A 288,358-nucleotide genomic window follows, 5' to 3' on the forward strand; every position below is an offset into this window, starting at 1 on the left:
ATGACTCTTCAGAAACACGAGTCAAAACTGACCATCCTCAGACTGCAGAACATACCCGTTCTTGTGCCAGTTCTGGAGACATCATCATCTCTCTGACATTGGAAGCAGATTATCCAACTGACTCATTAGAAGGCAATATTATTTCTTCAGAAACTGAGGGCAAAGAAGATTCAAAAAGGCTAATTTTTAAATTTGAAGGCCCTGAACACAATAGTCTCTTTCAGGATTTGTGTATTTCTCTCATTCCTAACTCTATGCACTTAAATGCAGAAAGTCTCAAGCAGACCACACCTTCTACAACGCAAGTAGGATTTCCGCAAATTCTTGTTGATGTAGCAAACCAGCCTCTTTCAACCCAGAGAGAATCATCTGAATTCACTAGCTCTGACATTTATCCTGAACAAGTGCCATCTATACGGAAACTTCAGACTTCTAGCCAAACTTCAAAACATACACATGTAATTCAGTATCCCTTCTTCTTTGTGAGATCATTTCCTTATAAGGTTACACCTACTGATAAGATTTATGAAGTGCAGAAAAATCAAGAAAAGGTCTTTAGGCCCAAGAAATATCTTGTGTTTCCCAAAAACAAGCAAGTGCGTAAAGACCAAAAATTTAGAAACAAGTCTTATAGTTGCTCCAAATTTCATTGGCACACAACTTGGGATGTTGAATCTATGAAGCAAAATACTTGTAATTATAAAGCAGTAGAAGAACTAGAGATAAATGAACTGTATTATGTGCCCCAGACACAGACCAGTACATGTTGCTGCAGTCCATTGCTTGATCTGAGTGTTAATCTGAACTCTGAAAGGAGTTCTGGCACTGAGAAGCTCTTAGGTGTTAACAGAAAACTTCACAAAAGAATTGGAGGCGCCAAAGTAATGCCTAGATTTTCTTCCCAATACCTCCTCAATCCTAGAAGTAATTCTGAAAAGCCTCAATACATCTCTCCAATAAGAAAGAAAATTAATTTGAAAATGCAAAATATACTGAATTATTGTTTGGGCCGAACTGGAGGACAGAATAGACATGCAAGCTGCAAAGAGCAGGTTTGTCCCATTGTATATAATTCGGATACAAGTGGGAATGGGCTTTTCACCCCCCATCTCTCAAATGATGTAAATTCTACTGCCTCGCTTGTCTCAAGCTCAAGGAATAGTCCAGTTCCACTTCCCAGTGCAGCACCTGTTCCAAATGAGAGGAGATACTCACCGGTTCCTTGGAGTCCTGCTGCATTATACTCTCTTCCAAATGAGAGGTGGCAGCCACCTGCTTCTTGCTTGCAAACTGAGAGTGATACTTATCCTGTGGCTTTGTATTCCTTTCCAAATGAGAGAAGGCATTCACCTGCTCCATGTTTGCAAAGTGTGAGAGAGAATTGGCATTATCCTGATGGCAAGGGCACTGCCTCTTATTCTCCATGTGCAAATATTGTTAATGTGGTGCAGCCGCCGAAGGAAAGGAATATGTTTAAAGTGGAAGAAGTGGATTCTGAAGCTGCCCAGATGGTTTGTGGACACTTAGCCCTGAAGAAGCTTTTGGCTTGCCCATGTGGAAATATGCCACAATATGGCTTGTTCCCCAATGGAGACATTTCTCAATCAGTTAGTACAAAAACTAGAAAAAGTCCTGATATTAACCAGAGAACCAGGCAGACCAAATCAGATGCAGTGAACTACCCTAGTGGAACCTGCAACACCATGGAAACCTGTTGTTCCAAGTGCCATCATCTTTCCCCATCCCATTCTTTGTGCAACATACATAGACAAGAAACTTTAAGAAGTCAGTTTACTAAAGCACAGTCCTACTTTGAGGATGGATTTCCCGTGAAGAACCTGAAAGAAGATCCTGTACAAAGAAGTAAAGCAGTAAAAACACATGAAAGAAAAAATGTTAGGATTCATGCAGGGCCGGGCGCTGCACAACAAACTGGCCCATCATCACCTTCTAATGATGGCTATAATGTGCCACAATGTGCTGTGTATGAACCTAAATGCTACTCATGCCGTCCAACCATAGTTAAACAGTATTGTGGCACATTGAGGGAAGAATCTACCAGTTTCAGCTCAAAGCATAAATTGCTAGAGAATTGCCTGAACGGACAAGGTTTTCTAGCAGAATCTTGCAAGGGGGCTAGAACTTGGTGTACATGTTCACATGAAACCCCTCTTTTCTGCATGAAGCAAACTGATATATATGAGAGAAATAGAGCTGTACCTCCCAAGAGAATGGATTCTGAAAATACTCAGGTTTGTACTAGTTCTTATAGTCGAACATAGGAATAATGTTAAGGCTGTGATCTTACGCACATTTACTTGAGAAACAGCTCAGTTGATCTGAGTAAACATTTGTTGGATTAGCTTGCATGTATTCCAGTACGGGAGTCATGGAACATTCCAGTTTCGCACACATCTTGCAAGCTATGAGAAAATTTCAGTACATCTTGACTGCTATATTTATTGCATTGCCCAAACTTATTTAAATAGTGATCATTCCACAATTGTTGCCAGTTTAGCAATTTTTAATTTAGAAAGAGGATGTTATGACGGTGCATACTATTTTCTCTGTGGACTCACTGTTGTGCTTAAAAAGTTTTACAGATGTACTGGAAAAATCTTCCCCTATTGCAAATATAGTCCGATATAATATACAGGAAAAGAAGATGGCTTACTCACGTGTATGTATATATTTTAGCAGGGAAAGTAATTCTGTTTGTGATTGGGATCATTTTTAGGATAAATGTCAGCGGTGTTTTCATAAGACACAGGCTTGGATCCTTCTAAGAAGTTTTGTGAGTGCTTGATGGCCGCTAATGTGGATCACATTTCCTCTTGTGCTTGTGCTTCTGCATGCACAAGGCTTGTTGAATACCATTAATCTTGTGCAAATGAAAGCCAAGCCGTAATGTCTGCACTGGATTCATGTAATCTGGACATAATTGAATATTCTGAGTTCTTTGTCCTTTAACAACTGAAAAAAGCAAACCTGTGCACAGAGGTCAGCTGGAGAGGTCCATCTGAGTATTTCATTGCCACCGGAATTTATGTCCTCATTAGTGGCAGACTTTGGAACTCCGTTCCCTGGAGGGTATATGTTTGGCCCTATTTCTGCTGACTTTCAGAAGGAAAGTGAAGACTACTGTCTTCCACTGGGCTTTTTGTAGAGTTGATGTGATTTTTATCCTTGCTTTTATCCTACTTGCTGTTCTGAAGGTTTTTATTTCCTTGTTCTCTTAGTTGTTTCAGTTGTGTTTATTGTTTTGTTGTCTTTGTATTGTATTGTATAAAATGATTGGGCTCCAGCAATGGAAGGAGGGGGGCAATTTTTACTGATTCCCACTGCATACCTGCAACTATTCCCTCTGTCCTCCAGGAGCAGCATTTCAGGGAGCATTTTGTACTGCAGGAGGAGCCAAGGAAGTTGCTGTCTGCTTACATAAATCTTCTGTGGTTCCAAACCTATATTTTAAATGTTTTTATTGTAAGCTGTTTTTAGAGTTTTAGAGGTTTATTCAAGGGTCACAGAAGATTTCTTGGTGGTTGTTCCCCTACCCCAGAACTTTTTCTTTGGAGGTTTGTCAATACCTAAACAACTTATAGTGGTAGTATAAAACTATAACTCCGGGCAAGCAATTAATAGCCAAGAATAAGCAAGGATTTATTTTAGGATTCTTATTTTAAAATATCAGCAGTACTTTTAATTTATTAGATTAAATATTTTAAATTTATTGCTTTATATATATATTTATGGAACTTTATCCTTGTATTTAATAAAATTGATTTGTTATTAAGAGTGTCAGCTGGTACATCAGTTACCAGTCCAAAGAAGAAAGATGGTCATGGAGGGAATAGTATAGTAAAGGGATGTGCTTTAGGGGAATGGGTTCAGGCACAATGACCCACCACCATTACCTTGTGCCTACTTCTTGGAGTGGTGCTACAGAAAAGTGAGTTCTGATTTTTATCTGTCTCTTCCACTTGTGCGGCCTTCTCACCAAAATGATAAACCTGGTTTGAACTGTAACATTTCAGACTGGCAACTGGAAAAATCATGAATGTGTACAACTACAAGAAAAACATAAGCAATTCTGACAGAACAACAAATTGTAGTTTGACAGAGGGGAGGGTTGAGGGAGTGAAGAGACAAGTCTGAAGGTAAACAGGGCTTGTTCCCATAATGACAAATCATGGTTTATTGCTGTGTGTGAATTGTGACTGTCTTTGGATATGCCACTAACAAAAGAACCTTAAACTATTTCATTTTATAGCGGTAGGGAAAAGGGCAGATAGACTCTTCTGAAAGCAATTTTTTTCATCACTTGCTTGTTTTGTTAATTAGGATTCTCCTCAGATTCATCACGACCAGGAAGGGCATAATATAAGCCATCAGCGCTGCCAAGACAAAGTCCAGTATAGTCGTCTACAATGAGAATGCAGTGATATCCATGTATGACGAAATACCTCTTCCACAATCTCAATAAAGCGACACAAAGGACAGTTGTTATGGGCTGTTGTCTAATAGTGACACCGCACTCATCATAATGAGAGAAAAAGGAATGTTAATATAAATTAATGGATTATTATTACAGAAAATTATAAGTTGCTGATGCTGAACATCAAGTTTCCCTATGAACCAGTGGAGAATAACTTGTTTTTCTATATGCCAGAGGAATAGAGGTCTAAAGCTGCAGTCTCTGAAGTAAGCTGAATTATTCAAGAGGGCTTTTTACTCAGGAGGGTTGTACTGTAAGGAAGTGGTCTCAGAGGAATGTGTCAGTAGAGGGATAGGTAGGGACCATAGTAGTAAAGTCTGTGTCCTATCCAGGGCTTTTTTTCAGGGGGAACGCAGGGGAATGGAGTTCCGGAACCTCTTGAAAATGGTCACATGGCTGGTGGCCCCGCCCCCTGATCTCCAGACAGAGGGGTGTTTAGATTGCTCTCCGCGGCACGGAGGGCAATCTAAACTCCCCTCTGTCTGGAGATCAGGGGGCGGGGCCACCAGCCATGTGACCATTTTCTCTGAGGGCAACCCACTGAGTTCCACCACCTCTTTTCCCAGAAAAAAAGCCCTGGTCCTATCTGTTGCTTTGAGTATGATCCATTCTTAGAATTATGTTCTGTTTCAGCATTTCTCCAACTCTCCATTAGATTTCTGCTGGTTTTAACTCCTTGCAGATGTGTATTTATGGGCCTTATTACATCCTTTATTGAAATGTCTTTGAAATTGACTGTACTAATTCACACTGCGTAATCTACCCTGAGTGTCAGTGAGAAAGGCAGACTATAAATAATGTAAATAAATAATAGAACTGATGAAGAGAACTGTGATTCTCGAAAGCTTATGCTACAATAAAGTTGGTTAGTCTTAAAGGTGCTACTGGACTCTTTTTGATTTTGCTACTACAGACTAACACGGCTAACTCCTCTGCATCTACTTTTGAATAGTCATGCTTACCATTCCTCCCTGTGTAAGTTAAGTTTCATAATACGTATTAGAAACACAATAGTTGTCTTTGCTCTGAATGTGAGAGAGCAGATCTAATCTAAACACATCAGATTGTAATAATTTTATATTTCCATATTTTAACTAAATCAGATTATTGGATCAAAGCCTTTTATTATAGTGATTCACCAATGGAATGTTGTCAAGATAAAACAGTTTGGGCATCACCTCTATCCTACTGGTGCCAAACCATCTCTTTCCTGTTCATTGCCACTCTGTGCACAAAATTCATGTCACTCTCTTAAATCATGTTAAAAAAATCATGTTTATCGTAGAAACAAGTCTGGAGTATTTTCATGTAAGTTTTTCAGTATGGGCTTTCAACATCCACATGATGGCAGTATATGAAAACAATCCTTTCACCTCTCTGATTGGATCATTCTTCACTATACAGAATGTGATTTGAAACTTTTTCTTACAAAAGTTGCATCTCCTGTTTGAATTTCTGAACTGTTAAAACCTACCGTCTGTATACTGGTCTGCATAGCAGAGCTTGTTCTCATTTTAATTCTGTGGGGATGCTGCACTACTGTGAGTGTCAAAATTAGTTATTTGTAGAGCGATGCAAGCTACAGTATTCATTCTGGATCATGATAATCAGCTGCTGCTCATGCTCAAGTATTGCTTTGTGGATAGGATTCACTGTGAGTGAAGAAAGAAGATAGATAAAAGTAGCATCTAAGCTTTGAAATACTTCACTTATTATTCTGTTTATATTTTCTGAAACAAAATAGGGAGGTCACTGTTGACTGCTGGTTGCAGCTTTTCTGTGGCTGAATAGATTTCTCCACCTGGTGACCATTATTGTAGGCCAGAAAAAGTTAGGTCTGTCATGCTGATGCTTATAGAGCATAAAGTTGCTGCCTCTTTAAGGGAATCCAGCTGCCTGTATATTTGCATTCATCCCCAGCACTGAAGTTATAATTTAATCTTTAATGTGGGGACCCACAAGGACTTGTGGGGTGGGGATGGAATCTCATTTTCCCCTCCCTCACCATGTGGTCCTCTTGCTTCCCTGCCTCTCTCTACATATTACTAAGTACCTACGGATGCTCAGGTGAACCTCATTTCACGTGTCCCCCCCTCCAACTTTCCATGCACTTGGTCACACGGGCGGCGCAAGGGTTTGCGGCGCTCACGGCTGGCTGGCTGGGTGCCCTCCCTGCGCACGCGCGCAAGCGCGCGCACCTACCTGCGTGATGACGTCACACATGATGTCATCACAGGAGCATGTGCGCTGCCGCTGGCCTGATAGCTGCGGCGGGCGGCCTCCGAGCTCTCCTGCTTGGTTGCCTGCGCCGCCGCAGATGGCTGCCCGCGGCGGCTGTGCCCAGCCGGGGGCTTGTGCTGGCGGTGGCGTGGGGCGGGAGAGATAGGAGGCAGCTGCTTTGTGGTGCGTGCCCCCGCCTCCGCGCCTCCTCCAGCGCTCCCTCCGGCACCCCACACCTGAGGCCACCACCTACCTGGCCTCAATGAGTGCGCCGGCCCTGGTCACACAGTCACACTTCAGTTTGCTCCACATCACGAGTTTAATCAGTTCCTCCTCAGCTGCTAAAAAATCCCTGTTTCCCCCTCCCCCATCCATTCATTGAAATGCAGATCTTGACACTTTCTCACACCTTAAAAACTGCAAATTGGCAGTACTTGTTCTTACAGGGAAAACAGAAATGGCACTTTGCCCTCCAGGATCGTTTGCAGATATAGTCACACAAAGGGAGCTCTTGTGAAATCGGCATTCACGTGCATCGAGCAAGAACAAGCCTGCATGTGAATTGAGGACTAACAATCATGTACTTGAGTGCTCCTAGGTACTTAGTAACGTGTAGAGAGACACAGTGAGCCCTTGCTCAAGGGCCAAAACAGCCTTGGAAAAGGCCCTGTTCTGTCGCCATGCCTTTTCCTGACAGAAACCAAGCCTGGAATACTGGCTGAATTGTTATGGTTGCCTAACAGCAGCCACTGAGGGCATCTGATTAAAGCTACAAGAATTCCTTTTCCTTGTTTTGTTTATTTTAACCCCCAGTGTATATGTTTTTAGATTTCAAATTTTTCTGCAAATCTGGGTATTTTTCAGGTGAGTAGGAAGATCTGTCTTGTTTATTCATGGTTCCAACATCTGGATTCAAGCATCCAGAGATCAAGACCACTTGGCTATTAGTATATAAGATAGTCCTGAAAGAGGCAGGATTGAAGGTCAAGCAGTAAGCAGGTGAGTGGTATCTTGGTTCACTGAGGATTGCCTCCAAGCTCTGTGCTCTAAAATGGGGATCCATTTTGGATTTTGTCTCCAGTCCACATGCAGACTTAAATTACAAAGAGTAGAATATCAAGAGACTCCCTTGTGAAGATAGCCTTTCAGTAACATTGTCTTTTTGAATATATATGCAAGGCTGACATCAGTGGCAGAAGTAACAATAGGCACTAGTTTCCCTGAAAGCAGAAATACGAGCTTGCAGTGATTAATCAATTTTGATAAAAATTTAATTTAGATACAGTGTGATGGTTTGGTGTTTAGGACTAAAAGTTAAGCAAAACATTATATTTGAATTTCTCCCCTTTTCTGTCATGACCAGGAGTTACTAACACAAATAGCATTTGATCTTGTTCATATGACAATTACCTAACTAATAGGATTGTCTAATGTGGCACAGTAATCACTGAGATTTTCTCTCTGGCTGCAATGAGAGATGTGGAGTCAAGAACATTGCCAACAAGAATTTTCACTTGTGAGGAAGCGTGAAATAAAATACAAATGGTTATTTCCGGAAGGTATCTGGTTTAGTTATAAAGACCAAGCCTACAAGATAACATCGGAAACACAGCTAAGGGACTTTGTGTCTAATCATCAAGAGTTCCAACAAGAAGAGGACTTAGAAGCTGAAGGGGGGAGGGAGGAGGGAGGGAGCACAGCTACTGTAGCTGTTCAGAGAGAGCTGCGACCGAGACGCAAGGGGGGGAAGAAGACCTGATCCTGATTGTAGTTTGTATTTTATAAGATCTACCAATCTAATAGCATATTATAAAGTTTTAACTTTAAACAATTGTAGTATGAAGGGAAAGCAATACCTGTAGATGTAGTGTGTGTGTTTTTATATGTTGTTTTTTCCCTTTCCCCCTGTTCCCATTTTTCCCTTTTTGTAGTGTTAGTAATTAAAAAATAAAAAAATTATTAAAAAAAAAAAAGAATTTTCACTTGTGAATATGTGACACTGGAATATGAAATTGTGTTGGAAGAACCGACGCCTCCACCATTTATCAGTATGTATGTATCCCACACAGTTGTCTCTAGAATGCTTCATTCCAGTCATTGTGGGATGAATTCAAACAACCAGTTTCCTCACCTTGCTCATCTGTATTTGTCTGCAGGTACAATGGTGTTTTCCCAAGTGTTATATTTGCAACTTTAGTGTTTGTAATTCAAAGTGGAAGAAATTAATCTGAAAATGACTTCCTTTCCCTATTTTTTGTTTCCTCTTTCTATATGTTACCAATAATATTGGTGGCATAACTATTAGCATCGTTTGTGAAGACATTCTGAAGTGACAAACATGCTCTGGGATTCATTCTTTTCAGCTAATGACATTTTTCTTTTCAAAATAAAATCATGGAGCTTGGGAAAAGATTTTTAATTGGGTCAGTTCCACTTCTGGCGATGCTACCTACAAATTTTGTTGATTTTGCTGGGAGAAATTTCACTTTGTATGATACTGGTCCTAAAATGTGCCTCTGTACAAAGAAACATCCCTCATCTATTCTGAATAATCTCCACGGAAGCTGTAAATGGATTGAGAGGCTATATATAGATCCTCTCTAAGTCGATGTGGAGACCTCTGATATGTTATCTCCAGGGGTGAGTGGAAAGACAAAGAGATATCGTTCAGGGTGTATGTAAAGATAACAAGCAGTTTGAAGAACCAGACAGAGTGCCTAGCATAGCTTTTAAATCTAGAATGGCAGCCATGTTAGTTTGTTGTAGCAAAATTAAACAGGAGTTCATGGCACCCCACTAAAGCTTATTCTGGAATAAACTTTGTTAAAGGTGCTACTGGACTCTTGTTTAATTTAGCACAGTTTTGTAAACCTTATTAAGAGAGTGTGGAGTCACCAGAATATGTAGAAGGGGGAATAGACATAAAAGCCCTTTTTGCTGGGCTGCATAAAAGAAATAAGAGGCACTGAAAGGGGCACCTGGTGTGAGTTCATAGTACTGTGTAGACAGCTAGTGATAGAGGAAGGTCTTCAAAAATGCCTTGCCTTGTCTTAGTTGTTATTCTCATGCACAGAATATCTGACTGCACCTCCTCTCCTATATTCTATCAATTATAAAACCCCATTCAGGTGGTTCTGTGGAGGAAGTAACATATAACCTGGAAAATATAGACCCTTAGGGCAGTTTATGTAAGCAAAGCAGCCAAAAATAAAGATCTGCCATATTCATGTGAATTGCTTCCACATGAAGGGAATTAATGGATTCACCAGATCAGGCATTCAACATCCAGCCTTGTCCACAGGGCCTGCTGTCCGTGGAGGCATTCCAAATGTCTGAACTGGCCATAAGATCAAACAAGCTTCCCTTTACCAATACTTTCCATGAGTCATTGGGCTGTACTATAAAGGTAGCCTACGTAACTGGGCTCTCATGCTGCTTCTGGAATGGCCGGTGCCCTGCGTTCCACAGAATCTCTGCAGTGTGTTCTAGTAGACGCTCCATTTATGCAGGGAGTATCCCATCTTTCCTAAGGCAGCAACCCACCTACCCCAAACACTCTGCACTGGCTCTATCACCTGTTTTCAATAGAATATGTAGAAGAGCATTTAGGTTGGTTAGGTCACAGTCCCTGAGTGTGACTTAATATATATTTTCTTTGTTCACAATCTTGTTGCTTTGAAGTAATTCTCATCCTAAGGCCCCTGTACTTGTTGTCATCACCTTCTATGTGTGTGTAACATCAACTGAACTTAATAATCCAAGGCTTTGCAACTGGAATGATAAAGCCACCTAACAGATACACACAGTCGCTGCTGCAAAGAAATAGCAACTGAAAGAGGAACTTCTAGGCAATGATGTTTCTGAGCTTTATAAAAAAAATCTTCTGAGAATATCAGCTTTGCTGTAAAACTGCTTTTCCACTGAAACTTGACCAGATACATTTGTCTCTTTTCAAAAGGCTGCTGCAGAGCCAGACAATAGCTAAGCTTTATTAGAATCTGACCAAAAATAAAAGACCATCTCCTGTTATTAGTTGCTTAATTGTGCAATAGTATACCCAGAGTTACTTCAGTCTAAGCCTGTTGATTTCAATGAATTTAGAGTAACTGCACAGGATTCCACTGTTAATCACCTATGCCTAGATCTTTCTGAAGCTCTTGCCTTTTGTCATCTTACTTGAGAATGTTTGTTTTAAATCCTTATAAATGGATCACAGCACAGAAAAATTAGAAAGATGTGGGGCACTATTTATTAGCCTTCTGATTTTCTCAATATAGTGGAATCTAGAACATGTTTTACAGTGGTTTTGTATAGGATAGTGATGCCTATTAATTTCCATATTAATGAAAAAAAAACAAAAAGACCCTCTAAATTAATTCATGCTCTGACCTAAATGGTCCAGGCTAGCCCAATATCATCAGTTCTCAGAAGCTAAGCAGGGTTGACCCTGGTTAGTACTTGTATGAGAGACCAAGGAAGTCCAGGGTTGCTACGCAGAAGCAGGTAATATTCAGAGACCTCTGAATGTTTCTTACCTTGAAAACTCTGTGGACTCACCATAAGTTGGCTGCAACTTGACAGCACTTTCCATCACCAATTTAATCATTTATGTAATGAAATTAATTGCTCTAACAATGAATTAACAAGCTTCATTTCATGTGTTCCCTATAGCCTGGCAGTCTGATTTAGAGAGCTCAGAGGAAAGGGAAGACAATCAGGAGAGATGAAATATGAAAACTAACATTTCCAGCCTTCAAAGTCAAACAGATCTTACAACAGAAAAGAATGGTCCTAATCGGTCTGGTTTCCACCAAGCACATTACTGGTCCAGTGGTTTGAGGAAGGGCTCCTTGTTTCTCCACAGTCCTCTTTTTATGAGAGGTTCTACTATTTGTGACTGAGCCATTCAAATTTTCTGGTGGTTTGTTGCTAACAATAACTGGTAGTATCAGTGCATATTTTTTCCTCCATTCCCCTACCCTTTGTTTAATTTTGTTACTGATTACACACAGGATGAGTAAGTCTGAATGTGATGGAGTGCGCACACATGGATAGTCAATCTGTCTCTCTTTGTTATTGCAGTGCACACACGTTTATTGTATGGCCCTCTGATTGCAATTTTCTGCTCCTCATCCCCCTCCTTCTGCTTAAAGTCACTTGCTTGGTGTCTGACAGGGAACCTGTTCCTTCTCAGTAGCAGTTTCCACTTTAAGGAATGGACACCTTGAGGAGGTGAAAGAGTTGCTCGTCCTTGGAGATTTTCCTCCTCAAGGTGAAAAGCTGCTTTATTTGATAGGGTGCTTAATGGGGTTTAGCTGTAGGCAGTTTCTGAGCGTTTAACTGGGTTTTTGTTGTTTTGATTATGAATTGTAAGCCACTTTGAGCCACAAAGACAAAATCTAGATACAAATATTTTGATGAAATAAAATAAGTAAATGATTGGCAAGACAAGTGATTTTTCACTAAGCTCATTCTAGTTTAGCATAGCTTGAATGTTGTGTTGTATACTGCCATGCCTTCTTTGAAGATGCCAAATGCCTCCCTCACTACCTCTAGACATGGGCACGAACAGCATTATGAACGGAAAAAACCCATGAACAGGCCGCTCGGCTGCTCGCGAATGGGCTGTTCGTGATGCACCATTCCAACTGAACAGGCGGTCAGCACAAGCCTCATTCGTTGCGCTCGGCCACCGTTCGGGAAGCTAGACACTCAGGCACCTTCAATCAATTGCCTTGGCAACGGAGGGGTGGGCAACAGAGGCCTGAACTCTGTCTGCACTCCCTCTGTCGCCCTGGACACCCCAATAGAAACCCAACTTAACATGATGGGCAGGTCTTCCTTCCAAGCGTGGAGCTGCAAATCGGTTACAATTGGTAACATGGGAGCAGACACTGGGGGAGGAGGGGGGTGTTCTGTGGCCATTGGAACTCCAATCTCATCCCTGCAAACCCTGTTAGGCAGTTCTGACTGCCCACCACAGACCTCCTGCGTTTCTCAATCAGTCCTCAGCTTATAAAAGGGCACTGCGCTCCCAGTTCTGGTTTCACTTTCAGCAAGCAGTGGAGTGGGACAGAGCTCTTAATAGCCTTTTGGGAGAGAGAGAGGGAGAGTGCATTGGAGCTGGGCTTTTTTCTGTGTGTGGTGGGTGGGATAGGGAGCTATCCCCTCTGGTTCCAGGATTGCTGCCAGGCCCTGAGACCAAACTCAGTGGGCACCTCAGCTGAGGGCTCACCCTGATTATTAGTGCCTGATCTGGTCAGGTCTCTGGGAGTGTTGGGCTAGGACTCTACCCCCTCCCTTCGGGAATGTATAACTCCGAGATCCATACTGCAATCTTGACCAAACATGGGTGGTGGCTGGAGAAGAGCCTGCTGCACATTCCCTGTGAATATGGGCTTTCTAAGTACTAAGGGGGCAGCTCTGGCGCTAACAAACACCAAACACATTCGGTAACGGGATGTGTTTGGGTCTGGCCGGCTGTTCGTGTTCGTCATCGGGTTTTTTTCCCCATTTGTGCCCATGTCTAACTACCTCTACCAGGCTGCCTAGGGGTGAAAAACAGGGAAGGATAATTATTTTTATGCAGCCTGTTTATGAAACACATTGAACTTTTATGCACAGAAAACTAATCTATATTCTGAGGCCAACAGATCTTCCAGGACCAAGCTGAGTGAATAGCTCAATTCTCTGGCAACAATTCTCTGTGTAGCTCTCATTGCTGCTGTGAATTTAAAGATATTTACAATTGCAGTGGATTATCTACATGGTACATTTCCCAGCACTTTCCTTGCCACCATGTGGCCACTTTCCTTGCCACCCTTGTGGCCACCATGCCCCCCCCCCCCATCTCCAGAGAGCTTTTTAAGACATCAGCAATTCCTGGACCGCTGTAGCAAAATCCTACTATATAAAAGGCTAACCATGTTCCAGACAACTCACTTCCTACCTTGGTGTGCATGCAGAGAGTGCTGCTGTGGAGGGAAGCCCAGAAGAGACAGCACATCCCTCCAAGAGGGTGCCACAGTGGGAAGCCCCAGCAGGAATCAGGAGCGGAGCAGGCAGCAATGTCTGCCCCCCCCCCGCCTTCACCCGGTTGGGATCAGAAGCAGAGCAGGTGGCAATGCCCGCCCCCACCTTCACCTAGCTGGGATCAGATGCAGAGCAGGTGGTGATGATAGCCCCCTTCACCCAGCTGGGATCAGGAGTGGAGTACATGGCAATGCCTGCCCCCCCTTCACCCATCTAGAATCAGGAGTGGAACAGGTGGCAATGCCACCCCTTTCCTTCACCCAGCTGGGATCAGGTGTGGAGAAGGTGGCAATGCCTGCTCCCCACCTTCACACAGCTGGGATCAGGAGTGGAGCAGGTGGGAATGCCCATCCCTTGCCATCAATCAGCTGGGATCAGGAGTGGAGCATATGGCAATGCCCACCCACCCCTTCACCCGTTTGGGATCAGGGCAGAGCAGGTGGCAATGTCTGTCCCCCCTTCACCCTGCCGGAATCAGGATCAGAGCAGGAGGCAATGCTTCCCCCCTTCACCTTGCTGAGATCAGTCACAGAGGAGGAGGAAGCAATGCCCGCCTGCCCACCCTCCCCTTTCTAGATCCCATTGTGTTTTTTCCCACAACAGGCTTTGTTACTAGTAACATTAGTTTTCCTTTAATTCTCATTCTAGTGTGGGACTGCTCAGAGCCGAATAGGCTGCATGAGCAGTATCATTAAAGTAAAGTAAAGTTAGTAACATTATAATGGTCTATTATAATGGTCTATTGCCAAGATCTGCTACCTCCTCTGAATTCCCACTCTTCATTTTGCTGTTTTTAAAAATAACTCTCTAGCCTTTTATATTGTGGAGATACAAGATGGAATGTTAGGACACTTCCATTTGTCAGGAGGACACACAAAAAAAGAGTATTTAGTACTAGTGGGTATCTGTTGATTAGATCCAAAATATGTGCTTTAAACTTTATATTTAAATGTATTTGTGGCAGCATATCTTTGCCAGAATCTAATGCATGAGAAAATTATAGAAGAAAACAAAATATGATAGTGAAACAAGATCTGAATGCACATCTGAAACAGTATTTAAAGAACGATAACACCAGTATCTGGATTTTTCCCCTACTAGGGATTAATTAATATGTTAATTAAGTTCATTTATACCTCACCTTTCTCCAAAAGTGTCTTACATGATTTTCACCTCCTTTCTTCCATTTTATCCCCCAGGAGCCCTGAGAAGTCGTCTAGGCTGATAGTATATGTCTGGCTGATAGTTAATCAGGAAGCTTCCATGGCAGAGTGAGGATTTGAACCTGGGCTCCCAAATACTAGCCTGAAACCACACTGGATCTGGGGAGCATTTCTAATGAGTGAAATGGTGGTGTGTGTATGGGGGGGGAGGACATTTAATATCCCCTTTCCCAGCAGCCCCAATCCAGATAGCCTTCCTCAAAGTTGCTTTTCAGGACTAAATTATACATCTGGCGCCTGAAGTAGCCTTACCAATAATTTAGACTATTTATTCTTGTCCATATATGGATAAAGGCAACTTTGAGATAGAGGTGTTAGTGCTGAAAATTTAAACTGTAGATTATGACTCCTGATTCCTTTCCATAGAAGATCTGGACTGAACAAGCTCTTTAATTAAAAGATGATAGTGACTGTTTCCTAGTAAGGTGCTTGCAAAGTGAAGTGGTGCCTTTGTACGCCTCTTATTCTTCGAAGTGGGCCTTGAGCAGAAGAATTTCCCATTGTTGTGCCCTGAAGAACAAAAGAATTACCTTGCTGGATCAGATCAAGAATCTATTTATTCATCATTGTGTTTTCCAACAGTGGCCCGCCAGATGCTTCTCAGACACATGAAGGTCACAGTTCTTCTCTGATGCTTGTTCTCAGCATCTGTTATTTAGAAGGATGTTGCCTTTCAACACAGGAGGTTCCATTTACTATTTGTTGTTTTCCCCAGTTACTCAAATGTTCTGGATATCTTGCACCAACTCTTGTTTAGATAGAGCAAACTATTTAGCTCTCTTCTTGACAAATGTACTTTTTTCAGAACAGAAATGATGTGTTTGAAAAAATTAAAAATCCTCTTTTGTCTAGCTAGGAATGGAATGTTTCTGAAGCTCTGTTCACATGTTACAGTGAAGGCACGTACATCCTGTCTGTCTGTCTGTCTGTACATCTGTTTTTTAAAATAGAGCCAACACACAATTGCTTGCCAATTGAAACTGGGGACCAGTACCTGGATAAATGTAGGATTTTTATTAGATGATCAGTAGTGCACACATACAAAGAACAATCAAGTGTACTCTTGTACATGGATTGTACATGTGTTCAATGTCACTTGTGAATCAGGGCTATATTATTATCCTGTTGCAAGGGTTCATTAATGAATCCTTCTCCCCTCTCTATTACATCCTGACAGGCTTGCCACGCAGCTGAGAGAGGGTTAGATGATTTTTTAAAATGGCAGTCATGGGAAACATTTGGCACATAGATGCTACAAGAGATGAACAAGAGCAACTGTGACATTATCTTTGTTTGCTAAAAATAGAATCCTGCAAAGTTTAAAGAAAAGCACATTATGCTTGTTAACCTCTCCTGTGACTGCTGAAGAGCCTTCAAAGACAGACTTTATAGCATTAGGATGCAGCGTCTCCTTTCAAGGACTGCCCAGCATTCAGACAATTGAAACTCAATACATTGTCAGCAACAAAAGGAGAGGAATAAATAGTTATGGTATGGCCTTGCTTTCTTAGTCACTAGAGATTGAGGTAGGAGTGTGAACTCTGTCCCATGCACACACCACACTTGTTCTGCCAGCCAGCAAAACTGACGACATACAAAAGAAAAAACAACAACCCAGAGCCCCACTCGTAAGTGTACTTAAACTTTTTTTTATGGAACAATGCAATCATGCTGTTCTGAGCACATAATAAAACTGTAGTCAGTACCCTGAATTTTTATGTAGACTGTACTGGAATAACGCAACAGATACATTTGCCATGATAAAATTGTCCAAAGGGGTCTTGCTGGTCATCTAATGATCAGGAAGAGTTCAGCGTGAAGATTCAGGGATTCTAATATTGCTCTATTCTAGAGCTGTGCTACACATGCGCCAAAAAGTTTTAGAAGAAAGGATTGTAATATTGTGCTGTTCTTGAGCAGTGCTATGCATGCACCCAATATTTTTTAAAGGGGGAGAGAATTATGATGGTAAGATGACAGCACTGCAGAACAGATGTGATCAGCATCTTCTGTGAAAGTGAAACTATGATGTGAAATAAGGAAAACCCTCATTAACCAGTGCCATGTGCCTTTGCAAACACAAATGGACCAACAATTACACCAGCAACATAACCATCACAGAAATCTCTTCTATGTAGAAGCATGCAGTGAGTCACAAACCAACCATGCTGCCACAGAAAAAGATTGCCTAGTAATCAGTCACTTTTTGCGGCAGGAGCAATGGACAAAGTCAGCAGGAGGAAAAAAAGCAGGAATAGATCAGCTAAGTTAATAATGATTCTTGAGATAGCTTTGGATCGGTTTAGATGATGCTCTGGCCTAATTTATAGTACAAAGCATGGAGGGAGCACATTTTGGTTTTTTGTGTTTTGTTGTAGGGATATACTTTGTAAACCGCTCTGAGTGGGTGTTAAGTCATCCTGAAGGGCGGTATATAAATCAAATGATGTTGTTGTTGTTATTTACCTTCCCATCCACTTTGTACACTGACCCTGTCTCCAGTATCAATAGGCACCAAGACATTGCCATAGCATCCAGTTTGGAACACATAGACTCCATGTTTTTGGTTAAATCCTTGACTAACAATACAGTCCTAAACAGAATTACACCCTTGCAATTGCAGTCAATGCTCTTACAAGGGTGTAACTTTGCTTAGCATGGCACTGTAAATATAGAATTTCAATCATAGGTTTGGATCATACCAAATCCAATGATACAGCAATGTGTGCAATACTTGCTGGTTTCAGAGGCAAAGTCATCACTTATCCCCCACCATGCATAAAGCCTGCATATTGCCTAAACTGACGCACTGAACTTGGAGCTTATTCATAATTTGATTTTGCAGCATCAAGCATTTGCATGTGTGAATGAGCCACGGATTAGCCTCAGATCATACACCGTAGATTGGTCATATTGCCTCTTCACATCACAGTGTTTCTGAGTGGAGTTAATTCACACGTTCAGCTGCGGTAATCAAATGCTGAGTACTCAGGGCTGTATGTGTGAATGTGAACTGGCCATCAATGTCTGTCTCCATACTGTTCTGCACCTTTTTTTAGTTACAGTGAGTGAGACCACCTGCCTCTTTGCAAAGGGACATCACATTCAAACACAGTTTTAGATGGTACCTACACTTATTTCCAGATATAGCAAGTTTTCTACTGGTTGAAGCAACTTCATAGTAGCACTGCACTCTGTCAACTCTTGGGGTAGACAAGCCCTTAATATTCCACTGTAACTAATAGGGATTTGTTCTGAAATGTGTTAAAATGGTCATATCATCTGAGACGATGACATCATGCTTAGCAGCAGGCTAAATAAAGAGGAAAACAATTGTGCTATTTTTAAGGAAGATATTTCATATCAAGCCTACGCCAAAGTGTCCTGAATCTTTATTTGGTCTGAAATGCAAAAGAAAAACAACAGCCATGCTCTCCTGCATTCAAAATCTCCTTCGTATAAATGCCAGCTTGAAGAGGACATTAAAAACAAACAAACAAACCCTATTGTTCCTAAGCTTCATTTCATATGAAACACAATGGTAAAGCCAGCAATGCTAAATCCCCTAATGCATGCATCTATTGTTTGAAGTACAGAACAACAATTTGAGGGTGTTCGGGCACACTAAAATTAGAAAGGCAGCTGGTGCTGTCCATTTCACAGCAACTGAGAATAAAACAATGCTCAAGTATTGTCTGCATTACTGGAGGAGTGACATTGGAACTACTTCCAAAGGACCAACGAGATGGACCAATGAGTTATTTATAAATAGCGAATGTCATTTTCCCTCCAAAGTAATTGCACTTCCTGAGCCTTTTGTAGCTAGTCCTTTTAATAAAGCTTGGGGAGGGCCATGACCACTGCAGCAGCAGATAGAATGGAGAGGGTAAGAAAGCAAAAGAGGCAAGAGATGTTTTCATACATAAATGGGGTTTTGCACTTCCTGCACATAAACTCAGAATGGAAAAGCTTCATAGGCCTGAAGAATGCTCGTTCGGTTTAAAGATGGCTTGCCTCTGCATTTTTTCCTAGATTGACAATATCCACCCATGGCATAAATAGCACCAGAGAGGCTTGAAATCATTTCTAGTGATATGTGAAAAACTACTCCAGATGTTCAAAATGGGCAAAGTAAAATCTTTGGGTTTTTTTAAGCCATATTTACTATTTGTACTCTAAAGCCTTTTCCACATGGGAGAAATGCAGTCCCAGGCATGTTGACTTAAATGTAAGTTTAAGTCAATGTATTCAATGGGACTTGCTCCTAAGTAATTGTACATAGGATTCCAAGCTTACAAAGAGCATTTAAGCCTCTACTCCCTAACTCAGCTGACTCATCTGTGAATGCTGTTAATGAAAAAAAGAAAATACAGAAAGGAAATCACATTTACAATTTACTTGTGTAGGCTTTTTTTCATTACAAGCAGATTGGCAGGTGAAACTATCTGTGTTCCAAGTGTGGGAAAACTCCTAACTGGTAGGCTCACTAGCTTCCCAAGATTTCCTAGAACAACCTGATCAACCTCCACAATCAAAAATTCTTTGTTAGAAAGCATTGCCAGGTGGTGTGAGCCTCCGGCAATCCACCATAATATGCTAATTATCTTTTAATCCCTGAACTGCAGAATACTTGCTAGGACAATGGATATTGTGTGGGAAATCCTGGCTCACATCCCTACTCAGCAATCAAACTCACTGGGTTCCACCAATGGGTCCCTCTACGACTTGTATACAAGGATATATTTAAGTGGCAGTTTCCTGTGCTCTTAGCAGAGGGTTAAAATGAAAATGCAGAAAGAATCTTAGGGATATGCACACTGCGCTGATTGCACACCATAGGCTGGGTTTTATAAACAGCTCATGGAAGGCAGTTGCAGACATGAATTTTCTTACTTTCCCTTTCCCCAACAGCCCCTTTTGACCCCCCAAAAGCCAGTGATGGAGGACAGGAGACAAAATGTTCAGGGGCACAGGAGGGCTGCAGTGAGGAAGGGAAATTGAGCAAATTGTTCTCAACTTTCTCATGTGCCAGCAATTTCAACCAATTCTCTCTCTTTGCTGCAGCCTCTAGGACCCAATGGCATTATGTCCACAAGACTTCCCTAAGCCCAATATCCATTTTTTCAGTAGTCACAAAAAGCTGCTGGGAGAAAGGGAATGTGGGAAAGATCCACATCTATGAGCATTATTATGCATGTGATTTGTAGGATCTAGCCCTATACTACACCACTCCTTGTCAGCTGGGTGGGCCACCAGTATGATATAACTAATAGAAATAACTTGTGTGAATTGGAGGTGTCCTGCAAATTAAAATTGTCGAGATGATTCCCAGTGGGTTCCATGTCACATTAAAATATTCTGCCATAAAAGGTCTGGAGAATGACTACATTGGTCCTAGAATGCAGAATCTGACATGCATCACTCTACTACTCCACTACTATTGTATTACTGTATCAACTATTATTGTATTACTATGATTGTATTTACCCCCTGAAGCATCGGGTACAATTTTTTGTAAGGTTCAGTTAATGGCTCAGAGCATATATCAGTTTCCTAGCCAGATGTACTTTATGGGACAATAATCACTTGGCTAGTCTTTACGTGCAAGCATGTACTTGTTCCCTCCTCTACACACAATTATATCTGTGTGGATAAAAATCCTTTTGTATGAATTGACCTTGACCTTGACCTTGGTCAAATCCACATTCACCCATTACCCGCATGTTTATTGGATATCTTCCGTTTGCCTCCAATCCGTGATTTTTTCCTCTTCGTTCACATTCCTGCTTCCAATCCGTCTTTCTCACGCGTCCCTCCGGTCACACGGCCGCTCGAAAACCGCTTTTTTGGGCAGGACCTTTTTTCCTGCCCATTTTTTTTTATTTTTTTGAGCGCACTTTTCCGTTATTTCGATCTTGCCTTATAAAGAAACATCATTGAAGATAATGATGCCTCTCTTTCCCCCACTGACAGCACTGATGGCTGTCTCCCGTTTCTTTTTTGGAAATTTGGAAGCATGTGGGAAGCTTTCGTGGGTATTTCCTATGCAGGACAGTTCAGTGCCTGAATTTTACTGAAGTTTCACTTCCTTGGAGTGTCATTATTTCGATATTTCATAATTTCGATATTACAGTAATATAAAATAAAAAAAATAAAAAACAGTTAAAAAGGAAGTTTCGCGAGTCCGTTCTGAGGATGGATTCACCCCAAAATGATTTTTCAAACTACCAGATTTGATTCAGAAACAGCATAATCAATAAATCCAATGCTATGAAGTCAAAAACAGTCTTTGCAGACTACGGAGCACTTGCAAGTTGAATCAGCCAATAGGAACTCTCAGAATGGCCAGAGAGACAGGAAGGGGGGTGTTTTTTTAAAAAACCGCATAAATTGCGCATTGGCCCGTTCACGGCCACTGTGAAACTCCCGTTGAAAACCTGTGACCACATATTCGGGAGAAATGTGAATGAAATGCGTCTGTTTAATGAGGTAATGTGACCAGCACTCGGGATTGCGTGGGGAATGCGGGGAACATGCGACTTAGAATGAGTAATGTGGATTTGCCCCTTGTTGTTCATTTATTAATTTTTCATACTTTAAGTGTAAAAGTCTGTCAGGAAGGATGCACTGCGTTGAATCTGGGAAAGTGGGCTCCAGTTCATGGAAGTTTATGGTAGAATTTTCCCGCCCCTGCCCCCCGTCTTTAATATGGCACTAAGACTCCTGCTTATTTTTGCAGCACAGACTAAAACAGTTTTCCCTTGCTACTGCCTGATCATAAACAGTCACTACATCTCAAGTGCTTAGAAGAGTTCCCTTATCAGAAAATATGCATCTTAACATGACACCATTGGTGATTTTAAGCCAGCCACAATTTCAGCCAATGTGGTGGAGTGGTTAAGTGTCCGATGAGGATCTAGAAGATTAAGTCACTCTCTCTCAGTCTCATCCCCCTCACAGAATGGCTGTGAGGCTAAAATAGAGAAGAATGTTGTATACAACCTCAAACTCCTTGGAGGAAGGGCAAGACAAAAATGTACTAAATTAAATAAATACATCTATAAGTCACAATTGGCTCTGATAGCTGGAGAATTTCAGATCACCTCACAAATTTGTGTCCTATTCCAGAGAGTGACACCCTTCTAAGACCACTGGCCTCTGATTAGGATGGCATTATTAATCCTCTGTGTCTCTTTGAATTCAAGTGGAATAATCTTTGGGAGAAGGTGGTCCTGTGGTCTGTGTATGTGTGAGAGAGTTCAGAGACAGAAGAACAAGGCATCAAGGTTCATCCTGTATGCTACTTTCTTGAAGGCTGGAATTGCTCTCGCCCTGTTAAGTCGTGCTCTGGCATTGCATGCATGATAAACTACAACAACTGTATGTTTTACACGGATGACACTCGGCTGCACTCCTGGAATCTGACACGTGCTGCTATTCAAAATAGCTCTTGAGAAAGAAAACCTTAGAATAACTGCGGTTCTTCAGAACAACCAGTAGCCCTAGCCACAAGTGTCTGCAACCGAGGCCTTAATTACACTGTCCAGACAGGACTTTAAGGTGCTTAGTTGCCATCTCCTTATGAGTGAGTGAAGAGATTTAGCGGCTAACTTTCATTCTGTATCACATTCTTAAATAAAGTCACTCATGTCCTTGTATCTACTAAACAAGATCCCAGTGATCCCTGGGGTGGGGGTGGAGAAGCTCATGCTTAGCATCAATGGATTTTTTCCTCCTCTTGGTGTGGCTCTGTCTGACTTATACTCACCATGAAGAGGGTAATTTGTTAAGTAAATGTATTGAATTGCTCAAAATTCTGGATCTTGAGAATAGCCAGGGGCAGCTTCTGAAGCTCATCTGCTTCCCGTAGGAGACTTAATTCATTTATTTTTTAAAGTATTTTATGAGTTTTCTCAATAGGGGTAGGGAAAGGGGGATAGAAGAAAAAGAAAAAAAAACAAGGAAATTATACATTCTGCTTGGAACAGCACTCTACTTATCTACATATTTCACACTACTAATCACTCAACTGTGGTTAGTAATAAGTAACTATGTTGCCTTCATATAATTACTATCCGTAGGAGATTTTAGAAAACAACATCTGTTTGATATAGTCTTTTAATCTTCTTTATATTTCGTTTTGCCTGAGGTTACAATCCATGAATTATTTAGTCTCGAGCAGCACCTTAAAACCAATGAGACTTTCAAGAGTCTGGCTCCCTTTATTAGATACAAGTAGGAATGGAAATCCCTGAACCCTTACATCCCAGTCAGAAGGTGGGAGGGATGTTGCAAAGAAGGGAGGGAGGATGTAAAGATATAGATGTAAAGGATGTGAAGGGAGTCAGACTCAGGATGCAAAATGTAATCAGCTTGACCTAAATGTGGCTGTTCTCAAACAAAGAAACTTCAAGGGGAGATTACAATGGGACACCATAATACATTGTGAGGTCAAAAGTTTTTTGAATATTAGCAACTTCCATTAATTTCTCCATTTGGAGTATTTATAACAACAATATCAAAGAACAGGGAGTACTCAGTACAAGACTGATTGATTTAGGTATTTGTATCCAGCTGTTCTCTGAAAAGGACCCAAAGCCGCTAACTGGAAAAATATATCAATATACCAATGTATATATTTTTTAAAAACCAATAATTTCTCAGGGTAATCCTGGATTCTTTTGTTAGCTTGCTTTCACACACATTGGATAATACATTTTCAATGCACTTTAGTAATCATTTGCAACTGGATTTTTTCTGTGTGAATGCATAAAAGTGCATTGACAGTGCATTATCCAACATATGTGAAAGCAGCAGAAATTGCAGGCTTGAGTCACAGGGGTAGGAGCTAAAGGACCAAGATCCCTTCAGCTGGACCTCAATCTTTATAAAGATACCCAAGACAGGAAGAAGAAAAACAATCCTTAGCAAAGATGTTGCACAGCTGGCAAAGATGTCCCTCCTCTTCCTCTTCCGTTCTTGCTCTTTGATTAGGTAATGATGAATTGCACATTCTTAATAACAAGAAGTTTTTAAAGTACTCCAAGACTTAAAAAAAAAGTGTTAGCCAAGTGTGAGATTTCTAAGGGATGTAATCTGGCTGTGAAGATGGCTGCCATTTTGGAACGTGAACTTTACAGCTCTTTTTTCAAAGGAATTCTAGGTGTCAAACACTTTAGAGAGAGATCTGGCTCTCTTTTTTCACTTTCTGGTGCTTTTTATATAGATTTTTTAAAACCTGCTTTGGTTTCTGAAGACAAACAGATATCCTTTAAGGTTTCATGCATAGCTAAAGGATAATGTGCAAGAACAACAACAACAAAAAGTATCAAAGCAGGTTTTGGAAAACTCAGATTAAAATTTCATTAACTGCAGGTGGACATTGTTTTATCCTTAAGGTGTGTGAAAACTTTTTAAAAAAATAAATTTGCCTTCAAAATAGGGTTGTCAGCCTCCAGGTGGTGTCTGGAGATCTCCTGGAATTACAACTGATCTCCAGGTGAAAAAGATCAGTTCCCCTGGAGAAAACGTTTGCTTTGGAGGGTGCACTCTATGGCATTATACCTCATTGAGGCCCCTTACCTTCCCAAACTCTGCCCTCTTCCAGGCCCCACCCCCAAAATCTCCAGGGGTTTCCCAACTTGGACCAGGCAACCCTACTTCAGAAGCTAAAGCAGGTTTATCCTTAAGGTGTGTAAAGCCTTAAAAAATATCTGTTTGCCTTCAGGAACCAAAGTGCTTACTAGAATTCATGTGAAAGGGACCTCTGTCTCTGCAGAATGATGGAGTGAGATTTCCCCCCACTATTTCTGTGTGTGTTTGTGTGGAGTCATGATTTCTCTAGGACCTTATTGAACTTGCTCCTAGTACTTCTTGTTGGCTGCAAAGTGTTAAATGTTTGAGTCCTGCTTCTTCAGTACAACATGACTGCTTGCTACCCAGTCAAAACAAGTAGTAAAGGCACAAGCGGTTTAGCCTGTCCTTAATAACAATAGACACGATATAGCCAAAAGCAAGCTGCTTCAAGTCTTGGTGATTTCAGTTGAAGAGGTTTAAACATGTTCTAAATTCTATTTTAAAATCTATTTGATTTAAATGTGCTTAACTATAGCTGGGGAGGGAAGGTGCAATGGTATAGACCAATCTTGTTAGATCTTGGAAGCTAAGTGGGGGGGGGGGGAATCAGTATTTGGATGGGAGATCACCAAGGAAGACTTTGCAGAAGAAGGCAATTGCAGGCCTGAAAGCCCCTTGCTGGGGCTACCATAAATTGGGTGTGACTTAAGGGCACATCACACACACAAATAGTAGCTGGGTTGTACCCAATATATTTTAAAAAATAATTTTAGAAATGCAAGGACCTTTACATTTATTTTTTATTTCCATATGTTAGTATTTATATTTTCAAAATTAAATACTGAAGACAACATTCTTAAAATTCCCCCCAACCAACCATCTAATTTGAAAGGACTATTTGTGTGGCAAGGACATACACAAGCCCTAAACACACTCATGGCTCTTTTTTGTTTTTTGTTTTGGTAGCCCACACCAGACCCAAGTTTCAAAGACAGAAGTCATTCACAGTCTAATTTATGGAACAGTGTTTCACCACAATGCTTTCTAAAGCTGCCAAGCTGATATGTGCACAATGTAGGGGATTATTTCACTCATATGTGAAATACCTCTTCAGTTCAAAGCAGCAGCTGCTAAGAAGTACAATGCAAACAAATGCAACACACCAGATTGGAATAAATGGGCTGAGGAAGGGGGGATCCCATATCCTGTTGAAACCACAAGGGCAATTTAGAAAGGCAGATCCCAATGCTTTTCTTTGAAATGGGTCAGGAAGACCCCTGTGTTAGCACCTCCCTAAAAGGAAGTTCCCTGCAATCTTTCATGGTGACAAGCATCACATTTCATCTGATCTTCCTACCGTAACATCTTGCACTGTGTGCTATGGGGAGGAGAATGAGAAACTTTGCTATGAACCAAAGGGAAGGAAGATTCCACTGTAACAAGCACTAGAATGGAGTTGGGCTGTTTCAGGAACATGGGCCTAACCAGGCATCATTTGCCTTTTTCTTCTAGTTGCTCCTGTTAATTTCTGCTTCACCCTTCTTCATCTGCTCTGAGTTTTCGGTTCTGTTACAGCCCTATGTCTAAAGATTGGTGCTTGGATTTCAAGCACTACATTTGATAGTCTGAGTGGAAATCCTTCTCCTTGTAACCAGTGAAAAGCCCCCAGTGTAGGTCAGCAGCAGCACAGAAGGTGCGAGGTGCTGCAGTGCTGTCTCCATACTAGCATGGTGCTTCTTTGTGTCTACATAGGAGCCCAGTTGACAAGTTACAGTGAACTCATGTACAACATGTGTACAGTAAAATCAAAAAGAGTCCAGTAGCACCTTTAAGACTAACCAATTTTATTGTAGCATAAGCTTTTGAGAATCAAGTTCTCTTCGTCAGATGCATGATACAGAGACTGGTCATTTTTTTTGACCAGTCTCTGTATCATGCATCTGACGAAGAGAACTTGATTCTCAAAAGCTTATGCTACAATAAAATTGGTTAGTCTTAAAGGTGCTACTGGACTCTTTTTGATTTTGCTACCACAGTCTAACACGGCTAACTCCTCTGCATCTATGAACATGTGTACAGTGTACACTTGATTTTTCTTTATATGTACATTGAGTAATTCTGATGTTACAATCATCACATGTACAGCTGAATGTGTGATTTAAATCCTATATTTATTTAGGTACTGGTTCCTGGTCTTATTTGTAAAGTTAACACATGTTGGCTGTTTCTTTCAAACAGGTGTACACACACACATCCAGGTTGTAAGTGTATTTACAACATTTTTTATTTTTCAACAATTTTTTGATTTAACAAATTTATCAACAGTAAACAAAAGTAAACAAGTTTTAACAGTACAGGTAAATTGGTAAAACAAAAACAGAGAGAGAGAGAGAGAGAGAGATTTGAAGTGCCTACATGTAGCCTACAATAAAACGTACATATTTGGAGAGCCAAAAGTTTCACACTATTAAGGTTACAATAAGAAAGGGTCTATTGGATATTTTTTGCTGGGACCAATGTCTTCTGTAATCAAATGATCTAGTACTGGAAGCCAGTCTTCCCAAAAGTCTGATTGTATCATTGGCGATTCAGAACAACAGATTTGATATGTTACCTTCTCCATGTAATACTGGTCCCAAACTTTGTTAAACCACAGGGGTAGTGTAGGGGGTCTAGGGTCCTTCCACCTCAAAGCGATGGCTGTTTTAGCTGCAGCTAAAAGCATAGCCACCCTTTTCCTTATAATAGTGGGTATATCATAGCTTGACCATAAGTTAAGTAAAATTGTTTCAGGTTTAAAAGGAACTATAATACCCAACATTTGTTTGATAACAGTTGTTACATCGGACCAAAATTTGCTTATCAAAGGACATGTCCACCAACAGTGAATAAAGGACCCCACCTCACCACATCCTTTCCAACATTTGGGCGATATTATTTTATTGGCATAGTTAAGCTTCTGAGGAGTGATATACCAACGTGTCAAAAGTTTTTGAGATTGTGACTTTACAGAAATTAAATTAGTCTTAAATATTGGGGAGTTCCAAATGCTTGACCACTGTGCCTCAGAAAATTTAATACCGCAGTATGTTTCCCAAGCCAGTTGGTATGAATAAGGCTTGCTTTTTTGGGCTTTCAACATTATTTTGTAAATCTTTGATAGAAGACCCTTACTTCCACTGCCACCTGATTTCAGTATTTCTTCAAATTCAGTTATCTCACGCTTTAGGGAGCTTTGTATCTCAGGAGCAGCTATAAGGTGTTGAACCTGCAGGTATTGGAGCCAAGAAATCTTGGCTTGCAACCGTGCTTCAATCAGTTGTTTAGATAAGAGCTGCCCTCTTGAGGTTATATCGACAAACGTTGTAAGCTGTTTAGATTTCCATTCTGCAAAGGAGTCTTTACTGAGGGCAGGTATAAACCACTTTTGTCCTGTAAAACATGAAAAAGGAGAAAAGGACGGTGCTACTGAAGCCCTATTTTTGTCCCAAATCCCTAGTGCCGGAGCTAAAAGTAAGTGGTTTTTAATTGCCTTGGGACGTTCAGGTGCTGAGTTCCAAATAGTTTCCTGCATTGTTTTGGGTAGTGTGTAGTGCTGTTCAATAGCTTTCCAGTCAGCCTTAAAGTCAGACTGCAACATAAGGACCAGGTAAGTAAGTTGGGTAGCCTCATAATACAGTCTAATATCAGGCATTCCTAACCCACCCTGTTTGGTGTGACTTCTCAGGGTAACAAAACTAATCCTAGGCTTTTTTCCTGCCCAAATAAATTTATTCAGCAGTTTCTGCCATCTTTCTAAGGTGTGTGGTTTAATAAAGATGGGTAGTGCTCGAAAATAAAATAGTATCTGTGGGAGTATTAAAGTTTTTATTAAGTTGATTTTTTCTAGCCAAGTTAGTTGTAGCCTTTTCCAGCTACTTAATGTTCTAGATAAAGAAATATAGAGCTCATTGAAATTCAAGTCCCATATTTCATTCAAATTTAATGGTATTTTTACACCAAGATAGGACCAATTGGATTTAATCCACTTATATTTGTAGTTTGTTTTAATGAACTGGGTAGTGTCTTGCTGTAAATTCATGGGGTATAGTTCAGACTTTAGGTGATTAATGGCCAAACCGGAGACCAATTTGAAGTCTGTTAAGCATTTTTCCACAGCTGGTAATGAGCTACTAGGGTCTGTTAAATACAACACTAGATCGTCTGCAAAGAGGCTAGTCTTATAGGTTTGTTTTCCAATCGTGATTCCTTTTATGTTGGGGTGTAATCTTATTGATGTTGCTAAGGGTTCTATGGCTAAGGCAAATAAAATAGGGGAAAGGGGGCAACCTTGTCTGGTACCTCTTCTAATTTGAAATTCTGGTGAATAAGTACCATTGGCTCTTACTATGGCTTTAGGAGAGTCGTAAAGTGCTCTGATAGCTTGTAAAAAATATCTGCCAAATCCCATGTGCTCAAGTAAGCCTAATAAGTAAGGGACCTCCACCCTATCAAACGCTTTCTCCACGTCCAACGATAGTAGAAAAGCTGGTAGCTTTTTTAGGGTGCAATGGTTAATTAAATCTATGGTTTTTCTTATATTGTCAAAGAGATTTCTCGTGGGCATAAAGCCGGCCTGATCCAGATGTATATAATTAGTGATAAAGGAGGTTAGTCTTTTTGCTAGTATAGAAGTGAAAATTTTTTGGTCTTGGTTTAAAAGGGAAATTGGCCTATATGATTTGGGGTCAGTAGTGTCCTTGCCTTTTTTAGGTATCACAGTAATTTCTGCCTCCTTCCAGGATGGGGGGATCTTGCCTGACTTCAGTACAAAGTTGCAAGTATCTGTCAATGGGGTTAGAATCAGATCTATATATTTTTTGTAGAATTCTGGAGGGTAACCGTCCCTTCCAGGGGCTTTGTTATTTTTGAGCGATTTAATTGCCAATTTAACTTCTGATTCTGATATTGGTTGTTCCATGATTGATTTGTGTTCATCTGAAATGCTACTAACTAGGTTTCTATTAGATATATAATCTATTAACCTAGCAGGCTCTGGCGAGTCTGAGGTATATAAAGTCTGATAAAAATCTGCAAAAATATTTACTATTTCTTCAGATTTTGAATGCATTTGTCCTGCTTTATCTTTGATAGCCTTTATGGCGTATGTCATGGTTTTCTCTTTAACTTTTTTAATAAGGAGTTTAGTGGATTTAGGTGACCTGACCCAATATTTTTGCTTAACATAAAGTAATTTTTTCCGAATCTGAGCAGTTTCTAAGCTTTCTAGGGCTTTCCTTTCTAAGGTTAACTGTTTATAAATCAGTTTGCTACAAGATTTCTTATGTTCCTGCTCCAAGCTTTTAATTTTGGCAACTATCTCGTTTCTAGTTTTCTCTCTTTGTTTTTTGTGATAGGAGGCTGCTGATATAATTTGCCCCCGAAGAACAGCTTTCATAGCGTCCCACACCAGTTCTTGGGAGACACCGCAAGCTGCATTTAGTTCAAAATATTGCTTTATATCTGAGGATATTTTTGAATAGATTTGTTTGTTGAATAAAAGTGAAGTATTTAATTTCCAATTTGTTTTCCTTTGCATTTTACACCCTAAACTGAAAACACATTCCGTCCAAGCATGATCAGACCATAGTTTCTCACCTATATCAGTTGAACAAACTAGATCACAGAGTTTAGGTGTCAAAAAAATATAATCTATTCGTGTATATACGTTATGAACAGATGAGTAGTAAGTATAATCCCTTGTGCTTGGGTGTTGGATACGCCAAATGTCTTGTAAGCCTGCCTTATTTATTATACCTGATAGTTCAGAGATACCTGTCCTCCTAACTTGATGGCAGTGGTGTTTTCGGGTTTTGTCCAAATCATAATTCATAATAAAGTTGAAGTCCCCAGCAAGAACTATTTCTCCTTCTGCAAAAGAGTTTAAAAGTGTTAGGGTGTTGTCTATAAAGCTTATTTGGTCTTGATTTGGTGCATAAATTACAGCCAATGTTAGCAGCATATGATCTAAACTGCCCTTTAAAAATAAAAATCTGCCTTGTGGATCTATTTTTGATTCCTTTAAAGAAAAATTAGTTTCTTTTGAGAATAGTATAGCCACCCCTCTGGATTTTGATGACCCAGGGGATTGAAACTGCTGGTTAAACCAGCAAGTCTTAAAAACTGGCAGGTTAGAGGTTTTCAGATGTGTTTCTTGAAGAAATAATATTGAAGGTTTCTGTCTTGTAAGGGCAGTTGATATTCTTTTAAGTTTGATTTTATTGTTTAGACCCCTACAATTTACCGAAATAATTTTATATTTCTGGTCACCCATTATCTATGTAAGAAGTCTAGCGATAGATCAATATTATTTTGGCTAGGGTGAAAATATAACAAAGTTCTTTTAGACCCTCTTAATTTTGGCCCCATCATCTTATAGTGCATAGCAAAAAATGTAGCTAAATCTGCCATCAGATCTCCCTGTGCTTTTGTTAGTCTAAACAAAGAGAACACCACTTGTATGTTCAGTGGCCAGTTTTGAACTATGATTTCATAAATCAAATCCATTAACACACCAATACATCCCAACCAAGTCAAAACCTCAAATCCCCAGGACAATTTTCCAATTCCTTCCACCCCCTCCCTAATTCCATTCCCTCCCTCTGTTAATTCCCCCCCCCTCTCCCCTTTTCTATCCTTTACAGCAACAATTTTTACTAGATTGAAAATGAAAAAGATAAGACAAAAGAAAAAAGAAAAGTCAGCAACGGCTGACTGAAATAACATATGCCACCCTGATTTCCACCTTACAACAAGGTGAAAACAAAAGAGCTTTACAGCCCTAAACCAGGAGACAAAAAAGGAAAATAGGGGGGAGACTGCCTAGACTCTGAATCCCGGCCTCCACTCCAACCTCTTTGTGATCATAAAGTTTGTCTTGTAACAAAGGCACCCTGGGTCTGCTGACTGCATGCGATTAGTTTTCAACGTTTGTCTTGCAAAGCAGAGCTGACTCTCTTCCAACTCTCAGTCTTTCTTGGTATCTTGGATTCTTCCTGTAGATCTTTCAAAGGTGGGTTATGCTCAGCAGTGAGGTTCAAAGTATTTAATAGAGCATGTCCTTCTTCCAAATCCTTAGCAACAATCAGATTTCCATCATGAAGCACTGAGAGCTTGGAAGTCGATCCAATCCACCTGTATTTCAAGTTAGCTTTTGCAAGTGCATTGGTAATTGGCTTTAGGTCTCTGCGCATTTTTAATATTTCTGATGGCAGATCAGGGAACACTTGAATTTCTTTGTTCTTGTAGAGCAAATATCCACGTCTGCGCGCCTCTCTTAGAATCTTTTCTTTTGATCGTAGGTCTCCAAAGATTACCAAAATATCTCTTGGCAGGCGTGATTTATTTGCTGCCCTAGATCCCAATCTAAAAGCAGCTTCAATGTTGGGAGCAACCCCTTCTTCCAGTTGGAGTACTTCTGCAAGCCAGGACATTATAAAAATGGGAAGCTCTGTATGTTCTTCCTCATTTTCAGGGAGACCCCTCATCTTCAGATTTCTAGCTTTAATTTTCATCTCCAAGTCGATTATTTTCACTGATAGTGCTTCTTCTATTTGCTGGGTTTGATTTAAATCTTTTTGCAGATTAATCCCTAGTTCAAGGGCTTTTTCAGCTGTTTGAGTAACAGCAGCTATAGTTTCACTAATGTCCTTGAGTTGCTTTGTAATGGGCTCTAGGCTGCTGTTTATCTTTTCATCTATTTTTTCAGAAATGGTGGCAATAATATTGCTTTCCAATATTTGGATAGCTTTTGAGAACTCTTGTTTTGTTAACCCCACCACACTGCTTTCCCCGTCGGCCATTTTAGCTCCGTTTTCTGCTGAAGATTTATTGCAGTTTTTGGCTTCTTCAGGGGCAAAAAAAGCTTTAACTGTGGCTGACTGCGCGTGGGGAGGCTTTGGCTTACCTGCCCCTGTCTTTCCCATCATATCAGGATGCTTTTATGGCTTTGTTTTGAGGCTGGAAGCAGGCCGGGCCCAGAGCTCTAGAAAGGAGCAGCCACCATTTCCAAGCGTTGCTCCGCCCCCTCGGTTGTAAGTGTATTTGATGTAACACGTGAGCAGGGCTACAGTTCTCTCTGCCTGTGTTATCCCATTAATAAAGGACAGAATCAGAAACTGGTTGTGAAAGACATGCTTTTGTTTGCCTTTCCACATTACATTTTAAGATATATCTTAAGACACAGATATCCTTAAGCGTTAACATTGTAAGTAACAATATGATAAGAGTTTTTGTAGGCTATTAAAGTGAACATTGTCAGATTCTTTGATACTGATTAATTCACTGATCACTACTGAGATAATTTTAATTTCAGAAAATTGACATCTAAACTTCTACTTTGAAAGTTGACTGTCTATGAAAATTGCAAAAGTCTTGCAATTCAAAATGTCCTTTTTCCAGTTTTGACCACAATCTGTAACTAACATATCCTTTAACATCTGTTGCCTATGAATTATTATAACTAACTACCAGTTAATTTTCTTCTTTTCCTCTTTTTCTTTACCTTTTTCTTTAATTTCCAGCTGGGAAAACCCCCCACAGTGACTCAACCAGTCACATTTTAAAAGGGATTAGACAAACTTACAGGAAAATAAAATAATGCTAGAAAAAGTTGAAGGCAGTGGGAACTGAATTACACTGTGTAGTCTGCCTTGAGTCTCAGTGAGAAAGGTAGACTATAAATAAGTAAAGGAAACAAACAAACAAAAGAGGAAATTGGAAAAGACAATAATGCTAGGAAAGGAAGACCCAAAATGATGGATTGACTCGATGAAGGAAGCCATGGCTTTCCGTTTGCAAGACCTGAGCAAGGCAGTCAATGACAGGACTTTTTGGGAGGTCATTAATTCATAGGGTAATGTGCCAAAAGTTGGAAGTGACTTGACTGCACAGAACAACCTCACAGACCAATTCATGGCTGTTAGTCATGATGGATAAAGGGAATGTCCAGGTTGATAGGAATTGTGTCTCTGAATTCTAGTTTCTGAGGGACAGCAGAACAGAAGGACTTCTGCTATCACATTCTGCTGGACCTGCTGGAAGAATCTGGCCAGCTACTGTGGGAAACAGGATGCCAGACTAGCAATGCAATCCTATGCACACTTACCAGGGAGTAAACCAGAATTGCACTGTAGATATACCCTCAGTTTGATCCAACTGGGATCTTTGTTAAGATCCTCAGTCCCTGTAACTACCTGCCCTAAATTAAGATAGCCAAGACCCAGACCATAATAGTAACCGTGCTTATATACTGCTGTTTTAGACAGAGTAGTGCCCCACTCAGAGCAGTGAACAATGTCAGTGTCACTATCATCCCTACAATACAGCTGACAAGCCGGGGCTGAGAGGACTGGCTTACCCAAGGCCACCTGCTGACCTCATGGCAGTCATGGGAGTCAAACCAGCAGAGTGCTGATTCGCAGCCTGACTACTTAACCACTGTGCTGCAACAACTTAAACCATACTTGACCTCTACCTGTCAGCTGTCCAATAGTATCATTAGGGCCTATTTTGTTTATTCATCAGCCTTCCTAGCAGTGGTAGCTTCTTCTTGGAAGACATATTTCTTGGAAATATGGGGCAACTATTTATATAACATTGTCTGACCACACTGTAATTGCAATCTTTTTTCATCTAGGGAAACAAAAACTGTCCAGATATTCTGTGATTGATATAATGTAGCAAAATCCTTTGAACTTTCAGAAAGAGCTATTTACATCCTTTAATATTTTAGTATTGTTGTAAATATTTAAATATTTATAAGTATTTAATCTCATTATGATTAATATTTAATATTTGAATAATAAATATTCCCAATGTATAGTAGAGCAATCGTGCTGAAGTTCAGCAGGCCAGACCTTTATCAGTGCTTGGATTGGAATACTATGGACATTGTCTTGTTTCATGAGAGCCAGTTTGGTGTAGTGGTTAAGAGTGCAGGACTCTAATCTGGAGAGCTGGGTTTGATTCCTCACTCCCCCACTTGAAGCCAGCCGGGTGACCTTGGGTCAGTCACAGCTTCTAGCTCTCTCAGCCCCACCCACCTCACAGGGTGTTTTGTTGCGAGGATAATAACATGCTTTTGTAAACCGCCCTGGGTGGGTGTTAAGTCATCCTGAAGAGCAGTATATAAATCGAATGTTATGATGATGATGATGATGATGATGATGATGATACAGGACAGGTGGGATATAAATTATTGTTATTATGACCAGTATGGCAAAGGGCAAGAGAACCAGTGCAATGATGTGTCATCCTTGAACATTTTCCTATCAGCGGCTATTCTTTCCAAATGGAAATATGCCTGAAATAGCTTCTCGGTTGATTGTCTCTATCTAATCTGTGAGTTAGTTCCTTGCTCCAGTCACTTCTCACCACAACTGGTACAAACGATGTGTTGAGTGTAAAACATTTCAGCAAACAGTCCAACAGTTTGCAGTTTTTCCACTTCCTGCCTCTAATCAGAGATTCTAATGGAGAACTATTTCTCTGAAAGGGACCCTGGTAATCAGCAATAGCACAGCATTCCCCCTTGGGATTTCACCCAGGCCAGTGTAATGTGAGATTGAATGGCTTCATTCCTTAAAGCTTCACAGCCTTTTGTTCACTCTTGGGCAACCTACCTGGTACACTGCCTGATTTTAGAGACAATTTCAGAGATGTATTATATGGTTTATTTATTATATACATGTCCCTGCTATTACATGGGGCTCCCAATTATCTTTCAGATTGCGGATCTATTTACTGGCCTGCTCAGCTTCAATGAGGATGCAGCATCTGATGTTCCCAAGGCATTCCCTGGGCCAAATGTCTTATGATGGTTGGCAAGGGGCTCGCTCTTGAATGCACATATTTCAACACAGCCAAGCTGGTAAAGGATTAAAAAACTAACCACAACACATTCTAAAATGTATCATATGAAATATTTAAAGAAACTCTCACCAAATCCAAGCAAGATAAAATCCCAGCTAAAAACTCTGCTACAAAATGCACTTCAAATTTTGTGTGTTATGTGCCATCAAGTTGCCTCTGACCTATGGCAACCCTATGAATGAAAGACCTCCAAACTGTCCTATCATTAACATACTTGCTCAGATCTCGCAAACTGGAGGACATTGCTTCTTTTATTGAGTCAAGCCATCTCATTTTAGGTCTTCCTCTTTTCCTACTGCCTTCTATTTTTCCTAGCCTTACTGACTTTTCCAGAGAATCTTGTCTTCTCATAATGTGACCAAAGTACTATAGCCTCAGTTTTGTCATTTTAGTTTCTAAGGAGTATTCAGGTTTGATTTGATTTAGTACCCACTTATTTGTCTTTTTGGCTGTCCATGGTATCCACAAAACTCTCTTCCAGCACCACATTTCAAATGAATCAATTTTCTATCAGTACCCCAAATGACACACATCATTTTAGCTTGAACAACTCAAATTAGTTCGCTGAGAAGGCCTCTAAGGCTGATTCTACATGGGAGTGGGTGTGTGTGTGGGGGGGTTCAATGGTGGTTGCATTGCTGGTGTGATTGTTGCTCAATTTCCACTTGCAACTGAGACTCTACACCTTACAGGATAATCCAGTTTTTCACTCTTGTTAGCCAGTTTCCCTTTCACGCCAGATGTGGGTTGCACCCCTCCCCCACTGTTGTCATACCATCAACATGATTTCCCACCCACCTTTATGAAATGTTTTGGTGCATATGTGATGCTGCTCAAGAATAGCACAATACTCAAAACCTTCCATAATGCTAATTGCTGGAAAGTACTGGGTGTCCCATTGCAGTCATCTAACGGCTTTCAGGAAGAGGAGGTGCTACCCAAAGTCCCTGAGCTGGGTTTGTTATGTCAGAACACTCCATACATGTATGTGGACTAGACACAAGTATTGGGATCCAGTTGGAACAGTTCTAGTCCTAGGTATGCACAACTCTCAGAACTGACACAGGCATTCAAAGTTTAGAAAAATGTGAGGGAGACAAAGTACTCAACCTGCAAGTTACTTTAATGGCCTAACAGAGCACAGATTCAAAGACTTGAAGTCTGAAAAAAAAAGTAAAACAAAACATACATTGTAATCCACGTGTCTTGGAAAGGAGGGGCCCAGTAACTTAGTTTTCTGTAGCCAGTGGAAGACAGCGGCAGAACTATCTATAAAGTGGGAGGATTAGTGTTGCCCTTCTTATAGATTTGAATTTACCTGGATGCTTATTGGATATTATTAAGTGGCTATTGGTCCAGAACTTTGGATCCAGGTTGTCACTGGCAACCTCCATGCTAGATGTTGATTGGCCAACTGTGTATTAGGTTTCCCATTGGTCCAAACTTTGGGGTACAGCTTGCAATAGGACAGTGAAATTAACCTATAGAGAAGGGGCATCTAAATACTTTCGATGGTGCAGGACGGGTGATTGATTTGACAAGGTATCATTCCAAACATAGAGATGTCTTTCCTGAGTGGAAGATTGTATTGCTATGAGATTGTTTATGCAATGGAAGTTCTTAGTATTGTTGGTTATTATTTTAATCAAACCTAATTAATATATTTTGGGGGAAGTGTTAAGTCAGCTCTCCGTCAAGAGATGTTTCAACCAGTGTTTTCCAAGTTGTTCATAGCTGTGCTGCTTAAATGCTTTTCTCAAAAAGACTTTAATCAGTGAACCAGGCGGCAACAGTCATCTTGTCCCTTGCAACTAGAGGCTGGAGTTCATAGGGACCTCTTTAAGGCTGAATGATGCTTTCCTATGCCTTTGGCTATGTATAGGCCAAAGGACCCTTATGAGGATGCACTCATACAGATCTTCACTGGGAGCTATCAGGCTTGGTCACTGTAACAGAGAAGACCCTTCAGGAGCTTTGCAAATGCTACTTGAGAGAGCAGAGAAAATTCTTTGCAACTTGAATGGTCATAATCTTGCTGTAATCCTGTTCTCCCCTCCCAATCTCAGTTTTTGTTGGTGTCAGCAACGACCCCAAGAAAGTTCATTGTGCAAATGCAGATAAAGGGGGCAAAAAGTGTGTTTCCTTTCATTCAGACAGAAGGCATTCCTTCCCTTCTAGACATATGAATAAGATCCAACAAAAACATGCTGGGGAAGACCTTTTATTTTTTTAAAAGCTGCTTTTTAGCCCCACCCCCACCCCAAAAGTTCATGATTTGTGCAGGAATGGAGGACAATGTCACGTGGAAACAAAAAAAAGGAGGCAGCACAGAAACGGAGAAAGACCCTCCACATGGAATCAGCTTGGGCCCTGAACTATTCCTCAGCTTTTTGGCTGGTCCCCTAAACTATTTCAACAAATGCAGTTTTAAGCCTAGCCATTGTTAAAACAAGCAGCTTGGAAGACACTTATAATAATCCTTGCCACCACTGTCTTTCTGCATTATGTTGCTAGGCACCAAGTCTAAACTCATTAAATTACTTTGAATTAATTGGTTTTGTGCTGTGACTAGCCTTCTTAATGGGCAAGTTAATTAGGCTCTAAAATGAGCTCAATGTTACAAATGAAATGGAATCAGTTTTGAGCCAAACAAGGTAATTCGAGAAAGTTGTTCAAAATGACAGGGTAAATCCAAAAGTTAGAGATCTGTGATAAGAATCCCATTTAGGCTTTAATAAGCTCATTAGCAGTCCCATGGGCTGCTTTTAAAATTGAAAGGGGGGTATTTAATCCTTTCTGTCCTTGCCTCTAATGCTCTAACTGCTTCTCTAAAGCTGAATTAGCTCCATAAGAGACAAGTACAGCTCCTAAAACTCTTTTCCCCTGTATTTGTCCCACTCTGTATGTTCTCTTAGGCACTCACATATACAAACAAATTTTAACAACAGGTCTAACACTATCATGTTTACCTTGGCCATTAGCATTCACACAAACTATTTTTTAAAAAACAAAATTGCATTTACATCCCACCTTTCTCTCCAACAGGATTCAAAGCAGTTTACTTATGTCCCCAGCTTTTAAAACACACATAAGAACTCCAGACTGGTGCTAGTCCATTTCAGCACAAGTGCACAGTGATGATAATGTCAAACCCACCTGGCTGGGTAGAACTTTTTTCTTTGAGGTTTCCTATTTAACTTCCTGGATTGGCATTACAAGACTACAAGTTTCCACCCTTTATATTATGAAGGTTTGTATGACGATCGTCTACTCTGAAAGAAAGTGTTACAATCTTTCTACTAGATCAGGAATGCATCTTAAAATACATGGGGGGTGGGGGGCTCGCTAACAGTTTTATTAGAAAGCAATTTCAAATAAATGTAGAAGATGGTGACTCAGCTCCTGCACACATCCCTTTAGGTTGGTGATTTGTTGGAAATGTTATACGTGTATGAAAAAACTTAAAAATCAAGAAAGAAAAAATGCACTTATGTAAAAGGAGAACTGGAGCTAGTTTCTTTCCTTTTTTATTGCACCAAAAATTGCTATCTTATTTTTTTTAATGCACCTTGTTTGAAATTAAATGAGTTTGATCCTAAGTAGGATTGAAAAACAAACAAACCCCTCCTCATTTGGGATCTGGATTTTAAGATCAGTTTGGCAATGGATGAAGAGTGGTCTATAGAACCTGTTCAGCAATTACACTCCTGATAGCTAATGTGAGACAGGCCAAAATCTATGATCAGAAGCTTAAACAAAGCAGAAAGGAGAGATTCTACGACTGTGCTTCATTCCATTCTTCTGGAATGGAATAGCTTTGAGTGTTCTCTGTCATTCAGAGCTGGACCCCCCACCCCCGCCTTTGTAATTGCTTGACAATACAGGAGTAAAAATAACCAGCCTGCATCTGCAGAGAGATAAAGGTTTGCCTTTTGTGTCTCTATGAGCAGTAGGACAGCAGCACCAATGGAGCTGTGTGGATATGACACATGGGAATTTCTGACATATCTCTCCCTACCCTGACCTTGACGGACACAATAAAAAGGGGCTTCACAGAACACACACACACAGTCACTCAGCCCTGTGGCCAAGGTTGGTAATAAAGAGCATGTCTGTGTTGCACGTTTGTTCTGTACTATTAACTTGCTTTCCTTAGCATAGCATGGAAAACCAAAGAGAGAGAGAAACAGGAAGAATGAGGCTAAAGTACTAATTCAAGAGTGGAGGGAGAGTGAGGTCAGAGGTTCAGATGAAGAAAAATGCACATTTTTAAAGATATGCATTGAACAAAACCATTAACAATACAGCATGTCATCAATGTATTGTTTTTATTTAATGTATTTATTTAAAACATTTATATGCCACCTTTCCACTCGAATAGGGTTCTCAAGGTGGTAAATGTAGCATTTCACCATGTATGATAGCAAATGACTACTATTTGTTTCTTGTAGCTTCTGTTGTTTGGAACTGCTGCAGTAGCTACCTACAAATTGGTTAATGGTGATATTGCAAGGGCTGACGGCCTAGCTGCAATTGCCAGTAAGCAGCAGATTTTGTTAGGTGTTTTGCAATAGGAATGGCTGCATTGGCCAAACTTCATAACTAGTTAAGTAGCCCTCATTGTAATAGTTGGGGCTTCAGCCCATCACTTTTACCACTGATATACTAACAAATATACAGATGTGAGCTCAATCAGGGTTAAAGTACAGTGACATCTACGAGATGTAAACTGGCATGGGTAGTAGAGGCTGGAACACAGAGCATGATCTACGGATGCACTTATCTCAGCAGCATCCTGGAATTCTTGCAAATAATGCTGGACTGGTAGAGACAGATCTTGTTCTACAACGTGCTTCTTATGTTCTTAAGCAAGAATTGCACGCTCTGGGTCACCTAGCACAGTTGAGTTCTATTCTACTCGTTTTTTACTTTAAAAACACAATGGTGAACCAAAGGAATTCTAGTAGAAAAAATAATAAACCATGCAAGACAGACAGTACCCCATTGCTACAATTATTATTATTATTATTATTATTATTATTATTATTATTATTATTATTATTTTGGAATAAAGGCATAATGTGTATGGTTCTCATTGACACTGCATTTATTTATTATGCTTGAAGCATGATACAGGCTTGTACCAGGTGCTGCCTTTTGTTTGGTAGCAGAAAATGAATAGCTGATCCACTAGAGAGAGGAATTAACTCTGGTTAAATGATAAGGCTGATGTATTATAGCCTACAGAAAAATGTGCAACTCTGCCAAATACACAGCATTCAACAATGGAGGAATCTTTACAGGCTGAGGCAGGGGAAAAAGAGGATGGCGAGCATTTTCTTGGGAGCAGTAAACCAATGGTATATATTGATACTGTGATTGATTCTAGCTAACTGGTTGCATGGTAGACTGACATCATTTCTCTTCTTCTCAATGTTCTAGAGTGTTTCTTGCCTGTTTGCTGCTCTCCAAAATTTCCCCTTCCAGTTGGCAAGATGTCTAGTACATCTCATATGATGGACATGACCGAGTTTGGGGAGGCTGCTGAGTACCTCCGGAAAAGTTATCAGGAGCAGATGAAATATCAGAATATCCCATTTGATGGTAAGAAAATATTTGTTGTTAGCAATAGGATTCACGCTGTGTTTTGCCCTGCCTTCCTTCCCAGCGTTGCTATCCCCAGAGGAACCATAGCATTGTTTCATCTCATTTTCCCATGGATGCCATACATTTTCATGGGAACAATGAAGATTTCTGTCTAATGTATCTCTCCCTGCGCTGAGTTCTAAAGTTAGGGGTGCAAATTAGCTTTAATTAAAGGCGTTGCGAAGATACAGCTAGCAGGTGCAGCTTTCCCCCTTGCTCTATATTGGTGAAATAATTCCTTTGTTTGGTTAGGTTGGTGTTCCAGTGGAATTGAAAAAGAGTGGTCCTTATTCCCTTCTCTCCTATCTCTTAGGAGAACCGGTGTGGTGTGGTGGTTTTAGCACCAGACTAGAATCTGAACAACCCAGGTTCAAGGCTCCATTCGACCACAGGAGCTTGCTATGTGACCTTGGGTTAGTCAGTCACACACTCTTGGCCTAACCTATTTCACAGGGCAGTTGTGAGGATAAAACGGATGAAGGGAGAATGCTTCAGTTCAGTTTGTTCATTGTTACCGTCATCAATCAGTGCCCAAAAAAGTCAAGATCAAGAATACATAAAAGGAGTAAATATATGCTGTGAGGAATTCATAGTCTAACATTATTAAAATATTACACCGTTTCCTTATTTTGCATGCTGAAGCACAAAATTTTGCCACTTTGAGGGTGGTTAAGGGGAGAATGTTGTAAACCACTTTGAGGCCCCATTGGGAAGAAAAGTGGGGTACAAATGAAGTAAAATAAAATGGTTTAATATATATACTGTGTAGGTGGTGCTGTTGCTACTTTTGTGGGGGTTAGATGCTTCCATGAATAGATCCCTGTACAGTCTGAGAGGATATAACCACATGCAAGAAAACCTTTATTTGAGAATAGTTTTCAGATACATGTATAATTAGCTCCTGGGTGCCTGATCGTCTTTGCTGCTAACTACACAGAGAGATGCTGACATGATTGGGATTGTTGCAACAACTATGCAATTGCAGTAACATGTAAAATGGGCCATCAAATAAAAAATGTTTTTTCTGGAATGTCTATATGAGATAGAAATCGTTGATTACTAGAAACATATGGATAATTTTTATTTAGGAAACTGTTACTTAGCCTTCTGTCATGTGAAAAATACAGTTTATAGGAGGATTTGGTACTAGATTCTTTACATATACCTTTTCCCTGCTGCCATTATCATATTTCATATGGATGATTCCATTGTCCTTGCAACAGCTTACGTGATTGAGGAATGATCTAGTTTGTTTCAGAGTAAATACCTCAAGGCTCATGCACAAGGAATGCAGGGTAATAATGCTTTCGTTTGTCCTAAAACATATTTTCCACCTGACTCAACTCTTGAGCGTAAAAGTGTCACAGACAAATCCAAAAGCATAAATACATGTCGCTGTGGCTGGGCAAAATGTATAAAAGCCTTTGGGCATCTCTTGAAGCAGTGCAAGAAATGACTAAGGGCAAACACCTCTGTGTCCATTTAGGTGGTTCTAAAAATTTCTAATTAAGCCCTGAAGTTATTAATTAACACATAATTTATATATCTGATAATCTATTTTCATTAGGGTATTTTATATAGTTATGTAACATATTTATACTCTGCTTTTCTGCCAGGTTGGATTGACATTGGGCAAATAGCACTGTGGGCACAGCTTGGCAGTACGCAAAATTTCTCATCAAGTCCTGAAACGATTACTTAAGCTATTATAACTATATTTGTTAATTTATTTTTATTTAGGGCATTTATTTATTTTTTATTTGATGTGTTAATATTCTGCTTTTCTTCAAGATTTGCTCTCATATATCTTGCACTTTCAGTCATTTGGTCCCTGGGCCAATTCATAATTAATATGTGTGTGTGTGTGTGTGTGTGTGTGTGTATTGTTCAGTGCTTGGGATCCAGTAGAAGGGGAAAGGCAAACTATAACATTTAAACAAACAAATAAATAAAGGATTAACTACATAAGCAGCATAACATTCTTCAAAACCAGTTAGCAGCATTAAACTAATATAAGAACAGACTAATATAAAACTGATAGAGCTCAGTCAATAGAAAGCAAGTACAAGAACAGGGTCAACACACACACACACATACGCACACTCATGCGAACACACACACACAGAGCCTTTAACCAAAGTTCATAACCCTCATTCATAGCTATCATATATATGACTAGTCTACTTGAATCCCTTTGAAGTCAATGAGATTTAAGCAGCTTAGCTATTCTCATAGTTGCAGCCAATTATCACTTCTGAACTTCTCTATATTAGTTGTCACTCTGACAAATTGTTCAGACATGTGAAAATGTTTCTAGAGTAGAACTGAAACACAATTTCATACACCATTCTAAACAGGGCTAGATTTTCAAAATCTGGATCCAAACTTTTGAAATTTTAAACATTCCATTTTAAATTTTTGCTTTGAATGGTACTTTGATAAAGCTAAATCTTAAGGCTTCTGTATCAGTTTTAATCAAATCAGCTATGCTTTGCTTTTCTAAAAAGGAGAAATCCCTAAATCTCAGAGCAGGTATAACTGAACATTCAGAGATGAACAATAAAGAGGAATTCAAATGTTCGTAAACATATTTGAGCTAGGAATGTTTGCTAATGCACCTCAGCCCCAATGATTTAAATTAAAATGGGCAGAAAATGAAATAAAAGTCAACACTCAGTCCCTGACATTTCCAGGTCTGGTGACAAGAAGGAAGAGAAACAATTTTGTGTTTAAGTTTGCTGGACTATATTGATATTGACCTATGAAGACTACTGAGAATGGTGCGCACACACAAAACACTCTTTCCCTGAGTGTTGTGTTTTCTCTTTTGGCGGCCTTACAGGAAAGAAGAGGGCCTGGGTTCCAGATGAAAAGGAGGCCTACATTGAGATTGAAATCAAAGAATCCTCTGGTGGCAAAGTCACTGTGGAAACCAAAGATAAAAAGGTAAGCAATTTCTCAACTGATATACAAGCATAGAAAAGCAAGGAATTGAAGAAGTGTCTATGAATCACCATGTGGAAGAGGAACAAAGGAACAAGTTGCTTGGATCCTAACCCTTTCTTCTGTTTCCACTGTGCTGTCCTCTGTTGTGAACCGGGTGCTCCTTTGCAGAGTCTCTCCAAGAGAGGACAGTGCTGTGGAAATGGAAGATCCAAGCCAGTGTATTTAAGTATGGCACGTTGTCACAGATTTGAACTGATTGTTCTGAAGTAATCAAGAATTAAGACCAGCTGTTATGTCAAAGGTGTGGTGCAGTTGCACGTCCTCCACGGCTCCATGCTGTGCTGCTACATCAATGGGAAAATTGTGTGGGTGGGTGTGATAGTGTTATATCCTGCAAGTGTTCTCCACTCTTAAACTGTGGCGAATAACCACACATTGGTTAGTTCTTACCCAAAAAACCCAGCTTCCCACATAATCTCAGTTAGAGGGCAGCAGGTGATGGCGTTACATGATTCACTAGTCACACTTCTCCTGATGTGAGAACCTGCACTTACTCAAACAGATAATAATGCTATTAATGGTAGTATTTCAAAATATATACAATGGTTTATCTTAAGCGCACAATACATTTTGCATACATCATTTCAACAGCAACAACAAAAATAACAGTAATAATAAAGTTAATAATGAAAATGAGTCTGGTTGCCTAGAAAGCTATAATTTTGGCAAGAGACTTTCCATACATCTTAGGGATTTAAACAATGCCTTTAAGCAATGTATTACAAGACTGATAGTGAAGTCCTCCTTCCTTTAAAACAATTAACTGTCTTTCAGTTGTTGTACCAACAGTCTTAATGGTCTGCCTTGCTCAGCCAATTGCTGCAATGGTCAATTATCCAGTCAGTCTCAGAAAAGGATAAAAAAATAATTGGCTATGTTTGTTTTGAGGCTGTGCACCATTAAGCTGTAAGTCAAATTTCCTACAGAATTTATTACAGAGACAGGAATCATCTCAATTGTTTTTCTTAAATAAGGGATGTGTTCAAGAGCTGTCGAATATATGTTCTAAGATTCTTAGGCCTAATGAGAGCAACTGGTTGCTCTGACCTAGAAGTAGTTCAGAGACTGAACTAATTTCCAGTTTTATTTCAGGGATAATACAAAGTGCTGATTTGGTTTGCACTTCCACAGCACTGGCATTTCCTTCCTGGTGGAGGTGATAGGGTTGCCAAGTGTTGGGAATTCTTGGAGATTTGGGGGTTGACCCTGGGAAGAACTAGATTTGGGGAAGGACCTCAGTGGGATATGATGCCATAAAGTCTGCCCTCCAAAACAGACATTTTCTCCAGGGGAACTGATCTTTGTAGTCTGGAGCTCAGTTGTAATTCCAGAAGAACTCCAGGCTCCATTTGTAGGTTGGTGCCCCTGGGAAGTAACCATACTTCAAGGCTTGCATTCCTGTAGCTCAGTGGTAGAGCACATGCTTTGCATGCATAAGGGTTTAATCCCTGGCATCATATGCTATAAAATCTCCATTACCAACACTTGGAAAGTTCTCTGCTGGAGAGCTTCTGCCAGTAGGAATGGATCACTAGCTGGACCAGTGGCCTGACTCATGATAAGACAAGGCTTCGTTCATATAAGCATATGAGACAGATGTTTGATTGTCAGGGATAAAGGAGGTTATTGATTTTAGTGTATATTTTATAGGTATTTTAGCTGTAACCATAGGTGTTTCTGCACAGGGTATTTGCCCCCAGTCTGATGCTGTTGGGAAATGGGTTTCTTTTGTGCTTCCCTGCAGCATCATGGTCCATTCCTGTACCTTCTGAGGTTTCTTCAGCTTTTGTCCAATTTTTCTCAAACCTGTTTGATTATAAAGTGCCGCGTAGTTGAGAAGATTTTTCTGGCCGTACCCACACAGCAGCCATTTCCCCCATGGTAGCTGTTTCCTCTCCTTACTGCAGGGAACTTTTTAAAAAAATGGCAGTTTAGTACTGTTATATCATTATACCATTATACCAAAATATGGACCAGGTTGTCTGAATCCTCATTTTAAAAAGGTATGTTTCTAGTCCTATTCTTTGTGGAGATATATGTAAAAAGGAATTTCTCTACCACAAAATAAGCTTTTTTAAAAAATGAAAGCTGGAAACTCACAGAACCTGATGCATATTGTATATTGATATAATGCTATTAAATCATTGATTATAAAAAAGGCTAAGGAAACCTTCTGTGTGGAAACCCTGTTGCTCCTGTCCTGTATTAACTGCCACAGCCACAAGCCTGTCCCCGTGTAGAAAACATCAAACTGTCACCTCATTTACGCGGATGCCTCACTATGTGTCTTACAAAAACTTCTGATTGCTTAGATTTGTTTTTAGCCACCAGACATGTCGGCCTAATTAAAGTTACACTGGTGAGGTTATTTTCTTTTCATATGAGCAGTAGCATTTGTTAAATACAATTCGTTCTACTCAGGCACAGATGTGTAATATGATAGCTATTCCAATTCTTGGATTTATAGGCTCAAACTAATTCCAGTTATTATAAGTAATGAATTGTACCTTCAGCTGTTTGCCTAAATAGCCCCAGACTTTTCTGATTAAAATTCTGTGGCATATTATTTTGCTTAGGTTATATCTGTCTGTATAAATATGATTGTGGCAGCCACATTACACCCATAACAGCAATTGCAGGACAGTTTCAGGAGTCACACCAAGATGTGACTGACTTCTTCAGCCCCTAAGGCTCTACTTTTGAAAGTCAGTGGGGTTTACTTCCAAGTAAACCTATGTAGCATTGAATTGCCAGTCATTGCTCAGTTAATCATGGGGATCAACATCTGTTTTGCCATACTTCCAGACTAGTGTTGAGAGCTGGAAAATAAATGGAAAGTGGTTTCTTCAGAGTGAGCATTACTACACTTCACTCCAAAACCTGGGGATTCAACTCAGAGGGCTGCAGCTTGAGGATGAAATCTATGGAAATATGGACAGACTTCCCCTATGAAAGCAGAATGTACGGCTCCAGTCAAGATCTTTTCCCCTGGCTTTAAAGAATGGTCAGATTTCACGGGCAGGCCATGTATGCTAAACAGTGCCTCAGTGATATACCTCTTTGACCCAAGGGACAAATTACAGAAAGAACACCATCACCCTCATGCTCTGCTTGTGAACTTCAAGGAGCAATTGTGGGGGTGGGGTGGGTCCATTCATCCTCCAAGGAGCCTTCCTCCAACCTAAAGAGCCTTCTAACAACTTAAATGGCTCTTCCTCCAATGCAAGAGCTACTTAGGTTGGAAGAAGGCTTAACATTTGAGCCCAAAGGAAAAATGAGATATAAATATTTTAACAAACAAACTTTACTCAGTAGAGTGGAAGGAAAGGGATAAGATCTACCAATACAGCTTTTTCAAAAATGAACTGTGAGTTCTTACAGCAGGGAAGTTTACAATTTTGAATATTGCTACTTCTAAAGTTTAAATTAATGTTAATATTCTCTGTTTAAACCAAGCATATGGGGTTGGATGTGGCCAGTGTGGAAAACAGAATGTTAGATTAGGTAGATGTAGGCCTGATGATCCAACAATTATGTTTTATGATCTATTGTTTAGCAGAGATAATAGCAAAAATTTGAAAATGGAAGTGCCTGGAACTGACATTCATTAGCTAGATGAGAGTGAATGTGAAAATGGGATGTTAAATTTATTATGTATTTAGATATTTATACCCTGAGTGCCATTTACAGCATAGTTCTTCACATCTCCATTTTTTCCTATGTGAGTGACTGGCCCAAAGTCACTCAGCAAGCTTCCAGAGCAGAATAGGAATTTGAACCTTAGTCAGATTGTCCCTCCAAGCTAAGCCAACTGCAGGCATTGATGCAGAGGCTGTTTGTCCACACTCCAGCTGTGGCAAGAATGGCAATGGCGTCAACCCTCCAGCACCTGTAGCCAGCACCGCTAGTGCCTGCGGCCAGAATAAGTAGCTCTTACATCACTGCCTACACTACAGGGAGTACTCAGTTCTCCTTGTTCTTAGCCACTAGCGGTCCCCCAGGGCAGCAGTCCACTGGAAACTTCCTCAGTAAGTTAAAGGGTCAGGGCAGGGTGATATTGGAGTTTGTAGAACTAATTGTTCCATGTAAGAAATGTCACTTCATTACTCAGTATCATGAATGGTTTCATTTATTACCTGCAGACTTCTGTTGTGAAAGAGGACGATATTCAGCAGATGAACCCTCCCAAATTTGACATGATCGAAGACATGGCGATGTTAACCCACCTTAATGAGGCCTCTGTGTTGCATAACCTGAAACGGCGTTATTCAAAGTGGATGATCTATGTAAGTAAGAGAATATTACTCTGTCTGTGGATACCACATCCTGCCTCTGGATCAAAAAAAAAAGTGCCAGCTGGAACAGATCTCTCCCAGTTCATAAAAAGCAAGGGCTTACATACTATGGGACTGTTCCATCAGGCGCAGCAGTATTTGCTCTGAAATAATGTTTTTTCCATTTGCACAGGAGAGGAGGGCACTTTTTGTCAATTCCCTCCCCTCCTGCTGCAGACTCCTGATTTGCCCCCTACACTATTCATTTGAACCAACCAACCCAAAAGAAAGCAAAGAAGGATGCAGTGAGAGAGAGAAGGGGGGGGGAAGTCTCCTTCCTCTAACATGACCCCACTCTCACTGCACAGAATTCAAACCATATTTTCTCAGAACTCCCTTGCTTTTTCAAACAGTGATGAAATAGGAAGTCATTAAATTCCTCTCTTTTATTCTGTGCTCCGTGATCTGAAAAATGTATCCCTTTTCTGCTTGCAAAGACATATGATAACTTGGATTTTTGATTAACAAGAGTCCAGGATTTTATTGCAAATTCACTTGAGGGGGGCGGGGCGGGAATCAGCTAAACCATATAGCCAATTACCATGCAGTGTCTCAGTTTTATATTTTAGTAAGAGCTGAGAGAGGTGCAAAGAAATTTCAGAACCATTGACAAGGTTAAGAAACCAGTGGAAGAACACTTCAATCTACCAGGACATTCCATCAAGGACTTAAAGGTCACTGTAGTTCAACAGAAACCTTTCAAAAACAAAATCCAACGGGAAGCTGCTGAATTGGAATTCATATGTAAATTTGACTCAGTCAGGCTGGGATTGAATAGAGACTATGAATGGTTATCTCATTATCAGAAGTAACTGACTTCCTTAACAGAAGCAAACTGATCTCCATATCAGAAGCTACTGTTTGCATCTACTCCTCCCTCCCCTTTCCACCTATATATCTGACCAGTTTCTTCTTGCCCTCTGTGCATCTGACGAAGAGAACTGTGATTCTCGAAAGCTTATGCTACAATAACGTTGGTTACTCTTAAAGGTGCTACTGGACTCTTTTTGATTTTGCTACTACAGACTAACACGGCTAACTCCTCTGCATCTATGACCAAGGCTCAAAAGTCTACTTTTAGATATATTCAACATTAAGTTGCCCTCAAAGCAGCATACATTACAGACTTCATTTTGGTCAATTCTTTATGCTTCATAGCAGGGGTCATTTTGTAGAAAAAGAGCCGGAGGAACTCATTAGCACAACTCATTAGCATAACTCATTAGCATATGCCATGCCCTTTGCCATCACCCAAAGTGTGTCATTAGCATAACTGATTTGCATGTGCCACACACCCCTGACATCACCTATCCTGACTGTTTTGGACCCAATCCTGGCCATTCAGGGCCGAAATTGGGCCCAAAATGGCAAAAAGGGGCTGAAAATGGCCAAAAAGGGGCCCAAAATGATCAGGAATGGGTTGCTGCTGAGTGGGAGAGTAATCCACCACCCATCAGAGGCCTGATTTGGGCCGTTTCGGCCCCAATCCAGGCTGAAATGGGCCCCAAATGGCCAAGAGTCAGGTGGGTGGGACCACCTGACATGTGACCTCTTTGGGGCACTGCTTGAACTGTGTTCAAGTGCGTTCCCCCTCGAAATGAGCCCTGCTTCATAGTTATCAGAGATAAGATGCTCTTGAGTATTAATTACATGTAAGCCAAAATGTGGGGCAATAGTAGGTCTTTTCAGTCATTACATTTTACCATGCCTATAGGAAGAATGTGCTGCATGTGATTCTCCTGCTGCATGCTTTGTCCCTTTCAGGCAAAATGGAGATTATGCACATCAAGAGGATCATGTGTAGCACTTTCTCCCCATATCTGTGGTAAAACATAACGACTCAAAAAGGGCTGCTCATGGGGGAATGATGGAACTGCCTGCTCCTGACCTGGCTAAGTGAAATCTCTGATACTAGAGGGAGAAAAGTGGTATCCATCTGCACTACCTGCTCCTTTTCCTTCCCCTCAGACCTACTCAGGCTTGTTCTGTGTCACCATAAACCCGTATAAATGGCTTCCAGTTTATACTCCTCCTGTGGTAGCCGCCTATAAGGGCAAGCGGAGGTCTGAAGTCCCACCCCATATCTACTCCATTGCAGACAATGCCTACAATGACATGTTACGCAGTAAGTATCTCGCGATCCCTTCTCTTATAAATTTTTGGTTGGTTAACCCTATCCTTGGCACTCAGGAAGCAACACATACATTTCTTTTGAAGAATGTGTCTAATACCATAAATAAATGTAAAACTTCCCTAACAGTAGCTCAGGGATGTTCTCTTGTTCTGAGTAATAGATCCAAATAGGAAGTTCTTGGGGAAGAGAACAGAGTCCTTTCTCACAGAGCTGGTGAAGACATTATTTTTAAAAAAGGTTTTCTATTTGGCTTCGTGTGTGTGAGTTAATGTCTGAAACTGGAGCATGTGGAATGTCACTGGGACAACAGAGCAGAACCACAAGTGACGAAAGGCACAGATTGGACACTTGCCAGCTTCCCTCAAGTTTTGATGGGAAATGTAGGCAGCTTGGCGGAATGTTGGACAAATGACAGTTGAAAAGTCCATTGGACAGCAGTCAGAGAGCCAAGCTGCGAGACCAGGATGCCTACATTTCCCATCAAAACTTGAGGGAAGCTGACAAGTGTCCAATCTGTGCCTTTTGTCACTTGTGGTTCTGCTCTTAGTCACAGAATCACAGAGTTGGAAAGGGCCATACAGACCTTCTAATCCAACCTCCTGCCCAATGCAGGATCAGCCTAAAGCATCCCTACCAATATTCATCCAGCCTCTTCTTGAAAACTGCCAGTGAAGGGGAGCTCACCACCACCTCCCTAGGCAGCTGATTCCACCTTTGAACTGCTCTGACCATGAAAAAGTTTTTCCTAATATCCAGCTGGTACCTTTCTGCATGTAATTTAAGCCCATTGCTTCAAGTTCTGTCCTTTGCTGCCAACTGGAACAGCTCCTTGCCCTCCTTCAAATGACAGCCTTTCAAATATTTAAAGAGAGCAATCATGTCCCACCTCAATCTCCTCTTCTCCATACTAAACATTCCCAAGGCCCTCAGCCTTTCCTCGTAGGGCTCAGTTTCCAGACCCCTGATCATTCTCGTTGCTCTCTTCTGTACCCTCTCAATTTTGTCCACATCCTTTTTGAAGTGAGGCCTCCAGAACTGCTTACAGTATTCCAGGTGCGGCCTGACCAAGGCAGTATAGAGAGGGACTATGACCTCCTGCGATTTCGATGCAATGGCCCTTTTGATACAACCCAAGACTGAGTTTGCCTATTTTGCCACCACATCACACTGACTGCCCATATTTAGTTTACAGTCCACTCTTACTCCAAGATCTCTTTCGCATACACTACTACCCAGAAGTGTATCCCCCATCCTGTATTTGTGCTTCACATTTTTGTGGCCCAGATGTAATATTGTACACTTATCTACGTTGAATTGCATCCTGTTCACAACTGCCCACTTCTCCAGAGTATTCAGGTCTTGTTGAATTTTAACTCTATCTTCTTGGGTGTTTGCCACTCCTCTGAATTTGGTATCATCAGCAAATTTAATGAGTAGCCCATTTACCCCTTCATCCAGATCATTGATAAAAATGAGTCCACCTTCCAAAGCAGTGATTTTGTCCAGGGGAACTGATCTCTGACATCTGGAGACCAGGTCCCATCTGGCGATCTCCTTACAACAGATCTCCATACTACAGAGATCAGTTACTTGAAGTGCTGTGAATATGGATGTAGTAGTTTAGTTTATTCGGTGTTTAACCTGCCTTCCCCACAAGTGGGCTCAGGACGGGGTATAACAGTCATAAAATACAATTGTATAACAAATTGTACAATAAAATTCAGCAATTAAAATTATATATATACAAAAACCTCTGATGGTTGGCTACACATTCCTGCCCCCAGCATACAAAGAGGAGACAGATGGACAGATGAGCTGTACTCGAATACTGGAGACCGAGGGCGGGCTCAATGATGGTCCTCCTGACGCTGGCCTGGTGGAACATCTCCATCTTGCAGGCCCGCTGAAATGATACAAGATCCTGGCGGGCCTGAGTGTCCTCAGACAGAGAGTTCCACCAGGTTGGGGCCAGGACCGAAAAGGCCCTGGCCCCGGAGGCTGTGTGCCTGAGTGTATAGGCTGTGTGCCTGAGTGTAGAGGCTGTGTGCCTGAGTGTTAAACCCAACTTCCCTCATGCTTTTATTGGCATGTTATCCCATGCTCAAAGTGGTGACTTGCATCCTAACAGATGCCCCTTATCTTGCAGATCGTGAGAACCAGTCCATGCTCATCACGTAAGTGAACATATTGTTGTTCTTTTGACCATTATCTTGTACCTGTAGTCTGAAATGAACTTTAGGTAGAGGAAATTTTCCATCTCTTCCTGTCAAGTTGTTTAGTCACATCACAGAATATCTAGGGGTCATGGGTACTTTTTGACACTCCTCCCCTTCCAATTTGTCACCTAATCGTTCCTACATACACACCCAGGACAGATTTTCTGGCTGCTGTATATCAACTAACAGCTGCTACAGCCCTCCCAAGAGTATACTGCCAATGAATGTTGGAGAGAAAATTCCTGCTGGTGTGTGGTTTCTCATACTTCCTGTCTGCACCATCTGTTTCTTTGGGCAACATGTTTAATTGTTTCAAGGCATAAATGTCTGATAGGAAGCTTGATTAAATGGATCAATTTCCCAAGCAAAGATCCTGAGGCATCCATGAACAAAGCTGAGGGCCAAGCTACACATGACGAATGACACTTGAACTGCAAGTCTACTTCTCCCTGTTCACTTGCCCTCCACTCAATCCACTTGCCGTTCAAGTGTCATTCGTCATGTGTAGCTTGGCCCTGAGTGAAGTTAGAGGTAGTCTTGCACTTCCTGAGACCCATCAAGCCAAGCTCTAACCTGCTGGCCATGCGCTATGTCTTGTCAGAGGCTTGCCAAATCCTTACTGTAGCTACTGGTCGAGAGCAAAAGTCAAGTTCCTGGTGGGCTTCTAAATGGGACCAAGTTGCTACATTTCATTGGATGGGTGAATTAGAACTCGAAGAGTAAAATATTGTTCTATCACAGTAACACATGGAACTTCTGGAGCAATAATCTAAAGAGGCTGGGTGGCTGGCAGTATGTGTGTTTGGAGAGGGCAAAGGGAAGCAATTTCAGTGATACCTGTTGATGATAGCTTGAAAGAAGAAAACTGAGTTTTCAGAATGGCTGGGGGTACAGTGACATAAGAAGGGAGAGAATATTAGATGGGCAGATCTCAAGAGGGAAAAATATGAGGAGAAATGAGAGACTGGGAAAGAAGCAGCTGAGGCTAGACTGTGAAGAGAGAAAAGGGGGCAAGACACGCTACTGAAATTGCCATGGTAAGGAAGCTATATAAAGCTTTATCTGCTGCCAGAAACCCCCTGATGTGTGTAGCCCTGGCCATGGCCTAATTAGGTAAAGCAGGGACTGTTAGCTTGAGATGTTTGGCTTGTGTCCTGCAGAGGCCTCACCCCCCCGCCCCCCATGAGTGTGGCTCTTTGTGTGCTGGGATTACAATGGAAGAACAGCTAACTATAGGCATGAAATCAATGCCAGTCTAGTGCCAGAGGGCTTTGCAGACAGGAGGGAGATACTAGCTTGTGTGATAAGGAAGCGCAGACCCTGGAGCCACCCTGCTGAGCTGAGCTTGGGACACAACTTCTCTAATTTGGGGCTTTCTGCTTTCTTTTATTATATGGGTGAACTAAGTTTTCTTGGGTTTTATGATGGAAAGAAAGGAAGCTCTATCTCAATTCCATGCCCTCCTTTATACAGGGATTTTTGAAAGTGTTTTTTGTTTGACAGAAGTATGATGGTGCTTTCTCTGTAGTTGTGGAGAATGAAAGGAAAGTGAGAAAAGAAACCCAATTGTTCTCCAGGTGCTGTGGACGGGGAGCAGAGCCTGCCAGTCAAGCACCTGGCATGTCCTCCTCACGGCCATGCCTTTCCTTTCCTGGAGGATTGCTGACCACTTATGTCCCACTTACTCTTGCTGATGGCCAACAGACCTATTAAGAAAAAATGGTTCAACTGCAGCTGCTTTCCCCCCTATTCCTAGTCAATCACTTCCAATGGAAAGCACAGCTAGTAAATATTATGAGTGCGGGCAGTATAAAGTTACAGTGTTCTCAAATACAGTCGGTTCAAAGTAAGAGAGCAGCCTCTCTATTGCTTTTCTCTGTTTTCCCCAGAGGTCAAAGGGAGTCTTTCAGGACCACTTATTTTTGCAAGCCAGTATGGTGTAGGTGTAGGTTTTCAGCCTCTGCCCCTTTGAGCTGCAGACAGAAATAAAGATCAAGCCAGCATGCACAGCATCTTCTGTACCTTCAGGAGCAATGTTAGATAGGCTTCCTCCATCACATATAGCCCTTTAGCACCTATAAAGGTACAGGTAGTCCCCTGTGCAAGCACCGGATCATTACTGACCCATGGGGGGACGTCACACCACGACGTTTTCTTGGCAGACTTTTTACGGGGTGGTTTGCCATTGCCTTCCCCATAAAACTAACAAAATTGGGGGTAGGGTATGAGTTTTTGTGAGTCTCAGCTCACTTCTTCAGATATCTGAAGAAGTGAGCTGTGACTCACAAAAGCTCATACCTTACCCCCAATTTTGTTAGTCTTATAGATGCTACTGGACTCTTGCTGTTTTCTACTGCTACAGACAGACAAACATGGCTACCCATCTTGATCTGTATCGTCTTTTGTTTATCAAAGGTCTTGTACAGATGCAGTGCGTATGTGCATGCCAATTGCCAGCAAACCCATTTAAATAACCAACACTCCAAAGTTCAGGACTCATAGGGGAAGTCTCATATCCCCGTCTGTATTGCACATTTCTGGGTGGTCGGGATGTTGGCTGTCTGTTTCTGTGTGTGTCTGTGTAATCTTTGACCGTAGCTGCCTCACTTGCTTGACCTGTGTATTTTTATTGCTCTAAGCGGAGAATCTGGTGCTGGTAAGACTGTAAACACCAAGCGGGTCATTCAATACTTTGCCATTGTCGCAGCCTTGGGTGACTCTCCGGGCAAGAAAGGAGTAAGGCCCTCATTTGAAAAACTCTTTTTTTTGGGTTGCTGTTTTCAGTTTCCTTTGTTCCTGTTTTCTTTTTCTTTTTCTTTTGTCTTTTTTTGGAACTTTGGTGTTTGGCAGAGTGCTTGGCCTTGGCCTTTTCTTTTATTTGGAAACAAGCAAGGCTTGAAACAGTTGCTTTTGAGGAAAGAGGTTTTAAAAGTGGGCACTGCGATCCATGCAGAGGCTGCTTCTGGATTTTTGAAGACTCTCTTTCCTCTCACCTCTATGCCTTTTCTTTTCAAAAGAGGGTAAAAATACCCCAAAGACAGTTTGTAACTCTTTCTTTTAAGCCTTGCTTTTTGTGGTCTTGCTCTGTTTTCCATATTGTTTCCTTTTACTCTTTTTTATCTTGTATGTTTTCTTTCTTCTCCAACTTACTATTTCTCTTCTTCTTTTGTTTTTGCTTTTTTTTTTTTTTTAGATATCTTTGCAGTTGTTTATTTTCTTCTTGATAGATTTTGGACTTGGTTACGCAGAAAGAAATGCACCAGCATTGTTTTCCTTCCCTGGGTTTTTAATTTTAACTCTCTTGCTTCTTGATGCTTTTATTGATCTAATCTATTTAACATATTTTGGTGTATTTTTTTTCAATTGTTAATATTTTCTGGATTGGAATGGATAATACTTTTTGGATATTCTTAGAGGAAAAAAATGGAATGTCTTACTCTTTAGCTAGTAACTTTATGTGCTCTGACTCTGACTTTCTATTTCTGCAATTGTAAATGTGTTTTTCTGATCTTTTCCTAGCAATCTCCTGCTACTAAAACTGGGGTAAGTGTTAAAAAGACAGTGCTGATACAGGGTGTGCAGAAGTCTGCTGTTTGGAGGAAGAAAGATCACCATCCTCCTTGCGTAATCCTTGCAAGATTATGAATTGCCACATGTATGACCTCGTATTGCTCCTGCAGATCTCTGCAGCAGGCCCACCTAGGGTTGCCAATCTTCGAGTGGAGCCTGGGGATCTCCTGGAACTACAACTGCTCTCCAGAAAACAGGCATCAGTTTCCCCAGGAGAAAACGGCTGCTTTGATGGGTGGAACCTATGGCATTATACTACACTGAGGTTCCTCTGCTCCCCAAACCTACCATCCCCAGCCTCCACCTTCAAATCCGCAGGAGTTTTCCAATCCGGGGTTGGCAACCCCTAATCCCACTAAGTCAATAGAGCCTAACTACACAATACATTTACGTCCCTGAGTAAGGTCAACAGATGTGAGCTGCAAGTTCTGTGCTTCCCAGGTGTACATGGACCCAAATTAGATTGGGGCCTTGGTAAATGGGGACAGGGAGCTTAAGCCTTTCCATTTCATGTTGTTTTCCCAACCTGAAGCTGCCCTGGGGGAGCTGCTATTAGCCCCAATGGGAAAACATAATGTGTACTGATGGACTACATATTAAGTTTCTCCAGTAGGGCAAATGGTGGCTCCCCAAGGCCAAGTTGGAAAATCGTGTGTGTGCGCGTGTGTGCGTGTGTGCGTGTGTGCTTAAGCCCCTGTTCCCTATGAACTATGGCCCCAGTCTGAACTGAGGAACACTGAACTCCCAGACCAAGCCTGTTGAGCTGACCCAGGACATGAACAGGAAATGTATCATATAGTTAGGCTCTTGGTTTCCGGCTTATATAATGGCACTGTTGTGAGGATGAAGGTGATGATATGGAAATGTAGTGCCTTAGGGAATAGTCAGGCTCTATATCTAAATAATATATCTTAATAAAATAAATACCATGGCTGTAATGCAAGCACATTCATAGGGTGCACACATTGTGCTCCTGTTACAACTATAGCAAATGTGCAAGTGTGGCCCTTGCCATAGCTGGTAACTGGAGAGGCTTACTTGCAGGCATGGTGTCCTGTCATTGGTGCTAGATAAGATGATAAGTATAGTCAGTTCAGATTAGAAATTCAAATATCCATGCCAACTCATCGTTCTTTTAATTAAAATGGAAATGAAGAAAAAAGAACAGGAAACAGCAAAGTATTCAGTAAGGCTGGTAATGATTTTCCTAAAGACTACTGGGCTAGTTCTGATGTTTGAGCCTCCACCACACAGAGTAGCCCATCGACTCAGCCATGACTGGAAGCATGGGCAAACAGAGTTATCCCTTCAAAAGAGTCATAAGGCCCCTTTATTAATCGCCTCACTCATGCAAGTCACACCTTATACTGGCAGATATGACAGCTCAGTAATCTCTTTCTCCACATGGTTGTGTTCAGGAAGCCAATTCATATGAAGGACTTATTATAAATGTCTGGTCCAGCCCAGAGCAATCTAACAAAATCATACCTAGCCTCAACAATCACTTTATTTGTTTTGACATTTCTCCCCTGCTTTTCTTCCCAAAGAGGACTCACTTGAATGGACTTATTATGACATCATTCTTCCTTCCCCTGTTTTATCCTCACAACCATAACTAGGTTAAAGATGAGAGAGAATGGCTGGCCCAAAATCACCCAGTGAGCTTCCATAACAGAATGGGGATTTCAACTTGGGTCTCCCAGATCCTGATCTGAGACTCTAACCACTACAGCATGTTGGCTGTCAAGTTCATGAATATAAAAAATATTCCTAGGAGAGCCATTATGGACATTATATGACATATAGTGGTTACACTAGGCAAAGGGCTTCACCATTTGTTTCATGGATTGGTGCAGTTCCTACAGAGATGCCACACATATTATATGAAACGTGGTGGTAAAATTCTAGACTTTACTACACAATATTTTAATTCTGCTCTCATGTAAAAACCTAGCACATTAGTGACATTCCATGAGGTGCTGGTTTAGTATTTATGAGTTTTATTAGACCTGTAGGGCTTCCCTTTCCCTGAAATTGTATATTCGATAATTCTAGCACCGCATATCTGCCACTAATTTCTGAATAAAATTACCATTCAGGGTAACCACCGGGGATATGAATGATTCTCTGGTTGTATCTCTTAGGGTACCCTTGAAGATCAAATCATTGAGGCTAACCCAGCTATGGAAGCCTTTGGCAATGCCAAAACTTTGAGAAATGACAATTCCTCACGGTTTGTAAGTATAGTCAAAGCTAATGTGTCAACATATAGAATTTATACAGATCATACGCATGTGGATATGGTTGATGAATATATAGAGAATTATGTAATATAATTGACTGATGCATATGAAGCAAACATACTCCTTATCTATCAATTTGATTCTTGCCTGGTGTAACTGATTATATAAGAGCACTGTGGTCTTAAAAACAACAGACTCTCAGGAAGAGAGCGAGCTAAGCTGGTTCACTTGGAAGTAAGCCTCAAGTTGTTTGATGGGGCTTACTCCCAGAAAAGCATTCTTAGAATTGGAACCAGTGACCACCGTGTTCTCTTATGAGGAAGTCACTAGAAATTAAATGACTATGTAAAACATCCTTTGGGCCAAATGGGGTGGGCCATAGCTTAGTGGAGGAGCACATTTGCATGAAGCTCAATCCTCTCCAGGTCCAGATTAGAGGGTTATTGAGTATAGGTCCAGAAGGACCTCTTTCTGAGGCTTGGGGAGCCACTGCTATTTGCAATAAAATAGACAAGGTTGAAGATACCAATGGTCTGACAGTTCATAAGACAACTTATGTTGTAAGTAACTTCAGTTGACAAAGGATTCCTTAGAAAAGCTCTAGCATCTTTTTGGTTGCATGTATAGAATGGAGAAGTGATATATGTACCCCGCCTTGCACATGTTGTCCTGGATACAGCCAAAAATATAGGTAAACTGTTGCTGGATTTGACCAAGAAGATCATAGAAGAAGTCTTTGCATCCAGAAACAGAGCTAGCGTGGCCCCATAGCTAGACAAAAGCAGTCTGGAGGCCCAGAATAGAACAACCTTGGAAAGTGGCATGAGACAGAGGAGTAACACAGTTGTATGGCCTTGTGTAGATTAGAAAAGCTGTCTAACCCATAACAATAAAATATTGTGTATCAAGGCTCAGATGCAGAGAGCGTTTGAGAATGTCAGAAATGTCTAGCTTCACAGAAGTAAAGATATGATTTAAGGATGACTGTATTAGTTGAGAGGCCAAAATAAATTCATATATATGAGAAACTTGTGATTACTAATTTTACATAGACTTTGGTAAGATAAAAGGTAATAAGAATGAACTAACAATTTTTTTTATTTTAAAAAGTTTTTATATTTTAAAAGTTTTCAAATAGAGATAACCGTGTCTGGTGTTTGAAGTTATAAGATAATTAGTTAGCCAAGAATATGAGCCCTTATCAAGTGGGACAATTACTTATTGCTGGGAGATGATTCTGAAACCCTATAAATATAAGAAGCTGAACTGATCGGGAGCTTCTTCTTAGAAGGGGCTCCCTGCCTACGACCCCTCTTATCTCTGGGGTAAGATATTTTCTTGAACTCCTTTAATGATCTAAGCAGTTAATTTTTTAAAATCCTTTTTGTAAATTTTTATTTTATTAATAAAATTACAAGTCCAATAAAAAGGGCAGAGACATAGAAGAAATAGAAGAAAAAAATAAAAAAGAATACAAAAGAGAGAAAAAGATCTAAGCAGTTATACTGAATGGTTTGATTTTCTGTTGACTGAGCTAATATTAAGAATGCTGAATAATCATTTTAAATAGTTGAGAATGGAAATAGAGAATCTGTAATAGTATTACTTGTGTACTATACCTGGTAACGAACCTAAAATATCACTGAAGCTGTTTCCACATGTCCTTAAAGGGGCAGCCCACTCACCAAATGCTGGCAGCTTTTCCTCTTGACTCCAGATGTCTCTGTTTTCAAAATGGGTGTAGGGTGTTTACCGACTGTTTTTTAAGTGTTTCTTCAGCAAACGCACTTTCCCTGGTGTTTGCTTTTGGTGTGGCTTGACAGAGCCCCTTTTCTTCATTCTTGGACATGTGAATGCGAAAAGCGCTTAGAGGAACCCTCTGATCACCATCCAGCTTCTCCCCCTCAAGCTCTCAGCATGTGAACACACATGCTCAGAGCAAAAAAAAAAAATTGAAAGGGAGGTGGGCAATGGTGACGAAAGTGCCTGACCTCCCCTCCAAAGCTGTTTTTAAAGGGGCTGAGGCTGCCTGTGACCACAAAATGCAAGGTAAGTGCTTTTGGGAAGTGTGTGTGGATGCTGAGTTTTCAAGAGCGACTCAGCAAAACACACACAATAAGTGGGACAAGGACAGGAAAGACTGGCTGTGTGAAAACAACCATAGATGTACCTCTTGCCAGGAGCTAAATGAACTGATATAGGAAAGCCAACTAGATGCTTAGGGCTTCTAAAGTACACACCTGTATCTGAATCAGGCCTGATCAGAGTCATCCAGAACAATGTAATGCAATTAACACCCATGCAAGAAAAAGTAAGATGCAAAGAACGCTTTCAGATCTGTCAGGTTATTAGCAAATGCCCTTATTAAGTGGTGCAATATATAAACTAGCTTCTTTGCTGTCACATCTTAGGGCAAGTTCATCCGCATCCATTTTGGTCCTTCGGGGAAGCTGGCTTCTGCTGACATTGACATCTGTGAGTAAATGGCTAACGCCATTGTCAAATGACATCAGAATATTGTTCGATATAATAAAATAGCCCCATAATACAACTTCTTGTCTTTGTTTCTAGATCTGCTGGAAAAATCAAGAGTGATTTTCCAGCAGCCAGGAGAGAGAAGCTACCACATTTACTATCAAATCCTTTCTGGAAAGAAACCAGAGCTCCAAGGTAATAATAAGCCTTAAAATAATGTGCAGTGGAATCTGACAATCAGGGAAAACTGGCACAGAACTGCAGAACAGAATTGCCCAGCAGTCTGCAATCCTGGGTTGTTGAACAACTGCAGCTGCTGTCCAGATCAACAGAAGCTATAACTGTTCATGCCTTTGAAAGTCAGGTTAATCCTATGTTTGTGCCATTGGCATTAGTGCTTTATAGTAGTACATTTCTGAATGGGCTCAGTTTTCTAGCTAATATCCCAATGGACTGATTAGGTTCCTATGGATGCTGTTCAGAACAAAGGGCAATTTCTAAGTAGACAAAAGTTCCTGCCACTCGTTGCATTTCACCATATGTATGGGAAGAATGTGCTATGCGTAATCCTCCCAATACGCACAATTGCTGTTCTGTCTGAAAATGGCAATGTGCATATTTTCATAGGCTAAAAATATGCATGGTGTCCCTTCAGACAAAATGGTGATGGCATGTATTGGGGGAATTACCTGTAGTGTGTACTTTCCACAGATGTGGTAGAACAGAACAACTTAAAAGGGCTAAGGTGTTCAAATGCATCTGCAAGGATTATGTGTTAAAATGATACAGGCCAAAGCAAGTGTTTGTTTATTTATTTATTACATCTACAAGTGAGGCGAATGGGAGTAGTGGATCCTTTGGAGTTTTATTATTTGGGTTGAAGTTGTGATAAGTTTAATTGTGATTTATAAGCTGCCTTGAGCCATGAAGAAATGTGGGATATGAATATTTTGATGAATGAGTAAGTAAGTATACAATTGACCTGACCTGGATAACCCAGGCAAGCCTGATCTTGTCAAATCTTGGAAGCTAAGCAGGGTTGGCTCTGGCTAGTAATTGGATGGGAGGCAATGGCAAATCACCTCCTACCATGAAAACCCCACCAGGCGTCGTCATAAGTCAGCTATGACTTGACTGCACTCTCCACCACCAAGTATACCCTTAATGTCTGCATATCTTCCCTTTGGCTAAAGATGCAACTAATCAATATGGAAAGAAGGGAACATAATTGTATTTGTATTAGGTATATATTTCTATTTTAAAAGGTGCAAATAAAAATGTTATTTCACCAATGTGGCTCTCAGAATGTTCAGATGGGCTTGACAGAAGCTCCAGTGTCATAAATGTTTGTTTACTTTATATATTTAATATACTGGTTTACTGTGACACAGTGCTGGCAACTTACTGTTTCCCACTTTGTCTGGTATTTGAACCAATAACAGGAATCAGAAAATGTACCTTTGATGTTAATGAGTTTTCTGCAGCTCTGATTAATAACTCTGAGTATTAGGGTGTTCGCTGGGGAGAAGAAAAGTGTCATCCCAAGGAGAGTTACATCCTTCTAAGCCCATTGAAGTAAATGGCCTTAGAAGCCTGAAACTCTGCTTGGGATGGCGCTGTTATAGTGCCATACTGAGCAGAGTTACGTCCTGGAAGAGTGGGGATTTGAACCTGAACCTTCTACATTCAAGATCATTATTCTAACACTACAGCACGTTAGAAGAAGAAACTAGTCTCACTGTGAAACAATTGCATTACTGTAACTAATTGCCATTACAATTACTGTAAATCAGTCATTAGAACTTTTGCCAGTGTTGGGTGAGGTTTCTATAAACGTGAACAGTTCATTGAATTCTCTTTGGCATTTTTCCTGAAATATCTAGGATAGCCTCCAGTTGCAAATTTTTAAAGAGAGGATTTAAAGCAAATAATGCAAACCCACACCAGCTATTTTAAAAAACAAAAGCAAAGCCTGTGTGGGAATCCCTGCAGATATAGCTAATGGCTGTTAAGAGAAGCTTTTTGCTTTGCTTCTAGGTTTGTCCCAACAGCTGCAAAGCTAGGGGGCAGACAACACTTACTTCTGACTTGGTTACATGCAAATAAATTCACTTTCCGATGGAAAACTAGAAATTTCTTGAAAACTTGCTGTCTTTGTTTAACTAAGGGTATGCATTTTTATTAACATAATTGAAGTCATCTCTTTTAAATTTCTTAATTTTTATTGATCTGAAATCTTTATACAAGACAGTGGCCATTTCCACACGGCTTACCTTCTTCCGAAAACTTCTGAAAACTGGCGTGCGAAATCGCACCAGGAAGATGCTGTTATTGCAGAAGACAGTGTCTTCTCGCGCGATTTTGCGCGATAACAGTGTACAAAGATGCTGTTTTTCGGAAGTTTTCGGAAGAAGGTAAGCCATGTGGAAACGGCCAGTGATGATCCAGGGGAATCCTCTGACATATCAGATAGAACAGGTAATTTTAGCAGAGGTTTTATGTGCAAATGATGCCATTAAGAAATTTTAAAAAGTGAGTTGCCACCTTCACTTTGGTATTCTTGGCTTCAAGGAATATTTTATCATATTTGATTGGTCAATTGACCAGCATGCTAACCCTAGATGGAACTAGCTGTGTAGAAGTATGTGCTGGATTAAACTGCTTGGCTCCGGTAACCTTTCTGTTTACAGAAATGTATCCCATTTGTACCCTTCCCCTCCCTCATTGTTTTGTTCCTACAAGTAACATTGTATGCAGAGAAGCCTTTTATATAAGCAACTGCCCATCGGATCTCTCTGAAAGAGGAGAGCATCTTTGCCAAAGAATGCTCACACCCAGTCCTTCTATGATCTGCACTTGAGGCACTTTTCAAGCTCGGAAACAGATATTATGAAACAGGAAACATAGGTGAACCCTTTTCCAACCGCAGAGATGCCTCCTGTGGCATTAAAGAATCTGGGTTGCTCTTGCTCTTGGGTGACAAAACAATTCCATATTAGGCAGGTTTGGAGAGCTCTGCAGAGCAGTAATTTTATCTGGTGGTCACAAGACCAAGGCTGACCACTTCTAAATCTGTCAGCAGCCCAAGAGTATTCCAAAGATAGCTAATGGAACAGGGTCATGGACAATCTTCCTAGGTGGTACTGCCACATTTTTAGATGGGGCTTCAAAGAAATGGATGGAAAATGACTTTCTGATAACCAGTAGTATCTTCTGGAATGCTAATGGCAAGCACAAGAGCCTATGAGTATTTCAAGACCATGAACATTTAGTGTTAAGAAACATATAGGATAAATAAGAACAAGCAGAACTTTTCACCCTCTTGTTCTGAACACTGTCTTTCAATACATAATTATCTCCATAAATTACCCTAGCTCTTTGCCATGCTTTCTAGTCATTCAAGAGAGACTTTGTAAACCAGATTGTTTCCCTATACTTAAAAACAAGCTCTCATTCTTTAAAGTGACAGGTCACAAATGAAAAAGGTCATTTAAAAAATGTTGAACAAAGCAATGCTGGGGGATGGGGACTAGGAGTATATCCACTAGCTCCTCCCTGGCTATAGCCCTAATGAGAGAGTGCCATTCACAAGTCTTTTTAGTAACCACATGACAGAGATGTGATGCTCCTAAGCTAGTTGTGTTGCTGAGGCAACTAGTAGGATCCTGCTACACTTACCTTGGTTTTTTCCTATGTCCTGCCTAGGTAATGGCTGCCAGGAGTTCACAGGAAAAATGCTTTTAATTTGTTGACAATGTTACTTGCATTTATGCATACTGTGGATGGCCTACTAAAGCCGAAAATAATGGTAGTGGGGGGGCAGCTGCAATCCAGGAAATGCACTGGGGAACAGCCCAGATCAGCTTAATGCACAGTAGCATGGTAAAATCCCATCTGTGAGAGGGAAGAAAGATAACTTTATAGTCATGGTTGCAAACTTAGATACATGTGGGAATTAGGAATGATTCATATATCACAGTTTGTACTTGAGAGCCAACACCTGACATACAAAACATATGTGCCCAGCATGTTTTATGCTTGTGTGCCTCTGCTTTGCCAGCAAGATGTGTGCCATAGGAGTTCGGTTCTTCCTTGGATGTGGCTTGCTTGCATTTAGCAGACAAAAGATGAGATTTGTACAGACAAGGACCTCTTCACGAATGAGACAACGGCTATAGAATAGAGCTGTCATCTTCTTTGAGGTACCAAATGCTGTAATCTATTTTTGGCTTATTACATTTTCATGAAAATGCAAAAATCAACACTACCTAGTATAAATAGCCAGCAACATGGCTGAAGAAATAAATAACTTGCTCGGTAAAATTAATTTAAATAAATAAATAATTGTAGAATTAAAAACTTGTGAAGTCCATTTAAAACTGGCTGGTTCTGTAGTCTTACTTCTGTGTAAAAAAGGCAAATTTAGATTGCACAAGGCATGTCCCTGCTTCCTTTCCATCAGTCCTCTAGTTCAAATTGGGCTTATTTCCCAAGGCATATCACAAAGCATAAAGTTCAATCCCTGTCTGTTCCTTTCCAGATATGCTTTTGCTGTCTTCCAACCCCTATGACTATCACTTCTGCTCGCAAGGTGTAACAACTGTGGACAACCTGGATGATGGAGAAGAGCTCATGTTGACAGATGTATGTATTTTATTCACTGTGTAATCAAGTTAGGCAACAAGATATCTTTGTGAAGCCTGGATACAATCTTGGTTGTAAGCAGTTTTGAGCTCCATTCATTTTAATGGAAACATTTAACCATGTGCTTTCCCACTGAAAACAATGGGTCTTTAAAGTGCTTAATCTGAATGGGTTGTGTCCTGCATTTTTGCTTGCATCTGTTTTAAGTATTCTTACACATCAAAGTGACAGATGCTGCTTCCACACAGTGATCATTCTCTGTATAAGCTTTCATTGCTATTGTGCATGACTTCTAGCCTCAGCTCTCCTGGGCTACCATTCCACCTCTTGCCCAAGAGGGCTTTCTGGGGCTTTAACAAAAAATCATGATTGACATCTCACTATACTGAATTCTCAGCTTCTTTTTTCTTCTTCCTCCTCCTCTTTTAAGTAAGCCTCTGGTTCCATTTGTTACGTATATATCAGGAGAAAGACACATCTCTATGACAAAAAGGGTCAGAGACTTACCTTTTAAAAGCAAGCAAGCTGGGAGTTCAGAGGAGCGTCCCAGTTCTGGACTAGCAAAATAGGACCAGTAGATGCCGAGGTCTTTCCTTTCTTTGTACTGAAAGTGTGGGTCTGTTGTGATGCTCACATCTTGTTTGTTTCCTTCTACAGCATGCAATGGACATTCTGGGCTTCAGCCCTGAAGAGAAATATGGCTGCTATAAAATAGTGGGAGCCATCATGCATTTTGGCAACATGAAGTTCAAGCAGAAGCAGCGTGAGGAACAGGCAGAGGCGGAAGGCACTGAAAGTAAGGGCCTTATCTGCGTGAGTCAAACCAGTGCAGCATTGGTTTGCAGTTCTTGTACTTTTACCGGATCATTTTTTAAATAATAATGATAATGATAACGAAAAGAAGGCCTTACTAGCTAACAGCCAAGTGCTTCTTGCAGAGCAATTCAAATAGAGTTACGTCTTCTAAGTTCATTGAAAGTGTAGCTCTGCGCTGTGAATGACAGAAGCTCGTTTTCTCACTCATTACTTTCTGATGTCTACATTTTGTTCTGTCGTAGGTGCTGATAAATCCTCTTACCTCATGGGAATCAGCTCAGCTGATCTGATCAAGGGGCTCCTTCACCCTCGAGTAAAAGTGGGAAATGAATATGTGACCAAAGGTCAGAATGTAGAACAGGTAAGTGTTGGGGGGGCGGGGGCGGTATCTGTTCTGACTCCTCCCATCTTACTTGGAATCTGCTAGTTGCCGACCCTGCAGAAAGCTTGTGCGATGTGATGACCTTACAAGACTGACATTTGTATCTGTATACTAAGGCTTGTGGAAAATATATAGCACAATTATTTATTGTGTTAGACCCACCCATGTTTTCTTTTGGTGAAGAAAAGGTGGAGGGGTTCCTCTTTGGCCACCCAAAAGGCTGTGCTGGGATAATGTGTGACTGCGACTGTAGAAAGGAGGAGAATTGAGTGAGATTGAGCAAAAAAGCAGGTTGGATCCAAACCGTTATCTTGTGTAATATTTCTTGTACGAAGACTGGATTACACTTTTCCTTTTGTGTTGTACCAATACTACTCCATTGACTTGACAGTGTCATTGTCAATATGACTATGAGTATAATACTTGTGATGCTAATCCATTCCTTGTAAATGACTGTCCCTCAAACTGACTGGAATTAAATGGTCGATGATACCAGTGAGATATACAGCAAAATCCTATGCAAGCTTGCTTAGATGTAACTCCAAATGAATTCAAAGGGGCTTACTCAGAAGTAAATATGCACAAGATAGCAGCCTTACAGTCCCATGCTAAGCAGAGTTACACCCTTCTATATCTATTGATGTCAATGGGCTTAGAAGGGTGTAATTGCTTAGGATTTCACTGTTGGATTCCCAGAAACTATTCCATGGAGTATGAAAGTCACTATTGAACTAGAAATTGCCAAACTCATATTGATCCATATTGACTGAAATAATCACCTCATTAATTTGTGTTTAACCATGTAATGTAATCAGAAGAAAACAACAATTTATTCTGATCTGCTGTTGCTACGTTCTCATTTGCAGGTGGTGTATGCAGTTGGTGCCTTGGCCAAAGCCACTTATGACCGCATGTTCAAGTGGCTGGTTTTCCGTATTAACAAAACTTTGGATACTAAACTGGCCAGGCAGTTCTTCATTGGAGTTCTGGACATAGCAGGCTTCGAGATCTTTGAGGTAGGTTTAAAGATTGACCTTTAGAACCACAACAGTACATTGCATAAGGAGACAAAAGGCCTGCTAATGCAGTTTATTTTCTCCACAAAACTTATGACACACTCCACTCATAACCGTCCTCTGTCCAAAAAAGTTGCTGTCATGCTAGTTCCAGCTGCTCATGCAACCATTTTTAAATAATAATAATAATAATAACAACATTCAATTTATATACCACCCTTCAGGACAACTTAATGCCCACTTAGAGCGGTTTACAAAGTATGTTATTATTTATTATCCCCATAACAAAACACCCTATATTGCAGGTGGGGCTGAGAGAGCTCCTAGGAGCTGTGACTGACCCAAGGTCACCCAGCTGGCTTCAAGTGGAGGAGTGGGGAATCAAACCCGGTTCTCCAGATTAGAGTCCTACGCTCTTAACCACTACACCAAACTGGCTGTCAGTTGTGAAATCACCATGAAATTTATTTCAGCATATTATAATAAAAACAAGAACGTTCACTATTTTATCAGGTGCCTAAACCCTAAACCCTGTACAATCAAATCTGAACAATAAACCCAATGTCCCTTTATATAGGCTTACAGTCAAATATTGCACTGTTACTATAAATGATGAAAATTAGTAGCAAGATAACACCCCACCATACCCTTATTTTGCCAATGTTGTGAGTTCGTTTTAGGATATGGTGATTAATTTGAAGGACGTATCTCTACTAAAATGTATAATTAGTGTTACCATTGAGCTGTCACAGCTAACTCCCAAGAATTCTGAGAATCGTAGATTGGTGAGGGTGCTGAGAATTCTCTGTAAGAGTCCTATATAGAGTTCCCACCCCTCACGGGATGGGAATTCTCAGCATTGCCATTGAAGGTTCCCATTTTATATATGTGCTGTTGAGGTGCCATTTTATATATGTGCTATTGAGGTGCCCCAAGTTGTGTTCTCACCATTAATGCATCCCACCAATAACGTTTATGTACTTAACTTAAATATTTTTTATCCTGCTTTTCCATCCATTGAGATTACTCACATAATCACAGAACATTTCACTGGCCATACAATAAATGTGATATCGGTTGATTAATAGTGACAGTATTCTCTCACCATTTCACATCCATGGTTTCCTTATATTCTGTGTTGTCCATGGATTGTGCACTTTTGGATTTATTATCTTGCTTTCAGCCATGCAGATAGGTACACATCTGAAGGGTACAAGTTTAGATGTAGGATCACACATGTAGCCATAGTGCACTATTTTCTAAAAAAAAAGCAATTACAGGCTGCTTTTTGCTGAAGATGCAGTGCCAAGAGTTATGCTACCAGAACCAGGTATATTTAACCTATGTGGATGTGCACCTACATTTGTGAATGTATGGTATGGAATTCCACCAAAATAAAAACACTTGCTATTCTTGTATCTCATGGACAGTCCTGTGGGTAGCCATTTCAGTTTTGTTTAGCCGGAATGTATCCCTTCAACGCACTCTGGCGTGCCATCCAGAAATGTATGTGTAATTGGTGGTGCAACACCTTGGGTGTAAACTGTGAAGTTTTGAAGTGCTCAGGCTTTCGTTTTTCACCTGCAGTATAACAGCTTTGAACAGCTGTGCATCAACTTTACGAATGAGAAGCTGCAACAGTTTTTCAATCACCATATGTTTGTGCTGGAACAAGAAGAATACAAGAAGGAAGGGATTGAATGGGTCTTCATTGACTTTGGCCTGGACTTGCAGGCTTGCATTGATCTGATTGAAAAGGTAAAGCTGGGCGATGATTGTGCAGTAAATATAGATGAATGAGGACATGTGTACTTGAAAGAGATGTAGGATATGTATGTTGTTGTGATGTCCTGTTCTGGTGTGCTCTGGCTTCCAACCAATCTGCCAGAAGAGCAACTATGGCTGGCCAGTCCTGTTACAACAAAGAAAAATAATTTCCCTTTTTTCTTCTTAACCACATTGGCCAATTCTTTTCTTTTCTAACTGAAAACCGGTCCCATTATTTCTAGCCAGCAGTTCCTAATGCTCAGAATAGGTTCAGTTCCAGAGACACTTACTTGAAACACATCACCACAAACTGTAATAGATTTCCAGCAGCAAAAGGGGCAATTTACATGCAATCCCATAAGAATTATTCCTGCTTAAATCAATCGGAATCAATGGACAGACAGAAGTGACGCTCCATAAGATTAGATATCTACTTCCCATTGGCAAATAACAATAAAAAGATAGTTTCAGATGCGTAGCCGTGTTGGTCTGCAGCAGAAGAGCAAAATTCAAGTCTAGTAGCACCTTAAAGATCAACAAGATTTTCAAGGTATAAAGGATACTATGGCTGAAAGTAACTGAGAGGTACAAGAGAATCAACAGGGATTCCCTCTGACTGTCACTCTCAAGAAGGGATGAATCAGAGTTAATCAAACATTTTAAGAAAACCCAGGGAACCAAAAAATCTAGTAACTCATGCACCCCTACTTACAACAGACTTACTCAAGCTTTCAAAAACATTTCATAGCTCCCCTTCTCACTATTTCTATTTGGCAAAAAGTGCAAAAAGTATAATTATTTGAAAAGGGTGTCTTAAATTGTATACTGTCTTTCTCTGGAAAAAAATGGGAAACATTGTCTCAAATCAGTGCTCTATACTGCAGCATATTTTGCTGTGACCAGTGGAGGAACACCTTTAAAAAATAGTAGTGTGAAACATACCATGATGTCTGAGGTGGAAGGAAGAGCCATCACAAAGCAAATCTTTGTGGTTTTGTGGAAGTGATTCCTTGTTATTAACATCATTAAGGTAGTTCTAGAACAAAAGCATAGTAACTTGTGGTCCTATCACAGAAGACTGCTTTTTTTTTTGAAAAATCAAATCCCCTCCTGAAGGAAAAAACAAAGCTCTTTCTGTATGTTCCCAGAAGAATAGACCAAATTACTAAAGGCAGTCCTGTTATACTTTGTATGACAACTATGAGTATGTGTTCTGTGCGATTAAGTCACTTCTGACTTATGGTGACCCTATGAATTAATGACCTCCAAAAATCCTTATAATTAGCAGCCTGTTCAGATCTTGCAAATTAAAGGCAGTGGCTTCCTTTATTGAGTCAAGCCGTCTCATTTGCCTTCAACTTTTCCTAACATTTTCTAGTGAGTCTTGTCTTCTTATGATGTGACTAAAGCAGGGCTTTTTTTCAGCTGGAACGCAGTGGAATGGAGTTCTGGAACCTTTTGAAAATGGTCACATAGCTGGTGGCCCTGCCCCCTGATCTCCAGACAGAGGGGAGTTTAGATTGCCCTCCGCGCCACCGAGCAGCGCGGAGGGCAATCTCAACTCGCCTCTGTCTGGAGATCAGGGGGCGGGGCCACCAGCCATGTGACCATTTTCTCCGAGGGCAACTCACTGAGTTCCACCACCTCTTTTCCCAGAAAAAAAGCCCTGGACTAAAGTATTATAGCCTCATTTTCATCATATGATAACTATCAACAACTGATTATAGTGGTCAAAAACTGATCTGCCATTCATGGCAGTGATTACTGCTTATACTTTCCACCTCATTCCATAGCAAAAAAAAAAAAAATTAATACCAGCTGAAACTTATCTTCTGATCTATTTCCTTTCCTTGCAGCCTCTGGGAATCCTGTCCATTCTGGAGGAAGAGTGTATGTTTCCCAAAGCATCTGATATGTCATTCAAGGCCAAACTGTATGACAATCACATTGGGAAATCGCCCAACTTCCAAAAGCCCCGACCAGATAAGAAGCGCAAATACGAAGCCCACTTTGAGCTGGTGCACTATGCAGGAGTGGTATGTTTTGGTGTCCTAATCTGGGCTTTGACTGTTGCTTTTCTGTGTTCTACTTTCATTACTTGTTGTTTTGCTCTAATTGCAGGTGCCCTACAACATCATTGGTTGGTTAGATAAGAATAAAGACCCCCTCAATGAGACGGTGGTAGCCATCTTCCAAAAATCACAAAACAAGCTATTAGCTAGCTTGTACGAGAATTATGTGGGCTCCGCTTCTGGTGAGTTGTGTTCACCTCTATGCTCACTCTATATGGTTCTGTATGTGACATACATTAAAACATAAGAAGAGCCCTGCTGGTTCACACCAAAGATTCATCTAGTCCAGCATCCTATTTTTATAATGTCTGGTTTGATGATTCTAGAAAGCCTAAACCTCAAGCAGAACACGAAGTCAAGAGCCATGTTTTCCCCTCAGACACTGATATTCAAGCAACATCATTATATGCTAATCAGGGCTTTTTTTTCAGCAGGAACATGGCGGAACAGAGTTCCGGCACCTCTTGAAAATGTTCACATGGCCGGTGGTCCCGCCCCCTGATCTCCAGACCGAAGGGAGTTTAGATTGCCCTCCACGCAGTGGCGTGGAGGGCAATCTAAACTCCCCTCTGTCTGGAGATCAGGGGGTGGGAGGGAACCACTGGCCATGTGACCATTTTCGCCAAAGGCGATTTAAACTTTAAAAAACTCGCCCCTTGTTCCAGCTGACCCAAAGTGACATCATTGTGCAGTCACTGAGTTCCACCACCTCTTTTCCCAGAAAAAAAGCCCTAATGCTAATACTTGGTAGCATTTCCAGCATTTCTCTGGAAATAGTGCTGGTTTCCCTTTTGAAGGGGTTTCATTAGGTAGGAACTGCAAATATATCAGATTTATCTCTGGAATATGTAGTTTCTGTGGGCACAACTAGCTTTGAAAGCATCCTTGAGTCAAATGATGATGCTGTTTTAGAGTCTAATGCGGGCAACTTAAAAATACCATTTGGGCCCACACGATGGCAGGACTAGGCAGTCTTGTTCCTCCCCCATGTTTTTTCAAGTTCCAAAATGGCTGCATCTGCCCCACAGCCATTTCAGCACTTGAAAGGGCAAAGGTAGGGGAAACAAGAGCACCTAGTCCCAACATGTTGGTGGCTCAATCAGGATTGGGCCTTTGCAGCATTTTAAAATTGCCCGCATTAGGGTAAAAAATGATAGTGGTGTCCCTAGGTCCGACCAAGGGACACTGTCACATGAGGTTGCCATGTAGGAATCTCATTCCCTGGTGGGGGTGGGGGATTCCCTGCTTTCATCCTCCGCCCCCCCACCTCCACTCACCTGGCCGGTGGGGGAGGAAGGGATGGGAACGGGCATCCTGGGCGTACTCCCAGGTCTGCACGATGACCTCACTCCTGAGAGTGACATCATTGTACCCCCTGAAAGCACTCTTGTGCTTTGTAGCAGGCCGATTTTGGCTCCAAATGGGCCAAAATCAGCCCTCTGCAAAGTGCATGTGCATGTCCCCATGCCCTGCGCAATGATCATGGGCCCAGCAAAAAGGTAAGTGCCAGGTCCTCTGCCTCCCAGGAGACTGGGGGGTGGGCATTGTCAGTGCAATGATATATGTCACTTTCAGGGAAAACTGGTTTTACCATAAAGTTTCTGTAACACAGTTTTACCATGGAATTTCTGGTCCTAGAATAGACTGACATCACTTCTGGGTTTTTCCCAGATATGACATAGTGCTGTTGCACCGAAGGTGATTTAATTTTTTTCCCTGCTGGCTGCTGGGGGCAGGAGATCTCCCTCATTCCTACCCCAAAACTGGCATTCTTACCACTATGTCTAGTTGGGCCTTGAGACAGATATGATTAACAAGTAGGGTTACCAGGTCCCTTGACTCCCCCAGTGGGAGATTGGGAGCCTGGCACCTACCTTGGTGTGCCCCCGGGTCCTGGTTTTGAGTGCTTGCACTCCTGGCTTGTGCGATGACATCACTTCTGAGAAATGACGTCATTACGTGGGGTCAAAGGGTGGCTGGGAGCACTCCCAAATTAGGAATTCGGCCATTAGCTGTGAGGCTTTGGGGAGCTTTTTTGCAGATAAAGTCTTGTCCCTCTGCCACGACTTGCCAGCCATGCTTGATATAGTAAAGGAACTGGAGACCCCTTGGCTGTCTTCTGGTCCAATCCTGGATCACTTCAGTCTGATCTCCCAGGAGGATGTTGACAGGATCCTGCGGCTGGTGAGGCCCACCACATGCCCCTTGGACCCCTGCCCCTCGTGGCTATCATCAATTTATCTTTGAGCTCTGGGGGTTTTCCCGGGATGTTAAAGGAAGCCGTGGTGAGGTCTCTTCTGAAAAAAGCAACTTTGGACCCCACCTATCTGTCCCCACCTATCTGTCCAGTGGTGGTGGAGCAGCTGCACGGTTTCCTGGAAGATGCATCAGTCCTGGACCCATTCCAGTCTGATTTCTGCCTGGGCCACAGGACTGAGACAGTGTTGGTCGCCCTCACAGACAATCTCCGTAGGCACCTGGACCAGAGTGGGTCGGCACTGCTGGTTTTGCTAGATCTCTCAGCAGCGTTTGACACAGTCGACCATGATCTGTTAACCCACTGCCTCACCGATGTGGGGATTCAAGGGTCAGCCTTGCAGTGGCTTGTCTCTTTTCTCCATGGTCGGAGACAGAGAGTGGTGCTGGGGTAGAGGTTATCAGCACGCCAACCATTGGTGTGCGGTGTCCCACCGAGGGCATTACTCTCCCCTTTGTTGTTCAATCTTTATATGTGCCCTCTCACCCAGCTGGCACAGAGGTTCGGACTGGGTTGCCATCAGTATGCAAATGCCACCCAGTTGTATCTGTTGATGGACGGCCAGCCTGGCTCTGCTCCCAATGCCATAATTAGAGTGCTGGGGGCTGTGTCTGGATGGGTGAGGCAGAGCAGACTGAAGTTGAACCCCATGAAGATGGAGGTCCTGTACTTGGGCCATGGGGGAGTAGATGTGGGGATTCAGCTCCCAGCCTTTGACGGGGCACCACTTGTGCCCATCTCATTGGTCCAGAGTCTTGGGGTGACAGTGGATTCCTCCTTGTCTATGGAGGCCCAGGCAGCTGCCCGTACTGCCTTTTCCCACCTCCGGCAGGCCAGGCAGCTTGCCCTTATCTCTCAACCAATGACCTAGCGACAGTGATCCATGCAACGGTCACCTCCAGCTTGGATTACTGTAACTCGCTCTATGCAGGGCATCCCTTGGGTTTGACCCGGAAATTGCAGCGGGTCCAAAATGCTGCTGCTCGTGTCCTGACAGGAATTTCATTCAGGACACACATGACCCCTACTCTGCAGCAGCTACATTGGCTCCCTGTGGAGTTCTGGATCAAGTTCAAGGTTTTGGTCTTGACCTATAAAGCTCTAAATGGACTGGGACCAGCATACCTGAGGGACCACCTCTCCCCATATGTACCCCGGAGAGCCCTTAGATCAGCAGGTAAACACCTACTGGTGGTCCCTGGCCCCAGGGAGGCTTGGCTGGCCTCAACTAGGGCCAGGGCATTTTCTGCCCTGGCCCCGATCTGTTGGAACTCTCTGTTGGAAGACACTCGGGCCTGCCAAGACCTTATATCTTTTCAGCGGGCCTGTAAGACAGAGATGTTCCACCAGGCATATGGTTGAGGCCAGCACTTGGATCCATTCTAAGTAGCCTCCCTGCCGGTGTCTTACTAGTGGTGGTGGTGGGGTGGTTATAATGGTCCATCTGCCCCTATGTGCTGGGGGGTTAGTTTACCAACCTGCACCTCCGCCCTCTTTCCACCTTGTGTATGGTGTGTAGGAAAAGGGGAATGGCGCCCCGTCTGGGATATTGAAATGTATGCTGATATATAAGATTTGATTTTATTGTTTTACTGTTTTATCGGTTTAACTCTGTAATTTATCTGTTGCTGTAACCCGCCCTGAGCCCACTTGCGGGGAGGGCAGGCTATAAATGTAATCAATCAATCAATCAAGATTCCTAGCACTCCAGATTATAATAATAATAACATTCCATTTATATACTGCTCTTCAGGACAACTTAATACCCACACAGACGGTTTACCAAGTGTACAACAATCACCGTGTGAGGTGGGTGGGGCTGAGAGAGCTCTGAGAAGCTGTGACTGACCCAAGGTCACCCAGCTGGCTTCAAGCGGAGGAGTGGGAAATCAAACCCAGTTCTCCAGATTAGAGTCCTGCCTCTCTTAACCACTATACCAAACTGGTTCTCCCTCATTCCATGCTGAATAGTGCATATGTGTACGCCTGAAATATATCCAGCATGGAATAAATTTTATCTTGCGTCCAGTACAGATTGTCATGGATATGGATAGAACTATAGGGGAACAATTGCTGAGATGACTAAGAAAGTTATTCAAAACACCTATGCATACAGAAACAGGGCTAACCCAAACCCATAACTAGACAGGCCACAAAAGGAGTCTAGAGACCTAGAATAAAACAGCCTTGGAGACGGGCATAAAACAATAGTTACACAGTTGTATTGCCATGTGTAGATAAGAAGAGCCATCTAACTCATACTGCTGCATACAATGTTCCAAGTCCCAGGCACACCAAGGCCCAGGGAGTATCTGAGAATGGCAGGAAAGTCTAGCTTCATAGAAGCTGGCAATATTATAGATGTACTGGTGGAAGGCCAAAAGATATTCAGATGTATGAGAAACTTGCAATCACTAATTCTACAAAGACTTTGTTAACACAAAAAGTAGCAAGAATGAACTAACTATTGTTATGTGTTTCAAGATTTTTCAAATATGGATAATCTTGTTTGGTGCATAAAATCATAAGATAACAAGTTAGCTAAGATTTTGAGTCTCTGAAGCACCTATTGTCAAGAAAAGGTTCTGGAACCCTATATATATGACAGGCTAAACTGATAGCAAGCTTCTTTGAAAGAACTCCTTGCCTATGACTTTCGTATATTTGAGTAAGATACCTTTTGGACTCTCCTTAATGGTCTTTGTATTTGTTATAATGGATGGTATGATTTTCTGTTGATTGAGTTATTCAGTATACTAAGTAGGCATGTTGTAATAATAAAAGAATACAAAGGAAGCAGAGACTCCATAATTGTATTGCTTGTCTACTATACCCAGTAAGGAACCAAAAACATTACCTGTGGTGTACCTCTGGCCAGGAGTTAAATGATATGATATAGGAAAGCTAATTAGATGCTCAGGATTTCTTAAGAACATGCCTATATCTGAATCAGGTCTGACCAGAGTCATCCAGAACAAGATGTTTAAACAACATCTTGAAATCAGAGTTTAGAAGAACTTACACATTTGGAGAAAGGAAAAAAAGATTATTGTTTCCTTCCTCAACACAACGTGGGATGACATATAGAAAAGATGATGTTTGGACACTCGTTCTGAATTGTTTGAAAACTTGTACATTTACTTGGACTATACTTAACACTCTTCTTTATTCCTTTCACATATTGCTGCACTCTTATACTCCTTCATTAGATCTGTTCTGTCTCCTCACTCCAAGGAATTGATAGTGGTGTTCATGGAATGCCCAGGCAATTTTCTGTCCAGGGTTAGCTACAGAAATGGAACTACAACAGGACTTTTGCCCAGACTATTCCTTGAGCCTTGCTCAACAAATTTATTTAATTTGGGGCATTTTTATCCCACCTTTCTTTAAAAAAATACTAAACATGACTTTAAATAGTAGCTTGTAAAAACAATTCATATATAAAAGCATCAGTCATAATTGATAATTATACTAATAAAAACTGCACATCAACAAAACCACTCAGATAAATGCTGTCAGCAAGAAACCACTGCAGCATTCTTAATGCATTCAAGGCGAGAAATCAGAATAGTTGGTAGTTTCCCGAAGAGCTTATGCTGTCTTCCAGATGTTGCCAGCCTGATCTAAAGAAATATTTGTGTTTGACAGAAGCGAGACCAGGTGTCAAAGAGAAGCGTAAGAAGGCAGCGTCGTTCCAAACTGTATCTCAGCTGCACAAGGTAGGCAAATCACTAATTAGACCTGGCAGAATTCCTTTGGTTCTGGTAGTATATACAAATGTCATCTCTTCTGAGCAATCTGAACTTGACCCAGCTGTGAAGTCTTGAACCCTTGAGGGGCATTAAGACTGCTAGGGGTGGCACCATTCTGCTTTTCTGGGAGCATGATTTTTCTACACAATCTCTTACTGTCTTGTGAATGTCATCATTTCACACTTGACTGCGACTTGCATGAGAAAGATCCTAGACTGGGGAGGAAACTTTATGGTAGGGAAGTGCTTATGGTGCCCCCTATGATGTCTGTGCTACATGGCTCCTGGCTGTTTCTCCGTTGCTGAGAGAGAAGCAGTTAAGACTTGCAGTGATGTTTAGATAATTTATTACATGAACATCACTTTAAGTCTGTGCTATTTCTCTCCTCACTCTTGACTGCGGGAAGGACAACCTTTGGGAAGAAGAAAATGAATGTGGATTTTACAGGGGTCTGAGCAACCAGCCTTCTGCCTTCCCTGTCCTGGGAGAGAGTTAGTGGAGCATAAGGCATGCCACACCAATCCAATCAGTGGCATCTATCTCTGGAGTGTTCATCTGATTGAGAGTCAAGGCTTTAGGGCTGAGGACATGACCCAAAGACCACAAGGTTAAAAAGACACTGAGTCCTTCTAGAACATTCTTATCTTGTGGTGAATGGGGCAGACTGAAGGTATAGAGGCTGAAGCATATTTTCTAGATCCACTGATGGGAGAGTAGAGATTTTTAGAATGGAGGTTGATGGCTGACCTCTTGAAAGCAAAAGGTGCATCCTGTTTTTTAGAGCAAAAGATCCACATGGTCGGGGGGACCCTTCCTGTGCCTAGTGGTAAAGCACATGTGTTAATATTCTGAAAGCTTTGGGTTGCCAGCTCCAGGTTGGGAAATTCCTGGAGATTTGGGAATGAAACCTGTGGAAGGTGGGGTTTGTGGTGGATCTCAGTGGGGTACAATATTATACAGTCCACCTTCCAAAACTGCATTTCACCCAGGGGAACTGATCTATATAGTCACTGGGAGATTTCTCGGTCCCATCTGGAGGTTGGCAGCCCTAAGCTCCAGGATCAGTCCCTGGCATTTCCAAATAAAGAGGTGGGAAAGATCTGGCTCTGCTTGAGACCCTTTTGACCAGAGTAGAGTGACTAACTAGAATGATGGTCTGATTCAGTATAACTGTGTATTGGATGCCAGTAGCACCCCCTCTCCATAACTCGCTTTCTGACTAAGTTAACTTCCCATATTGGAGAACACCTGGAAATAGGATCACATGACTGCTATTTGAAATAGGAGTGTAATTGTATGGCATGGACAACAGAAAGCTGAATAGATTTTAAAGGAGAAATCTTATGCATGTCTTTGAAGCCAAGCACCTAGAGAGGTGCTAATTGGCCAAATGCTACCTAAGATCTTTTTGAAAGATTAGTCATAGTCTGTGATCAGACCTACTTAATGTCAAATGAAAACATGCCCATTTTCTGCTGGCAGATGCTGGAGGCTCTGTGGAGACTTGGCTGGCTTTCTCCTAGTATCAGGAGGCAGGCAGGCAGATAGCTAGCTAATTCATACCTCCTGAGCGTGAATCAACAATCCAGTTGCCACATGAGGAAGAACTGGGGGGAGACAATGAAGTGTAGCAGAAAGCTGTGATGTCCTCTGTTTGATGCTGAATATTTGCCTTACAGGAGAACCTGAACAAACTGATGACAAATTTGCGCGCCACTCAGCCCCACTTTGTCCGCTGCATCATTCCCAATGAAACAAAGACCCCAGGTACACAACCATGGACAAAAGGATACGTCTATGACAGATTAGAATGGCCACGTGAAAGTGTAAAATTTGTTTTTCTTTTAAATTTGAGATATTTTAAAGTAGTTTCTCGGCTCTAAATAATACACACACGGTGCGATTTTAAGCAGTTACATCCTTGAATTCAACGGGCTTAGCAGAGTGTATTTTTATTTATTTTATTATTTATTTTGAAAGTATACAGAGTAGTTGTTGATGAGAGGTCCCTGGAGACACAATGTTCCCTTCTCTTGTCTGCAGGTGCCATGGATCCCTTCATGGTGTTACATCAGCTGCGGTGCAATGGTGTACTAGAAGGTATCCGTATTTGTAGGAAAGGGTTTCCAAACAGGATCCTCTATGCAGACTTCAAGCAGCGGTAATTCTGCTTTCTTTTCACCTACATTGACCATCGGTCATTCTCAGCTGCAAGATAGCTATAAGAAACGTTATGTGTATTTCTTCATGCCTTCAAGTGTGGAACCCAGTTACCAGTAAAGAATTTGGCCTTCTGGGGGAGCAAATCAGTCAATCAGTCAATCAATCAGTCAATCAATCAGTCAATCAATCAATCAATCAATCAATCAATCAATCAATCAATCAATCAATCATATTTTTTATCTCACCCTTCCACCAAGGAGTGGCATGGCAGAGGGGGTTTTAAACTTGAGTCTCCATAGGCTAGTCCAACACAATGACTGCTACAATACAGCGGTTTACTACAGATATGCATACTATAAAATAAGCAAAGTATTCAAAAAATTAAAAGTCAACAGAAAGAACTGAAAGAGGCACAAGAGCAAACTGAAGCACCACAACAGCAGCAGACAAGTTCCCTGACGGATGCAGACCAAAGAATAGAGACCTTAGGAATTAAACTCAGGAGCAAAAATTTAAGACTTTGGAATTTCGGAAGCGTTTAGGGACTGGGATTTAGAGAATGAATTCGAAAAGTTAATTCAGGACTATTTGAAAGTTCAAGGTGACCTCCCAGAAACTGAACAAATCTTTAGGATTAATTCTAAACGTGCAACTTGGCATACTAAAAAAGTTGTATCCGTTGTATGTCAGTTTAATTGTCACACACCCCACCCCCGCTCACCCCTGAATGCTGGGAATTGCAAGTGGATGTGCTTAAAACTGGCTTTTAGAGATCCCTACAACAGCTCCTACAACAGATCCCTCTTACAACGGTTCCCATGGTTCCTTAGGAGAGGGAAAAACAATAGAAGACGAACACACATAGCATGAAATTTGGTGAGTCTGAGCCGGCTTCATCAGAGGGTTGAAATGAATTGTCAATCAGTAAGGTTTTTATAGACAGAAAGAAAAAAAAGTGAATAATAGTTTTAAAAGTTTGTGACATTTCTATACAAAGCTCATGAGCGGGGTTCCCACATGGCACCCATAAATGCCAAAGTGCCCACAGACACCTTTCTTGGCTTCCACCAAGTGTTTTTAAGAAAATGGGCAGTGCCAGATGCGACATTTGCCCCAGCAGGGCTTCAACTGGCCATTAGAGACCTGATTGGCTGTGAAGATTTTTAAAACATTGCTTACACAGCAGCTGACACCACAGTACAAGGATCTTCACTGTGTGACTGAAGGCAAGCTGTGTCCATGCAAGCTTTTAATATATATATATATTAATTTAAAAAGGCATCTTGTTAAACAGAGCTTTTGCCAGCAGTGTTGATTAATTACTATTAGAGTTACTCCGTGACTTTTTTTGTTTGAATCTGCCTCTTGTGGCAGCCATATTCTGGTTGTGCTCACTACCCTGTGCCAGAATTTCAACAGTACCTGCAGAATCAAAAAGGTTGGGAACCTCTGCTCAAGAATATACAAATAATAATTCTCAATGGCATAACTGGTGGTAACCCATAGAAAAGGAGGGACTGTTAAGCCGTTTTAAGTATTGCCGTTTTCACACGGCCAGGTGCCCGGAAGATCGCATGAAACTCATGGCAAAAAAGCATCTTCCTAGCGCAATTTCTCAGCACAATCCCGTTTAATGGCCAGGCCATTAAAGGGGATTGTGCCGGGAGATCGTGCTAGGAAGATGCTTCATGCCACAAGTTTGCACGATCTCCCGGGGCACGTGTGAAAATGGCCCTTGTCACGTAGAGTCAGTTTTCACTTTTCAGCATACACGTTTTCTAGCTTTAATCATTCAGGAAAAACATTAGAAAGTATGTAAGCAGTGGCTGGTAGAGGCTTTAAACCAGTGCTTGTAAAGAATAGTACTTACAGGTCTTTTGAAGACATCTGGGCCATTTCCACTCATTCTTAAAGGGATAGCCCACTCACTTAAAGGGATAGCCCATTCTTCCTTTTGAATGCATTTCAGACATGAACAGATATAAATAAAAATATTGCATGTGCATAATTTATTCTGATTTCAGAATGTGGACATTTGTTAAGCTGGATGCTCACAACATACATACATACATATATGCACGCACGCATACATAAATTTATTTGTTTATATATAGCCCATCTTTCTTACTAAGATTTCTGGATTGCAACAGAAAACCAACAGAAACCTGATACAGATTCATGGGAAAGTGCCTTGAGTGATCAAAAGCCAGAAACAATGTTCTGTATCTCAATCTGCTTCCTTATCCATTCATCATATCCTAGCATAAGTCTTCTTATGCTATCCCAGCTTATGCTATCCCAGCAAACTCGATGCATTGGGCATTGTAAAATATTCACCTTTAAAATACTGTCTGGGCTGATGTTAATTACAAAAAGTATTAGGGTGGTAGGTGAATATATAGATAACAGCAGGAACGGTTGCTTTCCTAAGTCTACTTCACACCATGTACTAACACTGTACTGGCATGAAAGTAGCAGATAAAGCAAGTGATGAATGCTCAGTTTAGCTGAAGGGGTAATGGTGTGAGGTGTGGGGCTCTAGCACAAAACCAACATGTACACAGATGTTGGGATAATGGAAACCTTTTTTTTCCAATTTGCCTTTAGAGCATGCCCAGTTTTTCCATAGCTGGCCCATGAGCAAGACATGCTGGGAAGTATTGGTGCAATCTTCTTTCCCCCCATAGCCACAGCATACAGGCATTCTTGATTCTTAGCTTCTTTTTCTGATCATGCTGACTCTACGGACTTTTCCCTTATAGCTACCGTATCCTGAACCCTGCTGCCATTCCTGATGACAAGTTTGTGGATAGTAGGAAGGCCACAGAAAAGCTGCTGACTTCTTTGGATCTTGACCACACCCAGTATAAGTTTGGACACACTAAGGCATGTGATGTACAGTGTGCATTAGTGTATTAAGTGATTTATTGTGACCAGGGCTTTTTTTTCTGGGAAAAGAGGTGCTCAGCAGCGCGGAGGGCAATCTAAACTCCCCTCTGTCTGGAGATCAGGGGGCGGGGCCACCAGCCATATGACCATTTTCAAGAGGTTTCGGAACTCCGTTCTCCCGCGTTTCCCCTGAAAAAAAGCCCTGGTTGTGACATGAAATGAAAGCCTTAACGATGGACAGGAAGTATGTAAACCTGAGTTTGCATATAACCTCTCTTTATAGCAATGTCATTTCAGTTTCTTCTGCTCAAGATTATCTGTTTTCTCATATCTGGCTTCTTGTTCAAGATTAATGTTCTGTGCAATACCTTCCTTTTGTTCCTGCCCTATGTACCATCTCCTTTTCTGCTGACACAGGCAGTGGTATTCTTATGGCTTAACAATAAAGTCTTCCCAGTCCCCCATGAGCAGTATTGGGGGGGCAGTATTGGGGGCTGCAGTGGGAAGGTGGAGGAGAGAAAGTTGCAATCTGCAGGTGGAAATCCTTTCGGTTCACTGAAACACTGTGGTTGATTCAAAAGACCACTTTGTCCCCTTGTGTCCCCTGTTCCTTCCCTTTGTCCATCTCTTCTACTGCCACCCTTCTCCTTACTATCTCCAGGCCATAACTACACCATTAATGTCATGGATGTTCCCTATTCACTGGTTTGCAGGTGTTTTTCAAAGCGGGCTTGCTGGGTCTCCTGGAGGAGATGCGAGATGAACGTCTGGCTAAGATTATTACGCTGCTGCAGGCCAGGATGCGTGGGCGTCTGATGCGGATTGAGTATGGCTGGATCATTGGTAGAAGGTACAGACACAAACAAAACCTTCTTTCCCTTTGCCTTTCACAGAGATCACCCCACCTTGCCTTTCACTAGGATTTGTACGGGGAATAGAGCGACATATTGGCATTTTCCATGCAGGGACAGGCTTGCGTAGTTTCCCTCTTACTGCTGCAGCTGTTAATTCAGCTGTATCATGGGGATAACAATAACACTGACTTTTTAGCCTCTCTGAGTGTGGCACTCAGAGCGGCTAAAAAAGTCAGTGTTATTATTATCCCCACAATATAGCTGGGGCACTCAGAGTGGTATATAAGCACACGGTTATTATTATTGTTGTTGCTGTTGTTAAAGATAAAAACTCTCTGTAACAGGGAGAGGAAATGGCTACTATGGGGAAAATGGCTGCTGTGTGGACAGGACTAGTAAAATCTTTTCCACCCACATGGCAGATACCCAGACTTTTCTGCAATCTTTCCCAAAATCTTGGAGCAAAGCAGGATTCAGAAAGATAGGATAAAAGCCAGAGAAACACTAAGAGATGCATGAATGCTGTTGGGAAGGAGGCCGGGGGAAGAACATTTCCCAACAGCGTCAAACTTGGGGCAAATAGCCCATGCGGAAACATCCATTAAATGCTGAATGGAACCATTTTTTAGATTTTATTTCTAGCTGAGAGTACAGAATCAAGGATGGATCCTAGGACTGCCTTCTGCTATGTCTTATTTCAAGGGAAGACATAGCAGAAAGGAAGCCTTCCTCCAGTGGTGAATGACTTTTTTCTCATGGAGAAAGGCCTCCTCTGATGGAAATCTCTCTCTTTGTTGAAGGAAATTTTCTCTATTGGAGGAAGACTTTGCAGAAAGTAATCATACGGTCCCTCATGCAGTGACTAAGCACCGCAATTCTCTCTCATCCATTAAGCCTGTACTCATCTCCCTGTATTTCTTCCTCCAGTAGTCTTCAGGTCATTGCCTATAATGGGAGCAGGAAACACACAACTTCCTCCTTTGATAGGACTAATGCTCAGACTGTGAGAATGAGTCCCAAACAGAATCACTACAAGCTTGGCTTCCTCCCCACAGAGATGCTCTCTACACCATCCAGTGGAACCTGCGCGCTTTTAACGTTGTCAAGAATTGGTCTTGGATGAAGCTTTTCTTTAAGATCAAGCCTCTTCTCAAGTCAGCTCAGACAGAGAAAGAAATGGCTCTCCTCAAAGAGGAGCTTCAGAAGCTGAAGGAGGCTCTGGAGAAGTCAGAGGGCAAAAGAAAAGAGCTGGAGGAGAAGCAAGTCAGCATCATCCAGGAAAAGAACGACCTGTCATTGCAGCTTCAAGCAGTGAGTAACTGTAATCACTAGAGTTTCCACATCCTTAAGGAGGTGGAGCCATTGGTGTGTGTAGTCGGAGGAAGCTGAGATGTAATGTTGGTATACCTTCAAATGGAGCACCATGGACTCTTCTCCATCAGAAGAAGAGTATCTTCTGATGGAGGAAGAGCCTCTTTTTTGGAAGAAGAGCCTTTTGCCCAAGAGGAAGGGACTTTCTGCCCAAGGAATGCTCCCTACTTTGCTGAGTGAAGTGGTAGGATACAAGACAGTAGAAGTTACCTTGGGCATCCTGGATTGGAAAAGATGAATAATGAAGACATCAGCCTGTTTTAAATGGTTTGATTATAAAATATGAACAAGTACATTATTGTTCAGAAAAACGTGCATTCAGTGCCCACAATAGCTGGTGAAATTGCATTTACTTTTGAAATTTGCCTAGTTATTAAGACCCAAATTTTCAAAGAATTTCTTTGGCATGTAATAGAATAGCAGTGGGAATATAGGCAGAGAAAGAGTAGAGATTGGCGATGCTTAGGAATGAGGGAACTCCCAAAGTAATAAGGAGCCAGTGCAACCAACCACAATCCCATCCATTAAATCCCTGGAGCTCCTTCTTAGCTCTGTTCTCTATTTAAGCCTTCACTGGGTACTCTGTGTTGTCCACCTTTAGTTGGCAACCACAAGGGCTGGAGACTTGCCTCTCCATTCTTGAGATGCTGAAGGATGTGCCAGTTATTATTCCTGCTTTTAACTTTCAGAGGTGGGAGGTTAGAGGCAGTCAAATGAAGTGAGATTCCTACCTATAACAATCAAAGATGTAGAAAAAGGACTGAATAATAATGCTACATACAGTTTATATAATAGTCCCTTGAGACTGTAGCAGCAACATAACATAAGAACATAAGCAAAGCCATGTTGGATCAGGCCAGTGGCCCATCCAGTCCAACATTCTGTCACACACAGTGGCTAGAAATCCAGTGCCATCTAAAGGACTGTCAGTGAGGCCAGGACACCAGAAGCCCTCCCACTGCCTTCCTTCCAGCACCAAGACAACAGAGCACCACCTCCCCACAAAGAGAATACCATCTATCTCCTGTGGCTAATAGCCACTGATGGACCTCTGCTCCATATATTTGTCCAGTCCCCTCTTGAAGCTGGCAATGCTTGTAGCTGCCACCACCTCCTGTGGCAACGAATTCCATGTGTTTATCACCCTTTGTGTAAAGTAGTATTTTCTTCTATCTGTTCTAACCCGACTGCTCAATAATTTCATAGAGTGCCCACGAGTTCTTGTATTGTGAGAAAGGGAGAAAAACACATCTTTCTCGACCTTCTCTAACCCGTGCATTATCTTGTAAACCTCTATCATGTCTCCCCTCAGTCGTCTTTTCTCCAGGCTAAAGAGCCCCAAGCGCCTCAATCTTTCCTCATAGGGAAAGTGTTCCAACCCTTTAATCATTTTAGTTGCCCTTCTCTGTACTTTTTCCAGTGCTATGATATCTTTTTTAAGGTGTGGCGACCAGAACTGTACACAGTACTCCAAATGAGGCCTCACCATCGATTTATACAGAGGCATTATGATACCGGCTGATTTGTTTTCAATCCCTTTCCTAATAACCCCTAGCATAGCATTAGCTTTTTTTATGGCAGTCGCACACTGTGCTGACGTTTTTAGTGAGTTATCTATCATGACTCCAAGATCTCTCTCTTGGTCAGTCTCCGCCAGTTCAGACCCCATCAACTTGTATTTATATTTTGGATTTTTGGTTCCAATGTGCATTACTTTGCACTTGGCTACATTGAACCTCATTTGCCACATGGATGCCCACTCTTCTAGCCTCGACAGATCCCTTTGGAGTGCCTCACAATCCTCTCTGGCTTTCACCACCCTGAACAATTTCGTGTCATCTGCAAATTTAGCCACTTCACTGCTTAATCCCAATTCCAAATCATTAATAAACAAGTTAAAAAGCATTGGACCCAATACCGACCCCTGTGGCACCCCACTGCTCACCACCCTCCACTGTGAGAAGTGCCCGTTTATGCTCACTCTCTGTTTCCTATTAATTAGCCAGTTTTCGATCCACAAGAGGACTTGGCCCTTTATCCCATAGCTACTGAGCTTACTTAGGAGCCTTTGATGAGGAACTTTGTCAAAAGCTTTCTGGAAGTCAAGATAAACAATATCTATCGGGTCTCCCTTGTCCACTTGTTTGTTCACTCCCTCAAAGAACTCTAACAGATTGGTGAGACAAGATCTTCCCTTACAGAACCCATGCTGAGTTTTCCTCATCAGCTTTTGGTCATCAATGTGCCCACTAATTTTATTTTTGATAATAGTTTCCACCAACTTACCCGGTATTGACGTCAGGCTGACTGGCCTGTAATTTCCCGGATCTCCCCTGGAACCTTTTTTAAAGATGGGGACAACATTAGCTACCTTCCAGTCCTCAGGAACCTGCCAGTAGGTAAAGCACCATTTTCTGGACTTCTCAGGAGCAAGACAACTTGGCTGATGCAGAGGAGCGCTGTGACCTGTTGATCAAGACCAAGATCCAGCTGGAGGCTAAAGTGAAGGAACTGATGGAGCGTCTGGAGGATGAGGAGGAGATGAACTCAGAATTGACCTCTAAGAAGCGAAAACTGGAGGATGAATGTGCTGAGCTGAAGAAAGACATTGATGATTTGGAGATCACTCTGGCCAAGGTGGAGAAAGAGAAGCATGCCACGGAAAACAAGGTATATGGAGAAACCTTGTTTATGACTGCATGAGGTTGGCAGTATCCAGGACTGTGCTGAGAAGCCTAAGGTGTTTAAAATGGGTTTAGGCTTGATTTCAGTGGACTTAGATTGGAGTAACTCTGCATAGCATTGTGCTGTTATTGTGTATTCCCTGAAAGTCAATAGGAAGTCATTTTGAGACAGCATGAAACGGGGCATGCAGGCTTACGTCAGCTGATTTTGTCATGTCTGAAGGTGCTACGAACTTAGCAGGAAGTCTGTGTTATACAACTTCAAAACAACACCAAACAGCAAATTATCTGCTCCCTCCCTCACTTTCACTAGAGAAAGCTGACGAGCATATAATTTTTCCACCCATCTTTTTTCTTAGTTGATGACAAATGACCTACACATCTCCCCATTTTCTGTTGCTTATAATTTCACTTGGCTGTTGTTAGAATTGTCAAAGTTTAGGTGCCCTACATTTTTCTTTGCTTTTGCTGTAACATAAGTCATGTATCCCCCTCCAAATTAAAGCTAACACTTGGTCACATCATCCTAGGTGAAAAACCTGATTGAAGAAATGGCTGCTTTGGATGAGGTCATTGCTAAGCTGACCAAGGAAAAGAAGGCATTGCAGGAGGCCCACCAACAAGCTCTGGACGACCTACAGGCTGAGGAGGACAAAGTCAATACCTTAACCAAGGCCAAAGTCAAGCTGGAGCAGCAAGTGGATGATGTGAGTCAAAGGATGAAAAGTCTGTGATAGCCAAGTAAAATATTCGGGATTTCATGATGACAAAGGGTAGAAGAGCCTGTTAAAACCATTTTGTCCAATCCCGGCATCTTCACATTGATTTATATGATAGAATTCTAGCTGAAAACTCAACAAAGAGTGGCTGAGTTACAAATACTCTGCTAGGAGTGCTGGGCTAGTCATTATTAGAGCCCTAAATAATAGAGAATTATTTGAAAGATAATGTGTTCCTTACATGTGTGCCAGCCCCATAAACACACCTTTAAAACTTCTACTTGGAAAACAACAAAATTGTACTTCCCATCATGTTAAAAAAGAACTTCATTGTAGGAGGCAATCACTTTGTGAACCTGGTTGAGGAGAGGAGAGAAGGGATGGAATGAGGTGGCAGAACATGTAGAATTTCTCATCCTCCATTTTCTTGTTAACTCCAGCTGGAAAGTGCCTTAGAACAAGAAAAGAAGATACGAATGGATCTGGAAAGAGCAAAACGCAAGCTAGAAGGTGATCTGAAGCTGACTCAGGAATCTGTGATGGATTTGGAGAATGACAAACAGCAGCTGGAGGAGAAACTCAAAAAGTGAGTGTGCAGTTCTTGGGCGTGCTGTAGCATCAACCTGGACTGGGTTCTGCAGGCTTTGCCACATTCTTGATAGCTTTGTAATGACAAAGATGACACAACAACCAGATGTTTGTACAGTTCCATCCTGCATCTGATGAAGAGAACTGTGGTTCTCAAAAGCTTATGCTACAGTTGGTTAGTCTTAAAGGTGCTACTGGACTCTTTACTATTTCAGTTCCATTCTGGAATTTCTCAGCAGTCCTTATAGACCAAGAAAGATGTTTGGTCTTACTGCAGGTCCTTGATAAGAAAGCACATGAAAATACAAAGCTGGAGACCCAATGGTTTTTATGTCCCACTGATTTCCGTGGGACTTAATATAATCACCTTTAAGCTTTCCACCCTCCTGCATCTTGCTGTTTCCCATGCTCAGCTGGAATTCTCAGTTACTTGAGTGGGTATGGGGTACAGGAACAGAGGATGTCTGAGAAAGGACATTGCACATTGCAACCAGGAGGCACCCATTATGGGCTCCAGAACTTTCCCTTTATGGAGGGAAAACAGTGACAGGAGATGAAAATGCCTTTCCTTGTGGCCCTCCCCTGAAGTCAGATAGTTACCACATTGCTCAAGATATTAGACAACATGTTTTGGATCCAAATTATTGAGTAAAGTTTATAGAATAGATATTTCTGCCTCCTGTTTCCCATGACAGCCAACAGAGACACCTGAAATTCTATTCCTAGTGGTCAGGGGATCCTCATAAACACCACGAAGTACAGAGTAGGAGGTCTGCAGTGGCAGGGGCATGTTGGCATAAATGCCCCCCTTTGGCAACAATAGTGCGTTTGCACTACATAAAGCCATCATGCCAACCTCATGTAACACATGACACACAATGCTGACTTTTACTGAATCAGATTATTGGTCCACCAAGGACAGTATTGTCTGACCGCTGGTTTTTGAGTCCCAAATTGAGGTCTTTCTTGATTCTAATTCTCATTCTAACTATAGGTTATTTTCCTTCATAGGAAAGACTTTGAAATGAACCAGTTAAATTCAAGAATTGAAGATGAGCAAGTCCTTGGAGCCCAACTGCAGAAGAAAATTAAAGAACTCCAGGTAAGACCGACAGTAATGTTCTAAGACCACTAGCGGACTAAGCATCTTATTTGAATTACTTCACACATGATGGGTTGAAAACAAATGCATTTATAGCACTATGTGTACACAAAACTTACGCTTGTTCCACATGCAATGTTACAAGTTTATGAGGGCTTAACACTCTGAAGTAACTTTCTAAGAGAATTATTCTCAGCTTTGGAGTCAATTTATGGGGAAATAGGATACCAAGATTAATTCTAACTGACTGGTAGTCAGGATAACTGTAGAACTAGAAGTGAAAGTACCCTTCTGTGGGAAAGGTTATGGGCAGGATCGCTTCAGAAATACTTGCTGCACTTCTTTCTGTGTAATTTCATGTCTTCCTGGAAGCAAAGGCAGCTGTTGCGTAAACATAACGTAGGTACTGGTTTGGAATAACCTGTGCATTTTACTGTGAGCCCTATTTGAGAGAAGAATTTATGGATGAACCAGAAATGGAATACACACATCTTCTGGACATCTTTGGTAGCTTTGGAAAGGATCTTCATTTGGGAATATTGGGGAGACATGAAAGGGTACAAAAGTGTTGGCCCATACAGCTTCTTCAGCATGAAAACAATCAGTGATCTGATCACTCATGGGATTAGTCTAGGAAATATTGTCCTCATTCTTGTTTGGATTCATTTTACCTTCAGTAATGTTGTCATATACCCATTGTCTATGGACAGCTGTGACATTATCATGGTTACCCATAAATCCTGAACTGGCTGCAAAAGATGCTCTCACTTGCCCGATTGATGAACTTGCCCTGTTAACTGATATATTTTTTGGGGTAGAGGGCCATTACCATACTGCCCATACTTAAGAGCCACTTAAGGAAGAGGAAGGCTCCTTAAGATGGAGGAATTCAAACTTTACTGAGCTGAATGGTAGGATTCAGGCCAGTGGGGTCTAAAAATCAAAATGAACCAATATTCAGTGTAGCCTTAGAAGAATATCCAGTGATTCTACTGCAAAGCAGATGCTCCTACCACTTGGTATTCTGTAAGCTCAGGAAGAAGTGGACAGAATGTAATATTTCCTGCCTTCCTTTGTCTACCCACAGGCCCGTATTGAGGAGCTAGAGGAAGAACTGGAGGCAGAGCGAGCTGCCAGGGCCAAGGTTGAGAAGCAGCGGGCAGAGGTGGCGCACGAGTTGGAAGAGCTGAGCGAGAGGCTAGAAGAAGCAGGAGGTGCCACAGCCTGTCAGATAGAACTCAACAAAAAACGAGAAGCAGAGTTCTTGAAGCTGCGCAGGGACCTGGAAGAGGCCACCCTGCAGCATGAGTCAACTGCTGCCGCTCTGCGCAAGAAGCATGCAGACTCGGTAGCTGAACTGGGGGAGCAGATAGACAACTTGCAGCGGGTCAAGCAGAAGCTGGAGAAGGAGAAGAGCGAGTTAAAGATGGAGGTGGATGATCTGTCGTCCAACATTGACTACCTCACCAAGAACAAGGTGAATGGTTTTGTTATGCAGAACGATGCTGCTACTTGTTGTGCATAGGGGTGCAAGTGCAGGAGTCAGCTTTCACACACAGGGTGGAGGGTGACATGCATGAGATTAGATGAGTGTTTCCCCCACAGCTGGCTCAGTGCAGCAACTCTAAAACAGAAGTGGGATGGGCAGGGGGATGTACCACATCTGAGTGTTACTAGCTAACATGGCATTAATGCACCACCGTTGCTGTTTCAACCTGTACCACGCTTACTGAACCAACTAGCCCCTAGTTTGCTGCTGCTTGTACTTAACAGGGTTAGCATGGGGTGACACAGTCTTTGTTACCCTCTCTTTTGGAAACAGCTTTGGTGTAAGTGCAATACAAAGCTATGCGGATTCTGCTCAAATGAAGATAAAGTACACAATTTGGTGCAGTGGGCAGATTTTGGCATCTTGAGATTCTTGGCTTTCATTTTCTAGAAAGCAATTCTCCAGATCTTGTAGCTACCCCAAAGCAGCATGCGATGAAAGCTTGATGAAATCTCAGAACAGTTTTCTTGGTTGTTGCAGGCAAATGCTGAAAAGCTGTGCCGAACATACGAGGATCAGCTGAGTGAAACTAAATCAAAGGTTGATGAACTTCAGCGGCAGTTGGCTGAAGTGAGCACCCAGCGTGGGAGGCTGCAGACTGAGAATGGTACGTTGTGCAAATTCTTTATTGGTTGAAAAAGTTCCTGATAGGTGATTAGGTTATTCAGTCTACTTATCCTCTATTTCCTGTGTGTTGTATTGTACCAATAACAGATCAGTCTAGTAAAGCAGCCTTGATATCTGGCAAAGACACATGTGCTTTCTCATGCAAGATAAATTGCGCACATTAGAAAAGGGCCATATTCAGGGTGGTTGATCACTCTTAGCAGAAGTTGTGGAATCAGGGCATCTTGAATATGAACATAAAATATTCAAGAGCCAGTTTGGTGTAGTGGTTAAGAGTGCGGGACTCTAATCTGGAGAACCAGGTTTGATTTCCCACTCTTCCACTTGAAGCCAGCTGGGTGACCTTGGGCCCGTCACAGCTTCTAGGAGCTCTCTCAGCCCCACCCACCTCACAGGGTATTTTGTTGTGGGGATAATAATAACATACTTTGTAAACCTGTCTGAGTGGGTGTTAAGTCATCCTGAAGGGCGGTATATAAATCAAATGTTATCATTATTAAATTCTGGTACCTGCTCAGGCATGAGGTCTTGGAAAAGTCACTATGTCCTAACTACTTCACAGAGGTGATATAATGCTATTCAATCAAGAAAAGGATTACAAAGCACTTTTAGCCAAAAAGGCTATAGGAATATATAATGGCAAGCAGTTGACAGTACATCCCTTGTATCCATGCCAACTGCAGCAACATTGCCATTTTGAGATGAGAAACTTTGGCTGTACAAAACTATCTACAGTTAGTGTTCCTCACCAATCAAAATGTATAACGAGCGCTGATGGTAATGGATGAAGAACTTTGAGAACATTTCCCCTTCTTTTTCACTGATGTGGCAATCCTTATGTGGGGAGAGGAAGCAGACTTTTCCTACCGAAGAGAGAGAGAGACAGAGACAGAGAGATTCCATGTAATTGGTCCAGGGGAAATAGAAGTACTAAGGAAAATACTACTGAATCTGAATTTCAGCCAGTAATTCAGGTATAGGACATAAAGCAGAAGATCTACTGGCTCAGATCTGTTGCTCACTTGAGTGCAGGAGGCATCACTAGCATTTGCAATCTTCCTTGAAAATGGTTGCAGCCACGGTGCCAATGTCTGTATTGTATCAGGATCGTTATCCCTTACTGTGTCCTCACTGGTAACCTTTAAGCCACATACATTCTGTGTTGAATCTTTAAGAAGTTAGGATGAATCCAGAAACTGCTGAATGAGTGATGATGAATACATTTGAGAATCACAATGAACAAACCTCACTGAAATTTGGGGCTTTTTGCAAAATTAGGGGAACTTAGCCGTCTTCTTGAAGAGAAGGAGTCATTTATCAACCAGTTGAGTCGGGGCAAGACCTCCTTCACCCAGACCATTGAGGAACTCAAGAGACAGCTAGAAGAAGAGACAAAGGTGACTGTTTATGTAACTGAGGCCACTACACTTGCAAATAAGGGAAGTAGGCCCTACATTGTGTGGATGCTCAGTGGGGCTCAATCCCACAACCTAGAATATATGAAGTATGGTGTAAACATGCATAGATGAGTGCTTTGTTTGCATGTCTAAAAAACCCACAGCTCTTATTCTTAGGATGGAGATTTCAGGGCTTGGCCTGTGGGCAGATTTGATCTATGGACGCGGAGGACTCCCATACAGAAGATTCAGATAATATTGTATCTCCAGGGAAAAAATATATTAAAAGAATAAATGCTGTTAAAATAACAATATTTTAAAAATGGGAAAGATTTTGCTTTTTTAATGGGGAACTGAAAGTAGCCTATATTTATTTTCTGTGCAATCACAAAAGCAATGGTTTCACATTCAACTTTCATAGGGGCTGTGCTAGTTCATGGCCTGCTGAGTTGTTAGGTGCTGGTGAACTAGTGGATGGTCCATTTGTGAAACGAGTAGGGTGCTGCTAATGTTTTTGTGGCCAATTAGTTTGGTCTCTCAAGGTACCTGCTCGGTTACCTGTGCTTGGTCCTCTTGAACGGTGTCTGTAAAGAAATCATTCAAACTAAACTCTACCTACCTACACTTTCAGTGCAATCCTAAACAGAGTTACTCCACTCTAAACCCATTGATTTCAGTGGGCTTTGGTTGGAGTAACTCTCCTTAGGATTGCTCTGTTTGTGCCCGGAGTGGTGCTGAACCTGCACATTGTCCATAGTTGTTACCTAGAAGGCAATCACATTCACAGATGGCCATGGCTCCCTCTCCTGTCAGCATCTGGGTAAATATTTGAGACTGCCAGAGAAACAGGAAGTGCTCCCTCCTTGGTCAAGCCTTGCTTTAATGTTAACTCTTATGATTTCAAACTTTCCAGTCCAAAAATGCCTTGGCTCATGCTTTGCAAGCATCCCGCCATGACTGCGACCTTCTGAGAGAGCAGTATGAGGAGGAGGCAGAGGCCAAGGGAGAACTCCAGCGGTCCTTGTCCAAGGCCAACGCTGAAGTAGCTCAGTGGAGGACCAAATATGAGACTGATGCCATCCAGAGGACAGAGGAGTTAGAGGAAGCCAAGTAAGTTCCTGTGACAATCATTCCTGTAAATTAAAGTTCTGTGGCACCAGGACCAAAGTAGCTTTGTTCATCTTTACCATTTCCAATAGTGCCCAAAGGCATCTTTGCTAATTCTTACAGCAGAAAGGACCAGTGTGGTGTAGTGGTCAGTTTGTTCAATTAAGACCTGGGAACCCCAGGTTTGAATCCTCACTCTGCCATGGAAGGTTGCTGGGTGACCTTGAGCCACCCACCCACCCACAGGCTGATCTACCACACAAGGTTGTTCTGAGGATAAAATGGAGGAGAGAAGAACATTGTAGGCAACTTTGGGTCCCCACTGGGGAGAAAGGCAGAATATAAAAAAAGGAAATAAAAAAGGGAGAGGCCCCATGATAAGGGAAAGGGTGCAGCTGTGCATTATGGGAAGAAAGAGAAGTGTGTCATAAACTTCATCTGCTCCCTCCAGTTTGAATTCTTATTAGTAACTTCCAAAATTCAGGCTCAGTGTAGCAATTAGCTTTTGAAAATTGGCAATGTAAAAGGGAAAAGAATTGTAGGAGGTGGTTTTGTATCATGTCTCATAAGTGTCATGGCCCTAGCTATTTCCTGGACCCTTTGCAGAAAGAAGCTGGCCATCCGGCTGCAGGAGGCTGAGGAAGCTGTGGAAGCCGCACATGCCAAGTGCTCTTCTCTGGAGAAGACCAAGCACCGCCTGCAGACAGAGATCGAGGACCTGTCCATTGACTTGGAGAGAGCAAACTCTGCGGCAGCTGCTTTGGACAAGAAGCAGCGCAATTTTGACCGCATCATTGCTGAATGGAAGCAGAAATATGAGGAGACTCAGGCTGAACTGGAGGCCTCCCAGAAGGAGTCCCGCAGCCTAAGCACAGAGCTGTTCAAGCTCAAGAATGCCTATGAGGAGTCTCTGGACAATCTAGAGACTCTCAAGCGAGAGAATAAGAACCTGCAAGGTACACTGCGTGTGTCTTCTTTGACTGCATCAGGTGTTGGTATTGTGTACAAATGCATGCCATCTCTTTTTTCAAAAGGCAAATTTCTAGGCTTTAATGCTGCAGGATAGATTTGAATGTGGGAACTCAGGTAGTAAAGGGAGAGACTGGGCTGAGCAGGATTTCTCAGTGGAAAGGCCAGCAGGAGAGGATTCATTATTCTGAATAACCCATTGCTCTCCTCACAACTAACTGAAGTAGAATCAATTATCCCAAACAAGTAAATATATATCCATTTGCATACTTTGTAGAACTGTGAATCAGGTTTTCCTAGCTCAGGATTTTGATTTTCTCAGCACAGCATACACAGATATTCAAGGACTGTAACTTAGACTGCACTTACAGTTATTTGACTAGCCCTCTCATGTGTTTAAAAATCGCTTCTGCATAAGCAGGTAAAGAAAATTTGTACACTGGAAGAAAGCCGATTCTTTTCTTCCAGGCTAAGAGCAAGATCCGGGTCCAATAGCACCTTAAAGACCAACTAGATTTCCAAGGTATAAGTGTTTGAGAGTCAGGGAGCTTTGACTCTTGGAAGTTCATACCTTGGAAATCTAGTTGGTCCTTAAGGTGCTATTGGACCTGGATCTTGCTCTTTGAGACTACAGACCAACATGGGTACCCACCTGAAACTTTCAGGTTAAGAGTATCAAACTGCCTATATAAATGCTTATGGGGAAGTGGACAAATGAATATTTTGGGGCTAACATCTTTGCAGGGCTGGCATTAATATTTTATCTGAACAGCCAATACAATACTTGATACCCTCTTGTTTGGTGCATGGCTGAGTAAGTAAGTCATACCAATGTAATAAGCTCAGGAAATGTTTGGAGTTTTAAGACAGTCAATATATCATGTCCTATTTGCCCCATTTCTTCCAAGCCATTTTCAGACACTCCATTTGACCATCAGTATGGGGAGAACATTTAGCACCCTCCTGATACACACAATCACCATTTTGTCAATAATGGGCAACATGTGTATTTTCTGGATTTGTATACCCAGAGCAGAACCCTGGAATCCTATTGAATAAAAAGCAAGTTGTAGTCCAGAGTACTCACCTCTTGAGTGATTCCGCACACGTTGGATAATGCACTTCCAATCCTCTTTATAGATCATTTGGAACTGATCTTTTTATGTGTGGAACAAAAAATCCACCTCAAATGATTGCATTGAAAGTGCATTATCCAACGTGTGCGGAATCAGCCCTTATCCTGGTGTGCCTCCAGAGGGTGCCACTGTGGCAGGAAGCCCAGGCAAGGCAGCCCGTTCCTCCAGAGAGCGCAACATGGCAGGAAGCCAAGGTGAGGTGGCCCATCTCTCCCTCCTGCCTCCCAGCTTCACCCAGCGGTGATCGGGGCAGGGAGGAGGTGACAATGCTCCCTGTCTCCCCGCATTCACCTGGCCAGGATCTGAAGTGGAGCAGGAGGCAATGCCTGCCCCCCCTTCGCCCAGTGGGGACCAGGCACGGAGCCGGAGGCAATGCCTACCCCTTTTTGCCCAGCTGGGATCAGGGGAGGAGCAGGCGGAAATGCCCCCCACTTCACCTGGCCAGGATCAGAAGCGGAGCAGGTGGAAATGCTCCCCCCTTCACCTGGTTGAGATCAGGAGAAGAGCAGATGGAAATGCCCCCCCCCTCACCCAGCCAGGATTATGAGCAGAGCAGGCAGCAATGCTCCCCCCTTCACCTGGCCGGGATCAGGCATGGAGTAGGTGGCAATGCTCTCCCCCCCCCCTTCACCCAAACAGAATCAGGAGTGGACCAAGTGACAATGCTCCCCCCCTTCACTCGGCCAGGATCAGGCACGGAGGAGGAGGCAATGCCCACCCGCCCTCCCTCCCCTTTTTAGGGCCCATTGTATTTCCCCCCACAACAGGCTTTGTTGCTAGTATGAGCGTATTTTCCTGTCAGACAAAATGGTGGATTGTGCCTATCAGGAGAATCACAAATTATGTGTTCTCATACGTGTAGTCAAAAGTAACAATGGAAAACGACTTCAGCCACTTTGGTGTATGCATTTTGTATGAATAAAAAAGTACGTGAATACCAATTTCTATAAATCAAAATGTGCTGGGATTGGACACGTGGGTGGCTGTTCAGTTGTTTGAAATGTGCTATGATTAATCCATAACATGCTGGAAAATAATGAAGTGACCCCAGAAGCACACTGAGTGACCACTGAGCTTAGCTTTTTAACAGTAGGGAACCTGCTGGTTTGGCTGGCTTTTTGCAGGCTGGGGAGGCAATCCTCCCTTCAAGGTGTGGCAAATATAAATCATCCTCTGAGGTAAGTGAGGCCCACCTGACTACAAATAAGCCTGTAACTGCTGCCCCTGTCTCTTCCCAAATAGAGGAAATCACTGACTTGACTGATCAGATCAGCATGAGTGGCAAAACCATCCATGAGCTAGAAAAGCTGAAGAAAGGCTTGGAGAATGAGAAGAATGAGATCCAAGCTGCTCTGGAGGAGGCTGAGGTAAGTTCTTTGCTTTTGGGGAGAAGATGGAACTGTGACCACCCAACAAGGCCTTGAACAGAATCCATTTCACACAGCCTGATTAGGAATGGCCTAATATGAGAGAATACAAGAGATGGAGGATTGCCATTTTTGCCTAGGCCATTGATGAACGAGGCACAGGTAGCGAACTTAGAAACAGTATTCTTTTGCTACTGTGCAGGTCCTTAGCAAATCTTCTCCCTCTCTTCCTACATCCTCACCACCCATCTCCTGTTGATTCTGGCTGTATTCCAGTCTTGAATCTCAGCAGGTGGCACCCCAGAGCGGAAGCAGGCAGTCTACCTGGCTCTACAGTGGCATCTAGTGGTCAGAAAAGGACATTATAAACTACCATATGCTTGAAGCATCAGGCAGGTACTAGAAATCCTAAGGGGACATCTTATTTTCTGCTACCGTCAATTCATCAAATGTAAGCTCATTGAGGAGGGAGCAGAACCTCCAGTGTGTCTGTCACTAAATGCTACATCGCTTTCTGCTTATAGGGGGCCTTGGAGCACGAGGAGAGCAAGACTCTTCGCATTCAGTTAGAGTTGTCCCAAATCAAGGCTGATGTCGATAGAAAACTGGCAGAGAAGGATGAAGAATTTGAAAATCTGAGGTAGGAACTGAATGTATTGAACGGGCTCTTGTATAAAGCCAGCAATCCGTGGAGGGATGGCTAGCAATGACGAGTGTAGAGATTTGGGCCTTCTCAGCAAAGGCAGAGTGAACCTACTGGCGCAGGCACCGATGAGTCAACAAAGTCACCAGCACGACACTTTCCAGTCAAGTGCCCCTCCCCTCTTTCTTTACTATTACAGGCGAAACCACCAGAGGGCCATGGACTCCATGCAGGCCTCCCTGGACGCAGAAGCCAAAGCCAGAAACGAGGCCATTAGGCTGAGGAAGAAAATGGAAGGAGACTTGAATGAGATGGAGATACAGCTGAGCCATGCCAACCGTCAGGCTGCCGAGTCTCAGAAACTGGTGCGGCAGCTCCAAGCCCAAATGAAGGTCAGTCTTTGTCCCATACTCAGATGGGCCTTTTTTTCACTGGGCCTACTAGAACTTCTTGTAGCTGTCTGTTTCTGTCCACGAGTTCCACATTCTACGCTGTTCTGTCTACGAGAAAGGGCTCCACCAATTCAGGAAAGGGTCCAAGTAACTCTGGAGGGCTTTCTGCAGCCTTTCTGCTTCCAGGAACTGTCTGTTTCTTCTGCACATGTGACTTTTTTTCTTGGTGCTCCCAACAGGACTTGCAGATAGAACTGGATGATACCTTGCGTCATAATGACGACCTGAAGGAGCAGGCAGCCGCCTTGGAAAGGCGCAACAACCTGATGCTGGCTGAAGTGGAGGAATTGCGTGCAGCTCTGGAGCAGGCTGAACGTGGAAGGAAGCTGGCTGAGCAGGAGTTACTGGAGGCCACCGAGAGAGTCAATCTGCTGCACTCCCAGGTGAGACAGAAGGCCTGTTCACAAGAAAGATTGCGACCGCAAACACTCGGGGTGAGGGGTGTGTGTGAGAATCAGGCTGAATCAGAGCCAGTGATCCTAGCCAAATTGAAGGTCTCTTGCTGCATTGCTCTCTCTCATAAGATAACACTAAACAATCATCTAAGCCATAGGAGGCTTGCGGTCTTTTGAGGTGACTTCTAAAGGTCCATAGAATAACTGCATCAATTGCATCAAATGCTGCTGATTGCATTGTGCCATGGAGTAGTCTGATGAACCTGGTCAGACTCCCTGCTTTCAGGCAGCAAAACAGCACGTTGAAAAATCAGCTCCCTGTTTGCCACTGGCGAGCAGAACATGATACTAACTGACAAATATTGTAAGCGTCTGTATTCCATTGCGTTAAGAGACTCAACAAATTGCTCAGCAGAGTGCCCTCTACTGGTATCTGTTACTTTAGCATTTGCTCAGCTTTCTCTTTATCAGCCAAGTATTGTATTCAGTTGACCCTTCCCTTTGCTGTGGCCCAGCAGACCATCTTGATGGGTCTGATTTTTCAAAGTCCCTTTCTCTCTCAGAATACAGGCCTAATTAACCAGAAGAAGAAGATGGAGGCAGACATTTCCCAGCTAAGCACTGAAGTGGAGGAGGCCGTGCAGGAATGTCGGAATGCAGAGGAGAAGGCCAAAAAAGCAATTACTGATGTAAGGGACCAGAAGTAGCTGGGGATCCTGAAAACAGAGTAATGTGTGCATGTGACAAGGGCTCGTACCTCTAATAGCTCCCTAGATGAAAAATAAAATGTCACACACACCCTTTCCCCTTTGTATATCTTGATAAGCAGATAGTTGGAGATTATTTGATATTTTACACCAGCATTTGACACCCACTGATTTTTGTAGCAGCGATCAACATCTGTTAATATACAAAATTTAGGTACAGTATCTGACACACAATTTAATATTTGATATTAGCTGACAAGTGATGTACAGCTCTAGTCTACATATGAGAGTATGTGGCTGAGACGAGTCAATATTTTATTTGACGTGTCCTGGCAGACATTATCTGATAGTGGGATAGCTAGCCAATTGGGAGGAAATGCCATTGAGTCAGCAAAAGTCAGCGGTTAAATTCTGATGGCAAAGTGATTCTGATATTCAGATGATGTTGAGTTGGAGGTTCAACTTTTGATATCAGGATCTAAATTTGGGGGAAAAGAGTCCATAACTTTGTCATAACTGGAAATTCTCGAAACAAGTGTGGTAGCAGAGCTGGCTGTTTATCCCATCTTCATAAGGACGACTGTCTCTTTGTAATGATTGGCCAGGGCTGGCCTTTCCTCAGCGTTACTCTAGGCTGTTGTATGTTGTAGTAGGACTAGTTGATGTTGAGAGAAGGGGAAGAGGCTTTACTTTTCCAATATCATCTTAGTGCCCATGCTTATGAATTTTAAGGAAGGAGGTTGGGGGTGGGGAACTTGTTTGTTATAAAAAGGGAAGATCTAGGTAAAGTATAAGGGAGTGCTAAGACAACAGCAAATAGTCCAGAGGTTAGCTAAGATGCAGCATATCAGATACTGATGCATCCAGCTTCAGTGAAGTTGATGGAGCAGCCAAGGTGGCAAGCCAGGCACTCCAAGTTGGCATGACAGCGTGCACGGTTACACAGTTGTGCATGTAGAGAACCTAGGGCCAAAATGATTAGGTGAAGTGGAGCTGCCAGATCCAAGAGTTTCAGTATGAGGGTGATACTGTCATTGTAATATGTAGGATCTATGATTGTCAGGTTGAATGGACAATGAAGTCTTAAGTACAGTTCTGCAGCAAACCATGCTTGCCACTTCCACATGTGGCCAAACAATATTAGCATGCTGTGGACTATCTAAGCAAACCTGATTGCAGGAAATGTTAACAGACTAGGACTACTCCAGGGCCTCATGATTAGCCCTTTGGCATTTGTGCTACCAGGCAGCCATGATGGCAGAAGAACTGAAGAAGGAGCAAGACACCAGTGCCCACCTGGAAAGGATGAAGAAGAATATGGAGCAGACCATCAAGGATCTGCAGATGAGGCTGGATGAGGCTGAGCAGATTGCCCTCAAAGGAGGCAAGAAGCAGATCCAGAAACTGGAAGCCAGGGTAAGGATGGGATGGGTGGTGTTAGCGGCTATGCCTACAGTCTTTTTCTCTTACAGCAGGAGGTCGGTCAGAAGGTCTCTATGCCCATGAAAACTAGGAGAGACTTAACAGACATTTGTGTACAGGCAACATTCAAGACCCCTAGAATATTGTTGTCAACAGGGTCCTCTCTCAATACCAGGCACTGGGTGTACCAACTGGTTACCACACAATTTGAGGCCACCATGTAACTGTCTCAGTTGCTCACTTAGCCTTCAGAACACCTGATGTTCTAAGCTCCTCATCACTCTCTAGTCCCTTTTCTTGCAGAGATTATACACCTTTGCAAAAATAGGGAGACTTTTTAAAAAGTGAAAAAGAGTCCAGTAGCACCTTTAAGTAGCACCTTTAAAAAGTGGAAGCTGGAAATTCAGAGAATCAAATAAACCACTTGTTGTTATAACTCTGTAACAGTATGTTAGTTGCTGATTTAAGAATACCACGGAAAAGCCCCCAGTGGCGCAGGTGGGGGCAGTGACCTCAACAGGAGACCAGGGCAGGGAAAATGTGAGGTAACATGCTGTATGGAAGCATAGTTTCCACGAGAGAAAAATCTCAAACCCAAAGTTCCAGTGGAAAGTGGTGGCCTAGGAGAGTCCCTTGTAACTCTTTAATGGTAAAGGTGCATATGGATTTTTACTGTTTTCCCACAGTGTGGCAATTCAATCTTTCTTTCTAGATGTGTAAGCCACTTGTTTTTCTTTTCAGGTGCGAGAACTAGAGGGAGAGTTAGATGTAGAACAAAAGAAGAATGCAGAGACCCAGAAGGGTATTCGCAAATATGAACGCAGGATCAAGGAACTGACTTACCAGGTATTGTCAGCACTTCAGCTCTATCACACCAATTCCTCACATTTATTCACAGCATTCTCTAACTCCCTTGGCTCCTGCACCTTTTTGATCAAAGGGAAGATCTAGGATAGGAGCTAACTTTGATTACCTCTGTCCACAATACACATCTGTACACTGTATCCATGTGTACTGCCCCAGGAAGGAAAGGACAGAAGAGAGTTAAAGGAAAATACTATAGGAAAAGTGCAAGGAAAAAAAATGCTGGATTTCATAAGGAACCTTCTGGTGGTTAAAAAAAGATACACTGGAAAAGAGAAGTGGAATAATAAAATCGACACTCTGGTATGAGCTGCCACTGAAACAATAGTATTTTAATCCACACATCCAACCAGATTTCCTGTGGCCAATCAGAAGCTCTGCTGGGCAGGAGCCCCACCGGCCCCACCCACTTTCTAAAACACTTGGTGTCCTCTACAAAAGGTGCTGATGGGCAGCATGGCACCCACATGCGCCGAGTTGGGGTTCCCTTGCGATAGTAAAAAGGGAAAGCAGAAAACAGCAAGTTAATTCTGTGGAAAGTGAAGCTGCCAGGGATAAGAAAAACATGTCTAGAGTAGGGCTGAGCCATCTGACCCCTAAAAATGTTTTTTTCAGACTGAAGAGGACAGGAAGAACCTCGCACGAATGCAGGAGCTGATTGACAAGCTGCAGAGCAAAGTCAAGAGCTACAAGCGCCAGTTTGAGGAGGCAGTAAGTATAATTCTATCTGGGCAACCCAGTTTTCCAAGGCAGAAAGAACCACCCTCCACTCATGGACCCCTTTGGCCCTGGAAGGATTATGCCTATCCTGTCCTCCCCTCCCCATCCTTCCTGTGCGGCTGCAATGACTGTAATTTAAAGCAACACCACTTTTAATAATCCGATAATAGGCCAACTCATGGCTGTTCAGATAGGCCAGCATTCAGGACACATCATCTTAAGCTCATCCTATATCCTCAGATGGCACAGTGAGGTTTCACCATGACCCAAAGTCCCTTGCCACATGCCTGGCAGAGCCAGTGTTTGGCGCAGGGGTCTCCTCTCTGGTCATCATGCAAAGCGTGCAGTATGTTTTGCTTCTGTGTTCATCCCATTCCATCTTCCGTTCCTAGGAGCAGCAGGCCAACTCCAACCTAGTGAAATACCGGAAAGTGCAACATGAGCTAGATGATGCCGAGGAGAGGGCCGATATTGCTGAGACACAAGTGAACAAGCTGCGGACTCGCACTAGGGAGGTGGTAACACTGAAGGTAAGAGCAAAGCTGGAAAGAAGGTGAAATTCTTTCTGTGGATGCTGAGGAAAGAGCCAAGCAGGCCAAATCTATTGGCTTTGAGCCAGTGCTTAAATAAAGTACTGAACGTCTTTGCATGATGGGCCAAGTGCCCAGCCAAGGGCTCAAACTAACTGAAGGAAATCTCAGACAAGCCAAGTGGGAGGGTTTGGGGAGCTTAAGAAGCTATTGCATATGGCAATGGAATTTCAATCAAGTCTTTGTGTTTTTCTTAGTAGCATGAAGAATGAAGTTGTGATGCGACTCTTCCTTCATCATGCTTGCCTGCATATGGATGTAAGTGGCTGCAACAGCCATTACTATTGCTGTAGTGACTAAATAAAGCTTAGTATTCATGACCAGAAGGCTCGGACCCATTTGTAAGTACTGGAGATGTGAACATTGGTTTTGTCAGACAAGAGGTCATGTGATGATTGGCGACTCCTTTCCACCCACAGATGGAGGCAGGACTTGTAGAGGTTTCAGATGTGGGGATGAGGAAAGCAAATCACAGATACTCCCTATTTTGGAAATGGTACAGCTGAGATCCAGTTAAACCCCACAACTCAAAAGAAGAGTGAACACACACATACAGTGGAATGATCTAAGATGGGAAAAGATCGGGGGGGAGGTTACTGTCAAGGATCCACCTAGAAAACAATTTAAAGTGATTAGAAAAAGGGAAATACAGGACCTTGATGTCTGTCAAAGAATGATCCTTCATGCTACATCTAGTATTTCATTCCATTTTGGACAGAGGACATGCACTGATGGGATGTTCAATTATCCAATTGAATGCCAATTGGTTTTTTTGGAAGGTTTACAGAAAGAGTTATTATAGGCTGAGTGGAAACCCAGGGGAGGGAACTTCCTTGGTTTTCCACCAGAGGGAGTTCTAGTAGCAGACAGGCTCAAAGCTCCCATCTCCATGAAACTGAAGGAACCAGCAGCAGCAGCAGCAGCAGTGTGGAGTGGGAGAAGTTGGAAGCTCCAACAGCAGCAGAACTGTTCATGGATCTGGATGACCTGTCAACAGTGAAACCTCAAGGATGCTTCAACCCACTCCACTTTCTAGGAGCCTGAAACTCCAAATCTAACACAAACAAGATCTGGGGTGGGTGGAAAGTAGGGGATAAAAAGAGGAGAGCAGTTTTTCTTTCAAACAACCTCTTGGCCCAAAAAGCAAGAGATGCAAGCAGCAGTCCTGCTTTCCCACTCAAAGCAGGACAAAAAGGAAAAGCTTGTCTTCCCTTGTGAAAATCTGAGACCTCCACAAGTTGCACACCACTGGATGCTTTGCCATGCCCAACAATATATAAATCTAGAAAGCAAGTCCAAGCTCAGAGAGTAGAAAGTGTCTTCTATGCTATCAGTTAGCAAACACATTCGTCATTCGGTTAACATCCCAAAAAAGTGGCTGCATGCATGCATTTGTGTTATAACAATGTATTTCATGACTGCGACGAAAGAAGATTTGAACGCAAGGATTGTTTGCTATTGAAAACTGGCAACCTCAGCTTTGTTATCTCACTTTCGTAGCACACCCCCTCCCCCTCCATTAAAGGGAGTATTTGCTGCAGGAGTCATGGAAACTCTCAGTTCTCAAGCACTCATGTTCTGCTCTACAGTATGTAAGACCATGTTGTAAGAGTCTCCTCACTGCACAAAAGGATGAAATAAGAATTCAACTGACATCACATGACTGTGGTAAACTGGGAAAAGCTTCAGATCATGCTAGATACTATCAAACATAGCAATATAATGTTCTGGGACATTAAGACAAAAAAGGTTGGATCCTGAGATCTGCCAGTGGACAGCACAGGCATTTCTGATCTTCCTGGCCTTTCTTTTTCCCCAAGCAGTCTCTCCCTCCCTTCAGGAAGTTTATTCCCATGGCCGTGGAACTCACAGGAGCAAAATCACTTCATTTTGCCACAAGAGAGAGGAGGATGCAATTTCCCTCCCCCTGAAAATAAAATAACAACAATAATAATAGATTTATATACTACCCTTCAGGACAACTTAACACCCATGCAGACTGGTTTAGAAAGTATGTTATTATTATCCCCACAACAACAATCACCCTGTGAGGTGGGTGGGACTAAGAGAGCTCCAAAGCTGTGAGTGACCGCAGGTCACCCAGCTGGCTTCAAGCAGAAGAGTGGGGAATCAAACCCAGTTCTCCAGATTAGAGTCCCATGCTCTTAACCACTACACCCTACTGCAGCCTCCTTAAGACCTGCATAGTTACTCACTTTCCTAATGCCAGAAATAGCTGCTGAGAGACAGGAAAGCCCAGAAGAACAGTCAAAAAGAGTCCAGTAGCACCTTTAAGACTAACCAATTTTATTGTAGCATAAGCTTTCGAGAATCAAGTTCTCTTCGTCAGATGCCTGATACAGAGACTGGTCAAATACAGAAGAGGAGGAGAGAGAAGAGGCAATTAGGGGGAGGAAGGGGGAGGGTGCAATCAAAACATTCCTTTGCTAGTATATGTAAACATCTCCTTTTAGTGTATCAGTTGGCTTCAAAGGAGTTTGCCCTGTTAGTTTGTAGCAGCCAAACAGCTAGACCATCCAATTCCAATGCAGTATGGGCCTTCGATAACCACAGCTCTCCCTGCCAGATGCATCTGACAAAGAGATCTGTGGTTCCCGAAAGCCCACGCCAGGTACCACTGAGCTCCCCCAGACCCCATCTCTGTAAAGGAAATCTGTTACCTGTGGTAATGTGATAACCATTCATAGTCCCTATTCAGTCCCAGCTTGACAGAGTCAAATTTGCATATGAATTCCAGTTCAGCAGCCTCCCGTTGGATTTTGTTTTTGAAAGGTTTCTGTTGAACTACAGTGACCTTTAAGTCTTTGATGGAATGTCCTGGTAGATTGAAGTGTTCTCCCACTGGTTTCTGGATGTTTCCATTTCTAATGTCAGATTTGTGTCCATTTATTCTTTTGCGTAGAGGTTGGCTGGTTTGTCCAATGTACAGAGCAGAAGGACATTGTTGGCACGAGGGCATATATCAGATTGGAGGATGAGCAGCTGTAAGAGCCAGAGACAGTGTAGTTGAGGCCATTGGGTCCTGTAATTGTATTCCCTGGGTAGATATAGGAGCAGAGCTGGCATCTGGGTCTGTTGCAGGGCCTGGTACCTGATACACACACTAAAAGGAGATGTTTACATATACTAGCAAAGGAATGTTTTGATTGCACCCTCCCCCTTCCTCCCCCCAATTGCCTCTTCTCTCTCCTCCTCTTCTGTATTTGACCAGTCTCTGTATCAGGCATCTGACGAAGAGAACTTGATTCTCGAAAGCTTATGTTACAATAAAATTGGTTAGTCTTAAAGGTGCTACTGGACTCTTTTTGATTTTGCTACCGCAGACTAACACGGCTAACTCCTCTGCATCTATGACCAGAAGAACAGTGATTCTGATATGATCTTTGTAGGGTTCTTGTGCTGGAGTTACCCCAACTGAAAATAGGATTCTCAAAATGCACATAGAAGGGTCTTAGTAGATGACTGTGGTCCTTTTAAAAGCTATGTACAGGGTTCAGAAGCAGAGAAAGCATTATAGTTCTGTTCTGGGAATCTTCTCCTTACTGCACAGGAGAGCAATAGTTAAGTCCACATGATCCCCCGTCTGGCCCGTTCTGCACACCTGTCCCCTGTATTACATGCTAAACAAGCAACACATCCACAAGGCAGACCATTACTGAGAACGGAGAAGGACATGGAAAGTTCCCTCCTGTCAAAGGTACATCCTATTTCCAGGTTACAGGTTTCCAGATGGAATATCCTTCCCCCCCCAAAATATGTGGAACTTCATGTAATTAAATTCAGCACCTGCTGCCTCTTGTGTAAATAAAAGTCTTGGGCGTGCACTTCTAAGCCTTTCCCTTGAACACAGTTATTCCCATCAATGGGCCTGTTGAGACTGAAATCTTCACAGTAGTGTGAACTATTAGCACTTATAAGCCTCCAAATGGAAATGCCCACTATAGATTAAGGTCCTGCTTGATACAGTAATACACCCTACTGGAGCTCTCCAATACAAAGCACAACAATTCAGGTTCAGTAACCAAAAGGATGACATTTTTCCAAACACATTTTTTTTAAAATAAAATTCTTTAATAGTTACCATTTAATGTATTTTATGTGCTGTTAGTAAATCAGCATTAATCTGAGCAGCATGAACATCAATCCATTGGACAGACTTTAATTTCCAGGAACATTTGCTGGCCACTCTTCTGCCATTCCTTAAGTCAACTTAGCCATCAGGAACCTCCCAGCCACATGTTATTCATGGGTATCACTTTTCAAAAGAGTTCATTTGCATTTAATCCAACTTTTCACTGCAGTCTCTAAACATTTGCAGAGAAAATTTCACAGAAGATGTGACAATTCTTAGACCCAGAAGCTCCTTGTGAGAACTAGAAGGCAAATGGTGTGGCCTGAGTCCAATAGTCCCAAAGCCATGTCCTTGAAATAGCTGATACCAATAAATGCCAAACTTGTATAGAGCACAATGGTTGAAACCACTGAGCTGCCCCCAGAAGCAGCTAAGCAGTTTTCACTAGTGAGATCAGTCTCACTCAAACCAAGTTGTATGGATAAAAAAGCAGCCTGACCATTCAGGGGAAATTATTAGGCTTTAGTGTTTTCTTTGCAGATTTATGGCAGTGCAATATGGATGTGATAATTAAAACTGCTGAAAAAGCATCCAAACTTTCTTGAGTATTTATTTTGAAGTGTAAAATCTGCTTGTGCCAGAGTCTCTCCCAACTTAAGGACTCGTTTGGGAGTGGCATATTACAGGCATCTGGTGGTGTGAAGTCAGGACAGCAGAACTAAGTTTCTCAAAGAGCTGTTTAAACATATACTTGGTATATTTCTCAAAGTCTGCAATATAGCAGGCTTTGTACCTCGGTTTCCATCTAATCCTCCATTTGCAGGTGAACTGCAAAAGATGACTAACGGATCATCGCAAGTGTTGCTTTATTCCATTAACAGATGCATAACCAATTCGGACTCTTTAAATCAAGGAGATTAGACTTGATGTGAAAATTATACTTTTTAATTTCATGTGGGAGGCTTCAGTTGTCCCCCCCCTCCCAATTTAAATAATTAAGAAAATGTCGGTGGCAAACCCCAGTACAAACAGATGCTCTCTCCATTACCTTGACCTGGAAATAAGGTGCAGGAAACAGTGCAGGACAAAGATGATGGGGGAGGGAACAGCAGGCCAAACTCTCCTCATTCCCAACAAGTTTCATGTGAATGCCTCAAAGCCATCTGCAGGGCTAAGGGTGAATTTCTTTGCATTTATTTTTCCCTCTCAAAGAAAATCATGCCACAATCCCTGATGTGTAGAAGCTTTCCTTTGCATAGGAGAAGTATTTCAGAAGTGTCAATTGGAATAATTAAAGTTGAGGGAAAGAAAAGGTTCCTAATGTTTTCTAAGACCCTTTAAAGTGCTTTAGCACAGTATTGCAGCAAAATGTTTACTCCAGAGAGGTGGTTTTTTTTTTTTAAACCCCAAACATCATTCATGCTTCAAGTAACCTGCTTTAATACCGGCAGTTGCTACAGCAAGCTCAGGATCTGCTGAACAATGCATGTGAAGCTCAAGGTTAATCCAATAGTGCTGGCAGTATCTGAGATCGATACCAAAAAAATGAAAAATGGACAGCTCCTGTTACTATTAATATTTGGATAAAAACACATACATCAGAATTAAAGATGTTAATTAGCAACTGTAATCTAACCCTAAATTACCAGAACTGCAGGTTAGCATGACTCCTGTTCAAGACAAAGCGGGTTTATGGAAAGCAACAAATGGTCAGGCTGCAATGTTTAGGAGAGGGGAAAATCAGCAAATTTTAAATTTATTAGCACCTAGACAAGGCTAAGTCTCAGACTAATTCCATCAGCATGATGTATATCTGTTCTAGACAACACTGTAAAAATCAGTTGGAGACAAAAGATTTCCACAGAACGGAGAGCAGGAACAGAGATACTTCTGAATGCAGTACCCACAACAAAACAAAATAGGTCTGGATACAGATGAGGAGGGAACAATTCCAAGATAGTTTTGCAAAGAGATGAAGAGCTATTACCTCCAAGAATCTTAAAAAAATCATAAAGCCCCCAACACAATCAATTCTAAATCTCAATACAAAGAAAAGCATAAAATACCCTTCAATGGTGGCTTGAGTGTGGCTGGTGTGCATTCATTGTGGCCATAAAACTGGTCTGCTTGAGTACGGATGCCCAAAGAGTTGTCTGTGCTTTAAAAACCTAATTCTGATGAACTGGGAAGAAGTGCCACAGCTAACAACTTCATGTCTGAAGAATCCCATCCATCTACCAAGCTCAAAAGATTCTAGCCATACTGAGCAGGAAAGGCCAGGCTTTTAGCAGACAATTCTTTACAGAACATGAACATCCCTGAATATGCTGCCCCGGAAGTTTGAGAAGTCTTGTTCTTCAAAAATTGCTGGGAGGGACTGGGGAGAAAAAAGTAAATGTGGTAACATTCCACGGTTCCAAGCTGGCGAACACAGTACACAGTGTATCCCTGAAAAACCACTGCCTGCAAGATTCCCTCTGAAGAATAGTTCTTTGGAAGCTGTAACCTCACTCCTCGGTGAAATCTCTGTCGATGTCCATGTATGCCTTGTCAATGTAGCTAACTATGGCACAAGGTGATGTCTGATCTGGACTCAGCAGTATAGATACAGTCTCTTTCCAGTAGGAAAAACTAATACATGAACTCTGTAAAGGGGAAAAACAAGAGTCAATTTCTGCCTCTGAAACTTAGCTGTATTTGGATACTCGTACTTCATTAATTCATACTTGCATGTACAATCTCACCTATCCTGCTTTGGGAAGTATGTAAATGGTCAGAGTTGGTTAATAAACAGAATTTAATAGAATCTAAGTTTTTTGAAAGTAGATTTAACATGGAATTCTGTCTGAAGGCTTGCCACATCACCTTATGTGCACAAGTGGTCCAATAAAAGCTGCTTTATTCAAGACAAAAATCTGTTTCTTTCAGAGTTAAGTAGTCCTACAACCAGAGTATGGTGATCCATATAACAACTCAGAATTGGATTGCCTTAAGGCGCTCACCAAACATGTTTTTATTTAGTGTCCCACCCCGTTCTGAATTTCTCTCTCATTTCTCAGCATTTAAAAATGAGTATTTTATCTCAAGAAAAGCTGAGTTCTGCTGGTTATATAAAGCATGCATTTTTAGAGAAGGGTTGTTTTTAAAAATTTGCTTATTCGGATCGTTGGGCCAGCAAGGAGCTGTGTGGGATCCACTCCCCTACTATGGCTATAAGAGAAAGCAGCTTGTTTTTCTTTTTAACATGAAAGCAGCATTTCACAGGATGTAGGAATTCTGCATGCAGTACTAACAGCACTTCCCATACCTACTTTAACATGTACTGCATACAGTAGGTGCTTCTCTGGCAGAAAGTACTGTACCAGAACTGGTGGTCATCCACTGTAAGAACGCCCAACACTAACCATTGTTGTGTTCTGGGGACAACGCCTTTCTCTTAGCATACAGACTTGCCTAATCTAGGATGTTTAGTGTCCCTTTTGGTTTTTACTTGTTTCTTTACCCACTGATTTGGTTGGTTTAAATTTAGTTAAACTGTATTAGTAATTTTTGCAAACCACTTTCAGAGCCCACTGTGGCAAAAAGCAGGATTAAAATATGCTAAATAAATAAAATGCTAAAGGAGATGGAATTGCTGGCATACGTTTTCTAAGCAGGTGCTGTCTTTGTCCTTATTGAGGTAATGCTGTTGCCAGAAACGCAGAAGACTGTGGAAGTTGTTCAGGATGAATCCAGGGTACTTCTCCATGTACTCCATCTCTTGCAGCTTATGCAGATAGAAGGGGAGCTTGTCTTTCCTTCGGGCCAGCATTAAAATAACTAAACTTGTGTTCAAACAACTAACATTTTCCTGAAGTAAAGAAAAAAATAAAGGTCATGGTAGGCATCCCTAAAGTCCGAAACACTAGTAGCATTAGGTGTCAACATTTCCATTGTATCCCAAAACCTGCTCTTTACCTGTGTGAGCGTCTGTACATGAATAATATTAATGAGCCGGAAAAGGAATGACATTCTTATGGTTATCTGTGACATGTATGAGAGCAGGCGGCACTCAGATAAGACTTCTGCAACTGTAAAGAAAACAAATCAGTGGTTAGATTCTAAAAATTCTGGACAACCAAGCTACACTACACCATCACCTCAGAAAAGTCAGATGACATTGCCAAGACAATATGCTAATGGCACCCAGCTGTATCGGTTGATAGCCGACCAGATGTTGCACCGGATACCTGGGCCGGGGGACTGGAGGCTGTGGTGACTTGGTTGAAACAGAAGTGCCTGAGATTGAACCCTCTGAAGGAGGTCCTGTATCTGGGCCATGGAACGTTGAGTGGGAGGATCCGTCTCCCAGTCTGGAGTGCAACTGATTTCTGCGTCGATGGTGTGGGGCGTGACCTTGGATGCCACACTTTCAATGTAGGCTCAGGTCTTGGCAGTTGCCAGGCCTGCCTTTTTTGTCTTTGGCAGGTCCGGTAACTTGCCCGCCATCTCTCCTCCCAGGACTTAGCAACAGTGATCCATGCAACAGTCACCTTCAGACTGGACTACTGTAACTTGCTCTATGCAGGGTTGCCTTTGGGCCTGACCTGGAAATTACAACTGGTCCAGAATGCAGCAGCATGTGTCCTTACCAGTACACCATTTAGGGCACATATTCAACTGGTACTATAACAGATGCACTGGCTCCCTGTTGAATTCTGGATCAGGTTCAGAGTTTTGGTCTTGATGTTCAAAGCCCTTAATGGACTAGGACCAAAATACCACCTCTTCCAATATGTTCCCAGGAGAGTTTTGTGTGCAGCTGCTGATGGTCCCCGGCTCGAGTGACATCTGGCTAACCTTGACTAGGGCCAGGGCTTTTTTAGCCCTGGCACTGGCCTGGTGGAACTCTCTCACAATAGAGATCTGGGTCCTGTGGGCCCTGCTGCAGTTCTGCAGGGCCTGTAAAACAGAGATGTTCCACCGAGCCTATGACTGAGGCCTGACAATGTCCCACCCTGACTGCCATGTTCCCAACATGACATCCAAGAACAACTGTTCTATTTGCATTTTATAGTTCTAGGACAGCCTCTTACATGAGCACTGACACCTTACGTATTGATTGTTGTGTGTTATGGTTTTAAGTATGTGTTTTGAATTTGAATCTAAATATTGTTTTGAGCTGCCCTGAGCCTGTGTGTGGGGACGGCAGGATATAAATATAATAAACTAAACTAAGATTACTTCCATCCACAATGTAGTAATTATACAGACAGAGAAAAGTTCATAACTGAAAGCTGAAATGTTTATCAAAATTACTAAATTTTGAACAACGAAAACCTTTCAGACAGCAACACCTTCAGCAGTAATAACTGGTGCTCAACCAGAGAATCAAGGCTCATTTCTTATGGCCAGTTCACACAACCACTGGGCATATGATGGCTGCTGGAGATTCTCTTGAAATTGCTGGATATGTTGGCTCCCTATCTTCAAACATGCCCAATGTATGCCAGCATTTGAATATGCAAAGAATTCAATGTCATGCATAAGAGCAACAGCACACAACCTACTAACTGCTTTCAAGGAGTCAATATACCCAGCAATTTCGGAAGGGTTTTCAGCAGCCATCACATGAGGGTAGTCGTTTGATAAGCCTTAGACACACATTTTTAAGCCAAAACTTGGCTCCAAATAAATGAGCACTCTATTACCTTTAATATCTGACTGGCTCTCAAATCGGTCCAGAGACAAAGTAATGCAACGAACCAGCATGTTGGAATCAACGAGTGAACTGTTGATCTGGTGCAAAAATATCTGAAACTTGAAAGGAAAGAAAAATGGAGAGATCAGGCTCTGTTCAGTATACAGCGCTGAGATTTTCATTTGAAACTGGGGTTTTGGTTTTACCTTTTCATCAGTATTGATGTACTTGTTGAATCTCTTGAAAGCATCTATGTTGAATTTCATTAATTCCCCCAAAAGATCAAAGTAACTCTGAAGGACATCTCGTGATTTGCACTCACTGTCAACTATGCAATAGAGAATATGCTGGCAAGGAAAAATGTTACCATAAATTTAAAACGAACTCATGCTTTGAGAACTAACCTTCATGTTTTCTTACATGTCAGCAGTAAAGTGACTGATTCTCAAGCTAGTTCAAAGGAGTGCTATAATTTGACAGAGAATCAATCTAACATTTTATAAGTGTGGAATCAGAGTTATGAAGGCACAGTAAAGGGACAACTTTCAAAAATTTAGGCAAAACCCAAAATTCTCCATCTCATACTGTAGTACTGACCAACTCATTAAAAGTCCAGTTTACAAGCAGTTTCTGGACATAAAATTAGAGTGTAAAAAGCTGGTTTCATATACTTGTGCTAAAAGCAAGCATTACCTCTAGCAGCCCTCTTTTTAGCAGGAACATCTGATCTGCATAGGAAGTAGCACCTCGTAAGAAACTCTCAACTGCCCTTGCTTGCCAAAACCTGGGACGCGGAACAGAATGAAAAGCTTGATAAGCAAGGAATTTCTGGATACTTAGAAATTTTAAAAACTGAGCAATCCATTATCCATGCTTAACTCTGAATCAACAAGATCTATACTCTCTTTTACAAAGCTCTGGCTGCAGGTGGAGAATCTTTGGATTCTAGTTGGACAACTAGATTGCTTATGGAGATAAATCCACTTTAAAGGCCATAGGGAAGGATAGATGCACCATGGAGTGAAGGAATCTTGGTTCCATTTGTCTCCATGTTTTTCTCTATTTCAGATATAAATAAAAAAAAAGAAGCTGTCTAATAGCAGGTAGTGAAGCTGAGCTCAAAAGATCAAGTTCTCTCAGAATAGCACCTATGCTTAATATAACAAGAACAGAACTCACCTGAATGAGGATTCTGCTGGTTCCTTCTTCATTACCTGTAGCAGTCTGGTCAGCAACCCTCTTTTCCCATCACAGACTAAACTTCTAAAATATGGAGCAAAGTTATAATGAGTAAGCCACTGGCTACATTGTAAAGTGTCCAAGGAAAGTTTTCATAGATTTATTGCTTGGTTCTAAATAGCAACAATTAAGCAGCAGGAGTATGTCAGCATCTCTATTATTCACTTTGGCCAAATCCCACACAGCTATCGTGCCAATATTTGGCAGGTGCTGTAATTTCTCAATTATATATTTTACTACAGCAATTCTAAAAGTTGCTTTAACAAAAGAAGATCTTGGATCCCAAGCCAACCCCCTATTCTTAAATGAATTTGAAAATAAGATAGTGCCTCCGATCTCTCCTTATACAGATACACTTTCAGTTCTCAATCCAATGCAATGGAAGGGTATAAGCTGAACACTTGCATTCTTTACTACAGAAGTTGGTCCAATAAAACATTCTGCGGGGTCAACATAGAAACACTTCTATGTTCTAAGTAAGGCACCATACTACAAAGAAGATGCAATTATATGAGAGCGAGAGTGAGCAGTTCCTGTTTAGCAAGAGTACAATGTATGTTGCTCAAAGGAAGCACAATTGCATAGGCCCTATGACTAGGTCAGCCTACTTGGCTCATCCATGGGAGAGGAGCTGCCAATCTAAAAGCAAAAGCTTCACTAGACAGATGAGAAACAGCCAGTCCCTTGAATGCTCAGAACTGGAAATCCAGGATTCTCTTGTCTCTCTATATTTACAATCTTTCAGTGGTATCAGCTGCAGAATTAGTTTATTTGCCAGTACGCGACTACAAGCTTAATCTGTTCTTCCATGAAGAAGATGAAGCTCGGAGTCCTGAGAGGGAACTGTGCCCCATGTCTCAAAAAAAAGAAGGGAATAAAAAGAATCAGACAGACTCTGTTCAGAAACAGAGAATGTGCAGCAGCAGCAATAGTATTTGCTAAGTAACCAAAAACCCAGTTTGGATGTAAAAAATATATGAGCAGGTATAAGTATACAGAGTGTATTTATCGTTTATGCTTTTTTTTTTTAAATTACTGATATGGTTTCACATTTCCTACATACTCTCATGTACATATGTACATATCAGCTCTCAGGAAGCTTCATTAGAGGGCAAGGGATCTAACGCTGGTAATTTCTGCAGCAGCATCACCTATACTCACTCTCTACTGCACACTGGCCAAGTTCAGTGACTGAAAACTCAAATTTACAACAGCTGTGAAGCTGTTATCACAAAAGGGTCAGGAATGTGGCTTCAGAAGAGCAGGGGACAGGTCATAAAGGAATGCCAACAGAGTCACCATATATAGCTGGTGGGCTACTCAAAATACACAGTTACCATAATGAGGGCAGCTCCCTGATAGCTTTACTACATTTGAAAACACTAACCAAGTTCCTAGAGAAATTCTTGAAGCACATCAGGTCTGCTAAATTTTAACACATGCAAATGGCCATTTCAGGAAGAATAAGAATAGCATGCCCTTTACCTGTCTGTGTTGACAACTGCATCTACTTCGGGGATATTGGCTTTGAGGGAGATTGCACTCAATTCATTAAGCTCCTGGCTGTTTAAAAGCAGATACTTGTTCCTATTATAAAAGAAAACAGACAGACTGAGCTGACTGATACATCTGTCTGGTTCTTTCATGCATAGTGGTTAAGTGGTTGGGCTATGAATCAGCACTCGGCTGATCTGAATCCCACTGCTGCCTTGAGCTCAGTAGGTGGCCTTGGGTAAGTCACTCTTCTCAGTCCGAGCAGCCTAGATGTATTGTGGGGATAATAACAACATTGACCGTGTTCACTGCTCTGGATGGGGAACTAATCTGTCTAGAAGAGCAGTATATAAGCATGCTGTTATTATTATCTAACAGTCAGGTCTCCTCCCCTCTCCCATCAGAGGTTAAAAAGTATGCACAACAGGAATATACAGAGATAGGACACAGGCTTCTGTAAATCTGGAACAAATCCAGGATTTGCAAAAATATCTGAAGTGTTTAAAGATAATCGTGGAGGTTTGTCTAAAGCCAAAATGGAACAAGTAATGTCTGTAAGAAAACGTGATGGCAACAGACACTAGGAGCAAAGGTGAAGGGAAGTTAGAGGTGTTTCCCCTGCATACCACCATCTCCCCACTCTTCACTATACTGGCAGAGAAGAACAGGTGGGTGGGTGAGTGAGTAGCCAGGGTAGGGAAAATGGAGCCGGGACAGAGGGAGATGGGATTTCTCCTCCCAGTCTACAAAGCCCCCCTGTCTATATCCTATTTTCAAACATATGAGACCTGCAAAGTTGATTGCTGTCTGCTTTGAAAGCTAAGAATTCAAAAGGGAAGAAAAGTATGGTTAAGAGTGTACCACTGCTGAAGATGCTCCCTAGTGAGTCACTGAAAATTGTTCTCCAATGGTTAAGAGGAGCTTCTCCCACTTTCTATGCAAATTTCTATGCAATTTGCAGGTCTCCAGCTATATTTGTGACCCAGGCAAGCAGCAGAAAGATAACAAGAAACTGAGTCATATAGGCCTCAAAGCCCTAGTCTACGGAAGATACAAGATGCTCTATTTATTGCTAAAGATAGGAACTGTAACTGGCATGCATCGTACGCTCCACTTCCACTAGTGTAGCTGAAACTGTAGTAGCAGTTACAGCTACAACAGCGAAGAAGTCAATGTTTATTAAACACAGTTATTGATCATTTAGGATATATTTATACAATGCAATTTGATTGTACCAAAAGCTTAGAAATACTGCTTGTCTTATGATCATGAGGTGTGCAGTGCTCCTACTTATGAAACGATACTTGCCAAGCTGCAGCTGTACACACATTATGATGGACAGGTGCCCCTGTATAAATGACAGACGTGGGTACCCCCTCATCTTTCTACCTGACAAAGTAACATTTAGGACTAACTGAAGGCAACTGAGACTCCTGTCTGTGTCTTTTCAGGAGTATCTATATTACCTCAAGCACTTAGAGCAACACTACATATATGGCAAACATCTATACTCACTCATGATGATCGCTAAAACTCTGAAGTAGCCGCAGAAACTGAATCTTCAAGGTAATATCCTGCGAAAGAAAGGTTCAAGAATTCTTTTATAAATAATATCAGAAGCTATTAGCAGCTGTATGGGGGGTCACCACACATAGTCCTTTAAAAGATAGCTAAAGCATTTAGGGAGAATGAGATTGCTGGCAGCAATCAGAATAACAGCTCAAAACAGCTGAAAAGGACAGTTCAGAAGCAATGCACATCTGGTCTCAGAGTTAATGGTCTTCTGCACACTTCAGAATGTGACCTATTCTTAGGGTATAACCTTAAGGGTACTCACCGGGCTACAGTCGCAGTTTTGATTATGCCCATGTAAAACAAGGGCTGATGCTGAATGTTTCCGCCAAATCAATTTGTCAAACAAATTATTAAGGCCAGGGATCAATTTAAATTCTGCAATCATTTTGTGGACCTAGACAAACAAAGGTTGTGTTAAACAGTCACCTCTGTAGCTTCAGTCATCTTGCAAACACTTTCAAATTTTTATATTTTATATATGCTAATAAAGGTTTGCTTGCTTGCTTGCAAACACAGAGGCAGCTGAACTGCACACAATGAACATTTAAGAACCGATACTCACCTGATTCCTTTGCCTGCCCATTAAAAGCACACAGAGCACATACAACACTTCCAACTTGTACATGATCTCATGCATAATCTTCATGGACTGTGGAAGCTGATTCCTTGTTGACGTGTTTGCGAATCCACTCTCATCTGAAGATTCTGAAAGAAACAAATTGTAGCTTGAAAGGCTTCACAGAAGGGTCAATAATAGTTATCAAACGTACCAAAAAAAGGGGCTGGAATACAGAAAGCTGGTTCATTTGCTCATGATAGTAGAAATGGCCCACTCTGTCCGAAAGGGACAACATGGCCACAAAGATTCCCTTTGCAACACTGTCCCAGCTTTTCTAGGGACTGCTGCTTATGTTTGCATTTTAGCATTAAAATGCAAATAATGCACAGGAAGGCCCAACCAGATTCATCTAACATCCCTCCCAGCTGAGAAAGTGAACATTTTAAGTACAGTAAGAAGTTTGTGGGCACACACTATCTCGCATGCTTGTTATGTCCCATTACAAGGCAAGAGCCATAGCCATTCTTTTTAAATTACGTGCTACAATTACAAAGACTCATGGCCAGTTACGGGTGGTACACAAATCAGCATCAGACCCAAAGACAGACAGATAGGATTGTCTCATGGTACAAGGAACGCTGCATGTACACACAGTTCATACAGCGTGTGAAGTGACCCTAAGGAAAGTAGGTATAATACAGAGGTATTGAATTTCCTGAACATACATCAGCAAGCATAGTTACTGAATGGTAGTAAGTTAGAGATTTTGTCTTCACCCTCATTTACCATGATATCATTAAATGATAAATGTTAAAAACTGATGGCAGTCCATATAAGAAAAATCTATAAGTGATAATGCTAGCAGATTCAAAGGAGGTACCTGTGCTGCTTTGCTCTGTCTCCTCATCTGCTACACGCATTAGTGCATCAAGAACAAGTGCATTGTCTAGCCAAGTATACCACTCCTCCAGCTCCTGAAGAAAGCTAGAATTTCCTGTTGATTCAGACACTTTTCTTGTTGCTAGCTTACATAATCGCTCAATGAAGCCTGGTATATCAAGGAGAGTAGCTATGAAAGGAAACAAAACAAGGTAATTACTTCAAAATGCTAAATTTAAGTATTAGTAGAGCACTGTCAAGCAAGGTGCATGGAGATTTCAGAATGGCTTTCAACTGCTGGTTCTGCCCGGTTTTTGAGAGATGATAACCAAAGCTACCCCTCTTTCCATCCCAATGCTTTCTGAACAGTTTTAAACCCAGTTGCTACACATGTTCTCATCCCCTCCAACCAAGCTTTTGAGAGTCCTTGATTGGAACGATTCATGGCAGGAATGGAATGCTGTACCTTGATTCATTTCTGCTCGAGAAGGACCCAAGTTCTTTTTCTGTTGAGCATTTTTTGCAAGTAGCGTATGTTTGTCGTCACTGCCTGTGTCAAGCTCCGAAATTGTAACTGCAAGGATCCTGCAGAAATTAGCAAGCTGCTGTTGATCAAAGCTAGATACTAGGTTGGAGAGATTTGGAATATCCTCTAGCTGAATCATTTCCTAAAAAGGAGATACAAATTGGTATGCTGATTGCTAGTGAACAAATATTTCTCATCATAAATAATTCTAATCTTTCCAACATTCTTGCATATTTAGAAAGACAATAACCTCTAAAGTTTACCACTCAGGGAACACATTAACAGAGTTTAACACAAATATTTTCCCTAGACTAATTAATGAATTTTGCACACAATCATATAGGGTTGTATATCTGTTCCAATACAAACCCAAGGAAAATGGCTTTCAGTAGTGAACATCACTAGTGACAGGAAGGATTTCACCCTTCCTTAAGTTTTGGGTTTTTTTGCTTCCTTGAAGGTCCTGGATACTGCTATAAATGGGGTATTTAACATGTTCCACTGATGTAACTCTAGTGCTAAATAAATTTATTTTAAAGAGAAAGTTTTGCTTGAGGTTGAAGGCAAAAAGTAACCTGAAGGTAAAATTAGTATCTGAGGCCAGAAAGAACATCACAAGGTCAGCTTGTGATTTTCAGGGCAAGATTGCTTTTCTGCATCATGCCAGAGTTGTGCTTGTAGCAGACATTACAACCTCAGCAACAAATCAGTGAGCATCTAGACAAGAAAGGTCCTGGTTCATTGCAAGAAGCTGAATTAGAAGAGCGATGAGTGCACAGGCTTCAGCAGCATTTTCTAATTCAGCCTCTTGCAATTAAGTAGGATACTCTAGCTTCAGCTCCCTGCAACACAACTGCAACAGCTCCAGAAGCCTTTGGTTTGGATGCTTCATCAGAGCAAGAAGAAAGGGAAAGGCTCTGATTTCTCTTTTTCAGCTGTTTGGTTTACAGCTCCACCTCCTGTCAAAGAGCAATTCCACTGGGTTGGAGCTCATTATGTTCTGAGCAATCCCCCCACCACGTAATAATTGGATGTGGGATGAACCAAGTTATGCGCTGATTTACTGGTACATAGCTGTTCTATCCCAAAGATTAGAAGATGAACCCAGCTTACAATTACATCACTATCTTCCCAAACTGACAAATGAACTACACAAAAGTAATATGTATTTTCACTTAAGTTTTTCTCACAATTACTTAACAGAATGCAGATCTATCTTCCAGCAGCCATTTAACAGCTTTCCAAGATAATCAGAAATCTAGGGCTACTGACAAACCTTTTTCACGCCCAGGATATCTTCAATAAGGGTGGCTGTTTGCAGGAACGTCTTTTTGTTTGTCATCAACGTAAACAGGAACAACACAAAATCATTTCTTTCAGCCAATCGCTTAGTGACTCCTTCGGTCTGCAAGGAGAGGAGTGCACGTACATGTGAGAAAAAGTTGATACTGCAAGACAAGTAACTCATGAATTAGTTAACTGTACTGTTTAGTTATCAGTGGGTCATGTTCCAGGAGAAGCACAAGATACTCAGAGCTCTAATTTTTTTTTAAAACAATGCCCTGTGGTAGCTCTTGAGAAGACAACAAAAAAGAGAGGAAAATTAAAGGATTTTGTGGAGCAAACTATAACAAATGCAGAATTAAACCTCAGTTCTGCACTCTGATGCAGCTGTACTCAATGCGCGGGTGAAGGAATGGGATGCTGATAGTTTCCCACATATTCCAGTCACTAAGTTGCCAGGCAGTTAAGGACAGCACAAGAAGGGGCCTCGAGACGGAAACAGGACTAGATGGTTCCAGTTAGGGCTGTTCTTAAGGTGGGGGCCTGTAAGTAGAGATGTGAGGACCCAGAAAAAATTCGTGGAAAAAAACCCTGGTTTTCCCTATATCTCTCTCCCTAGACTTGGTTTTTTAACGGAAAATCTGGGGCACACCAGCAAAAAAACCTCCTATGAAATATTTTTCTCTTTCGGAATCAATGCAATGCTTTTTAAAGACAAGATTCTACTAACAATGTATAGTATAAAAACATATGACGTAAGACAATCTACAGCATTAGAAAACAATATAACTTGATTTTCCTCCAAATTTCAACCCATCCCCCTGAAACCCAGAAAACTATCAAGTGTTTCCCCATGGCCTAAGATTTTCTGGAAATTTTATCTCTCCACCTGTGAGGATTGCAGGGAAGGCAAATCTCAGAATATAAGCCCAAGACCTCAAAATCCCCCTTTCCAGGATTCAGGAAACTCCCAGGGATGGCTTCAGCAGGTTGATTTCTCCTCTTCTCTCTTTTACTGACTTAGCTGCTCTCAATGGTTCTTTCCCTTCTGGAACATGTTCAATCTTCAGACTTTTGGTCAATTATTTCTCTGTATACATGGGGAACCCAGAGTAGGCTGAGACCCTACCTCGCCAGTGAGTAGCACCCATACAGATGCCAAACAGTTTACTATTTAAAGCACAGATTAAATCAAGGCTGCCCTTGCCCGTAGTGATGGGGAGTGTGTGCAAGACTAGTAATGCCACCTAATACCTTCCAGTGCTTTCCTTTTCCTTTTAAATTTAAATTCAGAAGATTCCTAAACAACATCCCATGCAGCAGCCGTAAAATAAGAGCGAGCCTCTACATTATGCTCACTGCATGACAGTAGCACAGCTCTGCCTGTTAAGAATTCCACTAGATCTCTTAATGATCTTTGAATATCACACAGGCCACCTTTCTCCGGCTGTGGTTTATCTATGCATGCCCTTTGCTTACAACTAACTTCCAGGAACCAACAAGAAAAGAGGTAAGTGGAGACTGACTAGTAGCTCTTTTGTCCCTGCAAACTCCTTCATCTCTCTTTACCTATATGTGAATAATCATCAAAATTCTCAGTAAGCACAGTTGGGCTGCTGTCATGTAGCAGCTGTAGTCTGATTATAAGAAATGTAGAAGCAAACAGATTTTTAAACAATCTCATCTGGTCAGAATATTGAACTGTATTCAGAAGTTTACAGAACTGTAAAAGGAGTCAAGCAACAGCAGCAGAGACTAATAATCTTGTCAGCACATATAATTCAGTGACTGGCAGAAAATACCACGTTTAGATTTAGATTTTTGTATATTTGCACACATGAATTTAAACTTTTTTTATGATGTCTCAGTATTAAATGTAACCGGATAAAAGTAGCTCTAAGTAAGGTTAATTTGCAAAAAAAGGTATGTACAACTTTTTCAAATGTTTCAGTTTTAACAAAGTGAACCATCTCATCCCAGAAAATTTCCTCAGGTTTTGTTTTATTTTAGCTAAATAACTGAACAGGGAACAAATATTTTCAAAAGCCCACAGCAAGCCACTGCTTTACTAAGTACTCAAAATACTTCAGCAATGACTAGTAAAGAACTGCTCATAAAAAGCTGTTTAGAAAAAATAAAAACAAGAATCAAACAGATTTGTTGATTCACCACAATATGCAAAATGCAGTAGATGTTTTACCACCAGGAATATTAAAGATCCAAGTTGTTATTTTAGTACTTTCCACTTCAGGATATTTTTAGCCTGAGCCAAAACAAATTTAGCTCCATAATAAAATCAGGAGACTGGCTAGAACATTATTATTATTCATAAAGGCGTTTGTATTGTAGGGAGGGGCTCTCAGATGCTTCACTAATGAGTTAAGGACCACAGACTTCACTACTATGTTGCCTTATGTACTACCGGTTGTCTTAAATATGTGCTCCTATGAGCTACTTGTGCTTCATGTGGTCTAATGTCAGCCCTAGAATTGCTTGTGTTCTGTTTCAGCATTTCTTCAACTCTGTATTGGATTCTTACTAAATGCTATGTCTTTGTAAAATTGTGTTTATTTACCCTATGGCATTGTTTATGGAAATGTCCTTGAAATTGACTATACTAATCTCACACTGTGTAATCTGCCTTGAGTCTCAATGAGAAAGGTGGACTATAAATGACATAAATAAAATAAACATAGAATATTACTTACACATATGCAAGTGTTGTACAATATGCTTAAACAATCCTTAATAAGGTCATCACTTACTGCAAAAGAAAACACCAGTTACTACTTTCTGAACTATCAACATGTCTGAATTCACAATTCTGCTTTGCACATGCAAGAGTAATAAATGGCAAGCATCCCTGCTGTTAAATTTCAACAGCTTGAAGTTAATGGCATAACTACTGAGCAAGCTACACATGAATGATATCAGTTATTAGGGAAATTAGAATCAAGGCTAAATAGTAAATATAAGCAATATTGTTCAAGGCATTTCTATTTTAATTGCTTATACAAATCAGTCCACAACCGGTAGACAAAAAAGTATTTATTTTGTAGTACCCCTGCTGTGATACTCCTGTTCTGAAATTAGCTCAAAACACAGAAAAAATAGAAATATGAAGATATGTTGGATTATTTCTCAAATAAGAAATTTATGTACTGACTTCTTTTCAATTGTTTTCTAAAACCTGCATAAAAACATTGCCTTCAATTTAGATTTTGCCCTCTAGAACGCCATGAACATTTTATTGCTGAATGTTCATATATGCTCAAGAATATGCACAGTATGAAGTGCCATCTACACCTGTACTGTCAGCTAGTTTCCATAGCAAGATAGAAGACTACAAGAGCCGAAACAAGGCTTTGAAACGGAATAGGTTACTTACTCTTCTGTTTCTTTTTCTGTGTAGTAAGTGTTGGTCTCATAAGTATTTCTACTAGTAGCTGTGGATATTAGAGATATACCTGATTAAACTCAGTATGAACATAATGCAACATTAACGTCAACTGATTTATTGGCATTTTTCAGCGAGCAGCTAACCTCCCCAGCTATTTCTGTACCACAAAAAAAATCTTGTACCCCTTTTCTCTTATGATGCTTTTCTACAAGGCATTATATTTCAAGAAAAAGTCTACACAATATTTTGATGTCTACAGGAGTGTTTTGAATGTCTTCCGTTCCCAACAATAGTCATATGAACAGATATTTAAGAGACAAAAACTTCACTGAAGTGACAATAATGCCACTTTTACACACAGAAGCTACTGACCTTGATGTTGGCAGTGCAGGCTCCCCCAACCCCCCACTCCCATTTTATTGACACAAGATACAAAAATGCATTGGGCATATAAACACTGCAAGAAAATACACAGGCAGAAGTTCAATATGCTTTACATATGTCAAACTGACACAAAACAATAAAAATATACTTCTAAAATATACTTCTACTAAATTAATTCCTCCCTTATATACTCTCTCCTTCCCTCCCTGCCAATTGCTGAGTCTTCAAGACACAAATAAGGGGGTATGAATTGGAGAGAACAGCAAACTATTGTAGGAAGAAAGTATGTCATACAGATAAACATTCCATAATGAAAGTTGGACTGCAGCAGTTCAATGAGCATTCCGCATAGATAACTGGAACCATGCTACTGGATACCACCTCTCCTTGGAAAAGACCCCAACACATTGCTGAGACTTGTAGGAGTCACTACCTTTGTCTATTCATTGGCACAAAGATACCAAAAAGCTGCTGTGGTCCCAGAGCAAGAAGCAGGGCCACTCTTTCTTCCATTAACAGTGGAACACAGCATCCAATCCAACATTCTACTACCGCTATACAGTAATTCACAGGACCAGACACTGAACCTCTTCTGACCAGGAATTTGGATAGTACTTGCTGTGTTTTTTATCATAACAATTTGAAAAGTATCAGTGTGCAGAAGGTGAAAATGCAGCCAGTTTAAAATGGAAGGGAACATTTAAGCAGCTGAAGCATTTGGCACAAGCTGAAGAGCAAAGGTCAAAGGGCTCAAGGCTCTTAACCTGTGCTCCCAACCATGGAAGCAGAATCAGCCCCAGCCCAGAATAGCCCTACGGCCTTTCACCTGGTCCAAGGATTACTGGAGAACTGCTAGGTTGTATGGCATTATTTACACTGTATTTTGTTTTGTGTATTTCATTTTGTAAGCTGCTTTGAGTCCCCAGAATGGAAGATAATATTTAAATAAAATAAACTATGACCTAGTTAAACACAATCTGTTGCTAGTAGGTTATCCGGAGACAGTATTTTAATCAAACCACTGTTCATAGTCTGAAAGTGCCATATGTGGGAAATACAGACAAAGATCTTCATGACTTCCTAGTGAATCTGGAAGATGATTTGAAAGACTGTTATAGTAGGCAGTTCCATGTTTTAACCTGAAATTATGGAACTAAGCTATTAACAGTTCCAAACCACAGTATGAAGATTTCTTATGAATAAAATAGATGAGACTACTCTAAATTTATCTTGGAAGATAAACAAGCAGCTTCCCAAACCTTGATCTGTGATTTTGTGTTTAGTTTATATCTAATCTTTAGTTGGGTACATCCAAGACCATTTATTATGTTCATAAAGCATTTCATCTGTACTATATATAAAAAGGGATCCAGTTACCAAGTCAATATTGTTAACCAAAGGGATTGTTATGTTAATGTTAAAGGTTTCTGATGATAAAACATGCAAAAGAAGACTATACACTTGGTAGCTGAACAATGTTATTTATACCAGTGGTTCCCAAACTTGTCGGTATGATGACCCACAAATCCAAATTTACGTAGTATAATGATCCATCCACGACTGGCCCGAGAGATTGAGAAAGAGTTGGGGGCAGGAGCGGATTGAGGAGATGTGGAAAGGTGGCAGATTTGGTAACAAGGTGGGTAGCAAATAGTTCAGTGCAATACAACTCCTACAGCAGATTGAGGGCAGGGAGGCACTGCAGGGGGCTGGGCAAGAGGTTGGGCTCCTTAAGGAGAAGCACTGAGACTGAGTGCGTGCTTGCACACACCTTTCTCTCCTCTCGCTTTTCCATGCACTAAACAGCTCACACCTACTCTCCAGCTTCTCTCCTTCTTCCAGCTACTATTCCAGTTAGTAGTTGCCAGACACCACCCCCTCCACCATACTGTCAGAAAGGCGAGACAAGGCGGGAATGGACGAAACTTGCAAGGAAGAAGAGAAAGGGAGCTTTAACTCTCTAAAGCTCATACTCTAGAAATCTAGTTGGTCTCTAAGATGCAAGTGGACTGTAATCTTGTTCTACTAAATTCTGGCAAAATGAAGCTCATAATTAAAGGGATAGAGTAGAAATAGAATGGTTTTACTTATATTTTAAGTGTTGATCTGTGGATTTGAAAGTGTTATGGCACCCTTATCCTGCCTTTTGCACCCTTCTCTTTTTCATTTAGTGGTTATCCAAGTGATATGGTGGCTATATTTCTAAAAAGAGCATGCTGAAGGACTGTGAACAGCTTTTGAAATGGGCCACTTTCAGCATTCCTAGCACTGAAGGAGACATCCTAAAGGCCAGTTTGGTGTAGTGGTTAAGAGCACGGGACTCTAATCTGGAGAACTGAGTTTGATTCCCCACTCCTCCACTAAGCCAGCTGGGTGACCTTGGGTTAGTCACAGCTTCTAGGAGCTCTCTCAACCTCACCCACCTCACAGGGTGTTTTGTTGTGAGGATAATAATAACATACTTTGTAAACCACTCTGAGTGAATATTAAGTTGTCCTGAAGGGTGGTATATAAATCAAATGTTTTTGTTGTTGTTATTATTATTAAAGCCCTTTAGAAGACTAAGAGGCAACTCAGTAGTCAGTTTAGAAGTGCTGGTGCTGCTGTGGGCATAAGTAGGGCTGCACTGTACAGTCACTAGGCAACTTAGTGGAAACAACTAGAGATGGGGGGTTGGGATGGACATAGGACTATGGGCAGCTTCTGCTGCAATACAGGAAGACTACACTCACATTCCCCAGTAGATAACCAATTTGTTACTGTGACAAAAAGAGGGTTCATTTTGACATTAATCAGTCATATGCCAAAACAAACCCACCCACCAATTCCTTCCTAGAGAGATTTTATGAAATGCAAAGCCATATGATTTAATATTCCCCCACTCATTAAGTTTTTCCTCCCTGACCTACTCTGCTTTGTACAGTGCACAATCATGTTCCATCAAATGTCTTTTGCCATGATAAAAGACCAAGCTCTCAGCCTCTATTCATAAAGACAAAATATATAAAAGCACTGGAGAATCTCCTCTTTGTATACACTCATCTTAATTCATTTTTCATAGATGATGAAAATTTGATATAGAATTCAAATATGGACACACTAGCATCTTGAATAAGGAACTAATTCCTTCTTTTAACTAGTAATGACTCACCCACCATACCCACAAACATATTACTGTACTTAAAAAGTAAAACAGAATCTATAAAACACTTACATCAACACCTCCAAATAAGTCAAATGTGTATGTATTTGGAAAAGTGGATTCTTGAGTAACTTTTCTCTCTTCTGTGACAAATGCCATGGCTTCCATTGAAAGAAGGGGAGAAATTTCCTGCCAAGAAATAAGAAGAGATGTTATATATATCCAGATATACTTAATATCACACAACCTAATTGTTGCTAGGTGCAGAATTCATTGTAACATTAAGAACTGGTTCTGACAGTGAGTCCACTGTCAGTGAGGAAATTTTTAAAGGACCAGTTTACAGCATAGAATAATTTCATACTATGAATATACATTTAATATCTGCATGTTTTTCTTTCTACTATCAGCCCAGAATTGCCATGCTTCTGAATATGCTTTTAAGCAGAAATCTAGTTTTACATTTGTTAAATCTTACACTATGCTGGCATTCAGTTTTTATCTGATTCTGTTGCAACCTGCAAGCACGATTAGGTTATCTATGACTATGCAGGAAGTAGTAATTTCTGTGTAGCTGTGACAAGTTTACAATAACCCTTTCTCTCCTACTTGGTCAGTATGTGGAACTAAGTGTAGCACCTCATGCATATGACAAAGTAGCTCAGAAAAGCTTATGCTATATTACATTTAGCCTTCAAGAAACTACAAAACCTTTTGTTGCTTTGGGTGCAAATGAGCATGGATTCTCCTTTAGAAAGTGGAACGATGCAGTGATTGCACATGACAGCATTTCCTTGGCAGATTGGACAATTTTCTCTATCTCTTCATATGAACACATATTGTGACATAGTTTTAACTGTAAGGTGTCTCAAGTAGGACTCTTGAAAAGGGGGCACAGAAATATCCTAAACACATACACAAAGCTGTCTTATACAGAGTCAGACTTTTGGCCTCTAAAAGATAGTATATCTACTCTGACTGGCAGAAACTCTTTAGGGTCCCAGAGGTTTTTCATGCCACCTACCAGGGACTCTCACTGTATGGAGCTGGGCTTGCCCCAGCCCTGCAGGCAGCTTAACACTTGGATTCAAATTCAATTATCAAAGCTATCTCTACTTGCACAGACAGCTAATGTTATGATTCTACCTGTGAGAAAGAGTATTGTGGGAGTAGATGCAAAATGACAGGTTCTCTTCTATGAACTGGAAAAACTGCACAACTTGCCCAACAAAAGAAGGGATGATTTTGCCTAAGTCTGCCACTTCCAAATTACACTGTATATTTGTAGAAGTGATCAAGTGGACTCACTGTCAGAACCAGTTCTTAATGTTATGAGAAAGGGCGGGACCATACAAAAGTTGCATACATATCTTGACAAATGGAGAAGACCCCCAAAAGTGCATAGTCTAACAAGAATTATTTCCTGGATGCATGCTTTGACATTGTATATGTTGGGGAAACCACAGCAAGGATCAGTAAAAAACACGAAACTGATAGAATGGATTATAGTATGATACAATCAAAACCTGATCCACTATCCGCTCAATTTAACAGTTTGCTTGCAGTTCAAAAACATTACCTTCAAGATGCTTTGGCACTGGGAAAAGTCACTATTGGGATGGCTATTCTCATACAGCTTCTTTAAGAGTAAGGGAATCCCATTCCATTTTGCTTGTTTGTCTCTTTCCTTCAACAAAGTTTCTGCAATCTACAGGAGAGAAATATGGTTAAGTTTTCTGACTGAATGTTTTGGATCTTCCTCCCGATCACTGCACATGATGACTTGAAATTAGTCACTATACTTCTGTACTGTGAACTCACTGGATTTTATGTATTATTTACTACTGTAATTAAGGGAAAATATTACTTAAATATTAACCAATTTAGAAAGAAAAATTCAGGTTGGAATTCTGAATCTATTTTGGGTAAGATTTGTTTTAAATAGGCATAAACATGGCAGGCATAGCCTATCTCTGGAGAGTAAAGACTTCCCAAACTGGGTGAAACTGGACTTTAAAAATTCTGTACACAGCATTGCCACAGAGATATTTGTGTCTCATTACTTGTGTTATTGCTTTCAATCTACCCTGTTCAGCTAGGAGACCTTTAAAAAAACAACAACACACACAGGTCTTCCATTTACACAAAAGCATCTTTGAAGCTGTCTACATATTTTGGAAAAACAAAAAATAAAGAAGTATTTTCTAGCAAACACAAGTAATTTTATTTCCAGCAGGAAAGACCCATTCAACTTATTACTTATTACTTTTACTAACAGATTGACTATTTCATACTGGAGTCACATTGTGGTAATAACCAGTGATTTTGATTATTCTTATGGATGCCCACACAATTTGGCCTGTCAACTATTGCCTGAAAAACTTAATCTTGTAGTTTACCACCAAGTGTATTTTACTCACCCCAGAAGATCCAATAAAAGGAATTACTTTAAGTTACGATATTTTTCACTGGCAGATTTCTATGTCTAGAGTAGGCTATTCTTAAGTATTGGAGCTCCCTTACTAGCAATATGCTTTATGGAAACAAGTATTTCTTGTAATTATTCTTTCATTGATTAGTCAAAAAGAGAGGCACAAAGATAACATAATATACTCAAATAAGGATTATAATTACAGTGGTCCAATATATAGCAACTAATAATGAGTTATAACAATGAGTCAATACTCATTGCTTGGCAAAAACCTTTGAGTAATATGCATCCTGTTAAAAAAAAGTTTGTGTGGAGATTTGGATACTGTTAATAGTAAAGAGGGCATTTCATGGAAATCTTCAGCATCCATGAACTTAAAAATGACTGCTCAGGATTGGGAGTACTACATACCTGGACAAAAAAATCTAGTCTTACTTTTATCTTTCCTTTACAGTATATAAATGCAACCTTAGATAGCCATGTTCTAAAATGCACATTCCATCTTACTGGCTAAAACAGTATTGCAATGCCTTCTTGTTCCAGAATCACTGCTGTGCTTTGGGTTTTCCAGTCTCATCTCTGTTCTTTGAATGTTTGTCTTTTCAATTACTTATCTTTATATCTCCCATCTCCCTCCTTCCAACTAAAAGGAATTTTGCTACCACAAAGCCCCATACATTCTGTTAAAATGTATTAATATGCAATAACATGGTTTGAGAAAGTTGTTGACAAATTGGTCCCAGAGAACAATGCTTATCCATTTTGTTGTTCCTTGACTACATAAGCGATAAAGACATGTAGCAAAGCAAACATTTTCATCACAAAGAAAAGAAAGTTAGCCTCAGTAAACCACAGAGCAGGAACAGATAAAGAGACAAGATGCTGTTAATTAAAATACACACTAGTTACACACTTCTTAGAACAAATGCAAATAGAGATGTGACATTCAAGTATAGCAAACCTTGATCTCATCCCCAGGAAGTATTTATGTACTGCAAGGTAGACATGGGCACAAAATGGGAACCCCCCCCCCCAGAGTTTTGTGTTTCGTTGGGATCCACAAACTGCGAATTACACAATTTCATGAAATTGACACGTTTGCCAAAACCATTTGCTAGTTTCGTGATCGGTCAGAACCTGGGCATTTCAATGGCCCCCTTCATCCCCAAAGATGCCAAACTTGCAGGGAGACTTCAGCAGGCTGTCCTCCACCCACCCTCCCAGTTTGCAATACGTTGATCGGGAAGATCAACGGGAAGGGTGGGGAGGGAAGTGCTGCCAGACTGCATGACTGAAACAGGGACCGGGATTGCTGGATCAGAGGAGGCCGAAAGACCGGCTGTGGTGTGGAGCTGGACCGGGAAGACAGAGTGAGGGGTGAATGGCAGGCAGGGACAGTCCAAGAGTTTGGGATGTGGAGGAGGAGCTGGATGTTTCTCCAAAACCCCGCCAATCATCCTGAGATGTGCCCTAAGGGGCGCCTACCTGAGACGGTGTGTGTGTTTTGCAGCAGCCAAAAGCACAATCCCAAATCCACACATTCTCTCACTACTCCAATCCCAGCAACAGGTCCTCCTCCCTCTCCCTCTGTCTACTGGAACACAAGGCAGAGAGAGGCGCCTTTTATAAAAAACGCTGACAGAACAGGAGGTCTGTGATTGGCTGACAGACCTGCCTAACAGGGTTTGGAGGTGTAAGACTGGTGTGCCCATCACTACAGAAAGTCCAACTCCTTGGTTGCCTAGGGGACTGATCCCCAGCTCCTGGCTTTATAGGGCACAATGGAAGATTTCCAGATGGCTAGGAGAGCTGCCAATCAAGGGTGAGTGGGCTATGATTGGGGTTTCCAATGGCAACAAAAGGTCTGGGCCCATTGTTGCCTAGGGAATCAATGGATCAGCGCCAGCCTGTCTGCAATTATGAATTGTTCACAAAACAGGCCAAAAAGTCATGAATTTTGTGATAATTTCGTGATAACCCCGGCCCCACAAAACGCTATTTCACAACACACAAAATGGCCTGTTTCGTGATGAAATTTGCTTCATATTTCGATTCGTGCCCATGTCTACTGCAAGGATCATAAGCCAACAAATCTTTTAGGAAGGTTTATTTTTTTCTTTGTAGCTTCTATGCTCAGAAAATATTCTTGATCTACTGTTAGACATAGTACCACAAGAATGGAAAGGGTTTTTTTTCGTAGCAGGCAAGATTTAAAAACTGCAGTTGTCATGCATATAAAATCCAAAAACAAAGAGGTTTCTGTATTCTGAGCTTGGTTACACAGTACAGCATTAATTACAACATCTATTCAGTGCTGAACAGATTGTAATAGCTTGCAGCAAAGGGCCACTGGTATTTCTTCAGATTCTTCTGATGCTTCCAATAGTCCAACAAAACTATTATGTTTTTACTCTATAGAAAATTCTTTTCGTTAGCATACCTCTAAATCCAGTTATATTACATATAAATTAAAAAGTATGAAGTTTATTTCACTAAAGCCTCGTGGAGTTACACATAACCCTGCATTCTGACATACATAAACAGCCAGCAATTCAGTAGAAGCCCACTAGAAAGCCTCACCCACCCCAAGTGTTGCTCTCTGTATCCCTGCCTGCACAAGTGACATGAGTGGCAAGAGGAAGGAGGGCTTTTTCAATGGCAATGCCTCTCTTTTGGAATGCCCTTTCCTATCTTTCAAGTACTGAAGACAATACTAACTTATCTTTTCTTGGTGCAAACATTATTTCAGATCAGTTTGTTAGTGACTGAATAATGAACATACAGTTTTTATTTTTAAAAAATCTGATAACAGCATTTAACAGTGTTCTAAAAACTGACAATTAGCTTCAGGATTTCCCTGTCATTTTTAGGATTCACTGTCTTTTACGGGTACAGGTAGCTTTAAATGGCCAAAAACTGTCATAGCATTTGTTAGGAACTGTGCACCGTTCTTTCTATCATCACTGTACTAATACTTTATATCTTTTGTAAATGAACTGAATGAAATCTATGTAATAATAAAGAGAAGTCTTATGTAAACTAATCAGGTATCAAATTATCTCTCAATAATAATTCTGCTATAACTTTGCTTATTTTTTTAAACAAATTTTGATTCCTACCTTGACCTCTGGAACTATGTCATAATCTCATATAACAATTATCATCTGATTTTAGCCCTGCAAAGTGAAGGTAGGAAACAAAATTTGTTTAAAAAATAAGCAAAGTTATAGCAGAATTATCATTGAGATAACTTGATACCTGATTAGTTTACATTCAAAACAACTTACTACATACTGACTTTGAACAGAAGCACTTTTCCACCAACTGCTGGCAAGATTAGAGTGAACTGACTATTAGCTATCTACCTTAATTACCAAGGCTATCTATACACTGATCTATCAGAAGGGTTTCTTGCCAAGACAATTAAGTGAGTAGTTCATTCATACAATTTCTACATCATGTTGGTAAAGAAATACTAATTTCAAAATCTTATTCAAGCTGCTGTTTTTGCAAATACAAGGACTCTCCACATTATAATTTTTCTATGCAATTATCATATCTACTGTAGTATAAATCTACACCACATGTGAGCAACTCAGATTTGCCACAGTCTTCCATAGTTCCCCATTGTGCATACTTATGCAAAAGTAGACACTTATGGTTATCATATAAAATGAGGTGGCATAATATGTAAAGAAAATCAGTGTGGGATAAGTACTGTGCTCTCCCATCAATTGAAAATGCTTTTGAACTACTGTCATTCTGACTGAGCAGAATCAATGTTTCAAGTTCTCTCTTCTTTCGCGTATATCACAAGATTTTTCCTTTATATGTAAATAATGAGCCTCAACTAGTTCGCTTATTGAAGCATTACAATACAATGTATATAAATAACGTTGGGCTCCCAAGTTTGCAGCTCCAAGGATCTTAATGTTTTCAGGATTTTAAAAAATCATGTGAGTTGCAAAAGAGGGCTCCAATGCCCCAGTTGCCCATACAAATTCTAAATAATTATCCAGTGAAGCAGGAAACGTATACAAGAACACATAAGTGGAAAAAACCAAGCTAGAAGCTTCAGGAATAGTGCTGCCTTTCCCACTCTGCCATTCTTTAAGAACTGCAACAAACCAGAGCTCCTTAAGAAGAGCTTTTACAGGAAGCTACTAAAGTAATACAAACATTGCACATTTCATTCACTGAACCACAAAGGAGCTGAACAAAATTTAAGCAACTTCAGCAACCAAGACCAATTCCCAAATTAGAAATGGACAGCTTTAGACAACTGGAATTTAAAGCTTGCCACAGAGAACAGAGAATATTGATGTAACTTTCTTTTAAGGTGAGAAATTTGTTCCTTCTTATTAATATCAGTATTGTTTAATCACCACTTTCAGGCATTAAAACAAAGCCAGGATGGAGAAGATAAAGATATTCTCTCACATCTGCAGCAAAGGGAAAAGAGGACAATATTATCATCAATGGTAATTAAATGTATATATCGTATTCTAATTGCAGCACAAAGTTGTGTCAAACCACTGAAATCAGTGAGCTTAAGTATGCATGGATCATTGCTGAATTGTGGCCTTAAAAGTGTACACTCAAAGCACCATATACAGCAATAATATATAAGTAGAGTAATAATCAACCAAGGCACTTCACGTAAATTGTATCAGTGATCAGAACATTACTCTCTTACAACCTACCAAATACCAGGCAGGGATTACACCATCAGTCCCAAAATATCTCACTCATCTGTGTGTGCACACACGTGTATCCATACTTCAAAAAAACACATTCAAAACGGAACATTTTATACTGCCTACCAATAGCATGGGGTAGTTCTCATTCCTTTGAGTGTCCCGATTACGGCCTTTTCACCCCCCCCCTCCAAAAAACCTTCGTTGTCCATAGCTCTGATAGTTGAACACTTTGTGGATCTGACGAAGTGAGCTCCGACTCACGAAAGCTTGCACAGGAACCAATTTGGCGCTACCAGACACCTGCTTTATTTAGCCGCAACGAGTTCGGCATTAGCTGCACAAGAAGGCGCCAATGCTCCCAAGCAAGCCAGGAGCTGCCCAACTGCGGAGGTTGCTGAGAAGCTGTCAAAAGTTACAGGCTGACAACAAAGCAGGCCCAGCAGCAGCAGCCTTCCACGGGGCACCTAGGAAGCCGGAAGACCGGCGGCGCCAACGCTCCCAGGGATCCCGCGGGCAGGCTCCTGTCTTCTGTAACGGATCCTATCTTATTGGGGGGGGGGTCCTCCTTCTCCCCTTATATCCGTTGCTGCCTCACTGATCAGCGCCGACCAGCAGAACCGGCGAGCCACCCCACCCCCCGCACCTCAGCGCCGGAAGAGGGACGTGGCTCGGCCCAGCCACCCGAGCCCCTCACCCAGTCCGGGCTGCCTCCCGGAGCCGCGGCCTCCCCACACAAGCCCCGCAGCGATACCTGCGCCCCCCGCGTCGGGCCCCGGCCGCTGAGCTGCGCGTGTCGGAGCTGGGCCACGATGTTGGCCACCCCCCTGCGGGCTCCGCGCCGGCCTAGCCCGTCAAGCACGAGGCCCGTCGCCGCTGCCGGCCCCAGCTGTGGTGGCGGAGGTGGTGCTGCCGCTGCTCCTACTGCCGCCGCCATCGCTGCCTCCTGCCCCTGGACGGAGACAAACAGGAAGCGCCCCTCCTCCCAGCGCTTTGTACCGACCGCCTCCCAGGCCCTGCTACAGCGCCATCTGCAGGCCGGCTGCGCGCCACGCTAATCCGCCGTCTCCCGCCCTTTCCCCTTTGGTGGGATTGGGAGAGGGGTGGGGAGCGCAGGGGCCGATGGGAGATGTAGTCTAGGTTTGGAAAGGGCTCTCTGGAAGGAAGCAAAAAGACACGTTGATGGAGGCCGCAGGAAACGTGGAGCTTTAATTTTTTTAAAAAAATATTTTTTTAAAAAACAATTCGTGCAAAAAAACAAAACAAAAATGAACCCAATGCTGGCAAATCCACTTAAGCTTCTATAAAAGGTCTCCAAATATTTTAAAATAAAACACAGGGTAGCATCCAGACAAGATTAAAGGAACATGAAAGGCACTGCAGACTTGGCCATCCGGAAAAATCAGCAGTGGCTGAACATAGCCTAACTCAAACAGGACACAGTATCCTATTCCAGGACACTACAATGGACAACACTTCCAACTACTTCGTCAGATTGCACAGGTGGCACAGTAGGATTTGAGCCCAACAGTGCTTTAGAGATAACAGGGCAAGATGGGAACTTTGACTCCTAAAAGCTTACACCCTGAAGATCTTGCTGGTCTTTAAGATGCCACTGGACTCAAATCCTGCCTTCCCTAGTGAAGTCCTTCCAGTTTGCATTCATTTACAACACATGCAACTTGGCTCTATTAGGCTTCCCCTTTTTAAAAAAGGCTCAGCTTTCTACCCTGTGCAAAGCCCTTTGGCCTCAGCATTAGAAGACTGGCCTTGATGATATAAACAGCATCATTAACCACTGTCAGTTCTGGAATGAGGTAGAGGGGAACAGTAAAGAGTCCACTAGCACCAACTTTATTGTAGCATAAGTTTTTGAGAGCCACAGCTCTCTTCGTCATGCATCTCGAAAAGTTATGCTATAATAAAGTTGGTTAGTCTTAAAGGTGCTACTGGACTCTATTTTGCAACTACAGACTAACACAGCTAACTCCTATGACTGTAATGGGGAATGGCAGTCTTGACATGTAAGCTACCTTGACCTATAAGAAAAAGGTGGATGTGACAGAGGTCAGTATTTGACCTACTTGGGAGGTCTCAAGAAAACTATTACTTCTGCCCTGATTTCCACAATATGAATGAGTGAATCACTTTTGACAGCAGTTCCATACCCGCAAAGCACCAATTTCAACTGCTGTTAGAAGATCCCTGTAACAAGGAGAAAATATGTTGGACCAGCCTAGGTCAAGTATTCCAACTACAGCTTATTCACATGCACACACTAGGACTGTTTGGAGCCAGCATCACAACTTGGGCAAGTTGCTTTGAACACTTATGTCCAAAAGAGTATGTAGTAAGAAAGCTGGCCTGCCTTTTTTAAAATTAGTGAGTCCAGAAGTATTTTTATTCAAGATACTGCATCCTGGGACATTACCATGAGTACTAATTTCAGACTGAACTCACTTCTTTGTCCTTGCTTGCCTATGATTAGAGAACACACAAACATCGTGTCAAAGAGGAAGAAAGCATTTTTTAAAGAAGAATGTTAAGGACCAAGATAGAATCTGAGAACTGCAGGGTGATACAGAATGTATCTTACAATGATTTTTTTATCCTTCTGCTTTCCAAAGTGCATATAACACCATCTTATAATTTACCACATTTTGCAAAACTATGTATCTTAGCTATATACTTTATAGATACTACCAAAGAAACTGCAAAAGGAGGTTCAAATAAAATACAAATTTATTGAATTCAGCAACTGTAAATCAAAGTAAAGGAGGGGACTCATGTGTTGTCCAAGAAGACCTGCCCTAGAACTGCTAATTTTGAGTTAAAGGGTTGACTGGGGCAGCTCAATAGAGGGATTTGTCTTTCTTTTTGTTTAGAGTTTATTTTCTCTTTACAGCATCCAGAGGGAGAGTCTGCAGAGTCTTTCTGCCCTTCATCTCCTTTTTTATTTGAAGTTCTCGTCAATGTGAACTTCTTGTTTCTCTGCAGAGAATAGAATTCGCGCATTAAATCTTCAACTTCCCACTGCTCTTCCTTTTGTTTCTTGCAACAATGCAGGGCTGCTGGGTCTATGGGATGAGCTTCGGTATTGAAGATGTAACCACCAGCACCAAGAACACACTCGCCATATGGTGTCAGCACAACATCAAAGGATGACCCACTGTTATGGATAAAGTTATCCAAATCAAAGAGCAGATACAAATATTTCACTGTTTCGGCCAAGAAGAAGGACTCCATGCGGTTATCCAATCTGTGATCTCTCAGATCTTTGATCTAAAAATGAAAAAAAAAAAGATTTTGGCTATTCCAGAACCTGACAATTGTTTTAGCAACTTTGTTACTGTTGTACTGGAGAAGCATATAATGATCAGGAGATTAGAAAGTAGAATTGCTTAACCAGAGTTGATGCTGCATTTGGCCCAAAGGAAACACAAGAAGACAAGTATATACAATCTGTTAGTCTAATGTTTGATGGTGGAAAAGGAAGCTTAAGAGGGACCTACTATAAAGCAGAAAAATAACAGAATTTCTTATACTTTACCCATCTGGCCATGCTCGATCCTTTATTTTACAACCTTGTGGCTGGACTTCTGTAATGTGCTTTACATTGGGCTGCCTTTGAAGACAAGCTGGAAACTGCATCTGGTTCAGAATGTAATTATTGCCAGGGGCTAGCTACCTGGTGGCAACATATTTTACCTATCTTATGTTGGCTGCCACTTTGTTTCAGAGTCCAATTCAAAGTACAAATAATGATCTTTAAAAAGCCCTTCCTGGCCTAGGACACACATCTAAAGAACCATCTTGTCCCATATATCCCTGTATGCCAACTATGGACTTCAAGCTGCCACTTTCTGGCTGTTCCTCTACAAAGTGGCCTACCTGATATTAACCAGAGCCTGTTCCTTTTTCATTGTACCTCACAGATTTGTGAAAATGGCTCCTTGAGGAGGTGAGGGAAAGAAATCTTCAGGAGATGCTGTAAGGCCATTTTTATTCAACAGGGGTATAAACTGCAGGTATCTTGGGGGAGGGTGTGTGTGAAATTTTATTTTATTGTAATGTTTTAATTATAACATGTAAGCTGCCTTGAGCCATAAGAAAAAGGTGGGTGTGACAAACAGGACAGACTCCAGCTCTGCCTCTCCTCAGAAACAGTCAATGAGAGTGGATGGCATGCTGGACCAATGATAGTTGAAGTCTGTTGGAGGGAGTGAGAGGAAGGAAGACTTTTAGGAATGGCTGAGAGAAGGCAGCAGAAATATTGCTGGCTGATTACAAACCTGTTCTGTTACACTGAAACATTCAATTAACCTCAGTATATTTATGAAGTTGTTGGCTGAGGGAAAATATCACACACAGAGACCTCAAATGACCTCTGGTCATGTTAAATGGGCCAGGTTATGGTGGCAGTGTGTATAGGGAAAGTAAGCTCTAAGTTTCCTTTCTCCAATAGTCCTGGGCTGTAGCTGGATGAGGGGAAGGAAAAAGAGGGAATGAGTTGCCTGTCTGGTGGAGCCTCAGAGAAAAGAAGGGACCCTGTGAGGATTTGGGTCAGGGCTCCCTGACTTAACATTAGAGGTTAGACAGGTGGCGTGTGGTGACTGCCCTTGACTGGCTGGGAAGCCCCCAAAACCTATGAAAGAAAGTTTAGGTGGGTGGTCTGCCATAGTGGGATATAAATATTTTAAAAACAAATAAATTCAGAAGAAACACTTAACTGTTGCAAAGCCACAATCAACCTTGCTGATTTTTTCGATCGACTCTACAACATCTCTGCCCAGCTCCAACAGGGTAGGATCTTGCGTGGCACGATACAGGTACATTGCACTCTCAATTAGTTCTGCAAAACCCAAACGTAGTTATATTACAGGTTATGTCAGGACAGTTCCCCTCAGCATAGTTCCCCTCTCAACAGATTGAGAGAATCTACAAAGAAGTTGAGCATGGGGGGGTGCCTTACCACCTTGAGACACAGGCACCTGTTGCCCTTTTAATAGGCCACACCCTGCCCATGTAGAACCCATTCCAACATTTTAGCCAAGTGGGCTTTTCCTTTCTCAGCATCCTATTTTTAAACAAAAAGAAGTCAAACCACCACTGAAATGGGAATATTCCTGTTCCCCCAACCCAGCCACCCACCCACTGTGGCTTGATCTGCAGCCTAGACCAACTGTAAAGCAAGTCACAGAAAGAAACTATGTAGGCATTTGGAGACTTTTTTTTACATAAGCCTTACAAAACAAATGTACTATGGTGATCATGCTTATTTCATACTTACCAGGTCTTAGTGGGTATCCTTCGCGTTTTTCCACTGTATAACCCTGGGGAATATTATAGAACTCAGGCAGGCCACCAAACTGCTTCCAAACAGTGTAATAATTGAGGAACGTTCGCATTGCATTATCGATGTCTCCAATAAGGCTCTGTGACAAGACCAAAAAACCCAGGGAGGCAACAGTGAAAAACAATATGGTGTAGCAGTTAGTCAAACTAGGATCTAGGTGACTCAGGTTTAAATCCCCACACAGCCATAAAGCTTGCTGGGTGACCTTGAGCTAGTCACTCTCTCACAGCTTAACCTACCCCACAGGGCTGCTGTGAGGATAAGATAGAAGAGGAAGGAATTATATACAATATTGTCACAAACTATAACTTTAATGGTATAGAACATTGAACAAAATATGCCTGAGAATAGGCTTTTTTAGTTTTCAGATCTGCACGCATGTACTGTTCCTTACTGTTTCACCACTGTTCTCATTGTCCCAACACTGAGAAAGATAGTTCATGAATAAATGGCTTTATGCTCAGACTAAATCTTAGAACTACCAGAACACAGTTTGAAACACGAATTCTTTGGGAAAATGTCATTCTGTGCTCAGAGGTGTCTTACATCATGCATTCAGAGGAAATAAATCATATGGCTTAATAAAGTCACGTTGGGTTCATGCAATCAGGTCTATATAAGGTAACCACACCTTCATACCCCTGAATCTCTCAGTCTCATCTTTCTGAAAGCTCCTTGTTAAGAATCTTAGAAATTGTATTTTATCTTTTAAATTAAAAAAAGTTAGAATATGGGACGATGTATTCTTTTTATTTCTAATGTCATTGCCATATGCTAGCTTTCTTTGTATCACTGGTTCTTATTTATTTCAACAGCAATTTGACTGATTTCAAATGAAGATCTTAAAATATAACACTGAGTGATTTTTGGCTGAGATACAAGGTGTTCACTTGACACATGGAACAGATAAACTTCTGACCTCTCTTCAGTCAAAAAGCTGGTTGCTGTTAGAGATAATTAGGGAGAATAATCAACTGAATGTAGCATTGTGGCTTAACGGTTAATGTGTTGCTTTGGAACAGTCAAAGAAACTCTTAGTTACCATGTACCTGTTTTAAAGTAATATTTTCCCCACGAGGGATAAAGCTCCACAACACCACTCTGAGCATCTTTTACTGGGAATAAATGAATGAGGAACTAATCATGACAAAATAAACATTAAACATCTCTTCTAAGTATAGACAAGTAGTAGTGGCCTGCTAATAAAGCCAACCCACAATATATAACCAATCACATTGTGAAACACACAGCTTAAGAGGATTGGAAATTAAAGAAGCCTGAGGTACCTCAATGGCTAACCACCAGTCCATTTTGCATCTGAGATTATTAATCTAAGAAGTTCGGGTGTTATTTCAACTCTGTGAAATCAGTATTTTTGTTTCTGTATGGGAATAGCTTTATTAGAAGCTCAGCAGGTATCTTGGATGTTCTTTCTTGCAACCTCCCTGTTACAGTTGACATGGCTCAAAAAACCATTTCCCTCCCCATTGTTAATTTTTGCCCGTACTTTCCTTTAACATTTAATAACTGTCAGGCTTCGGCATGGGCGTGGTGGCGCAGAGCACCAGTGGGCCCGAACTACAGCTCCTAGGCACAGACAGGGACAGCACAGGTTCCAGCTTTGTGGAAGGAGGGGAAGTATACATCACCCTTGCTCCCACTCTACCACTCGCAGGCCCGCTCAACCTGTCAGAGTCCCTGCAGCCTCCTCTTGCTTCCCCCTTCCTTGCCGCTGCCGCCATGCTCTTCCTTCTCTCTCTCTCTCCCCCTCTGCTGCTGGCTGGCTGTCCCTGCTTCCTGTGCCTTCTCCCACTGGTCTAGGCCTCTCCTGGCTGTCCTCTCCGTGCCTGGGCTCCCAGCCTCCCAGAGGAGGGTGCAGCTAGCTGGCTTCTACCTGCCCCGTCTAACCCTCTGAGGCTTGAGTGCTTCTTTCCTTCCCTCTGGTGCTGGTGGGCTCTGGCCCTGGGTGTCTGTTGGGGTGGCTGGGAATCTGTCTCCTGGCTGCCTCTCGTCCCCTCCTCCCAGCAAGTCTGGGGGCTGAGCCTCAGACCCCGGACAAGAACCATTTAGGAAGCAAGCTCTGATATATGTCCCAATTTTTACTGTACTGACTGGCCAAGAAGTGAGATCAGCAATGAAAACATGATTTTGACAGCAGCCATTACCTGTAAGCCAGGCCAGTAAGCCTCAAGGGACTGAAAGACTGGCATTGAGACTGTCCCTTTGTACATTTGAACCCAGAGATACCAATCATCAAATTTGGTGTAGTTCTTTATGGCTTTGTTATAATCTACAGAAAGAAGGGCAATCAAAAGCAATGGTAAATATGGGATACGAAACAACTTAAGAGCACAGCAAAATGAGCAGGCTTCCTATTCTCAGCTCCATAATCTTCAAAGAGTTAAATTACAGGAAACGTTGTCAGAATATCCTTTTTGACATCTTGCAAATAGAAAGGGAACAGCCATACAAAGATGTTAGAGCAGGAGGCCTGATTGCAGGACCAGACATTAGCAAGCAGGATAAGAGACAAGGTGCTGAGAAAGCACACTACAGGCCTCCTGGTGTTGGTCTTGCTGCTCCAAGTCTAGGCAGGGCTGCATCTCAGAAATCTGGCAAGAGGCGGGGACAAACTTCTCATCTGAACGTGCATTCTGGTGACAGCTCCCTCTCAGATATGTGGATGAAGAATGGGGAGCTCCGGGGGAAAATGGGCCAGGACTGAAGCTGCAGGTAGGAAGGCAGAAGATAGTTCCTTGCCAAACCCTGCACCGTTAAAAAGACATGAGCCAGGAGCAAGTGGGGAATGAACTTTCAGCCTCGTCCGGAATCTTTGATGCAGACCTATGAGGGGGCTTCTGATCAATCATCTGGATATGATATGCTGACAATAAGTTGAATAAAATTTGTTGTATATTTGTTGTATCTAGCAGAAGCCATTGCATCTGGAAAGACAACCTGTCAGTCTCTCACCATGGAACATGGACATCAGCTCCTTGTCCTGCAAGAGGATAGCACCTTTAACGAGATACTCAAAGTAGGAATCTACTCCAGCTCCAATGCCAGCATCTTGAGCCACCCACTTGGCAGTTATTACATCAATGTGGTTACCAACCTGAAAGGGGGGAGGGGGAGAGACAGAGACAATTGGATAATTAAAGCTCACTTAGTAAGGGATACAGTTTGCTTTTAGAATGACCCCCATCCACAAATATATATTAGATTCTTCAAAAGCACCTAGGAAAATGTAATAGTATAGCCACAAAAATGCTTAGACCATTCTTAAATTTCATTTAGCACCAAAAGTGTACATAAAAACGTCTCAGATCCCTCTAAGATGTATGTTCTCAACAGAGATTTGAGTGATAAAAATGGAATCAACCAATAAATTTAAAAGATCAGAACCTTTTTACTCACCAAACCAATCTCGGAACGATTTTTCCAAAGGGTCTTAAGAGCTTTCCTGGCAACATCTTCAAATACCGGGTCACCTGTAAGATGACTCAAAGTAGCAAACTCCACTATAAATGTGCCAATACCAGCAGTGCAAGTCACTGGAGTCTCTCCAGGGTTTACTCCATGTAATAAATTAACTGTCCCGTATGGCATTCCGGTTGGAGTCTGAAAAGCTAGGAAACAAAGGTGTGTAAGATCACGGAGCTGGAAGACTATCCTTCTGCCCTATAACAATCTGTTTTCTGAGGTAAAGTTGGGCAGCTAGAGATGCTCAGCTTCACTGAAATAAAAATAACAATGCTTCTTACCCTCATCGTTGTAGAGAAAAGCTTGAAGCTATGTGGCAAGAGGTATTTTACATAGCCTTTCCTTTTCCAGAGCCCCAGTGGGAGTGGTGTTAATTTGAGGACTGCTGCGCAGCAGCCACATTGACGGGTGATCTCAAATTATTCAGAATGGTGAAAACTAAAGCAGATTGTGAATAGCTTCAGAGGATCTCCACAAATCGAGTAAGTGGGCAACACATAGGAACAAAAATTACTAACTTTAAATATATGCTGCTGTGGTCTGAACTGGCCAAGACTGAGAAGGAAAAAGATCTTGGGGCTGTAATGGATAGCTTGAAAAAAAAAAGTCAACTCAGTGTGTTGCAGCAGTGAAAAGGCAAACTCCATGCTGGGGATTATTAGGAAAGGGACTGAAAATAAAACTGCCAATATTGTAATGCCGGCGTATAGAGCTATGGTGCAGCCTTATTTGGAATACTATGAACAATTCTGGTCACTGTATCTCAGAAAGAATACTGCATCCCTCAAAGAAGTGCAGAAAGCCGCAAACAAATGTTTAAGGAGCTGGACCTCCTTTCCCAGGAGGAAAGAACAAAGAGCCTGGGACTTCTCAGTTTAGACAAGAGGCAAGCAAGAAGGGACATGACAGAGGTTTAAAAAATTATGCATGTGGTGGAGCAAGTAGATAGAACTTTTTCTTCCTTCCCGTAATACTGGAACTGGGCACCCAATGAAGTTAATAGGCAATAGCTTCAGGACAGAAAGAAGGACTTCTTTACTCAACAAGTGGTTAAATTGTGGAATTCACTGCCAGTGGAAGTAGTGATGGCCACAAGCAAAGATTGCTTCATGAAGAAAATATTCATGGAGGAGAAGTCCTACAATGGCTACTAGCCATGGTGACTGAAGGGAGCCTCCAACTACAGAGGCAGCAAGTCTTGAATACCAGTGGCTAGGAGGAGGCATCGGGGAAGACTTTGGCCCTCCAGGGAACTGACTGCTTGCTGTGTGAAACTGGATGATAGACTAGATGGTCTGATCTAGCAGGGTACCGCATGTTCTGAAAGTCCATGGGTCTATTCAGAAGTTAGCCCTGTTCAGCAAAGAACATACTTCCCGCTGCAATCTTCCTTTTGTTCCTTTGTTTATATCTTAATAATTTATTTCCCTTGATTGCAGCATTCCTGAATCAATGGTTAATGATCTGTTCAATGCTCTGCAATGACCATACTGAATAAAATAATGTGAGCCGCTCTGGCAGCAAAGTGAAAATCAGTATACAATCCCACTGCTCACCGCCCCGCCCCCCAAGAACTGATAATTAACAATTGATTCATGAGAACTACAGACAATCAAACAGAAAAATTAATTACGTTGGAAGCAGAAAGGAACAACAGGCTCAAGAAACCTCAGCACTGCACTGACATGGATAGCCTGGAATTGCAATTGTTTTAAAAAAGCACCACAAACTAGATCTGAAAACAAAACAAAACAGCAGAATCACAAGGAAACCACTAGAAAAGAGCAAAATGACAGTATCAGGAGTCTCTGTTAAAACTGAGCAAATGAATGATGCTAATTCTAGACAAAACAGTTAGTGTGGAAGCAACCTCAGCTCATTAAAAACCTTAAAACAGTACATTGAGCCTATTATGCAAAACTGGGATGGAGGGTAGGGAACAAGAAGAGATGAATTTTCAAGCTCCGTGAGAATGGTCACCTGGCAAAAGTTTTCTAGCTGCATCCTCTGCCATCCTCAGGAGGGGCCCAGAGCATGGCCATCCTGCTTCCACTTCAATGCCAGCCTTTTTGGATAGCAAGTGAGCAGACAGGAGGCCACCAACCACTGTAAAGAGACCAAAAAAATGAAGCAAAGTGGTGCTAACATGGACGACATTCAAAACTTACTGATGCTTTCCTTCAGGCCTCCACTGGTAGAAAATGCAAAACGTGCTGCACCATTGACTTACTTTTCACTGGCTGCTGAAAAACCAGACATTAAATTAATCTGCACAAGGGATGAACTATAATTGTTTTGATCCCACCACCAACTTTTCCCTTGACCATTAACAAAGAATACATTATGCAAGCCATGGACTATCCAAGTAGAAGTTTGGTAAGGAATATCAAATCCCACAAACTAAAGCAAGCATTCAGAACCATCGTAGAACATTTTAGAAAGGCTCTGGTGGATCAGATCAGATGTTCACCTAACAGTGGCCAGCTAGATGCTTGCCTACTTCCTGGAAGCAGGTCGTACAGGCAACACCCCTCCCCTTCTTTTTGTCCCCAGTGTCCGTATTTCAGAGATCTAGTACTTCTGAACAAGTAAGTCCTATGGGCTACATTTTGCTTATTGCTACATAGACACCTTTGGGTCTGTGTTGCCTTATGGAAAATACTTGCAATCTTGGCGCTCTCCCTATTTCTACCTACCTCTGATATTGGTTTCAAAAACAGAAGCGTTTACATCAATATCAAAATTTACACTTTCCTGCAGCACACTGACAACTCTCTGGAATTCTGAGACATTTCCCAAAATCTGGAAAGAAAAACCAAAGTAACAAAAAACACAACTGAAGCCTCATGAAACAGCAAACAACTATATTCAGGGAAAGAAAAGATAGGTGATAATGACACAGATGGCCATTAATGATACAGACATCCATTACAGATGTCCTTGGGACATAAGAGTAATCTAGCACTTGAGTCAGAGGTGATTAGCCCTATCTAGGAATGTCTGCTGCAGTGTCATTACATGGAAGGCACAGAAAACACTAAATCTTCTCTGCATTTTTAATATAGAGGATGAGAGAGATGACAGTACATCAGCTCCCTTGAGTGGAGAAATGGCAAGTATGAGGAACAGGAATTATTCTCTGCCCAAATGGAGGCTACTTGAAAAGCAGGCAAGACACAGGGAACAAGGAAATATGCTTGTACTGAGAACAGTACTTACCAGTAGAGTATCCAGAGCATCGATCAGTGTGAGAGAAAAACTGAAAGGGAACAGAAAGCAATCTAAAGGCCATGGAGAAAACGAAGCCAACTACAGCAAACTGAAAAAAGAATATACTTTGGAATTTAATTAATAGGCTTTTCCTTTCCCACGTCAGGAAAAAAATATATACACAGTTTTTGCATTAATTAATTTAAATAAGTTGAAATTGTTTATCTTACTATATTTGGGATTGACGTGCCAAACCTCCCAGAGAAACAAGTATATGATGCTTTGCTAAAAGGAAGCAATATATACATAGGAAGCAGTTATTACATATTAAATGGCCCTAGTACATTGTTTGTGCATTCGAATGTGAATATTACATTCTCATATTAGGAGAAATATCGATTCCAAAAGAAAAACTGGAGTCTTGTGACACCTTAAGAAAACTCAGAAAACTATTTATTCCAGTACATGCTTTTGTAGACTACAGCCACAAAATAAAAAATTAGTTGACCCTTATGCATGCCACAAGGCTCCTGTCTGTTTTTACTACCTCTTGGGAATTATCATTCTCATTATGGGAACAAACCTTGGAATGCCTTGAAACTGAATATGCCTGAGTTCCCCTTCCCTCCCAGACTTGGAAATCAATCACTTCTGCAGCAAACCACAATGTGCTGCAAGGTCTGAAGCATGGCTTTGAGGGAGAACACCAGAGTTTTTGATTTGTGTGTAATAAGATACAGTTTGTCACAGATGCAATTTGTTTCCAAGCTGTACCTACCCAGCAAGGATTTTCAAGATCTGTTCCCCTGACAACTATTATGGTGGAAAGGAGGGCAAGCCTGACAAATTGTACCACAATATTGTGAAATTTTCTTTTTAAAATCATATCTCCCCAATATTAGAGTGACAAATTTGACTCTATGAACCAACAGCTTTCCACTTTCACAAAGAAATCTTATTAACCCCAGTCACACTAGTTCATGGTGTCAACCTCCTACACTGCTTTTGCATCTGACAACTGAGAATATATAGAACTGACAGGACTCTTACTTCTACATTTTTGTTTCATGCATCTGCCTGTCTAGATCCTCTGGGCTACACAAGTAAAAGATAGACAAATTGTCTCTGCCACCGGCAGTTTCTTCAAGCTGATAAGGATTTTCTCTAAGAAAGTGCCACTTTAAAATTTCACATGCAAGCAAAGAACATTCTGTCTTCCCTGTACCTTCCCCAAGTATCTTGCCCATCACATGTCAAAGGGCGCAGCTCATCATATGGGAAGGCATTTTCCAAGTAGTTGTTATAAGCATGATAAAACATGGATTTGACTCGCTCCCTAAGGGAGAAAAAGATAGGTGAGATACAACAACCGTACTTAAAAGCCATCAGTACAAAGACTCTTCTAAACTCTTTAAAGAGCAATTACAGTGCTGCCAGCAACAGGTTCCACAACACTCACTGGAAAGCAGTGTCCTGAGAACCCTCTAAATGGCACATTCCAAACTTTTTACCCTCAAAGGTGCTTAAAATAAATGTGAGATTCTCAAAAAGCCAGCAGGCATAGGCTGTGACTCCTCCTCCACCTTCCAGCACATTCACCTCTTCTTTGCCTACCTCCAGGAAGATTAAAATTTGTAGAGTTTGGAAAAGGCATTTCACATATCCCTATCAACCCGAGACTCCTCCAACAGAGTCATCAAATATGTGATCATAATGCTAGATCATTATGGATATTTATTAGGACTATAGCACTTAACCCATTTGATTAAAAACGTTTTAGTCAATTAAGATGGGGTCCTCAGCTAATCCAGTAGCATGTTAAAATATTATGAATGTATTTTTTAAAATTGCAGATGACAGGTGTTATATTGGAAGCATTCGCCTTTCTCTCAAAAAGGAACATTCCTAAAATGACACAGGCTACAACACACATATTTAATCTCAAAACAAACTAGGCTTTCTTCTTCCATGCTTTCATTATTCATATGTAGTGTGCCCTTTTAATAGATCTGATACAATCAATCAATAAAGAATTATTTAATTGGGTGAAAGTTCTAGGATTTGCATGAGCTACTCTCAAGCTTTACAGTCCCACATGGAACACCACCACACAGTAATTTTCCCCCAGCAGCTTCCACGTCATGGCTGCAATGCCCGAACAGGACCTAAGGAAAGCAGAGCCACCTCGGCCACTTCCACCCTCCTTGCTGAACTGTTTGTTATATTTCATGAAGAAAGAAGTGAACTATCCCCTTTCCTCAGTCCCTTCATACCTCTGTCCTTCCACCACTTAAGATCACCCTAACTTCCACTTCACATTTGTATTTAGTTTTTATTTTAACCTCAATACACTACTGAACAATAATAGATCTACAGGCTGAGAAAATGTACAGGGGAACAAGCACCGCTCCCCACGTTTGGTTCCCCCCTCCTCCGGGGAGAAAAACCTGGGCTATCCCCCACCCCACCCTCTTTCTGGCCCAGTCGCCCTATTTTTAATGACATCATAACAGGCAGATATTCAACCAGTTCAGATTAATTCCTATTCCGCCTGCCATTCGAGGCCTCGAACCACCTAGGGCTCTGCCCACCAGTCCTGGCTGACTGGATCCCGGCTCTGCTCACCGATAGTGAGCGACGTCGACCCCCTTCCCAGTGACAGGAGCCAGCTGCCCGGGCAGGTGCAGGACCCACAGCCAGAACCAGCCCAGCGAGTGGAATAAGCGCAGCATCTATCAGGCAAACGAACCACGGCCACCGCAGCCATCCAGCAGCTGCCTCGAGCCTTGCTTCCGGGCTCCGCCCACTTTCCTTAACCCAGCCCTCCTCTTTCCCTCACCAGCCAATCGCCGCCTCCGATATCCTCCGGCCCCAACAGAACGCTGACGCGAAGCCGGCGCTCAACTCTGACAATGCGCTTGCGCGAACAGTTTTTACCTTGACGTGACTTTCTGAGACAGCTTGTGTGCGCCCCCTACCGCTCGCGGAAAGCAATGGTGGGTTGACCGCTTGGGGGCAGTGGGAGGGGCGGCTCCGCCTCGAGCTGATTCTGTGTTGAGGCGGGAAGGCGATGCATGTTGCGGTTTTCGCCGGTTCTCCGGAGAGGACGCTGAGCAAAGACTGAGCGTAAAACAGGCAGAATGGGAGGCGGGTGTGTGCTACATACAAAGCAGACATAGCATCCTATAACATAATTGTGTTAACATCTATTCGACGACTCACATGGATTCTACAGCGCAGGCGTGCTCTCCAGCGCCCCTAGCTGAGACAAGCTGGGAATTAAGCTGGCATTGAAGCCAAACCAGGCCGGGGACAAGAGCTTGCTGGGCGCCTGCCTCCTCTCCCCCGCCCCCGGCCCTCCCAACCCGATGGAGTCTAGAAGCTTGCCGGGCACCTGCCTTCTTCCCCCCCTCCGCGCTCCCGTCCCTTCCAACCTGCTCGAGAACAGAAGTTCGCAGGGCGCCTGCTTGCCTCCTCTCCTCTCCCCCCCCCTCCCAGCCCTGCCAGCTGAATTGGGCGCCGGAGCGAAGGGTGCCTGCCTCCTCTCCCCTCCCCCCACTGCTGGTCTTTCCAACCCGATAGGGCCCAGGAGCAACAGGCGTCTGCCTCCTTCCCCCCCTCCACGCTCCTGGCCTTTCCAGCCCGATCGGGCGCAAGAGTGATGGGCGTCTGCCTCCTCTCCCCTCCCCCGCCCCCTGCGCTCCCGTCCCTTCCAGCCCGATCAGCCCCAGGAGCAACAGACGCCTGCCTCCTTCCCCCCGCCACCCTCCCGGCCCCTCCAGCTGGGTGCCTGCCTCCTCCCCCTCCCCCCGCGTTCCCGTCCCTTCCAACCCGATCGGGCGTAGGAGCAACAGGCGCCTGCCCCCCCCCCCCCCCCCGCAAGCCTTTCCCGTTCCCTCAGAGACCAGGTCTACCTTTCCCTTCCTTGGCTGGGCAGGTAGACCTGGCCTCTGGACCCGAGGAGGCCATGTCTACCTACTATGACTGCTGGATTGGTAGATGTGGTTGCTGTATTCAAAGACACCAGGTCTATCGCCCAAAGTATTGTCAGTGCAGTAGAACTGGCCTCTGCTCCCTCAGAACAAGTTTACCTTCCCCCTTCCTTCCCTGGGCTGGTAGACCTAGCTTCGGGACCTGCAGAGGCCAGGTCTACCCACCATGGGCCAGAGACCTGGTCAACCTTTCCTTTGCAGGGCCAGTAGACCTGGCCTCTGTACTCTTGGAGGCCAGGTCTACCTCCTATTCTTTTACATGGTCAGACTTGTGGAAGCCAGGTCGTCATCCCCCTGCCTCTACACGCAGCACTCCTTGCCTCTGCAGGCACCAAATTTAGCCCCAGTTGGGGCCGAATTGGGCAGCTGTGGGGTGCACAAGTGCACCAGGGGGCTTGCCGCCCCTGGCAGTGCCTCCTGTGTCTCCAGCCTTCTGATTCTGCTCCAGTCGGGTGTCTGTGGGGAGCAGGAGCACACCAGGGCCCTTACCACCCCCCCCCCAGCACTCCCCACTCTGCAGCCGGTTGTGGGGGCGCACCAGCTCCAAGTTGGGAAATTCTTGGAGAAGTGGGGTTTGGGGAGGGAAAGGACCTCAGCATGACATAATTCCGTAGAGTCCACCCCCTAAAAGTAGCTGTTTTCTCCAGGTGAACTGATCTCTGGCCTGGTGATCAGTTGTGATTCCAGGAGATCTCCAGCCACTACCTGGAGGCTGGCAACCCTACGTGGAGCACACCAGGGCCCTTGCTGCCCACCAGCAGTGGTTCCCGCATCTGCAGCTGGGTGCAAGAGCATACCAGAGGGCTTCCTGCCCTCCTGGCAGTTCTCCCTGCCTCTCCAGCCGCCTGATTCTGCCCCAATCAGGCGGAATCGGGGGGCTGCAGGGCTCAGGAGCACACCAGGGGGCTTGCTGCCTCCCCACAGCTCTTCCCACCTCTCCAAGTGCCCGATTCTGCCCCATTCTCAGCCAAATCGGGCATCTGCAGGAAGCAGGAATGTACCAGGGTGCTTGCCGCCCCTGCAGCAGCTCTCCCCTCTCTGCAGCCAACTGTGGGGTGCAGGAGCTCACCCCTCCCCGCAGTGCTGCCCTCTCTGCAGCTGGCTGTGGGGCACAGGACCATGCCAGGACCTTTGCTGCATCCTCCCCCGGTAGCACACCCTGCCTCTGCAGCCAACTGCAGGGCGCAGGAGCATGCCAGGGCTCTTGCTCCCCCGTGCAATGTTCCCCACTCTGCATCTGACTGCGGAGCACTGAAGCATGGCAGTGCCCTTGCCACTCCCCTGGCAGCACGCCCTGCCTCTGCTGCCAGCCATGGGGCCAAATCGGGGGGCTGTGAGGTGCAGGCACGCTCCAGGGCCCTTGCCGCCCCCAGCAGTGCTTAAAGCCTCCAGAGCCACCTGATGCGGGCCATAAAGGTGGCAGATAGGCCCAGCATGGCAGCACTGCCCTCCCAAGGTCCCGCAGCAGAGCCCCACTAAATCAGTTTTCTAGAGCCCGTTGTATTTTTCCCCACAACAGGCTCTGTTGCTAGTTTCTAAATAAAATTGGTGCAATTTTACTTCCATAAAAAAGTTTTAAGGTTTCAAAATATGTAGGCCTCTGGGGGCACCCTGCCAAGCAGTGATCATACTTATAGTTACTGTGGAAATGTTCTCTGTGAGCTACAGTAACCCATCTCACATGTGATTGGTCAGTCAGTCATTCTATCCATTCTCATTGGACTATATGAACTCATAAACTGTTGGTCTAAAAGCATCCAGACAGAGATAGTAAAAAGCCAGACAAAACCTGGTTAAGGGTAGTTCAGTTCTGAAGAAGTTGTATGTGATAAAATGCTTTGTCTGAAGAAAACAAGCCTGTGTCTAGCAGTAGATCTGAGAAGAAGATAGAGGTTGGAGAGAGAGGAATTTGGTTAGTTAAGAAGGCCTTGGAGACTTCTTGGAGAAGTGCCTTGTTGGCCTAGTTCTAATCCTACTCTCTCAATATTACTTTCTTCCTATTTAAGTTTAAGCAGTTCTTGTGTCTTCTGTACCTAGAAGAAGTTGACCTGGAAGAAGAACAAAGCAAGCCGGAGTTCTGTAAGTCCTAACTTGGAGTGAAGGGTAGGGTGAGGCAAATAAATGAACTATTTGAATTTAATTAGGAGAGTGAATTCATATACAGATTGCCACCTCCCTTAATTGTAGTCTCTTTTAAGAAATGAGCAGGAAGATATAGTTGTGTTATACATGTCAAGCTCTGTTAGCTGCCTCAAGCAAGATCTTGGAGAGGAAAGATAAAAATAACCATAGTATCCATATTAATTTAATAATTCTTTAATTACTCTTATTTTTATGTTATCCTGTTGTCATTGTGCCTGCCTATCTTGTGCCTCTTAATACCATGGTACTTGGGTATAATATCAGTTTATTAATATATGTAACTCTCAATCTGGCCATCTGGTATTTGAAGATACTTAAATCTGGAGGATGGAGACATCAGTGGCAAGACAGATCTTTCTACAAACCTGAAAAATGTTCCAGGTATGCAGAAAATCTGAAATCTAAAAAAATAAAAGCACCCCCCTATAAAAGGAGCACCTGGAGCTCTAAGAGCGGAACTACAAGTGACAAAAGGCACAGATTGGACACTTGTCAGCTTCCCTCAAGTTTTGATGGGAAATGTAGGCAGCTTGGCAGAATGTTAGACAAGTGACAGTTGAAAAGTCCATTGGAAAGCAGTCAGAGAGCCAAGCTGCAAGACTAGGATGCCTACATTTCCCATCAAAACTTGAGGGAAGCTGACAAGTGTCCAATCTGTGCCTTTTGTCACTTGTAGTTCCGGTCTAAGAAATGAATGCCTTTAGTGGCTGTTGCTAGGCAACCACAACAGTTTTGTTGGAATTCTAGGCTTGGTTTATGTCAGTAAAAAGCAGGGTGAAGAGACAGGGCCATTTCCAGGGCTGTTTTGGTCTTTGTGGGAGGACTCGTTAGGGCCAGGTTCACCAGAAACCACTGGGTGAATTGCTACCAGGTGACCTGCATGATTCACCTAGGCTTAGCTGCTTGGTACTGTTCAACAGCAGCCACGCAACAAAGCTGGTGTGGTGTAGTGGTTAGAGTTGCAAATTAGGATTTCAAATCCCCTTTCTGCTGTGGAAATTCACTGGGTGACCTTGGACCGGTTGCACATTCTCAACGTAACATCTCATAGGCAGGGGCAGATTGGTCATTAAGAACACTGGGATGGGCTAATGGTTTCTCCCACACCTGTTTAACAGCAGCCACCTAATGAAAACCAGAGTGATGCAGTGGCTAGAGTTTCAGAACAGGATCTGGGAGACCCAAGTTTATATCCCCACTCTGCTCTGGAAGCTTGCTAGGCTAGACACATGTTCTCAGCCTAACCTACCTCACAGGGTTGTTGTGAGAACAAATGGAGGAGAAGAGAATGAAGTCTTGGGCCTCCACTGAGGAAAAAGACAGGGCATAAATAAAGTAAATAAATATCAATTTAGCCAAAGATGAGGGGCAGATAAAATGTAGATAAGTGGGAAGGAAACAAAAAAGCAGGGGGAATTGATAATGCAGAAGTTGTAAGGAAGATGGAAAGAGGGATGTGGGGATGGGGATACAGCCTCCACTACAACACAACTGGGCTATAGTTTTCCCAGATAGAGGCTGCTGGTGGGGAGGGAAGGAGGGACAGCTGAAGATAGGGGTAGATAATGATAGGTTGGCTGGTTGGTGGGAAGGAAAGAAGGAAGCAAGAAAATGGAAGAGGCTATAGGGACTTTCAGGGAATGCTAAAGAGGAAATAGGGAAAGGAAATGAGTTGCTCCCACAAGGCCTTGTGAATCTCCCACATGTAGTAAATGGTGGTAAGGGAATACAATTTATAAGTAATAGATACATAAAATAGACAAGTGGCTTGAGTGACAAAGTGGCCCATTCCTAATCATCATCCTCTTATTGGAAGTAGCAGAGTTGGGATTTAAACACATGAGCCTCCCCAAATTATCTTATTCTTTGCTTGGGTGATTGTGAAAGGAGGAGGAAGAAGAGGGGGAGTGAAAAGGAGTTGGGATATCTCTGCCTCAGCCCCCAAGCATAGACGTAAGTGTCAATTACATATGTTCTATGATACTGGAAAACTGAAGCAAGACTGACTTCTCCAGTAACATTTTGGAACTTGGAATCATTACAGTTATGACTCATTAGACTGTCATGAATCATCAATACTGCCTGTGATCCTTCAGTACTGATATATATGAGAGTCAGAGTTCTGAGCCCCCAACCTCCTTTAAAAAAATCCTTTTAAAAAAAATCTCAGCAGCACTGAAATTGGAACTCTGTAAAACAATGATTCCATTGATCCTGCACAAACCACCAACTTGACCACACAGTACGCAGTGCTGGTGTGATAAAGCAGCATGTGGAGGTACCAGAGACCCCAGATTAATGTGCAACCAGCTTGGTGGAATCCCCACATGGGTAAGATTTCTTTACATAATGTTTTATTGTATGTTTAAACTTGTTTTAACTTATTTGTAAACCACTATGCGTAAAGATTAAAGCAGTATAAAAACACTGTGTCAGTATTTCATCCGACTGCCTGATGATACATTAAAACAGGTTGCAAAGGGGTAGCCTTGTTTGTCTCCTGTAGCAAAACAAACAAAAAAAGTCCAGTGGTGCCTTAAAGATTAACAGCATTTATTTCAATATGAGCTTTGAAACTCATATCATTAGCCTTTGAGTTACCTCTGCACTTTCGTTACATTTAAACTGGGCCATGGACTTCCCTGTTACCTTTCCATCTGGCAGTCTTCCTCATCTGTCAAGGTTGAGCTTGTTTACTCTTTGGAACAGTAATCTGCCTTTTTATGTCTTTGTGTTAAGTGCCATGTTGATGGTGTTAAGTAAATAATAGCAATAATTTTCTAGTCGTGGGGGAATCTGAGCTGGAGGAAGAAAAGTACTGATGCTACCTCCTTCTGCATTTCATTTACTGTTTCATAGTATTTCCTAAATGCTCACTGTCTTTCAGTTTGCAATTCTACTGGCAGCTTGACACTTTTTGCTGTTCTTTGATGTATCCGCTCTGTTAAGAAGGGGAGACATCTAGCCTGCAGCGGCCTCAGAGCCGGGGCCGCCTGGTTTCTTGACTGGGTGTATGTCCACTAGGTGTCACTGTAGGTTTGTAGACAAAGATGATAGCACACTGTACTCTTGCCAGCTGTCTGCAACAAAAAAGCCACCAAATAATTTGGACATATTGTTCATTTGGTGCAGTTGTAATTTAGGTTTCTAGGACCATTTATCATAAAGCTGTCTGCTTGCTTATTCCATGGCTCAAGGCTGCTTGAGTATATCTCACTGCATTCCTGGGAGAATCAGAGTATTGAAGCTGATTTCTCTAAAAGCTGTCACAGTACATTATTGGAGCACATTTTATTAAAGTTCATTTTCAAGACTTAAATTTAACAGTGTTCTAGACCATTGTCATTTACCATACACTGGAACAGTAATTTCTCTATCAAAGTCAGTTATTGAATTCTAAAAGTTGACTAAAGTATTTTTGAAACACGTGAAGTATGTGACTGGAAAGCAAAACAGGACCAGATACCTTTAAAGCAAAAGACGCCCATTTTTTTCAAGCAGCCATATCTTCAGCAAAGGATGTACAGCAGTAACATTAGAAAACAGAGGCTATTTTTTTTAAAGGTGAAAGACACACAAATATTTAATTGTCCTTGAATTAGATATTATATGGTAGCAAATACCCATTAAATAGTTTAATAAGAAAAATATTATATCCTTTTTGTAACATGAAAGTAGTTCTAGGGGTATAAGTAGTGGACTACGGCTGGCTATACATCAATCCAGGGCTGGGTCAATTGAAAGGTCCGGGCCTGAAGTGCAGCAGAAAGCATAAATCAGACAAGGGAGCCCTGCTTCTCTGTTTATACCACAACTGGCCAGAATTACCTGCTACTTGTTTGGATGTTATTAGATACCGTTCCTCAGTCTGTGCCTAAGAAGGGTTCTGTAGAGGCTTGAATGTACATAGGGCCAAATAGTTCTCCTGGCTTGGTCCAAATCTCAGGCCGTGATGTTCCTGATTCATGGTTTAGGGACACTGACAGGGAGAGATCAGAAAGGATTTTTGGGTTAACCCAAGTTCATTCACATGATCACACTGGATTAATTTTCAGTCTGCACTAAAGAAGTAGTCACTGAGAACACCAGTATTGGTTTGTACATATCAGTGTTTTACTATTGTTTCTGAACATTCTTTTCAGTGGGCTGAGAAAATGCATCTCATGGGAGATTGCTCAGATGACCCTTTCCCCTGTGCTCCCATTCAATCCAGGCAAATCAAAAGTATCTCTCTAAAAGCAGTTGTGGGAATTGTGTGTCAGCTTCTAATAAACCAAAGAAATTAAAGTTAAACAGGAAGAAAGTAATATTGAGAGGGTACGGCTAGAAAAATTGAGGAGCAAAGAGTAGATGCTATTACAGTCCCATCTTTCAAGGTGATGAACAATCATGCACCAATCTAGTTAAAGCTTTCAGGTAGGCTCCTTGTTCTATACAAAAACGTTTTGCTAATGCCACTCCACTTCACTCCAGGTGCATACAATCCTAATTTGAAAACTAGGAGTTTCTCTCCCCACTCCCACACTTAGACCTGATATAGGTGGTAGACTTCACATGTACAGCTACTGCTGACACAAACACACTCCTGTTTTCTCTGTATGCAACAGTTTGTGCCTTTGGATATTTAACTATAATATCCTGTGTGGGCAAATGCTGGGAGATTTTGGGGGCAGTGCCTGGGTAAGGTGGAGTTTCAGAGGAATGTGTTTATCACTTCAAGATGCTGCTGCAGGAATTTTCTCAATCTCTGCCATCTTTACCATAGAGATTGGGGAAATTCCTAGAATGTCATAGAGGATGTGACATCTGGGCAGAGGTTTGATGGATGTAATGTTCCTTCTGAGTGAATGTGAAGGATGGCTTCAAGTTCTGACCTCCAGGAGCTTCAGCCAATCACTTTCAAATGGTGGATTGGAATGTTGAAATGGAGAAAAAAAAGATGGATTTGGCAGTTTAACTGCTGGCCAACTAACAGAGTTGAAGGTTGTTGGATTTTGGTGGGAGAAGGGTTAGGAGGTCTGCTGTTTAGGCAGGGAGTTCATTAGGGACTTCAGATACTTTTAAGATAGGTGGGGTTAGGGTATCCTGATCTCATCAAATCTTGGAAACTAAGCAGGGTCACCCCTGTTCAGTACTTGGATGGGTGATCACCAAGGAAAGCCTGGGTTTCTACACAGAGGCAGGCAACAGTAAACCACCTGTGAACATCTCTTGCCTTGAAAAACTTAAGAGGGGTCACAGTATGTTGCTTGCAACTTGATGGTGGACATGCACACATAGACACACAGTTTGGGTGCTGCTCCTGTCAAAAACAGCTAAAAAACTTTCTGTTCTATGTAGGGATGTACACAAAAAAAAAATCAGTATATTTTGGATTTGAGTATTGGCAATGCAATAAATACTGGCATACTCAGTATTTGGATCTTTCCATACTGGTTTTGTATTCAAATTGGGGGTTCTGAAATTAACCAGGTCCCTTATTCCCTATGTGAAATCTTGGTGTGTGTGTGTGGGGGGGCAGCTGGAGGAGCTATATTTCATGTGGATTACACCAAAAGTGGAGTGAGAGCTGCCTGTCCACTACCCCCCCCCCCCCGGTTTCAAAAAGATTGGGTCAAGAGGTCCAATTCTGAAGGCCCCTGAACAAGGTGCCCCCAGCTACTCTCCATTGTTTCCTTTGGGGGGAAGTCCAATGCTTTCTCCAGGGCAAAGAAGCCTTAACCAAACTCACAAAAGCAACCATTGGCCAAAATAAACAAGCAAAGCCCAATAGAACCAATGCCAAACCAAAGAAACCCAACAGAACCAACCTGGCAGCAGAAGGCACACGCTAAAAAAAATCTTGCCCTGAAGCTGCAACCAGTTATAGGGCAGCTTGTTTTTTCTCCTTTGCATGTTTCCTGCGCAAGAAAGGGGAGGGAAGAGGGAGGCAAGGTGACTCTCACAGGCAAATGATGACATCTCTCGTTAGGGAAAATTCAACCGTCTGTCCAATCACAACAGTTCTCTCATATAGTTTGTGAAAGAATAGTCATGATTAGACAGACAATTGAGCTCTCTGAATGAGCTAGGGTGTGAAACAAGTCCCCAGTGTCGAGGTCTGGAGACAGCATGCCATCACAGTGATACTCTAGTAATCCCACAGTCTCTATGGTCTTTACCATAGAGAGTGCAGAAAAAATTCCTAGAGCATCATAATCAATGCCATTTGTCCCATGTTTTCTTCCTCAAATTATCAAGGGTGGGGGACTGAGACTGAAGGCAGGAGTTTGCCTGCTGCCACAGGCAAATAGCAAACCGAACTATAATATAAATTATACATTGTAAAAGCATCTATTATGTTTAATTCTGAGCATGGCCTTAGAATGTGAATAAAAATATCTGTGTTGTGGGTAGATAGACTGGGTAGATGTTTTTTCCAAACTTAAAGGAACCATTGCTTTGCAGGAAAGTCTCACTTAATAAAGGAGCAGCAAAAATAAGCAAAATATTTTAAAATAACTGAAATCTCACAATACAAGATCTCAGCAGTCATTTTGCATTCCCTAGGCAGCCACAGACAATGTCAATGATATTGCCTAGATAATCCAAAATGGTTGCCTGGATGTCATAGGCAGTCTTTTGATATTTCAGTGGTCATTTACTCCTCTGTGAAACTGAAAGAGGATAAGTGGGGGTAGGGAAAGAAAAGCAAGCATGAAAACTGGTGGAGGGAGCAGAAGGGGGAGAAAGCTGAGCCAAGATTGGGGGGGAGGAAAATGGAGCAAACAGGTAAAAAAATGGAAATTAATAAAGGGAATAAAATCCCTCTACCCAACATCTCCTGGATTCTTGTTCCCATTATTTTCCTTATGAAGTTTAGGGCATTTCCACCCCCACCCCCCTTTGGACTTCTCTCCTACAACTGCATTTACAAACTGGCGCATTAATTTTTGCAGTCCATACCCTGTTGCATTGTCCCAGCCGCTGATCATATTGATTTGCACTATGCTGTCTAATAATCCTGTCCCTATTGCAATTGATGGGAAGGACAGCCTTGCTGTGGAGTATTTACTTTTTTGACTTAGATGTGGACTTAGAATCACAGATCTACTGCATAAGCAAACGGTAGTGCTGCTAAGGATGGAACTTTCAAAGCTATCTGTTACTTTATTTGAATATTCCAGTTTCAGTTCTCTTCCTCCCTTATGAGAAATGAACTCCAGAGCTTTTATTTTTGCACCAGTTTCTCACACTGAATTTTCCCATTAAAATTAGCATTTCTTCAGTGTTATTTTCTGTGTCAGATACACATGCATGGCATATAATGTGGAAATGTTTTTAAAATGGCATGAAAGAAACTAAACAAACATTAACAGCAAGGAAATTAATGGCATCACATGGAATCAAAAAGAAATAAAATGACCGTATTGGTTGATTCCCTGAGCTCCACTAATAATGTGTGTGTTAGTCAGTTATTGTTTCCAATTTTCTGTGCCCCTGAAAATCACTGGGAAGAGTCCCCCGGTTTTTAGGGGGCTGAACATGGTGGGATGGGATATCATGGCCTCCCTCTCACAAAGTGCAACCGCTGTATTCAAGCCATATACTCTAGCACTGGAGAGAGGGACTGTACACTCTTCAAAGAACTAACTTATTTTAAAGCAAAAGTTTAATCAAATAGCACAATAATGTCAGAAGAAGGAGTAGTCTTGTTAGAATTCATCACTTTAAACAAAGGCTAAAATCTATATGGGCATGCCTAGGTTTGATACAGTTGGCAAATGTGATCATTCCGTTTAAATTTTCATTTTATTTAAATCCCCCCCTCCCCATCAAATAATGGTTTAAAATAATCTGCAAAGCAGCTTGGGCATGAAAGGAGATGTGTATCACTTGTCATTATGAATATCCCAATTGCTATCTAAAATGTGACTGTAACACTTGGGGAGATTACATCCCATACTGCACTAAATAGTAGCAATTAACATTCTAGTGGGAAGCTAAAATAATTTTATTTTCCAAAAGACAGAGTCAAACTGCTTGAGTGCTGTAGAAATGTGCTGTTCTGCCACAGACATACCTTGAGTAAAAACATTTAGATCCTGTCCAACAAAGTAACTGCACACTTAGATTGCACTACAAATTGATCACCCAGGATGAAGTTTGCAGTCCTCAGCATACGTACAGTAGGCAAGTCTTATTGAACTCTTGGTAAAAGGAAGTCAGAACTGCTGCAAGTCTGCATAACCACCTCCTGAAAGGCAATGAGATAAGGGGATGGAAAAAGAGAAGCCTTTATGCATTTCCTAAAAACAGAGTGTGGACCTCCATGTCTATTAGACTTCTTTGTATTTCATTAATATCAGATATTAGGGAACAAAGATGCATCTATTTTCAAAATATATCGAAGCAAACTGGCCTAGTGCCCAACTAGCCTAAGTAGGGTTGCAAACTTTTAACTGGACCTTTGAGGCTCTCTCTGCATTGATGAGCATGCACTTACTTTTGTCTCCATGCCATGAAAAGCTTCAGCTTCAGATTTGTGCATATAGTTTAATAGCACAGGAGCTGTCCAGGCCATCTTTTCCTTGGTCAGTTGGCAACTCTACGCTGGTATGACATCCTCAGCTACAAAGAGCCTGAAAGAGCTAGCGGTCTTGCTGTAAGAGAATCACGGTACCATTGTGTAGCCCTTGCTCTTTGAGTCCATTTATAATCCACATGAGGCTTATGGCTATTAACTGAATATTAGAGAAAATGAAATTTCTGGTCTGTACATAACGGTTATATTTCCAAAGTCACAGAACATTGCTCCTGCCCCCAGTTCTCAGGGAGGGGCTATGGTTCAATGATAGGCACTTTGCATGCAGAAGGATCCTGAGTAAGACAGTAAGCCTAAGCTAGTCTACTCAGAAGTAAGTGCCTTTGAATAAAATGAGAATGATTCATAAGGAAGTGTTCTTAGCATTGCAGCCTTACACTGCAATAGAAACAACTCTTTTCTGGGAGTAAGCCCCATTGTATAGGCTTCAGCAGGATTCTGAGCTGACTGCTTAGGTTTGCTCTCTCAATCCCCCAGATCCCTGCCTAAAAGATCTCAGCCACCAAGCAGCTACAAAAGACCTCTCTTGTTTGGACACCCAGGAGTGCCACTGCCAGTTAAAGCACCCATAATGAACTAGAGGGTTTGACTCAGTAGAAGACAGCTTATGGGTCTAATTACTGTGAATGGTTGGGCCTAAAGGGTCTGAAACCTGGTTCTAGGATAAAAGAATATTAACGTTCCATAATGGCTGTGGATTTTCTTAAGTGTGTGTGTGGGGTGGGGTGGGGGCAGTTGTTCAGAGTTCACTTTTAGTGCATTTATTTAAAATATTTCTAAACCTGCTTTTCTTCAACATAGTTGGGTCTAGGGTTCTCAATTCTGGGCTGGGAAATTTCTTGAGATGTGGAGGGTGGAGCCTGGGGAGGGTGAAGTGTGGAGGGGTGAGGGTTCTTAGCAGGTTATAATGCCATAAAGTCCTGTTGGTCCACCCTCCAAAACATCCATTTCCTATAGGGGAACTGCTCTTTGTAGTCTGGAGATCTGTTGCAGTTCCTGGAGAGCTCCACGCCCTACCTGGAAGTTAGCCACCTATTTGGGATCCAGGGTGGGCAACAACATAAAAAATAACAACATTCAATTAAAATAACAAAAAAACAATAAGATCGAGCCAATAAAGCCAGGGTATTATTTCCCTGACAATCAATGCAATAATCATTTGATGTGCTCTCAGTCCAGACTTTCTTCTGCTGGCAGCCCCCAAAGCTCTCCTAATTCCGTTTTGAAATCTCTCCAGAAGGCTAGCAAGGCTTCCTCACATCCTTCAGAAGGCTTTCCAAAGAAGGGGGGTGGCAACAGAAAAGACTATTGTGTGGGCAGCATAGCGAGGGAGGGGACAAGGAAGAAGGCGTTGGTGGGCAGAGGGAAGTTGCCATATCAGTTTATGCAGGGAGAGGTGGCCCTTCAAGTATGTACGATGTAGGTAATGAAGGGCTTTGAAAGTAAGCACTACCATCTTTTAACTGAACCTGGAAACAAATAGGGAGACAGTAAATATCTCAAAAAGAGAATAATACACTCCCACCTTAGATAACAAATGGGTTGCTACATTTTGCATGAGGTGAAATTTTCAAGTTGTCTTTGAGAGCAGTCCCATGTAGAGCATGTTTCCCTGTTAGACTACCTCTTTGCCTCTATCTGCTCTCTGCATGGAAATATAGCAAATATTACACCATAAGATTCTCATGCTCTTTTTTCCAAAGGGAATCAAAGTAAATAAACTTGGCCGTGGAATTTCTGTTAGCAAGCGGAGAGCTTGAAACAGTATGTTCATATGGCATTTCAGGTAACCAGCAGTTCACCACTGAACCCAAAGGGGTATCCTGAAGAAGGTGCTTTTTTGATAGTGCATTACAAATGTTCTTTATAGAATCATATTATTTGTCAAGATCCAATGCAAGTCAGGTAGTTCCATTTATTTCAGCACAAGAATTTATTGCATATGCTTAACCCAAAAAGTGAAATCAATGGCACACACAAGCTGATAGATCAAGATGGGTAGCCGTGTTAGTCTGTCTGTAGCAGTGGAAAAGATAAAGAGTCCAATAGCACCTATAATTTTTTTTTAATTTTTAAAATTTTATTATTATAACATATGTACATAATCATACATTGAACCGTATACATCTATTTTTACCCCTTCCCTCCCACCCCTACCCCCCCATTATATCTTCATATCTTTAACCATGTGCACAGATTCTTCATACGGGCTTGAATGCTTGGGTTGGCTTCCCCCCTTTCCACCCAGTGCCTATAACACGACCATTTACTTGTAATCTTTTGACGCTTATCCTCCCATGTCTCATCATCAGCAGTTATCTGTACAAATATATCCGACTGTACACGTTCAAAGACATAACTGTTCCATTTTTCCATTGTCCATTTATGCTTGTCCTTCCATCCCAATGCTATTACAGCCATTCCGGCTAAAATCATAATTTTATATAGGTCTTGCTTATTTCCATCTACTCTTTTATTTCCCAATATTCCGGAGATAAGCAGATCCCTATTAACCTCTATATTAACTTGAAATAAACCAGACATTACCCTTATAATCTTTTGCCAATATTCCTTGACCACATTACAATCCCACCACATATGCGCATATATACCAACTTCTTGACCACAATGCCAACATTTAGGGCTCATTCCTTTAACTATATACGATATCTGAGCCGGTGTTCTATACCATTTCCATATAAATTTCCTGGCCAATTCTTTATCCATTTTAATTTTATTTATACATTTCATTATTTCTTGAATCGTTTCCTGATGAAATAAGCCTTCTCGCTCCCATTTATTCTGTATTATCTTTATCATCCTTTCCTTATCTCTTATCATTAATTTATATAACGCCCCTGCTAGCCCTTTCTCTTTTATTTGTCTTTTACTTAGTATATCATCAATTTCTGTTTTTTCCCCAATTATCTCCTCTACTTTTTCAGATTTAATTAACGCATATAATCCTTGCACCTCCAACCAGTATTGTTTTCCTATTTTCTCCAGCAAGTTATTTTTTGCAACTAAAGTCCCACCTTCAACAAACAAATCTTTTAATCTATTAAATCCAAATTCTTCTAATTTCTTCCACCCACCAGTGTCTGTATATTCCTTATTTATATATTTTAATGGAGTCCACTTTGAGTAAACCGGCATCCATTTCCTATACCATCTTTTCCAGATACCTAGCGCCGTTTTCCTTGGGCCAATCGCCTTCTTATAAGCCATCTGAACATCCCTATTAAAGATCCCCTCTCTTCCTATTCTATTATTTATCTCATTCTCCATCCTAACCCATTTAACTCTATCATTATGCCCAATCTCTATTAAATATTTCAATTGAAACGCCTCATAATACAATTCCAGATTGTATTCTAACGAATTCTAACAAAATTCGTGGTAGTGTATGAGCTATCTGAAGAAGTGAGCTGTGACTCATGAAAGCTCATACACTACCACAAATTTTGTTAGTCTTATAGGTGCTACTGGAGTCTTATAGGTGCTACTGGAGTCTTGCTCTTTTCTACTGACACAGCCTGATATTTATTAAGTATCACCACTGAGTTCAGTGGCGGTTTATTCTGAAGTAACTCTTCAGTAACTAACCAACTTTATTGTAGCATAAGCTTTTGAGAGCCACAGCTCTCTTCATCATGCATCTGACGAAGAGAGCTGTGGCTCCTGAATGCTTATGCTACAATAAAGTTGGTTAGTCTTAAAGGTGCTACTGGACTCTTTACTGTTTTGCTACTACAGACTAACACGGCTAACTCCTCTGGATCTTCAATTCTAAGAGCATTTTCCTGGGAGTAAGCCCCATTGAATAAAATGGGACTTAGAGCGGAACTACAAGTGACAAAAGGCACAGGTTGGACACTTGTCAGCTTCCCTCAAGTTTTGATGGGAAATGTAGGCAGCTTGGCGGAATGTTGGACAAGTGACAGTTGAAAAGTCCTTTGGACAGCAGTCAGAGAGCCAAGCTGCAAGACTAGGATGCCTACATTTCCCATCAAAACTTGAGGGAAGCTGACAAGTGTCCAACCTGTGCCTTTTGTCACTTGTAGTTCCGCTCTTACTCTTGAATAGATCCACTTAGGATAGCTTCCTTACTTGTACAGAGGATAATTTTTGCTTGTTGTTGTATCATATATTTCCAGCTTGAATCCATAGGCCTTGATTGATGCATTATATGCAAAACTGGATGCTGAATCGGCTACTTTCTAGTGGGCATAATACATCACTAAAATATTTAGACCTTGTGGCGTTTAAGTGCTTTCCCATCCATGTTGCTGTCCAGCTCAGGCATTCTCCTATTATGGCTGTACCACTAATGCAAATTTCTTTGAGTCATGGGGGTGAAGATACTGTGTAATTATTGTATTATCAACTTTTTGGTTTATATCTTTAAGGTGATGATTGCTTCTTTACTATTTGCTATTTGCCATAAGTGGCTTTGTTGCCCTGACTGCAGTTTTGGTGCCCATTAAGATGGAAACTGTATTTAAATCAGAATCATCCATTAATATCTATAATTCATGTTGGAATGGTGGAGATTGCTTGTTATGGAAGGAAACCATAAACAGGACTTTTATGAACAGTAAAAATCTTGCAAAGGTGGTTCTCTAAAAATAATTTTCCCAAGCAGTCTGACATAAATCCTTAATTTTAGTAGCACACATAGCAGGATGAAATGATTGATTTTTTTCGAAGCATTGTGGGCTGCCACAACAAAGTCTTTGCTATAAAAGACTAGACATTTTCAATTGCTTTTTATAAGTTCAGAATTGATTTTATTTGCTTAGTACCTGACTAACGCAATGAAAGAAAAGAAATACAGCCAAATGACAAGGCAGACATTTTTTTAAAAAAAAAAATGCAGTTTCTTGAAATTATGTCACCGTAGATTAAAGTAAAAAAGAACTTTACACAGCTCTTGCTTTACAAATGACACAACATCCAACTGCTGCTCTGTAAAATCAGGCAGTTCTGGATGGGTATTGCTCTCAACACAGGGAAAAACAGGCAAAGAAGTTAGGATATAAAAATGAGAAGGTTGCTGAATGAATGGCGTTCTCTGTAACACATGCAGGTACAGCATTGCTGACAATTGCTTTTGAACCTTTTTTATTGTAATAAACTGTTGCTTTCAAGAACTGTATATAAGTAATATTTTGGGGGGGAAAGCTCTTTCTTGCTTTTTAAGACAACAGCACCAACGTAGAGAACTTCAATTGCAATGAGAAGATTTTGAGTATCTCCTAAAATTTACTGAATTATGTAAAATTCATTTTTGGTGGCTCATGTTTAATGATAGGTTTTAACTGGTGACCAAGAAACAATTGCTGGTAGTGTGTATGTGTGTTCTTTTTTTTTTTTTTTAAGCATGGGTGTTTATGGTAGCTTCATTATAGGAATGTTGCCTATAATGCCCAACTGCTGTGGAATTTTGGGAAGAAGATTTCATGCTTTTTAGCCTTAATATTAATTTCTCTTCTTATAAGAGGCGTAATGGTGATGCCTTTTTATCCATGCATGGTTCTGAGCTCCCTAGGTTCTGTGGTGATGGAGCCCTTGTACGTACCATGCTGGAAGGAAGTGATGATATGCTCGCACGTCCTTTGCATGTGGATACCACATCATTCAGATAGACATATGTTCATAAAGGTGCGATTTATTAAATATGCTGCACCTTTGGGCTCATCTTTCTGATTTATTTGAAAAGAAGTTAAAACAACTGATAAACATCAATATGACACCCCTGCTTTTGTAACAGATTTGTTTGTAGTGGTGCAGACTAACCAAACACAGCAAGCTAGCTGTGGGAGATTCTTTTGTCAACCAGAGACAAAGACCCTGGATTTGGATTCCACAGGTTTTTGAGGTTTATCTTAAACGTTACACTGATCAATGGGCTTGGATGAAGTATGATCCAAATGCTATCTGTTGGGTCAGCATACCCACCATTTTAGTTGTGATATCTCTGCTCATACCTAGTATTACTGTTACATGGTTGACTGTCTATGAAAACTGTCATATTGAGGACAATCAGAGAGCACATTGTTTTATTACGTCCATCATACTTATTTTTGACAGTTGTAAAGAGCAAGTTCTCCTGCAATGGTATTGTTTCAATGTTTGGTTTAGAATAGTAATCACTCGAAAGCCAGGAAATATTATCCCCCTAGGCAAATCACTGTGATACTAAATAATTGTTGATTTTGTGACATGAAAATTGTTGTGAACACTGCACAAGTGAATTTTCTTAAATATCTGTCTGACTTAGTGCTAATATATCAGTAGCCAGTGCTGGTACAACAATGCATGCTATAAAGATTTATAAAAAGAAATTTGTCTTGTGTCAGGAATTGGTTCTTCAGGACTGATTTGACGCTGTGCTAAGCACTGATGTTGAAATCCCTGCCCTTTCCCAGTATTATTCACGCAATAATATCTGATATATTGCCTCTCCGTACAAGCCCAGCCATCCAGACAACAAGGTCTCCTGTCCTGACAAGCAGCAGGGGAAGGGGTTTCATTCAGGCCTTGTACCTGAACTTCCCAGAAGTATCTGGGTGGTCATTGCTGGAAATGCAAGACTATACTAACATATTACACCCATTCTGGACTCACTCCATTGGCTTCCCATCAGTTACTGGGTTCAGTTCAAAGTACTGGCTGCCTCATACACAGCCTTGCATGGCCTCGAACCCTCATCTCTGCTGGTCTGCCTCTCCTCCTGTTCTCCCCCATGACAGTTTTGCTCATCTGAGCATGGCCTTGCAAGTGGGCAAGATCAACAACTGCCCATACATGCTCGTTCTCCGTGGTGGCCTCTGCCTTGTGGAATCGCTTGCTTGAGGATGCCAGGAAGGTCCCTACATATCTGTCATTTTGTAAACTATGTAAAACATTTTTTATAAAGGTAATATTATAAAGGAATGATTCAGGAAGGCGCTTATGCAAATGGAACAGGACTGTGGACTATACCACTGTGTAGAGTATGTATTATCCATTTGTTGTAAGCATTATCCTGCTCCTACAGCATTGATTTCTACTTAAATAAAACGATTTTTCTGCCTAATACTCTATGCTTTGTTTCAGTTATCAATAATCTAGGGTTGCCAGCCTCTGAGTGATGACTGGAGATCTCTCAGAATTACAGCTGCGCTGGAGGATGGACTCTATAGCATTATACACCACTGAAGTCCCTCTCCTCCCCAAACCCTGCCCTCTCCAGGCTCCACCGCCCCCCCAACCTCCAGGAATTTCCCAACCTGGAGTTGGCAACTCCAGTGTTCTTATATTGCTTATTAGATGTCTCATCTCATTAACTGCACTGAACTTACATTGTGTCTTGAGTCTTAGTGAGGAAGGCTGTTTATAAATATAAATAAATAAATGATAAACAGGGGAGCCAACAGTGGCTCCATGGGGTAGTTTGAGGACACAAAAACAGCAGTGAGGGAAGACTACAGCAGTGTGCTTTGGTTACAGTCAGAAAACAGCTGGTGTGCATCTCAGAGGTACACAACTCCCATTGCAGGTGTGATACAAAGTCCTCATGTTGTTCCTCCAAAACACAAGGACTTTTAATGTGTAGATGAACCATCAAGACTTACATCCTTCTAAGCCCATTGACTTCAGTGGACTTAGAAGGGTAAAATTCTGTTTAGGATTGCACTGTAAGGCTGTAATAAAATTCATTTACCTGAGATTAAGGACCTTTGCATACAATGGGTCTTACTTTTGAGTAAACATGGATAGGCTAGGCAGTAAATTAATCTGTTGTGTGATCCTGCAGGGCTGTTTCTGTGCCTAGCACTTATTTACATGTTCTGTGGCGTTTAACTGTTTTATACATTGTTCATTTGCTACCAAAACTGATGTTTGTCCACGGAATGGGTATGGCCAGAGTAACTAAGTGGGAGCGGGGAGAGGATGTGAAATTTTGTTTGTTTGTTTTAAATGAATATTGTCATTCACTTCGACCATCATTATGCAAGGAGGGTACTACGAAGAACGTAAGGAGTATTCTGGCGAAGGCAGTCTTCTCTGTGTTTGATTTTTCAGCTGCTTTCATAACAAATCTATCAGCGCATGAAAGCAATCTCCCTTATTATAAAATTGTGTTCAATGAGTTCTTCCTAAATATGTCACAGCTCATTTGAGGTTGTTTAGCTTAAAGTGGCTCATCTGAGCATTTTGTTCAGACTGGAGACGTTTGCTTTGTTAGTGATAAGGCAAACGAGCCCTCAGTGGTTTAGGAAGCCACGTAAATCCAGTTGTCAATTAATGGATTGCTACTAAACAAAGCTGTCAGCTTGACTGCTTTGACACAGTTTGTACCTACAGAGTCAGTGTTGTTGTTGTTTTTCCTCCAGTTGGTACATATTGAAACGTTCTTCCAGTGTTGATGGGGTTGTGCATCTTTGTGCTTCATCCTGAAAGATATTGAGGAAAGAAAATAACTCAGTGAGGCCTCCTGTGGGAAATGGCACTTGCACCTGCAATATGTTGTACATTTAGGAGACACAACAAGGGACCTTTAGGAGTCACATTAATTAAATTTTATTTAGTTTGCTCAGTTTAGAGCTTAATTAAATCACATCATCTGGAATAGAACACTGCACTGTAATTAAGCACTAAGATACTAATGATGAACTACAATAATAACTGTTCATTTTTAATCAGTGCACAATTTAACTGGAATTTTCTGAACTTGCCCTTTTTATATTCTTTTTCAGCCTGTTCTGAGATGGTGTCTGACAACATTTGAAGAATAAAATTTAAGTGGCAGACATGTTGACAGGGGAAGGAGAGTTGTCTTTCCCCCCCTCACCTGAGGGGTCTGGGGATGAGCAAGATTCTGAATATCTGAAAATGTTGGGTGCAGCTGTACATTGAAAGCATCAGGCATAGCAGAGATAAATTTATGCATAGGGTGGTGGTGAAAGTTTAGGTATAGTAACTTGATGTGCATAAATGTTTGAGAGTCCAGTAGCACCTCTAAAACTAACCAAGTTGGTTAGTCTTAAAGTTGGTACTGGACTCTTTACCATTTTGCTACTACAGACTAACATGGTTCACTCCTCTGGATAAATGTTTGAGTGATCATACTCTAACAGTTGTTTCATTATTCATAAGAAGGCTGCATTTGCCAAAATAAAAGAAATTAGAGGTTTATCTTCAGGATGTGATTTAAAAGATTATAGATTAATGTTGCTCAGATCAATCCCTGTTGTTAGGCTTCTCATGTTAAGCAGGTTCCTTACATGTAGATAGATCAAGATGGGTAGCCGTGTTAGTCTGTCTGTAGCAGTGGAAAAGTGCAAGGGTCCAGTAGCAGCTATAAGACTAACAAACTTTGTGGTAGGGAATGAGCTTTTGTGAGCCTCTGAAGAAGTGAGCTGTGGCTCAGGAAACTCATACCCTACCAGTAATGTTGTTAGTCTGGACTTTTGCTATTTCCCTTACATGTGAAGAACTAGAATCCGAGTCTGGGGTAAAAAGAGATCTTTTCATTCTGTTTTATATCCAAGTGTCAGTTTGGCATAACAACTCTTTCAGAAGAGAGAGATGGAAAGGAGGCAAACACTTAACCCATAACTAATGCAGGAAATTGGAGACAATACTACCAGGCAGAGAGCATCTGGAGTAATACCACAGCAATTTATCCTAGTGTGTAATTGTGTTACTTTTTAGTAGATTAAATGCCCAGTTCCAAATTGTGTTCTCTCACATGGCTAATCCAGAACAACCAATTCAAAGGAAGGAGATAGGTATGGGGCTGCCCAAACTGGGACTAGAAGTTTTGGTGGGATAAATAGGAAAAGTTCAGGATAAAAAGGGGTCCCAATCCAGGTAAGGGATGCATTGGAAAATAACTGGCTAGCACTAGTGCAGACTTACCAGGAATGGAAGATGGAGGACCTAAGGAACAGGAGCAGGTAGAAAGACACGAAATGTTAAATTAGGGAAGGAAAGCAGAATAAGAGAGAAGAAATCATACTCTACTTGTCTTGAAGAGGAAGAGTTCAGTGATTTGTTGTCAGTTCTTGGCAGTTAGGTCCCTCAAGTTCTCCACAGTCAACACACACATGTTCCAGTTGAAGCAAGTTTATTAGAGATCCATACAGTTCAAGGTGTTCACACAAAGGTAGCAATTGGCAGAAGTGACTATTCAAAAAAGGGCACTACTAATTATAGAGAAACTTCCCGCCCTTTGGTTCCGTTGACATTCTGGTGCGAAAACCCAAAGAGTTACACAGGAACTGATTAGTTTAGGCTAGACATAGTACAGAATGAAATCATCTCAGACTCTGAGAAAAGATATATCGCTCGCCGCCCGCAGCTTGCATCCAAGGACACTTACCATAGAAGTGAAAGTAAATACTCTCAACAGATTACAGTCAACCCTCACCGGCCCAGTACATTACATGTTAACAGTTAACACACTCTCAGATGATTTATATAGTATACAGAATACAATAAGACAAGAGCATACAGTTATGATCAGCACAAAATGCAAAACACATTAATGGCAGGTATGCAGGCATACATGACATTTCATTGTGGTCATGATAATGGAAGATGGTTCTGGAGGAGAACCAACTGCAAAGAGGAAAGAAAGGCTTGGGATCCCTTCTTATTCACCTATATTTTCCTGGTATTGATCTAGCTTGATGCAGAACAAGGGTGGTCTCCACACTCTCTTAAAGGGATGGCCCACTCACTGAATGGTGGCGGCTTTCCCCCAGGAATCCAGGTGGCTCCACTTGCAAAAGGGCTGCGAGCCAAATGGCCTGCAGCCCTTTTGTAAATGAAGCTGCCTGGATTCCGGGGGGAAAGGCGACACCATTCGGTGAGTGGGCCATCCCTTTAAGAGTGTGTGGAAATGGCCAAGGACTAGTGATGGCAATTGGGATGAAGATTCAGAACTTGGCGGTCCATTGGTGGATTTTTGGTTATGTTCTGATTGATGTATCCTTAGGATCGAAGAGCCCATAGAAACTCATGATTTGGGCTGTGATAGGATAGTTCAATCCTCCTATGGCAGAAGTGGGCATCTGAAGGTACACAGGAAATGTGCCAGGGGAGACTTATTTTTCGCTTTCTTCTGGGTGTAAAGTAGGGGTCACTGGGGGAAGAGAGGGGGGAGATCGCTGTGAATTTCCTGCATTGTGCAAGAGGTTGGACTAGATGACCCTTGGGATCCCTTCCAGCTCTGTGTTTCTATGTTTACTGAAGTTGGTTCTGATTGTAGGTGGTTGAATTAGAATGGGAAGTGTCGTAACTTAGATCTGCCAACAATAGCCAGGAGATGAGCTGTTGGCCCTTCTGAGATTTATAATTGAATCAAAAAGGACTTTAGTTACTGTCCTGCAAGCTTGGGTCAGTGTTTTTGGCCAAAAGGTGTGAGGTGCTCTTGAGGTTCAGACAAAGGAGTCTTGACTGATGTTCTCTTGGAGTATTCGGGCATTTGGCTGCTTTCTTTTGTAAGTACCTAGGGGGACTTCCTACCTTGATCAAGAGACTGCTTCTAATATTAAATCAGATGCATTTCCCTGCACCTCTAGCAGCTGAAGGCCAAAGGATTTTAGAGTGCAATGAGCACAGGTTTCAGTACAGGTGGGTGTGCTACTATAGCAGGGCATGGGAAAGGAAACTACAGAGTTTGCAGCTTGTTTGTTTACTTTCATTTTTATGCTGCCTCTCAACCAAATGTAGCGTTTAAAGCAGTTGACCCCACAAAACAGTCAGTTACGAACAAGAAGCATAACAAAATAAAACATGAACAGACAGTAGATATAACAGCATTTGAGATCCAGCAACAGATAAAAAAACAATGTAGAGTTGCTTTGGCAGGCATAAGCAATACACCTCTCCACACACAACCAATGTATCTACAATAATAAATAACACTACATTTCAAACCTGAGCCCAGCTAAAACAGTCATGCTAAAATTAACTGAATCCTCAAAGATAAGTATGTGTTCGCATTCTCATGAACCTACAGGCATATTATTGGTGGGCTATGAGTTGGGTTTTGCAAGTGTCATCCCTTCTGTCATGAAAGGGTTAAGCTGAAGTCTCTGTAAGCTAATTATAGCAGTTTAGCATAAAGCCAATTAGGCTCAGGGCCAAGCTACACATGACAAATTACACTTGAATGGCAAGTGTATTTCTCCCTGTTCACTTGCTCTCCACTCAATCCACTTGCCAGGCAAGTGTCTTTAGTCATGTGTAGCTTGGCCCACAGAGTAGACTTCCGCCAAAGAAGGGGAGTTTTTATTCTTAATAAAGTGACGCTAAGTATCAAACTATGGATGACAGGATATGGTAGACAGGTCTCTGTACCATTGCAACAAGAAGTCCAAGCTCTTGGTTAAATGGTTTTATTCAGAAATCCAATCATTTCCATATATATGTCCATAGAATTACTGAGGCAAGAAAGCATCTAAGCAGTACACGCTTCCTTGATAGGAACAGAGACTTGAAGAAAGTACAACTCTAAATACCCACTCATTTCCCCCCTGCCACCTAGACCACAGGTTTGCGTGGGAAATGGCCTGGGAATGCATGAGAGTAAACTAACATTTCAGACAGTACAAGGTCACTTCTGTGAGTTTCAAAGAAAAGAGATAAGACAGCTGTGTTCTCAGGCTGCTAGAGAAACTAAAGTGATGGTTAGAGCATTTGCAAAATGAAATCAAGGTGCAGCATTAGCAATGGTTCAATACATAGAACAATGGCATGGATGTAGGTTGACTATTGGCTGATCAATATATTGGGAATAGCCCATACTATCCTGCCCGAAAGCAGAAAGTAAGAAAGAGGGAACAAAGAAACAAGACAGAACATATCAGAGTTAGTTAGGCTATTGTTGTTTTCTTTCCCCCTGACTTTGGTAGTAAACTTTTCTTAGAAGCTAAATATGCACATGTCTGTGCTGCATTAATCTGCTGTGTGTTATTTACTCTGCTAATTTCCAACAGCACATCATAAGAATTCATGCCATATTTTCTTTTTTCTTTGGCAAGGGTTCCCAGCCTTGTTGATCCTGTGGACACTTTCAGTTTTTATTTTAAAAAAACAAAGGGGGGGAAAGGTGTGAAAAGGCTGGCAGTTTCAGGAGGGTAGCAGACACTGCAGACAGCAATCTGCTGCAATTCAGAAGCTCAGCAGCCATAAAACTTAGAAGAAAAATGCCCCCAACCCTTCATTAAAACTGGGACAACAATGATTGCCCTTAAAGTTATATGAACTGGGTGGGAAATGTCTTGGCATCAGGATTGAAGCTGGTTTAAAGAGGCAGTCTTAAAGTGCCTTTTAAGGGTAGTGGAAATTACCACAAAATGGCTGTTGTAGGGACCCTTCAGTATTTTTGTTTATTCAAGGGTATGAACAAATTACCATTACAATAAAATTGAGCTTTCTTTGGGGGAGGGTGTGCATTGGATTGTTCCCTTCCCCTGTACATTAAAAAAAATAGTGACAGATATGAAAGAAGAGTATAGATTCAAGACAGAAAGGGAAAGGAAGGAATATGAAAAGTGACAAAGGAAAGAATAGAAAAAGAGTGAGTGTGAACGGGCAAGGAAGACAATGAGAAAAAGAGCATTTGGTAAGGCATAAGGAAGGAGGGGGCCAGGAAGCAGGGCAGTGTGGGCACCAGGAAACCTATTGGCAGGTATCATAGTGCCTGTGAGTGCCATACTAGGGGTCACTTGATCAAGGGCCAGAACTCCTTTCTGTATTGAAGTGGCAGCATAGATGAAGGCAGTGAACAGTTCCACCTAAATTGCTGTGGAAACAATGCAGATTTGGCAGTGATGTTTATTTGATGGCAGTGAGAAAAAAACCCACATTTGAAGAACACAAGTTTTGTTTAAATAAATGTGTATAAATATTCTGGGTACAATCCTGTTAACATCAAGTGCATTAAAGTCCTGTTGATTCCAGAGAGAATCTCTCTCTCTCTCGTCACTGAAATCAGAAAGCTGTTAATGTGGGATCTTCATTTTATTAGAGAATTCTGCTTTACAGTGATAAGCTGACATCAAGGATCAAGAGGAAGCATAACAATGTATACTTGAACTATGTAAATCAGTTAACACTGTAGTAACTTTTCACATTCTTCTTGCTTAACATCCAAACATTTGTTAGCATAATCCTAAACTTTGCCACTTCTGCTTTACCATAAGCATCGAATAATATTTTAAAAATCAGAAAAATTACTACAGGGATAACTGGCTTGAATCAATCTAATGTTTACAGGAGTATCACTTTTTGCGCACTGGTTACTCTGCTACATTGCGGTCTAGAAAAAAAAAGGCTAGACCATACAGCTTGTTTTTCAGTTTTTAAAAAGTAAATTGTGGCTATCTGATTGGTGATAAACTCTGTGCTTTCAGAAACATCTTCTTTGTAATCACAAACCATTTCAGAACCATACTCTTTGAAATAATCTGGGCTTCTTTCTTCTCATGAACTAATGGCAAGGCTGTTTTTTTTGTGTCTCATCTATATTTGATGAGGGGATTTGAACATCATGCTTCTTTTTAGCTAAAAGCACCAATGCTTTCAGCTGGCTGTAGATCCAGAAGAAATGAGTGTTCCTTGGAAAGTACAGATAGCTTGAGATGGACTTCGATTAGGTTATTGAGTGGAGGGGTCCAAATTAAATAATAGGCTGAGAAAACAGGGCTAGGAGCTAAATCAACACAATCTCGTATGGAGGGGGAGGGGTTTTCCTGTCAGTGGAATCTCCTGGCTGCCATTCTGGGTGGAAACTGAGCTGCGGAGGTCATGGGAATGAGTGCTCCATCACAGGCTCAGCATGATACAGCTTCCTACAGTGAACACCCTACACAGACAGTTTGTGACAATGTGCTAATATGGAGCTGAGTTCCTGATAGAGAATTCTGGAAGAGGCTTTATTACCTCAGCTTTTCAGTGGTAGCTGGGGAAAAATCCAGTACAAATAGGTCTTCGTAGCCAGTGTGGTATAGTGGTTAGAATCTGGGAAACCCTGGTTTGAATCTGCACCTTTGCATGGAAGCTTACTGGGTGACCTTGGGCCAATCACTCTCTCTCAGCCTAACCTACATCACAGGGTGGTTAGTGTGAGGGTAAAATGGAGGTGTGGAGAGCAATGTTATAAGCTGCTTTGGATCCTCATGGGGAGCAACACGGGGCATAAATAACAACATTTTTTAAAAATAGTTGTCCTGTAACTTAGTCCTATTTGAAGAGTTCTTGAATTTTGTTTTCTGGTATACTTTGTTCTTCCATGCCCATGAACGGTATTCCTGAACTGAAAGGTTGGTAGCTGTGTGTCACATTTCTTTTCCCCATTGCAGATCAGGAAGGATGAATGTGAGGAGCTCCTCAACCTGCCTGCAGCCCCGCTTCACAATTTCTTCCAGGGCATCTTGCTTGGAAGAGGGAAACATCCAAAGAAGTGCATGATACTTCTTCAGCTCCTCTTGTCTCTATATATTACCTGCTTTCAGTTTGTGTGGAGGAAGCTGCAGGCAACATAGCATATTGCGAGACAGCATAGCATATTCCTCCAACCTGCAACTCCCCACCTTTTTCCCCATCAGAATTCTCCAGATGTTTCCTACTTGGAAGTAGGAGTCATCTGATGACATTCACTTCCCTATCTGTACCTCTGTATCTCTCCTGACACCTTCTACCTTGAAACAGAGATGTCAAGAATGGTGGCACGTTGCAAAAATATCTCCCATTCCATTGGCCAATCAGGGATAAGAAGTGCACAGGTCTCTCACTGCAGCCTCCCAGTCTCCCCTAACATCACAACTATTGGAATTACAACCAGCATGTTTTTTCACTACTGTATCATGTACTTAATAATACAGGTAGCGTTTAATCTGTGTTGTTTGGATATACAGCCTAGATTCTAGAGGTTTCTATTAGCATGGTGTACAGTAGCACAGCAAGAAACAGGAATGTATTCAGCCTCTCAATTGTCTAGCTCCCTAGTATATAACCACACCATCTAATGACCTGTTATCATGTCTTCCTAGTAGCCCATTTGTGCCAATGGAGCATTTAAGTAGTGCTAATTGCTTGTTGTTTATAAGGCAATTAAATGATTATCAGTGTGCATTCATTTATTCTCTTGGGCTGGGAAAGGAATGGTAACAATTTAGTGAGCTTAGTTGAGAAAATGAGTAGATTTAACAAGGTTTTCTGGGACGATCCTGGCTTTAGCTCATACTGCAGAGTGAATGTAATACCCTGGACTTTACAAAATAAATGCATGTCTGAAGCAGCTGTATTCCTTGTCACAGAAAGAAGACAGGCATAACACTATAAAATTGGGTTTGTCTCCCACACTGAAGCCAGAGGTTTAAAAGTTAAAGAGCCCCTTTCCCCGCCTAGGGCCAGAAGCCGTGGCTTGGCTGGGGGCCATTCATGCCCTCCCTGTAGCCTCCTCGGGAAGTGAGGTGTAGGAAGCCGGCCAGAGGCCACGCTCAACAGCTCTGCAGCCCTCATGGCTGGGCTCTGCATTGGTGGCCTCCAGCCTGGCGGGAACCATCCATGCCAGCCCCTTCAGCGTTCCAGGCTGCCCAGGGAGACAGCCGGCTTGGCCCGCGATGGAGGACCCAGCTGCCAGGTAAGGGGTATGTGTGCACGTGGGCGCGAATTGTGGGAGCACTCCTGAAGGGTGGCCATGTCCTGGAAGTAACATCATCGCACGGTTCCAGGAGTGCGTGCGCACTTTGTGTGCATGTGTGTAGTGACGGGCACCATCTGCCGAGAGCTGCCCCAAGTGAGAGTTCCCTCACCTTTTTCTACAGAAAGAAAGCCCTGAATTTGCTTCGTAGGATTATGTACTTGAGCTGTGGCCATACTACATATGGGTAAATCGTCTGCAGCATTGCCATTGTTTTTTTTTTAAATGAGAAGGCCCTTTTTAAAATGCCCCGAAGAAAAGGAGTTGGCTTTTTTTACAAAAGGTGAGCTGAGATTGCTCCAAAGTTAATTTCCAAGTGTAATTCATTTTTAAACACTCAATTCTGATCAACTTCCACAACATCAGAGCGATTATGTACTAAACAGCAGCTGAAGCCATCAGCCATATTGCTGCTCACTAATCCTGATTGTAACTTCTGAGCTGTCATAGGATGCTGTGGAAGAAATAAAACCGAGCAACACAGATCACACAGAAGATTGCAAAGAAAGCTGTTTCAGAGGAAGTCTGCACCCTTGCCACCATTGTTTTCACCTGGTGGGTCAATAGCCCTGTTCTTCTAGCCTAAAATGGCAAGTGGGCATGTATGGGGAGAGATGGTCCTTCATAGGACATCAAACACCCTAACCTATGACCTGAAAAGACAAGCATGGGTTGAGTTGTGACCTATGTTGACAAATACATATGGTCAACGGGATGACTTGAAATTGTACTTCCTATTCTGCCTGGTCATTATTTTCCCCTGTGTCCTTTCTATAAAGGCAATGCCCTAACCATGATGAGGAACAGCTCTGCCTCAGACACAGAAAAAATGACAAAACATTCTCCCTAGCAACGAAGATCAGATGAAAACCATCAGATCATTGCTTCTACATATTCAAGTCCTTTTTTTATACATCTGTTATCAACCGGAGAGCTGCATTCCAATTATCTGATTCGAGTATTTCCAGTGAATTGTCATACACAGAAAGCTAACAGTGGAATAACCTAGTTTTGTTCTTGAACCACTGAACAATAATAATACAAATGCATTGTTTTGCTTGCCCTTTCCTGCAAGATGGCAAGTTCAGGCAGTCATTCCAGGTTTTTCCTCAGAGAAGGGAGCAGTCTGTTTTAGTATCTGTAAATGTATGCTAATTTGCACATTTTTATGTTGTGAATGACTAGCAAGAAATAGCTCAGTAGTACATCCTATTCTCAAGGCAGGATCTTTGCAGGTTCTTAGAATCTGATAAACTTAGAACACACTGTGGGGCTTATAACAGGGCATTGTTTTCTGTATCCATCACAGTTAGTTCATACTATAATATTTCCTCTTACAGACTCTCACTGGCTTGGCATCCAGGGAATCCTCTGTATCTTGGATGAGCCAAAGCTATTTGCCAAGCCTGTGTGGTCAGAATTAGGTCAATTTACTTTGCTACCCAGACAAATTCTGTTGTACAGAATGAGGAAGAGGGTGGGGACAGTTATGTTCTTTCCTCAGTTTGTGTTCCTGTTCCCTGAATAAACAGGAGGAGGGCATACCTTGGAAAATTGTGGAGCAGTAGGGCACACTTGCTATCACTCTGTGCTTAAATTACAATGGAGGTGGAAGTATCCTAACTTTTTGACACCCCAGCTACTGTTTTAAGAATAGTAGTTGTGGGGGGGGGAATGAATTTGTGAGGCTCAAGTAGTGTTTGTGGCTTGTGGGATTCATCAAACATCTTCCTACATTTTCTTCATAATTCAAATATCACCTGTACTCCACGTATTTTTTCCCCAGGGACTGGGGTACACAATTGAATCTCCCTTGTCTAGGATTTTCCTGATTTGTCAAGCACTTCTTGAATCTGCTGACCTAGGCAGCTGCCCCTGTTGCTTTTGGAATTGGGTTGGCCCTGGCCTTGATCAAATCCAGCCCAGTTATTAGTGAACTGTTACAGTTTTTAAAAAATACATTGGCCACACAGAACCCCAAGAAGTCTGACTTGCAGTGTATTCTGGGCTGCTGGGGAAATTGTGACAGAGCTAGTGGTGCTTAGAAGGCTGCAGTTGGAATTTCTGTCACACAGAATGGAATAAGGCCTTGCTTGGGCCAGTTTCAGGATCTCAGGCAAAAGGTCACAAACAGGGATGTACACTACAAGAATTGGTAGTTTTTGGATTTGTTTTTTGGGAAGGCAATAAATATTGGTATTGCCAATATTTGGGTCCTCCCATACTGGTTTTGTATTTGGATCCAGGTTTTTTTTTCGGGATTCCAAAATTAACTGGGTCCATTATTCCCTATGGGGGAATCTTTCCATGGGGCTGGGCGGGCTGTTTTTCATATAAATTACACCAACACCTCAGCAAAGTGAGGGCTGCCTGTTCACTAAAGATTCCGCTCCCCAAGTTTCAAGAAGATTGGGCCAAGGGGTCCAATTTTATGTCTCATCAACTTCCTCTGACCCACTCAAGTGACTCTGGGCCAAGCTACACATGACGAATGACACTTGAACGGCAAGTGGATTGAGTGAAGGTCAAGTGAACGGAGAAATACACTTGCTGTTCAAGTGTCATTCGTCATGTGTAGCTTGGCCCTCTGACTCAGAATTCTCAGGGGAAGAGGAGCCTGAAGAGCCAGGGTCGGTGACAATGTTGGACCAGAGAGACCAGGAAGAAATTGGCATTGCAGGAACACTTGTGGACATCTCATCAGTGCCAGAGACCACCTTGTCAGAGCTTGTGAGATAAACCTCACTATCAGCACCTGAGATAGTCACCAACCTCTGCCAGGCAGGACCCAAACCTAGGTCTGTAGTCCCCAGGACCCTTTCCCAGTCTGCAGGAACACTGGTGGCAGAAGGCTGGGCTGTGGTAGCACAGAGGAGGTGAAGCACTCCACTGACAACATGCAATTTCATGGTAGAGTTAGAGCAGTGCATTGAGGGTGGCTCCTTGCAGCATTCTGGCCATTGCGTAGAGCAGCCTCAGGAAGACCAGCACCTGCCAGCAGTGCAGCCAGGGCCAATTCCCTCCCAGCCTACTTAAACCAAGACTTTGGTTTGCTGGATCAACCAGTTCAGAAGGCCACAACCTTGAGTGCTAGAGGCATAGCCAGACCTTGCCTGCTCCTGCACCCCAGACTCTGCTTAGTAAACTTCTGCAGGGTAAGTCCTGTGTTCATGAGATCCACAGACCCAGTAGCCTGAGGCCAGAAAAGCATGAATGTCTGAACAAGATGCCTCCAGCTGCTCTCCATTGTTTCCTATGGGGGGGGGGAAATCCTGTACTTTTTCCAAGGCAAAAAACCCTTAACCAAATACAGAAGAGCTACCAGTTACCAAAAAGAACTAACAAAGTCCAACAGAACTAATTCCAAACCAGAGAATCTCAATGGAACCAACCTGGCAGCGGAAGGCATGAAATCTCTCCCTGCAGTTATATCCAGTCACAGGGAGGGGGGATGGAGGTAAGGCAACTTTCACAGGCAAATGGCATTGCTTGTTAGGGGTAGCTCAACTGTCTGTCCAGTCATGGTGATTCTGTCATGTGGCCTATGAGAGAATTGTCATGATTGGATAGACATTTGAGCCCCCACTAACGAGTGATAATATTTGCCTCCCCTCTCCCTTTTTGGCTTAGGAAACATGCAAAAGTAAGAAAAATATGCTGCTGCGACCTTTGAAATGGCAACTCAGGTTATTCCTGAGTTTTTCCAGGATTAATTGCTGTAGAAATATTGGTACATCCAAGAATCCTGGATATGATTGGGATTCCTGAATACATCTGAAAAATACTAGCAAAGTATTTTGGGAGGGGGAGGTATACTTTTGGACTAGATGTACCGAATCACACACAAAGATCTGCAAATGCTACACCCATGGTATTGTTTCATTGTCTTCCCCTGCTGGTTTATACTCTTTCATCCATGCCAAATCTCTTTGTCTATCCAGAATAGGGTGTTTTTATATCCAAAGTTAGGCTTGACTTTGAGTGAATACAGATGTTCAACTTATGTGTATTAGTACAGAACTGATGCACATTTGTTTTGGTCACATATTCTCCTTTGTGGTAAATGTCACTTATACTCTTCATTGAGTGGTGAGGCTTCTCCACGCTTTCCATGTGGTTGTATATATTAGTTTAGTACATACATTTGGTCCACAATATGGCTGGAATGATACAGTAATGTTGCTTATGCTAAACATGTATGGTCCAGTCTATGAAGGAGAGACCTCTTAGGAATTCCTTGTAAGCATTCTGAATTCTACAATGGAAATATATAATTGTAAAGATATAAATAAATAATCCATGCTAGTCATGTGAAGTGGGGAAGCTATCTCCTCAAACTATGGTTTCATGCTTAGAACTATCTTTTTAAAGGATTGCTTATCTTTCCTGCATTTTCCTCATGCCCAGATTTTGAATAGAATTGGGAATGTTATTGCCTCAAACCTCAAGAGAAATAGACTCTCTAAAATTGCATTAGAAACATCTGTAGATTTAATGACAATTCCTGATGCTGCAAGGATTACAACCTTAAACAATTGTTATGTTGAAGCAGCTATATGTGTATACTGTAGCACGGCAGCTTCAAAGTCCATTCTCAGGTTTTTGCTAGGATGAAGATGAATACAGGGCACCTGTTTGCCACATAGCACTGTTATCTGTTACATGGTTGTTTTGTCACATCTGTTAGTACAAACATTGTCTATGATTTTTTTTTTCTGCAATACATTCTTGTGTGTGGTAAAAGCTGAGATTTAGCAAGTGGCAAGGTTTCCCCACATTATTGGAAGGGAGGTTAAAATTGCCTCCTAATGAGTATTATTAAAATATTCTTGTAAATTCTGTACATACATTTTCACTCATAGAGTATTTTGATTTTTTATGGTTCCTCCATTGGTGGTGACAGGGAAATTTTTTCCATATGTAGAATACTGTGGCTGGAGTCTTCTTTTAAGAAATTGATTGTTTTCCCTCCTCCTCCACAGTTTTCACAACATCAGACTTTTAAAAAATTTAGTTTTAAGTTTTAAGTGCTTGTAGTTTTCATGAAGTATTGTTTTTAAATTTTAGTTTATGTATTTATGTCACTTAGCTTCTTTATTGAGAAGCTATCCTCTGATATCTGTGAAATTACGTGATAAGGTGGGGGCATGTGTATTCAATTTTGGTTTTAATCTAGCAAACAATCTTTCTTCACACACATACCCATTTCATCTAGGCATTGCACATGAGAGCATACTTACATAATGGAGGAACCATAAAAATAGACTTTGAGTGAAAAATGTATGTAGAGAATTTATATGAATAATTTAAATTATACACATTAAGGCCTTCTTTTATCCTACCATCCAACCATCTACTTCTGTATGAAAAAACCCTGCAAGTAGTAATACAGCACTACAGAAATGCACCTAGGAATAGCTATTGCTAATATCTTCATTCTAGAGCAATAAAATGAATCAGTAACTGGATTGGAGGAGCAATAACAACCATGGAATATTATGAAACCATCCATGGATCTTATGTATTGCTACTGGAATACATTTAAGAAGAAAGCAGATCTTTCCTGTGTGGTAAGCTTTCATCTGTATCCACCCTGAGAGAATCCCCAACAGGAATTTAAGAGAGTCACATTAGCACAGGGTCTGATCTTTGCCGTTCCTGTCCCACCCTGTCTTGTCCAGTGAGCAAGATTTGGATATAGGGAAACAATATGGGTTGGATCCAACCAGGTTGTCTACTGGTGAAAAAAGTAGGACTGGATCCTCTTGTACCATATCAAAAAGGATGTGCTGGGGATTGTAGGACTTGCATGGACAAAAGGCATGTGTGGTGAGGGCTGAAGTAAGCAGAATAACTGGGCAAGATACAGCAAAAAAGCTGGCTGGATCCAACCCCTTATGACTTTCCCAAACCTTGCTTGTAAGGAGACTCCTTAGCAGAAAGGTGAGTAGAGGGATTGAGTGAACCAAGGTACAAGGTTTTTAGGTACAGGGGCCTGGTTTGGGTGCCTCTTCTACTACTCAAGTCAAGATGGGCTCCCCAATGCTACATAATCACTGCTGCACAGGAAGTAAATACAATGTTTTGTGTTTCCACTTGGGAATAGAAATGTGGTGATTTATCTGGAGCTTTTTCTCTGAGAGAGGACTAGGGGCGGGGGTTACAAGGATACTAAAATGCCAAGTGTGGCCTTAATCCCTTTCAAAGCTACAGTTTCACTGAAGAAAAAGGGGGGATTTTTTTGGTTTTGGCATGGTTCTTATGGATTTAATGATTGTTAAGGGGTAGCTGTGTTAGTCTGTCGTAGCAAAATAAAAGTCCAGAGGCACCTTAAAGAATAACATTTGCTTCAGTATGTGCTTTTGTCATTCATAGCTCACTTCTTCAAAACTGTGACTCATGAAAGCTCATATTGAAATAAATGGCTTCAGTCTTTAAGGTGCTACTGGACATTTGTTTTGACTTTCCGCAGCGTGAAATGCAGAAGAAATCCACAAGGAAGTATTCTTTAATACAGGAATTTAATGATGAGAAAAACTTCACTTGCTGAATTACTGTTTATCATGCAGTCATAAAGTTACAGGAACCCTGCCTGAAAAGTGTTTTGGAATGATGTAAAATAATTTAGTGCTTTGAAGGTTTCTCCCTTACCAGAGTGGTCTGGATTCCAGCAAATAATACAACTGGAGAAACTAAATGTGTTCACCTTTTGTAATGTCTTTGCTATGGGCCTTGTATTCATACTACCACAACACCTAAAAGGCAAGTTCTTAAAAGCACTTAACTGTGGCTATCATTGTGTTGCACTAAGAACACAGTTTCCTATAACAGAACTATGGATGACTTTTCTGTAACCACTAGAGGTCATAGCATTCCCTTAAATAAAGAGATGTGCTGTACCAATTAATAACTGCAGTCTGAGGGAAACATTGGTTTCCTGTACCTACTTGGGAGTATCACTTCCCCCCTTTCCACTAACTTGTCTTCTTTGGTAGTTACTCTTCTTCCCCTTATTTATTCATTATCGAAACAAGACATTTAAACAAGCTTAAATCAAGCCATTACAAAACAACATCTAAGGGTGTAACTACACAAATACAACTGATACAGTTGGGGCACTGCTGTGTGATCGGAATTAGTTAGATGTACGTAGATAGAACTTAAAAAGCGTTTGTTTGCTTGGCGATGCGAGGCAGGAGAAAGAGCTTCCACTTTACCTCCCACCTGACTTTTGGAAAGGGTGTTAGGGGGAAATTTTTTTGCCTGTTTTCTCTGGATCCATGTAGGGTTGCCAACCGCCAGGTGTGACCTGTAACCATGAGGTTACAATTCATCTCCAGATGTCAGAGATCAGTTTCCCTGGAGAAAACAGTTGCTTTGGAGGGTGACTCTATGGCATTATACCCCTCTGAGGTCCCTCCCCTTCCCCAAACCCACCTTCCCAAGGTTCTACCTCCAAATCTCCAGGAATTTCCTGAACCAGATTTGGCAACTCTAACTCCATGTGTCCTTCCCAGTGTTGCTGAATTTTGTTTGCTGGTTTGTTTGGTTTTACTATTTTGTTATTTTGTTGTCATTTTTTAAAAATTCATCATAGTTTGTAAACTCTTGAAGACCTTGATTTAACTGGAAAGATGGGATATAATTTTAAAAACTGATCTTCTAATCTAGATACTCTGTATAATAAAGTTGGAACAATCTAGCAAGAAAGACTTTCTATTAACAAGCGCATGTGGGCAGGCCTACAGAATCCAAAAGAATCAGTAACTGGATTGGACAAGTGAAACTGTGTGAACAGTTTGCCATACTTGAACAAAATTTGGTAGAGGCAACTAGAAGTCGGATGAAAGAGCTTTTAGGGAGTGATTACTCTGAGAGTAATTGGCCAACCCAGCTGTGGGCTATAGAAGTTGACGTGCCTTATCTGGGTTTAAGCTTGGATTTCTTTTAAGTGAGGTGCATAGGAAAGCTGCAGCAGTGTATATTTATAGATTTCAGTCACATCTCAGTGCTTGTAAGACCACTGAACTTAAAGGGTTAATGCTGTTGTTCGTCAGCCAATATGCAGGTCTTTCCTGCCGGGCTGCTTGAATTCAGTGGAAGAATCCGCATGTAAAATTTTGTGCTCTGTGCTGTGATGGAAAAAAGGCATGAAATATTTCATCTCTCATTTCAAAATTGCATTTGACATCTAAGTTAAATAAAATGTTCCTGAGGTCATTAAAACTCAGAAATAGTACAAGACATAGGTTTACCATACTTTCAGAATGAATCAGGTTTCTGAACTTGTTTTAATCTCCGTATAATTGCCTTTCTGTATATGCTAACCTTTAGAAAATGAGTTTAATAATTAGTCATCTCAGGCTAGTTAAAAGCAACATCCTGCCCTTGGTAGAGTTTTATTTTCAACAAGAAATTGATGCCAAAGTAAATCCCTCACTGTGGATGGAAACTTAGCTGTAGGCCACACATACATTATGGATACTTCACAAAATCAGGTCTATAGAACGAGTTTCCCTTGCCCAATTTGTGTCTTCTGAAGTAGTTACTTCTCATAAACCATGGAGCAATTACCAGTCATATATGGGAGATCACACTTGGAAATAATTTGGGCTTTCTCTTCCATCCTCAGTAATTCAACTCCCTATGTTGACAGAGGGATCCCCATGCAATATTGGGGGTTGGTGGCACTTACCAGATGTCTCTGGATTCAAACCAGTCTGACATCAGCAAGACAGGCACTGATTTCTACATCACAAGGATGTGTGGTTGGGAGAGAGAATTGCAGCTATTCCACTCCAAGCTATAATGTTTTATAAAGAGAATTTTTATAAGGTTTATAATGCTTATTAAGCTCCTTCCCAAGGTATTGTTCATGTTTCACCTTACTACCACTATTTAGCATTTCTGTTTTGTTTTGCTAGCGCCCCACCCCCCAACTGGGGAGTCTGTCTCTATCCAAACGTGATAGAGTACCTGGATATCAAGTGGGTTTAGGGGTAGGGCTGGGAAACATTAGCAGCATGGGGCAGATGAGTATAATTCCAGGCTTCAAACATCTGTAGGCTTTATCCATATCTGGATATGCCTTTTATTTAGATATTTTCTGACCTGCTTTTCCCCTCAATGGGAACAAAATAAAAAGATTAAATTTAATTTTTTTAAAAAAATCTGCATCTTTTTAATTGGTAATATGTGCATTTTAATTTGTGTTCTAATCTTGTTAATTAGACTAGGATATTTTGTGTCCTCCCAGCCTGGTTGTTGTATCGTTCACTGCCTTGAGTCTAAGGTGATAAGGCAGGATATACATATTTTAAATAAATAAACAGAGAAATGCAGTAAATGACATGCCGGGCCAGCAGGGTTACCAGCCTCCAGGTGGGGCCTGGAGATCTCCTGGAATCACAACTGTTTTCCAGACTACATAGATCAATTCGTCTCTGTTGCTTTGGAAGGGGGGGGGGTCTATGGTATTATATGCCACTGAAATTCTTTCCCTTTCCAAACCCTGCTCTGCCCAGGTTCTACCTCCAAATCTCCAGGAATTTCCCAACCAGGAGTTGACAACGCTATTGGTCCACTGGCTGGCTCGCTCAAGGGCATGGGGTGCAAGACACAAGCTAAGAGCTGAGGATGAAGACCCCTTTGGCTCTTGCCTCTCCACTAGTGTCAAAAGGCTCTGGCCACACCTCATGTTTAGCCTTGCAAATTAGAAGGGAAACAGAAGCCCAGCCTAGATCTAACACAACTGGCAGAAATGTTCCCTTTTAGGTACAAAACACCCAAGCAACTTTATTTTCCTGATGCTGATAAATCACTTATGAATGGGTTAGCCAAACATATTATTAAATACTATAATAGTTCTCCTCCATCCTATGTTATTCTGAAATAAACAAAAAATCTGGTGATATTACCTTAGAACCAGAATTATACAACAGCTGGTAGATCTTCTTGTATGTCACTGTTTTCTGAGATATATAAAACAAGGATTTGGCCTAGAACCATATCTGGATAAAATGCCTATTTCTAAACAAAGGAGCACTGTAAAAACATTGTGATGTGTTTGGATAAAGATAGCTATTCTGAATGGTAGGTGGATTATATTGTTACATTAAAACTGAAAGTGCCCATGTGAATTTAATGAGATTGAAGACCTTGGACATTGTACAGGGCTTTCTCCTTTTTAAAAAAAACTAAAATAAGAGATAAATGGTTATTCCTGGGACAACTAACAAACTTTTGGTCATTTAAACGAAGAAAAAAGTGTCTGCTGACAAATGTTGTACATACTTTTTTTTTTAAAAAAAGATTACTGTCAGGAGAGGTCAGCAGATGAATGGACTCTTTAATTGTTTAAATACTTGTATAGCTGTTAACTGAGAATATGATTTGCATACTTTTTTTTAAAAAAATGTCAAATTAAGGAAAGGAAGAAAACTATCAATATGAATAGTTGATTGGTGTATAAATCTGAGAATTAACTGAATATCTGACAGAGAAATATGTCTTACCAAGTACCTCATTGATATTTTCTGTTCTTCAGCACTGCAACATTAGGGGATCGTTTCTGGGGGCAATAGCAGGTGTGAAGCCATAACTAGTGGCGTTGTTAGCTGAGTAGTTCCTATGGACCATCCATTGTTTCTAACTTTTAGTCTTTCCCAAAAAATATTACCCTGAAGGACACTGTGCTCCTTTTACCATGTGTAACAATCCCTGAATTCTCAATAAAATGCTGTTTTCCATATGACTAGGTGATCTCTGATCAAGATGCAGGCTCCCTGGGTTTATCTTTGTCAAACCAATCTATATTAAAATCTCATCTCATTTATATCTGTCGGTTGCCATTTCACTATCTGCCTGTCCCTGGTTGTTGTTTATTAGCCCTCCTACATCATTATGTTTGGAATTCACTCTGTGCAAGGCCATGTACTCTGAGGAGGAGTGAAGAGAAAAAAATGGAGACCCACTTGGACTCACTTTTCTCTTCCTTCGGCCCTAACTGCTGTAGACATAAGGTAAGTTTTGTTGCTGATAACTTAAGAGGGTCTATTTCCACATGGGGATTTCCCCTGAGTGGATCACAGCATCTCCCTGCTTTGTTTGGGAGTTTCCACACAACGCTGAGCTTGCTTTTTCCTAGCATGGTTCGTGGGGCTTCTGGGCCTTTTCCTTTGAAGCTGGAGAAGGGCTGCCAGGCCTCCTGCGGTGTTGGGAAGACTCCTGCTAGCAGCTTTCTTTGCCTGCTGCCGTTTGGAGAAGGAGCAGCTAAATAATATTTTAAAATGCCAGCGTCATCTGTGCTACTATGTCATTTCTGGGGAAAACCTGTACACAACGTAGAGTAGCTCTGGGAATTGCTGTAGTTTTACCATAGATTTTCCAGTGATTCTTAGAGCTACTCTACCTCACTTCCAGGTTTTCCTAGAAGTGACATAGCTGTGCACAGGATGTTGCAGGCCCCTTATGTCCCTGCCCCCAAGCCTCCCGCATGGCCTGTGACAACCTTAGGCTGGGGTTAAAAGGTAAACAGTGTGCTGGCCTCAGGCCTTATGAAAGCTCTGCCTGCACCCAGTCTGGAGAGGGGCAGGTTGGAGCTTAAAATGGCAGTGCTAAGAAGATACATTTCTCTCCCTTCGCTTTCAGCTCTTTAATGGGGCTTTTACTCTTTAATAGCTGAGTGGTGGCTCAGCTGTGAGCTGGCTTCCATTGTTAGGGAGAAAGCTGGGGAGGGGGGTGGATTGCCAGGCTGCAGGAAAGCCTACTAAGATTCTTGTTGCGCACTTCTGTGCCGGAATGACAAAAGGGAAGGTGGTGGGTAGCTCCAGCAGAAAGCAGCATGGGGGCAGTGGCATAAGAATGCTGCCTACCTCTAAACCACTTGCTGCTGTTCCCACTGGAGTGGGTGGGTGGGTTACAATTGCCACCTCAAGGCTGAGAAAATCCTGGAAATTTAGAGAGAGAGCCTGAGGAGGATGGGGTTTGGGGAGGGCAGAATATAATGCCATAAACTCCACCTGCCAAAGTAGCCATTTCTTTCAAGGAAACTGATTTATGTAGTCTGGAGAACAGTTGTACTTCCAGGAGATCTCCAGGTTCTGCCTGGAGGTTGACAACCTCTGTGGACATACAATTTCATGCTCTTGTGTGGAACCTGCCGGAGTTTCTCTCTTTCCTTAGAAACTCCTCAGAATGGCATACTCTGAATTTCAACTGCAAGGTGGGCCAAATCATAAATAGCTTGATGGTTTTTAGCTTGTGGCTTAGTGGTTCCACAATAACCCAAAGAGTTAGGAGTTACCTAAGGTCATATACAGTGAACTTCATGGCTGAACTGAGATTTGGAATCTGGATATCTCATATCCAAGACCACAATTTTTACTTTCATGGTATGTGTTTGGTATGCCCAGTAAGTCCAGATACAGTTGTAGGTGGGGTTCAGCTTCTGTCTGATGATAACTATTTAAAGCCATGTGCAGTCCAGCTGTATACATGTTTACTCAACACTAAGGTGCCATTGAATTCAACAAGGTTTACCACCTAGTAAGGAGGCATAGGATTGCAGCCTTAGAATAGCTAAATATAATCTTGCTGAACCTGAGTAGCTAGACTGCTCCAATATAGATCTTGCAAGGCATATATTGACACTTACATGACACGTTGTGCTTTTCCAAATATTTGTTTTCATCAGTTTGAGCAGTACTACAGTGGTGCTAGGATTGGTTGCTGTGGCTAGTTCCAGAAGTGTGCACGAGCGTTTGTTATGACATCACAATGGAGGATGCTGAGGTAAACATTTGACATTATCTGCAGTTTCCATCCTGGAGAGGAAAAGGGCAGATTATAATGTACAATGCTTGAGCATGAGAAAAGGGAAAGAACATAAGAACATAAGCAAAGCCATGTTGGATCAGGCCAGTGGCCCATCCAGTCCAACATTCTGTCACACACAGTGGCTAGAAATCCAGTGCCATCTAAAGGACTGTCAGTGAGGCCAGGACACCAGAAGCCCTCCCACTGCCTTCCTTCCAGCACCAAGACAACAGAGCACCACCTCCCCACAAAGAGAATACCATCTATCTCCTGTGGCTAATAGCCACTGATGGACCTCTGCTCCATATATTTGTCCAGTCCCCTCTTGAAGCTGGCAATGCTTGTAGCTGCCACCACCTCCTGTGGCAACGAATTCCATGTGTTTATCACCCTTTGTGTAAAGTAGTATTTTCTTCTATCTGTTCTAACCCGACTGCTCAATAATTTCATAGAGTGCCCACGAGTTCTTGTATTGTGAGAAAGGGAGAAAAACACATCTTTCTCTACCTTCTCTAACCCGTGCATTATCTTGTAAACCTCTATCATGTCTCCCCTCAGTCGTCTTTTCTCCAGGCTAAAGAACCCCAAGCGCCTCAATCTTTCCTCATAGGGAAAGTGTTCCAACCCTTTAATCATTTTAGTTGCCCTTCTCTGTACTTTTTCCAGTGCTATGATATCTTTTTTAAGGTGTGGCGACCAGAACTGTACACAGTACTCCAAATGAGGCCTCACCATCAATTTATACAGAGGCATTATGATACCGGCTGATTTGTTTTCAATCCCTTTCCTAATAACCCCTAGCATAGCATTAGCTTTTTTTATGGCAGTCGCACACTGTGCTGACGTTTTTAGTGAGTTATCTATCATGACTCCAAGATCTCTCTCTTGGTCAGTCTCCGCCAGTTCAGACCCCATCAACTTGTATTTATATTTTGGATTTTTGGTTCCAATGTGCATTACTTTGCACTTGGCTACATTGAACCTCATTTGCCACATGGATACCCACTCTTCTAGCCTCGACAGATCCCTTTGGAGTGCCTCACAATCCTCTCTGGCTTTCACCACCCTGAACAATTTCGTGTCATCTGCAAATTTAGCCACTTCACTGCTTAATCCCAATTCCAAATCATTAATAAACAAGTTAAAAAGCATTGGACCCAATACCGACCCCTGTGGCACCCCACTGCTCACCACCCTCCACTGTGAGAAGTGCCCGTTTATACTCACTCTCTGTTTCCTATTAATTAGCCAGTTTTTGATCCACAAGAGGACTTGGCCCTTTATCCCATAGCTACTGAGCTTACTTAGGAGCCTTTGATGAGGAACTTTGTCAAAAGCTTTCTGGAAGTCAAGATAAACAATATCTATCGGGTCTCCCTTGTCCACTTGTTTGTTCACTCCCTCAAAGAACTCTGGAAAGAAAAGGAAAACCATGCAAGGGAGGAAAAGAGAGAAGGACTGCCTGTGAGTCTCTGAGAGTGACAATGACATTATCAAAGCAGGTTACATCTTGCAAGCTGGGTTAGAAGTGGCTCCTGGATCTGGAAAAATTGAAGCCCGCTGATGGAAATCAACAGGAGTGATTTCTCCTTTTGCACTCTGTAGTTGAAAAAGATGCACTGCGGGGCGCTACAGAGGAGATGTAGGTGTTTGTGTCTCTGTATGATTTGCAGCTCTGTTATCTCAGTACTCTGACAAAATGCTGTCTGTAAACTGCCACATAGAAGGAGGAATTCTAGCAAGTATGGCTTCTCCAGTCACTTCTGTACCATGCATCTGACGAAGAGAACTTGATTCTCGAAAGCTTATGCTACAATAAAATTGGTTAGTCTTAAAGGTGCTACTGGACTCTTTTTGATTTTGCTACCACAGACTAACGCGGCTAACTCCTCTGCAGCTCTGACATTGCCTCTATTCAGTTGGCCTTCCTAAGAGGTGGGTGTTCTCTGCTTTGGGGGGGGGGTGAAGAGTGCCCTCACGTCATAGCTGACTTATGGCAACCCTGGTGGGGTTTTCTTGGCAAAAGGCTAACAGAGGTGATTTGCCATTGCCTGTCTCTGCAATCCCGGTCTTCATTGGAGGTCTCCCATCCAATAATTAACCAAGGCTGACACTGCTTAGCTTCTCACCTGGGCTGTCCAGGTCAAGGCCTGTTTTGGGTATGATTTGGTAATTGCATCGATCCTGATGTAGACACCAGCAGAATTGCTTGTGCTTAGAGAAGACACACTTAGGAGTGTGACTACATTTGCCAGCTGGCCTGAAGGAAAATGTCCTGCCCTTTGAAAGAGGCTTCATGTGTGGAAACGGGCAGTTGAATCTTTTCATGGCATGACTTTGTAAATAACAACCTGTTAAACTTGCATTAGAGGGACAGGACATTTTTCTCCAGGGCAATTGGCAAATCCTAATGTTCTACCAATAGGTATGCATGCATCTTTTCCAAATAAATTTATTCTGGGCAGGAAAGGGTATGGGTATGCGTGTTATCTCAGTACTCTGACAAAATGCTGTCTGTAAACTGTCACATAGAAGGAGGAATTCTAGCAAGTATGGCTTCTCCAGTCACTAGAGGACTGAGATGGGAAAACTGTACCTTCTCAAATTCTCTACCATATTCATTTTTTACAGCCTGATCCAAATACATGGTTGTTTGGAAGCATGTTGCACTCATTTCAGTGAGTAACTACTCCCAACTAATTGTGTATAAGATTGCCTTAAAGACATAGCTGTCCTCTGCTGACAGCATTAATTTATTTTGGAAGAAATATTCCATTGAAACTGGAGAGACTTTTAGGTAAACATTCAGGACTAGAATGAAAGGCTTCTTAAACTGTTAGTAAAATTATGCAAACAAAATCTGCCCTCATGATTGGTTTAAAATGCATTAACTGTGGCACAGTCAACTTGGTGTATAGAGAAAGAAGGGAATGCAGTGAGGTTCTCAATATTTTGGGGTTAGAAACAAGAAGATAATGCATGATAGGCAGGCTAAACTTCCCTCCCCCCTCCAACCAGCCATAGTTCCAGTGAACAGAAAACGTATTTACTGAAAAACATCTATTTTCCTACAAAATAATGTAAGAATAATGAGTGCATATTCCCTTTTGATGTGTGTGGCACATGCTCCTTTAAGAAAAAATTCTGTATTTCAGAGATAGGGTGCATATCGTGAAATGAAACGGTTGTTATGGCAACAACTCTCAAAAGCAACTACTTAACTGAGAAATATGTTTCATACAGCCATAGAAAAATGAAAACATGAAAACAGAGACAGGGAGAATGGCCAAACAGAAGCAGTATGAGATGGCGAGAGCATTGCTGATTTACAGGCACACAGAAATGCAGAAGAAAGCTATTTATTTTCCTTCTATTTGAAGCTAAAAGTTTGAAGCTGCATCTGTTCTTGGGTAGTTTTAATAAGTTTTTAAATTTAATGTTTCCTCTTCTGTAATTAAAAAGGGTCAAATTATATTCAACCACCTTTATTAATGCCCATGAAATGGAAGAGAGCAGCCTCGTGGTGGTTACTTTGGCCTCCATCTGGATTTTGCCTTTGCCTGATGCACGTTTTGTGATAGATGTGCCTTACAGCAGGAAAATAAGAGTCCAGAGAGTCTCAGAATAACATCAGTGCAATGACTTCTCCTCTAGAGTTAGAGTTTTCCAAGTCCAAGTGAGGTGGGCCTTCACAGAGAAGAATGAAGAGCGGCCAGAGGAGAGAGAAACTATTCAATGGCAATTTCTTAGAGGCTAATATTTAAGGTTGCATGCTCACTTTTCACTATCTCTCATTCTTGTCTTTAGCTGTAGCCTTGCATATAGAAATGAATCTGGTATAGATGTTCTAAAGCTTTGACGATTATATTTTTATGAGTCAAGCTATTGTTAAGAGCACAGGAGCAGAGCCAATTTAAAAAATCAGCAATGCTGCTAGAGGCAGGAAGCTCAAAGTGGGAGGTCATGGAGTCACAGAGGTCAATATTCTTGTTTTTGCTAAATATTTATTTCTCTAGGGTTTTGCCCAAGGCTCCTTGAATTCTGGGTTTGCATTACCAGTAGCTGGTAGTTATTTAAAATGTACCTTCAAGTAGATTTTACGAATTTAAAAACAACATTTTCTTTCAGCCCATGTGCTCAGTTCCATGATTACTTCATTTGACTCTTGTGCAGCAACTGATGGACAGCACATGGTTGCCCTCTGCTGCCAGCAGAAGAGGTAGCTCAGTGCTTTGTTCGCAGCTTGCTGTTTCGATTGAGAGCATTGTCCTGTTGTGTTTTCAGCATGAGCCCTGCAAGTTTGGGATGAGGAAGATTGGCATAAAGTACACCAGTCAGGCTTAATGGCAAACTTTGTTATGAACAGACCAGGAGAATCCTTAGACTCTTTGGATCTAACTTGCTCTTTCCCTCACCTACACTGTGCCAATTAAAGACACTTGTTTTCATAGCAAATAATAGTTTGTCATTGCATCTGAACCTCAAACTTTTATTTTTTTGCTCTTCACTCCATGGCAGAACTACAAACTAGGATCAAGCCATAGCTTAAATTTTAGAATCTGGTTTGAAGGAAGAGAGCAAGCCATAGTTTATGGATTGGATGTAATGGCAAACTATGGTTTACCACAAAGTGGAAGACTTTGTTATCAAGCCATGAGTGAGGGAACAATCACACAAAGCCAAAAATCTACCCAGTTTGGTCATATTATAGCTAACTGTGGCTTGTATTTTCATGTCAGGCCCTGATGTTTAACTACCTAGACCTGTGCCTTGCCTGTGATCCAAAACTTTTAACCTCTGCCTTAAGGTACGGTGAAGGCTCACATGGCCCTTTTCATTTCTTTCAGTGTGCTTATTTCTGGACTATTTCAGTGAGCCATATATTTTCATTTTGGGTATGTTACACTGAGGAAGGTACAAACATGTTTAGTTTTGACTTCGGCAAGATCACAATAAGAAGACAGGAGAGGGAAATGAGGGTGCTGTAATTATATTTCCTGGATTGGGAATGGAAGAGCCATGCAATGAAAATGCACTCTATGGATATACTCTTCTTTGCATTAGCATCCTGTCTGCCCAAGTTTTATCTCTGTGCCTAGCTTCAGCTTAAAAGCAGAGAAGTTCTGCTGATTATCTGCTTTACGTTTCTCCTTAAAATCTACTGCTGCTGTTGCCACCACCGTCACTTTGGGGTCAGGAAGGAATTTTCCTCCAGGCTGGATTGACCAGGGATCCTGGAGGGTTTTTGCCTTCCTCTGGCCATAAAACAGGGGTCACTGGGTGAGTGAGGGGGGAGGGAGCTGTGAATTTCCTGCATTGTTCAGGGGGTTGGACTAGATGATCCTTGCGGGTCTTCCAGTTCTATGTTTCTATTTTACTACTAGTACTACTGTTACTCAAATGGGGGGTCTCCTTGTGAGTTGGAGGAATTGGCATACAAGGAAAAGCAGTGAGAGGGGGTAACTTGTAGGATATCCACCAATGTATACCAGGATTGTTCCTTAGAGAACTCTCTGAAAGAACCAGGTGGGTGTTCAATGGGAATGGTTTTATTATAGGGGCAGCAAAAGCAAACACACAGGAAACACACAACATAAGCACAGAGCTAACTAGAAAACAGGGAGGAAAAGGGAGAGTGATTCATGGTTGGGTGATATTTACCAGTTGAGGAGACAGAGGACGTCTGTAAAGAGTAGTGGCTGAGTGACCAGTGCATCGCAGCAAGAGGAAGGAGAAAGCTCAGACACACGTCTGAAGGTGTGTATGGGGTCCCAAGAACACATACATTAAGCACTTGGCAGGGCAGTCTAATTATACTGTGAAACGTACCCGGGGCCGGATCGCATCTTTCTCCCCAAAATAATAGCTTAATGGCTGTCTCTGGAGGTGAGACAAAAATGGGAAAGGCTTGATTATACCTTCTTGGATGTAACTAAATATAAGAAAAGTGAGGGAGGGTTGGATTGCTAACACTACTACTACTACTACTACTACTACTACTACTACTACTACTACTACTACTTCAGACCCTTTCTCAGACCACCATCAAATCACCTTTTCTGTGTTGTCTTCTGCCAATTATCTTCTAATCTGGCTGCCTTTTTTCAAAATCACTTGCTTTGCTTTTCTTTTATCCTTTGTTGTGTTTGCCTTTCTCTTGGGGGCCTCAGTCTTACGTACACTTACTTGGAAGAAAGATTCGCTTGAAACAAGTAAAGCTTGCTTGGTCCTGCTTCTATTGAAGGCTTGTAAAACCATGGAAAGTTGCAGATGGGGAGAAGGACACAGCAGAGGATTTCCCCCCTGCTTTAATTCTCCCTATTCTCTCACTGCAGCTTGGAGCTGGGTCTGGAGACAGCTGCTGATGTACCTCTGCTTGAGCTGGAGAGCTCTTGGTTTTAGCAGAGGAGCTAGATCTGGGCACAGCAGCCACTTCTGCCACCTTTTGTTCAAGCAGAGAAGTGAATGGCCCAAGACCAGGAGCTGCCACAGTGGCCATTGGGCCCCTGGAATAGCTCTCAGGGCTGAAGTGTGTTTGGCTCAGGGGTTGGCAAGTTGAATCCATCCCGAGCTCACAATGCTCACATACGTATGCTGGAATAAGGCCTGGGGATGGGAGATTTTGCTCTCTCTCCTCTTGGTCCTCAAAAATATTTCCTTCAGTTTAATTCCCATTCCCAGCCACATGATAGCCGATGCCTACCTGCTGCCTTCTGCTGCCAATCATGTTCAAAAGTAACATGAAGGTAGCACAAATGCACAGCCCTTGGCCTCCACAAGTTTGAGGGAGGGACTAGTAAAGGAAAACCAAAGATTTTTCTGCAACCTTTGGGGAGTTCATCAGGTATTCATTTGTTGTTTTTATGTATGTATATTTTATTGTATATGTTTTTACTTGGCTTTATTTGTTTTGACGATGTGTTTTTGTTTGGTTTTAATGGTTTTTAAGATTATTTTTATTATGTATATTTTTAAAATGTTTGTCGGTTTTGTGAGCCTAAGGAAGTCAGAAAGGTAGAGTATAAACTTTGTAAATAAATTAATGATGATGATGATGCTCAGGCCATTTTTCAGAGGCTGAATGTTCCGTCACACCCTTCCCGTAGCCCTTCCTTATAGGGCTGCCAGCTGCTTGCCCTTAGCCCACACCTCCCAGCCACTCAGCTGGCTGGAAGGGGAAGAAATGGAGGGAAACAGGGAGAGTTACTGGGTTGCAGTGCAGTTTTCAAGGCAATATCATGATGTCACTGGTGATACACTGATGTCACTTCCTGTATTCTCAGAAGTGGTATCATTGTGTTGCTGAGTGAAGCCCGCAGAGTTTTTGTCCAAATATCAAAGTGGCTCCAGTGCCTGGTAATGTGATGATGTCACTTCCAGAAGAGATGTCAGTGTGTTGTGACATCACCAGCCAGTAAGCCCCCCCATACTACCCCCACCCCCTGCCAGTTGTCAGGGGTAATCTGGCAACCCTGCATTCTTAGCATATGCTGGTTTTCTTTGGCTGGTGCTATGATATGGTGAGGCTGAGCAACTATCCAGCAACAATAGATGTTTGAAGGTGCATTAGAGGATGTAGAAGCAAATGAGTGACACACTCTTGGTGTGAGAGGGAAAGGTATGACCCAGGTAAGATGCAAGGGCATACTATGGATCTCTTACTCCGTCCCCCCAAACAATTCAAGCTGGTCTTGATCCAGGAAAAAATGTGCCACTTGAACTTCTGGGTAGCTAGCATCTGTTCAAAACGAGCTAAAAATATGCACAACATCATGTTTGGGAGGTGAAGCCCTTCTAAAATACTCCTCCTGTCTTGATTCTCTGGCCTATTTAAACACAGTGGGCTCTATTAGACATGTGTGACTTGTCACGCTAAGTTCAAAGACTCCTGAGGAACAAGGGGCAGTATCTGCTCTGACTTCTGAGCTGGTGCAGTGAAGGCAATTGGGCAATGGGAAGCAGAGGTGGAGGTAGGTGGCAGCAGGGGGCCTTGTCCAGGAGCAACAGGCTCAGGGAACACCCCATGTTGACTCACTCTTCCTTAGCCTCTCATAGGAAAACAGGCGGCAATGGGGATGTGAGTAAAGCCCATTCCCAGCCTAAAGGGTGGAACTATGAACATCTCTCTTATGTTTATACAGTATCTTATTAGCTCTAAAGTGAAGCAGATACTGGCATTTAGGCCAGTGGGCATGACAAGTGGAGAGAAAGATTGATCAATCTCACCCAAATAAGAGTGTGGAATCCTCCTTTATAGATAAATCACTTACATACAGATTCCAAAAGGCAAAGAATACCTTTGTAAATGAAAACTTTCTCCTTTAAGTCTTTTATGGGGCTGATAGGATTTGTAACTCTAGACGAATACCTGTATATTTGCCACAAGATTTGAAGGATTTAAAAACCCATCTCTTGACTTGTGAAACAATCCAGTGTTTTAGGAGCCAGGTAGCTAAAACCCTAAGACTAAAAGCACACAACATTTGGCTCTTGACGATTTTCTGACAGGGTTTTACATAGTGGAATGAAGAGATAATGTATGTAATACAGGTTTCTGAATCCTGATTTTAATATTACATTTAATAGTCTTAGAAACAACTCCCAAGATATTTAAAGTCGCTTAACCCTGCAGGGCCTAAATTGTAAAACCAGGGATGGTAAACAGGGGTACTGTTTCAATGGGAGGGGCAAGGATCTTAACAAGATCCCCTGGCTGGCTGTTGCATATGTTAAGGACAGAACTGCAAAACAAAGGGTGTATTTTAAGAATATATGTTGTGGGTAACGATTGCAACATTAATGACCAACAGTTCTCCCCTCTTTTTATTTTAAAGGAAAGGCTGTACCTTTGGCGTCTGTACCTTGATGTGTAAGTCCATTAAGGGCCAGACTGTATGGGACATTGAGGATCCATGTTCAGAACCCAGACATGAAACTTACCTGCAAACAGCAGCTGTGCATATGGGGAGCGAGGATATGGATGCAGAAATCTTCTGTAAATGTCTGATAGTTCTCTGCATAGCTATCCAGATCTCTGGTTAGATGGGAATAAGAGGTGGCGAGAAATATTTTTCGGGAGGTTGTATTATCTATTGCTGTTCCCTTTCCCCTTTTCCAGCTATAATAGTAATGTCCTTTGCTAATCATGTAACTGGAATTAATAAAAAGGCATCAAAGCCAACAGGGATGATGTAGGGCCAGGACTATATAAAGCTGACTGCCTTTCATTGTCTTTTGTTTTCATATACTGTGTTCCTTCTAGCCGTTTAAATGTTTTTGTGTCCTGGTTTTTGTGTGATTTTTGTATGCATTGCAAATGTCTCTGAGAGTCTCTCTACATGAGACACCTTGGTGCGTGTTTGTCAAGTGAGGGGAGATGCAATGTTAGCTAGGAAGCATAGTTTAAAAAGACAGAGCCGGCAGAGATCATGCCTCAGAGAGTTTGTTAATTTCATCTTCACCTCGCGGAAGGCTTAGTCAATTTCACCTCTGCAGTCTAAACCTGTGTGGGATCGCAACCAGATGGCAGTGAGGAATAGAAATGGGCTGGAGCTGACTTCCAGAGACAGGCTTGGACCTGGAGAGGTTATAATGGGCTGAAGTTTCCCTTCTCCCTCTGAGACGGAGGACATTTTGAAACGGGTGATTCCCACCCTCTGTTCAGGGAGGCAGGAACTAAAAACTGAACTTCCTGTCTTCCGGTGGGTGTCACCCAGTTCCTCAGTTTTGTTCCTGCCTTGATAGGGAGAGCAGCTACGCAGGCATCTCTCTAAGTATTGCCTACTTTCACTTTTCTGATTATTCCTTTTTCTCTATACATCTAAAACTTCTCTGAGTCTTTTTGCCGTCCTCCTGCAAGTGCAGCAAGCCACAGCTAGCCTTTCTGCTGCTCTCCCCGCCACTTCTCCATTTTTTTAAAAAAACACACCTTTTTTTCCTTTCTCTTCTCTGCCTTACCCTCTTTCTTCTGCCTACTAAGGGCAGCACCTTTTCCCAGTTTTTACAGCCGGCCTTTGTTTCTTCCTGCTCTTTTTCTTGCTGTGCCAGCAGTGGCCCTTTTGGAAACCCTTTAACCTAAATGGCAGATTGCAGGAGCATGGAAGCTACAGCAGCAGATGGCTTTCTTTCAGAGGAGGAATTAGTGGCTCCTCTCACTGCCATTCCCTCTGCAACCAGCCTGATGGAAGTACTTTCCAGCCGTACTCACGAGGAGTCCAGAGCTGCCACCTCAGGCTCTCCTTGCCACCTGGAAGCCCAGAAAGCCCTAAAACACGCCAAAAAGTGGTGCCGTATGGGCAGGAGCGGCACAACGGCCACCAAGGGTCCCTCCAGCACCAAAACCTCTAAGATCTGCGCAGCAGCCACTTATGGCCTAGCTGGCGCACCTTTGGCCTCTACTAGTGCTTCAGCCACTCAAGGCCTAGCTAGCGCTCCTCCAGTATCCAGCCAGAAAACAAGGGAAAGTGAGGCCAAACCCACTGCCCGCTCCAAGAGGCCCAGGACCTCCAAGGATAAGAATGGCCACTCAGAGGCACGACGGGCATCTCCTAACCAAGGAACTGTGAGTAATGCATCTAACTCGGCTTCCCTGGCTTTGCCCAATGACATCACTGAAGTCCTCAGGAAGGTGGCAAGGGAGGAAATAGCTGGCTTCCCACATAGGGTGAGCAAGGACAAAAGGTCAGTAACACAGTTATCCCCTGAGTCTTCCCCCATCAGGAGGGAACAGGGGGAGGCCACTACCATGGGGGAGCCTATTTATTATAAGGATGACCACTCTGCTTGGGGCTCCCCCCCTTATGATGATGGTGACTCTATAGACAGGGAAGACAAGGATTTCCTCTCTGATGAGGAACAGGAGGAAACAGGGGCTAATGATCAATCTATGAGATTTTTCAAGATGGAGGATTACCATTATTTACTGTGTAAAACCATGGCCACCCTTGACCTACAAGAGGCCTTGGTCAAGGATGAGCCCACTGTCTTCCCCCTCTAAGCCCAAGTTCAGGACCAAAGGGAATAAGGAATTTCCCCCCAGATCTCATACCTCAGAAAAAGTCTTCCCTTTCCCTGTATTTTTTCAGAAGCAGTTAAAGGCAGAATGGGCCAAACCCATGTCTAACAAATCTCCAGGAATGGTTAGAAAGTTGTATTCCTTACCATCTTTTACAAATCAGTTTTTACAGGTTCCACTTATCGATGCCCCTGTGACAGCCTTACTATCTTCTGGCCTCCTCTCCGCTGATCGGGAAGGTTCAATTAGTGACAACCTGGACAAGAAGGCGGACTTTGCCCTAGAAAAGGCACATGAAGTAACAGCTATGGCCATACGGGCGTTTGTCGATCACGTCCACTGTCACCAGAGTGTTCATCGTGTGGTCAAGAAAGATATTGCAACTCATTCCTCCCAACAACCAACGCCTCACAGAAGGGGCCAACAGGGTTCTCAAGGTCAATTCTTTTGTTGCTGACACAACCCTGGAGGCCATGTCTCTATCCTCTAGAGCTATGGCCTTGGCAGTAGCCACGTGACGATCTCTCTGGCTGAGGGCGTGGCAGGCTGACTACCACTCCAAGGCCATTGTCCTTGCTTATCCCTTCCATGGCAATAAGCTGTTTGGAGAGTCACTGGATCAGTTCCTGATAGAGATGAAGGACAAAAAGAAGGCACTTCCCAAGACATTGTATAGAAACGACAAGAGGTCTGCATCAAGTCATTCCTTTCGTTCTCAGAGAGTGCTACCCAGATTCTCCAGAAGCAATAGGGAATCCACATGGTCTTTCTTTCATCAGTCTTCAAGAAGAGGAGATTTTGTCTCCAACCACTTCGGAATGACAGAGTGTCCCGAGATGCCAAATTCATAAAGGCATAACTGTCAGCAAATTCCGGTAGGGGGGCATCTTCTCCTATTCAAAGACATGTGGCTCGAAACTCTAGCAGACAATTGGTCCTCAGAAATAGTCTCCACAGGCTATTTACTGGAGTTCTTAAAACACCCCATCAGACCGTTTTATCCTGTCTCCACTTCACCTGGGATCAGAAAAATGTCTGAGAACGCAAGACACTATTCGTCACTTTCATGAAATAAGGGCCATAGAACCTGCCCCAAGGGCAGAGCAAGGGAACGGAGTGTATTCCATCTTCTTCACCATCTCCAGGCGAAATGGAGACTGGAGGGCAATCTTGGATCTGAAGTACCTCAACAGGTTCATGAGACAGAGGCACTTCAGGATGGAGTCTCTTTGATCTATAACAGAAGCACTGTTGCCGAGAGAGTACCTAGGAGACCTATCTTCATATACCCATTTTGTCATCTCACAGGAAGTTTCTGCGGTTCTGTGTGCAAGGGGATCATCTTCAGTTCCAGGCCCTCCCCTTCGGTTTCTCCATGGCCCCAAGGATGTTCTCAAAGATCCTGATCCATCTGATTGCCAAGCTACGAGAACTAGGCATCCACATACACCCTTACCTGGACAATCTCCTTATCCGTTCCAGCTCTTGGCCGCAAGCTCAAAAGGATCTACAAACAACCATCAGTTATCTGCAGTGGTTTGTTTTTCAGCTCACTCTTCAAAAGAGCTCCCTCAACCCCTCTCAGAGACTTGAGCACCTCGGGGTAATCGTAGACACCAAACATCAATGTGTATTTGTGACCAAGGTCAAGGCAGCAAAGATCAAAGAAAGGGCCTTGGTCATAATCAAGTCCAGATCTTCCTCCCTGATGACCCTAGCCAAGCTTATGGGGCTTCTCATCTTCATCCTGGACGCCATTCAGTGGGCCTGGGTACATTCAAGACATTTACAGCAACTGCTTCATCCCTTCTAGTCTTACATCATGACCAAATGGACTTAAGCATCCAGGTACCATCCTTGATAAAGACCAGCTTAAAGTTGTGGACCAAGATGCCAAATCTACTACAAGGAAAACATTTCAGCATTGCCACATCTACATAGCTGTCAACAGATGCCAGCCTCCTAGGCTGGGGAGCTGTTTTGGAAGGGTCGCCAGCCCAAGGCCTATGGTCAGAAACAGAGAAATATTCTTACCCACCTTCTCCCCCACCCCCTCTCACCCCAAGGAAAAGACATGGCTCACCCTGGATGTTAGACGTGCCTTAAGAAGTCTTTATATCCAGAACTGAGAAAATCAGAAGGACACCCTACATGTTTATATCTCTGACATCAAACAACAGTGGGAAGAAGTTATCCAGAATAACTCAGTTATTCTGAGTTTGAGCTGTTCTTATTAACCTGTTGTTAATTTTCTTCCTAAATAGTTGTTATAGTATAGCTTTCTACTGCTCTTGGAGTTTCCAAACGGAGGAACTGGGTGACATCCACTGGAAGACAGGAAGTTCAGTTTTTAGTTCCTGCCTCCCTGAACAGAGGGTGGGAATCACCCATCTCAAGATATCCTCCTGTCGTCAGAGGAGAAGGACCCTTCACGGTGAGTAACCAATGGTCCGTTCTGGCATTTCACAGCCCCTTCACACAGCTCCAGTGAATAGCAAAGCCTTTGCCCTGCTGCTTGTTCTGTCTTTTTAAACTACCCTTCCTGGCTACCATTGCATCTCCTGACACATGTTCTTCACGTGTCAGATGTCTTGTGTAGAAGACTCTCAAAATAAAGATTTTATCATGTAAAAGAGGTTTCCTCCAAATCATTGGTCCAAATGCAGTTTTGGTCCAAATCATTGGTCCAAATGCCTTCCCCTCCCCCCCAAAAACATTTCAGAGGGTGGTGGTGCTTCAGAAAGAAAGACCGTAACTACCGCAAGGCTGAAAGACAGTGACTTGCCTGAGAACAATCATAGATTACCATTCAGTTAAGTTGATCCATGGCTGACTAACGATTTGAACCAAAAGCAGGAGATACTGACAAGAAATCAGCCAGAAAACAACTATTTTCTAAACATCCACTGTATTTAATAAAGCCTAAATCTGTGGCTAACAGGGCAATCCTATTGAAGTCAATGGACTTAGAAGGGTGTAATTCTGTTTTGGATTGCACTGTTAGGTTTGTTGGCTTTTCTGTCATGCCTTCTACAATCTATCCTGGAGTAGGGATGATTTGCAGGAGGACAATGTTTAGAAACATAGTAATGTTTAACGTAAGAAGTACATGTAATATTAAATTTGATATGAGCTTTAATTAGGCAACATTTATACAAAAAACCTTTGCTGTGTCAATTAGTTGATTGACTATCCTCTGCTTTCTGGGTTAGTGAAACTTGATCTTCGGCAAATGAATTTGTTTATTGGAGGGGAAAGGGACCAGAGAATGGAAAAAAGATTGAATTATATGTTATGTGCTGACTGACAAGCTACATTTGATAGGGCTTTTAGTTTAATTAGCTGCATTTCATTAAGATATTTATTCATCAAGAAAGTTTTTCTCATTAGAAAGATCTTGGAAAGAACCTTGCCTGCTTATGATTTTTAGGTACATTTATGATATTCCAAAATTGCAGGGCACTCTCTTTAATTTAATGTGCATAATGTATTTGCTGATGTCCCGAAATCATTACACAATGGACCACAACCAGTGACTTTCTTCCTATGGCAACCACACACTTAACATTACATAGCTAGCACATTTTGTACTCTCTGTTAGGCACTGGAAAGCTCATGAAAAAGATACCATCAAAGGTCTGGTAGCCTGTATATTTCAGTGTTCCATAACTATACTCAAAAACTCCTTGGTAGGGCTACTGCTTGGGTTAGGTGAAAAATGCCTCTTACTGAAAGCTCTGGGGAAAGTTTAGAAATTCTTGTCTTATATGTCATTTTTAAAAGGATTATAATAGTGCAGAATGTGACATCATGAGTTATTAGGAAATAATGAGAAAATTCTTTCCAAAAATGGTTCTTGATTGAGATACAGGTAGTCTACTTGTACAAACCAAACTGGGTTACCAGAGCATCTGAAAATGTAAAACCGGTAACACCCTACTCTTAGAAAAATCTATCAGAGTGCCCAGGACTGGATGAGAAAGTTCACCAGGCACATCCACTTTGCGGTGTTTTCACACGTGAAGTTTAAATTGTTTTTTGAGTAGACATGGGCATGAATCGAAATACGAATCAAATTTCATGACTAATTGGGCCAATTTGTGTTTCACGAAATGCGTTTTGTGGGGCCGTGGTTTTCACAAAATTCACGACTTTGGGGGCTGATTCGTTCGATTTGTGAATGATTCGTGATGCCAGACAGGCTGGCGCCAATCCATTGATTCCCTAGGCAACATAGGCCCAGAATGTCTGCAGACCTTTTGTTGCCATTGGAAACCCCAATCTTAGCCCACATAACCTTGATAGGCAGCTCTCCCTGCCAAGTGGAGAGCTTCTATTCTGCCCTATACAGCAAGGAGCAGGGGGGGTTAATCCCCTAGACAACTGAGGAGATGGGCCTTCTGTAGCTACGGGAAAACCAATCTCATCCCTCCAAACCCTGTTAGGCAGGTCTGTCTGCCAACCAGAGACCTCCTGTTCTGCTCTATGTGAGCATTTCTTATATAAGGTACAGCTCTCTGACTCATGCTTTTCAGTTCCAGTAGACAGAAGGAGAGGGAGGACCTGTAGCTTGGATTTGGCATGAGAGAGTGGAATTGGGAGCTTTGGCTAGATTTGCTGCTGCTTTAAAAGAGACTGAAAAGCCTCTTTCTTATTTTCAGCCATTGGCTTTTCTGGGAAGGTCATTGGGTGAGGGTGCCTTCTTTCTTCCACCCCACCCAACCTCAGTCTCAGGGCATTGCCCGGCTCTGGGTCCTAGCTTGACTGAGGCCTACCTTTTTTTTCTTTAATTTTCTTTGCTTATATTCTTATTTAGAGCATTTGTTCTTGCTGGCTTGTTGGATGAGGTTGGGTGGAGGAGAGCCTGCTGAAGTCTCCCTGCGAGTTTTGCATCTCTGAGTATGGAGGAGCCATTGAAGTGCCCTGAGTTCTGACAAATTATGGAACTAACTAATCATTTCGTGAAATGGGACAATTTCATGAAAGTTCGTGATTCGTGGAATGCGATGAAACACGAAATGCTCGTTTCATTTTTTTCCATTTCGTGCCCATCTCTATTTTTGAGTAATCAAACTATTGCTTTCGAAGTCTGATAATATTTGTAACATGCATGAGCATTCAGGCCTATATAGGTCTCACGTTTTCCCTTAGAAACCTAACTGAAGCAAGCAAAAAGGGGCATACACCACAAAAGGGGAAAGCTATACCGCCCTTCCTTTTTGACAGCACGATCCTAAGTAGAGTTAAACTTAGAGTTAAAATTGACTTCCAAGGCATTAGAAGAGTATAATTGCTTAAGACTGCACTGAATGTTGTCAGAATTCTCCTGTGCATATATTGCCATTACTTTATTCATTGCCCTCCCACAACCCAATATGAATGCTCTCTTAGAAATGGTGCACACAATAAATGAATCCTTCACAGTGTGACATTATCAACAAGTACAACCCACAGATAGCCTATTTTTGTGTCCAAAACAACCCATCATCTGGAATTTTTTAAAACAACAGTGTTCTCTAACATTCATTAATTCATTATTCAGTGGCCACAATTTGCTTTCTAAGAATTCTGATAAGATGGTGGGAGGTAGTTTATAACAGAGTCAGCAATTATATATACTTTCCCTTGAACATTTTGTCTGCAATGCAGTGCTTTTCACTGTGTGAACTATGTTTCCAAGATGATTAATTTTCTCGATACAACTGCAAAACTTAAAAAAAAAAGTCTTTGGTGGGCATATAAAAATGCCCCAGTCCCAGTGCCTCAATCTTCCTGGTAATCCATGCACCACAATAGTTTAACACACCGTGGCAGCTTGCTTTGGGGTACATGTACAGGTGTGCGCATGCACTTGTTTTTTTTGGGGGGGGGGAATTAAAGCAATCTCTATGTAGCAGCCATTTTGTGTGACCTAGCCCAGTTTTTCTCAAAAATTTCAAGCTTATTGTGCCTTCTGGATCCTCCCTAGTACACCAGCAACCACTTCTTTGACAGGCGTGCATGCAGAATCCTAACACATAGCTACATTCATGCAGCTCATTGCCGTGTGCATATTGATTTGTGGACTGGTGTGCTAATCCCAACCATACCTTTAGAAGATGATTAGAAATGGCATCACAGAGTACTTCCTAAAATCACCCAACTAGAGATGGAGACAGAGGGGTGGGGGGAGTAGGAGGAGGAGGTGATGTGTGCAGAAGCTCTACCATTTCCTTGCTGTGGTTAGCATAGAAATATGCAAAAATGCTATAACTTTGCTAACAGAAGGAAAGTATTTTTGACTCTGACTGCTAAAGGCGTAGAGCTTAGGGTGACCAAATTTTGTGAGTGAAAAGAGGACAGTATTTACCAACAAGATTTTTTTTTTCTTGTTGGATGGCCAGGGTGAGTAAGAATTTCTTGCTTGCAAATGAAATGGGGCTGCAAAAATTACCCAGCCATTGTGGATGGGCTTAAGTTCATATATACGGGTGTATGGAAAACTATTTATTATAAATTTATATACATAAATACTGAAATGGCAAGTTTGCATTGAAGTGGGAAAGTAATGACACAGTAAGCAAATAACAAACATACACAATTACTCATTTATCTATAAACAAACATTTGTATGCTTACAACACTTGTTGGAAGATTTTTATCTCCCTAAATTCCAGTAGGTATTTGTAGAACTGAAGGCATGAATAGTCGTGTAGGTTATATTGCACTATATCGCTACAATGGTAAATCTGTTCCTTTCGTCTGTCCACTTGGCTTTCATTAAGGAAAATAATCTGTCAACATTTGCATTATGTCCCAGAATGCAAACAAAAAACCCTGCTATTTTAAGCAACTCAGAATGGCAGTCTGCATTGCAGCACTTTTGAAAGTATTTAACCCACCTGTTGTTAACTGGCGCACTTTTGAAGCCTTCATCAATTCGAGCAGTTTCAACAAAAGTCTTTGGGTTACAGATCTGATCAAACATTTTACAGCAGCCACCATCACATCTCAATCGCTCAAGTATTTTGTGGTAGACTGAACATCATCAAATGAAAGAGTATCAGTTAAAGTAATCCAATGAAAACAGTCAAACTTGGTAAAAGAAACTGTCAATTTCTGCAAATATTCCAAACACACTTTTGTACAAATCAGAAGCTTTTTCCATAAACAGATCAACTTCTTTCTCCAGTCCATCTTTCTTTCTTTTGCTTAGTTCCTCTTTTGTTTTCAGGAAAAAGAAGGCTGCTTCAATTCTGGGTTGCAGCATTTGACAAACTGACTGCAATACAGTGAACACCTCCAAAATGGATTCCTCCCTAGACATGGGCACGAACAGCATTACAAATGGAAAAAAACAACGAACAGGCCGCTCAGGCTGCTCGCGAACGGGTTGTTCGTGATGCAGCACTCCAGCCGAACAGGTAGTTGTCGCAAGCCTCATTTGTTGCGCTCGGCCGCCATTCAGGAAGCCAGACACTCAGGCGCCTTCAATCAATTGCCTTGGCAACGGAGGGAGGGAGTGCCTGAACTCTGTCTGCACTCCCTCTGTCGCCCTGGACACCCCAATCAAAGTCTAACTTAGCTTGATGGGCAGGTCCTTCTTCCAAGTGTGGAGCTGCAAAATCATTTACAATTGGTAATGTGGGAGCAGACACCAGGGGGGAGGGAGGGGGGGTATTCTGTGGCCATGGGAACTACAATCTCATGCCTGCAAACCCTGTTAGGTAGTTCTGACTGCCAACCACAGACCTCCTGCGTTTCTCAATCAGACCTCTGTTTATAAAAGGGCACTGCACTCCCAGTTCTGGCTTTCACTTTCAGCAAGCACTGGAGTGGGACAGAGCTGTTGACAGCCTTTTGGGGGAGAGAGAGAGTGCATTGGAGCTGGGCTTTTTTCTGTATGTGGTTGGTGGGATAGGGAGCGATCCCGTCTGATTCCAGGGCTGCAGCCAGGCCCTGGGGCCAAGCTCAGTGGGCACCTCGGCTGAGGGCTCACCCTGACTATTATTATTATCAGTATCAGTGCCTGATCTGGTCAGGCTTGTGGGGGTGCTGGGCTAGGGCTCTAGCCTCAGCCTCCAGTTCTAGGGCTGCTGCCAGGCCCTGGGGCCAAGCTCAGTGGGCACCTTGGCTGAGGGCACACATTATTATCATTGCCTGATCTGGTCAGGCTTGTGGGTGTGCTGGGTTAGGGCTCTAGCCTCAGCCTCTGGTTCCAGGGCTGCTGCCAGGCCCTGGGGCCAAGCTCAGTGGGCATCTCGGCTGAGGGCTCACCCTGACTATTACTATTATTGGTATCAGTGCCTGATCTGGTCAGGCTTCTGGATGTGCTGGGCTAGGGCTCTAGCCTCAGCCTTTGTTTCCAGGGCTGCTGCCAGGCTCTGGGGCCAAGCTCTGTGGGCACCTCGGCTGATGGTTCACACTGATTATTATTAATTATCAATTATTATCAATATCAGTGCCTGATCTGGTGGGCACCTCGGCTGAGGGCTCACCCTGACTATTATTATTATCAGTATCAGTGCCTGATCTGGTCAGGCTTGTGGGGGTGCTGGGCTAGGGCTCTAGCCTCAGCCTCTGGTTCCAGGGCTGCTGCCAGGCCCTGGGGCCAAGCTCAGTGGGCACCTTGGCTGAGGGCTCACATTATTATCAGTGCCTGATCTGGTCAGGCTTGTGGGTGTGCTGGGCTAGGGCTCTAGCCTCAACCTCCGGTTCCAGGGCTGCTTCCAGGCCCTGGGGCCAAGCTCAGTGGGCATCTCAGCTGAGGGCTCACCCTGACTATTACTATTATTAGTATCAGTTCCTGGTCTGGTGGTCAGGCTTGTGGGTGTGCTGGGCTAGGGCTCAGTTTTTGTTCTTCCGTGTTCTTCCACAGACCTTTTCCCACTGTGTCTGAATCAGAATATATCACTTGATTTAATTTTGAAGTGCAATCCATAAACCTATATAGTAGGAGATGTTGTATATCATGGAATGACAATACTCCTTCAGTTACTATAACTCAAGTCTTCTGGTTTAGAATTTTGTTTGATAAAGAATTCACTGACCCTTGGGGTATTAGAACAGCTCTGGATTTTTTTTTCTTGTGCTTGTCACGTTTGACATGTGCTTCCAAATCATGACTTCCTTTGTTTGCAATAGACAGGAAGCACATTCTACTCCATTTTCATGTCTGTCAGCATTGAAACAAGGACTTTTTTATCTAAAGTTCACAGCTAAATCTACCCTTTCTCTTCAGCCTATCTTTGGTCAAGAATTAAAAATACAATCTGATTCACTTTCTGCTTTGCTGGACTGGATGTTCCAAAGAACTCTCCAGGACAGAAGGTTGCTTACTTCTAGTAGCAGAAGGCAGCAAACACAATGAAAAACCTCCCATGAAAACTCGCTCACTTTCCAAGGGAGAGAGCTGTTACCCAGAACCCAGAGCCCACCAGAGTGAGTGAATCCACATGATCTTGGAATAAATAAGATGCTTTACTTGGATTTGAGATTAAAGGTCATTAAATCTTAAAGAGCACATTAATACAGATCATTCAGAACAGAAAGCAAAGCCTTCTCTCTCTCACACAGGCACAATCTCCTAGTAGGGACTCTATCATTGTATCAAACTTGGTTGCCGGGCAACCTTGCCTGAACTAATTTTCTGCTAGGCCTCTAAAATATGTTAAATATTTCCAGTTATGATCCAGTGCTGTTGCATGACTAAAAACAGTAATACCAGGAATGTCTGGAACCCCAGCACTTCTCAGCAGAAGGTGGAGTTTAGTGCCACTGCTATGCAGGGCCGGATCTAGGGGGGGCAGGGGGTAGTCTGCCCCCGGTGCCGCCAGGGAGGGGGCGCCGGGAGCAGCTCCCAGCTGCCGGAGCGCGCAGGTGGCAGCGCGGGCAGCCTCACAGCCCCCCGCGCTGCCTTTTGCCTGCCCTGCAGGGCAGGGGTGCGCGGCAAGCCGGCCGCCCCCTGTCCTGTGGGGAGGTGAATGCCGCGGGCAGCCTCGCAGCCCCCCGCACTGCTTTTGCCTGCCCTGGAGGGCAGGGGGTGCACAGCAAGCCGGCTGCCCCCTGTCCTGCTGGGCAGGCGAAAGCAGCACGGGGGGCCGCGCTGCCTTTTGCCTGCCCTGGAGGGCAGGGTGTGTGTGGCAAGCCGGCCGCCCCCATCCTCTCCTGAGGGGCAGGCGAAAGCAGCGCGGGCGGCTGCAAGGCCGCCCGCTCCATTTGCCTGCGGGGAGGCGAATGGTGCGGGCGGCTTCTCAGTCCCGCACGCTGCTTCCGTCCACCCTGCGTGATGATGTCACCAAAGTGACATCATCACACAGTGTGGGGAGTGCATGCACGAGGCAGTCAGCCAAGGGTTGCCCCGGGCGTGGGCAACCCTGGATCCGGCGCTGCTGTTATGAGAAAGGAGCATGTGGAGGAAAGAAGTTAATAAACCTAAGAAAATCCTGATACACAACAATGAGCGAGGGAACTAGGGAACAATTTTGCAGGAGATATTAGTGACATGCTACCAAAATAAATATTTATACAAAGATATTTTTCAGGAACTAGGAGTCTTTTATACAGGTAGCCTTTCCAAGTTCCTGCTACTGGTGGGCAATCTCCTGGGGATTGCAGCTTCTGGTTCCAATTGCTGACCACCTGGAGATTGCCCATAATTGACAGAGAGTGGGAAAGCAAATGTACCCAGTTGATGACATCACTTCTGGCATGACCTGGAAGCAATGGTGTCGCACTAAAGAATTGGCCCCAAACATAGCAAAAATGCTGTATTTGGGGACAGTTCCTAAAGATGCAGCCTTGATGCAATGCTGTTGCTTCCAGGTTACATCGGAAGTGATGTCATCACAGGGTCCTGCAGTGCATGCTTGTGAAGGTAAGTCACCAGTGCCCCCTTCCACAAATAGCCAGAGGGTACCTGGCAACCCTATATACAGGGGTACCATGCACATTAATAATCGTTAGATATAACATAGTGATACTATTTGATGGGCTTTTTATTTCTCTTTCAGAAAGGCAATGGACATCATGATGAAAGAGAAAGTAATTTCATTTCATTTTAGTAATCTACCAGGTGTCTATTGGAACGGAAACATGTACCATCCTATTTATCATATAGGGGATGACCTGATCAAGGAACTAGGGATGGTCTAATTAGGAAAATTAGAATTTTATTAATTGGTATTGGCATCTCTTGCTGTATTTACATATACTTGTTCTAAAAACACCTTCTGCTCCTACACTTCAATGCTTCAGAGTCCTATCTCTCATACGATGCCAACTCCATTCTGGATTTTGTCTATACAAAACTGAGCTTGTTCCTCTGACAGGTGCAGCTTCTGCTAAATCTTTTGATCATTGCACAAAACACTCTTGCTGATGTCTTTTGATCTAAGCAGTGCACGGAAAATCCTGTGTTGTAGAGTCATGCTTACCTCCCTCTCCCACTTCCTGAGTTTAAATGAGAGACTTCAGAACAACTGATAAATGTTTCTAAAGTGTTTATCTTTCTTAAATGCAAGTTTCATAGAAAGCAAGTCAACTTTTGAAGCTCTGGTCTGAATGAGTAAAAGTTGGGAGATATCACTTGCTAACTAGTGGTGGGGAGTTGCACTTACGTAGGTATGGTGCTGCTTGCTCATTAAAGTTGCTTAACTCCTATTTCTGTTGCTGACTGCATCAAGCCTTTTGTTGCATTTTCATTTTATACCACCTAAATCCCTGAAGATGCAGATTGCCTTTGTCCATCACTTCACAAATACCGTCTTGGTTGTGTTTCTTCTTCATTAAATGTTGGGAGACTACACACATGGACTTTGAATTAGATGTTCAATGGGAATTTTGTTCCTTCCAGCCTCACACAAGTCCTTTTCTTTTTGCATCTGGGGTGTGTGGGCCAAAGACCCTATGGGCCTTCCATTTTAGAATGTTTTTTGCTCCTTAAAACATCTCTTAGAGCTCCTATTGGCTCTGTTTTACAAAATCACATGTAAATTTTGTAACAGCAAATAGTAGTTCTATAGGGTATTTTAGGGAGGAGAAATTTTATTTATTATGTATTTGTCTAAAATATGAATAGACAGACCTTTTTTACAAGTACTTCAGGAGCAACACAAAGGGGAAGGCCACTGCTTCGGCCTGGACATTCCAGGCACAAGGAGGAAGGGGCTCACCTGAGTCTGAGAGACACAAAACTTCCATTGAAATCTGATCCAAAGCCCTCATGTTGTGGCCCAACAAATTTGGTAACTTGTAAAGAGGCCTATAATCTGGCTGCCATTCTCAGGGGAATCTCTAGGTTTCGCTGTGTTTAGATTTGCCATGTCTTTGGCTCAGGTGCAAATGTTCACAATCACAGGTAGAAATGTCCAAGAGCAGAAGAATGAAGGATGTTTTCCTCTGAAACAAAAAACCCTGAAAATATCATGGGCACCACACAGGGCTGCCTCTTTCTGTACGATTTTTTGACATAGTAATCGAACCCTTTACAATCTTGTGATGGATGAGAGGCAGATGGGGTATGACAGTTATGGCGATGACTAGCTCGGAGGAGACATCGAGGATGGGAAAAGCCTCATCAAACTGTTATAGACAAGAACAAGGAAAGAAAAAACAACAACCCTGCAAAACAAGGGTAACCAAGGAGGCTGAAACAAAGAAAATATTGAAATTGTAGAACATGACTAAAAATAAGAATTAAAAACACCAGTATAAAATTTAATAATCAATTAGAAATACATAACTTAGATTAAAAACATCCACATTATGGTTCTACATGTCGATACTAAAAGCTTGTATATATACATAATAAAATCACTCATAGACAGGTATAATAGTATGTTTCATTGCCATATATACAGAACTAAAAGCCGAATGTATTTCAGCCCAAAGACCTTCCTCAACTTTCACAGAATTTCATCACAAACAGCCTTTTTTTACACACGTTGTGTAAGACCTGAAAAGAGCTATCCCTTCCATGTTTGTGTCTCTGAGCTGGCTCTCTTTCTCGTGCTCTCTTGAGGGCTGTTTGGCTGAGGGGAGGAGTAGGAATATCTTGCTAGGGAGCTGGGGCAGAATTGTCACAAACCTTAGTTAAAATATCAAACTTATTAATGTGGGAAATCAGTTGAGCAAATTACTCATTTATACAGATGACATGATTTGTGTTTTCGGAAAGAATTAATTCAGCTCATACTGGACCATTGGGAACTATTGATGAATATGGAATAGTGGCAGGATATAGAATATCATACAGCAAATTGTTAGTATTGCTGTCCATTGATTTGTATTGAGGTAAACTTGCTAACTGCTTTTCTGCTTTTCATTGATACATAAACATGTATCAATGTTCTCTCTTATTGTAGAACAGCGGTGGCTTAGGACCAAACTACAAGAGACAGTGGCCACGGGTCTATCCCGTGACCACTGGTTCCATTTTAGAAGCAGTAGTAGTTCTTTAAAAATTGCTGTGAGGCCCCAGTCCAGATTGAGCACATGGCATGGTGGCCCCAACAGCTCCCCCTGTGCCTTTTCCGGTGCCAAAACAGCCCTCCCCTCATTGCTGTTTCAGCACTTGAAAAGGCACGTAGAGGGGAACAAGAGCTCCTGGGGCCACTGCACTGCATGCATGATCCAGCTTGGAGCCTTGCAGCAAATTTTAAAGAATTACAACTGCTTCTAGAGTGGATTTAGCAGCCATAGGATGGACCGGTGGCTACTGTCGTTTGCATTTTGACCCTTAGCACACTGTGAATCTCTCCCGTTCATACGTCCAAGTATGTCACCAAGCAGAGGCCAGGAAGAAACATCAAGAACAGCCCATACCACAAGCCAGGATGCTAGTTTCTTACCATGTGGCTTCCTGTAATAACTTTTGTTATGGAAAATACAGGTCAAGTGCTGAGGAAAATGGCTCCTTTCCCCTTTACGATCAACAAGAGCTAGTGTGGTGTAGTATATAAGAGTGCTGGGTTAGGAGAACTAGGGAAACCAGGGTTCAAATCCTACTTGTCAGTGAAACTCACCCTGGGCTTTTCACACTCTCTCAGCCTAATCTATCTCAGAGGGTTGTATGTGAGGGTAAAAATCTGGAGGGGAGAACTTTGCACATTGCCCTGAGCTCTGCAGAAGAGGGGTGGGATAAAACTCTGATAGATAAACAGACACTTGAAATGAGTGCATGATTCTTCCAAAATTAAGCTCTTTTAATTACCATTGGTTTCAAGATGAGAGATTTACACTGTAGTCTTAAACGTCAGTGGCTCTAGAAAGGTGTAATTCTGCTTAGAATTGCTCTGTCAAATGTGTAATTCACAAGACTAAAAAGCACTTAATGTTGGCCAGTCTGGATCATGCCTTAAAATCTCTCATACTGGTCACAAGCCATCTTGTGCTTCCTTGGGGACAGCAGGGGCTATTAGAATACAGTCTCAGCTGCCTGCATATCATAATGAAATCATATTTCTTGCTGGACCGGTACATCAATTGTAATTTTAGTAACTGAGGAAGTGCAGCTGCATGCAATGCATGGAATGGTCTTCACTCTTAATCTTTTTTCCAGCAAGATAAGTGATAACTTCTTAATGTATCTTTCCAGTCTAGTAAATAAGAAGTGGCTACAATATACTCCTGTGCCTTAAATAGGATTTTATCCCCCAAACCCATTAAGTAGATTTGAATAGAAATGGAACCAGATGTGCTGGTTTGGATAAGAAGTAGAAGAACAGTCTTTTTTACTGGACCTGTTTCAAAAAGTCTCAGGCAAGACCATTCAGAGGTTTAAATACAGTTGGAGGTGAATGTGTAAAAAAAAGCCTCAAATCAGACTTGAATTGTTTTATATTCAGTCTCTGAAGATTCTTGAAGAAAAACCTCCTCCTGACCTCAGAGGTGACATGTTTGGAAAAAGAGGTATGATTTTAATGAAAATCTTTGAAGGTAGTAATCATCAGCATCAGTATGCATTTAAAGCATTCTCTGTAGATAGATAAAATATTCAGAGAGAATGAGGTTGTGTATAACTAACTATACGTTTAAATATGTTAGTAAATATAGATAATTTAAATATATAGTAACTAAATCTTTTAGTAAATATGTAGTTTTTAAACATATAGTGTGTTTTTTTTTTAAAAAAATTACAGTCTGGGCTTACCCTAAGTTTCTAATTATTTGATTATTTGTGCTCTCTGTCAACACTGTTTTTTATAATGATGCCATCTTTATTCTTCAAAGTCATTGCTAGATACATGCTTAGAAATCCTCCTAGTACTGTGGTATAATTTGTATGAATACAGCAATATCAATATTAAATAGAGTTATAACCTTGCCAGTGCAATCCTGATGGAGGAGGGGCGAAAGCGCCCTGGGAGCCGACTAGGAGTTATGCCAGTGTGTCCCAGACTTATGCTGGCATACCCCCCCTTTGTTGGCACAGCAGCCAAATGCCGTTCTGCCCAGGTCCTCCGCTGGCACCGGCCATGGCAACTGGGCATGGGCATAACCAAGGCTTAATCCCCTTAATCCCCAGCAGCAGTGGAAAGTTACATCATGGAAAACGACAACATAGCCCATAGGCATCCATTGTTCAGGAAAAGTCACTCTCCCCCATGCCCAGCCCCACCAGTGGCCCAGTAGAGCATAGCATGTCGACTCCTTGGGGACCAATCCACGTAGCCCCCACGGTGGCCAAGCCCTGTTCCCCATGTTTTGTGTAGTGGTTATGAGCGTGGGACTCTAATCTGGAGAACCGGGTTTGATTCCCCACTCCTCCACTTGAAGCCAGGTGGGTGACCTTGAGTCAGTCACAGCTCTCTAAAAGTTCTCTCAGCTCCATCCACCTCACAGGGTGTTTGTTGTTGTGGGGATAACAATGACATACTTTGTAAACTACTCTGAGTGGGTGTTAAGTCATCCTGAAGGGTGGTATATAAATCGATGATGATGATGATGATGATAATGATGATGCTCAATCAACTCCCTGAGCATCCAACATAACTTCCAACCAGGTTGCCTATGACCCCATGTAAGTAGGGAGGCAGCCAGAGGCTCTGCCTGAGAGCCACCTGTCATGGGAACTTAGAGTGTGAGGCAAGAGAGGGTGGTCATGGTGGCAGGACAAGGGTGTGCAAATGCGTGCCTCACATTTGCATGTGGGAAGAGAGCCACATTTAAAATGTTTGACTAACAACTACTGCCCAAGTTCCCTTGCATGTTGCGTGTCTCCTAAGTCCTGGCCCAGAGAGGGGAGAGGGCACACCGACAGGTAACTGGGGAGGTAGGGGCATGTGGTCCCCATGCATTTGCTGTACCTTTACTTGCCACTTGCACTCCTGTCATGGAGGTGGTGCAGCCATTGCGGGATGCTGGTGGGGTTGTCAGGGAAACGGCAGGGCAAGTGCTTTCTGCAGCTGCCTCATCACGCCTTCCTGGGCTAGGCCGCTGGCATGACTCTCCCATGAAAGTACTTAGGGAGTAGATGAGCGGTACCACAGGTACGTGGACACACAGGCACAATGGCGCAGCGGGCCTCAGGATTATGCTGTGAATCAGTTTAGTTGGGACTGGGAGATTAATCAACTAAAACTTTGAGTAATCAGTTGGACTATTTTTAAATTAATGAGGACTGAAGGTAATTTGTAGACTATTTTAGGTGCTGGTCACTAGTGTTATTGTAAAAGGCAACAAAAAGAAGAAGAAATTTTAAAATGACCTCTCTTCTAATACCAAGTGGTAATTTTTTACTTGTTAAAATTATAATTTAGCTCACACTCCTATCAGTTTTGTAAATGACAGCTATATTAAAGTGTTAATATCCATGATAAAATTGAACCTGTTAAAAGCTGATTAACCAAAAATTATTTAATAGGTTGAGAGCTCTAAAAGTAAATATTTTCACTCCTTTGTAGAAAAGCAACACAGGTAGTCCTGGTGTCTTGTTTTTGCTTGCTCCACAGTGTCCTTGGTAGTGGTGGTATTCCCTAATTGGCCTGGCCTTTTGGCTGGTTGTGCAATAACTAACTTTGGCAGGAATAGTGAAAGTTGCTACAGTATTGGTAGGGATAATTGGTGAGTACCCTGAGCCATCTAAATATAGGACACTGTTCCCAAGCTAGACCATCATTCGCTCCAGTGGCCTGGTGGCTTCAGACCCCTTGCTAGCAGAACCCGTTGCTAGTTGAACATCACATTGCCAATCTCCATATGAGTCCTGGAGATTTTTTTGCCATTACTGATCTACAGACTATAGAAATCAGTTCCCCTGGACAAAATGGCGGCTTTGGAGAGTGGGATCTGTGGCACTATACCCCACTGAAGCTCCTCCTCTCTTTTCCCCAAACCCCGTGTTCCACTCCTCAAATAGCCAAGAGTTTCTCAATGGAGTTGGCAACTATAGTTGAGAAGCATCAACTGTGCCTTTAGTTGCTCAAGCAGCACATGGTGGTAAGGAGATAAGGCTTATCTTCTCTTGGCACTGTTCTACATGCAGGTGAGAATTAAAAAAATCAGCAGTAATGCTGGTTAAGTTTGGAGCCAGGTTAATTTTGCCCAAAATGCTGATAGCTGCAGTACGCTGCTTGTCGGCACCAACTTACAGTAGTTGAGGGATATTTAACTGATGTAGGCCAACCAGTAATAAACTAGTTAACATAAATACTGGAGTCTCGTGTCCTTGTTTGAGAGTAGTGGTACAATACCTGCTTCCAGGTAAATCTTTTCTTTTGTAGCCAGCTTGTTGCAGTATGGTTTTCTCTGTCTTGCAAGATTTTTTTGCAAGCCTTTCATGAAAGTTCTGTTTTAGTTAGCATCATCTAGTTATGCATCTATATGCTAAATAGTAACTGGACTGAAATCGCAGACCAGGGAACATATGGGAACAATCTCTATTCTAAAATGTATTATTTCAGTTCTCCGTTTAATTAAAATTTATTTTAAGCAACTTCTCATCCACTAATGAAACAACTGTCAGTGAAGAATTACTGCTGGGCAGGCTTCAGTAGAGTTTAATCTTCAGCTAGCACATACACGGCTGGGAATGCAAGAGAAATCTGCAGAAAGTCTATTGAAGATAGACAGCAATTTAACATTACTCATTTTAAGCATACCAGTACAGCAGTGAGACAATTGCTGAATATAAAACTTCATCATTAAGTAACTAATCTAGATTCAGGTCCCATCTTCCAAAAATGAAGGTTGGTTGTGGCTAGTTCCATTATTTGCTTATTAATATTTATGTTAATGGCAGAGTTAGGCTTGTTCTCAACAACAGGTGTGTTTTTTAAATAGTTGCTGTCAAGATTGCCATTGAGATGGATGGCAAAAATGGATTTTAGTTTGGAAAACAAGATTTGGCTTAAACATATTCTCATCCCATGCTCCATAATTTGTTTGTGGAATACGAGTAGTCTTAGAGCAGAACCACAAGTGACAAAAGGCACAGATTGGACACTTGTCTGCTTCCCCCAAGTTTTGATGGGAAATGTAGGCATCCTGGTCTCGCAGCTTCGCTCTCTGACTGCTGTCCAATGGACTTTTCAACTGTCACTTGTCCAACATTCCGCCAAGCTGCCTACATTTCCCATCAAAACTTGAGGGAAGCGGACAAGTGTCCAATCTGTGCCTTTTGTCACTTGTGGTTCTGCTCTTAGAGGACACTGATTTAGCAGTAAGTTGCAAGATATGCCACAAGGAAATGTCTTTATGTGTTGGTGCTTTAGGTGAGTCATACCCAGTGGCTGGACTGTTTATGAACAATGGGCCAAACTACACAGTATGCCTAACATGTGTCAGGTCACAGGTGTGGAATTGGACCTGCAGACAGATGTACATTGGGGGAACTCAACTTAAAAGGTGCTTGTTTGTAGAGATGGGCACGATCTGCATTACGATCGAAAAAACCCCACGATAATGGCGATCGCGCGATCGTGACCCGGCGGATCGTGATCGGCCAAGGCCAATGATCCGGCGATTGGGAGAGGCCTGGATTGGGGCAATCGGGCTCAGATCAGGGATCCAGACACTCAGGCGCCAGCAATCTATTCCCCTGGCAATGGAGCCAGGGGAATACCTGAGCTCTGTTTGCCCTCCTTCTGTCGCCCTGGAAACACGAATGGAAGCCCAGCTTTCCTTGACCAGCAGGGCTTCCTTCCAACCATGGAGCAGCAAAGCAGTCACAAGTTGGGAGAAGACACCCAGGGGAGGGAGAGGGAAGGGGGGTGTTCTGTAGCCACTCCAAACTCATAACTGCAAACCCTGATAGGCAGCTCTGACGGCCAAACACAGGCGGCCAAACACAAACACAGATGCTGCCAGCATCACCCACTGTTCCTGTATCACTGGGAACAGCAGGGCACCCCTCCGCTTTTGCCTCCACGATCCACGATCCACGGCTCGGGAACGGGAGATGATCGGCACGGATCGTTAATTCAGGATCGTCATTGGCGCCGATCCACAATCCGCTGGATCGTTAAAATTTTTTGGATCGTGCCCATCTCTACTTGTTTGCTCAAAGCTGTGATGGACCACCGTGAGGGGAGAGAAGTGTTTATAGCTTCCATCTCACCCACTTTTGTCAGTACCCACTTCCTCTCTTTCTGCTGGCAAAAGGGTGGGATGGAAACCAGAAGCTCCTTTTCTCCACTCTCAGTACTCACTTGCAGCTCCAAATGAGCACTTTTTAAGGTGAGTTCTCCCACTGTGTGTTTGTCTATGAGTCTAGTCGTATTGCTATGATCCTGCATGCATTGAGCATATTGTGTATTAGCTAGGCCCAAAATCCCTTGCTTTAATAGTGCAGGAGGGCAAGGCCTGCTCCCAGGACTGGAACAAGGGAACAAGATAATGCCACCTAATGCTGCTACTGGGAATCTGCTTTCCAATCTTATATTTCATTGCTGATGCCTTTTAAATTTATATTTCACTATGGATGTTTTGATCTTAGTGCGAGAATCATGGGCCTTATTTCTGTGCTTTACTGGAACCCAAAAAAGATGGAGGTAGTTTTGGGTTTGGTGCTGAGGACCCAAAGGATAATTGTCCTTGGAGATTTTATCATACATGCCAACACTGCCTTGTTGGGTCAGGCTCACAACTTCATGGCCACCATGACAACCATGGGTCTGTCTCAGATTGTGATGTGCGCAACACATGAAAAAGGACATATGCTGGGCCTTCTTTTCCACACCAAGTGGCTTGCCAGTAATCTGATAAAGGAGCTGGTGTGGAATTTTCACACCAAGTGGCTTGCCACGGTTAGACCATTATCTTCTGAAGGCAGGGATGAACATTTGCCCCCCACCCAGGGGCAGTGGACCAATTTGGATGGTCTGCTCTCAGAGATTAATGGATCCTGTTGGTTTCCAGGTAGCTCGGAGGATTTTGAGAGTCTCTCTACTGACTCTGTGGAAACCATTGTGGCTGCCTGGAATGATGGGCTGCTTGAGACCATAAAGCAGGTTGCTCTCTGACATCCATATTCTGATAGGTCCCTGGCTCCATAGTTTACCAGGGAGGTGGGGTATATGATGCTAATTGGAAAATTACTAGAGTGATAATGGCAGAAGACTCAGTATGAATAAGACGGAGCACACCGTGGAGCCTATTTTACCGACCTGTGAGATGGTTGTGATGGTGGCAAAGGAGGCTTTCTTCACCACCACTGTTGCATCAGCAGAATCTTGTGCAGCTCAGGTGCTTAAAGTGGTTTGTGACTTAATAACACCTAAGACCAACCCTATCAGTGCTGTTGATTTCATCTTAGCTCTGATGTTTTTGCAAGGTTCTTTGCTGACAAAATCTCGCTCATCTGTTCTGATTTGAAGTCCAAGTTGAGAGCATATCTGGTACCCAAGGTGTCAGAAGCACCTGCTTGTTCTATTGTTATGAACAGTTTTAGACTGATCTTGCTTATGGATGCTGACAGGTTCTTTGGGAGCATGAGAACTGCCGCTTACACTCTTGATCCATGCCTGTCCTGGCTTTTAAAATCATGCCAGGAAAAGGAATTGGAGCCATTGGTGTAAATTATTAATGTCTCCTTGATGGAGGGGGCTCTCCCTAAACCTTTGAAGGAGGCACTTGTGAGACTTTTACTTTAAAAACCTTCATTGGCTAGAGAGGAGGTGGCCAATTATAGGCCAGTCTTCAATTTCCCTTTTCAGGGGCAAGTGATAACAGCATGTAGTAGCAGAGCAACTCCAGGGTTTCCTAGATGACACACTTGCCCTTTTAATCTGGATTCAGGGCTGGGTTTGAAACTGAGATGGCTTTAGTTGCACTGGTGGGTAATCCTTGTTTTAAGTTGGCCAAGCAACAGACATCTCTGTTGCTGTTAGATCTTTCATTCTTATCTGCTGATTGGAGTTCTTTGAGGTTTTGGTCTTCATTGTCTGATTAGACACAAAAAGTTTCTATCAGAAGAACAGAATTAGGTTGGTGGGATTTGTCCTGTGGAGGGCCAGGAGAGAAAAGAAAATGGGATCTTTTTTCTCATATGTGGTCTTTATTGTATAGCTGACGCTGCTAGATGAAACAGTCTGGAGCTTTGGGACTGGATGTCATCAATATGCAGATAACACCCAGCTCTTTATTGCATTATCCAAGCCAGTCTAGATGTATCTGTCTTGGTTCTGAACTGGTGCTTTGAGATCATGGTCAGGTGGCCAAGGCAGACAAGCTGAAGCTGAACTCAAACAACACAGAGGTAATTCTGGGACTAGATATACTTGTCTTGGACAGAGTGGAGTTGGTTCTTAAAGAAGGTCAAGAGCTCAAGGTGTTCATGGTCCCAGGCTTCCTGTTTGAAAAGCAGGTTGGCGCAATGGCCAAGAGAGCCTTTATTCAGCTGCATCTGGTTTGCTAACTGTCCTTTCTTAGACTCAGCCAATATGGCCATACTGATCCTTATTTTTGTAATCTCACATTTAAATAACTGTAATACATTCTTCACTGGGCTGCCCTTGAAGACAAACCAGAAACTGCAGCTAATCCAAAATGTGGCAGGCAGTCCAATTACTGTCAGTGGCTGGCTAGCCAATGGGGTATGTTACCATTTTGAAAGAGCCACATTGGCTGCCCGTTTGTTTCTAAGTTCGATTCAAGGGCTGTTTATGATTTTTAAAGCACTTCACAGCCTGGGGCCCACATATCTGAAGGACTGTCTCCTCCTGTATGTTCTTGTGTACCAATTATAGTCTTCCGGCTGACATTTGCTAGTGCCCCCCCCCCACTTAAGATGTCCACCTGCCATCAACCAGAGCCTGGACCTTTTCCATCATGACCCCTGCCCTGTGAAATGGGCTCTCTGAAGAGGTGAGGAGAGCCCCATCATTGGAGATCTCAGGAAAGCACTGTGAAGTTTGTTTGTTGTCATGGCTTTGGTTGTTAGGGCTCAATAAATAAAAAAGGGTGGGCAGCCTTGAAAACTCGTTAATAGAAATTAACAGCCTCCCTACCAAGATGACTATATCACTCATATCTGCTTATGGTAATAATTTGCAGCACACTGATGAACTCACAAAGAAACAAAACAACTCTCTTCCAGTTTACAAACAAAATATTTTCTTCCTGCTCACCTAGAAGTTCTTTACCCACCTCAGGCAATCTTGCCTGATCCTTCTTTGCCTCAGGCAATAGCTATATACATAGATGGGGGGTGGGGTGCCAAATGTTGTCTGGGTAATGAAATTGCCAGCAAGGGGTAGCTCAAGGAGCCTCATGAACTGGAACAATAGCTCTGGTAGGAGCAGAGGTGGTATGTTAGTTTTGGTGCAAGGTTGTGAAATAGAGGCAAAGATGGTATTCTGAGAATGATCCATCTATCACCATAGTTAAATCAGTTTTTGTAGAAAGTTAGATTATATTTTACTGAAGAAATAATTTGCGGCGTAAAGAAATTCTAGGAAACTAAAATGCTTCCTGTTTTTTTGAAGTGTCATGGGAAATACAAACACAAATGAAATTCAGGTTGTATAATTAGCTTTCCAAACCAAAATATTGACACAGGTTATAGTGATCTCACTAGCTTTCATTTCCTTGCTTTTGTACATTTGAAATATTTCACGGCATCAATAAAGAATGGAATTGTCAATGTAATTATAGATGGCTGTCATGATCCGCCCCACTCATTGTCAAGAGGTACACATTATTTTAATTTTCATAGCCCACCCCCCCCTACACACACACACTGGTGAAACAGTCTGTTCAAAATGGGGAGTTTTCAAAAGTGGCCTAACTGAGGATGGTAAACCAAGATGGATATGCATGTAGTGCAAGTTGAATGTGCAAGACTTACATTTCCAGACTGCAAATCTGGAAATGTTTTGTCAAATTCTGAAGTAGTAGAGATATAGAAGAAGCAAGTCTACAATGGACATAATGAAGGAATGCTTTGGAAACATCAATAAAAAGCAGTACACAGAGCCAACATTAACAAGACTGATTTAATAACAAATAGCCATCTTGGATGTGGAAGCAGTAGGGAGCAAAGTAAGAAATTAAGAGTCAGAGAAAAGAAAGAAGACTTATAGATGATGATTTTTCTTTTAATTTTAAGGAGATAAATTAGTGTTTTATCATTACTGTGAATATTCAGAACAATAGTATTTCTGGATAGTAATGCAGATGGTTTCCCATGATAAGCAGAATTTTATTGTTGTGAAGAATTCCTTAAAGATTTCATCTTATTTTTTTGCTATTGAAATGGAAGAGTAAAGTAATAAAATTACAGTGCTGTCCTTAGCTGAGTTACACCCTTCTAATCCCACTGATTTCAATAGTCTTAGAAGGGTATTACTCTGTTTAGGATCACACTGTTAGATGTCTTTGAAGGACTTGATTTAAAAAACATAATTATTCTGATGTCTTGTCTGTCTGCTTCATCTGTAAAACTCCCCATACTTTGTGTAGCTTCTCAGCATCAGTCACTTAAAACATAGGTAAGGGCATAGCCCATTCTGGTTTTTGTTGCATATGTCTCTTCTTAAGAGTCATACTACATGACACAATTTTTAACAAGAATAGGTCTATAGCCCATAGAAGATAACAAGTGGGGGACCCACAAGGACTTGTGGCAGGCATCTTATTTCCTTTCCTTCACTATTTCCTTTTTCTGTCCCCTGAACACCCCTGTAGACTCTCCTCTTTTCTTGTTTCAGTCTTTCCTTCCCATCTGCCAGCCAACCTAACTTTATCTGTTCCCGATCTTCAGCTTTCCCTCCTTCCCTTCCCTCCCCTGGCAGCCTCTCCCTGGGAAAATTCTACATGGTTCCAGCTGCTGGGTTGGGCAAGGCCCAGTTGTGCAGTGGGGAGTCTGCAAGAACTTGTAGGGGCACCTCACTTTCCCCTGGATCTCCCACCTCATCCTGGCAACCCCCATACCCTAGCCTTTTAATGTCTCCTTTTTTCTTTCCAACCTACCCACCTTTTTATCTGAGTCCCTATATTTATTATTTATTCATACCCCAACTTTCTCCATCATGGGGACCCAAAGCAACTTACATCCTTCTCTTCTCCTGCATTTTATTTTTACAACAAACCTGTGGGGTAGGTAAGGCTGAGAATGTGTAGCTGGCCTAAGGTCAAAACTAGGGTTGCCAGGTCCCCTTACCCTCCTGATGGGAGGGGAGACCTGGTACTTGCCTTTCTTGTCATCTTCTGGGAAATGATGTCATTGTGCAGGGGCAAATTGACCTGCTGCTCCCTGGATGGCGTGATGATGTCACATCTGGGAGTGATGTTGTTGCACCACCCTGGGAGCATGGCTGGGAGGCCTGTTACCCTGCCCCCCCCCGCTGTCCAGGTGAAGGGTGGCAGGGGATGGAGGGTGGAAGCAGGGAATCCCCCACCCTCACTGGGGGACCTGGGATCCCCAGTCAAAACTGTGAGATTAATTAGGCTGAGAGTGACTGTGACTGGCTCACAGCTTCCATGGCAGAGTGGGAATTTGAACCTGGATTTCTCAGATATTAGTCTGACCAGGGCTTTTTTTCTGGGAAAAGAGGTGGTGGAACTCAGTGGGTTGCCCTTGGAGAAAATGGTCACATGGCTGGTGGCCCCGTCCCCTGATCTCCAGACAGAGGGGAGTTTAGATTGCCCTCCGTGCCGCTCGGCGGTGCAGAGGGTAATCTCAACTCCCCTCTGTCTGGAGATCAGGGGGCGGGGCCACCAGCCATGTGACCATTTTCAAGAGGTTCCGGAACTCCATTCCACCGCGTTCCTGCTGAAAAAAAGCCCTGAGCCTGACACTCTAACCACTGTACCACACTGGATGTCAATATACACACACATACATAAAACCATCTCCCTTTGATTGCACTGATCATGTGAACCCAAATGTTTTATTTCCCAGCGGTAAGGGGTTTCTGCCTCAGGGCTTTGGCCCCAATCCTGGGATTAAATCCCATTGAACTCAGTGGGTCTGCTGAATAATCACTCTTAAGACTGCATAAGTATCACTTTTTGCCAATTAATATTTGATTTTTTTTGTAAATGTGCAAATATACATTGCATCCCAATAGCTCTCTCATCATCTCTTCAAGTTGCTTCTGTCTCGCTCTTTCCACCAGATGCAATTGTAAAATATGTTCATTCTGCATTTCTAATAGGAGAACACAGATGGTGACAGCTAAGTGTAACTGCAGCTATTAAAATTTGCTGTGATTGTTCGTCACAATGAGCTTTGGGTCCTTTAAAATATTCTAGAAAGGATTCTTTTGGAAATGTGATGAGGTGGAGGGGAAGGCTCAAAATTTCGCTTCTTTGACTTATGAAGCTGATGAAGATATATTTCATAGCTGCTTTCATGGCTTGATAGCTCAGTAGGAATTTGGTCAAGATTTCTGAACTACATCAGATGAGCTCACATTTTCCAATGTCAGTTGAAATTTTTGAGTATGATCAAAGTTAACCCCTTTTTAAGGATGTGATTTCATACATGCTTAAGAGTAAAAGTACTGAAATACATGTGACTTCTGAGCAAACATACACATAAATAGGCAGCATATAAACGGAACTGGAAAGTATTTAATTGGGGTTGAGTTTTCACAGGCTCTACTGACTGGAGATGGTCTGCTGGAAATCCCTGTTTATGCTCTCAATCTGGCGTGCATTTGCTCTAGTGTGTACCATCATCAGAGTCTCCATCCAACTTGCATTGAGCTTGTCATATGCAAAGTGGCCGATTTGGGGTAAGGTAGGGGGCATATCACAACTAATGCCCTGAATGGGACTTTCTTCATTGGGTTCCATGTACAAGCTGTTTTGCTGCTGCGGCTGCAATTTTCCGGAAGGTACTACTGTTTTACTACTCTGCCATTTCAAGCAGTCACTTTACCACAGAAGAATTTTGTGCTGGCAGCCTCTCAACCTGACTCAGAAAAGCTCTCTTGCTCACAGAGGTAATGACCTTATAATTAAACAGTGTGGAGGACACTGCTCAGAACCAGCTTGCTAAATGCTTAGATTTCAGCTTGGGCTACTTCCAGCTCTTGGTAAATCCATTAATTACACTTCATACAGCGACGTTTACTGACAAATGAAAGATTTCATTAAGTCCACTTGCCTCCTAAAGCGCAGTCGGACCACAGACAAGCTCCCCTGAGCCTTTGTGCTTTAAAAGTAGCACTGCTGCGTCTCTTTTGGTTACACAAACTGTTCACCTGAGGGGAGGATTTAACCAATGATCTCTCCTCTTATCTTGGCTGCTCAGTTCCAGTGCCTTTGCTGCCATTTGGGGGAGGAGTGGCACCACAGAAGGCCAAATTGGACGTGTACTGCTGTTGCAGCACAGTCTTTATTCCACTACAGGGACAAGTGAACAAACTCACTTCAAGGGACAGGAGAAGAAAACATTAAACTTTAATGAAAACAAGCCAGTGATAAAGGAAGCACATCAGCTAGAGGCTCAGTGGCAGCTAACAGGGACTTTCTCCAGCTGTTAACCTCTTAACTCATTCATTTGTAAGGGCTTGGTGAAAGAGAAACTGGCTCTAAAAGGGATATGTCATTATTTTTACCGAAGCCCTGATCCTGGATTCATCAGTAGAGGGTTCTTGCTTTTGATGTTAAAGCCACTGCCTTGGTTTAAAATGCTCCTGTAGTTTTGCTTATCTTCTCTATTGATTAAGTGTACTTTTGCAGGCATGAGAGTCGTTCTTGTGCCTGTTAAGTGGGCAAATGTAGCATGTGAATACTTGAGAAACTCCCATGAAAATCAACATACTGCAAGCAGCTCTGAAGTGCGTGGACCTGATAGTGTCAGCATCGTATATTACTAAATCATCTGGTGTTTATCTGTATAAACAGAGATAGAGGACTACATGGTGTGCAAAAACAGAGTGTCTAATAGGTCAGGATTCTTTGCTGTATCTTCCTGATTTTTTGCTGGGGAGGGGGTGAGTAAGAAGCATCAGTTTTATGTTATGCCTTTAAGAAAAGCAAGTGCTGAACTAATAGAGTTTTCAGGCTTTTGAAATGCCTCTTTAACCTCAAAATTTCACTGACAAAATTGTGAGCTGTATCTAGTGATCCACCAGCAGAAGACACTGATGGCCACAGCTCTTACCTGTTTTCCCTCCCCAGCAGTTCCTTCCGTCCTCAGGAAAGTTGATTCCTAGAATGATGGGACCCATGCAGACTAATATGCATGCAGGTCAGGGGACAGACTTGTGTGGGGTGGGGGCAAATGTTTGTTTGATATATATCATCTTGAATAAATCAACATATCTAGTTATAGAGCAAAACAATTAATTTGCTGTGGCAAGAGAAAAAATATTTGGGGCAAAAGTAGACTGGGGAGAGAAATGCCCTCTCTAGACAAGTGGAAGCCAGGGGTGGATGGAGACATGGGGGCCATCAGCATGTCAATGTTACATCACTTCTGTGGAAAACCTGGAAGTGAAGTCATACAGCTGTAGGAATTACTGGAAACTCTGTGGTAAAACCATAGAGTTTCCAGCAAATCCTAGAGCATCATGACATCACTTTTGGGTCTTTCCCAGAAGTGAAGTAATGCTGTTGTGCCAATGGGAATTTTTAAATTTACTTTTCTCCAGCTGCTAAATAGAACAGTGGTGGGCAGCAGGTGTTGCCAGCGGGAGGGCTCTTGCCATAATATGGTATCTGGCAACCCTAGCTCTCTTGCATATTAAACCTTCCAAACCAGAAACTTCTTCATGTATCATATTATTAATCTTAACAGTTTGATCCTAAACATATGAACTCAGATCTTATATTGATTTCAACAATATTCAAATAAGTATGAAGAATGTCTTAATTAAAATTCTAATTTAAAATTCTATTTAATTGTGGAATTATTTGTAATCTCTAATTCCATTTTTGGAATTAGTTGCAATTTAGCAGTTGTAATCTGCTGAAAAGGACAGACTTTTTGTCTGACTTAGAAAAATAATGAGAAGCTTTCCTGATCTGTCTTATAGAAGTCTATTGTGTCTAGGCTTTGTCTTTAGCAGCTGCATAATTCAACAGGAGAAGTTTTTACCCCTATAGTAAAGTGCATGCAAGATATGTCTAGCTATCTGAGGGTTAATGTTGTAGGAAGGCTGTCTCCTAGCAGCGGCTGGGAGGAATAACCTTGAAGTGCAGCTGCAGCAGGAGAATAGTTCCTAGAAGCTCAGCCGAGGATATCAAAAGGGAAGTCCAGTAGCACCTTAAAGCCTAACAAATTTTATTCTATCATAAACTTTTGGGAACCAGACCTCATTTCTTCAGATTAAATATTATTTCTGATTCTGATTAAGTGAATTCTAGCTCACAAATGTGTGTGTAGGAAAAGACTTTGTTAGTCTTTAAGGTGCTGTCGGACTCCTATTAGATTTTGCTACAACCAACGAGCATGGCTAGCCCTTTGAAATTATCACAGTTTGGGACATTACTACTTTAGTAGCAGCAGGAATTGTTCCTCTTTACTTACTTTCCTTGTTGCCTCAAAGCTGTTTATGCTTGCTCGTCTCAGGCACAATGCATCAAAAAGGGATTAGTTAGGTCTCTTTATTGATACACAGTTTACTACTTTCAGCTTGAATCTTAGCAGTGCCTGAAGGAAAATATCTTGACTGGCTAGAATTGGTGCAGCCAACAGGAGAAAGTGCTTGTTCATAAAATCATTTAGTGTATTGTACCTGAGCTCCAGCCACATGACAGGGATTGAAATCTGTTGCAGTCCTCTTCCAGCTGTGATGATGGCCAGTAGTGGACAACACTGTTCTCTGGGAGCTTATGCATCACCCCTTTTGGAGTTGCTTATGTTAATCTGAGTCTCAGTCATATGTTACCTCCAGCAGCAGCCTTCACACGGTGAAAGAGCAGGTGAAGACCAACCACTGCACTATCAAGTTGACCTCATTCATAAAGCAAGTGCTCCATACAGACATCTGATCATATGCGCTCCCAATTTAGGATTCTTTCACAACAAAAGGGGGGGGGGGGTTACATGGATAAGGTATGTATGCAGTCAGATATCAGACTGGAGCACCTGCTTCATAAGTGTTCTTCTGAGTGATGCAAGGGATTCACCTGAGGTATGCGCTCTCATTTTGTCTCCAAATTATGAGGAGCACTGGTGGGTATAATGTATTATCAAGGAGACAATGACATTCTCTGATGTTCATATGGTTAGTGTGGATATCTGTTTACTAAGCAGGCGTATACATCCATATGAAGCATATTACACTGCAAAAAGTGGTTGTAGGGGTACGATGGTAGTGGCTGCTGCTGCTGCTTCTGCTGCTGCTGCCTTTTTCTTTTGCCTTCTTCTGCCTTCTTCTTCTTCCTGTGCCTTTTTCACTAAGACTCAAGGTGTATTACATGTATGATAAACTTTCATCCAATCAATCCATGAGTGGATTAGAAACTACGATAACATCAGTCAATCAGTAAAAGGATTAAAAGACATGATAATAATCTAACAGCAAATTTTCTAGTAAGACAAAATAATGCAGTTGGGCTAGAATTATAGAACAGAGGAAAAGAAAGCAAAGAACAATGTATGCACTGTATTTGTTTAAGGCAACAAGACAATCAGTGCAGAAAAATGTTCCTAATACAAGTCACCTCCCGAGCTGACCTGTTACACTACAGCTTTGCTCCCTCTCAGGCAGGCCACCACAGAGAATGTGCATGAACAAGCAGTTGCCAATTTGACCTAGTTCATAGGGCCAACTCCCTCCCTCAAAATCACCTTTATTCTTTCCAACATTTTTCATGCTATGTTTGGAAGGATGAATGCATCCTTGTGTTGTGGTGCTTGATGGACTGATAGACCACATTTTCTGTTGTTGCAGTTTTCTCAAACTTCCACATAGTCACTGAAATACAAGGATGTTAGGAACATGGTAACTATCTCGTTTTTCCTAGTTGCTAGGCTCACCCTTATTGTTGTCTAAGCATCCTGACACATTACCTGTATTTCATGGGCCCAAGAAAATTCAGAAAGGTAGTCCATACAGCTAAATCCAATGCAAACTGGATTCCAGCTTATTCCAGTCTTGGATTGCTGCCTGCCTAGCCCAGCCCCTCTTAGAGGTTCAGTTTTTGAGGTCCCTAGCCATAATAAAAATTAAAAATGATGACATGTGATGCATATGAAAACAAGTTGTGAAACACAGCAAATGCACCCCTCCCAACCTAAAACATATCTGAATTTGAGGCCCCCTTTGAGTTAAAAACAGTATCTCTGAAGGCTCCATCAATTTCACCTCCCTTTGGGGAGGTGAAGAGGAAATTAACAAACCCTCTGAGGAGCCATCTTTGCCTGCTCTGTAGAGAGGTGAAATTGACAGAGCCTTTGGCTGTCTTTTTAAACTACGCTTGCCAGCTAACATTGTGTCTCTCTACACTTCAGCATTCTCTCCCTGAAATCCAACAATCCTTCTCATCTTTTTAGGAATTTGGAGTCAGTTTCTAATCAGTTCTTTTTTGATCAAAGAGAAATTAGAAAAGAAGAGAGGCGGGAAAGGAACTTCTGCAGAATTTCAAATTTTCATTATGTAGGTGCTCAGAGGCAGGTGATGTCTTCCCAAGCCTTCCTTTCTTCCTGCTAGAGCATCACCGTGGGTTGTATAACATAAAATAAAACAATTGCAAGGGCTGAAGTTACAAAGTTTGGATATATATGGTTTTATTGGTTTTAAAGCTATTTGTATTTTAAATTATTATACCGGGTATAATTCGCCCTGAGCCTGCTGATGTGGGGAGGGTGGAATATAAATTGAATTAAATAAATAAATAAATAAAAGGGTGCCTTGATTTCTCTTAAAAGAGAAGTCTCTTAAAAGAGAAATAAAGGATAAATGAAAGAGAAATACTGCTCTTAAAAGAGGGAAAGGAGAGTAAGATAAATCAATGGCTATATTTAAAAAAGTGAATTTTGGAAAAAGAAATTCCTCACCCCATAACAGCCTTATTGAACATTTATATAATGAGGCTGCACAAAAGCCACAAACCATGGAAACAGGATGTTTGGAACAGATTTATAAATGTGACAAATCCCTGGGCAAATAGTAGTGATTATTATGGATATTTTCTGATGGTATAAACTGGTGGTACATGCATGTAGTGATAAGTGTCAATTTGTCACTTACACAGGCCTTAGGGTTAACTTAATTGAGATAAATACTGACTGTGTCAGCTTTGACTCATCAGAGGCAACACGGAGTTGGGTGTCTGTTTTGAAACAAGAGGCTTTTGCTTCCAGAAAGCAGCCTGCGATGAACGGTTTTTCAATATTGCAGTTCTAGAGTTTGAATGCAAGTAACTTTTATGGCTTGCTCTGTATTTTACCATGCAGCTAGGGTTGCCAGGTCTCCCACATTGGTGGGACACCTCCACCCCCATTGCTGCTCAGGTGGGTGGCAGGAGAAGAATGGGGGAGAAATGGGAACTGATTGGCATTGGCAGTGCAATGGTGTCACTTCTGATGTGACCAGAAGTGATGTCATTGTGCTGCCAGTGATGTCACTAAGTTGCTGCTGAGCCCTTCCACTCTTAAGTCTCCTGGCAGTTGCCAGCCTCATTCTGGCAACCCTGCATACAGTTCACCTCATCACACAATTAGAACATATAACAAAACTGGCAAAATCCTACAAGTAAGATCTTTACAGTTACTGTATTGGATCCCAACTAGTGTTTCTGCAGGTACAAGAACTTTCCCCTCTGGAGTGCAATTATTCCCCCCTCCAAAGTCAAAGTCAAGAGTTTATTGCAGTTCATAACCTGCATAAAACAGACAGAAATATGACCATACTAATAAAAAAAAAATCTAGATTTCAATCTAAAAGCAGAATCTAGGTCATTCCCAAACAAATAAAATATGATAGATTAACTTAACTTAAAAGGCATTCATATCATGTCATTACAAATTCTTTACAGATCCTATAAGCTGCTGCCAAAAATTTGGCACACACGAGCATAACCTGGGGATTAGAATCAAATAGAAGCATCTTACTAGTATCAGAATCCAAGAGACCTGACAGTCTTTCCTGTATGGGGTGAATAAATCTAGCTTGTATTTGATGATAAAACCCACAGCCAAGTAAAATAAGTCTGATTGTTTCTATTTTGCCGGTACCACACGGACAAACACGTTCGACCATTGGTACCTTTCTATAGCAGCCCACCATAACCTCTGAGGGAAAAAATGTTACAGCGGGCCAAAGAGAAGGCCCTTAGGTAGGAAGAATTCTCAAAAGGCTGATAGGCCTATAGTTATCTGGTTTATCCACCCAGCTTTAAAAAGGGAAACTATAATAACCTGTCTCCAGGCTTCAGGAATGTCTCCCGTGTTACCTGAATTGGTCTCCTTGCAAATAAGAGAATAGTGGGGGGAATTAGCAGCAAGGAAGACAGCTATGCAAGAGTCAGTAACTACGGGGTCTTTTTCACCAATTTCTATGAGGATCCCTTCCTCCAGAGAACCCTTTCAATAAGCAGGCAGATATTCAATCAAAAAGGGATTTTTATTTAAAATACTACAGATCAATTGCACACAAATCACACAGCACACACACAGAGCTAACTAGAAAAAACAGGGAGGAAGGTTGGAGAGAGTTGCAGAGTTGGATTTATAGTTACCAGGTCCAGAAGACTGTGGGTGTCCAAGGGAGAGCAGCTTCAGTGACCAGTACTTCATGGCAAGAGGGAGAAGGGCTCAGACATGCCATCTGAGGGCGTGTGGAAGGTCCAGAACACACACACACTGAGCACATGGCAGGACAGTCAGATACACTGTGAAACATGCCCTGAGGCAGGACTGGGAGTCTCTGCCCTAAAACAATGCCTTAATGGTTCTTCCCAGGGTGGGACAAAAGACTGGGAATCGGTCTCCAGGGTGAGACAATAAGGCTGGTGAACTGTCTCTAAGGTGGGACAATGAACTAGGAACGTTTGATTTGGTCTTCCTGAGAGGAACTATAGGTTTAAAAAGATTATTTGATGACCTGGCTGGATGGGTGAGGTTATAATAAGAGAGTGGGTAAAGGGTAGAATTGGCAGGGTGTGTGAATGGATTCATTCAAGTGCTTCTGGAGACCTCCATTGTTCTATGGTTATGCACAAACTCTAGGGTGTGGGGCTAAGTTAGTCTTACTTCTCACATTCCAGTACTTTCCCATCTCCTGCCTAGCCAGGCAGCTTGTCTGTGTTTTAAACACATGAGCAGAGGGGCTTATGATATTGCCATATTCATAAGCCTTAATATCATGAGGACAAGTATGACCAATTACACCCGTGGAATCTATACAGGTAAATAATAGACTACAAGGGAGGCCCACCAGTCTACATTATCCTTTAATAGATCCAGAGGTATATAATCCGGACCCGGTGCTTTTCCTTGTCTTAATCTGCAAATCAAAGTCTCTACCTCCCTGGCTGTCACGGGAGGTCAAACAGGCAGGTCCAACAGAGCCTCCTATTTCCATCGAGGTGAAGGGAAGTTGGAATCGAAGTAAAGTTTATGAAAAAATGTTTCCCAGCCCACAGGGGAGATACAAGAATCGATGGGGGAAAGAGTCTTAAAGGAGTGGTTTGCTATCAGTTTCCAGAACTGCATTGAAGTACTCTCATTTGAAGATTGAATAATTCTTTTCCAAAGCTTTTTCGTTTCCTCATGTTTTTTAGATGCCACCAATTTTTTGTAGTATTTCTTCAAATGTAAGAGACAGTGTTGGGCACACGAGCTACCCACGCCTGTAGAATTCTTGTAAACTTTGTAAGCATCCTTAAGATCTTTTTGCTTTTTGACAATCTTTGTTGAACCAACTCTTTAAAGAGTTCTCTGATGCCCTTCTTTGGGTAGAGGCATCCTGTACCAGGAGTGGTCCCAATAGCTGCAGAATATGCTCTAGGAAGATCAATGGATTTTGCTCACAAGGACAGTCTATAATTGCCTCTCTCCACCTTCCAGATTTTTCATCTTCTAGGATCCTCCTTGCCTTTCATGCCAAATGTTCCCCTCCTGTGGGAAATGCCCCTCAAAATCCTGTTTCTGAGGGATCCTTTGTCACCCAGTGAGCCCTAAATGCCTCCGAAATCCTAATGCAAAGTCCTACAGAAAAGGTCTTTTGCCTCATATTTAAACCAGGTCTTACCTAAGGAGAGATCCAGTTTTGTGTAGTGGTTAAGAGTGCAGGACTCTATTCTGGAGAACCAGGTTTGATTCCTCACTCCTCCACTTGAAGCCAGTTGGGTGACCTTGGGCTAGTCACAGTTCTCTGGAGCTGCTTCAGCCCCACCCACCTCACAGGGTGTTTTGTTGTGGGGATAATAATAACATACTTTGTAAACCACTCTGAGTGGGTGTTAAGTCATCCTGAAGGGCGGTATATAAATCGAATGTTATTATTATTAAAGTATGGAAAGTCTCTGATCTCTTAGAACTTTTTGAGAATAATTTTTTTTTTCCTGTAGGAGCAAAGCTGTAGAAAAACTTTTTTGCCTACCACATTAAAATTGCTTCAGGGTCTGAATCTTGCCACATGTCACAAGTTTGCCATCTTTGGTTTGAAGTAATAAAAGAAAGCACATTTGCATTAACCTCTTTTCCTCCCATGTGATGTTTTCTGCCTGAGGCTCACATCAGTAAGTGCTGTCGGGGCCAATTCTTGCAATCACTCTGGCATGTTGTAATGTGCGTTAATGTGCTCATGGTGATTGTTGAATGTGTGCTGAAGTGATTATCTGCTTGCTTCCCCATGAGTTCAGGTCATGGATCACCAGTGCTCATGCTGAAGCACCCAAATGACTACTTCAGCACAGCCTACAGTTGCCACAAGCACAGTAACGTACATCATAACATGTCAGCCTGGGCATGTTAATTGGTCCTTATACTCGAAGGCTGAGGAGCAGTGTCATGGAATGGTAAGGAATGCTTGCATGCTGGAAAGTAGGAAAACCAAAGGCTGAAAATGTGAATGAGCAGGTGGGGAAAACCCATACCTCAAATATGCTAGGCCTAATCTCTCCTATTTGATGTAATTACTCTTGAGTCCTTAAATAGGTTCTGCATTGAGTGCTATTTTTGCTGGATTGGTAGAACTTAAATGACAGATCAATTAGCTAAATCAGTGCCAAGGATGCAAATTTGCAACTGAGGACACTGACGTTTAAGCAGTAACACAAAACAGCAAGAAGTTCAATGTGTCATTGGAGCCTGCCAGGCAATTATATTAGGTTTAAGGTCAAGTCACTCAAAGTACCTGTAGCATGTACCAGTTCCCAAAGAGATGAACTATAGAGTGTCCTTCTTCTGCCTGGCTGTGGAATTCCTGGGCTCAATTAAGTTTGTTGGCCAGACTTTTGGATTGTTGCAGCAAAACATCCTAACAAACAGGGCTTTTTTTCAGCTGGAACGCAGGGGAACAGAGTTCCGGAACCTCTTGGAAATGGTCACATGGCTGGTGGCCCCGCCCCCTGATCTCCAGACAGAGAGGAGTTTAGATTGCTGCAGAGGGCAATCTAAACTCCCCTCTGTCTGGAGATCAGGGGGTGGGGCCACCAGCCATGTGACCATTTTCTCCTAGGGCAACCCACTGAGTTCCACCACCTCTTTTCCCAGAAAAGAAAGCTCTGCTAACAAGATATATGATATGGAAAGAGATCTTGAAATCATGGTGCTCTGTGAAAATAGATGACCCTGTGACCCAGAGAAAAAGGCAAATTGTTATATTTACTTATTTTATTTAAAAATTTTCTATGCCACTTTTCTACCCGAATAGGGTCCCCAAGGCAATAAGCAATAGATTAAGAACAAACAAAAGGAAGTACTTTTTCACTCTAAGAGTAATTAACTTATGTGGAATTTGCTTTCATTAGATATAGAAAAAATGATGGTCCATTAATGACTATTTGCTAAATTGACTATGGAACCTCCATATTTAGTTGTAATAACTAAGTTGAGTAGAGATGGACATGAACAGCAATACGAACAAAAAAAAGCCATGAACAGCCCAATCTGCTGTTTGCAAACAAGCTGTTTGTGAGGCCCCATTCTAAACGAACAGGGGGTCGTTGCAAGCCTCGTTTGTTGCTGTTCGGTGCTGTTCGTCAAGCCAGACAGTCTGGCACCTACAATCAATTTCCTTGGCAACTTAGGCAGGGATTGTCTGAACTCTGTCTGAACTCCTGCTGTTGCCCTGGAAACCTCAATCTAAGCCCAATTTAGCTTGATAGGCAGGTCCTTTCAAGTGTGGAGCTCCAAATTCGTTACAAGGGAGCAAAGACCAGTGGGGAGGAGGGCTCCCAGCTCTGGCTTAGTTTGCAGTCAGTGGAGAGGGAGAGAGTTGCTGTTGGCATTTTGATAGAGAGAGTGCATTGGAGCTTGAATTTTCTTTGTGTGGTGGGATAGGGATCTACCCCTTCAAGTTCCAGGGCTGCTGCCATGCTCTGGGCCAAGCTATTATTTATTATTGGTACCTTTTCTGGTGCCGCTCAGGTCAGATTTCTGGGAGTGGTGCAGTAGGGATTGTCCGGGGTCTGGGTCCCAGCCCCCAGACTTGGTAGGAGGGAACAGCAGGTCAACCGGGCTGGCGGGCATACAGAGGGGGCAGCCAGCAGCCAGCAAGTCAACTGGTCAGCCAGCTGACAGCAGGTCAACCGGTCTGACTGGCAGGCAGAGGGGGCAGCCGGGGGACAGCAGGCCAACCCCTCCCATGGGCAAATGGGGCCAGAACCTGCCGGTGCCAGGGGCAAGGGGCAAAGGCCCAGGGCCTCAGGAGGCAGGGAGAGACAGAGAGAGGCCAGCGAGTCCCACTCCCCTAGGGAAGGAAAGGGGACTAAGCAAGGTGGAAGGGGGCAAGGGCAGAGGGATTGGGGACCCAGCAGTCACCCACCCAAAGACCTTACCTGAGGAGGAGAAGCAGCAGCAGCCCCAACAACCCAAAGCCACACCCCAGCTAGAAAATAATAGCCTGGCCCAGGGGTTGCCAAAAGCCAAGCCACTCCAGGTGGGGCTAGTGGAGGCACTCTGCAGGAAGCCCTGGGCAACCAGCCAAGGAGCCGCAGCTGGACCCGCCTTCAGCCATCAGCTCAGCCAGGGAGGCCGGGCTGCTAGCCAGGGAACTGCAGCTGGACAGGCCTTCAGCAATCAGCCAGGTCAGGGAGGCTGGGCAGCCAGGGAACAAGGCACAGCTGGTGCTGGTCAGTGGGCCCCAGCTGCAACTGCTTGGTGCAGCCCAAGACCAGGCTGGAAGAGGGGTGGGACAGTAGAAGGAAGCCCTATAAAAGCTGGCTGGGAAGAGCCCTGTGGTGGTGGATGTGAGTAAGGAGTGATAATGTGGAGTGAGAGCGGTGCAATGCAAGAGTGGAGGTTTGGAGGAGAGTTCTGGAAGGAGGGGATGAAGAAGGACACAGGGGGCAAGCAGGCCAGGTTGAGCAGGCCAGCGAGTGGACTGAGAGGGAGTCTGGGTGAGGTATACCGCCCCTCCTTCCACAGAGCAGGGTCCTGCAGCATCCCTGGCCCCCCTATGACATCAGGAGCAGACTGCCCAGTGCCACGCCCAGCGGCAGCGGCGGCAAGCCCTGACAGGGATCTTGACTTGGATGATGACTGGAGGAGAGCCTGCTGGCCCCCACAAACAGCCAACCACGAACATGTTCGTGAACAGGGCCATGTTCATGGTTGTTCGTGAGTCCCTGTTTGTGGATGGCAACGAACATCATGTTTGGGTTTTTTTCTGTTCATGCCTATCTCTAGTGCTGAGTAGCAACAACCTTTTCGTATGACTTTTCTTATAAAGTTGTCTCACCTTATCAGTTATGAACTTACTTCCTAGACAAACACTGGCTGTGATAATAAGACTCCACTTATTTTATTTACTCACCTGTCCCCTCTACTTACAGAGCCCATTTCTCCAACTTCAGAATCCCAATGGGCATTCTCACTATGGCCTTTTTCACACAGCCTTGGTAAACCGGGTTGGCTGCCAGTTGCTAAAGTATTTGTTATACCTTTTCAGACCAAGAAGTTTGCGCCCCATTTGCAATGTAGGGTTGAGCCATTTTTTAAAAAAAATTGTTTTTCCTGTTCTCAAGTTTTCACTGTGTTTCCCATTCACTGCAAAGTACTGTTTGAAATGTCCATAGTACTTCCAACTTTACTGCCTTTTTAATTTCCCCACCCAATTCCAGTGCACTTTTTTTTGAATATATATAGATTAGCGCTATGTTGCTATAGCGTTGTAACATAGTGTATCAGGTTCTCTGAATTCCCAGCTTTTTTTAAAAAAATGAAGTCTCTAGCCCCTTCCACTGTGGCAATATGCCTTTTTCCTTATATCTCTGCAACAGAAGGGGTTAGAGACTTCATTTTTTAAAAAATGAAAGCTGGGAATTAAAAAAACACAATACACCAATTGTTACAATGCTATAGCAATATTTTTGTGCCCATTTTTAAAATGCAAAAGCCTGGTAGCCCAGGGAGAGGGGAGAGCCACTTCCCATATCAGAAAAGTAGCGCTCTTTGAAATGGCCACAGTAATTCACATATGGGTCATAAATGAATGTAAATGCTTTTGGAAAATGCTGTTCCCGCAATGCTTTACACAACATCAGGACAGCAACCAGGTTAAAATGGAAATGTGAAAGGAGTCTACTTCATTCCGAAAAATTCAATGACAGAGATTTTCTACAAGCGTATGTGCTTAGTTGGGTTTATTTGCTACTATTCTAATATGGCCTAGCAAGTTTTAGGAACCCTGAGAAGATAGAGAGGACACTGTTTATTTCACTGTTGTTCTATTCAAAGTACATAGTACAGTGGATTATTGACAATGCTTTTTATGTTTTCTTTTTCACGTTTCTTTAGTTATATGCCTGAATTTCCTGGTTTTCCTGAGATTTACTATAAGGATTCAGTGTAATTTGTTTTTATGCTACTTGGATATTAGTTTTAGGAAGATTAGCTCAGAAACTTTGTGTGTAAAATAAGAAACAGGGCTACAGACTTCACATCAATATAGCTGCTGTCTGTGTTAAAATATGTATCTCTATTTTAGTGCTGTTTTTGCTCTGTATTTGGTTTTATGCTTGTATTTGGATTTCTGCTATCCATACCCTATTGTATTGTTTATCGAGTGTCCCAACCATTATTAATCCTACCCTAATCTGCTTTGAGTCTCAGTGAGAAAAATGTACTATATAAATAACAAAGTTTTAAAAATCTGAACATCATCATGTGGTGATGAGCTTGGCCTCTTATTACTATGACCAGTCTGTTCTTCATGACAAAAGGAATGGTATTGCTTGGCAATGCTTTTCATGGTTGTTTATATCCTCCTCAATGTGCCTTAATGGCTCTGGCCAAGCAGCCCTCAGGACTAGAAGAGATGACACCTCCCCCACTCACAACGCACAACTGACCCTGGTCAAAATACTTCCATCTTATAAGGTAAAATAATTTTCCTCTTTTCTATTTTGAGTCCAACACCTCTTCCACTTCATGATGAGGTTGTCCATCAACCATGAGGGGGGTGGACTCCAGATTTGGGGTGCCAGGTATTTGCCTCCAGGGCTTTCTTCAACAAACTGCAGTGGAATACTGGGTGTATGTGTCTTAAATTCTTTGGCAAGTCCAGTTTAACAGCTACCCCATTTATTATGTCGAGGATTTTATAAGGTCCAATGTACTTCCATCCCAACTTTTTGCTTGGTTGTTCTCCCTTGAGATTTTTTGTGGACATATAAACCTCATCTTCCGGTTTCAGATCTGGCGGCTGGGGCGGGGGGGGGGGGAGCATTTACGGTCCGCATGTTTTTTGTAATCCTGTTTGGCTTTCTTCAGGGTTTTTGTTATTAGATTCCACTGTTCCACAATAACAGTTCCATCAAGTACTGAGATCCCCCTCCACTCCCAGGTGGGGGTCTTTCACAAACGGCAAGGGTTTGTCTTCAAAGCCCTGTGTGATCTTGAATGGGATGCTCCCGTAGAGCTATGAATGCTATTGTTGTAACAATACTCTGCAAATGCTAGAAAATCAGTCCAATTATCTTGTTGATAATTAATGTAACACCTTAAAAACTGCTCCAAGACTTGATTAACCCTTTTGGATTACCCATCAGTCTCGGTATGGTACGCTGAACTCAACCCTTGGGTCATGCCTGTTACTTCCATCAGCTCCTGTCAAAACTTGGCAACGAATTGTGGGCCCGATCCGATATTACTTTGTCAGGAAATGAATGGAGTCTTACTACATGCTGCATGAACAATGTGGCCAATTTTTTGGCTGTTGGCAACTTAGAGCATGGAACAAAATAGAATTTACCACCACCCAAATCACTGTTTTCCCTTTGCTTGGCAGAAGGTCAGTGATGAAGTTCATGGATACTACAGACCAAGGTTAGGGTGGGGTTTCCAGAGGTTGTAGTAGTCCTGGAGGTTTCCCCCTCCTTTTGCCCATTAAACAGGTCTGACACATGGATACATATTGTGATACATCCACAGTCCTGGCCATCAAAACTGCCTTTGTATTAAGTGCAGTGTTTTTAAATAACCCAGATGCCTGGCCAACTTAACATCATAACAGTGTTTCAATATCTCTCCTTGTAGTCCCGGCGGCATATACATTTTGTTGTTTTTATACCAATACCAACAATCATTTTCTGCCTTTTCTAAGTCCTCAGGCCGATCCCCCCCACTCCTTTTCTAGTTCTGCCTTAATTTTCTCTTCCCATTCTGGGGGGGGGGGGAAGAGGGGGGGGACGGCTGTTTGCCTTTGCTGCTTGGTTTCTGGTAATCACGGCACCTCCCAACTTGGCGAGGGAAAACATTGTGTCTACCATTTCTTCCCACTGGCTGTTGTGTTGGGGAAGGTGGGAGAACACATCTGCCAGAAAATTTGATTTCCCAGGGAAATGTTTAAGTACCAAGTTGAATCATGAGAAAAACTCCGCCCATCACAGCTGCTTGGCTCCCAGTCTGCGAGGCTCTCGCAACACCTCCAGATTTCTATCAGATACCTTCTTAGTGCAATTGAATATTTTAGGCGAAAAGGTGAGAAAACTGCATTTATGTTTGTTGATGCTGAAAAAGCGTTTGACAACATTTATTGGAAGTTTCTTACAAAAGCACTGCAGAGAATGAATTGCAGGAATGAGTTTCTGAATTGGATTTAAAGTATTTATACCAAACAGCAAGCTGCAATTTTAGTGAATGGTTTGCTTACGAAGAAGACTGAAATAACAAAAGGTACACGTCAAGGATGTCCAATCTCACCATTATTGTTTATCATCACGCTTGAAATTTTGGCAGTAAGAATTAGACAAGACAGCAAAATTACTAGAATAAATAAAGGGAAAGAGGTATATAAGATGAAAAGCTATGCAGATGATGTTTATATCAGTGATAAATCCACATACTTCCTTGGTTTATGTAATGGAACAAATATTAAGATTTGGTCAGCATTCTGGATATAAGCTAAATAAGAAGAAAACAAAGATAATGTTACTTTCAACAACAAAAGAGAAATGTGAAAAGATTGGAAACATAACCAACTGTACCATTACCACGAAGCCAATAAAATATTTAGGGATAAATGTATCACCACGAAATGAGACCTTTTTCAAAGATAATTATCAAAAGTTATGGACAAGAATCACTGAAGATCTGCAGAGATGGCAAAAACTGAAAATTTCATGGTTAGGAAGAATTGCAGTTGTTAAAATGAATATTCTACCTAAACTGAATTTCCTATTCAGGCAAATCAAATTGGAGATAGCAGATGCTAAAGAAGGTATCCACAATTGTTTATGGACAAAGAAATCAGGCAAACTCATCCAAAAACAAGATGGGACCCATATTATAAGGGATGGATTGCTTAAAATATTGTTCCACTGCAGAAATAGATTGAGCCCACCAATTCCCCCATTGATGTTGCCAATTAACGCCTACTACAATGCAGCAGTGAGAAATAGAACCAATCAATTCAGTTATGAATCAATGATAGACAAAGAAGGAAATATAAAAACCTAGCAAGAAATCCAGGCTCAAAGCAAAAACATTCCATGAGTGACTTATCACCAAATAGTATCAAAACTGAAGGATCAAATTCTCAAACAAAGTGGCAGGCTAAGAGCAAAAACACAATTTGAATTATTAATATCTAGAGACTTCTTGCATCTTTTGGGGAAGATCTATAAAATGCTACTGCAATACCATACAGAAATGGAGCAAGTCAAGACTTGTATGATAAAATGGATGCAAAATTTTGGGGAAACGGTTCCAATGGACTTATGGGAAAATTTATGAACCAAGGATATAACATTTACAGACTATCAGTTATTGAAAGAAAATTGGTATAAAATGTTCTTTAGACGGTACATTACTCCCCAAAACATTGCAAGAATCAGAAACAGTTACAGTGCATATTGTTGGAAATGTCAGAATATGGACGCAATATTTTACCATATGTGGTGGATTTGTAAGGAATCACAAAAATTTTGGATAGAGATACACGAAGAGATGCAAAAGATTCTCAAACTCAGGTCTGAACTAAATTTGAAAAGTATACTCTTAAATATTTTACCAGTTAATGTGAGAAAAGAACAAGGAGATTTCTTCTGTTATATGGTGATGGCAGCGAGAGTACTATTTGCAGCAAAATGGGAAACTGATGCCTGTCCAAGACTTCCAGAGTGGAGAGATAAGATTCATGAATACACTTCAATGGCTAAATTGACTACCTATTTACATAATAGACTGTTAAATGAGTTTTGGAAAAAATGGAAGGATCTTTTTGAATATTTAGGTATAATTAATTGATATAGAAGTTCAGAGGGAGGGAGGGAAGGAGAGAGAAGGAGAAATGTTATGTATTTTGGCTAAGGGAAGTCAAATATGCAATGTTCTTCTTTATTAGATCAAAGAAGTTTAAATGTATTGTCTGTTTAACTCCCAAAACTATTATAGATGTATTGCTTACATACTTATTGTTTGTATAAGATTGTAAACGTTTCAATTTTAATGTCTAATCTAGAATCTGTATAATCTTTTTGTTATGCACTTACTTTACTATGCTTTCTTTTCTTTTAAATAAAATTCTTTATTAAAAAAGAAACAGATTTCTATGGTCAATCCACACCTCAAATGGCACCTTAGCCCCCTCCAGCCAGTGCCTCTATATAATTAGGGCCAGTTTGACTCCTGCTGCTTCCTTGTCCCTTACCACCCAATTCCTTTCTGCCTCCAAACATTTTTTGGACACATAAGCACAGGGGGGCATTTTTGTATCCTTCTCCTCCTGCAGGAGGACTCCTCCCATAGCGACATCACTTGCATCCACCTGTATCACCAATGGGTGGCTCTCATCAGGATGGTGCAGTACAGGTTCGGAGGTGAAGTGAGTTTTTAGCTCCTCAAAGGCCGTTTGGCATTCCTTAGACCAGTCAGAGCAGCTATGTACTGAGGGAATGGTCTTCAAATGGCAATACCAAGAAAGAACAACCAGTCCAAAAAGACCATGTAATATGCACAGTCATACAAATTTCATTGGCAGTCAATGTACAATTAGAGAATCTACCCGTTGCCATTCTCCTGCCGGGAGCCTCCCTGGGGGAGCAGCTCGACGGCTAAAAACATTGTTTGCCACATATAAGCATCTTTGCAGTTATGAAGGTTCTGTGCCTGTGGAAAAATATTGTAAATGCAGTAACTATTTGTTTGCTGGATCAAATTCTCTAATTGTACATTGACTGCCAATGAAATTTGTATGACTGTGCATATTACATGGCCTTTTTGGACTGGTTGTTCTTTCTTGGTATTACTCCTTAGACCAGGCTAGTTTGGTGCTCAGTTTCATTTTCCTAGTGCCCTTCCCTTTGGTTTTTAGTAAGTCTGTAAACAGCAAGGCAACTTGAGCAAAATTTTTTATGAAGTGTTGGTAGAAGTTAGTAAAACCCAGGAATGACTGTAGCTGCTGCCGCGGTTTAGGGGCTTCCCATTTAAGTATAGCTTCCACTTCGGTCGGATCCATTCCTAAGCCTCTCCCCAATACTTGGTACCCCCAGGAAATCCATCTCCTCTTTATGAAATTCACACTTGGACATTTTTACATACAGTTAGTGTTGGTACAGGGTTTTTAGCACCTCCTGCACCAATTTCACATGGGATTCATAATCCTCTGAATACACCATCACTTCATCAAGATAAACAATCACTCCCTTATAAAGGTACTTGTGGAGAACTTCATTAATTGAATTCATGAACACCTTAGGGGCCCCTTACAACCCAAGAGACATGATTCAATATTCAAATTGCCCCAGGGGGGTATTAAAAGCGGTCTTCCACTTGTCCCCCTCCTTTATTCTCACTCAGAAATAGGCATCTCGGAGGTCCAGCTTTGTGAATATCTTTCCCTGAGCCGCTACCCCTAACAAGTCTCTGATCAATGGGATGGAATAGGCATTCAGCATCGAGACTGCATTGATTATTCTATAGTCTGTGCACAATCGCAAACTCACATCCTTTTTCTTTCTGAATAGCACTGGGGAGGCATGGGCCAAGCTAGCTGGTCGGATGAACCTCACACCAGGTTTTTATCAATGAACTTACGTAACTCCACTCTTTCCCCCAGGCTCATCGAGTAAATTTTCCCCTTTAGCAATTTAGTCCCTGGGATCAGCTCGATTGCACAGTCTGTCGCTCTGTGAGGAGGTAATTCATCTGCCTTCTCCTCTTTAAACACATGACTTAAGTCCTGGTATTCTGGAGGAATGCTCTCCCTCTCCTCCATAGTTAAACACACAGTCTCTGGGAGGGGGTGAGGATTTTGGCCCCACTTGATGTCCCATACATGTCTTTGGTAAGCTTCAGAAGGGAAACACAGCTCCCCGGCCTTCCACCTTATGTAGGGATCGTGTTCCCACAGCCATCTTACTCCCAACACCAGGGGGAACTTGGTGGCCAGGCTGACCACAAAAGTCCTTTCCTCTGAATATCCCCCCATTGCCACTGGGGTAGTCTCAGTTTTGTAACTAGGGGAGTCTCCTTCATCACCATTCTGTCCATTTTTTCAAAGACCAGAGGCTCAGGTAGCTTCGCCACCTCCAGCCCCAACCCCATCATGAGTGTCAGGGCAATCAAGTCTATGTTGCAACCCGAGTCAATCAAGGCCATTACTCTGATGTTTGTTCCCCTCCAGGGGGTTTAACAAGGTGATCACTATGAAAAACAACGCTCCCTTAGGTCTCATCCTTTGTGGCACTGAAACTTCCGCGTCCCACTGACTGGTGCCCTTCACCGCATGTCTGCGATTTCAGCTCCTCTTTGTTGTCTGATGAGAGCTCTTCACTCGCGGTGTCCCCTCCTCTGGTGCCGTGGCTGCTGCTGCAACTTCCTTCTTGGAAGTAGGTTGGGGCTGCCCCTTCGAGAGCCTTTCTGGTAGCCTCCTTGGCTTTGGCTCCATCTCTGGGCAGCTCTTACCTTCACCCAGACACTTAGCGACAAAGTGGCCTGCTTCCCCACATCTCAAGCACAGCCCTTGTCTCATTCTCTGATCTCTCTTGCTCAAGGGAATGTTGGCTCGCAGCCTCCCTCACTCCTGGAGTCGGGCATCTGGCAGTCCTTTCCGCTGACCAGTCTGATGCTGCAACTTCAGCAACTTCACTATTTGTTCCTGATTTTTGATCTCACAAGCCAGTTGGATCCAGCCCAGGAGGGTTTGAGGGTCATCTTGCAACATCGCTTTGGCCACCAGATCAGGGTTCAGGCTGGCTCAGAAAAACTCTATCTTCACTCCTTCCATCCAGTCCCTCAGTTTAGCCACATACTCTCGGAACTCTGCTGCATACTCTCAGACTGGACGGTTGCCCTGTCTTATCCGCCTCAGGCGGGTTCTCGCCCTCTCCTCCTTGAGAGGGGCCTTGTACTGCTCCTTAAGTGCCTGGCCGAACACATCCATGCTCCCCAGTTCTGGGGCCTGCATTGAGTATAAAGTCACATACTATTTAGATGCCGTGCCTCCCATCAGAGACCCAATGTAGCTTACTTGGCACAGTTCATCTGGGAAAGTGTGGCCCCACTCTCTTAGGAACTCCCCCACTTGCACCAAGAAATAACCCAGTTCCTCAGAGTCTCCATCAAAACAGGCTTCTAGTTTATACCAGGTCAGGGTTGGCAGGTTCCAGTCTTCATGTGTCGGGAAATGCAATGTTAGCAGGGAAGCATAGTTTTAAATGACAAAGCTGGCAGAGATTGCTCTGGAGGGGATGGATTCTCTCACAGCCTGCTGAGGCTTGGGTAATTCAAAGTTTTAAGCAGCAAGGGTGGCAGGGCAAAGGCTCTGGAAGGGGAGACAGTCCAGCATGCCAGAGGTGGTGGAGGGCTATGAGCGATCTCCGCCAGCTCTGTCTTGTAAAACTGCGCTTCCTAGCTAACATTGTACCTCTCGGTGCTTGACAAACATGCACCTAGGCATCTCATGTAGAATGGCTTAGTGTTGAACGGAGAACACAAGTATGTATTGGTCATCTGTGTTTTTAGATGAGTACAGAAGAGACAGATTGAGAAAAGCAAGCAGCCATTGAAGATGAGTGAGTGTAAGCATCTTGTGGGCACAGGATCTCTCTGCCTGTCTGGCTAATGTGGATTAGCAGATACCTAGTAAATACAACAAAATGCTAAAAGTCTCCGCTGCTGTCTTCTTCTCCAAAGGGAACCAACCTGGGTAAGCACTGGGCCCTGGAACTTCTCACTGCTCAACAAAGTGATCCAAGTACCAACAACTCCCAAGTGAAGTTTCAGTGTAGAAACTGGCCAACCTATGTTTGTGTGTGTGTGTGTGTTAAAACTGGCACTGCATGACTTGGCAAGAGTGCAAGAAGAACATTGGCGAGAACAGACCAGTCTCTTAGCGCATGCAACAGCTTTGTACCAGTTTTCTAAAGGTGAACAAAATCCAGCCATACTCCCTCTCCAAAGTCTTTGCACCCTGGCAGAATGACACACCAAAATTTCAAAAGGCTGGAGATATGACCCTCTGTCCCCTTTGCATCATACTGTTGTACAGTGGAACAAAATGAGAACATTTTGGAATATCATGTTGTAAAAGTCTCCTGCTGCTATTTGGCAGCCTGGAAAAATCTATGTCATTAAGATATAATAAAACTGCAATTAGAATTCTCTGTTGCTTTCTCACTAATCTTATTTTAGCTGAATATTAAAAGTTCATGGCTTGGGAAAGCTAGCAGTGAAGAAAAATTGGCAGCTTATAGAAATAATGCCTTTGTCCTGGAAGAGTTAATTGCCTTATGCCCCACATGCCAGTCTTTTTGTGCAGTCTATTGGTACTAGTTTGCTGAGGGATTCACCTCTGGTTGAAACATCTGCCAAACAGGGAAGATTTGTGCTGAGCCAAAATAGGGGACACATTTTGCAAATATTTTCACACAACCTATTCACTAAAGATCCACTGCTTTGATTTTTCATGCTCCTTTGCATGGGAGTGCAAAACTGTTCATAAAAGGGAGGGTGTTGGAGGGAAGAAGGAATGGATCCCTGAAGCATTGCTGAGGCAGCTGCCCCAATGTTACCCTGTCCCTATCCATTTGTGAGGAGTTAACAGGTTGGGGCAGAACATGAATGGAGATACACATTTAAATGTGCACATTAAATACGCTATTTCAGATGTCCACCATCCGAACCATATTACTTGTTCATGATATCTAACAGCTAATGGCCAAACGAGATGTGCTAGTATCCTCATGGCTGCCACAAAAAGACCATCACCATTTTAAAGTCATTTAAAAATGCTGTGAGGGTCTGATTTTGATCGGGCTGGTACTCTTGTTGTTTCCCCAACCTTTTCAATTGCCAAAACAGCCATGGGGGAGGGGAGGTGCAGCCATTTCAGCGCTTAATAAAGCACATGGTGGTGAGGTGGGGGGAGAACAAGAGTGTATCAGCCCACTGCACTGTGGGCCCAATCAGGATCAGACCCTTGCGGCATTTTTTAAATGACTTTAAAATTGCAGTGGAGTCCTCATAGTGGCCACAAGTATGCCATCACATTTAGTTGGCCAGTCTCATCATGTATAAGTAACTCCATAGCCCTGCTCATGTTACAGTGAACTCACATGTATGTACTTTGCAGTAAAAACCAGGGACCAGTAACTGGATAAATGTGGAGTTTGTATCACATGTTCAGCAGTACAGGCATTGAATGTAAAATGGCCTAGTTGTGCCTATTTAAAAACATCAAGCGTACATTGAACATGGATTGTATGTGCATTCACTGTGACTTGTGGACAGAACTCCTGAGATGCATGTCCAAAACGTACTGCTCAAATTAGTCCTTTATAATTAGAAGGGACTATAGCTAGATTGAGATGAAAATCACACTACACAGGCTTATTGATAATGAAAATATCGGATCTATTCTAATGTTTATTCTTTGTATCAATTCTGCCCAGGTTTTTTTTGTGTTACAAAGTTGCCTATTTATCTTAAGAATTGGATATATTAATTACACAACACTTTTTGAGGATGAAAGGGATAAGCAAGAACTAACGCAAGTGTCAAGCTCTAGACAGCAGATTGCTTCATTGTGCCAAAACAAAATCCAAACCAAAAAAACCTTTTGTTTGGAACAAACAAAGTGACACAAGCTGGAAAATTGAAACGATTGCACACTATTTTGTGACCTACTAAAAGGCTTTTTGTTTGCTTCCAAACTTCCATGGACTTTGCAAAACTTGCTTTCCTGCTTTCCTCCTCCTGCTTCAGCTCATTTTACTCCCCATTTTTTTTTGGGGGGGGGGTCATCAGCATACCCTCAGGAACAGCACAGGAGGCAAAGTTGAGATCTGCAAAGGGAGGGTGTAATTTGCGGAAATCTCTACCTTCTCTTGCACAATCAGAACTGTTATTCCATTAGAGGAAATGTATGGCTGGACACTTGGATCAAGATCTAGGGAATTAGTGATTACAGTTTCATGATGCACAACACTAATTCAGCAGTGTTACCTATAGCCTTCCCCGTTGGTTTGAGCAACACCAGAGGGCTTTGCTCCTGCAGTATTCACTGTGATGGACTGCCTCATGATAACCTCGGATTTCCCCTGCCCTCACCTTCACCTTGTTCCATCTACATACAGGCTGAATCTGGACGACTCCTCCATTACTGTTCAGAACCCACAGAATAATTGATCAGGCATCTGCAACACTGGAATGCTCAGGAGTGAGCTCTTAGCTGCTACACATATTTACATTCATAATTATTATCCTGCTCAAGAATAAGTGACTCCCATAAGTGCTTACTTATGATGCTGGTGATAACTAAAGGGAAATTGCTCCCTGTGCTCACAAAAGCTTATCTTTTTAATGCCAGGTTCAGCTATGCTGCATAAAACTAAAAGCAGTTACCTCTACACAGGTGCAAAATATTTTTCTGTAACTCTGAATAACCACAGTTAAACTACAAACATCTAGGACTAGGAATAAGGAACTCCAGGCATGCATTTATTATATTTTTATTTCCAATTTCCTCCAGGTTCAGTGAGGTGTATATGGTCCCTTCCCTATCACCTTTGGCATCAAAACAATCCTGTGAGTTAGGTTAGCTTGTATGAGATTGACTAGTGCAAAACATTATACATTATAAATCATTTTAAGTAAGTAAAATACAGATGAAATCTAGGGCACATCAGGATTTGAACCAAGTTCTTCCTGGTCCAGGCTGAACTCTAGTTTCTACAATATACTAGCTTATATGTCTTCCACTATTCTTAAGATCCAGAATAATCATTATCTAGAAATTAAGCCGTGCTTCTCCCTCCTTCATGTTCCTCCTTCATTTATCCCACCCCTTTCCCTAATTGGACCAACAGTGACTTACATCATTCTTCTCTTCTCCATTGTATCCTCACAACAGCCCTGTGAGGTGAGTTAGGTTGAAAATGTGTAACTGACCCAAAGTCACCAATGAGCTTCCATGGCAAAACAGAGATTTGAACTTTATTTTTATTTTATTTATTTATGTCATTTACAGTCCGCCTTTGTCACTGAGACTCAAGGCAGATTACACAATATGAGATTAGTACAATTAGTATCAAGTACATTTTAATACAGTAACAAGGACATTTCATAAACAATACCATAGGGTAAATAGATACAAGTTTAAAAGACATAGTATTAGCAAGAATCCAATACAGAGTAGAAAAAATACTGAAGCAGAACAATCAGTTCTAGGACTAACATGAGACAACATGGAGTACTGGTGGTACATAGGATTACATATTTAAAGCAGCAGATAATATGTAAGGCAATATAGTGATGAAGTCTATGGTCCCTTACTCATTAGCGAAGAACTTGACTAGGATCTGAGAGAATTTGATATCTCTCAGATCCTAGTCCAACCATTACACCACACTGGCTGTCTTTATGATGATCATGTGTTGAAGCCTTGTTGATAATTGGCTCTAAGTTTCTCCTTGCCCTTTAAATGCACAACAGGCTCCTCTGGGATGTATTTGTCAATAGCCAACAGGTTGAAAAAAGATTGACAGACTGGTGGATGCAAGAGACTCAAAGCCAAATTACACAAGATGCCCGAAACATGTTATTCACATGTCGGGTCCCACAAGTTTCCCTGGGTAGTGTAGTCTTACAAAGAACAGCCGCTCGATGCGATTCTCTGCTGGGGAAAGAGCGATGGGAGAAATTCTCTCTGTCTCTTGCAAAAAGCCTCAGCTCAGGGTTTCTTCCAGGAGTTCAGGGGTGGGTGTGGGGGTGGTGGACATAACAGGAGGCAGCTTTTTGCAAGAGGGAGAGGGAGAATCCCTACCACTGCTCTTCTACTCAGCGGAGAATTGCATCGCAGATTCTCTCTCTTGCAAAAAAGCTGCCCTGGATTTCCTGCCTGTTATGTACACACACACAAGCTCCCAGAGGAAAACACCAGCAGAGGCTTTTTGCAAGAGACAGTGACAGAATCCCTCCCATCACTTTTCTCCTGGTGGAGAATTGCATCAAGCAGCTGTTCTTTGTAAGACTACACTACCCAGGGAAACTTGCAGGACCTAACACACACCCAGGTGTCTCGTGTAGTTTCCCTCTAAAATCCATGAATGGCCTGAGATTGTTCTTTATCTTTCAGGGAAGACATGACATATACCTTATCCTAACAACCTTAGGTTCCCAAACCTGCAGGGGGGGTTTGCAGGGGAGAACTGTGGGGAGGGAATACTTAACCCTTTCCATACCCACTAATTCTTTTTCACAAATTCACACCTGGGCTATTTTCCCTCCAACTGGTTTATTTCTAGTCTTGGTGCCCACTATGGCAAAATGGGCTAAAAATGGCTGGCAGAGATATTGTGTGAGAGAAAAGTATTTGAGGGAGAGAGTTAAGCACAAGGCTGCCAACCTGCAGGTGGATACTGGAGATCTCCTGGAATTACAACTGGACTTCAGACTACAGAGATCAGTTCCTCTGGAGAAAATGGTTGCTTTGGAGGGCAGACTGTATGGCATTATAACCTGCTGAGGTCCCTCCCCTCCGTAAACTGTCTTTCCCAGACCCCATCCCCAAGTCTCCAGGAATTTCCTAACTCAGAGTTGGCAACTCTTGTAAGTAGTTGGCCTTGGCCTCCACCATATTTAATAACTGTTTGATAGCTGCCTGTGATATAAAAATCACAGGGACCCAGGATTAATGCAGCCTGATCTGCAACAGAGGGAATTCCAGCCAGAATTGCTGAATCCTGCCTGGGAGATCAAGCACAAATAGGACATTCATGCTAATGCAGAGTGACCATGGTGATTGTATTTACTGCCTTCCCAGCTGCAGGCGTGAGCTATGATAAGATAAGGTCTTGTTGAGTCACTCCTCTTAGCACATTCCGATACCCTACTTCTGTGATAAAATCCCCACCCTAAGATCGAGGATCAATCAATCAGCACTGTTAAGTTTAATTTGTCTCTGGGAACATGCATTCTCATGCAGGTACCAGGCTGCACACAGGTGAAGTAAGCAGCAGCCCATACATGGGCTTTCTCTGTGGTGGCCCCTATCCTGTGGAATGACCTGCCTGAGGAAGTCAGAAGAACCCCCACTCTTCTGGCTTTCGATAAACGATGCAAAACCGAACTATTCAAAAAGGCCTTTTACTCAAATGGGAGGGCTACATTGTAGAGATGGGGTCTCAGGTGCTTTACTAACAAGTTGAGGATCATAGACTTCATCACCATTTTTGCCTCATATATTATATGCTGCTTTAAATATGTACTCCTATGTACAACCATCACTCCATGCTGTCTAATGTTAGTTCTAGAATTGATTATGTTTTGCTTCAGTATCTCTATTATGTCTTGGATCCTTGCTAATGCTATGTCTTTACACTTGTATATGTTTACCTTATAGTATTGTATTGAAATGTACTTACTTGACACTAATTGTATTAACCTCATACTGTGTAATTAGCCTTGAGTCTCAGTGAGAAAGGTGGACTATAAATGATGTAAATAAATAAATACATTTTCCTATCTAAATTCATCACCACAGCTCTGGGGAGAGTCATTAGCAAACTGCCCCTTTGTGAGGCAGCAGGAGAGACTGCATTTCCTTTCAGACACCCCGGCAGCAAGTAATCAAAGTAATCAAACCTTTGTAATTCCCAGAGACTGACCTTTACAGTCTTTGTTCCAATGGCTTGGGGTGGGGGGCGGATCCACAGCCTCAGGACACATTTTGCCCTATAAGAACCAGGGCTCTTGCTCCATTCAAATGGTGCATGCTTTCTGGATCCAAGCGCTGCTTCCTTGGGGCCACTTCCCTAAGTCCCTCTGTGGCCAAGAATGCTGGATGTTTGAAGCTCTCTTCCTCTGTGGACTGCTCTACTCTCTGAGATTGGTAAATATACTTCCCCCCTCCCTCACACTATTCCAGTTTCTGACTAGCTTCCTAGGACTCTCTCTCTCTCTCTCTGTGTACCAACCATTTTTAATTGTCTCATGTGTGTATGTTGGTTTTTCCTCTTTAAATAAAAATACTCTTTGACCTTAAAAACACCAAGTCTCATCTGCTACCTTGGGTAAAGGACCCCATAAATACTGGTGATGTTATCCCATAGTTACCCCTCTCTCATAGCCTTGCTCCTTGCTGCTAATTCCCCCCACTTACTCGCAAGGAGCCCTATTCCAGGTAACACCCTAGCTAAGCACATCTTCTCACCTGCCATGATAACATGAAATAAAGGTATACAGGAACTCTCATGGAACAGGGTCAGGTGGGAAATCAAATAAATCAGTCTAGTAAGTCTCTGGCCTCTTTGTGGATGATAAAAGCAGCAAAAGCAGGTCACTTGCAACTAAGGTGAGGGGGAATCTCTGCCTTCTTACTAGACTCCTCAGTTTGCAGAAAAACAAGACTTTGTAAATAAACCAAATCATCAAAAACAGACTTAACGAGAACTGAAAATGATCACATTTTGAGGATAGTGGACTGTTAAAGAAGGAGGGAAAGTGGGATTCGGTTTCGTTTTCTCGGCCGTGTCGGACGCTCCTCTCCGCAGGTCCGGGAGGAAGCGCCCAAGCAGCCTGGCTGGGCGGCTGATCTGCGAAGATTAGCCCCCAGGACTCCCAGTGAGGGAGGCAGGGTCCGGGACGCGGCGGGAAGAGCCCCCTGAAATCGATGCGGGGGGGGTAAATTGCCCGTTTGTCCCTATGGAGGCTGGCAGACGTGCGCGGCACCTTGAGTGCTGCCGGGCCATGGAAAACGGCAAAGAGCAGAACTAGGCGGAAGCCTGTAAGTAAGCGAATCCCTTCTGTTATTACAAGCGCACGCGAGGGAGTGGTGGGATCTGAAGCTAAGAAGGCTCGTTCTTCCCCCTCGCTGAGTTTCAGAATTTGGTTGGCGGTCCCCCCCCCCTAAAATGGCAGCGAAAAAGCAGAGTCCCGCTTTGGGCAAGTCAATTTCGGCTGCCCTGCAGGGGAAAGGAGAGTCGCTCGAGGACTTGGTGAAGAGGTCGGTTATCGAAGCCATAAAGCCCTTTGTTGACAAGCTGAATGAAACAGATCAAAGGGTGGGCTTAATTGTGAGCGAAGTGAAAACCATTAAGGAAGCAGCGGGGGGGGGCAGAGAAGTCTGCCCGGGAAAATGCGTCACTCGTGAGGGCAACGAATAAAGAGTTAAAGCTGGTGGAGAACCAGCTGATCGGGCTACAAGTGGAACGAACACAGACAATTTTGCGCCTCCAGAACGTGAAAGAGGAGGAAAATGAGGATTTATGGGGTCTGGCCTCGGAACTATTGGCGACACCCGCGAAGGCAACTAAAGAAGAGGTAAAAAGCACCATTTTGGAAGTCCATCGGGCTTCTTCAAAATATGCAACGAAGCGTCAGCTGCCTCGCGAGATCATCATCGATTTTTTATCTAAAAGGATCCGAGACACTATCCTATACAACTCATACAATGCGGATCTGGACTTTCTGGGTAATAAAGTCAAGATACTGAAGGACGTCCCATTTTTAGTTCGGAAAAGAAGATTTAAGTATAAAAAGCTCGCAGCTCTTCTGAGGGAACGTGGAATAAAGTACAAATGGCTATTTCCGGAAGGTATCTGGTTCAGTTACAAAGATCAAGCTTACAAGATAACATCAGAAGATCAACTAAGGGATTTTGAGGACAAAAATCAAGAATTTCAGCAAGACACCAAGCAAGAAGAAAAGGCGAAGTCTGAAGGGGGGGGGGGAACGAGCACTGCGGCTGCAGTTGCTCAGAGAGAATTGCGTCCGAGGCCCGGGGGGGGAGGAAGACTTAATTTGAATTGTAATTTCTATTTTGCAAGGTCAACCACTCCATCAATATCATACAAAGTTTTAATTCTTTAATAATGGCAGTATGAAGGGAAAGCATTATGTGTAGTGTAGTGTTGTTATATGTTGCTGTTTTTTTCTTTCCTTCCCCTGCCCCCTTTCTTTCCCTCTGTATTGTTAGTCAATGTAGCTAATAAAAAAAATAAAAAATCTTTAAAAAAAAGGAGGGAAAGTGTGTGTGTGTGTGGAGGGTCAGCTTGCTCAAGCTCTGGAGAGCTCAGAGATTACTTGCTAGGGAGATTTTGGAGGTGGGATGAGATTTTCAAATGTTTCCTCTCTCCCACTCCACATTTCCTTACAGGCCCTCTGCTTGCGGATCAGCTGCAAGCTATTGTGATTCTGGTTGCTGAGGAATCCCAGGATGGGTTTGAATCATCAATGAAAACAAATCAATGGGGCACCTCTTTCTTCTTTTTCTCTTGTTACAAAGTCACTGTTACCATAGGGCTGTTATCATTTGTCTCTTGTAAAGGGAAGAGATTTCAGTATTTGTATCACTTGAAATGTCACTGTCCCCTGCCTGGTTTAAAAGAGCAAAAATGAGCTTTAAAAGTTTTCTGACTGCCTGGAGATTATTGCACAGAATATCCTTTATTATTGTCTATTGCCACAGGGTGACTCTGCTGCTCCACTGGAACTATGCTGGAAATGCATGTGTCATTCTGGGAGGAAAGTGTCACTATCCCCCATTATCCTAGGTGGTTTTATAGCAATCAAACATGAGTTAGAGTTCTTAAGATTCCTACCAGACTTTTCATAGAACTGATGATGACCCAACACATTTGTTGATGTCTCAGAATTCCTGTGGATGGGCAGAAAAAACATGTGCCCACCTCCTTGCACCTTTTAAGAGCAAAGGGTGTGAAATGGGTGATTTTGCATGCTGATGTTCAGGTTTCAAGCTCCAAACTCCATTTCTTCTCCTTCCTCACCCTTGAATCCTGCCTGGTTCTTGGCTACACTTCTATAGCTCTACACATTTCACATGCAGTTTCATCGGGGGGAATCTTCTAGATTCTTTTTAGTCCCATAGCCGTATATACATTTTAGTAGAGTCAGGAATGGAACTAAAAAGAATCTGGAAGATTCCCCCGGATGAAGCTGCACACGAAACATGTAAGCATTGTACAATTATTCTTTCCTTCTGCAGCAATTCTCTTTTCATTTTGGTTTTGCCTTGGCACCCCCCCCCCTTCTTCATGCACTTGTATACTTCAACTCTTTCTGTTTTCTGTCTTGTTTTGGGTTTTGAGCCTGGGTAGCATAGGCTGTGTGTAGTGAGTTGCCACCTTGTCCCATTGATTAGCTGCTCAGCCTTGCCATTGTATCAGACCTTTTTATCTATTACATTTTATCCTGCCCTTACTCCAAGGAACTCAGAGAAGCATAGATTGTTCCCCTTTCCTTCATTTTATCTTCACAACAACCCTGTAAGGTAGATTAAGCTGAGAAAGCAGGAACAACTGCCAACTAGCAAGTCACAAAGGCCAAGGTCTTCCCCTGGTGTTGCCTCCTAACACTGGTGTTCCAAAGCTCTACTGCCTCTGAATATGGAGGCACCATGGTTAGTTTGTGGCTATTACTTGGTCCTCTGGCAGTGAATTCCATAATTTAATTCCTAATGGAGTGAAGAAGGTCTTCCTTGTGCGTGTCCTGAATCTATTGCCCATCAACTTCATTGCCCATTCCCAATGGATTCAAATATTATGGCAGAAGGGGAAAATAGTATGTATTGTCGAAGGAAAAATAATATTCTCTTTACCCACTGCCTCCACCCCATGTTTAATTTTATAAACTTCTATCATGTCCCTCAGTACAGTGACATCCTAAGGACAGCTACAACTTTCTAAGCCTGTTAATTTCAATAAACTGAGAAGGTTGTACCTCCGCTTAGGCTTGCATTGTTAGCATTTTTTTCTAAAAGTGCCAGACTTTTTAACCTTTCTTCATAGGAAAGGCTTTCCAACCCCATAATCATTTATGGCACGTATAACATAGGGCTATATACCCCCTCTCCAGTTTCAAGAGTATAGGCAGTGAGAGAAAGAGAGAAAATGGACTCATCAAATAGATTCCAGAAAAACAGCTCTGTAAGTGTGAAGCAGCAAACTCCAATGGATGCATGATGGAGAAAGAGTAACAAGGCATACACATGAGTGTGTGTGTTGGGGGGAAAGTTTGACAAGAAGGTACACACAAACATATACACAATTAGAGTAGCCCACTCTTTCTGATGGCCCTGCTATTGTACGTTAACAGTTGGCTGATATGCAGGTGGGACTTTTCCCTGCTCACTTTATTTCCACAGAAGAGAGTGCTTGTACTATAGACTCTGAAAATGCCAAAGTAAACCAGCCAGTCTCTGAAGTGCTTCCGGCATTCATGTTATTGTATAATAATTACAAGGTTTAAGTTTCCAATACAGAACCAGTTTGGTGTAGTGGTAGGGATACCATTCCCCTTGTGGGGGCAGGGGATTCCCCTTTCCCACCTTTCAGCCCCCCACCACTTTCATGGCTAGTGGGGGGAAAGATGGGGAATGGGCCTCCTGGGTGCATGCTTGGCGCTGGTGTGACAACATCACTGATGTCATTGCACTGCCCCAAGAGCACTCCCATGCTTCACAGCGAGCCAATTTGGGCCCCAAATAGGCTGAATTGGGCCTATTTGGCAGCGACACTCAAGGATTTGTCCAGAACTCTATGGTTTAACCATAGTGTTTTAGGAGAATTCTAGATCTTCAACCCCAACATAATGTCATCACTTCTGGTTTTCACCATAAGTGACATCACAAACCGGTGCAATGTTGGCACACCTATCTCTGCCCCCCCCCCGTTTCTCCTGTCTACCCTACCTGACATAGATGTTGTAAGATTAAAATAGTGAAGGGAAAGCCATGTAAACCATACTGAGGTCCATGATGGAAGGGTGCGATAAAAATACTTTGAATAGACAGAAGTCGAGGAGACAAGATGGAGAAAAGACTTGTCTGTGTTGGCAGGTTCAGTCTCTATGAAACTGAAGTGTGAGTGAAGTATCATAGGCCATGTCAGAGATACGCATACATCATCTGCAGCTGAAACCCTACTGGTTGTCTAACTTAGGCCCATCATATGTGGGGGTTCAAAAACACATCCTGTGGGCTTTCCTTCCTCCCATCCTTTATGTGGTGATCCAGACCTGGGAATCAATTGTACCAAATATGTATTGGTACACACAGAAGACTACTTCCACGCATATATTCCCCCCACTCCCGTTGCAGCATTGTTATTGTGCAGCATCTAGTTCTTGCCTTTCTTCTAATAAGCAGAGGGGCTGTCTCAACGGCGTCTATTAATTGCCCCTCCTTCTGTTCTTCTCTTTTTACTGAATTACTAAATGCTGTTTGACATCTCAGCCCCTTCTCAGTATCCCCCCTCCCCGCATCTATAATAACCGTAACCATCGCAGTGATAAAGTAGCTTCTGGTCCAGGAGGTCATGACAGGACAATATGGCTGACTGCAACATGCACCACAGAAGTTCATAATGTTCCACTGTTTATAGGAACTGAAAGCAAAAAAAACCCCCTAAAATCAATAAAATATTCAAAGCTTTCACATTATAAGCTGTAGCAAAACTTTTCACCAAATGTTTACTGTATAATAAATTCTATTAAAAAGCCCAAGCTTGCTTGGGGGGGGGAAGGGGGGGCTGGAATGCTGTCACTTTAATTGCAATGGCATAAATATTTGATATTCAGTAAATTAGATCTGTAGCTACGAAAACATTCTTGCAAATGGATTTTTACCTGTAGCACAGTGCCATTAGCGGGGAAAAAGTCAGCACAGCCTCCGGGCCTGTAATTAACTCAACCCAAGCAGAACTAAACATTTTTGACAGTTTTCCTAGTCTGGAATTAACTGTCATAGCAGAGAATGAAAGAAACTGCATTGTCACATTATGTTTACGTAAAGTCTGTAAAATGCTGCGTTTTGTATTTTTGTTTTGTTAAGTCTGGGTTTCATACCCCATTATTATTTTTTTTACATCATTATAGATGAGCTTTAAATAACTAATGATGTATGTTCTATCCTCAGTCTAGAATAGAAGGCTTTGGAAACATAAAGGGAATGGCATTAGCTCTACTAATTCATCCTCCCCCACAATAAAAAAGCCTGATACGTTGCACACTGATATAAATCACAATGCAGTGACATTTGAAGACATTAAAAACTGTGTATTTTTCTGTCTGGATCAAGATTCTACAGTAATAAGCAGTTTGGCTAGCTGGTGTCTATCTTTTTTGGATTGTGGGTTTCTTTCCCCCCCCTGTTTATGAAAATAACTGTCACTCTACTGGAATGCAAACCCTGGAGGGCAAATCTGCTTAATGCTTCTCTGAAAGCTACTTATTATCCTGTAGCTAAGAGGAAACCAGAACAATAGTAATTGAAGAGATGTACAGGGCCTCACTTCCTGGTATTTTGTCCTAGAAATGATTTTACATGGGAGGGGATGTGTATGAATGAAAGAGTTTACATGTAGCTCAGAAAGGTAAGGGAGCTAGCATATTATGGCAAACATAATATGATTGTATGTTGGCACAGCCATTGCTGGCCATGATCCACTGGGAAAGTCTCTGATACCATACCCCACTGAAATGAATAACAGCTTTCTCTGGTGGGAAATTCTGGGAGATTCAGTCAGTGCTTTTTTTTCTAAAAAAATGTTTAGGGGTACTCTCAGTTTGACTGAAGAAAATCACCATTTTATAGTTCGAATTGGAAAAAATAAATGCAGTCAATGGAAAAAAATTACCAAGAACATGCATTACCTCATACTACACAGCTCACTGTGCCACTCAATGAGGTTATAGGCCAAACTTTCATTAGTAAAACGCCACACTACTTCACAGATTAAACACTCGCTTCTATCTGAAACTCAGGAAACACTGTGAAAGGAAATGACATCAGAAGACTGTTGGTGATGAGAATTATGGGTATCAATATTGCCAACCAAGCCTCTCTATAGTGACACGTGTGCACAACCAAAGAGTTTTGGTATAGACAAACTCTTTGCACTCTTTGCGCAAAACTAACACAAATACACAAATTGGTCTCAGCCATCATGGGTTGCAACAAGACTGACCAATCACCGTGCTAGATTCCAACTACCAGAGCTCCAAGTGGCTTAGAGAAGACTTGTTTGTATTTGTCTGCACCCTAATGATTATGCCAGCGATCTCGGTGGCATGTTCAATGCTCAAAGACGTTCCATTTTTTGTAAGACGAACAGTGCTCCTAGTGAGTTTAAATATAACTAAACATCTTTGTTGCCAACATATGCTACATAAAGCTTAACAAATTACATAAATATCCATAATATGTTTGGAGTTGGTTTAGCGGGAATTCCAACATTTTAATTTTTTTACTTTCTCCCATTAGATTCACAAAATTTTTAGGTGTATGCATACCCCTGCGTACCCCCCAGAAAAAAAGCACTGGATTTAGTAGTGGTACTTTGCAAGGGTGAAATTTGTGGAGTGGAAAGAGCTTGTGTCACAGCTGCTGGAGCCCAGGGTAGCTGTCTGTAGGCTGCCACCACTCTGGTACAGGTTTCCTAAAGAAGGGCCCAGAGCACCCAACTAACACCTTTTGTTGACTCTTTCCCAGTAGGTTTGATTTATTACATGACCAAATGAGGCATGAGGACCCAGGCAGAATAATAAAGAACTTTATTTAAAAGGTTTATTAATAACTGGTTCTTAAACTTGGTATATTAAAGAGAATAGTAAAGGTTGGTGAACAAACAAAACTAAAATACCCTAATGCGTCTAACTAGACTGCTCTTAACTGTCCCCTGGTGACTGGCTTCCAACTGTCTCACCCCTTCTGGATGAGGGAACACTCCATCTGCAGCAGCCTCTCCTCAGCTGTGCTCCCTAGAAGTGAACACCCTCCTCCTGTGATGAGGCCTTTTATCTCTTCTCTCAGGCACCATCTCCCTCCTTTCCTATTGGTGCAATTTCCCCCTCAGAATCCCCTCTTACCCAATCACCGGGGCCAAAGGGAACCTGGGAAATGTAGGCCTTGCAGTAACTTTAGTGCAGGCTTCCCCAGAGCCACTAGGCCTCACTAGGCTGAGGTTCATAACAGCTTGTTAAGGATGTGATGTCATAGAGTCCACCCTCCAAAGCTGCCGTTTCCTTCAGAGGAACTGAACTCTGTAGCCTGGAGATCAGTTTAAATCCTGGGAGAACTCTCAAGCCCTATCTTGAAGTTGGTTTTAGCTATTCCTAATAATTAAATAGAACATTTATTTATTTTTATTTACAAAATTGGTAGGCCACTGTTCTGCCCGGTCTTGGCCCTCAAGGAGGCTATGAGTTAATTAAAAAATCAATAAAATAATTCATAAAAATAATTAAAACCAAAACTAAAATACATATTAAAAGTACATAAAACAGTAATTGAAAAAATAGACCAGGAAAGAAGGATTATTGAAGGAATGCCAAACAAAACAAACGAAAAAAGTCTTCAACTGCTGCCAGAAAACAGTGACAGAAGAAGTTAGACAAATATCCCTGGGAAGAGAGAGTTTTGGTGTCTCAGCTGTTGCCACCTTCTTAAAATGGGGGCACCCAAAGCAGGGCCTCAGAAGATTCCTTGTTTATTTATTATTAATGTACAGAATTACAACCGATCTCCAGGTTACAGAGATCAGTTTCCCTGGGGAAAATGGCAGCTTTAGAGGGTAGACTCTATGTCATTATACTCTGCTGAGGTCCTTCCTCTCCCCAAACCCCTCCCTCCCCAGGCTGTACTCCTAGATCTCCAGGAATTTCCTAATCTGGTGCTGGCAGCACTCTTAGACTATCTAGTGGGACCAGAGGTTTCCTGACTTTAATGTTCATACTTTTAGTTATTTTGTGATGCATCAGATTTTATTTGTTTCAATAATGTTCAGGTGGGAGATGTTTTCAATAGATTGTGGTCGGCTGGTAAAGAATATACTAGCATGAATAATAAAAATAACTCTATATCATTCTGAAGAATTATATCCTAACTAGCAACAGAACCAGCGGGGCCAAGTCCCCATTGGTGCCACAGAGGCAGCGGGAAGGCCACGTGGGGGGGCTCCCCCATGCTGCGCTTCCCAGCCAGCTCCACAGGCAGGCCTCTGAGGGGGCGTGGAGGCGGTGGGGAGGTGCAGTGCAGTGCAACCACGCAGCTGCCTCAGAGGCAGCAAGAAGGCTGCGGAGGAGAGGCTCCCCTGTGCTGCACTTCCCCATTGGCTCCTCAGCCCCACAGAGGCCTGCCACTGAAAACTCTCCTTGTATCCTGGCACAGGCGCACCACAGGGTCCTCAGTGTGCCTGTACCAGGATAAGAGGTGAGTCGTAGAGAATAGCTCACCATTTATGTTTAAGGATAAGTCACCATCCACAGAATCAAAACTACCAAATGTTTTGATCGCTCCTGGATTGTGAAGAAAGAGTTGAAAAAGTAAGGAGACTTGAAGCAGCTTTAGTATCTCTAACACAATGTCCTTTTTGGGAATGATGCACATGTTTTTAGGCCAAGTAGCAGTAACTTCCCCTTCCCAAAGCTTTGCAACAGCAAAACAAAGAATATCAGTTAATGTAGGCATTGCTTTGTAACCCATTTCAACACAGAAGTTTTTTCATTTGACCTTCACAATAATAATCTTATTTTCCTTTTAAATCATGCTTTCTGGGTACACATTAGTCCCCTGATTTGTTAGGTTCAGCATTTTTAAAAAATCTATGCAATATATTTTTTCTAATGATGAGGCTAAAAATTTATTAAAGACTAACAAGGGAAGGAAAATCTGAAAGACATAGTGTACAAAGTTGGGGGGGGACCAAGAATACCCTATTCATGTAGATAGCTGGGGAACCTGCTTTGCCTTACACAACAGAAAAAGAGCCTAACATTTAGCAGTAAAACAAGAGACAGTTGCTGAGTGTTTAACTGCTCTTGACAATCAGTTTCAAGTGACTTCATCTCGATTAGAAATTGTGGTCTTTTCAATAAAGAACTTTGTTATCTGTCTCTCCTTAAATGCTTGATACCGCTGGATGCCCAAAACACTGACTGAAGGTAGGAGAAATGCAACACCATGTTGGATTCACAAGACAATCCCTGTTGCCGTGAGAAGGGTGGATGCACATCCTGTTAACTGATACCCTCCCCTTCCCAATCCATTATTGCCACTAAATGGATTAGCGTGACAAGAGGGAGAGATGAAAAGAGAGATGTATGCATACCTGGCTATTGTAATCGCTACTGTTTTCTTTTAATTGGTTGCATTTTGCAATCTGTGACTAGGGATATAACTTGGAATGGAAAGCATAGGCTCTTAACCAGAGTAGGGTCATGTACAGAGGATGCAAGAATGATAGAACAAGAATGTTGCCTGCCACCCTCTGCCACGCTGGAAAATAATTCCTTGGTGATGTTATGCCTGAATACGTGTGTGAGGTCAAGCTCTAAAAGGTAAATGTTCCATGGCTCTAGTTTCCATACAGTGGCTTCATACTTACATATGAAGCTGCCCTATGCAAAGTAGAGATGGGCATGAACAGCAATACGAACAAAAAAAATGCCATGAACAGCCCAATCTGCTGTTCGCGAACGAGCTGTTCGTGAGGCCCCATTCTAAACGAACAGGTGGTCATTGCAAGCCTCATTCATTGCTGTTCATCAAGCCAGACAGTCTGGCGCTGCAATCAGTTCCCTTGGCAACGTAGGCAGGGATTGTCTGAACTCTGTCTGAACTCCTGCTGTTGCCCTGGAAACTCCAATCTAAGTTCAATTTAGCTTGATAGGTAGGTCTTCCTTCCAAGTGTGGAGCTCCAAATTTGTTACAAGAGAGCAAAGACCATGGGGGAGGGGGGGCTCCCAGCTCCGGGTAGTCTTTGCAGACAGTGGAGAGGAAGAGACAGCTGCTGTTGGCATTTTGATAGAGAGACAGGGAGAGTGCATTGGAGCTTGAATTTTCTTTGTGTGTGGTAGGATATGGATCTACCCCTTATGTTCCAGGGCTGCTGCCAGGCTCTGGGGCCAAGCTATCATTTATTATTAGTACCTTTCCTGCTGCCTGCTTAGGTAGGGTTTCTGGGAGTGGTGTGGTAGGGATCTACCCACCCTCAGGTTCCAGGGCTGCTGCCAGGCTCTGGGGCCAAGCTATTATTTATTATTGGTACCTTTCCTGGTGCCTGCTCAGGTCAGGTTTCTGGGAGTAGGGATCTTGACCAAACTTGGATGATGGCTGGAGGAGAGCCTGCTGGCCCCTACGAACAGCCAACCACGAACATGTTTGTAAACAGGGTCATGTTCGTGGTTGTTCGTGAGTCCCTGTTCGTGGATGGCAATGAACAACGAACATCAAGTTCATTTTTTTTCTGTTCGTGCCCATCTCTAATGCAAAGCCAGACCATTGGTCCATTTAGCTCAATATTGACTACTCTGGCTGGCAACAGCTTTCCTGGGTTTCAGGCAGAGAAAGGCCTTTTCTAACACTGCTACCTGCGACCAGACATTGCCATCTGGGCTCTTTTCTATCCATTCCCAGCCTGATAGCCATCATAATGTAGTGGTTAGATTGCTGGACTAGCATCTAGGGAACCCTAGTTTGCATCTCAGTTCTGCTGTGAAAGCTTATAGGATGCCTTTGGTCCAGTCACTCAGCCTCTCTCACATGTTTACAGAGCAAATAAAACAGAGTTGAGAAGGATGATGTTGTAAACTACTTTGAGTCCTCATCAGGGAGAAAAGCAGGGTATAAATAAATAAAAGTTCTCCTGGTGAATCTGCCTTTTGCTATATACTGCAAACTAGTGTTTCAGTCCATTTGTGGATGCATAGTGACAAGAAGCTGGAGGCTCATTTTGCCAAAGGAGCTGTCTACCAAAAGGATTATTTTTTAAAAAGTAGTTTCCATATGGAATTTGTTAGTCTTGGATCCAGGTTGGTAAGAAGTGATGTTCATATCCACATCCACTTCAGCTGGCTTAATTGTCTTGATTTCAGCTGATGGTGTAAAACTAATGCCTTCCCATATTTATGTGCATAAATTCCATTGTAATAATAAAGATTCAATTAGGAATGCAGGCTTTAATAGGTTAATCAAATAGAGCTCCAGTTGATTAATCGGCAGAGGCAGTCAAGGCAGTTTTTAATCATGGGGTCTGCGAATTATGGACATATTTGTTCATTTTTGGGGTTGGTTTCATTCTGGTATGTTACTGCAACAGGGAATGAGAAAATATGCAAGATGGCTTTTTTCTTTCAACTCTGAGCAGCAGCTTTTGTTTATTAAGCTGGAAGCTATGTATCCTTCGATGTCTGAAATTCTTGATCAATTATTCAAACCATTTATTAAAAGGCAGATAATTAAGCCATATCATTCATTCTTCTAATGTCTTTAGATTTTGTGCACTGGTCTCATTCTGCTGATATTTTTATCCTAGGGAGTAAAAGTCTAAATACCCACTGATATTGTGAACAACTGATTTGGGACTGCACTGCAATGGTTTGACAATGTAGGTGTTTAATGCGGACCAGCTCAATTATCCACCAATCAATCCCTGTGATCAATAAAGGATTCTTACACTCTAAAATTTTAATATGTTGATATATGTGTGTGTGTTATGTACTGTCAAGTCACTTCTGACTTATGGTGACTAGAGATGGGCACGAACCAGAAAAAAAATGAACCATGTGGTTCATAGTTCGTCAAATTTCATGAACCACGAACTTTCATGAACCTGCCCCCTGGTTCGTGAACTGGTTCATTTGGTTCGTGAAAACATCACATCCAGGTCAGAAAATCGTCACTTCCAGGTCAGCAGAAGATCACTTCCAGGTCAGCAGAAGGTCCGCAGGAAGTCCATCCCCTGTTGCCTAGGAAACTGATTGTTCGGCACCCGGCTATCTGCAGTGACAAACCAAAAAACAAACCAAATGAACCTGCCTAAAGTTTGTGTCAGTTCGTCAGAAATGGGATCTGATGAACCGCTGGCTCGCGAACCACGATTCGGCCTGGTTCATCATGAATTTTGGTTCGTATGTTGGTCCATGCCCAATGGAGACCCTATGAATAAAAGACCTCCAAAAAGTCTTATCATTAACAGACTTGCTCAGATCTTGCAACCTGGAGGACACAATTTCCTTTATTGAGTCAAACCATCTAATATTGGGTCTTCCTCTTTTCATACTGCTTTTAACTTTTCCTAGCATTATTGACTTTTCCAATGAGTTTTGTCTTCTCATGATGTGATCAAAATATGATATCCTCAGTTTGTCATTTTATCTTCCAGGGAGAATTTAGGCTTGATTTGATCTAGAACCCACTTATTTGTCTTATTGGCTGTCCATGGTATGTGCAAAACTCTCCTCCAGTACCACATTTTTTAAAATTAAGAGTTTTATATAAAGAAAATGACAAATTAACAAAAAGACAACTACACACACAATAGCCAAATAAAAATAACAACTAACAAAGAGAAAATAATAAAATGAACAGACAAACCAAAGGAAAAAACTGTCTCCAGCAGCACATTTCAAATGAACCAATTTTCTTCCTGTCGGCTTTCTTCACATCCATACATCGTAATAGAGTAATACCATAGAGTGGATTTTCTTGATCTTGATCCCCAAAGAGACATCCTTATCTTTAAGGTTCTTTTCTAGTTCCCTCATGGGTACACTTCCTAGTCTCAATCTTCTTCTGATTTCTTGGTTGCAGTTTCCTTTTTTGGTTGATGATTTAGCCAAGGAATAGAAAATCTTTAACAATTTCAGTTTCTTCATTGCCAGCTTTAAAATTGTGTAATTCCTCAGTAGTCATTACTTTTGTTTTCTTAATATTCGGCTGTAATCCTGCTTTGGTGATTTCTCCTTTAACCTTCATCAGTAGTCATATCAAGTCTTCATTATTTTATGCCAATAACATGGTGTCATCTGCGTATCTCCAATTGTTAATATTCCTTCCACCAATTTTCATTCCACCTTCTTCTAAATTTAATCCAGTTTTCCTTGTGATATGTTCTGCAGATAGGTTGAACAGATGGGAAGACAATATACATCTTGTCTGACACCTTTGCCAATTGGAAACCATTCTGTTCCCCATATTCTGTCTTAACAGTAGCCTCTTGTCCAGAGTACAGGTTGTGCATCAAAACAATCAGATGTTGTTGCACACCCATTTCCTTTAACATTATCCATAGCTTTTCATGACCCACACAGCCAAAAGCTTTGCTGTAATCTATAAAACACAGGCTGATTTTCTTCTGAAATTCCCTGGTATGCTCCATTAGCCATTGAAAATTTGCAATGTGATCTCTAGTGTCTCTTCCTTTTCTGAATCCAGTTTGAACATCTGGTATTTCTTGTTTCATATATGGTAAAAGTCTTTGTTGTAGAATTCTGAGCATCACTTTACTTGTGTGGGAAATTAACGGAATAGTCCAAGAGTTGCTGCACTCTCTGGCATCCCGTATTTTTGGAACTGGAATGTAGACTAAGTGTATGATACTAAAAATGCAAAACTTGGCTCAAGGCCTGGTAACATCCAGATTAGATTACTACAATGTTCTCTATGTGGGGCTGTCCTTGAAGACTGCCTGGAAGATGCAAATGGTATAGAATACTATGGCCAGAGTATTAACTGGAGTAGGTTGTTGGGACTATATTACTCCAGTCCTGTTCCATCTGCATTGTCTCCCAATTTGCCTCTGGGCCCAACTCAAGGTGCTGGAATTAGCCTTTAAAGCCATAAACATCTTGAGGCCAGCATATTTTAAGAACTGCCTTCTCCCATATGAACCTACCCATCAGCTCTGAAAGTCTTCAGAAGTCTTACTTTGGGTGCCCCTGCCATCTGAGGCCAGATGGGTAGCAACTCATGAAAGGGCCTTTTTTGATCATGGCACCAAAACACTGGAATTCCCTCCCTAGGGAATTTCACCTGTCATCCTCTGTCTTGTCTTCTGCCAGCAGGTAAAGATTTTTCTGTTTCGTTTGGTGTAACCTCAGTAACCTCTTATTGGCCCTCCTCCCTGCCTGTGTGTATGTTTATATGTCAATATGCTTTTACTGTATAAATATATATATGTATATATAAAATGTTATTAAAATGTAATATATAAAATGTAATTTTAATGTTTTCGTATCTGTTGTCACCACTTTGGAGACCCTATTTTTGGGTGGAAAGGCAGCATATAAATATTTTAAATAAAATAATCATGCCCATTAAACATTCAGCCAAGAAATGGTCCAAACAAGCCTTGTTGCTACATGAAGATACTACTCCATACTCACCTTTTAAGAAGCATCCATTCCTACCATTAAACTCAATGCAGAGTTACTCCAGCCTAAGCCTGTGGAAATGATCAGTGTAGACTGGAGTAACTCTACTAGTCTTGCTTTAATCTTTTCCTGTTTGGTCAAAAAAGATATTGATTTATTTATTCAGAAAAAATGAATCCTGCCTCCCCAGACCTCCTTGAGAAGCTCACAACTAAAACCAACCCAACCCAACCAAAGAGACAATAGAAACAAATCATACCAATAAAAGCATATCCATAAAACAAGCCATGTCAATAAAATATATCAATCAGACCAAGCGCCTAAGTAAATAATTCAAGTCAATTTAAAACATGCCAATAATAGCAAATCAGGAATAAAAGCATATAAAATGGTGCAGTTTAAAATGATATTGATAAATATCTGCAATGCTTAAACTATTGTATTGTGTATTGAATGCCCCAGCCGCTGATCTTATTGACCTGCACTGTGTAATCCACCTTGAGTTTCAGCAAGAAAGCCAGACTATAAGTAATGCAAATAAATAAATAAATAATAAAAGCCATCTTCAGGCTAGGAACAGGCCATAAAACAAGTAAATAAAATAGACTCCTTCGTTTAAACTGTACCGTATTATTAGCTAGAATGCCAGTCAACTTCCTATATGGGTAGGCAGGTTACAGAGAAGCTAGTTTGTTCTCCATATAATCTCTTGGGCTACCAGTCTGGCTGAGTGATTCCTATTATGTTCTTCATGACTGGCAGTTACCCTTCTGCTGCTGGCAGTCTGCCAATCAAATTCAATAGGCATATGGTTGCTTAGGCTGCAGACTTGGAGTTAAGAACAACAGTAACCGTTGCTCCAGCATTCCAGATTCCATTGGACTAAGACAGCGTAGAGGAAGGGGTATCCATTTTGGTTTAACTGTTCAAATTTTCTTACAATATTTTAAGAAGTAAAGAAGATATTACATGCAAATTGGCCTTTGTATTTTATCCCTAGATATTTCAACTTCAGGAAGAGAGAAGTGAAGAAGCAATGCAGAAGCGCAGATGCTTAACCCTTTTCTTGCCCTCGACTTTCTCACTTTAAATTGTTCCCCTTCCACTCCCCTCCTCACAAGTTTATGTTAAGTATGCACTCTTTCCCACAATTTCTCACAATTCCCTCTCAAAGTTCCTTTTTCTGAAAGAAAAGGGGAGAAGATACTTGGTGGTGAGTCATTCATCATGAGTATTTGCATTTAAAACCTAGTGCAGCCCTGATGTTCTGAAATGAAAGAGGACTGTGGAAAAGAAGACTATGAAAAAGGGAGTTCACAGTATGATCTTCAAATGTGCTACATACTTATCTTTACACTTCCCTAGTTTCAGCCAGGGAGTCTCACCTCACCATTCTAGGACATGCCGGATCCAGAATTCAAGCATCGAGAACACATACGCACATTAATTGTGCATAGTCTTAGGGACTGCACAGTACTGAAATCAACTGCATCCCCCAGTCAGAGTCCCAAGTCCTGCACTCACCACAATTTATTTTAATTGGACAAATATTAGTGAACTCAGGCAATTATATTGTCTTCTGAAACTTTTCTTGACCCCCTTTGAAAACTGAATGTTCGATTTTCTTCTGAAGTGCGATTGAAACTTTTTATTTTAGAACTATATATAGGGAACAGGACTGGGAAAAATCCGAAACTCATACTCCCTCAAATGTAGGTTTAAATATATTTACAAGATTCCCCACCCACTGAAAAACAAAACTATGATAGTGCCCCCTGTGGCAGCCTTTTTATGGTACCATCCACTACTGTTTCTCAAAATCCCCTAAGTGACTGCAAGCTCAACAAGGTTGGGGATTCCTGACTTAGCCAAGCTTCTATCTTCTTAACAAAGGTTATGATTGAACATATTTTTACTGAGCAATTCTACACGTTCAACTATTATAAGCACTGGAAACTAAAAGTAACAAAATCCCCTAATGCCTCCCCTCCCAAGCTATAAGCTTAAAACTGAAATCCAATTCTGTCAACATTCAGAATCTGCTCTGAAAAATGCTGAATTGGATTTTTGATATTATACTCTCAGTAACTGAAACTGAAATTCAGGCTTGAAAACTGTTTAAACTTGATAGTCTAAGGTAGTGGTTGATTTTGATGCTGTTTTAATCTGCCACTATAAAGGGAATGTATAAAGTGCATGCAAGTATAGGAACACTCTGGATGGATTGTCTAAAACTGTTTTGCTTGTAATTAAAAGTTTCAGCATTGAAGAACAGTGATTCAGGTTTAGAAAGGAAACAGGTTTACTATGTTCTCTGTGCAGCAATATTGAGTCTTGGAGTCCACGTCTAGCAACTGTTCAGCATACCTGACTAAGATCTTCTAAGGAGATTTTCTCTTCATCTACCTAAAGCCTATGTAGGCACCAGTCAGCTAAGATGGGAAGAAAAGTTAGGCGGTAGGCTCCTGCATCCAGTTCTTCTCAGCGTGCCACTTTGCTATGTTTATGATCCTCCAGATTGGGAACCTTAGACCAAAAGGTGTATTGGCATTAATATATATCTAAAGGTCATGCATAGTTGATCCATAGCATGTAGTTTATGGTGGTACAGAGATACATATGCATGAGCTCTCCTTGGGGCACAGCCAAGGCTAATCCTAAATCTTTGGTGCTCTAACAACAGGTTTGCCCCCAACCTTTAGTTTGCCCTCTTTTGCATTGATGTCTTCTGACAAAGTGCAGGGAGTTCACAATGGGATGTCTTGGTTTCCTCTCTGGCATGTGTGGAAGCTGTCAGTAAATGATGACAGAGAAGCCTCATGCAGGTGCAGTCTGGGCAGATGATACTAAGCAAGGCTCAGTCAGCATCTATCTGCTCAGATTTCACCCACTCCATCACATTCAGCTCTGTCTTGAGGTGTCTTCTTTTTGCACTTTTTGCTCTTTCTTCTTGCTTGTCCCCCAGATGTATCTTAGCATGCTGTTATAGATCTGGAATAGCTGGGGAAGATGAAACAATGGCTGCTTCCACACACGTTGGATAATCCACTTTCAATACTCTTTAGTGAACATTTGAAACTGATTTTCCATGTGTGGAACAAAAAATCCACTTCAAAAGGATTGTGAAAGTGCATTGAAAGTACATTATTCAACATGTGTGGAAATGGCCAATGTGGAATATGTAAGTGATAAGAAAGTGATCCCTGTAGTGACTATAACCACATAGGCTGCTTCCACACACGTTGGATAATCCACTTAATCTTTAGTGAACGTTTGAAACTGATTTTCCATGTGTGGAACAAAAAATCCACTTCAAAAGGATTGCAAAAGTGCATTATTCAACATGTGTGGAAATGGCCATAAATTGGTTATTTAAGACTGAAATCTAGTGTACACTTACTTGAAAGTAAATCTCACTGAATTTAATGACTGAATAACCATATGTAGAATAGAAATGCATTTTCTATTTAACAATCCGCTGAGGCTGGTTTTTTAAAATCTTCAGAAAAAAAAACTCCTTTTAGAAAATCATGAGAGAACAGCAACCTAATCCATGGCTGCTTCCGCATGGCAAGGATTCTCCACATTGCTTTCTTTGCCACTGTACATGCAGAGGTATGGGGTTCCCCATGTGGGAGTTTTTTGTGCACTTTCTGCCAGTTTCCTCCTGTCTTTTCCCTTCGACACACACTCCATTGATACTCTGCATTTGCTGACAGGGATGTAGCTGTAGCTGCCATAGTGACTTGCTGCCCTCTTTTTTGTCATTTTCTTCATTTATTTATTTATTTATTCCAAATTTCTATTCCGCCCTCCCCACGAGCAGCCTCAGCAGATAACATATTAAAATACATTAAAAATATCATCTACATTAAAACAACAGTGTATTAATACACATTTAAAACAGGATGGTGGACAGCCTTCACAGGGAGGGTTAAGATTTTATACACCCCCCCTTTTTTTCAGGCCGGTGGAGGCCCAGCCTCAGCCGTATGCCTGGCAGAACAATTTTGTCTTGCAGGCCTGGCAAAAGGATAGTAGGTCCTGCTGGGCCCTGATTTCAGCAGACAGAGTGTTCCACCAGGTGGGAGCCAGGACGAAAAGGCCCTGGCTCTAGTCAAGGCTAGGCGGGCCTCCTCGGGGCCAGGGAACACCAACAGCTGTTTGTCCCCTGATTGGAGTGTCCTCCGGGGAATATATGGGGAAAGATGGTCGCATAGATACGCTGGTCCCAGTCTACACAGGGTCTTATAGGTCAATACCAGAACTCTGAATCTGATCCAGTACTCCACTGGCAACCAATGCAGCTCACGTAAGAATGGTGCTATATGCGCCTTATTTGGCACTCTCATAATAACACGTGCCACTGCATTTTGTACCAGCTGTAATCTCCGGGTCAGGCTCGAGGGCAGCCCCACGTAGAGCGAGTTACAGTAATCTAGCCTAGAGATGACCGTTGCTTGGATCACTGTAGTTAAGTCATGGGTTGACAGGTAAGGGACAAGTTGCCTGGTCTGCGCAAATGGAAAAAAGAGGACCTGACAACTGCTGTGACCTATGCCTCCATTTTCAGGGAGGCATCCAAGATCACCCCCAGGCTCTTAACCCTTGGTACTGGCACTAATGGTGCCCCATCGAGGGCTGGGAGCCGGAGTCCCAAACCTAATCCCCCGTGGCTCAAGTACAGGACCTCCGTCTTCGTTGGGTTCAGTTTCAGCCGACTCTGCTTCAACCAACCAGTCACGGCCACAAAAGCATTTTCCAGGACATCTGGGGCTGAGTCGGGCTGGCTGTCCATCATCAGATACAACTGGGTGTCATCTGCATATTGAAGACACCCAAGTCTGAAACTTTGCACCAAGTGGGCAAGGGGGCACATATAGATGTTAAACAACAATGGGGAGAGTATTGCTCCCTGTGGGACCCCGCACACCAAAGTGTGGCAGGATGACAATTTCTCCCCAAGTGCCACTGTCCCCAACCATGGAGAAAAGAGACAAGCCACTGTAAGGCAGTCCCTTGTATCCCCACATTGGCGAGGTGGTGAGTCAGAAGATTATAATTGACTGTATCGAACACTGCTGACAGATCCAATAATATCAACAGCGCCAAGCCACCTCGATCCAGATGTCTACAAAGATTGTCTGCGAGGGTGACCAGCAACGTCTCCATCCCATGTCCTGGACGGATCCCTGACTGGAAGGGGTCTAGGGCCGAGACATCCTTCAGGAAGCCCTGCAGCTGTTCCACCACCGCGTGCTCAATCACCTTTCCCAGAAACGGGAGGTTCAAAACCAGGCAGTAATTGACCAGGTCAGTGGGGTCCAGCGATGGTTTCTTATAAGAGGTCTCACCACAGCTTCCTTTAATGGCCCAGAAAAAAACCCAGAGCCTAAGGATAGTTTAACAATGGCCTCCAGCGAGGACTGCAGCCCCTTTGCACTGGCCTTTACCAGCCACGATGGGCATGGGTCCAAGAGACATGTGGTGGGCCTAACTGATCACAGGTTCCTGTCAATCTCCCCAAAGAGTGGGCTGAAATGATCAAATATTGGCCACGAAGGCAGACAAAGGGTCTCTAGCTCATTCACTGAATCAACTGTGGCTGGCAAGTCGCAGCGGAGAGACAAGATTTTATCAGCAAAAAAGCTCCCCAAAGCCTCACAGCTAATATCTGAATTCAAAATTTGACGGCCTCCCTCTGACAAGGAGACCAATGACCAAACCACATTAAACAATTTTGCCAGGCGTGAGCTAGCTGACATGATGGAGGCTACATAAAACGCTTTCTTCACAGCCTTCACTGCCACCTCATAGGCTTTCATAAACATCCTATAAGATGATCTTGCCTCTTTGTCCTGAGATCATCGCCACACTCGCTCAAGCCATCTTAGCTCCCGCTTCTTCTGTTGGAGCTCCTCTGTATATCAGGGAGCCCATCTTGTACGGGGGCAAAGAGGGCGACGGGGCGATTTCATCGATGGCTTCGGAGAGCTGGCACTTCCAGTCCTCCACCAGCTCATCTAACGAACCACCATGGAGCATTGGATCCCGCAAAGCATTCTGGAACCCAATCAGGTCCATAAGTCTCCACGGGCAAGAATAAATCAGTTCACCACCCTTGTGAGGGGTGGTGGTATCCCCAGCTGAGCCTTCAGGACTGAGTGGTCTGACCATGGCACCAGTTCTACCACTTCCAGATCCACATTTAACCCCATCCCAAAGATCAAATCTAGCGTGTGGCCTGCTTGATGTGTAGGGGTCGATACAAATTGAGAGAGTCCCAGTGCTGCCATGGAAGACACCAGGTCTGCATCCTGCACAGAGGAGGCATCATCAACATGGATATTGAAGTCCCCCAGCACCATCAGTCTGGAGTACTCCAAGGCCCACCCCGCTACCACCTCTAGCAGGCACGACAGCAGGCGCAACCACAGTAGGCGGTCAGTACACCAGACAGCCAAACTATCTTCGGCACCCCACACCAGGCCTACACATTCAATGCCAGAGATCTCAGGGGCGGAGAACAGCCTGAAGGAGAAAGGCTCTTGGGCAAGGATTGCTACCCCTCCCCCTGACCTCCTATTCAGGACTTGGGGGGGGGGAGTCAGTTCTCCCAGGGCAACTGTTTCACCCTCCCTCATCCAGGTTTCGGTCATGCATACCAGGTCCACATCACTCACCACAAAGAGATCTTGCAGTGTTGCAGACTTATTGTTTATGGACCTGGCATTGCACAACAGTTCTATTAAAATTTGAAATATGTAAGTAACAATAAACCATTATAGTGCTATAGCAATTACTGATTTTTTAAAAAGAAACTTTAAAAGCCCCCTGGCAATACATTAGGAAAAATGCTGGAGAAATGGTGCCTTTAAGGAGCTGGTATATATATGGGTAAGACCTTGCAGGGTAGGAAAATAACCAGCTTTCTTTCAGATGGCATGTCAATGTGCTTGGACTACATATGGCACAAAAAAAAAGGAGTAAAGCAGGTTTGGGTAAGAGAATACTAAAGAAGGAAAACCTGGAAACAGGACTGTCACGGCACCATGTTGTGCAAAAGTTGAAGCTCTGCAACCAAAAGCTCCACTTTGGAAGTGAAGATGGGGAAAAGCTTCTGCGTGGATGCAGCCTATGATATCTTTGAAAGAATCTTGATCTGGTGAGAGTAAAAGGATAATTATATCAGTGGGCACTTAAACCTATAGTGGGATTTTTAAAGAAAACAATTTTCCATCCTCAGTATTTTTTAACAGCAACAGAGAAGGGATAAAAAAGAATACAGCTGGCAAAGGATAGTGCAGGTTGGCAAAGTAGGGCAGCCTCTTCTGTTCTTCCCCTAAGCAGGATCTGTTTCTGCAAAGCTAAGCAAAACCTGTTCTATATACAGTTCAACTTGCTCGTCCATCCTTGCATGCTAAAGCATGGGAGAACAAGGTTGCCAATCTTTAGAATAAAACTTTCTAGCAATTGGGTAGAACAAGAGGATGCTGTGTGACAGTTTAGGGAAAGTCCAAGTGGGCAGTTGTGCTTCCAGGTGGGTACAGCGGAAGAGTCCCCTGGTTTCTGGTAAAACAGAGCCTAGCACAAAATGATCTGTTCATCTAAGGTGTACAACCATAGGTGAAGTGAGGTCATGTTTTAGACTCTGTAATGGACTTATGCCCCCTTTAGATGGTAATACATACTTAAAATGCAAAGCTGCAACCTATATGGGGGGTCTCCCCTGGTCAGCCCGTGAGCCCCGTGAGCCCCAGACTTCTACTGCCTGTGCACAACGAAACAAACAAACACGGCAGTTGGTCTGAAACCAAAATAGTAAAACCAAAGCAAGCCCTACCCAGACACTCCAGGAAGAGAAGAAGTGCTTTCAGAACAGAATATTGTATCAGGACTCACATTTTCTGGTTAATAAAAACTGGTTGAACTAATCCCGGGCAAACTCCTGTGCAGATGTTGATTTTCATGTAACTCAGTTATTGAAACTGTTTTTCATTTAACCTGTTTTCACTCCAAGTAAATTATACCGGCTGTGACCCCTGAGCACAAGAATCAGCATGTGCACATGGGGTTGTATCGTTGCCATTAAGAGGCTTTACAGTTACAATGTTAGCTGAATGAGTGCAGAAACCATCCAGGTCTCTTGTGGTTAACCTGCATTAAAATTATAAATGGTGTGGAGTGTATAAATGGTGTATAAATGTTCTCCCTCTCTCATAATACTGCCTTCTCTTATCTATCTGGCAGGACCTGGACAGGGGTGTAAGTATCCATGTTTGAATCGATGCTTGGAGGTGTGTTCTTCAACTCAGAGTCACTGTAGTTAGTGTCCAAAGCTGGAGCTTTAAGTGCTGCAGATAAAAGGCATTGAGGGCTTTTGTGGTGGGGCTAGGCATTGTGCGGTGCTGTGACATACAGTTTGGGGGGGGGGATTGGTAGAGTGTTGCCACAACACTGGACATCACTGACAGTTATGGGACCAGAACTGACTTCGCAGCAGCAGGCAGCTGAAGGTGGGTGGTGGGTGGGCAGTCTCCCACCATACCAGAGGCCTGTTCCCCCCACATTGGTTTTAGACTCTGGACATAATGGTCTTTCTGCCCCTTGTCCCCATCCTATGCCGCTTCTCCAGCAAGTGTGTTAAAATTAATGGGTGCACAGAAATGTGGTAGTGGCAAAAACTGGTGATAGGATGGTAGTAAGTTGTAACTGCTAAAAAATAACAGGCATCTGAGATTACTATTTGACTCTATTTGTCTTGGGGAATGTATTTGCTTGAAATTACTTTGCCACAAGAGCGGTTCTATCACCAGCAGACAGGAAGCGGGCGGGGGGAAGGAGACACACTCATACTGTGAAATAAAGTAAATTCAGGAGCTAGAAGAATCATAGAAAGAGTAGAAAGAGAGAATGAAAGATTAAGGATTAAGCCCCCCATCTCAACCAGAGAAACGCACCCCCCTCACCTAGCACATGCCACCTTCATCAAATAAACTTGACTCCATAGTCTGTCTTAAACTGGATTACGCTGTCAGAGTCCCTAAAGACCTGCAGGTGATGACTACGGCCATACACCACAATTTGTTTCAATTGGATAAATTAAACAATTATGAGAAAAGTTTTTTAGCTCCCTACAAGCACTAAAGTCTTTAATTTTTCCTCCTCCGTGTTTTATTTAAAGATAATTCTTAAACAATTATTTTCATTTATTTAGATACTTACACTCCATTTTTCTCCCCAATGGGCACACAAAGCAGTTTGCAACATCATTCTCTTGACCTGCATTTTATCCACACAACAACCCTGTGTAGTAGCTTAGGCTGAGATAGAGTGATTAGCCCAGGGCCTCCCAGCAAACTTCCATAGCAGAGTGGGGATTTGAAGCTGGGTTTTCCAGATCTGAGAGCTGAACCACACGAGACGAATTACATGTGAATTACATGAAAACGCACTTACACGTGTTCCAACGTTGTTCTCAACTACACACCCCAGGAATGCAGGACCTCCATTGAACCCGTGTTCGTGGTGGCATGGGTTTTCTCCATGTTCCTCCAAGATGCGGGAAGGATATCTCATCATACACCTGCACTCTGCGTATAGATGTGAGCGCCATCTACCCGCAGTTCTGAGAGCATGGTGGAATGAGCTGCACATAGGAAGTGGAAGATCCAGGAAAAAAGGACACTGCATTGTCGACTTACTGGTTGCGACCATGAACATGCGCCGTTGTGGCCACACTGGAGCATAACATTAAGAATCCGTGCCTGGACCAGAACACGTGCTCATCGAGAGAATGCTGGACACGGGCATTTGGAGTAAGACAGGACTCCTGACACTCGCTCAGTCTTACGTAATTCGTATTGTGTGGTTCGGCTCTGAGTTCAGCACTCTAATCACTATACCACGCCAACTCTATGTATGAAGGGAAGAAGTTTGGGGCCCTTTGTGGCAGCCGTTTTTTGTTGGTGCCCATCACATTTTTTTCCAGAATTTCAAAAGTGCCTGCACAGCTCTGAGGTATGAGCACACACATTCCAAGGTAGTGCTCTAGGCTCAGTTGTAATTTGCAAGCTTTCTCTATGAGGCTCTGGGTTCAAATCCTAGAGCTTCTGACATTCAGCACCCAATATAAGTGTAGATATATACCATATATTGTTTTGTCCACAATGAATGAAGATGGGGCCAAGGAGACAAAAGGCCTCTCCTCTTTGTTAAAAGCTAGACTCATAATTATGGAAAAGTGGAACTGTTCTAATAGGCAAATGCTAAGAGAATGCAAACTCACCATGAATTTATATATTTAACTTACCCAAGCAAAATAATTATTCTTTTTAATCAAGTCTATTCAAACCTCATATTACTTTATTCTTCCATTTCAATAGTGGAATGATTAAGATTGAATCTTAAAGGAATTCTTCACAACAATAACTCCTCTTATCGCGGGAGGCAGTCTCTGCCCTGGCCTGCAAATTCTCAGTCTTTAAATATTCAGTATATCAGAAAAAAAAGCCATTTCTCTCTAGGAAAGAAAAAAGAAGAATCTGAAGGGGAAAAAGAGGAAAAAGACCCATTGCTATCTGCAAACAAATTCATAGGGGGGAAAAACCCTAGCATATATAACTAGGAGTAAATTTAGCTACTGCTACAGAATGTCAGTTTTCTGGCAGCAGCAGTCTAGAGGGAAATAAAAATTATCATTTTGAAGACTCATTTATTTCTGTGTCGACTGGGCTGGTTTTTTTTTTACTTACAATTTGTTGCTATTTTGTTGTTCAGTACAACATATATTGGAATGAACAAAAGAGAATATATTTCTATAGCCTGTCCAAGACACGTTTGTCAAGTTTCTCGGTTGACATAACAGAAAAATAAAATGATAGGAAGATCTGAATACAGCTGGAATCTTCCATGCCACTGGCAATACCTCAGCTATGAATCCATTGGTACATGATTCAGTAGACATACTGGAAGAAGTGGTACGATTTTACTGCCAAAAGTAATATACATATGGAAATCTGCACTTGCTGAATTTTTTGCTCCCCATAGTCGCACTTGCCCTTGAAACACTCTCCCAAGAGAGACCTGCTGGACTCATTCTACTGAAATCTTCCAAAGTGGCAAAAGCAAAAGTATTGTTCTCTATTCCATCAGGCTTTGGAGGCAGTTAAGCAAGCTGATTTGCTTTATATTGTTCATTGATATTTTGGCTGCCAGTTTATGGTTATGCTTTTATTGCAGGCCTCATCTATTGTTGCTGTTTTTGTGTTTGTTTTGCAGATTGTTGGCCTTGAATAGCGGGTATCAATGTAATAAATAAAGGGCAGGTTGATGAGGGAGGCTGTTCCAGATGTGTATTTAAGAGAGGAGATTGCAAAACCTGGTTCAAATTAACTTTTTATAACATCTGGAGATTTGAGGGTGGAGTCTGAGAACAGTGTGGTTAGGGAGGGGAGAGATCTCAGCACAGTATGCCAGGCAACTCTCAAGAGACTTCACTTCATGAGTAAAAGTTCTTTATTGATAAGATGCCAGTATAATACACTTATGCTATCCTTGCGAGGACTGGCAGCTACAGACAAGTATCAAGCAGATATGGGTTCCCCAAGGCTACTCCTAATCCCCCCCCTTTCTCCTAACAGTCCTCTAACTCTGCAGACAGGAAAACAGGCTGTGTGATTCATGGACTGCTCAAGGTCAAGCAGGCTCCCAGGCTTGGGAAAGATTACAACAGGAACAAACACCTTCTGTTCCCAGTTTCCCACCCTGGGTTCAAATAACAGAATCACCCCAACAGCATCAGCTTCAGCTGCAGGGGTATTGAATATCACAGGTGATCCTGAGCACTTGACAAGTATAAGGCAACAGACTCCACCCTCCAAAGCTGCCATTTTCTCCAGGGGAACTGACTTCCATCATCTGGAGATCAGTTCTAATCCCAGGAGTTCTCCATGCCTCACCTGCAGTTTGGCAACCCCATGTATGAACAATATATATTTTATAACTTTGCCAAGAGTAGGTAGCCATTTCCTATTAGTTAGTCTTTGGGTAACTTTTTTTCTACATCTGAACCCTCACATGCTTCTGGAAAAAGTTATAAAGGCCCATTAAACATTACATATATTTCCCAGGGTATTCTTCTGTCTTGATACTAGTGACAGCCATGTCCAGATACCAGTTTCTCTCATTATTGGTTGGGCATGGAACTCCTGCTTCTTTTCTGTATTTTCCCTGGCACAAAATGTGATTTGCATATCCATGAGTCAAGTTTTTCTCTGATATATCCATACTTGCAAACCTTCTTTCTTTATTATGCAGTTCCATAGCATAAAGTGAGAGGCCATTGTAGGCATTAGTTTCCTTTTCCTAGCCTGATTAAAGTTGTAAGCCCAGCAGCCAGGGTTGGAAATTTTTCTTTAACCATCAGTCCCATCACCCTTTACCTAGGAATTCCCACTTTATGCTGGAATTCCTGATTGGGTTCTGCTCTCCCCATTCTTCATCCAATGATGGTGTCATACACCTCCCTCCCTCCCCTCCAACAGCCTAGCAACCCTACCTGAGGTGATGCAAGTGGGTGAATTGAAGAAAAACCATGGCTCCCATGTGACTGTTATACAGGACCCAACCTGTGCCCAACCTGTGTTCTCAGCTATATGCAATACAAGTCATCTCAAGAGAAGACATGGTCACGAACGGGAAAAACTCCCCGAACAAGCTGTTCGTTGTTTGTTGCCATCCATGAACAACGAACAGTAACGAACATGACCCTGTTTACAAACATGTTCGTTGTTCATTGTTTGTGGCCCTTTAAAGATCCCTTTAAACTATTAGCTGACAGGTGGGATTCCCGCCTGCCACCTGCCAGCTGGTAGTTTAAAGGGCCCTTTCCTGCCACATGCAAGGGGCAGGGCCCTTTAAACACCCCACAAACTGACCTTCCCAATGTCCAATACCCACCAAATTTGCAGGGGACATAGTCCTCACTGTCCTCCGAAGACCCCCCAAGATTCAGAGAGATTGCACCCCGGGAAAGGCATGATCCATGGGTGTCCCTTTGCTGTCATTTTCTCTTCACAGTGGCAAAAACAGGACTCTCTGCTGGAAGTACTTTGAAGAGTTAAAGCCAGAAGGAAAGCCAGGAGGAGTCCAGACAGAGTTCAGTCCCTGCCGTTGCCAGGGGAATTGATTGAAAGGCCCCAGACTGTCTGGCTTGACAAATGGCTGACGAAGGCAACGAACGAAGCTTGCAATGACCACTTGTTCGTTTAGAATGGAGTCTCATGAATGGCTTGTTCATGAACAGATGAACAGGCTGTTTTGTGGGTTTTTTCCATTCATAATACTGTTCGTGCCCATGTCTAGTCAAGACCCCCTCTGAATTGTCCAGTGACTCCCACTCAGAGTGCTCAGCAGAAGAGTTTGAGAAGCCAAGGCCAGGAAACCAGGAAGACAAGAGGGATCAGGGTGCTCCTGACAATGCAGAGGCATCTGCTGACCACGCTCCAGCAGCACCAGAAGCCATCTTGTCAAAGTCTGCAAGGAAGAACTTGCCACAGGCCTCTGAGATAGCCACCAGGCCTCTGCTGGGCCGGACATGAAACTGGGCCTGTAGCCCCTTGGGATCTGCTCCCACATCACAAGAGCATTGCCAGCAAGGCAGTGGAGAGAAGGCAAAATGTGAGACTGGCAGCGTGCACAGAACAGAGTTCTGGGAGTATAATTCTTTGCAGGATCCATCCCTGATCCAAGCACAGCACAGTCTCAGGAGCAGCTGAGCAGATCAACTCCCAGCCTATTTAGGCTGAAGATTGGGAAGGCTGCATTGCTGGATCAACCAGTCCATTAGGAGCAAGCCCTATGCTCCATCTCTAGCGCTTCTTCTCAAGCCTCATTAACCAAGCCTGAGGGCTGACCCCGGGGATATTAGACCAAGCCTACCTGCAGGGCACAGGACAGGCCATGTTTGGGGATGGCAGTTCTCCTGAACCAATGTGCAATCACACACAACATTGGGGAACTAAATTTACCAAGTGCTCCCAGAACCAATTTGCATTAGGAGCATGATGGGGGGGGGGGACTGTTTGCCCTGCAGTTGGGCAAACAATTCAACCCAGCTGTTTTGACTCAGGAAAATGGAGAGGGGGAGCTGAAGCCCCTCATTCCCCTGTGCTGAATTTAACTTCTCCAGTGTCATGTGAACTGTGTCGCACATATAACCCTGCTTGAGGATTAGACCAGGAGTCCAAAGGGGACTACATTTACCTTTGCCCTAGGGAGGGTGCTGGGGACAACAACACTATGGCATGGATGTTTTTTTTCCCCAGCAAAGGCTGAGGGTTAAGTGAAGCCTTAAATATTCTTGCAAGGAGGTGGAGATACAGGCCACTCCCCTCCAGGATCAGTCTACCAATTTTCAAAGCTGCCATGCCTGGTACAGCAGTGAGTACTGTAATAGGGTTGAGGTGTTTCATAGAATCATAGGGTTGGAATGGACCTCCAGGTTCATCAAGTCCAACCTCCTGCACAATGCAGGAAATTCACAATTACCTCCCCTCCCACACAACCCCAGTGACTCCTGCTCCATGCCCAGAAGATGACAAAACACCTCCAGGATCCCTAGCCAAACTGGTGTGGGGAAAATTGATTCCTGACCTCAATGTGGTGATCGTCACTACCCTGAGCATGTAAGAAGGGGCCATGGGAACTAAGCTCTGAGGGGTTTCAGGGTTTTGAAAGGCTTGAGGTTAGTTGGGGAGAGAGCTCTGGTGCAGCAGCAAGCTGTGGGGTGGAGGTTCAAGTCTGAGTCTGACTCAGAAGGCAGGGCTATGTCCCAGGGTGAGTGAGCTGACTCAGTCTTGGGGCTCCTGCAAATCAAAGGGTGTCTCAGCTGCCTCTTTCTGTGGTGGTATTAGGTGCTGAGTTCCTTTTTCCTCTGGCCTCTTCGTGTGACAAGGAGAAGTCCATACTCTCGTACATGATGATTGTCTAGCTTGGACCTTACTATGAACTAGTGATAGATGTGCCTTGAACACAATATACAGATCCCTTCCCATCATTCTGTGGCCATACAGAACTGAAGTCCTCTACTCAACCTCCCTGCACCTTTGATTCTTCTGTTCTGGTTTCATTTTGTCTTCAGGTGCCTTCCTAATGAGCAGTGCTTTCTGTATAGCAAAATAACAGCACCTTTTGTTGTTCAAATTCTCAAGTCTTTTGCAGGTTCCAACTTAAGTCCATCAAAGCAATGCAGACCAGCATCTTCTACACTACATCCAAAGTAAAACTTTTCTGAACACTCACTGAACCTTCCATAGTATATTACATTCTGATTATTGTGCTTACTAAAGTTGAGTACTACTGAATAAACATAGGAGAAAGCAGAAATTTCAAAATCTCAAAATTTAATTTATTAAGTAAACAGCTTTTGGAATAAGGCTCTGTCCATTATTAGATGATCTGGCAAAGTGGTTTCCAAACTGGAATAAAGTTCAGTAGACAAGAGGGTTTTTACTTTCTCTGGCATAATAATGATCACAATAAATACACAGCACACAAAGAGACCAGGGAAGGACAGAGGGTTTTTTCCTAGCTCTGATGACCTGACAGAGGTCAGATTATGAAATATTGTTGGAAAGTAATGCAGGGTAAGCCTGCTGAGTTCCTAGGTGGCTATGATGACCTCTTCTCCTTTTATAAATAATGCTAAGGTGTTAATATTGTAAAAACTAAAATGTAAAACAAATCTATAATCTGTAATACACTTGGTGCTTTCAGACTTTTAACCTGAAGGAAAAAGTAAAGCAGTCCTTCATTACCTTATGTATGTATTTATATATTGAGCTAGTGGTTGCCATTCTCCCATCCTATTACTATCATCTATTTATTGCATTTTCATCTCAGCATTCCTCTCCGGAACTCAGGACAGTGTAGCAGTGTAGATGGTTTTCTTCTGCATGGGAGGGACCATGGCTCAGTGGCAGAGCACCAGCTTTGCATGCAGAGGGTGCTAGGTTCAATCTGACTCATCTCCAGTTTTCAAAGGATCAGGTAGTAGGGTAGGGGCTTGGCTGTATGAGAGCAACTGGCTGTGAGGTCACCTGGTGAGTCTTTTCCCTTCATAGAGATTGGAACATAGTGTCCTAGTAAGACACTGTAACAAGAGTACCATATCGGCTCTCAGGTACCACAGTGGTTAACTTTGCTCACAAAAAATGATTTTCTACTAATGATATCATATAGACATATCTGCATTACAACTTAAAACCCATTTAAGTATTTCACTTTCCTCAGGGAATTGTGGGAATATAGTTCTGTGTGGAGAACTATGGATCTAGGAATCTAACAGAGAATTATAGAAACCCTCACCAAAATACAGGAGGCTTAGCCATGACACTTAAAGTGACATAAAGCCAGTACATGTTTGTACTGTAAATATATATTTGGAGAAGACAAGCCATAGAGGAAACATAACTGGGGCCACATACACATGGAGCTTTCGCTGTGGCTCAGAATCCTAACTGCGGGACTTTTTATCTAAGCTTCCTCACAGCATTGTTGTCCAGTCATCATCCTTCTGAAATATTGTTGAGATTTCACCATTCTTTCTCAGACCGTTTTTGTGCTGGCGTTTTCTTCTCATATGCACCCAAAGCCTGTATTTTTCTGTGAGGAAATTTTGTTGCATATCAAAAGATGCTGTCCATTTTCACTGTTACAGGTGCCATTTCCCTTGCTGTGCCTATGATCAACCATTTTTTTAAAAAAGGCAAAATATATCCATATATTAATATATGAGATGATGGGATGGTATGGCCACCCACAAAATGCATTATTAATATTAATAGTGTAATTTTATTTTTTATTTTTTTCCCTACCATGTGCTGATATTTGTGACCAATAATCTCCAACCACAAGTGAATTCCCTGGGGATGAAAACTGCTCTGTAACTAAGTTTTGCAGACATTGCACT

General features: G+C 42.3%; 3 protein-coding genes across 7 annotated transcripts; 1 reads left to right on the forward strand and 2 right to left on the reverse strand.

Moving 5' to 3' along the window:
- Nucleotides 1–39,477: 39,477 nt before the first annotated feature.
- On the forward strand, nucleotides 39,478–104,422 carry MYH7B (myosin heavy chain 7B). Of its 2 annotated transcripts, none has more exons than XM_054980149.1 (43): nucleotides 39,478–39,549; nucleotides 40,900–41,061; nucleotides 43,946–44,049; nucleotides 48,252–48,395; nucleotides 50,412–50,568; nucleotides 52,724–52,751; nucleotides 55,433–55,529; nucleotides 56,313–56,336; nucleotides 58,508–58,600; nucleotides 61,018–61,081; nucleotides 61,178–61,276; nucleotides 65,622–65,725; nucleotides 66,383–66,521; nucleotides 66,784–66,902; nucleotides 67,790–67,939; nucleotides 69,527–69,697; nucleotides 71,563–71,742; nucleotides 71,828–71,960; nucleotides 77,684–77,754; nucleotides 79,467–79,554; nucleotides 79,831–79,948; nucleotides 82,713–82,836; nucleotides 83,553–83,689; nucleotides 84,749–85,004; nucleotides 87,492–87,734; nucleotides 88,279–88,455; nucleotides 88,908–89,053; nucleotides 90,067–90,157; nucleotides 91,245–91,634; nucleotides 92,187–92,313; nucleotides 93,612–93,730; nucleotides 94,644–94,840; nucleotides 95,444–95,793; nucleotides 98,185–98,309; nucleotides 98,834–98,949; nucleotides 99,152–99,344; nucleotides 99,584–99,787; nucleotides 100,363–100,488; nucleotides 101,752–101,922; nucleotides 102,670–102,774; nucleotides 103,408–103,503; nucleotides 103,905–104,042; nucleotides 104,300–104,422. In XM_054980149.1, the coding sequence occupies exons 2-43, from the start codon at nucleotides 40,953–40,955 to the stop codon at nucleotides 104,300–104,302; spliced, it is 5,826 nt and encodes a 1,941-aa protein (XP_054836124.1). In that variant the 5' UTR covers nucleotides 39,478–39,549; nucleotides 40,900–40,952; the 3' UTR covers nucleotides 104,303–104,422. The 2 variants fall into 2 exon arrangements, with proteins under 2 accessions (XP_054836124.1, XP_054836123.1); XM_054980148.1 differs by having other exon boundaries at nucleotides 104,303–104,422.
- A 3,756-nt stretch (nucleotides 104,423–108,178) lies between these two features.
- On the reverse strand, nucleotides 108,179–136,428 carry TRPC4AP (transient receptor potential cation channel subfamily C member 4 associated protein). Of its 2 annotated transcripts, XM_054980152.1 has the most exons (19): nucleotides 136,240–136,428; nucleotides 129,937–130,065; nucleotides 128,430–128,546; nucleotides 124,820–124,877; nucleotides 124,140–124,195; nucleotides 121,424–121,552; nucleotides 120,088–120,289; nucleotides 119,623–119,811; nucleotides 118,746–118,888; nucleotides 118,446–118,577; nucleotides 118,124–118,182; nucleotides 116,600–116,701; nucleotides 115,055–115,138; nucleotides 114,569–114,659; nucleotides 114,082–114,222; nucleotides 113,886–113,994; nucleotides 112,153–112,265; nucleotides 111,839–112,045; nucleotides 108,179–110,840 (listed from the first exon to the last, which is right to left on the reverse strand). In XM_054980152.1, exons 1-19 carry the CDS (start codon nucleotides 136,420–136,422, stop codon nucleotides 110,703–110,705), a joined length of 2,382 nt encoding a protein of 793 aa, XP_054836127.1. In that variant the 5' UTR covers nucleotides 136,423–136,428; the 3' UTR covers nucleotides 108,179–110,702. The 2 variants fall into 2 exon arrangements, with proteins under 2 accessions (XP_054836127.1, XP_054836125.1); XM_054980150.1 differs by having other exon boundaries at nucleotides 113,886–114,222.
- Nucleotides 136,429–138,209: 1,781 nt separating this feature from the next.
- Nucleotides 138,210–150,324, reverse strand: EDEM2 (ER degradation enhancing alpha-mannosidase like protein 2). Of its 3 annotated transcripts, none has more exons than XM_054980884.1 (11): nucleotides 150,160–150,324; nucleotides 148,760–148,870; nucleotides 147,544–147,583; nucleotides 147,021–147,126; nucleotides 146,305–146,430; nucleotides 144,259–144,470; nucleotides 143,815–143,956; nucleotides 143,007–143,131; nucleotides 140,776–140,920; nucleotides 140,216–140,337; nucleotides 138,210–138,767 (listed from the first exon to the last, which is right to left on the reverse strand). In XM_054980884.1, the coding sequence occupies exons 1-11, from the start codon at nucleotides 150,264–150,266 to the stop codon at nucleotides 138,270–138,272; spliced, it is 1,734 nt and encodes a 577-aa protein (XP_054836859.1). In that variant the 5' UTR covers nucleotides 150,267–150,324; the 3' UTR covers nucleotides 138,210–138,269. The 3 variants fall into 3 exon arrangements, with proteins under 3 accessions (XP_054836859.1, XP_054836860.1, XP_054836861.1); XM_054980885.1 differs by lacking the exon at nucleotides 147,021–147,126 and adding an exon at nucleotides 147,765–147,819; XM_054980886.1 differs by lacking the exon at nucleotides 150,160–150,324 and adding an exon at nucleotides 147,765–147,819 and having other exon boundaries at nucleotides 148,760–148,864.
- Nucleotides 150,325–288,358: the final 138,034 nt, after the last annotated feature.

Source organism: Eublepharis macularius, chromosome 5 (assembly GCF_028583425.1).
Source record: "Eublepharis macularius isolate TG4126 chromosome 5, MPM_Emac_v1.0, whole genome shotgun sequence".
NCBI lineage: Eukaryota > Metazoa > Chordata > Lepidosauria > Squamata > Eublepharidae > Eublepharis > Eublepharis macularius.

Bases quoted from the DNA above. Each gene is read 5' to 3' on its own strand.
- MYH7B (XM_054980148.1), top strand. From the start codon at position 40,953: ATGTCTAGTACATCTCATATGATGGACATGACCGAGTTTGGGGAGGCT. The intron at 71,743-71,827 runs GTATGTTTTGGT...CTCTAATTGCAG, and splicing joins TGGTGCACTATGCAGGAGTG to GTGCCCTACAACATCATTGG. The intron at 85,005-87,491 runs GTGAGTAACTGT...TGGACTTCTCAG, and splicing joins TGTCATTGCAGCTTCAAGCA to GAGCAAGACAACTTGGCTGA.
- TRPC4AP (XM_054980150.1), bottom strand. From the start codon at position 136,422: ATGGCGGCGGCAGTAGGAGCAGCGGCAGCACCACCTCCGCCACCACAG. The intron at 112,266-113,885 runs GTAATAGAGTGC...TTTTCTTTACAG, and splicing joins GAGCCAGTCAGATATTAAAG to TTGCAGAAGTCTTATCTGAG. The intron at 110,841-111,838 runs GTATGCCAGCAA...TCCCCTTTACAG, and splicing joins ACAGCACCTGCTTAGAAAAC to AGTTCATGTATTAGTTTTTC.
- EDEM2 (XM_054980884.1), bottom strand. From the start codon at position 150,266: ATGCTGCGCTTATTCCACTCGCTGGGCTGGTTCTGGCTGTGGGTCCTG. The intron at 147,584-148,759 runs GTACAGGGAAGA...GTTCCCTTTCAG, and splicing joins GGGCAAGATACTTGGGGAAG to TTTTTCTCTCACACTGATCG. The intron at 144,471-146,304 runs GTGACCATTCTC...TTTGTTTCCTAG, and splicing joins AGCTAGAAAACTTTTGCCAG to CTTTTCAGACTCCAACCGGA.